This window comes from Suncus etruscus, chromosome 7, assembly GCF_024139225.1.
Source record: "Suncus etruscus isolate mSunEtr1 chromosome 7, mSunEtr1.pri.cur, whole genome shotgun sequence".
Lineage (NCBI taxonomy): Eukaryota > Metazoa > Chordata > Mammalia > Eulipotyphla > Soricidae > Suncus > Suncus etruscus.
Window position 1 is genome coordinate 62,461,807 of NC_064854.1, and position 288,358 is coordinate 62,750,164.

The 288,358-nt window shown below is 36.6% G+C and overlaps 1 protein-coding gene and 1 non-coding gene across 2 annotated transcripts; both read right to left on the reverse strand.

Annotated features, from left to right (window-relative positions):
* Window positions 1–46,469: 46,469 nt before the first annotated feature.
* MEI4 (meiotic double-stranded break formation protein 4) lies at window positions 46,470–192,224 on the reverse strand. Its single transcript, XM_049777634.1, has 4 exons — window positions 191,993–192,224; window positions 158,380–158,906; window positions 124,881–125,012; window positions 46,470–46,715 (listed from the first exon to the last, which is right to left on the reverse strand). The coding sequence occupies exons 1-4, from the start codon at window positions 192,222–192,224 to the stop codon at window positions 46,470–46,472; spliced, it is 1,137 nt and encodes a 378-aa protein (XP_049633591.1).
* LOC126014722 (small nucleolar RNA SNORA51) lies at window positions 169,174–169,306 on the reverse strand. The gene has a single exon (XR_007497722.1). It is a non-coding gene; the product is annotated as a small nucleolar RNA SNORA51 (small nucleolar RNA).
* Window positions 192,225–288,358: the final 96,134 nt, after the last annotated feature.

Genomic DNA, 288,358 nt, shown 5'->3' on the forward strand with positions numbered 1-288,358 from the left:
TTATAGACAAACCTGAATGTTTCGTGGATGGCTTCCCTGGTTCAGGGGTGAATGGAAAATACCCTTTCTTCTGAGGCCTGTGCCAGGTCATTATGTCAATGTTCAGGGTGTAAGGTCCCTTTGCACTACAAGATTTGTGTGCTCCAATCTTTATTAGATAAGATCTGCTTTGTATGTATAGTATTTTGCCATTTTAATGTGCCTATGCAAAAAAGGAACAATGCCACGTGGCATTATTGGCGCATATGGGGACCATAAGAACAAGTCCAACAATCCCCATGACATGGTTCATTCTAAACCATTAAACTGGGGGACTCTTTCACCAAAATTCCTTATTAAATGCTCATAAAGAGAAATAAAAAGTGGTTAGAATCGTCACTGTCCTTGTTCATCAGATACTGGACTTTTCCTTCCAGTGCTTTGCCTTTTATTTCCTTGCTGGTTTCTTGGTCGTTTTTTGTTTGCAGTTTTCCTTCGAGTTCTTCAACGTGCTTCTCCAACTGTGTGATCCTGCTCAAATGGCTTGTTATGTCGTTTTTTTAACTCCTTTATTTCCCTTTGTATGGTATCTCTCATATTCTTCGACAGTTCTTCTTTAATTTGGCTGATTTGTTCCTCCATGGATTTCTTATATTTGGTGGCTAGCGTTTCCTTCATTTCACTAATCAAGGCTTCCATTTCGTTCTTCATGGCTGCTTTTAAGTCTCCTTCCAATGGATCTGTGCATTTTGGTGGACTTGGAAACTTGCTAGGGTTTCTCTCTGTATCTTCAGATGTTAGGGTTCTCCTTAATTTACCCACATTTCTTTGCATTTATTGGTGTGGCTTGGAGTGCAGTGTCTTCTGGTTCAGCCTGCTTTTACCCCCTGTGTCATGGGGATGGGTACCCTCCCTGAGTGTGATTCTAGAGGGTTCTGTTGGGTGAGCTCTCCGAGATTTGCCTCCTCCTATGCTCTCTAGTAGGTCCTGGTTTGTTTTTTCCTTTTGTTGGCAGCTAGTGCAGTTCCGCTCCTGGCCACAATGTTGGAGGGTGCTGTTGAGCCTAGCTCCCTGTCCTCCCTCCCTCTCCCTGTGAGTCAGCGGAGCTCCACTCCCTCTGAGCCTCATCTGAGGAAATTCCCTCAGTCAAACCCACCTGGCATTCTTTCTTTGCTCTTGGGAGTCCCAGGTCCACTTCGGGGCTCAGGGGGCAGGCTGCTCTAGGATACCCCAAGGTCCAGGGAGTAGACTAAAGCTCACCCAGTCTATAAGCTCTAGCCCTTCCCAGCGGCGCAGAGTGGGTCAGCCTCAGGGTTCTCTGGGTGCCCACATGAGGAGGTGGCCGGGTGGCAGGCGCACTCACCCTTCCTGGAGTTGGATTGGGGGTCTCAGGGGTCTGGCGTGGGACCCACATGGGGAGGTGCCCTGGTGGTGGGCACACTCACCCTGCCTGGAGTCGGGTTGGGGTTCCCTGGGGTCTGGTGTGGGTCCGGCACCCACGAGGAGGTGGCCGGGTTGTGTGCTCACTCAGCCTGCCTGGAGTCGGGTTGGGGGTCCCTGGGGTCTGGGCAGGGCTGCTGCAATTGCGGGGGTCTAGCGCCCTTGTGGGGAGGTGGCTGTGTGGCAGGCACACTCACCCTGCCTGGAGTCCAGTCGAGGGTCCATGGGGTCTGATGCGGGGCTGCTGTGGAAGGTGGGAGTCCGGCACCCAAGTGGAGAGGTAGCCAGGTGGTGGACACACTCACCCTGCCTGGAGTTGGGTTGGGGGTCACTGGGGTCTGGCGCGGGGCTGCTGCGGATCGTGGGGGTCCCAGAAATAAAAATTTTAGAACATACCAATAGATGCAGAGAAAGCATTTGACAAATTCAAAACCCATTTATGATAAGAACTCTCAACAAGATGGGAATGAAAGGAACTTTTCCCAATATAGTCAAGGCCATTTACCACAAGCCTATATTATGAGAGACTAAGATATGGAACTAAAATAATTTCCTCCTCTTGGCACTTCTATTCACCATAGTACTGTAAATACTTGACATAGAAATCAGGCAAGAAAATGATATCTAGGGCATCCATATATAAAATTAAGAAGTCAAGTTCTCACTGTTTGCAAATGACATACTATATTTAGAAAATCCTAAAGATTCTACCAGAAAGCTTATAGAAACAATAAATATGCATATTAGATTGGCAGGCTACAAAATGAACAGAAAAATCTATGATGTTTTTATATACAAATAATGAAAGAGAAGAAACATGAGAGATAGCATGGAGAAAAGGCATTTGCCTTGCATGCAGAAGGTCAGTGGTTCAAATCCTGGCATCCCATATGGTCCCCTGAGCCTGCCAGGAGCGATTTCTGAGCATAGAGCCAGGAGTAACCCCTGAGCACTTCCGGGTGTAACCCAAAAACCCAAAAACCAACCAGCCAACCAACCAACCAAACCCCAAAAAACAATCCCATTCACTATTGTGCCTCAGAAGATCAAGTACGTTTGAGTCAACTTAAAGAAAAGGGTGAAAGACATATACTGTTTCAAGAAATAAAACAGGACACAAGGAAATGAAAACATATTCTACTGATGGATTGGGAGAATTAACATCAATAAAATGACAATACTTTCCAAAGCATTGAACAGATTTAAAACAATCCTTTTAAGGACACCCATGAGATTTATCAAAGAAGTGGATAAAACACTCATGAAATTCATTTGGAAAAATAAACATCCACTAATAGGTAAAGCAATCCTTGGGAAAAAGAATATGGGACGCATCACTTACCCCAACTTAAATTGTACTATAAAAGCTATAGTCATTAATACATCATGATACTGGTATAAATACAGACCCTCTGATCATTGTAGTAGACTTGCATTTTCTGAATCTTATCTACAGATATGCAATCAATTAACATTTGATAAATGGAAAAGAAATACATAGAGCAAGAAAAGCCTCTTCAACAAGTGGTGTTGGGGAATCTTGTCAACTACATACAAAAAAGTGAACTCAGACCTCTCATTAGCAACATGCACAAAGGTCAAATAAAAATAGATTAAAGACCTTGATATCATAACTGAAACCATAAGGTATGTAGAGAAAAACATTACTCCATGACATTGAAACTATAGGAATCTTCAAGAAGATAACACTATTGTATAAGCAATTGGAAGCAGAGATAAACAAATAGAACTACATTAAACTTAGAAGCTTCTGCAGTTCAAAGAAAACTGTCACCCAGATACAAATGCTAACCAATGAATAGGAGAAGCTATTAACCCAATACCTGTTGCAAGTCAGCCCTTGAAGAGGTTGACTGATGGAGGGATGGAGGATGAGGTCTTTCCCCTCCAGCTCAGAGCAAGTGTCTGCCAACCTGTCTAGCCGACGGTTCTGAGGTGAAACGGCAGGTAAACAGCTCGCAGACAGTAAGGCTTGTGGAAATATTAGCTTTCTTCGGTGGACAAGACTGAAGTCCAAAGACTCAGCCTCAGTTCCAGCAAAAAGTCTTTCGCCTTCCACAGACCCTTGTTTTTATCCCCCAGAATCAGGTACCACCCAATGGTGGGATCAGATACCAACCAATGGTGGAAGCAGAATCAGGTACTACCCTAGGGTGGGGGCAGAATGCCAGGTCACACCCTAGGGTAGGGCACAATCACCAATCAGGTTAGGGTCAGTAACATAATAATCCCCTAAAATATTTACATACACAACAAATCCCCCATTTGTTTTTAGTAAACAAACAATATTGTCTATAATTATTAAAGGAAAAACTAGTCAATAATAAAAGAGTGGCTGTTTGCATAAGCGCATCACAGGAAAATGTAAAGAAAATCTTCTAACCTAAACACAGGGTGCCCCTCCCTTAATATAAATGAATGATAATAAGCTTTTGCAATCCTGACTATGCCTTTAGCCAAAGGCAGGTAATATTTCCATAGCAACAATGCAATAAAGTGAAAATTAACATACTAGCCTTTTTCAAAAATATAACATTTCTGCAAAATATACCATACACCTGTAACTTAAATTTTTTTCAATGCTTTCTACCAAGCACTATTCTGGAACTTCTTTTTGTTCCTATATCTTTAAACTATTTTTGGGAACTTTTTGTTCCTATTAACCTTCCCTACACACAGCACAAAAGTATAAATACGGAACATACATTTTGAAAATAGACTAATACATTAAATTACACAGTGAAACATTTTGCAATTGAAAATATTAACTATGGAAAACAATAAACACATTTAATTGACAAGAACCTGATTTAATCAAGAGATACAACTGAATCAAAGTTAAATGCGGTAGTTTTTAAATTAGATTGTTCATTTGGGCTTTACTGTTATTTCTACTCTTTTTTAACTAATTTTTTTTACACCACTAACTAGAACTTATCCCATCACCAACTATGTGTAAAATATGTGGCTACCCACTTAATCCCTTCATCTAAAAACCATTAGTCCAGAGCTGGTCTTCTTCCACACTGATGTCTCCATGTGGCTTTCTTCCATGGGGTTTCAACTTGGTTAACTTGAGCAATCTCATTCTCCTGATCTGGAGGGCGTGTCCCAGGCATGCTGCAAAAAGCCACTTCCATGCCGCTTTTTCCACATAGCTTTACCTGAGCAGAGCAGAGCTGAGTCGAGCCAGGCTGCATGTGTCACCACTTTTGGCCTATCCATAGTTTTTTGCCACTAATCTGCTGCAGAATGGGCATTCTGTGCTGATTGCAGCCGCCTTTTTTCCAGAAAGCACTTTGGAAGCTGGCTCCGCTGCCACAGCTGCTGCAATACAACTTGTCCACAGCTTTTTCCGTAAGGTGCATCTGGATGTTAAGAGTTCAAAGTGGTTTAAACTAAAAGTCCAGTCCAAAAATTTCAAAGTCAAAATCCAAATTCAAGCTGTAAGTCATATTCAGTAAATAAGTCCATTCTAAATACAGTCTTTTTTCTTGTTCTTTTCCAATCTAGGCTTTCCATCAGTCTCTGAGGAGGCCAAGGTTTTTGTTTCTTGTAACAAAGTCTCAGTCCTGGGCCTGGGCCTGGGATGGGAGTGATACAAGCTTCTACCTCCCATGTTTCAGTTGCCCTTCTGCCTCCAGAAGGGGTGTCGGCCATATTTGACAATGGCTTCACATGGTAGCCCAAGGTTTTGGACTGACTGCAACTGAAAAGAGCCAAAATCAAACTCAAAAGCAGTATCTCACCATGATTGCTGTTCTCTTGGGTCCAGAGTTCAGATCCATATTCAGGGCGCCATTATGTTGCAAGTCAGCCCCTGAAGAGGTTGACTGATGGAGGGATGGAGGATGAGGTCTTTCCCCTCCAGCTCGAAGCATGCGTCTGCTACCCTGTCTAGCTGATGGTTCTGAGGTGAAACGGAGGGTAAACAGCTCGCAGACAGTAAGGCTTGTGGAAATATTAGCTTTCTTCGGTGGACAAGACTGAAGTCCAAAGACTCAGCCTCAGTTCCAGCAAAAAGTCTTTCGCCTTCCACAGACCCTTGTTTTTATCCCCCAGAATCAGGTACCACCCAATGGTGGGATCAGATACCAACCAATGGTGGAAGCAGAATCAGGTACTACCCTAGGGTGGGGGCAGAATGCCAGGTCACACCCTAGGGTAGGGCACAATCACCAATCAGGTTAGGGTCAGTAACATAATAATCCCCTAAAATATTTACATACACAACAAATACCCATCTGAATAAGGGCTAATATCTAAGATATATAAGCTCTGGCAGAACTTAACAAGAAAAAAATCTAACCCCATCGAAAATGGGGAAAAGAAATGAACAGACATTTTTTCAAAGAAGAAATAAAGATGGTCAAAAGGCACATGAAAGAAAAAAGCTCCAGATCACTAGTCATCAGGGAGATTCAAATCAAAACAATAAGATATTATCTCACACCACTAGAAAAGCACAGATCACAAAGAATAAAAGCAATCAGTGCTGTTGTGGATGTGGGGAAAAGAGGGACTCGTATTCACAGATGGTGGGAATGCTGTTTAGTCCAGCCTTTCTGAAAAATATGGATATTTCTCAAAAAACTGGAAATTAAGCTCCCATATGATCCAGTAATATCATTCCTAGGGATATAACCTAGGAATACAAAACCACAATACAAACATGCCCTCTTCACTCCTCTGTTCATTGTAGTACAACTTACAGTGGCCAGAGTCTGGAAGCAACCTATATGACCTTCAACAGATGAGTGGTTAAAGAAACTGGTATTCATACACAATGGAATACTATGCAGCCATTAGGAAAATGAAGTTATGAAATTTGCTTATACATGGATTAACATGGCAATTATTATGCTAATTAAATGAGTCAGAAGGAGAGGGCATATATATATCCACTTCTCTGTGGATTATAAGGAAAAGAAAACAGTGTCAGTATGAATCTAGAGAAAATAGAAATGAGGAGGACCAGTCCATGGTAGAAAGCTTGCCACAAAAAGCAAAGACTGAAATTAGAGTAGAGGTTATACTATGAAAGTGACATGCCTTGTCCCCCTTCATTATAAGTAGTACAAACCAGTGTCAAAAAATAAAAGAGAGCAAGAGAAGAGTGTGAGAGATAATTAAAATGTGTGCCCTAGAAGTAGGCAGGAATGGGTAGGGGAGAGAGAAGAGGGCATCAGGGAGATTGAGAGGAAAACTATTGACATTGGTGATGGGAAATGCACACTGGTGAAGGTCATTGTACATTGTATTACTGTAACTCAATCATGAACAACTTTATCTATGGAAAAGTAACTGAAATATGAACAACCTTGTAACTACTGTGTTTAAACAAAGAATTAGAACAACCTGTATTCCAAATCTTACTTTTTTTTATTCACTGGAATTAAAATTTTGAACAGATAGTTTGGGAAAGACTTGCATGATATTTTCCCTGAGAACAGTTTTTTATCTCTAATGGGGCTACTGGATCCATAGTTCTCTTACAACACCCTCATTCTCTGGTAATACTAAAAATTTAGAAATAGCAGGGCTATCATTTGTTTTACACTTGGTTTGTATGCTTGTCTTTAGAAATGCAAACTAAAAAAACAGAGCCCAAGTCTTGAATCAATAGTGAAAGATTTCATGAGCACTAAATTAAATGGTAAGATGTAGGCCTGTGGACCATCATAATCTAATTTTAGAAACTTTGTCCCTCATCAAGATATGACATTTCAGTAAGTGCCTGAAAAAGCAGTTGCCTGTGCAATTAATTGAAGACAGAACTCCAGAAAGATCAGGAAAAGTTTAGATGCAAAAGACTTTCTGGTTTATGACAAAAATAGTGAAGAGAGGAGTATAATCCACACAGAGTGGCTAAAGACATATCACAAAAGATGAGTTGAAAAGACTACTATTGTGATCAGGTGATCCAGATAATTTAAGGTCTTTATTGTGTTGATTTTTTTCTTTGATTTTGATGCAAAACTATTCTAAGAATTTTAGGAGTGGGGAAGTCTTAGTGGCTGCAAGTCTTAGGTTTTAACTGTTTCCCATTTGATTGATGAGATGAAATAAAGAAGACAAGTTATGAAACCTTTGCAAAAATCTAGTAGAGCGATAATGATAACAACAATATTGAGAAGTAGCAGAATTCTGAATTTATTTATTTATTTATTTATTGTTTCCTACATAGTTTTTTATTTACACACAAATGCTCTAAGTTTAAAACAAATCCCACAAACAGTATAATCTTATAACTAATATAAAGTGTTTTGGGTTAAATATACTCTAAACGTAAGTTTTCTTTATATACTAAGTCATCTCTGAATGTTCACTTTCAGCCTACATTTAGATGTGGTATGCTTTAGACCTAAATATTGAGAAATACTATGGGGGCCAGAGCAGTGGCGCAAGTGGTAGGGCTCTTGCCTTGCACCCGCTAACCTAGGATGGATTGTGGTTCCATCCTCCGGTGTCCCCTATGGTCCCCCAAGCCAGGAGTGATTTCTGAGCACATAGCGAGGAGTAACCCCTGAGCATCACCGGGTGTGGCACAAAACGGCCCTCCCCAAATTTATGGACAATCAGGAATTATTCATCTGTCTTTCTGGGGCAGGGGAATAATATGCCTTAATGGTTTTGAACTTAGCATTCAAATCACTTTATTTATAGGGTGTGGTAACACACATTTATCCTAGCTAAAGGATTAGTTTGCAAATTAACTAGTTAAGTGATATATTTCTTATACTAGTACTGGAATTAAGGTAGTCACAGATTCTCACACGTACACAGTCTTCTTAAAAATGCTGCTTGGATAATTAAAATTTATCTTTGTTATTATTTTGCCAAATAAACCAGAAAGCATTTGACTAACAGTTAACAGAAAACATAAGGAACCAGAGAAATAGATTTAAATTCAATATGTTCTCATTCCTATGCCAACTTGAAGTACATCTGTGGAAGTGAAAAGTTTTTCCCAAATTAAATGAATTTTACATGAGATAATTATCATTTTTACATTATCCAATAAAATGGACCATTTGTTCAATGATCTTGACTGTTTGGAAGCTTATTAGAGCACAGTATCCCTCACTAAGAGATAAAGAAGAAATTGATATTTCCTCCTAATTAAAGACCTTGCCAGACCACCAATAAACATAAGCCAGTGTTTCTTCCTGCTTCCTATATCTCTTACAATTGGCCAGTGTCTAGAGAAGGAAGCCTTCATCATTTCATATTCATTTAGTGTTAGAACATAAGTAGGAACTGACAATAAGTAGGAGTAAAATTTTTACATTTTAAAATATAACAAAACAAAACTGTCACTTTCACTAAAAAGATCAAGCACTCTTTCCTTTCCATCAGTTGTTAGAAGAAGCAGCACTTTCTTCACCTCGTAGTTTATTAAAATTATTTTCAAAAAATATAAAATGCAGGGGGGCTAAACAATAGCAGAGAGGGCTTGGACTTTGCTGATCTGGGTTTGATCCCTGGCATCCCATATGGTTCCTTGAGCCTGGCAGGAGTAATTTCTGAGCACAAAGCATGAGTGTCACCAAAACAAAAACAAAAGATTTTTATTTAATCATTACTAACTTCTTTTTTTATTTTAATCAAAGTGGATTAAAAATCTTCAACAGTAATATTTTAGGTACATAGTGATATTGAATCAGGGACATTCCCACCACCAATGTTGTCCTCCCACCACCCCTGTTCTCAGCATGCATCCCATAGCCTCCTCTTTTACCCCTGGGCTGCTAGTATAAGTGGTCCTCTCTGTGTCTAGTATGATGTAAATTGGGTATCAATTCTGTTGTTGTTGGCTTTGGATTTAGTGTTTAAGTCTGATTATGTTTTTATTTTTACTTAATGTTCATATGATTTTTTGGTCTTGGTACCCTCCATTATTTCCCCCTCCATTTGTGAGGCGAAAACGATGGCTCAAGTTGTGTGGTTCTGTTTGAAGGAAAGGAAAAAAAATAAAATGGGACCAAAATTAAACAAGCAAGAAATGGGAGGAGTCCTTCTAGAGGCTATATCTATCAATTTAAGAGAAGCAAGGGAAAAGGAAGAAAAAAAACGTAACAGTACAAAACATATAAAACAATACAAAACAATACAAAATACAAAAAAAAAGATAAAAAATCTAACAAAAACTCGAAAAGCATCACAGCAATATAGACAACAGCTACCCAATAACCAAGGTCCTAATATAAAAACAAAATAAAGCACACACACACACAAAACTACAATAAAAAAACTAAAAAAATTTATTTGTGCTTCTCTTTTATTTCTTGCATTGGCACAGTAAGTATTGGGGAGATTAGAAAGGGAATTCCCTTGATTTCTCCATAATCATCTAACTTCTTACCTTCCTTTCCTTTCTGACTTCATTAAGGACAAGTGATAAATAATCCAGGCCCATTTTTAAGCAATTAAAAAAATCATATTAGCTACTAACAAAATATATCTATCAATAGCATGAGGAATAATTGCTCTCTGAACTAATTGTACAGCTTCCATTCCAGCTGCCCTTTATTGTGTACTATACATATAGCTTACAGACTAATTTTGCAATGATTATAACCAGAACTCTCAAACAAAAATTCTTTTCTTTTTTTTTCTTTTTGGGGGGGTCACACCTGGTGTGACCAGGGTTTACAGCTGGCTTTGTGCTCAGAAATTGCTCCTGGCAGGCACAGGGTACTATACAGGATGCCGGGATTTGAACCACTGATTGGCTGCTTGCAAGGCAAACACCTTACAACTGTGCTATGTGTTGTTCTATATACCTCATGGTTTTGGGTCCAATATAAAGGTCTTTAATCCATTTGGATTTGACCTTTGTGCCTGGTGTTAGATGGAGGTTTGAGTTTGCTTTTTTGCAAGTGCTTTTTCTACCTTCTGCCTTTTTCTAGTGGTTTCTTCCTTATCTCAATTCTCCTTGATCTTTTGCTCAGCTCCAGTTCAGAGTAACTACCATGATTTTAAGTTCTAAGTGTAGTTTTCTCATTGCAACTCATACTTTCTTGTGTTTTGATCACTGCCTATACCATCATTTCTTTGAGTTCATTTATTAGCCTCGTCATGATCTCATTAAAGACAGAATTACTGAGCTGACTGGTGTTTATGTCTTTGATCATATTGTTTTTGCTTATTAAACTTGTTGGGTTTCTCAGTGTTTTTCCCCATTGCTCTTCATGTGTTCTTGTTGTGCTGGGGATTAAGTCTTTATAGTTAGACCTCCTGGAAGATGCTGAGAAATTAATTTGGAGGCTATTTTCTTCCTTCTCTGCTAGCCCTCACTGAATGACAGGAAGCATAAGTGTTAGCATCATGTAATTTTTTTGAGATTGTGTGGTAGCATAAGTATTAGTGGCAGAGAGGTTCCGAAACTGTGGTGTGTGTCCTTGCAAACAAGTTCTTATCTAATAGAGATGGGAACACAAATTTTGTAATGTGGTTAGGCCTTATACCCTGAACATTGGTAGAATGATTCGACTTAGGCCTCAGAAGAATGGGCATTGCCCATACACCCCTGAACAATGGATACCATTTATGGAGACAACCACAATTTTCTATAAAGTTAACAGGATGAAAACCTCTACCAGGGAAGACCCTGCCACTGCTTTGGCATTGACTCCAAAGAGTGCTCTCAACACCCAGACTACATAGCAACAAACTGCTTGCAGGGCAGGTCTCTTCGCATCTAATGGTGAGGTGAAACTAGAGGATGCTCTACATCAGCCTGACTTTGATGAAGGAAATGCACAGAATCCAGAATCTTTATTTTTTTTTTGAGTGACCCTGCATACTTTCTTTTTTTATTTTTATTGTGATCATAATGGGTTACATATATTTCACAGTAGTATTTTAGGTACATATTAATATTGAATCAGGGGAATACACGTCACCAAAATTGTCCTCCCCCCATCCCAGTTCCCTTTCTGCAACCCATATACCCCACCATCAGCCCCTGGGCTGCTAGAGTAGGTGGTCCCCTCTTTGTCTAGCTTACTATTAGTGGTCATATATAAGTTTGGTCCAGAATCTTTAAATATAGGAACCTGACATCAACAACAGCTAAAGTGCAAAAAACTTATACTTTGGGCAGGGCATACTGGTATGCTTGGAGCCCAGAGTAGGTCTTATGCCAATAAACTTCAGGGGTGAGGCCTTCTTGTAATCAGGCCAAGGATATTTTTTTCCTGTTTTCACCATATTTTTCTGGGCCTATACAAACAATGGCGCTTGCCACTTTCACACCTTTACTACTGGATTTTTTTTACACTATCCTTTAATTAAGAAAAAAAAACAGTGTCTTTCCGGCCCCTTAAGCTTGGCAGACATTTTTCCCAGGGCTTGCTTAAACCTGGGAACTTTGATCTTCTCTGGCATTCATCCCCTGATGGCTTGCCTCGGCTGAGGTGAGTGTTTCCGGGCCAGAGTTGTGGATAAAGCTGACTGCCGGGCCCCTTAGGCTCGGCAGACATTTTGGGGCCTCCCCCAGCATGCTTCAACCTGGGAATTTTGATCTTCTCTGGCATTAATCCCTTAAGGGCGTGCCTCGGCTGAGGTGCGTCTTTCAGGCTGGAGATGTGAATAAGACAGACTCTGCTGGGCCCCTTAAGCTTGGCAGACATTTTGGGGCTTCCCTGGGCTTGCTTCAGCCTGGGAACTTTGATCTTCTCTGGCATTCATCCCCTGATGGCTTGCCTTGGCTGAGGTGAGTGTTTCTGGGCCAGAGTTGCGGATAAAGCTGACTGCTGGGCCCCTTAGGCTCGGCAGACATTTTGGGGCCTCCCCCAGCTTGCTTCAACCTGGGAACTTTGATCTTCTCTGGCATTAATCCCTTAAGGGCGTGCCTCGGCTGAGGTGCATCTTTCTGGCTGGAGATGTAGATAAGACAGACTCTGCTGGGCCCCTTAAGCTTGGCAGACATTTTGGGGCTTCCCCGGGCTTGCTTTAACCTGGGAACTTTGATCTTCTCTGGCATTCATCCCCTGATGGCTTGCCTCAACTGAGGTGAGTGTTTCCGGGCTGGAGTTGTGAATAAAGCTGACTCGGCTGGCCCCCTTAAGCCCACCTATAAGGGGTAGAAGCAGAGGAGTGCGGCCACTTTGCTTTGCTTCGTGGCCACACACTCCACCTAGCCAATGAATACCACCACAACACGTAGAAAAACCCACAGCATAAGTGTGACAATGGGGAAACTATGCAGACCAACTTCAGCCATAGAGAATGAAGATGGAAACTCTGATGACACAACAATGGCCAACCACCTAAGCAGTCTTTCAGAAGTGGAGTTTAGAGAAGAAATATGGAGGTTGCTCAAAAAAGTATAAATCAGAACACTAATAAAAATCAAGAGAATATGAAGATAGAAATCAGAAAACTCCAAACTGAAATATCAGGTCAAATAACAGGTCTGAAAAACTCAGTAGACAAATTGAAGAACATAATGGATTAGCTTTCCAACAGATTAAAAGCAGCTGAGGATAGAATTAGTGCTCTGGAAGATGAGATGCATAACAACTTTACACAGCAGAAGAGATTGGAAAAAAGCCTTAAATCAAAGGATCAGACAATGGAAAAGTTACTCAAAGAATATGAACAGATGAAAATAGAAGTCTTTGATAAGCTCAACAGAAACAACTTTAGAATCATTGGAGTCCCAGAGACCCAAGAAGAAAATCTCCAGGAAGAATCACTAGTCAAGAACATCATCACAGAGAAACTACCAGAGCTAAAGAAAACATGTGACCAAATCCTGCATGCCCGAAGAGTACCAGCTAAAAAAAGACCCAAGGAGAAATACCCCAAGACACATCCTAGTCACCATGATGAAACCCACAGATAGAGATAGAATACTGCAAGCAGCAATATCGAAAAGGAAAATTACATTCCAGGGAGCATCCTTGAAATTTACAGCAGACCTGTCACCAAAAACACTCAAGACCAGAAGGCAGTGGTGGGATATAGTGGCAAAACTCAATGAAATAAATGCTTCGCCAAGAGTACTGCACCCAGCAAAACTCACTTTCAGGTTTGAAGGAAGTATACATGGCTTCACAGATAAACAACAGCTCAAAAACTTTGCAGACTCAAAACCAGCCTTAAAAAGAAAAACTGAAAGATCTATTCTAAAGAGAAGAGAGAACAAAAAACACACGAAACTTCTACACAAAGATGGCAATAAATCCCATGACAATTATTTCTCTCAATGTCAATGGACTAAATGCACCCTTTAAGAGGCACAGAGTGGTGAAATGGATCAAAAAACTGAAGCCAACATTCTGTTGTCTACAAGAAACACACCTGAATAGTCAGAATAAATATAGACTCAAAATCAAAGGCTGGAGGAAAATCATTCAAGCAAACAACACCCTTAAAAAAGTGGGGGTGACCATACTAATATCAGATGACACAAACTTTATACTCAGAAAAATTGTAAGAGACAAAGATGGATATTATGTACTAATCAAGGGATTTGTACAGCAGGAAGAAATCACTCTCCTAAACATATACACACCCAATTAGGGACCAGCAAAGTATTTAATACAATTGTTGACAAAACTGAAGAAGGATATCAATAATAAAATAATAATTGTGGGAGACCTCAACACAGGATTGTCAACAATTGATAGGTCAACCGAAGGGAAACTCAACAAAAATATACTAGACCTGAAAAGAGAAATGGAAGAAAGAGGCCTAGTAGATATATATAGGACACTCCATCCTCAGAAACCTGGATACACATTATTTTCCAATGTACATGGGTCATTCTCCAGGATAGACCACGTACTGGCACATAAAACATACCTCCATAAAATCAAAAAGATAGAAATTTTGCAGGCTACCTTTGCTGACCACAAGGCTCTGAAGTTAGATATGAACTACAAAGGGACACAGAAGAAAAAAATTTAACACGTGGAAGTTAAACAGCCTCATACTAAATAACCAGTGGGTCCGAGATGAAATCAAGGAGGAAATCAAAAGGTTCCTGGAAACAAATGACAATAAAGACACAAACTATCAGAACCTATGAGACACAGCAAAAGCAGTACTGAGAGGAAAATTTATAGCTTTGCAAGCACACATCAGGAAGGAAGAAAGAGCTTACCTGAGTAGCTTAATGACAATTAATAGAACTAGAAAGTTCTCAACAAAAGAACCCAAAAATAGGGAGACAGAAGAAAATAACAAAGCTGAGAGCAGAAGTCAATGAAGTGGAAACCCAAAAAACAATCCGAAAGATCAACGAAAGCAGAAGTTGGTTCTTTGAAAAAATAAACAAGATTGATAAACCATTGGCAAAACTCAAAAAGCAAAAGAGAGAGAGAGAAACTTGGTAACACATATTAGAAATGAAAAGGGGGAGATCACTACAGATACTGCAGAGATTCAAAGGGTATTTAGAGAATACTTTGAGAAACTCTATGCCACTAAATATGAGAACCTGGACGAAATGGATAAATTTTTGAACTCATATAACCTTCCACAGTTGAATAAAGAAGATGTAGCATATCTAAACACCCCCATCACTATTGAGGAAATTAAAACCATAATCAAAAATTTGCCCTAAAACAAAATCCCAGGCCGGATGGATTCACTAATGAATTCTTTCAAACCTTTCAAGAGGAACTACTACCAATCCTGGCCAGGCTCTTTTATGAAATAGAAAAAACAGGAACACTTCCAAATAGCTTTTATGAAGCCAACATGACCTTAATACCAAAACCTGATAGAGATGCTGCCCCAAAAGAAAATTATAGACCAGTATCCCTGATGAACACAGATGCAAAGATCCTCAACAAAATCCTGGCGAACAGGATCCAGTGCCTCATCAAGAAGATCATTCACTTTGATCAAGTAGGTTTCATTCCAGGATTGCAAGGCTGCTTTAACATCCGTAAATCTATCAACATAATACACAACATAAACAACAAGAAAAATAAAAACCACATGGTCATATCAATAGACGCAGAAAAAGCATTTGATAAGGTTCAACACCCATTCTTGATGAATACTCTCAGCAGGATAGGAATAAAAGGAACCTTTCTCAATATAGTTAAAGCCATATACCAGAAGCCAGTGGCAAATATTATCCTTCCTGGAGATAAACTAAAATCCTTCCCTGCTGTGGAGTGTTTTATCCTGATGAGATAAAAAGTTCCTAATCATAACCTTAATGAGTTCATTTTCCCACTGAGAGTCAAGTGGGAGCATGAAGAGGCGAATATGGAATAATGAATTATGAAATATAAAATGAATGAGACCACACAGAATGCATGGGGACTTGCGTCTAGAAAGACGAAGACAAATTTATTTTTTGATCTGGGTAACTTTTAAGGGTTGAGCTCTGGAATATGTGTAATTTTGGAGATCAAAGAAGGTGGGAGATGGTCAGGGAAATAGACGGAAAGACCATGGCAAAAATCTGCATATTAAAGAACCGATACTGAAGGTGAAAGGCAGTTTTGTTGTGGGTTTGCTTTGTTTTGGGTAAGCAGGAGAAAACAGATAATTTTCAGGAAAGTGGGAAGAGAGAGAAATGTTTTAGAGTTTTGGGGAAAACTGAAAATTGTTTTACTATGAGCTAAGTTTTGGGAAAAAACATGATCTTGGCTCCAAGGTAGCAGAGATCACAGAGAGCTGTTCAGTGGGATACTTTTGGCGGGATTTGTACTGTGCTTCTTTGTTAGAAAGAATTATAGAGGCCTGATTTCTAATAATGGTCAAAAAAATAAAAAGAGAGATAGTTACAGCTACGTTTTAGAATTATAGTCAAACAATGCACGCAAAGGGTCAACTGATTTTGACTGCTCTAAGCGGGCCTTTTTGGCAAATAATTCTTTTTCAGGAGTGCAACAGTTCTTATGTGTGCCCTTCCTGAGTGGGGTGTAACACTTCCCTCTAAATTCTGGTAGAAGACAAGGCTGTCCTCTCTGACCACTCCAATTCAACATAGTACTGGAAGTACTTGCTATAGCGATTAGGAAAGAAAAAGATATCAAGGGAATCCAGATAGAAAAGGAAGAAGTCAAGCTCTCACTGTTTGCAGATGACATGATACTCTACTTAGAAAACCCTAAAGACTCTACCAAAAAGCTTCTAGAAATAATAGATTTATATAGCAATTTGGCAGGCTACAAAATTAACACACAAAAATCAATGGCCTTTTTACACACTAATAATGATAGGGAAGAAATGGACATTAAGAGAACAATCCCATTCATATTAGTGCCACACAAACTCAAATATCTTGGAGTCAACCTGACTAAAGATGTGAAGGATCTATGCAAAGTCTTGCATTAAATAGATAACGATGGTGCTGGATGGCGACGGATGGTGAAGGATTTCTCTTTGCCATCCCAGGCCACGTGGCTCTGCAACCCCCATTCAGCCGGCGGGTCCCAGGCCCAGGTAATCGGTGGAATCAGACTCACTCACAGGCAGGCATCAGGAACCATCAGCTTTATGCATGCCCTATTTACCACATGTGTGTGGCCTATCTCATAACCTTTTAAGCATTCAGCCATTCTAGGCTACCCTGCATCTTAACTCTTTCAGCCATCTTCCCTTTGGCCTCCAATCTGGTCCAAGACCAAAAGAGGCAAAGAACCTAAAAGCCAGAGAGCGCAGCAGGGCAAAAAGGCCCCTAATCCCCTGGCTCCAGGGTTTATCTACCTATCCAAGACCCCTCCTAGGAATGGGCCGGGTCTTGCAGGTAAGGTCACACCTAATATCCGGTTCCCAAGACCCCTCCCAGAAATGGGTGGGTGTTAGGTATGTACACCAAATCCAGAGTCTCAGATAGGTACACCAACACAAAGAAAACTACAAAACACTGCTCCAAGAAATAAGAGAGGACATGCGGAAATGGAAACACATACCTTGCTCATGGATTGGCAGGATCAACATCTTAAAATGGCAATACTTCCAAAAGCATTGTACAGATTTAACACGATTCCTCTGAAGATACCGATGACATTTTTCAAAGAAGTGGATCAAATACTTCTGAAATTCATCTGGAACAATAAACAACCTCGAATAGCTAAAGCACTCCTTGGGAAAAGGAATATGGGAGGCATTACTTTCCCCAATTTTAAGCTGTATTACAAAGCAATAGTTATAAAAACAGCATGGTATTGGAATAAAGACAGACCCTCAGATCAGTGGAATAGGCTTGAGTACTCAGAGAAGGTTCCTCAGACATATAACCACCTAGTTTTTGATAAAGGAGCAAGAACTCCTAAATGGAGCAAGAAAAGCCTATTTAACAAGTGGTGTTGGCACCGCTGGTTAGCCACTTGCAAAAAAGTGAACTCAGACCCCCAGCTAACACCATGTACAAAGGTAAAATCCAAATGGATTAAAGACCTTGATATCAGATCTGAAACTATAAGGTATATAGAACAACATGTAGGTGAAACACTCCAGGACACTGAGACTAAAGGCATCTTTAAGGAGGAGACAGCACTTTCCAAGCAGGTGGAAGCAGAGATAAACAGATGGGACTATATTAAGCTGAGAAGCTTCTGCATCTCAAAGGAAATAGTGCCCAGAATACAAAGGCCACCCACTGAGTGGGAGAAATTATTCACCTAATACTCATCAGATAAATGACTAATCTCCAAAATTTACAAGGTACTGACAGAACTATACAAGAAAAAAAAAAAAAACAACTAACCCCATCAAAAAATGGGGAGAAGAAATGAACAGACGCTTTGAAAAAGAAGAAAGGCAAATGGCCAAAAGGCACATGAAAAGATGCTCAACATCACTAATCGTCAGGGAGATGCAAATCAAAACTACTATGAGGTACTACCTCATGCCACTGAGATGGTCACACATCACAAAAAAGGAAAACAAGCAGTGCTGGCGGGGATGTGGAGAGAAAGAAACTCTTTTTCACTGCTGGTGGGAATGCCGTCCAGTACAACCTTTATGGAAAGCGATATGAAGATTCCTTCACAAACTGGAAATTGAGCTTCCATACGATCCAGCTATACCACTCCTAGGAATATACCCGAGGAACACAAAAATACAATACAAAAATCCCTTCCTTACTCCTATATTAATTGCAGCACTATTTACAATAGCCAGACTCTGGAAACAACCAAGATGCCCTTCAACAGATGAGTGGCTGAAGAAACTGTGGTACATATACACAATGGAATACTATGCAGGGTCAGGAGAGATGAAGTCATGAAATTTTCCTATACATGGATGTACATGGAATCTATTATGCTGAGTGAAGTAAGTCAGAGGGAGAGAAAAAGACGCAGAATGGTTTCACTCATCTATGGGCTGTAAGAAAAATGAAAGACATTTTTAACAGTATCTCAGAGAGAAGAGAGATGAGGGCTGGTAGGTGCAGCTCATGACATGAAGCTCATCAATAGAGTGATGAGTGCAGTTGGAGAGATGACTACACTAAAAACTATCATAACAATGTGAATGAATGAGGGAAGTAGAAAGCCTGTCTCGAGTACATGTGGGGGGGGTGGGGAGGAGGGAGATCTGGGAAATTGGTGGTGGGAATGTTGCACTGATGAAGGGAGGTGTTCTTCCATGTCTGTAATCATACAACTATAATCATGTGTGTAATCACGGTGTTTAAATAAAGATAATTATAAAAAAAGAATAGCTTATATGCGAATTTTGCTCTTAAATGTATTTTATAACTGTATAAAAAGATAATGGAAATCTGAAGTAATGCAGTTTTGTTCAAAGAAAGCCGAGTTTTTAAATTTTTGTATTTTGCCAAGAATTTTATGTGTTTTAGTGATCATAGAATTGCTAAATTATTGGTGCATCTGTATTTAGCAAAGCAGAGGCAAATGTAACATTAAAATTCTTATCATTAAAGAAAAGGAAAAAAAACAGCTTACTGAACTTAAAAAATAAAATAACTGTAGTAAAATGCCTGTCTCTAAAACAGGCAGGGGATGGGAAGGATGGAGGGTGGCATTGGTGGTGGGAAAGTTGCACTGGTGAAGGGGGGTGTTCTGTTTATGACTGAAACCCAACTACAATAATGTTTGTAATCATGGTGCTTAAATAAAAATAAATACATAAAATAAATTTAGTAAAAAATCATCCAAAAACGTCGGGGGAAGAGTGTAAATGAAGCGGATAATGTCAGATCCCAAGATGTAGATGAGGTCAGAGTCTCTGGCGAGGTTAGAGTTGCTTGATGTAAAAGTCACTGGTGAGGTTGGATCTTAGGCGAGGAGAGCACTAACAAAGAGGCATTCACCAGCTACTTCAGAAGAGTAACTTTGTTTATTGTAGGTGGGAAAGGTATATAACATTAGGGGAGTGTAAGGTAGAGAGTAAGGAATGGACTCTGTGTTAGTCAATTGGGTAGGATGTGAGAGAGGATTCTGTGTTTAGGAAAGACAGGGTAAGGAGATTAGAGAAAGCAGGATGTGTGCTCTGAGGTTAAAACAGGGTAGGGACCAGAGCAGTGCCACAGCGGTTGGAAATTTGCCTTCCACACGGCTGACCTATGATGGACCACGGTTCTCTCCCCTAGCGTCACATATGGTCCCCCAATCTAGGAGCGATTTCTGAGCGCACAGCCAGAAGTAACCCCCGAGCATCACTGGGTTCGGCACCAAAACCAAACCAAACAAATGAACAAACAAAACAGGGTGTATGATTAAGGTGATTAGCTACAGAATAAATTTGGTTTGGGGGATGTTTTGTTTTCAAAATGCTTGCTCAAAATAGACATGTGGATAAAGAAACTGTCGTACATCTACACAATGGAATATTACACAGCTATTACCAAAAATGAAGTCATAAAATTCGCTTAGACATAAATTGATATAGAAAGTATTATGCTTAGCGAAATGAATCAGATTGTGAGAGATATAGAATGGTTGTATTCATTTAAAATAAAAGGAATGCAAAAATGTAAAAAATAAAAATATGCTATATGTTAAAAATATATAAATGTAATATAATATATAAGATATAAAAATAGAAAAAGATGGCGCCAGTGAGGTGGCGCTAGAGGTAAGATGTCTGCCTTGCAAGTGCCAGCCAAGGAAGGACCACGATTCGATCCCCAGTGTCCCATATGGTCCCCCAAGCCAGGGGTGATTTCTGAGTGCTTAGCCAGGAATAATCCCTGAGCATCAAATGGGTGTGGCCCAAAAAACAACAAAAAAAATAGAAAAAGATGTTCAAAAAGATAGTATGGTAATAATATCCAGAAACAATAGAGGTGAGGTCAGGAGGACCAGATCATGGTTGGAAGCTTGCCACAAATAGTGGGAGAATGTATTTTGGGCAGATAAGGGACCACTATGACAATGATTCATTTGGAAATGAATCATTTGAAAATGATCACTCTGAACAAGAAAAAAAAAAGAAATTGGGTCTGTCTTTTAGCAAGTACTTGGTTAATGCTAGTTCAATGGTTCTAAATTGTATGAAATGAGAGATGGGAAGGTAGGAAGATTGAGAAGGTGTGAAATTCAGGGAGTAATTAACAAAGGCAGCGTGGAAATATCATGTTAAAAGATAAGTAGGAAAAGGAAAGAACGAAAATGTCATTAAAATGTGTATATATGAAGCTGTAGTGATAGCACAGTGATAGGGTGTTTGCTTTGCACATGGACGACCCAGGACAGATCTGGGTTCAATCCCTGGCATCTCATATGGTCCCCCGAGCATACTCTTCATTAATTCATTACTCATTCATTCTAACTCAACGAAAGCTTGAGTTTTATCCTTTCATTCTCTTTACCCCTATTTTTCTCCTAGATTCAAATAGGTTGCTAACAAAGTAAATGGTCTCTAGAGTAGGAGTTAATTTTATTTTTTTGTGATTTTATGAAGTTAAAAATTGAAAGACTCCTCCCTTATGATTGTAATAAATATCTGCATACTACACATCAAAGAGTTAATTTCTAAGATAATGTGAAAAATTCTCAAAGCTCAACAACAGCAAAACAACTCCATCAAAAAATGGACAGAGTACTTAAACAGAAATTTCCTTAATGCATAAATATGATAAACAAAATAAGAAAAACAGAAATTTCCTTAAAATGCATAAATATGATAAAAATAAGAAAAAATTTCAGTATCACTGAACATATGAGAAATACAAAACAATGAGGTCTTTCTTTCATCAGTGAGAATGATCAATATGAAAAAATCAGAAACAGGGCTGGAGAGTTAGTAAATGGGGAAGGTCACTTGCCTTGCAAGCTGATAACCTAGGTTTGATTCAAACTCCATATATGTTACCTGTGTCCCACCAGGAGTGATTCTTGAATGCAACACTAGGACTAATCCCTGAGCACAAACAGGTGTGGGAAGAAAGGAAATCGTAACCACTGCTAATGGAACTGTGAGTGGCTCAACTGCTTTGAGACAAGAGTTCTCAAAACTTTATGAATGGAACTTTTATTTAACCCAATGATTTTACAGTAAATATAACTCTGATAGACAAAACATAAATATATGAATATATTGAATATATGTAATGTATTCAATATTTATGAAGTATATATGAAAATATATGTCTTACACTACTGTATTACCCCAGCAGCAATCCAGCATCAGCCATAAAAGGGGTCTGCTCCTATAAGAACGACTTTAACCGGGGCCGGTGAGGTGGCGCTAGAGGTAAGGTGTCTGCCTTGCAAGCGCTAGCCAAGGAAAGGACCATGGTTCAATCCCCCGGCGTCCCATATGGTCCCCCCAAGCCAGGGGCAATTTCTGAGCGGGTAGCCAGGAGTAACCCCTGAGCATCTAACGGGTGTGGCCCAAAAAACCAAAAAAAAAAAAAAGAAAGACTTTAATCAACTATTATTGGTGGAATGGGGCTACAAAAACCCCACCCCCACCCCAGGTGAAACTGGGGTGGAGAGTCAGTGTGGAGAGTCTTTGGCAGTTTGAAGAGGCAGCTGGAGCAGCAATCTGACCGAACTGTTTCTACTCCTGGTTATAGCTTTTCTCCTTGATTTTGACAGACCTTCAGCTGTATCCTTTTGGTCAATTTATCCGTTATCTTATATAGATGTCCCTTTTACTTGGCCTTCAATCTGACCTTATCCTGGTTGCAAACTCAGCTCTCTCCTTCTTTCTCCCTCTCCTGGCCTAGGGGTTTGTCATAAGGCCCCAGGCTTTTCTATTAAAAAAAGGCTTGAAGTATCTTGTCAGTTTCTTACCTGCAAGGCCCCTGTGGATTCTGGCAGTGGGAGCCCTTCTCTGGCAGTTGGCTCTGGCATATTACATATAATTTATATATATAAGCATTATTCAATTATTCATAATGACCAAATATAAAAACAATCCATGTGTCCTGAAATAGGTGAGTAGATGAAGAAATCATAGCACATATACATAATGAGATTCTCTTCATGTGTGAGAAAAGATGAGATTTTGCTGTTTCCTGTAATTTGGATTTAATTTGAGGATGCTATGCTAATTGAAGTGGCCCAGTAAAGTTAAAGATCAATACCAGATAGTTATCTCACTCATATGTGGACTAGGGAGAAATAAAAGAGCTAGTTAATCCTAAGTGCAAACAAACCCTGAGGCATTTTATAAAACTCCGAGTGAACAAATTCAGCAGGCCAGCTCCATAGACACTCCCCTCCCTTTTTTTTTTTTCTCAAAAGAGATGTAAATCAAGCCATGAAAAATCATGGGTACACTGGCCAAGCTGCAAAAATCTAATAATTTGAGAGAGGTTGGGCCAAGATCCTGCCCTACCAAAGCCAAACCTACTGCATCCTTCACTCAGAATCACCTATTTGCCTGCCTCAGCACCTCTCTATGATTATATCTGGGGACATCAATGTGAAGTTTGCAGACACCAAACTTCATGTGTGCTAATATAGGGCTGATACCACTAGGGTTTTCTTTTAGAGTGAGGGCACCACCCCCCTAGTTCTTCCAGAAGGCCTGGCAGCTGATAACATGCTCTTAAAATATGAGTAATGGTGATTTGAGTATCTGTAAACATTCGTTTAATGCTATTATCCTTATAGGAACACATTGATTTAACAAAATGGACAGTTAACAACAAGCACTTACTAAACCCTCTGCCATTGTATTCATGAGTTTATTGGAGATACTATAATTTTCACAAATGTGCTTGATACCATTAACAAAAACCCTGGGAACTAAAGGGCTCTAGGCTGGGAATAAGACAATGTGACTGTAGGATAATGGTAAATAAAATCATAAAACTTTGGTTTAGGGATTGCTGTAGTGGTCCTGCAACTATAAAACAACTTTGAGAATATGTATTTTAAATCTAAATATATTAACCAAAATAATTTTTTACAATACCTCTGTAAATTATTTTGTTTTATGAGTCCATCTGAAATTTCAATTGCTGTGTTTTTTATGCTGCTGATTCTTGCTGATTAGAATGTCCATTGTTATGTTTGCAATGGCTTCATTATTTTGTTATCTCAATGACCAGGACAGGTGCTACATCCTCTATAGGAAAGGGTAATTTCCCTCTGAACCCTTTTATCTTTAAGAGTTGGCGGCTTTGCCACTTTGGTACAAATCACTCAACCTTCCAACTACTTTTATTTAGAAGTATGTTTTAATGACTCTGGTGTAGTATAAGCATTTTTCTCCCATTCATCTATATTTGAAATACCTCAAGGATCAGTATATCTACTTGTACCTATGTCAATATCTAGTAATTATTACAATAATTTCCATTATGTTTTTTATCTGTTTATGAGAACTGTATAAATAAGGTGCCATTTGGAATGATTTATCTAGATATAGCAATAACAAATGACCCTTACCTCACTGTCTTATGTTCTAGTAGTGGAAGTAAAAGAAAAAACATAGTATATATCAGGGGTGGCGAACACATGGCTCTCGAGCTGCAGGCGGCTCCCGGCCAAAATGAATGAGGCTCTTTGCCTCTTCTCATTATTTTGTATACTGTGGCTCTTTGCCAAGTTTGGCTTTTGTTATGCTGCTTCTGAGGAGGGACCTCTGAGGAGAGATCTCCAAGCGCGGAGTCTTGCCTCCAGGCTGCATGTCCCATCTCCCATCCCTCGGAAACAACTGCACAGGCCAGCGAGTGGGGGGGCCCATGGGTCACATGTTAGGTCACATCTGGCCATTAGTTCTTAGTGTGGAGGACGCAGCATGCCCTCACCATCACTGCAGGATTTTGACCCTCACTCAAAATGGCAAAATGCAATATGTGTTTAATATATCATTGTTAAAATTATATGATTTTGTGTGTGTTTGTCTGTTTTGGCAGGTCACTGCGTGGTGTGGCTCTCTGACTCTCACAGTTTAAAATTTTGGCTTTTTGTGTCGAACTTGTTCGCCACCCCTGATATATATGGTATGTAAATCTTGAATGCTTAAAACACCAGGACAGGGAAGAATGTTTATCTTGATAAATGTTGCAAATTAACATAAGATTGTATGAACAGAATTTGAGGAGACAGTAATTGAGAAAAGACCTCAAAAAATCTGAGGTCATGTTTATCTCTATCCATTTCCAGTTGACTGGGTACAGAAAATACTTAGCTGCCACGAAGTTAAGAGGAGAGTGAAGGAAATGGAATTAGAGAGATAATGAGCATTCAAGAGGAAAACACTTGTCATTTTAAGATTAAAGACACTTGTAAAATCATTTTTTCCTTTGTCCTTTCACATTTTGAGTTAATTAGAACAAGTAACCTTAATTACATTAATCCTGCCACTGTGTTGATTTATGTTAAATTAAGGCTAATAAAAACACTCAGGGGAGAAGCAGAGGTAGAACAGAACAGCATGTAAAACAAAAAGAGAACAGCAAGAGAACAGCATGAAGTAGCTTGTATATTTTCAATATTAGCCCCATATTTGATGGGAATTGGTGAATAGTTTCTCCCATTCTGTGGGTGGCTTTTGTATCCTAGGCACTATTTTCTTTGAGGTGCAGAAGCTTCTCAGCTTAATATAGTCCCATCTGTTTATCTCTGCTTCCACATATTTGGATAGTGATGTTTCCTCCTTGAAGATGCATTTAGTATCAATGTCATGGAGTGTTTTACCTATGTATTGTTCTATTTATCAGGCCTGGTATCAAGGTCATTAATCCATTTGGATTTGACTTTGTGCATGGTGTTAGATGGGGGTCTGAGTTTGCTTTTTTTGCAAGTGGCTAACCAGTTTGCCAACACCACTTGTTGAAGAGGCTTCCCTTGCTCTATTTTGGATTTCTTGCCGCTTTATCAAAGATTAGTTGACTGTATGCCTGGGGAACATTCTCTGAAAACTCAATTCTATTCCACTGATCTGATGATCTGTCTTTATTTCAATACCATGCTGTTTTAATAACTATTGCTTTGTAATGCAATTTAAAATTGGCAAAAGTAATGCCTCCCACATTCCTTTTCCCAAGGATTTCACTATTTGTGGGTGTTTATTGTTACAAATAAATTTCAGGAGTACTTGATACACTTTTTTGAAGAATGTCATGGGTATCTTTAGAGGGATTAAATCTGTACAATGATTTGGGGAGTATTGCCATTTTAATTATATTAATTTTGCTAATCCATGAGCAGATATGTGTCTCCATTTCCTTGTGTCCTCTCTTATTTCTCGAAGCAGGCTTTTTTAGTTTTCCTTCACCTCTTAAGTTGACTCCAAGATATTAGAGTTTGTATGGCACTAATGTGAATGGGATTGTTTTTTTAAAACATCTAACCCCATCAAAAATGGGGAGAAGAAATGAACAGACACTTCCTCAAAGAAGAAATACAAATGACCAAAAGACACATAAAAAAAAAGCTCCACATCACTAACCATCAGAGAGATGTAAATCAAAACAACTATGAGGTATCATCTCACACCACAGAGACTGGCACACAGTAGAAAAAACAAGAATAATCATTGCTGACGGGGATGTAGAGAGAAAGGAACTCTTATTCACTGCTGGTGGAAATGCTGTCTATTCCAGCTTTTATGGAAAAAATAATGAGATTCCTCAAAAAAACTAGAAATTGAGCTTCCATATGATCCAGCTATACCACTTCTAGGGATATACCCTAGGAACACAAAAATACAATACAAAAATCCCTTCTTCACATCTATATTAATTGTAGTGCTATTTACAATAGTCAAACTTTGGAAACAACCAAAGTTTGTTTAACAAACTTTGTACAGATGAATGACTAAAGAAACTGTGGTACATATACACAATGAAATATTATGCAGTCACCAGGAGACATAAAGTCCTAAAATTTCCCTATATGTGGAGATACATTAGAATATATTATGCTGAGTGAAATAAGTCAGAGGGAGAGAGATGATAGTCTCACTCACCTATGGGTATTTTTTTTTAGTTTTTGGTTTTTGGGTCACACCCGGCAGTGATCAGTGGCTACTCCTGGCTCTATGCTTAGAAATTGCTCCTGGCATCTACGGGTTTTTTAGAAAAATTAAGGACATTATTGTAATAATGCCCAGAGACAGTAGAGATGAAGGCCAGAAGGACCAGCTCACAATATGTAGCTCACCACAAAGAATGGTGAGTGCAGCTAAGGAAATAACTACACTAACAACTATCAGGACAATCTTAATGAGTGAGAGAAGTAGAATGCCTGTCTTGAATACAGGCAGGGGTGGGGAAGGAGGGAGGGGGCATTGGTGGTGGGAATGTTGCACTGGTGAAGGGGGGTGTTCTGTTTATGACTGAAACTGAACTACAATCATGTTTGTAATCATAGTGTTTACATAAAGATTTTATTAAAAAAAGAACAGCATGAAGAAGCAGAGCAAGAGCAAGAAAAAGACAGCTGGAATCTAGAGGCTGCTCAACCCCTGTGAAATTTTTTTGCACCTTCTCTTATGACTTGTACTATGTATTTCTCTTGTGAATCCCTTTTTTTGCCGACCCATCTGTCCCAGGGTTGGCATGAACAGGAACATGGCAGATATTATGAAGGAAGCAGGCTGCAGGCAGCAGCCATTACCTCCTAGGAAACTAACCAGCCCAGAAGTTCTCCATAACATCTGTCTATAGTATAAAAATTATGTTTTATTCCAGTTTTTGTATAGCAACTAATAATTTGAAGTAGAGAAGTGTCATCTTATGGGATTAATCTGTTAGTTGTACTACTTTGTTCAGACTAAAGACTAGGTAGGTAGTAAGACAGACATTCATACTAAACGATTAGTTACATATTGATCAAGCCAGTGGATCTTCACCAAAGATTGGGGATAGGCTATACACTGAAGTAGACTTTGTTTCTGGATTTTGAATTTCAAAAATCTCTCAAGTTTAGTCTAGACACTGAGTTGCCTGCTTCTTTACCATTAAATATTTTTATTTAATATAAATTAGTTTATTTAAAACCAGGTATCCCATAGTTGACAGAATTCATCAGAATACAATTGTTTCCAGGTAAGTGGGAAATAGATTATTTAAAAACTGAAAAAAAAACCAAATAAATAAAGAAAAAGAGTACAACAATAGAATATTTGTAAATATTACTGTATCTCTCAATGAGGTCATTAAGTTATTGTCAGATTTTGTAAGTTCTTGTTCACCTCATTGAGAATTCTGATTATATTAGTGTTTTTGCAGACAGCTGTAGATGAGTGGTGAAGCAGAAATATTGGTAAAGTAACTATTATCGATGAAGGGTGCAGCAGGTGTGCCTTCAACAGGGGTGGGAAAGACACTGGCTCACCCTCTCTTCCAAGATTGCCTCAGCTGCATTTATGACTAAATTTTTAAGCTATTTTGAAAGTTGAAGTCTAGAAATTGTTCCTTTGAATAGAGACAAGACATATTAGAAAATATGCATGTATAATATGTTTTATTATAATATAACATATCATATAGTTAATATATTATAACATGTTTTATTATAATATAAATGTATAATTCATTATTTTTTAAATTTTTAAACTTACTTAAAATTGTGAAGCTGTCAAAAATTAACTGGGGCGATTATTGTCTCATGTCAGGCCCAACTGCCATATTTCTTTCAATTGCCAACCAACTGTCTCCAATTGTCTCTTCCAAATGCCATGCTTCTGAATGGAATATAACAGATACAGAGCAGTGAGGAATATGAAAATATTTTAAATATACTTATAGTATGAACACCAGTTTTTCCAGAAGGATATTAAGAGAATGTAGAAGTAAAAAAAAGAGACAATAATCGCCCCAGTTAATTTTTGACAGCTTCACAATTTTAAGTAAGTTCTCAGTTTTATCTCCAGAAATTTCTTCATTCACAATTTGATACAATTTGAACTTTGTATTATCATGATTTAAAAATTTAAAAAATGAATTATACATTTATATTATAATAAAACATGTTATAATATATTAAACAGCTAAGAAACATTATAGACTCAAAGCCAGCCTGAAAAGAAAATTAGAAGGGTCTATTTGAGGGCCCGGAGAGATAGCACAGCGGTGTTTGCCTTGCAAGCAGCCGATCCAGGACCAAAGGTGGTTGGTTCGAATCCCGGTGTCCCATATGGTCCCCCGTGCCTGCCAGGAGCTATTTCTGAGCAGACAGCCAGGAGTAACCCCTGAGCACCGCGGGTGTGGCCCAGAAACCAAAAAAACAAAAACAAAAACAAAAACAAAAAAAAAAACAAAACAAAAAAAGAAGGGTCTATTTGAAGGCAAAGCAGAAACCATGTACACACCAAACTACAAATAGATGACACAAAATCCTATGACAAACTATCTCTCTCTAATGGACTAAATGCACAAAGGAGAGTGGCAAAGTGGATCAAAAAATTGAATTCAACATTCTGCTGCCTGTAAGAATAGTTAGAACAAATAGTTAGAACAAACGAAGACTCATTTTATAATGTTGGGAGGACAATCCTTCAAGCAAACAACTCTTTTATAAAGGCTGGGGTGAGGGGCCAGAATGATAGCACAGTGGTCGGGTACTTGCCTTGCATGCAGCTGACCCAGGACAGATGTGGGTTCAATCCCCAGCATCCCACATGACCCTCCAAAGCCAGGAGTGATTTCTGAGTGCATAACCAGGAGTAACCCTTGAGCGTCACTAGGTGTGGCCCCCCAAAAAAGTTGAGGTGGCCATACCAATTTTAGACAACAGACTTTAGGCTTAAAGTTATCAAAGATGGGCATTGCTTAATAATCAATGGATTATTATATATTATATTATAATAAGGAAGGAATCACATTCGTAATCATATATGCACCCCATGAGTGACCAACAAAATACTTCAAACAAATGCTAATAGACTTGAAGAAAGACTTCAATAGCAGCACAATAGTACTCGGAGACTTTAATACTGCCCTGTTACCTTTTGATAAGTCAAGAAAGCTAAAGCTTTACAAGGCTTTGAAAGAAGAAATGGAAGAGAGTGGCTTAGTGGATATGACAGGGATTATCATCCCCCAAAAGATAGATACACATTATTCTTCAATGAATATGGGACATTCTCCAAAACAGACTAAGACTAGGCTATTTAAACATACTTACATAAAACTAAGAGGATAGAAATTGTATCAAATATCATCTAAGATCATGATGCATTGAAAATAGAAGTGAATTACAAAGAGACACAGAGAAACTTAACACCTGAAAATGAAAAAGCTCACTAGTGAACAATCAATGTGTTATAGAGAAAATCAAAGAGAAAATAAAAATATTCCTGAGGGGGAAAAAAAAGAATTATCAGAATTTGTGGGACAAAGCAAAAGGGGCATTAAGAAAAAAATGTATAACTTTGCAAATATTCCTTATGAAGGTGAAAAGAGACTATATGAATAACTTAATGGCATAGCTTAAAAATTGGAAAATGTCCAACAAAAGGAACAAAAATAGGAAGTCAGAAGGAAATTAATGAACAGAAATTAATAAATTGGACACCCAGAAAACAATACAAAAAATAAATGAAAGCAAGAGTTAGTTGTTTGAAAAATTAAACAGAATAGATAAAACATTAGCAGTACTCACAAGGAAAAAGTTAATGAGCCAAATCAGAAATTAATAGTGGTAGGTCATAACAGATACTACAGAAATTGAAAGGGTATGCAGATATTAATTTGAGAATCTTTATGCTACAAATCGAGAAAACCTGGAAAAAATGGCTAAATTCTCCTACAACCTTCCAAAGTTGAACCAAGATTATTTGGAATACCTAAATAAAACAATCACTATTGATGATATTTAAATGGTAATAAAAAGGCTTAAAGAGGACCTATTGCCAATATTTTCCAGGATCTTCCAGGAATCTGAAGAAACAAAAACACTCCAAATAGTTTAGATGAAACTAACATCACCCTGATACCAAAAGCAGACAGAAATGCCACAGAAGAGAACTACAGGTATATATCCTTAATTAACACAGATGCAAAAAGCCTCAAAAAAAATACTAGCAAATAGAATCCAACAACTCATCAAGAGGGTCACACACCATATCAAGTAGAATTCATTCCACAGATGCAAGGATAGCTTAACATATACAAATCAATCAGTATAATGCACCATATCAATAAAAGGAAAAATAAAAATCATATAATCATTTTGATACTTGCAGTGAAAAATTTGACAAGTTTTAGCATCCATTAATGATAAAAACTCTCAACAAGATGAGAATTGAAGGAACTTTTCTCATTATAGTCAAGGCTGTTTACCACAAGTCCATGATATATATTATGTTCAATGGGGAAAAACTAAAAGCTTTTCCTCTATGATCTGGCACAAGACAAAGTTACCCCATCTTGCCATTTCTATTCAAAATAGTACTGGACGTATTTACCATGGCAATCAGACAAAAGATATTAAATACATCCATATAGGAATAGAAGTCAAACTCTCACTGTTTGTAGGTGATAAGTTTCCCCAGTTTACTCCTGAGACCCATTGCCAGTCCATATCCCCCTGCAGTCCCATGCTGCATCTCAGGTCTGTGTGTGTGTGCATAGAGAGGGACCCTCCAGTCGCTCCTATCAAATGTGGCCAGTGCTGCTTGCAGCATCTTCCTCCAGCATTCTCCCAGGTCCTGCCACCGGCCCAGATCCCCCTGCCATCCCACAACACAACAGAGGTCTGTGTGTGTACATTTAGAGAGATCCTCCGGTCCCTCCCATCAACATTCCTCTTCCCAAATAGTGCAGCTGCTTGTGTGTCCACATGAAAACATTTCCATTTATATTCTATATTTCCAGGCAGATTGGACCTAGCACTTTCTTCTCCTGGAAAACATACAGCTCAAAAAACTCAGATGAACAAACCAATTAATTAGTTTGCAATATTTTTGATCATACTTGATAATCTCGCTTGTTTAGGAAAATAACCTCTAAAACACATGTACTCTAACCACCTTTTATAAAATGAGTTCAATAGATCACTTCCTTAAACACACTGAAATTCCAGCATTCAAATCCAGAAAGTGAAAAATAAAACTCAAGGAAACTAAGGAAGGCACCTGCAGTTGGAGATATGGAGATAAAACATAGTAAATTTTCAAGTTTATCAAATCACCTGAGTCTTACAGAATATGAGAGAATTCAAACAAATAGAATTGAAGGAACTAAGGAATATGTTAGCAAGCCATAGGAGCAAAATCACACAGGTGGAGAACTGTTCAGGGGTCTCAAACTCAATTTACCTGGGGGCCGCAGGAGGCAAAGTCGGAGTGATCCTTGAGTGCAAAGTCAGTAGTAAGCCTTGAACATTGGGGGTGTGACCCAAACAACTAAAACAAAACAAACCAAAAAAAGATTCCTCTAGGGCAGGGCACAAAATGTTGTACGGAGGGCCGTTTGCGGCCCATGGGCCACGAGTTTGACACTTCTGGTTTAGACTTTATGTTTTATATTAAAACAACATCTATAGCACCAGAATAAAAGATGGAAAAAATTAAATAAGCTACTGGAAAACAAAAGTAAGCTGGGATAGCCATAATTATATCAGACTAAATTTCACTCAACCTCAAGAAAGTAGAGACAAAGATGGACATTACATATTGAAATAGTAAAAACCAGAGCAGAAATCAACAATACAGAAACAAAGAAAATACAAGGAATTGATGAGACTAGGTGCTTGCTTTTTTTTTTTTCCAGATTTTTTTTTTAATTTTTTTTTTATTTAAACACCTTGATTACATACATGATTGTGTTTGGGTTTCAGTCATAAAAGGAACACCACCCATCACCAGTGCAACATTCCCATCACCCAAGTCCCAAATCTCCCTCCTCCCCCCCCAACCCCCGCCTGTACCCTAAACAGGCTCTACATTTCCCTCATACATTCTCAATATTAGGACAGTTCAAAATGTAGTTATTTCTCTAACTAAACTCATCACTCTTTGTGGTGAGCTTCCTGAGGTGAGCTGGAACTTCCAGCTCTTTTCTCTTTTGTGTCTGAAAATTATTATTACAAGGGTGTCTTTCATTTTTCTTAAAACCCATAGATGAGTGAGACCATTCTGCGTTTTTCTCTCTCTCTCTGACTTATTTCACTCAGCATAATAGATTCCATGTACATCCATGTATAGGAAAATTTCATGACTTCATCTCTCCTGACAGCTGCATAATATTCCATTGTGTATATGTACCACAGTTTCTTTAGCCATTCGTCTGTTGAAGGGCATCTTGGTTGTTTCCAGAGTCTTGCTATGGTAAATAGAGCTGCAATGAATATAGGTGTAAGGAAGGGGTTTTTGTATTGTATTTTTGTGTTCCTAGGGTATATTCCTAGGAGTGGTATAGCTGGATCGTATGGGAGCTCGATTTCCAGTTTTTGGAGGAATCTCCATATCGCTTTCCATAAAGGTTGAACTAGACAGCATTCCCACCAGCAGTGGATAAAAGTTCCTTTCTCTCCACATCCCCGCCAACACTGTTTATTCTCATTCTTTGTGATGTGTGCCATTCTCTGGGGTGTGAGGTGGTATCTCATCGTTGTTTTGATTTGCATCTCCCTGATGATTAGTGATGTGGAACATTTTTTCATGTGTCTTTTGGCCATGCGTATTTCTTCTTTGTCAAAGTGTCTGTTCATTTCTTCTCCCCATTTTTTGATGGGGTTAGATGTTTTTTTCTTGTAGAGTTCTGTCAGTGCCTTGTATATTTTGGAGATTAGCCCCTTATCTGATGGGTATTGGGTGAATAGTTTCTCCCACTCAGTGGGTGGCTCTTGTATCCTGGGCACTATTTCCTTTGAGGTGCAGAAGCTTCTCAGCTTAATATATTCCCATCTGTTAATCTCTGCTTTCACTTGCTTGGAGAGTGCAGTTTCCTCCTTGAAGATGCCTGTAATGTCCTGGAGTGTTTTGCCTATGTGCTGTTCTATATATCTTATGGTTTTGGGGCTGATATCGAGGTCTTTAATCCATTTGGATTTTACCTTTGTACATGATGTTAGCTGGGGTCTAAGTTTAATTTTTTGCAAGTGGCTATCCAATTGTGCCAACACCACTTGTTGAAGAGGCTTTCCCTGCTCCATTTAGGATTTCCTGCTCCTTTATCAAAAATTAGATGGTTGTATCTCTGGGGAACATTTTCTGAGTATTCAAGCCTATTCCACTGATCTGAGGACCTATCCTTATTCCAATACCATGCTGTTTTGATAATTGTTGCTTTGTAGTACAGTTTAAAGTTGGGAAAAGTAATTCCTCCCATATTCTTTTTCCCAATGATTGCTTTAGCTATTCGAGGGTGTTTATTGTTCCAAATGAATTTCAAAAGTGTCTGATCCACTTCTTTGAAGAATGTCATGGGTATCTTTAGAGGGATGGCATTAAATCTGTATAATGCCTTGGGGAGTATTGACATTTTGATGATGTTAATCCTGCCAATCCATGAGCAGGGTATGTGTTTCCATTTCCGTGTGTCCTCTCTTATTTCTTGGAGCAGAGTTTTATAGTTTTCTTTGTATAGGTCCTTCACATATTTAGTCAAGTTGATTCCAAGATATTTGAGTTTGTGTGGTACTATTGTGAATGGGGTTGTTTTCTTAATGTCCATTTCATCCTTATTACTATTGGTATATAGAAAGGCCATTGATTTTTGTGTGTTAATTTTGTAGCCTGCCACCTTGCTATATGAGTCTATTGTTTCTAGAAGCTTTTTGATAGAGTCTTTAGGGTTTTCTAAGTAGAGTATCATGTCATCTGCAAACAGTGAGAGCTTGACTTCTTCCTTTCCTATCTGGATTCCCTTGATATCCTTTTCTTGCCTAATCGCTATAGCAAGTACTTCCAGTGCTATGTTGAATAGGAGTGGTGAGAGAGGACAGCCTTGTCTTGTGCCAGAATTTAGAGGGAAGGCTTTCAGTTTTTCTCCATTGAGGATAATATTTGCCACTGGCTTGTGGTAGATGGCCTTCACTATATTGAGAAAGGTTCCCTCCATTCCCATCTTGCTGAGAGTTTTGATCAAGAATGGGTGTTGGACCTTATCAAATGCTTTCTCTGCATCTATTGATATGATCATGTGGTTTTTATTTTTCTTGTTATTGATGTTGTGTATTATGTTGATAGATTTACGGATGTTAAACCAGCCTTGCATTCCTGGGATGAAACCTACTTGATCGTAGTGGATGATCTTCTTAACGAGGCATTGAATCCTATTTGCCAGGATTTTGTTGAGGATCTTTGCATCTGCATTCATCAGTGATATTGGTCTGTAATTTTCTTTTTTGGTAGCATCTCTGTCTGGTTTAGGTATCAAGGTGATGTTGGCTTCATAAAAGCTATTTGGAAGTGTTTCTGTTTGTTCAATTTCATGAAAGAGTCTTGCCAAGATTGGCAGTAGTTCCTCTTGGAAAGTTTGATAGAATTCATTAGTGAATCCATCTGGACCTGGGCTTTTGTTTTTCGGCAGACATTTGATTACTGTTTTAATTTCATCAATGGTGATGGGGGTGTTTAGATATGCTACATCCTCTTCCTTCAACCGTGGAAGATTATAAGAGTTCAAGAATTTATCCATTTCTTCCAGGTTCTCATTTTTAGTGGCGTAGAGTTTTTCAAAGTAGTTTCTGATTACCCTTTGAATCTCTGTCATATCAGTAGTGATCTCTCCTTTTTCATTCCTGATACGAGTTATCAAATTTCTCTCTCTCTCTTTCTTTGTTAGGTTTGCCAGTGGTTTATCAATCTTGTTTATTTTTTCAAAGAACCAACTTCTGCTTTCGTTGATCTTTCGGATTGTTTTTTGAGTTTCCACTTCGTTGATTTCTGCTCTCAGCTTTGTTATTTCCTTCTGTCTTCCTATTCTTGGGTCCTTTTGTTGAGCATTTTCTAGTTCTATTAGCTGTGTCATTAAGCTACTCAGGTAAGCTCCTTCTTCCTTCCTGATGTGTGCTTGCAAAGCTATAAATTTTCCTCTCAGTACTGCTTTTGCTGTGTCCCATAAGTTCTGAGAGTTTGTGTCTTTATTGTCATTTGTTTCCAGGAAACTTTTGATTTCCTCCTTGATTTCATCTCGGACCCACTGGTTATTGAGCATGAGGCTGTTTAACTTCCAGGTGTTAAAGTGTTTCTTCTGAGTCCCTTTGGAGTTCACAAATAATTTCAGAGCCTTGTGGTCAGCGAAGGTAGTCTGCAAAATTTCTATCCTCTTGATCTTATGGAGGTATGTTTTATGTGCCAGCATGTAGTCTATCCTGGAGAATGTCCCATGTACATTGGAGAAGAATGTGAATCCAGGTTTCTGGGGATGGAGAGTCCTATATATATCCACTAGGCCTCTTTCTTCCATTTCTCTCCTCAGGTCTAGTATATTCTTGTTGGGTTTCAGTCTGGTTGACCTGTCCAGTGTTGACAAAGCCGTGTTAAGGTCCCCCACAATTATTGTGTTGTTGTTGATATTATTTTTCAGATTTGTCAACAGTTGTATTAAATATTTTGCTGGCCCCTCATTCGGTGCATATATGTTTAGGAGAGTGAATTCTTCCTGCTCTACGTACCCCTTGATTAATATAAAATGTCCGTCTTTGTCCCTTACCACCTTCCTGAGTATAAAGTTTGCATTATCTGATATTAGTATGGCCACTCCAGCTTTTTTATGGGTGTTGTTTGCTTGGATAACTTTTCTCCAGCCTTTTATTTTGAGTCTATGTTTGTTCTGACTATTCAGGTGCGTTTCTTGTAGGCAGCAGAAGGTTGGATTGAGTTTTTTGATCCATTTAGCCACTCTGTGTCTCTTAACTGGTGCATTTAGTCCATTGACGTTGAGAGAAAGAATTGTCCTGGGATTTAACGCCATCTTTATTTCAAAATTTGGTGTGTCTTTTGGGTAGTCTTGTCTTAGATTAGGTCTTTCAGTTTTTCTCTTAAGACTGGTTTTGTGTCTGTGAAGTTTCTGAGCTGTTTTTTGTCTGTGAAACCATGTATTCTTCCATCAAACCGGAAAGTGAGTTTTGCTGGGTATAGTATTCTGGGTGAAGCATTCATTTCATTCAGTCTTGTCACAATATCCCACCACTGCTTTCTGGCATTGAGCGTTTCTGGTGACAGGTCTGCTGTAAATCTCAGGGAAGCTTGCTTGAACATGATTTCCCCTTTTGATCTTGCTGTTTTCAGAATTCTGTCTCTATCTGTGGGATTTGTCATTGTGACTAGGATGTGTCTTGGGGTGGTTTTTCTGGGGTCTCTTTTGGTTGGTACTCTTCGGGCATGCAGGATTTGATCACATATATTCTTTAGCTCTGGAAGTTTCTCTTTAATGATGTTCTTGACCATTGATTCTTCCTGGAAATTTTCTTCCTGGGTCTCTGGGACTCCAATGATTCTTAAGTTGTTTCTGTTGATCTTATCATAGACTTCTATTTTCGTCTGTTCCCATTCTTTGACTAATTTTTCCATTGTCTGCTCATTTGCTTTAAGTTTTTTGTCCAATCTCTCCTGCTGTATGGAATTGTTATGTATCTCATCTTCCACAGCACCAAGTCTATTCTCAGCTTCTGATACCCTGTCCCAGAGCTTATCCATTTTGTCATTCACTTCGTTTACTGACTTTTTCAGTCCTGTTAGTTGACATGTTATTTCAGTTTGGAGTTTTGTCATTTCTGCCTTCATATTTTCTTGGTTCTTATTAGTGTTCTGTTCAACTCGATCCATGGTTTCTTGGAGTCTGTTGAGCACCTTCCATATTGCTAGTCTAAAGTCCTTATCTGAGAGGTTGATTAGTTGTTCAGTCATTATCTGGTCCTCAGAATTGTCATCTTCATTCTCTATGTCTGATGCTGGCCTGCGTTGTTTCCCCATTGTCACACTTGTATTGTGGGTTTTTCTACGTGTTGTAGTGGTATTCATTGTCTATATGATGTAGGCAGCACACTCCTCTGGCTCCTCCCTTTCTGGATGGGCTGACTTGCCTCTAAGGGAGGGGAGTCCTCCGTGGATGAAGCCTCACACTGGGACAAATCTTAGGCCCGAGCATGCAACAGAGAAGACAGTCCAGAGAGAAATGTTTGCTTCTGTGATATAGCGCCGTTCTTACTGTGATTTTTCCTTCTTGTTGCAATGGAGTTCTTTCCTTAGAAAGAGTGCACGGCCGCGTAGCGAAGCGGAGCCGTGCTCCTCTGAGCCTCTTTTTGCCCCACTCGCAAGAGTTTCACGCAAGAGGACAGTAGACAGACATAGACAGGTCACACTCACAGTCTTTCACAGCTGAGCCCCACTGGGCCGGTGTACTTTTGCGGATTTTCCCCACCTGGTGTCACACACAGGGAGCCAGCTTTTGCAAAGGTTAGCCGGTTTTTATGCTCTGAAGTCCCTCCCTGAAAATGGCGTCTGGGCGAGCGAGGTTTCTGGAGGCTCTTTTTGCCCCACTCGCAAGAGTTTTACGCAAGAGGACAGTAGACAGACATAGACAGGTCACACTCACAGTCTTTCACAGCTGAGCCCCACTGGGCCGGTGTACTTTCGCGGATTTTCCCCGCCTGGTGTCACACACAGGGAGCCAGCTTTTGCCGCTTGCTTTTTTTTTTAAAGAATAAATAAGATAGATAAATTGGTGGCAAGATTTATAAGGAAAGAAAGGAAAAATAATCAAGTAAAAAGGATCAGAAATGAAAGGGAAGTGATTACAACAGAAAATCCAAGACATCATGAGAGTTTATTATGAACAACTGTACTCAATTAACTGATAGAATCTAAAGTAATGGAGAGATTTTTTGGAAAAATATAATCTTTGAATACTGAAGTTAAAGCCTATTGAAATAATAATTAAGAAATTCCAAGAATAAAAGTATAGAAACAGACAGGTTTACAGGTGAATTTTATCAAACATTCAGAGAACAGTTCCTAACATAGATCCTTAGATTTTCCCAAAATATCAAAAAGACAGGAATCCCCCCGAAGACCTTCTATAAAATTAATGGCACTTTCATTCCCAAAGCTGACAGAGATATTACCAAGAAATAAAAAGTAAAGACTAACCTCACTAATGAACATTGATGCAAAAATCCTGAACAAAATTTTAGCCAACAGAATCCAACAGCATATAAAAAATTTGTACATTATTACCAAGTAGGTATCATCCCAGGGATGCAAGGATGGTTAAATATATATAAATCAATCAACAATAAAATAAAATGAAATTTAAAATAGATAAATTTAAAATAAAATTAAAATAAAATTAAACCCAAAATGTCAGGATACTATATTTAGAAAATCCTGATCAATCAGAAAACCTATAGAAACATTTATATAATAAAATGTCATGCTACAAAATTAATACACAAAACTCCATGGCTTTTCTATGTAAAAATAATGAATATAATATTATAATATAATATAAAAATAATTAAGTGGAAAAAAGATACATTTAAAAATTCCATTAAGGGGCTGGAGAGGTGGTGCTAGAGGTAAGGTGTGTCTGCCTTGCAAGCGCTAGCCAAGGAAGGACCGTGGTTCGATCCCCTGGCATCCCATATGGTCCCCCCGCGATTTCTAAGTGCTTAGCCAGGAGTAACCCCTGAGCATCAAACGGGTGTGGCTCAAAAAACAAAAAAAATTCCATTAACAATTGTGCCACAGAAAATCAAGAACCTTGGAGTCAACTTAACTGAAGAGGTGAAAGACTTGTTCAAAGAAAACTATAAAACATTGCCCTCAAGACATAACAGGACACAAGGAAATGCAATATATACCCTGATCATGGCTTGGGAGAATTAACGTAATTAAAATGGCAATATATTACAAAACACTGTACAGATTTAATGCAATCCATATAAGAATATCTATAATATTTTTCTAAGAAGTTAATCAACCACTTTTTAATTTCATTTGGAACAATAAATGTACATGTATAGAGAAGGCAGTCTTGGGAAAAGGAAAATGGGAGACATCACTTTTTCCAACTTCCAACTTCAAACTGTATTATAATGCAGCAGTAATTAAACACTTTCTTCAAGTCTATTAGCATTTCAACGAAAACATTGAGTAGGATACAGAGTACCCAAAGAATGGAAGAACTTATTCTCCCAATACCTATAAGATAAGGAATTAATATCTAAGATACACAATATCCAGAATATTGATGAAACTTAGCAATAAAAAATATAAACTCATTCAAAAATGAGTGAAAACACATTTCTTCAAAAAAGAAATACAGCTGGCCAAAAGGCACATGAAAAATGCTCCACATAAATTAGTCACCAGAGAAATGCAAATCAAAATAACAGTGAGATACCATCTCACATCACAGAGACTGGTACACATCACAAAGAACAAGAAAAATTAATAGTAGTTGCTGATGAGGGTAGAAAAGGACTCACATTCACTGTTGGTGAAAATGTAGATTGCTCAAGGTTTTTGAAAACAATATGAATATTTCTCAAACACTTTAAATTGAACTTTTATATGATACAACAATACTACTATTAGGGATATACCCAAGTGTGGTGTACCCCAAGACCCACCCATATCTGGGAGGAGTTTTGGGAACCGGATAATAGGTGTAACTACCTGCAAGACCTCCCATTTCTGGGAGGGGTCTGGAAAAGGATAGATAAACCTCTGAGCCAGGGGATTCGGGCCTTTTGCCGTTTCTCTTTTGGCCCGGCTTGGTTTCCTGGCTTTTGGATCTTTGGGCCGCATGGAGCCCAAAGGGAAGATGGCTAACAGGAGATAAGATGCAGGGCTAGCAAAATATAGCTGAATGCTTAAAAGGTTGACATAGGCCACACACCTGTGGTGGCTAGGGCATAAATAAAGATGATTCTTCCTGAAGGCTGCGTGTGAGTGAGTGATTTCACCTGGGCCTGGAACTCGCCGGCTGCATGGAGGTTGCAGAGACATGTGGGCTGGATGGCATCATCCACCTTCCAGCCCCATTGTTAATTATTTAACACAACATCTGGCGCTCCGAACTTTGACCTGAATCCTGGACCCAAGAAACCAGCAACAATGGTAACATTTCTGCTTTTCAGTTTAATTTTGGCTCTTGTCGGGTGCACTGAGCCCAAAACCCTGGGCCACGTGCAACCATTTTTAAAAATGGCCGACACCCCATCTGGGGGTTCAAAGGCCATTAAAACAAAAGAGGTGAAAGCTTGCACCACCTCTGGCCAAGGCCCAGAACTAAAACTTTGTTACAAAAACCAAAAACCTCGGCCTCTACAAAAACTTATTAAAAGCTTAAATTGGAAACGGAGGAGAAAAAAGACTGTATTTAAAGTGGACTGATTTTCTGAAAATGACCTTTGGCTTGAATTTGGATTTCGACTTTGGAAATTTCGAACTGAACTTTTAGTTTAAATCACTTGGAACTCTGAACATCCAAAGTGCTCCCAGAGGGGAAAAAAGGCAGCGGTGAAGCCCCTGCGGCAAAAAGCTCCAAGCGGCAAGCTCCAAGCAGCTCGGCTCGGCTGGGATCTCGGCTGGAATCGGCTTGGCTGGGCTCAGCTTTGCCCGGAAAAGCGAAAAACCTGAAATCCTCGCTCCAGATCACAAACCGGCAGCGGAGCCTGGAACTACGGAAGAAAGCCACGTGGTAAGATCAGTGTGGGAGAAACATCTGAACTTTAAAAGTTTAAAGAAGCCACGTGGTGAGATCAACGTGGGACAAATTAATCATCTGAACTATGGTTTTAGGTGTAGAAAATTAGTGGGTAGTAATATTTTACTCATAGTTGGTGATGGGATAAGTTTTACTTAGTAGTTAAAAAATAAAAATAAAAGGGAAGTCATTCAGTTTAGCTCATTTAAACATCTAATTTCTAACCACCTGCATCTTTGTCTTAAGTCATTTTCTTTATAATTTAAATGTGTTTTGTTGTCTTTCAGAGTTAATATTTTCAATTGCAAAATGTTTTACTGTGTATTTTAATGTACTTAGCCTGTTTTTAAAATGTATGTTATGCATGTATGCTGAAGTACTTGTGTATAGGAAAAATATAGGAACAGTGAAGTTCCCCCAATATAGTTTAAAAATATAGGAACATGAAAGTTCCGAAATAGTGCTTGGTAAAAAAGCATTAATAGAATTTTAGGTTACAGGTGTAAAGTATATTTTGCAAATGATATGTTTTTGAAAAGGGCTGGTATATTAATTTTCACTTTATTACGTTGGCGCATGAAAATATTTAAAAAAGGGGGAAATGTGGTGTACCCCAAGACCCACCCATATCTGGGAGGAGTTTTGGGAACCGGATAATAGGTGTAACTACCTGCAAGACCTCCCATTTCTGGGAGGGGTCTGGAAAAGGATAGATAAACCTCTGAGCCAGGGGATTCGGGCCTTTTGCCGTTTCTCTTTTGGCCCGGCTTGGTTTCCTGGCTTTTGGATCTTTGGGCCGCATGGAGCCCAAAGGGAAGATGGCTAACAGGAGATAAGATGCAGGGCTAGCAAAATATAGCTGAATGCTTAAAAGGTTGACATAGGCCACACACCTGTGGTGGCTAGGGCATAAATAAAGATGATTCTTCCTGAAGGCTGCGTGTGAGTGAGTGATTTCACCTGGGCCTGGAACTCGCCGGCTGCATGGAGGTTGCAGAGACATGTGGGCTGGATGGCATCATCCACCTTCCAGCCCCATTGTTAATTATTTAACACAACACCCAAGGGCTCAAAAACATCATACAGTAAAGCTCTCTGCATCCCTATGTTCTTGTAGCACTATTTACAATAGCCAGAACCTGAAAACAACCCAAGTGTCTGATGACAGATGAGTGGTTAAAGAAACTGTTGCAGATCTACACAATGGACTACACAGTTGTTAGGAAAATTAAAATTATAAAATTTGTTTAAAAATGGCAGATATGTGTGTTTATTATGCTGAGAGAAATGAATCAGTGGCAGAGCAATAGAAAGTCATAGAATAATCTCACTCATTTGTGAGTTATAAAAAAAGATAAAAAACTGAGATTTTTCATTTGTGAGAATCCTGCTTCTCACAAGATGTAGTGGGACCCATAGTTTCTTGACAGGGTTGCCATCTGTTGAAACATCAGTATACCCTTTTCCTCAAATGAGGTTAACAGCAATCCATACATTATCCTTTTTTTTTTTTTTTTTTTTGGTTTTTGGGCCACACCCGGTGATGCTCAGGGGTTACTCCTGGCTGTCTGCTCAGAAATAGCTCCTGGCAGGCACGGGGAACCATATGGGACACCGGGATTCAAACCAACCACCTTTGGTCCTGGATCGGCTGTTTGCAAGGCAAATGCCACTGTGCTATCTCTCTGGGCCCACATTATACATTTTTACCAAAATAGTTGAATGTTTTTGTACCTGAACATCTTTAAAGTGTCTTTCTGCAGCTGTATAGGGCTTTCCTTGGGGTAAATTTAAGGTTTAATGACATTTTTAAGAATAAAATGTCTTTGAGTGGCATGCCTCTTTTCCTATATTTTAATAGTTAAATTTTGAGGGTTCTGTGTGCTCTTTCAACCACGGCTTGTTTCTGTGGATTATAGGTGATGGGCATGTCTCTGTGGATTATAGGGGATGCCAGTACAATGCTTGATTTGCTATTTTTTGCAAAATTATTGAAAAGTTTTAATGATATATGCAGGGCCATTGTCCATATTTATGTTTTGGGGGCTGCCCATAACAGAAAAGCATTGTAGCATGAAGGTGCAAACAGCTTTAGCTCTTTCAGAAGTCATTGGGACCCCCATATGAAATGGGAATAAGAATCCATTATTACATGGAGACAGTTTTTCTTTGGAAAAAATTGACGTGTAGTATCCATTTGCCATAATTCATTAGTCTGTAACCGTTGGGGGGTTGGCCCCAGGTATATGAGTTCCTTTATTCAAAGGTGCACAAATGGTACATATATTGACTATTTGTTTATCTTGCCTCCATAGAACTATCCATTTGATAGTTGACATACAAATGGCGGGTTTTTTATACAAATGAACCCATTTGTATGTAGTGCCTCATGCTCTTCTGTAGGTAACTTAAATATTGGCATAGCCAGATGACCAGCATTTTCATTACCGTTAGCCATTGACCCTAGGAGGCCAGAATGGGCTCTTATGTGAGTGATAAAATTGGCTCAGAAAAATTTTGCAGAAGTGCTTATAATGGCTGCAGCAAATCTTGAACAACCTGATTATGACCATTTAAAGAGGTGGTTGCTATGCTTGGGAATAATCTTATCACATAAGCTAAATTGCTTACTATGTTGTATGGTGCTGAAACAAGTAATAGTAATAATTTAAAGTAGCAAATTCCACTTGTTGAGCAGAATTGTAATTAGTATGTACTATCGTAATTAGTGAAGAGCCAGTGATACCATCCTATCCTGATGATGACCTATCAATGTAAAACATGAGGCCATCAGGTATAGGGGAGGAGCGAATAGTAAAGGATATCCCAAAATGCATCCACTTAAAGAGACCCCAGGCTTTTCCAGCAGAATACTGGGAGAAAACTTCTAAAAATCAGATAAGGCTCACTGAAGGGACTCACTGAGAGGTAGTATGCTTTATATTTCCTTTTTAAGGAATTATCAGCACTATTATTTCAGGATCAAAACCTAAAAATAAAATTGCTGAGAATTGCTTTGATAATAAGAGCATCGATCAACTCCAAATAAGGCACAAATGTGTGAGGTTGCTTGTTGTGTAAATAAACCCATTTTAGAGGCCCAGACAGCTGAGCAATAGCAGTTGTAGAAAAATAAGGGGTTGCAAATATTAAAAGCCACACCTTCTCTCTAGTTATGAACCTGGAAAGGACCTTTGGAGTCGGTCCATGAAAAATTCTAATTCCTATTGGGCCTTTTGAGTTAAACACCTGGGGCTATTTCAGTCCAGATATCCTTCCAAAGTACTAAATAAGTTACTGAGTTCTGAGTCTGGAATTCCAAGGGAGGGAAGGATCCAATTTATATCACCTAAAAGTTTTTGAAAGTTATTAAGAATCCTTAGATTTTCCTGATAAATAGAAATCTTTTGGGGATGCACTGAAGTATGCTCCAATATGAATCCCAACTATTAAAATGGAGGCGAAGTCTGGATTTTTTTTCCTGTGGCTATTGAACTGATCATTCTGGACAAGGACTAGGTTCTGAAAGGGTACAGAGATATACATGGTACCACATTGCAGAGACCTGCACACATAAAAAATAACTGCTCGCAAGAATTCAGGGGGAAAGGACTCTCATTCACTTTTTGGGAAAACAATAGATTATTCTTTAAAAAGCTAGAAATAGAGCTTCCATATAACCCAGAAATATCACTCCAAAATTTTCTTCAGAGGAAGGTGAGTGGAGAGTGGGAGGGATACTGGGGACATTAGTGGCAGGAAATGGACACTGGTGAAGAATGTTTTACGACTGACACTCAATCATTAGTAATAGTTTAACTGTGAATAAAAGAAAAACACAACTGTATTATAAAAAACCTTGTAAAAATTGTAAAAAATTAAATAAACAAGGTGATCTAAACATGTCTTAGAAATGCTTCTATGCTACTGAGATTTTGTAAAATTTATTTCATATAGCTAGCTCCTACATAATCATTTTAAGTATCTTTTTGTGTTCAAACCACTCTATAGTTTAATGTGAGATAAATTAAATTAAATTTATTAAATCAATTTATTATATTTAAATTTATTTACTCAAAATTTTAATTTATTAAATTAAATTTAATGTGGCAGATAAATTTAAAAGGTAATATGGCAGTAAGAGTTAATATTTTATTTACATTGTAGAAAAATTAGATTTTAAAAATCTTAATATTTGGGAAAGGTAACTAATGTATCAAATAATATACTAATTAACACAACAACTCTTCAGCTATCTAAATTAATCTATATGAAAGTACATAATGAGTCTTCATTAAGTTAGTTGATTGTAATTTTTTTAATTGAAATAAAGTCAATGAACCTATGAGGATAGAAAATTTAACCAATTATTTTAATAGGCATAAATTATTTTTCAAGACAGATATTAAATTTGTAAATATATGCTTAATGGTTAATTATACATGAAAACTTCATTCTACCAATAATAGGACTATAATTATTAATCAATAAAATCATACTATTTTTTTTTACAAAAATACAAACACAACCAATATTTTAAAAGGACCTAACAAATATTCTGGTTATATAAAACTTCAGTCATTAAGCTTCCAATGTTAAAAACTTCTCTTTTTTCATGTGAATCACCCTAAAGTAAGGTTAAAGAAAATTGTTCCAAAAATTGCAGTTAAAACCCCTGATATTCAGTGAATATTTATGATCTCTCTGGTATCTTTTATATTTATTACATGGTAGTCATCTAAAATTGCAATCTTTTATGACCTAGATAAGAACCCATTTCAGAGAACATAATTTAACTATATTGACTGACACAAGATACACTTACATGTGAAACAGGAATAAATTATTAACTGAAACTTATTGTAATAAAGAAATATCAATCTATAAATGGAATCTAAGGCTATATGATTGAACTACTGGTTACATTTTGATATTCTACTACAATGCTCATTTAAAATATTCTTGAAAATTTTAAATACAATATTTTCATATATTCAACTTTAACATGCTGGGTAGTTGGAAAAAAGTACAGAAGAGAATAATTTTCAAAAAAAGGAAAATAAAGTAATTTTCAAGTTTGTGTCTTTTCTGATCTCAATAGAATGCCCAATCTCCATAAATAAAATGTAAATAAAGGGAATGCATCAGAGAGTTGGAAAATAGTTAAATCGTGCTTATGGAGAAATTTCTTGATTTCTTGGTCATCTTGTTCTTTGTGTGAAGTGTTACCTTCTGGATCCTTCTGAAGAAGCTGCTCCAGAACCCAGAGTATGGAGAAAATATTTTCATAGTGTGTCACATCATAGCTGGTTTGTACCTACAAATAAATAACATTTTGAAAAGTTGTAGCTTAGCTCAGAAAAAAGCCAAATAAATATTTTTCAGACAAAAATGAAATACTTCAGTTATTTAATACTTTTGTTGTAAAGTGAACCTAGGTAGAAGCCTAACAAAGGCCCTTACCCCAACTTCCTGTTTCCCTAATCTCTTTTAGGGAAAACCACACCTGGACTACAAGGCTACATCCACCCTGGTGGATGAGGTTTTGGATAATAAAGAAAAAGTGCTGGCTTTGGGGGAGAGAGTGAGGACACATGGCATAGGCAGCAGAGGGAGAAGCACATGGCTTATGAGCAGAGGGCAGGGAGAGCTTGGCATAGACAGCAGATGGCAGAGAGATTCATGGCAGAGAAAAGCCATGAGGAATAAAGCAAGCTCACTCCAATGAATATCCCTGCTTCCTTAGACCTAGAGGGGTTAGAAACATGGTGCTTGGGGCGGCTTCACCTGACACATGGACTTTATATTTTATTCTACATTGTTATCCTGTTCCTTAGGAACTGGAAAAAAATAACAATCTTTTTTTTTTTCCTTCAAAAAAAATCTAACAATATTAGTGAATAACTTTTGGGTTTTCATTTATTTTTTTGGTCTGAGTAGTTTAAAAATATCAAAGTAGTTTCTGTACACTTTCAGATAAATCTGAAAAATATCTGATCAAAATGTTACATATTATGGCAACTATATGTTGAATCCAACAATTTCTGATGCATGAAGATCTTGCCAAAAATAAAATAAGATTCTTTGGAGATATAGGAATTTTATGTGTAGAAGCACAGTTAGGTCCTACCTTAGTAGTGTTACCATCTGTTAATTGTTAAGTCAGGGAAAAGTTGGATCATGTTTTGTAAAATCAGATATAAGACCATAAGGCCATAGGTTTATCTTACAGTGATTACTGTTTGACTGAGATGACTGAAAAATCATTGTCAAAGACAGACATTAAAAAAAGAGAATGGGATCATAACAAAAACGACAAAATCAGTGGGAAATATAAAATATCACTTGCATATTTAGAATGTGTTAGAAATATCAATCAAATGTATTCATTAAAATGAAGATACAAGAAACACAAAGAAACATTACAGTCTATATATGTGATCTGATTAACTGTACACAGTATACAAAGTGTAATTCTCTATGCAGGTAATGGGTAGTTTCTTGAAATGCTTGTCATATAATACTTCTTTACTTCCTTAGACTTCCCATTCATATCAAACTTTACTATACTTTATTAAGTGAATATAATTATTAACTCTACGTTGCTCTCCCTCTGGAATGAAATGAGTCTTATAAATCTCCAATAAACATATCTATCCAACTTCAGTGTCTTCCACAAATGTTATATATATGTAGTGATCATTTTTTGATTCTCCCCAGCTATTTACCTTTTAATTTATTGATTGCATTTACTTTATCATCTATTTAGACTCTGAATATATGGAGAGAAGCATATTTGTTCCTGTATCAACAATTTCTAGAACACCGAAATAATGTCTTTATTGCTGACAGATCTTAATAAATAGGAACTGTTTTAAATTAATAATATTGTGGTCCTTTAGAAATTTCCATTAGAGACAAACATTGGTTATTATCTTATGGAGAATCATTAACATCTTAATATTAAAGTTACATCTTAAACATTTTCTTTATTTCAGCACTCCATGATATTTAAAATAAAGGCACCTTCAAGGATGAAACATCACTAGCTAAGTAAGTGGAAGCAAAGATAAACAAATGGGACTGCATTAAACTAAGAAGTTTCTACACCTCAAAGGAACCAAGACTAGGATACAAAGACTATCTACAGTATGGAAGAAACTATTCACCCAATACTTTTCTGATTAGGGGTTAATATCTAGGACATATAAGGCTCTGCTAGAGCTTAACAAGGAAAAAAAAACTAACCCCATTGAAAAATGGGGAGAAGAAAGAACAGGCATTTACTCAAAGAAGAAATACAGATGGCCAAAGGATACATGAAAAAAATGCTCCACATCATTAATAATCAGGGAATTGCAAATAAAAAATCAATGAGATATCGGGGTTTGAGCAATAGCACAGCAGGTAGGGCATTTGCCTTGCATGCGTCTGACTTGGATTTGATACCAGGCATCCCATATGATACCATTCGATACCAGGTATTCCCCCTCCTTAAACCCCCAGACTCCCCCCCCCCCCAAGTCTGTCAGGAGTAATTTCTGAGTGCAGATCCAGAAGTAGCCTCTGAATGACCCTGGGTGTGGCCCAAACACCAAAAAAAATCCAAATAAACTAAACAATGAAATAATCATCTGACTCCACAGAGACTGAAACACATCACAAAGAACAAGAACCAGTGCTGGAGCCAATGTGGAAAGGTACCCTTATTCACTGCTGGTGGGAATGTTGACTGGTCCAGCCTTTTTGGAAAACAATATAGATATTTCTCAAAAATCTAGAAATTGAGCTTTCATATAATCCAGCAACACAACTCCTAGGAATATACCCTAGAAGCCCCAAAACATAATGCTCAATTTTTAGTTTTTGATGAATATCCAATTTGTTTCAGAAAAACCTGGAGCAGTGAATGAGAATCCCTTTTCCCCCACATCAACACCAATACTGGTTATTGTTTTTTGTGATGTGTCACAGACTGGGGAGTCAGATGATACCTCATTGCTGTTTTGATTTGCAACTCCCTGATGATTAGTGATGTGAAAGACTTTATCATGTGTCTTTCAGAAATCTGCATTTCTTCTTTGAGGAAATGTCTGTTCATTTCTCACTATTTTTGAATGAGTTAGGTAAATTTTTCTTGCTGAGTTTTTACCAGTGCCTTGTATAGTTTGGATATCAGATGGGTATGGGGTGAATACTTTCTCCCATTCCATGGTTAGTCTGAGACCTAGTCACTGTTATTTTTGATTTGCAGAAGAGTATCTTTGCTTCCACCTACTTGACAGTGGTGTTTCGTCCTTGTAGATATCTTTAGCTTCAGTGTCATAGATTGTTCTGCCTACATTTTCCCCTATATAATTTATGGTTTCAAGTCTGATACCAAGGCTTTTATCCGTTTTAATTTGACTTTTGTAACAGCATTAAAAAGAGTTCTGAGTTCACTTAGTTGACCAGTTTTCTCAACATCACTTGTTTAAGAAGTTTTCCATGTTCTACTACTTCGTATTTCTTGCCCCTTTATCAAGATTGATTGCTCATCATATATCTGAATTTTAGTCTCAGAATATCCAAGTCTACTTTTTTAAGTTTTGATTGATTTTCACTTCTATGTGTTTCTCATGTATACCTAAATTTTTCAGTTATTACAAGGGAAGTCCTGTCATCAGTACAAAAACAAAAATATGCCACAGGAGAGTATGTGTCTATGCCTTTCTTCATGCTCTGAGAATCTCATTTTAGTAAGTTGAGCTTTGCTTCCTGATGTACTAGAATTCATAATCAAGGGTCCCTTTTTTAATTTTAAACTTTACTCTCTAAACAGAATATATGCCTTGAATTTTACTTTCTTTTTGGTAGGGTGCAAATTATTAGCTCACAATTACATTATTATATATAATTATATATTATATTAGCTGCTGGTGATCAGAAGACCATATGGAGTGCTAGATATCAAACTCAAGTTGAAATATAATGCATAGAAAACTTAGTCCCCTCTTACATAGTGACCTAAAAAAGTAGTTTTGGAGGATGTGGAGGAGGTCTTTCTCACATTTCCAGATTTTTATCACTCAGCCTTTCTGCTTAAATATGTATTCAGGCATTTTCTGAATAAGTGCACAAACTAAATATATTACTATTGAAGTATTTTATGATAGATGAAATTGTCAGAGGAAGTTTTACAGGAAAAAGACAATAGCTAATTAATCCCATTTTGTTTAATAATAGATTTTCAGAAGAGGAAAATGTACCCTTATTTTTTTTTTAATCAGCATTTTTAAGGCCGGCAAAGTGGCACTAGAGGTAAGGTGTCTGCCTTGCAAGTGCTAGCCAAGGGTTCCATTCCCCACGTCCCATATGGTCCGCCCAAGCCATGGGCAATTTCTGAGCGCTTAGCCAGGAGTAACCCCTGAGCATCAAACGGGTTTGGCCTAAAATACCGACCCCCATAAAATCAGCATTTTTTCTCCTTTTATTTAAACATCATGGTTACAAAATGTTCATGATTGGGTTTTAGTCTTAAAATGTATACCACCATTCACCAGTGCATTTCTTACCACCAATGTCCCCAGTTTCTCTCCCTTTCACCCATCTGACTATGGATCAGGCACTTTACTTCTCTCTTCTCTCTCTCTCTCTCTCTCTCTCTCTCTCTCTCTGCCCACCTTCTTCCCCTTTATATACTGTGACTTGCACTATTGTTAATGGAGGAATACCATGTCTATCATTTTATCACTGTCCACCACCCAGTTCTTGACCACCATAATCAGTTCCAATAACCATCGTCTTAGTGATCCCTTCTCTTCCCTAACTGCACTGCTCCACTATTTGTGGCAAACTTCATATCATTAACTTGTCCTCCTGCCAAAATGTCTATTTTTTCTAGATATTATTACCATACTATCATTTTTCTTTTATTCCACAAATAAATGAGATATTTTACGTGCATCCCTACTACTCATTTTATTTAGCATAATAATATCCATGAATAAACAAAGTAATGACTTCATTTTTTCTAACAGCTGTATTCTATTGTGAAAATGTATTACTATCTCTTTATTCACTCATCTGTTCTCAGGAAACTGGGTTGTTTCCAGATTCTGGCTATTGTGAATAGTGCTGCGATGAACATAGGAATGCATAGGGTTTTTCTACATTGTTTTTGGGCTCTGAGGGTATATTCCCAGAAGTGATTTTGCTGGGTCTTAAAGAAGCAATAAATTTTTAGTTTTGAGAAATATACACATTGTTTTCCAAAAAGGCTGGAGCAGTCAACATTCCCACCATCAGTGACTGAAAATGCCTTTCTCCTTGTTATCAATGTCAGTACAGGTTCTTATTATTTCTGATGTGGTCCAATCTCCGTGAAGTCATATAATATCTCACTGTTGTTTTGATTTGCAGCTCCCCAATGATTAGTAATGTGGAACATTTTTTCCCATGTGTCTTTTGGCCACCTATATTCATTCTTTGAGGAAATGTCTGTTCACTTCTCCCCATTTCTGGATGGGTACTTTTATTTTCTTGCTGAGTGCTACCAGTGCCTTGTATAGCTTAGATATCAGATGGGTATTGGTTTCTACCTTTACATTATCAGTCTGATTTTATTATCTTTGTTTCCACCTGCTTGGAGAGCAGTGTTTCATCCTTGTAGATGCCTTTAGCTTAAGTGTAATGTATTGTTTTGCCTACATTTTGCTCTATATGCTGTATTATTTTAGGTATGAGATCAAAGTATTTAATCCATTTTGATTTGATCATTGTGTATGGTGGTAAAAAGAGTTCTCAGTTCACTTTCATGCATGTAGTTGACCAGTTTTCCTATCACCACTTGTTGAAGAGTCTTTCCTTGCTCCACTTTGCATTGCTTAACTCCTTATAAAAGATTAATTGATCATACACCTGTAGGTCTATCTCAGAGTATTCTATTGAATCCAACTGTTTTTTATATTGATCTGAGGGTCTGTCTTTATTCCAGTACCATACTGTTTTAATGACCACTGCTTTATACTACAGTTAAAAGTTGAGGAAAAGTGATGTCTCCCATATTTTTTCTCTATGATAACTCTAGCTGTTTATTATTCCAAATAAATTTCAGAAGCATTTAATCCAATTCTTTAAAAAATTCATAGATGTTTAAATGGGGACTGATTAAATCAGTATAATTCTTTGAGAATTGTTACTAGTTTGGTTGATGCTAATGATACCAATCCATGAGCAGGGTATATGTTTCTATTTCCTTGTGTGCTCTTAACTTTCTAGAAACAGGGTTTTGTAGTTTTCTCTGTATAAGTCTTTCATATCTTTAGTTAAGTTGACTCAAAGATACTTGATTTTCTGAGTCACAATTGTGAATGTAATCATATTTAATACCTCTGTTTACTGTCATTATTTGTATATCAAAAAGTCACAAATTTTTGCTTATTAATCTGGTAACCTGTCACTTTACTATATGAATCTGTTTCTAGAAGATTTTGCTTTAGACTTTAGGATTTTCTGTATATAGTATTAAGTTACCTGCAAACAGTGAAAGCATAATTTCTTTCTTTCCTATCTGGATGCCCTGGATATATTTTTATTATTTTCCTGATTGCTATAGTAAGATCTTCCAGTACTATATTGAATAGAAGTGATGAGAGGGGCAACCTTGTCTTGTGCGAGCTCTTAGAGGAAAGACTTTTTGTTTTTTCTGCAATGAGAATAATGTTTGCCATGGGCTTGTGGTAAATGACTTTGAATACATCGAAGAAAGTTCCTTCAATTCCCATCTTGTTGAAATTTTTATTTGATGTAGATTAATTTAAACTGATGTTTGTGTAAAGTCAGAGAATGGATCAATCTTTAATTTCTTACATGTGGTTATCCAGTTGTTCTAACACCATTTGTTGAAGAGACTGTCATTACATTTCAAATTCTTGGCTCCTTTGTGAAAGATTAATTGACCATATATTTGGGAGTTTGTCACTGGATATTCTATTATTTTTAAGGGTGTTGTTTACTTGAAGGATTGTCCTCCAACTTTTAACTCTGAGTCTGTATTTGCTCTAAATATTCAAATGTTTCTTGCTTGAAGAAAAATATTGGTTCAATTTTCTGATTCATTCTGCCACTGTTTTTTAATTGGTTCTTCTAGTCCACTGATATTACAATTATTATCATGGGATTTTATGCCATATTTTTGTATAAGTTTGTTGTCTAAAAGTAGACACTTGAGTTCTTCTTTTAAGATTAGTTTTCAGTCTATAAAGTTTCTGAGCTGTTGTTCATCTGTGAAGCTGTGTATCTTTCCTTCAGATCTGAATTAATGCCTCTGGCTGGGTGAAGTATTTCTGGTGAGGCAGTCATAGCATTTTTACTATATCCCATACAACCTTTGGGCCTAGAGGGTTGTTTGTGATAAATCTGCTGTTAATCTTAAATTTGCTAATTTGTATGCAATTTCTCTTTTTGATCTTGCTTTCAGATTTCTATATCTATCCATGGTTTCATCATTGTGATTCATATTTGCTTTGCAGTGCTTTAATTTGGGTCTCTTTTAGCTGGTACTTTTCTGGCATCCAGGATGTAGGTGCAAGCACTATTCAACTTTGGGAATGTTTGAGCAATTACATCTTTGACTGTTGCTTCTTCACAGGGTTTTTATTCCTATATTCTGGGTCCTGCAATTCTTATGTTGTTCCTGTTGAATTTATCCAAAAGTCTAATGTTGCCTGTTAGCTTATTTTGAGAATTTCCCCCATCTTTTGTTTATTTTAAGGCTCTTTTCCAGTTTCTTCTATTGTACGGAGGTGTATGCACCTCATCTTCCATCTCACTAATTCTGTCCTCAGCAGCTGCCACTCTGCTAGTGAGGTCTTCCAGAAAGTTTTTCATTTCGCTTACCATTTTTTCCATTTTCCATTTCTGTTTGAAGTTTTCTCATTTCTATATTCATAACCTTTTGAATCTTATTGTATGTCTGCTCCATGGTTTCTTGAATTTCCTTGAACATCCTCCAATTTTTTTCTCTGAAGTCTTTCTTATATATATATTTCTTATTATATATATATATATGGCTTATATTAATTGGGTCCTTAGAGCTACCATCTTAATTCACTAAGTGTGATGGGGTTCTGTGTTGCCTTCCCATGGTAAACTTTGCATTGTGGAGTTGTTTTTATGTACGATGATAGTAGGGATCTTGGGCTAGAAGAAATATGTGATAATGGAGCAAGGCAGTGCAGCTGTGCTCTTTTCTTGCTGTCTAGCTTGAGTTATAAATGGTCCTTTTGATTTCACAAGCTGCTCCCTGTCATTGCAGCTACTGCTTCCTGCGCTTGCCTGTCTCAAGGTTAAACTTTTCTCTGAGTGCAGGAACCTTAGTTTAGAATTCAGTCTGGGCCCAAGATGGGGAAATGGGCTGGGCTGGGTGAAAAAATGCCAGCAAGCATAGTAGTTCCCAGGCCTCAGTCTACTGTAAGCCTTTGATAGCCAGTCTCACAGCCTATCCAGCTGCTGCAGTAAGGACAGATCATGGGAACTTGCTTGCTTAGTGAGTGCTTCAGATGCACTCCCTAATGTTCACATCTCATGAACTAACCAAGTCAGGGCACCTACACTCACTGCATCACAGTCATCAGATTTTTCTCCAGCAATCTCCCTAGGAGCTAGATTTTCAGTGGCTGCTGATGGCTGCTGTTTCATTTACACTATAAATTTTTGTAGTATATTTTTAGAATTTAAATGTTTCTTATATTTACATTTCTGAGTTTCACTTAAAATGTATTCAAATAGTTTCAAACTATGAATACTATTAATATTTTACATGTTATTGAGTCCATTTAAAAACTTTGAATCTGAAATTTAAGAGCACAGACATCCATGATAGTTTCCTATTTGGTGCTTTAATAAGGATTCAAAGTTGAACTGATATCTATTTACCTATCTATTCATCTATCTATATATACTATATATACTATATCTATATTGGCCACACCTAGTGATACTCAGTTGTTACTCTTAGCTTAGGAATTCCTTCTTGTTCACTCATGCTTGTCAATGGGCAAGGCAAAAGCCCTACTAGCCATTCTAGCCCCTTAAATTGATATTTTTATTAAGGTTTATTATCCTTGAAGTAAACACTTCTTTAAGGGTTGCTTTTTCATATCAATTTTCTTTTTGTTTATGGGAGAGAAAGAAGCTTATAAAAACTTGGAAAAATAAAATAAATTCACATACACATTTAAGTTTTATAATAAAGATAGCTGATGCTTCAAACTTACTATCCCTCATTTAGAGAAATTGCATGCAAACATAATGTAGGGGGTTGATGATAATTCTGAGCACAAAAGATATGGATTGAAGGAGGGAGAGAGGAGATGCAAAATTAAAAAACAAAAGAGTATAAACATCTGGTGGATCTACTAAAGGTTATATGGAAATTCCTTGTGTAGTTCTTACAATTTTTGAGTAAATTTGAAATGATATAAAATGGAAAACAACTTTATAACCTGTATCCTAATCCTTCTTCCAAAATACATCACTTTGGTTATTTTCTTAGGAAATGAAATAAATTCACCAGAATAATTTTCAAAACCAGAACAAAAACAGAAACAAGCAAAACAAACAATAAAAACAAAAACTGGGGAAAAATTCATAGATAAATCTTGTGTAACACCCTTTTTCCTTTCCCTTTTCATCATTGCTCCTATTTGAAAATACATATGAACATGCTTGAATATAGAGCAACTATCTTGTGATACTCGAAGTAGGGTCAGCCATGGAGAGAGGGTCAGTAGGATCAACCTATACCTACACAGGTTCCCTGCACTGGGGTCCTTACTCCATGCTACACTCCCCGCAAATCCCTTTTCATTTAGGCAGAGTAGAAAAACTATTATGGCCCCTAAGCTTTGAAAATGGTATATATGAATGACATATATTATATGATGTATGATATGTAAATGACATATACAAGGGATTTTTTAAAAATTTCATGAGACATTGTATAATAAAATAATGATTTTCCTTTAAAACATCTTACATACTTTTCATAAGTATGACATTGAGACTGAATTTATATAATGTGATAATAATAAATACACTAAACAAAAAATAGACTTAAATGAAAAGAGGATGTTGAAATAATCAACGAAGAGGCAGCATGTTTCATATTTCACTCCCAAGAAAAATATATGTGACAGAAGCTGCAATGGATAGACTCTCTGAGAAAACAGAATATCATCATGCAAAGTTTATAAAAAGTATTCTTCATGAGCAATATTCTTCATAACAATATTCTCCATGAAATTAATCTTTTTTAATAATTACTTTATTTAAGCACAGTGGTTAAAATTATTCACAATAGGGGCCGGAGAGATAGCATGGAGGTAAGGCATTTGCCTTTCATGCAGAAGGTCATTGGTTGGAATCCCAGCATCCTATATGGTCCCTCGAGTCTGCCAGGAGCAATTTCTGAGCGTGGAGCCAGGAGTAACCCCTGAGCATTGCCGGGTGTGACCCAAAAACAAACAAACAAAAAATTATTCACAATAGTGTTTCTGTCATAGAATGTACACCACCATTCACCAGTGCACATTAACTACCATAGTTTCCCTCAAGTACCTACTTCTGGGGCAGGCATTTTACTTCTCTTTAACTCTCTTTTTCATTTTTGACACTATAGTTTGCACTATTATTAATCAATAGGGACAAGACATATCACATTATCTCCTTTTAGCACCCCTGTTCTCCAGAGTGATCAGTTCCAACTATCATGGTCAGAGTGGACCCTTTATACCAAGCTGTGGCAAGCTTCTTACCATGAACTGGTCTACCTCACCATCATTTTTATTGTCTCTGGATATTATTACCATACTATCTTTTATTTTTTATTATATCCACAAGTTAGTGAGATTATTATATGCTAATAATAGACATATAGATATAATATATAATTTATAACTCTCATTTAACTCAAAATAATAATTTCCATATTCATCCATGTATAAGCAAATTTCATTACTTCATTTTTCTAACAGCTGCATAGTAGTCCATTCATAAATGTACCATAGTTCTTTACCCACTCATTTGTTCTCAGGCATGAATTGCTTCTAGATTCTGGCTCTTATAAATAATGCTATGACTAGCATAGGAATGGGGAGGGCATTTATTCATGGTGTTTTTGGTTCCTAGAGTATATTTCTAGGAGTGGTATTGCTGGATGACATGGGAGCTCAATTACTAGTTTTTTTCCGTATTGGTTTCAAAAAAATGGCTGGAATAGTTGACATACCCACCAGCAGTGACTGAGAATCTCTTTCTCCATGCATAGTGCCAGTACTGGTTGTTCTTTTTCCCTGCAATGTGTCAGTCTCTGTGGTGTGAGATCATATCTCATTGTTGTTTTGATTTGTAGCTTCCTGATGATTAGTGATGTGGAACATTTATCATGTGCCTTTTTACCATCTTTACTTCTTCTTTGAGGAGTTTTCTGTCATTTTTTCTCATTTTTGGATTGGGTTAGATTTTTTTTTCTTGATAAGTTCTATCAGTACCTTGTACATCTTAGATATTAACTCTTTCCTGATGGGGACTGGGTGAATAGTTTCTTCCATTCTGTGGGTAGTCTTTGTTTCCTAGTCCCTGTTTCATTTGAGGTGCAGAAGCTTCACAGTTTAATATAATCCTGTTTATTTAATTTTGCTTCCACTTGCTTGGGCAGTGGTGATTGATCCTTGAAGATGCTTTTAGTTAAAATGTCATGAAGTGTTTTTTTCTATGTTTTCCTCATGGTTTCAGGTTTGATATCAAGGTTTTTAACCCATTTTGATTTGACCTTTGTGCATGTCATTAAAGATATGTCTAAGTTAAGTTTTCTGCATGTGCGAACAGTTTTCCCAACACCACTTGCTGAAGAGGCTTTTCTTGCTCCACTTTGTATTTCTTGCTCCTTTATCAAAGTTTAATTCATCGTATATTTGGGGTCTGTTTGAATATTCAAGTCAATTCTATTGGCCTGGGGGTATGTCTTCCAATACCATACTGCTTTAATGAGTACTCTTTATAGTACAGTTTAAATTTTGGGAAAGTGATGACTCCCACCTTCTTTTCTCTAAGAATTTCTTTAGTTATTTGTGGATGTTCATTATTCCCAATGAATTTCAAGAGTGTTTGATCTACTACTTTGAAAATGTAAATGGTATACTTATAGGAATTTCATTAAATATATACAGTGCTTTGGGAATTATTGCCATTTTAATTATGTTAGTCCTTCCAATCCATGAGCAGGGTACATATCTCCTGTATCTACTGGAGTCTCTACTTGAGAGGTTTCTTCATTATTAAAAGTTTTTCCTCTCTTTTGGAAGTGAATTCGAGAGTGAGAGCTTGACTATTTCTATTTCTTTCTGGATGCACTTATGTCTTTTTTTATGCCTCATTGCTATGGGAAGTTCTTCCAGACTATATTGAATAGAAGTAGAGATAGGGGCAATTCGCCTTGTACCAGATATTAGAGAAAGACTTTTTAGCTTTTCTGCATGAGTTTAATATTTGCAGTGGGCCTATAGTAAATGTCCAAATATATTGATAAAAGTTCCTTTAATTCCCATCTTTTTGAATTTTTATCATGTAAGGGAACTGGACCTTTTCAAATGATTTATCTTTATCTATTAATTATATGATTTTCATTTTTCTTTTATTCTTAGTTCTGATAGACTTGTGTATATCATCCTTGCATCTCTGGAATGAAACCTACTTAGTATGACCTTCTTGATGAACTGTTGAAATCTATTTGCTAGTGTTTTGTCGAGAATCATTGCATCTTTGTTAATTCAGAATACTGCCTGACAATTCTTTTTATTATTTTTTTGTGTTGTCTCTGCTTTTGGTATCCAGGTGATGTTACCTTTATAGAAACTATTGGGAGTATATAAGTTCCTTTATTTTCTTGGAAGAGCCTTAAATAATTGACAGTAGGTTCTTTTTAAAGATTTGAAAGAATTCATTAGTGAATCTATCTGGGCCTGGGCTTTTTGTTTTTGGGAAGCCTTTTGATTGCCATTTCAATTTTCATAGTAATAGGTCTGTTGAGAGATTGTAGATCATCTTGAGTCAAACTTGGGAGGTTATAGGAGTCTAAGAATTTAGCCATTCTTCCAGGTTCTCCTGTTTTGTGGCATTAAGATTCTCAAAGAGATCTCTGATTATCTTTTGAATTTCTGTAGTATTTGTAGTGACCAACCCTTTCATTTCTCATTTGGTTTATTAAGTTTCTTTTTCTTTGTGAGCCTTGTTAATGGTTATTAATCTTGTTTTCTTCAAACAATATCAACTTCTTCTTTCATTAACACTTTGTATTGTTTGTTTCCTTTCCTTCCAGTTCATTATTTTTTGCTGTAAGTTGTATTATTTCCTTATGCTTCCTATTTTGATTCATTTTGTTGGACATTTTCCCATTTTTTAGCTGTGCTATTAAGTTATTCAAATAGACTCTACCTTCATGATGAATGCTTGCAAAGCTATAAATTTTCCTCTTAATACCACCTTTGCTGTGCTACAAAAGTTGATAATTTGTATCTTTTGTCTTATTTGTTTCCAGGAATCTTTTGATTTTCTTTTTGTTTACCTGTATCACTCACTGTTTTTTTTTAGTAGTGAGCTGTTTAATTTTCAAGTGTTAATATTCATTTCTCTGTGTCTCTTTGTAGTTCACTTCTACTTTTAGTGTATAATCATTTGAGAAGATATTTGATACAATTTCCATCTTGTTGATTTTATAGACATATGTTTTATGGACCAGCAAGAGATTTATACTGGAGAATTTCCCAGTGCACTTGAGAAGAATGTGTATCCAACTTTTATTTATTTGAACAGTTTGTTCAGTTCATTCCCATGGTTTCTTTGAGTTCATTGAACATCCTTTATAAAGTCCTTATCAGAGAATCTATACAGTTTATTGGTGGTGTTTGTTTTGGTTGTTTTCAGAAAAACCATCTTCATTCTATAAGCATATTGGGGTTCTGCATTATTTCTTTGAGACTTTTAGAGCTATGGTGTGTGTTTTTATGTGTTGTGCTGGGGCTCATTAACTGAAGAAATGCATGACTGTGGAGCAGATGTGCTCTTCTGTGGTGTGCTATTCCTGCCTCTTCTGCATAATAGGTCAGACTTCCAACTTCCCTGGTGGTGAAAGCTAGAGCATACTTCTCTTACCTCATCATCTTAGGGCTTTGTTCACCTCAAAGTGAGTTGTGCTGATGAGAGTGGTGATGCTCAGGTCCCTCCTCTTCCACATCACAGGCTGGATTCCTGGTTCTCTTGCGTTACATGCTAGTGCATGCTTGTCCCACCTCTTCCACATTAAGGGCCCAATATATATATATATATATATAAATATACAGATATATGTATATATAAACAATATATATTGTTTTGGGTCCCTATAAATGTATATATACATATATTTTGTTTTTGTAGCCACACACAGCAGTGCTCAGGGGTTACTCTTGACTCTTGGCTCTGCATTCAGGGTGGTGCTTGGAGAACCATAGAACCAAACAGTATGCCAGTGCAAGACAAACGCCCTCCCCATTATGCTACTACTCAGACCATTTCTTATTAAATACCACAGCCACTCACTAGCTTGAGACCTGGGTCAGTTATTCAATCTCACTTTCCTTATTTTAAATTTGAAAATGATAACAGTAATCCTTTCATTGGGTTGCTCACAGTATTAGTTATACATTTAAAATGACAGGAATATACATTTTCAAACAATTATCAATAGCATGACATTTTTAAAATTTAAAATAAGAAGTTTTGCATATATAAATACAACTGTTATTATTCAGGTATTTGAAGTTAATTTTAAGAAGTATTTCAAACTTTCTAAAAATTATTCGTTAGGTAGCTTGGAGAAGCATTTCTATCTGTTCTTCTCTTAAAGAAATTCCTTGATCATGCCAGAGATATATAATACTGTGGATAAGGCAATTCCCTATATAAGTCCAACCTGGATTTGATTTCCAGTACTGGCTATGATCCCATAAGCACCACCAGGAGTGATTCCTAATCATGCACCCTCCCCAAAACAAAACAAAACAAGTTCCCCGATAGTAGCAATTGATGGATAATTCCTGTTTGCATAACAGGATGACAATGAGGAACCTAAATACAAGATGATTTTTTCTAGTTTTTCAAATATTAGAATGCCCTGAGTGTGGTCTAAAAATAGATTAAAATGACTAAAAGTTATATTCAGGGGCAGGAGTGGTAGTACAGTGGGTAGGATATCTGCCTTGCACACAGCTGACACCTATGGTCCCTTGATACTGCCAGATGTAATTTCTGTGTACAGAAACAGGACTAATTCCTAAGCAAAGAGATCTTCCTTCTCTTTCTGGGTCCTCTTTCCCAAAAGTCCTATTAGCCCAATCCCTATCTCTAATATCCTAACAAGATACACTTTTTAAACAAACATTTTCTACCCCTAAAAATATATTATTCTACTGTTATCTGAAGTGTGAGATTATGGATCACGTAGTTCTAGACTATTCTAGATGCAATTTGTGGTACAAATGAGTTTCTCCCCCTCCCAAATGAGTTTTCAATTTTTTTTGTTAAGTTTTTAATTTCTAAGCAATATGCTTTTTTTTTTTTTTTTTTTTTTGGTCACACCGGCAGCACTCAGGGGTTACTTGTGGCTCTGCACGCAGATATCATTCCTGGCAGGCACGGGGACCATACGGGATGCTGGTATTTGACAATCATCCGTCCTGTATAGGCTGCATGCCCTACTATTGTGTTATATCTCTGGCCCCAGAAATATGCTTTTTGATTACTAACCCAATAATATTACAAATTAAATTCCAAATATATTTGAAGTTTATATTTGCAGATTTCTCTGGGGGAAATGTCCAGTGGCTTGATTCCAATTATCTTTCTTGGTCATTAGACTAAGCAGACTGTGGGTAATGTTAAAACAGATTCTATAATAATTATTTTGATTCTGAATATTTCATATTAATATTACAGTTTCTACAAGGGGGCTCCATTTTTCTGTATTCTGAAAACTATTGTCAATTTAGAAAAATATTTACTGCTTCTCCACAACATTCTCAGGAGACAGATCCTTAATTGTGGCCCAACAACCCCAATCACAGGATACTTTTCCCTGCCTTTTAAATCTGTTTATAAATCTGCTGTTAGAGATTCCTTTCAAAAACATTAGAGAAATAAGTGGATAATTTATTAGTCTGGACTTCCACATAGTAGTTTCTGACAAGGAAATACACACCAGATAAATATAGTTATTAGTATAATTCTATTAAATTAGAGAATAGAACCACTGACTGGAATAAAAACTAAATTCTCTAAGGACAAATTCATCTAGAAGCACTTAAATTTTTTATGCTTTTTGCCAGCCTTGCCATCTCATCCCTCAGTCCCATTGTAAATATTTATTGGAAACCTTCATGAAGAACTTGATGCATTGAGGGAGACAAAAAGTAAATAAATAATGGCTATAGAGTGTGCCTGCTATAGGAGCTATAAAAAAGCTTTAAAGAGACTAACTTCTATGAGGTAGAAAACATGAAAAGGCAGAAAAAAATTAGCCATAAGATCAGATAAATTTGATTCTTTCTAGATGATAGTGAAGAATCCTTTTGAAGAGAAAAATTTAAAGTTATGGTCAGCATAAATAAAACATTTGTTTGAGCAATCCCACCCACTCCCACAGGAGCTTCTGTTTCTGGTTTATCCATGAATTAAGGAAGAAGCAGAGCACATAACTGGAATAGGCAGAGATATGGTCTATCCCTGTAAAAGCTCAGTCAGCAGATTCCACCTTCTCTAAGGCCTGACCAGACTAAGTGGTGGTGTGCAGTTAAGAGCCAAATCAATTCCACCTTCATAAAACCTTAGCTGTGTCTTTGATTCTCTGAAGTCTATGCTCACTTAACTATTTGATACTTATCTCCTAGGAGAAAGACACAAATTAAGTCATTTAAATATCTGAGAGGAAGATACAAATAAGATAGCAGTCATAACATATTATAAGATCTATGTTTGAGAATCTTTCTTGTTTTTATTCTTTATTTTATTTTATTTTTGATTTATGGTTTTTGGGCCACACCTGGTGACGCTCAATGGTTACTCCTTTCTTGCTTTTTAGAAGAATGTATAGCTTTCATTTGTCAGGTAAAATGTCATTATAATATGTCTATGAAATCCATTTGGTATCAAGTATGATTGATTATGTTTATTTTCTTGCTTATTTTCTATTTAGATAATGTTTCAGTTGCTGAGAAATACTATTACTGAACTGTTGTCTAGTTCTTTCTAAATTTGTTATATTTGCCGAGTACATTAACACTAGTGTGTACTATTGTTGGCTCACACTTAGATGTAGTTTAATGAACACAAATTGCAGTGCTGCCAGCAAAGTGTTAATATATTTAGCTTTAGGTGTGTACAAATTTAGGGTTATCAGGGCTCTCCGGTAAACCTCATAAAGCTCTTGTCTTATTAAAAAAAAGTACTATAATAATTTTTTTTTTGGTTTTGGGCCACACCCGGAGGTGCTCAGGGGTTACTCCTGGCTAACTGCTCAGAAATAGCTCCTGGCAGGCATGGGGGACCATGTGGGATGCCGGGATTTGAACCAACCACCTTAGGTCCTGGGTCGGCTGCTTGCAAGGCAAACGCTGTTGTGCTATCTCTCTGGCCCTGTAAAATAATTTTCTTGTAGAGGATGTACAACTAAGTCATTCTCTAAACTTATGTTATTAACAAACTTTAACTGAAAATAAAGCTGATATATTCAGATGCATATATTTGTGAATATATGCATTTGCATATATATTTATGCATACATGCATTTGCATATATTATGTATGACAATATTAAAGGCAAATAAATATCAAAATAGTCAGTGTAGTAAAATCTACCAGAAACACTCTTCTTTAATTTTAAATATTACCCAGGACAACATAAATTCTGCCCAACCAGGTAAAAGCTATAATCCAGATTTCTTGAAATAGTATCAGTGACTGTCCAGCCAGGCAAGAACCAAATTTCAAATAACTTATTAGTGGCCACATCAGGTAAGAAGCATTGATATGTTTGCCAATGTTATAAAAGGAGTGTACATTTTTTAAACTATATGGATCCAAAACTCAGATTAGTGACAACAAAGGGATGTGTTCATAAGAAACCAGATACTTTCCAATAATATTGTTTGGAAACTGAAAACCAAATTTGATTGGCTTCAGAATCTACTAATAACTCCTCAAAAGCAAACTAAAGAGTATTGAATTCACAGAAATAAAAGTTAAGGGGGCAGGAGTGATAGCACAGCAGTAGGACATTTGCTTTGCACACGTGGCTGACCAGGGACAGACTTGGGTTCAATCCCCAGCATCTCATCTTGTCTCCAAGCCTGCCAGGAGCTATTTTTGAGCATAGAGCCTGGAGTAACCCCTGAGTGCCACCTGGTTTGACCCCCTCCCCAATCAAAGTCAACATATTTGTCCCTCATCTCAATATGTTCATTTCATTTGTCCCTCATCTCAATATGTTATGAATGAAATAAGTTTATTGGTTATTGATATCAAAGTTAAGTGATACACAACAAGGGTAATTTGAGCCACAGACAAAACTCTGTTCTTATAAACATTTTAACTTGCTTAAGTAGAGCTGGGGCCTATATTAAACTAAGCAATACATTTTTTTTCTCTTAACCAAACACCATATTTTTCTATTTAGAATATTAGATTTTGGGGAAATAGATTAACATCTATACTTATTGAGCTCTTAGTTTTATAAATTTGGGGGGGGGGTTGGGTCACACCCAGTGGTGCTCAGGGGTTACTCCTGTCTTTTAGCTCAGAAATTGCCCCGGCAGGCTCAGGGAACCATATGGAATGTCAGGAATTGAACCAGGGTCTGTCTGGGGTTGGCCACATGCAAGGCAAACGCCATACTGCTGTGATATCATTCTGGCCCCTTGGTTTATTTTTTTACAAGCACTCATATTTGTACACACAAATATGTGTGTGTTATATAACCATACAGTTTCTTTTCATTACTATTGAAATACTTCCTACCAACTTCTTTGTTACTTAAAGATACTCTACAGACATTTATTTTTTTTATATTTTGGAGGGGTTTGGGCCACATACAGTGATGCTCAGGGGTTACTCCTGGCTAGGCACTCAGAAATCATTCCTGGCTTGGGGGACCATATGGTATGCCAGGGGACAGAGCCACGGTCCGTCCTCGGCTCTACCTCTGTGCTACCACTCCAGCCCCTCTACAGACATTTTAATAATTAATTGGAGGGTGCCAGTGGGAATTCTGTGCTGAGAAACCACTCCTGCTGGGAATGAAATCCAGGTTGGTTGAGTGCAAGGCAAGTTCCTTACTCACTGTACTATCATTAATAATAAGGCTGCTTGGACTGAGTTCCATCTACAGTTTTATAAAGATTCATGTCAGGTATGAACCTCATCTGCTGTACTATATAGTTTTGATTGGTTCCTATTCTAGCCCCGATATTCCATAAGGTCTCCTGAGCATCACCGGGTGCTACCCCTTGCTCAGAACAAAACAAAACAAAAAGATCAATATGTAATATAGGAAGCTTAGGAAAAAGAAGTGCAATACAAACTGAGGTATATTTGCTGGTTTTACTGTTTTCATTATCTTCAGCCTGAGAAACTGCTGTGAAATTCATCTGTTATAAAAATGATAGTTGTCCATAGAGGAAGTTTTTTTTTTTATGTTACTGACTAGATGAAGTTATGACTAATAAGAGTTAAAAAAATTTCTTTTTTTTTTTTTCTTTTTGGGCCACATTCTATGACGCTCAGGGGTTACTCCTGGCTATGTGCTCAGAAGTCGCTCCTGGCTTGGGGGATCACATGGTATGTTGAGATAGAACTGAGGTCTGTCCTGGATTGGCCATGTGCAAGGCAAATGCCCTACCACTGTGCTTTCGCTCTGGCCCCTAAACAATCATTTTTAAGAAAAGTAATATAGGGGCTGGAGAGATAGCATGGAGGTAAGGCGTTTGCCTTTCATGCAAGAGGTCATCGGTTCGAATCCCAGCGTCCCATATGGTCCCCCGTGCCTGCCAGGAGCAATTTCTGAGCATGGAGCCAGGAGTAACCCCTGAGCACTGCCGGGTGTGACCCAAAAAAAAACCACAAAAAAAAAAAAAAAAAAAAAGAAAAGTAATATAAAATAGGAGAATTTAGACTTCAAATAACATGATCTCAGTAGCTGTAGTCAAGCATAATGCTAAGAAGAAAATAATGAAAAATGCCTTTGCCTTTACAGCTTAAAGAAGTAATATATGTAAATATGTTGCATATATAAATAATCATTACAGTATATGCGAAAGTTATTGTATGGTATTGCTGCTTTAAGATTACAGGAATGAATTTTGCAAATTTTACTGGAGAATTCTAAATGCTACTGTTTAGAAAATTAAATTAGCAATGACTTACAAAGAAACTTAAACATGGAAAATTCACATGCTCATTTAAATGTGCTGAAAGTAAAATGAATTGGAGGATAATTTAGTATGCATTATTAATACACCAGCTATAAATGTGCTTCTCGTTTTTTTCAAATACAGTCACAAAACTATAATCATGTATTCTGAGAAGATTGCATTTATAAGATAGTAATTGATTTATTTAACCAACAGTGATACATACTTAAGATATATACTTTATAAGCAATTAATATCAGGAAGAATGAATGTTCCCTAGATATTAACTAAATTTGGCTGATTTTGTGGGATATTTTTTCAAGTAGTTCTCAGAGATTCCAAGCGCCACTAATAATTGACCTGTGATAACTGGTCAACAAAAAAAAATTATCCAATGCTTAAGTCTGGCTGTGGAAGGCTGATTGGGCTGAGAAGTGCTGAGAGCCAAGGGAGTCATACAGTACCAGGATTAAACTCAGGATCTTGTGCATGTAAGGCTTCTTGATCTCTGAATTCTCTTTGTTTCATAAAATTGGTACATTTTAAAAAATGTTTAAACATTGGTTTCTTTTCCAAATGTACTGTATTTCTTTGACATTTTTAGCCCATAATTTCAGTTTTATATTTGTTGAAATTAAATTATTCTGATAACATAACAAAAAGGCATTATAAAATAGTAGCTGCATCTAATATAATATTTTCATTAAAAGTAACATATTTCAGTAAAACAACAAATGACCTCGAAATACTTAAGAAGATGGCATCAGCAAGAAAGAAAAAGATAATTTCATTCAAAGGCCCGTGTTTTATTTTTATTTTAATTAAAATGCTTGTTTCATATGCAGGAAATGCAGTTCTCACAGCATCTAACCACCTTACCTGATTGATCAAGCACTGTTGGGAATTGTCCCTGAACTCCTTGAGTCCTACTTTGGAAGTATCCTCCTTTAGGAAAATTAACTTTTTTGGGGGGGGCTCACACCTGGCAGCGCTCAGGATTACTCCTGGTTCTATGCTCAGAAATCGCTCCTGGCAGGCTCGGGGGATCATATGGGATGCTGGGATTCGAACCGCCATCCTTCTGCATGCAAGGCAAATGCCCTACCTCCATGCTAGCTCTCAGCCCAGAAAAATTAACTTTTTAAGGAAGGGAAGCCTCAGTTATTGGATGTCTAGCTTCCAAACATCAAGCATCTTACATGCAAGTTGGTAGAGTGAGCACAGACCTACAGGGAGGATAACCATGACCTCACTGAAATCCTCTCAACTCCCTCCCATTAAGATTTACTTTTGATACATTGGGGTACAAGAGAAAATTTTCATATACCATTGATGCTCTTCTGAGACTGGATCACTGAAGTATTTAACAGCAGGTCAGATGCAAGTCTTAAGATTAGTAGGGGGGCAATTTAACATGCAAAAAGACCAGAGTAGATTCATTAAAGCAACACAGTTGTAGTGATGGATGTGCATTCTTGACTCTTGTCCTCACATCAATCAGAGTGCCAAGATAGAAACAAGAGTCCCTAAAATGAGGAACTAGAAGAAGAGGGACCCTCCACCACCTTCCTCAGCCCCAAAGGCCAAATACAAATCTTCTCAAGTGCACATGAAACATTCTCTAGAATAGACCACACGCTAGAACACAATTTAAATGTTCATAAAATTATGAAAACATAAATCACATCAAGCATATTTATGCTAGTGGCATGAAAGTAAAAATCAATTATAAAGTTAAATTGATTAACTGAGTAAAAATAAAGTTTAAAAATAAATAATAGTCAGAAATTGACAACTTTTTTTGTTTTGAACAAAGTAGTTTTTTTGAAAGAAATTTAGAGAAGTAAGGGAAGGAATGGAGAGGGTGGAGACAGACAGAGAGAAATGAGAGTGCTTAAGAGAGAACAAGCTCCTTCAGAGTGGAAAAAAAGCAGAGGATAGAATAATAATTAATATTCAAGAGAAAAAACAGGTTTGGGGAAAAGCAAAGCATTCAAACCTGAACATTTTCAGGCAGAAAATTATAACAATTCTTCTGAATTGCTTTGGCATAAAGTTCTCCACATACATAAAAATTAATCTGGGTGTTTGAAAAACATTTTAATCTTTTTTATTAGAACTTTTAATTGAGGCACCCTGATTTATAAATTCATAGTAGAATTTCAGGAGTCTACTGTTCAGCATCAATCCAGCCATCAGTGTCCACGTCCTTTACCAGTTCAATAGGTTCTCCTTCACCTTTATTTTGAACTATAATGAGATACAAATTTGTTCATGATACAGTTTCAGTTCTACAATGTCAGGAGAAATTTCTGAGCACATAGCCAGGAGTAATCCCTGAGCATCACCAGGTGTGGCCCAAAAATAAATAAAATGTATTTGATCTAGTATCCCTTCTCCATATTGGAAGCATCAGGTTTGTCCAGAAGAGTTCTATGAGGCTGGAGGGATAGCATAGCAATAGGGCATTTTGCCTGCACACAGTCAATTCAGGATGGAAAGTGGTTCAAATCCTGGCATCCCCCGAGGCCCCTCCCCCCCCCCCCCCCCCCCCCGAGCCTGCCAGGAGTGATTTCTGAGCACAGAGCCAGGAGTAAACCCTGAGCGCCACCAGGTGTGACCCCAAAACCAAAATAAACCAAACAACCCCCCCCCCAAAAAAACCAGAAGAGGTAGAAATCAGTGTGTATTATAAATCTTTCCACTGAAGAGTGATAATTAACATTCAGCTTTTGAAGGTTTCAGAAAATTAGCAAGGTCAACATGGCATTTTAAACTGTGAATGTTTTTTAGTTTTCTGTGGAGAATTAGTGTTGTAGAATATAGAGCTGATATTAATAAATTATATTAAATGGTCCATATAGGTTTTAAAAACAATAATGGAGTCACTGAAAATCTAGTTATATTTCCTGAGTATCTAGCTATAGTCACTGAATATCTAACTATATTCAAATGGCCAATATGAATAGAAACATGCCTATTTATTAATACTGTGTTTATTTTTTTGGTTTTTGGGCCACATTCAGTGGCACTCAGAGGTTACTCCTGGCTCTGTGATCAGAAATCGCCACTGGCAGGCTCAGGGGACCACATGGGATGCCAGGGATCAACTCGGGTCCATCCTGGGCCAGCAGTGTGCAAGGCAAACATCCTACCAATGTGCTATCTATCACTCCAGCCCAATACTGTGTTCATTCTAAGAAAAAAAGTTAGTATGGACTGCATTTTAATTTTAGTTAAAAGCTTGATCTAAAGTTTGTTTAATTTTCTATATAGACAAACTGATACAGAATAGAGCTTATAGACCAATTTACTAAGGTGCATAAGTCATAAAGGAACATTTCTTTCTATTTTGCTGGTAACACTTTGTTGAAGAGAAATCCATTATCAAGCTTTCAGGCATTTTCCTTTCATTTCAAAGGGCCATTTACATTTTTCTGCCAGTTTCTGAAATGTGCAAAGCGAGGATAGGTGATAGCTTATTTCATAACTAGTGTGACTCAGAAGGTCAAGAACATTTTGCAAAGTTCTCTGCAGATTCTTTCAGAGTAAGCAAAAAAAAGTTTTTCTTTATATTCATAATTTTATGTTCAACATAGTCCTTGGGAAAGTTAGAATGTTATACCTATTAGTTCTGCCCCCTTGTAACAAATAACATTTATTATGCAACATGGAATATAAAATGGTATCTCATTTAAAAATACCCACAGTAATACCACCAAAGACATAATTCTTCCCAACTATGGAGATGGACATTATTTGAATAACTGGATGATAAAATAGGACATCATAATTATTACAGCAATAATTCACAGGCATTTGCCAAAAGCTTTAAAATTGTTAAAATATCCCTTAAATTAAATTTATTTGGGGGGCTACACCTGGTGATACTCAGGGGTTACTCTTGGCTATGCACTCAGAAATCACTCCTGTCTCAGAGGACCATATGGGATGCTGGGAACTGAACCCAGGTCTGTCCTGGGTCTGCTGCGTGTAAGGCAAACTCCCTAACTTTGTGCTATCTCTCTGGGTCCATACTTTAAATTAAATTTAAAATTTGATTGGAAACCTTACCTAAAAATTGACATTGAAGTCATTATTCTCAGAGAATATTCCAATAACTTATTATTTCAGAAATATCAATATTCATTACAAATTCAAGTCACAAGCTTCTTTTTAAAAATATGCTTCTTTGTACCATAAAAAGCTTTTTTAATAATGCAACCCCCTGATAAAAACTAACATATCAGAGTTTTAACTGAGTATAATTACAGTCTGACTACTTTACAGTGTTGTTTGTAAACAGTTTGAATGGCATGTAATTATCTGTTTTCTCCTAACACATCACTTGTATCTTTGTGAAATCCTTTTAAAAGTCATTACAGGAGTAAAGAAAGTCGAATTAAAGATAAATCTATTAATGTTACACTTTGGACATATCACTTTTGGAAGAAAAGAGATATTCAGCAGTATTGCTAAAGTAATCTAAACTTAATTGATGGTTCTTTTGTTCTTTTTTCCAGGCATCCAAAATGTGAACAACCTACACAATACAAATGTTTGCATTTGAAAGGAAATGGCTGAACTTATTCTTTCCTTCACTCCTTATCTTATCAATTTTTCTCCATAATTTAGGTAATAAAGGTGGCTTCTTTTTTATTGTAAGAATTTATTCAAGAGACAAAATTGATTAACATATTGAGGTAAACTGACATAACAATATAGTAACATAACATATAATTAATATAATGATACATGTAAGTCAAAGAACATTTCTAAATAAAACACAATTTTTTTATCATAATGACTTACATATCTTTCACAGTAGTATTTTACGTATATATTAACATGAATCAGGGGAATATCCATCACCCCAGTGTTGTCCTCCCTTCATCCCTGTTCCCAAGCATATATCCCTTTCTTCCTACTTTATCCCCCAGAATGCTAGTTTAACTAAAAGCATATGTGTTAACACTAATGTAAACCATTTTTTTTTGCAGTTCTGGATATTTTTACTAGTGGTTTCTTAAAGGTTTATAGTCAAAGGAGCACTGTATAAACAATGTTAGAGTGGTAATTATTGTTTGCATGGGCCCACCAAAGTATGGGGGTCATGGAAAGGAAAAACTTTTGGCCTAAGTACAAGGAGACCTTACCCCTGAAATTTCCTGACACAAGACTATTTCTAGGCTCCAGGCAAACTAGTTTGTCCAATCCTGGTCATTGTCTGTAGTGCCCATACAGTTATATTTTTCACAGTCTCTGTTGTTGGTATCCTGTTTCTGTATTGAAGATCCTGGAATCTGTGTATCCTACATTGAAGTCAGGATGGTGCAGAGCGGCATCTAATTTCAACTCAGAATTAAAGGGCAATGCAGAAAGCCCTGTCCAGTATGCAGGTCGTTGTTGTTGTTGTTTAAATCTTCTCAGTGTTAAGGGAAGACTCTTTTGAGTAAATCGATGTCAGAGCAGCAGTAGGGTCTCCCCTGGTAGAGAATTGCTTCCAGATGATGACATAGACAACTTTGGATGTTTCTTAGATGGCTTCCCTGGTTCAGGGGTGACTGGAAAATGCCCAAACTTCTGAGGCCTGTGCCAGGCCATCATGTCAATGTTCAGGGTGTAAGATTCCATTGCACGACTAGATTTGTGTGTTCCTATCTCTATTAGATAAGAATTTATTTGTATGTATAGTATTTTCCATTTTAATGTAAAGGTGGCTTCTTCTTAACTTCTCTATACTGGACAATTAGTTAGCCCTTAGGAACTCTCCCACAAAGGAGTTTTCAGAAGTTATATAAGGTTGGTAGTACTCAATTCAACCAGTATTTACCAAACCAGTAAATATTCCAAAGTACCCGACTTCTATCTATACACATCAACTATTCACATGTTTATCAAATATTTAATACCCAGCACTATTCAGTCCTAGGACTCTGTGCTTCCTTAATCTTCTCTTTACCAAATATTCAACATTTCTTTTATTAATGCAGGATAGGATTCAAATGTCACTTCTGTAGAGTGATGTTGCCCAGCTTACCCTACTTGTTGTCTGATGATATGAAGACTCTTTAAAGTCCCATCTCTTCTGTCATGTATTCTTTTCTCCATAACACTTATGTAACATAATTTATGTTTTACAATATAAGGTATAAAAGTCACACAAAATTTGTTATATGTCAGGCACAGGGTTAAGTACTTCATATGCATTGTGGCAATTAATTTTCACAAGAGATCTTTATGATAAGCATTCTAGTATTCATTTTACAAGTGATAAAATAGAATCATAGAGCTATAATTTTGATTAAGTTCACATTTGATTAAATGCCTGCATGAAGTTGTAAACTCAATTTTGGGGGGAGGACATCTGGTGATGCTCAGGGGTTACTCCTGGCTATGTGGTTAGAAATATCTCCTGGCTTGGGGGACCATATGGGATGCTGGGGGATTGAACCACAGTCCATCCTAGGTTAGCTGTGCGTAAGGCAAATGCCTTACCTGAATCACTGCTCTGGTCCCATGTAAACTCAAATTTTTATTATTTTTCAGCTGGGCACTCAAAAAAACCCCACAAATACTAGAAATAACAATAAGAAAGCACATGCAATAAAATAAATTAAAAATATAAAAAACAAAGCCCATTTACTTGTATTTTAGGGCCTGAAAATATGTACATAAATATTAAAATAGCTCTGGACCAAAATAAAAGTTCTTTAACCCTACATTAATGGAGAAAAAATTGTGATAGACTATGGCATGGAATCCCCAAATTTCTACTTCTAAGGAAATCATCAGAAAATATGAAAGCAACAGAATATACTTTGATCATGTACATATAATTATATAACTTATGCAATATGCATGCTTATGTATTATATAACTGATAATGAGTAATAAGTGTTAAATATAGAGGGAAAGGGAAGAGTGTAGTGCTCAGGAACTACTTCCAACTCTGTTTTTAGGATTCTATGTGATGTTGGAGACCAAACCTGGGTCTCCCTCATACAAAGCATTAAAAAAAAATCACCTTAATGGATTCAATGTGTCACCCTTATTCAGTGTTCTTATACCAATCAATTGAAACTTCCTGTGCCTTTCTACTATTTGCTAAAAAGCTATGAAAATTAAACTATTTGTTTTAAAATGCATCTCTGAAGTTCTCTTAAGAAGAAAAAATTAACCAAATTAAGAAATCTGGTCTTGAAAAAAAGACACGGAAAAACAACTGTAACACCTGGAAGCTAAATAGCTCACTATTGAACAAACAGTGGGCCATTGAGAAAATCAAAGAAGAAATAAAAATTTTTCTGGAAGCAATAAGAACAAAGTCACACATTATCAGAATTTGTGATCACAGCAAAAGTGATATTAAGAGAAAAAAAATTACAGCTTTGCAAGCATTCATCGGGAAGGAGGTCCTACAGAAATAACAGCATAGATAAAAAACCAATTAGAAAATGTCCATTTACTTGGACCAAAATTTTAGAGCAAAAATTAATTAAATAAACACCCTAAAACAATACAAAAATCATTGATGGCAAGAGTTGGTTCTTTGAAAAAATAAACAGAATCGATAAACTATTAGGAAGACTCACAAAGAAAGAGAAACTTACTAGACCAAATCAGAAATGAAAAGAGGGAGATCACAACAGATACTATAAAAATTAAAAGGGTAATCAGAGATTACTTTTGAGAAATTTTATGCCACAAAATAGAACCTGGAGAAATGTCTAAAGTTGTGGACTCCTTATAACCTACCATTTTTTTTTGTTTTAAATTTTATTTTATTGAAACTGTTGTGGTTTACAAAATCCTTCATAGCTGGGTGTCAAACATACAATTAATCAGGGCCAATGCTGCCACCAGTGTCCAAGTCCCTCCATTAATGTTCCCCAAATGCATCCCATAACACCTCCCTGACCCCTAGTCTGTCAGTATAATAGGCCCATTTTAAGTTTAGATAGTTGAAGTGTGGGTCTCTTGATTCCTCTGTTGTTGCCTTTGGTTTGAATATTTAGTTCTGTCCTTTATTAATACTACCAATAGAGCTGAGACCACTGGGCCCCTGGAACCCATACTTTTATATTTGTGTTTCTCCTATTTCACTCAGTTTCTTTCCTTCTTCTCACTATACTCTGGGGCCAAATGTGTTTGAGACAATTCCCATTTAGATCACTGCATTTCTTCATGTAGTTAGTCTAAATATCACCTATAAGCAATCTTGTTCTGTATGTATACTTCTTCTGGCTTACTTCATTCCTTACAGAAATGTAGTATTTCGTTGTATATAGAGATCTATCTATCTATCTATCTATCTATCTATCTATCTATCTATCTATCTATCTATCTATCTATCTATCTAATATCTATAGTTCATAATGCCTATATGAACTATGGATATTATATATAATATATAAAATATAGATATTTATATACCACATCTTCATGATCCACTTGTCTGTTGGGCATCTAGGTTGATTCCTTGATGGTGATTCCAAAGTCTAGGCTATTTACTGAGTGCTGCAATGAATAGTGGTGTGCATCCTTTTGAATGAATGTTTTTCTGTCCTGCAGATAATCAAAATATAAATTTCTGGATTGTATGGCACCTCAATTTTGAGTTTACTTAGAAACCTCCGTACTGTTTTTCATAGAGGTTGGATGTAGCAGCATTCCCACAAACAGAGGATGAGAGTTCCTTTCTCATCACATCCCCATCAACAGAGTATTCCCCGTATTTATGACATGTGCTAGTCTCACTGGTGTAAGATAATATCTCATTGTTGTCTTGATTTGGATTTCCTTAATGATAAGTGATGATGAGCATTTTTCATGTGTCTGTTGATCATCTGTTGATCTTTCTTAGAGAAATGCCTGTTCATTTTCTATCCCCATGTTTTAATAGGGTTTTTAGGTTTATTGGAATTAGTAACCTTTATGAAGACTTTGTATGTCCTAGATAGCAAAACTTTACCTAAAGTGTTGAGTGCAATTGTTTTCTCCCACTCAGTTAGTTGTCTTCTAATTTTAGCACATGTTTCTTTTGCCATTCAGAAACTTTTTAGTTTGAGTAATACCATTTATTCTGGGTTGATGCTATATTGCATCCTATCATTAAAGACTTCTTTGAGGTCCAAGTGTTGGAGTGTTATGCCTATGTTTTCCTCAGTGAAATTTATAGAATTGGGTCTCATTTCAAAGTCTTTAATCCACTTTTAATTGACTTTTGTGTAAGGTGTGAGATATGGATAAATCTTTAATTTCTTACACGTGGTTATCCAGTTGTCCCAACACTATTTGTTGAAGAGACTGTCTTTATTCCATTTCAAATTCTTGGCTCCTTTATCAAAGATTATTTGCCTATTTACTGGGGGTTTGTACATTCTATTCTGTATATTCTATTCTTTTTTTGTTTGTTTGTTTTGGTTTTTGGGTCACATCCAGCAGCACTCAAGGGTTATTCCTGGCTCTATGCTCAGAAATCGCTCCTGGCAGGCTCAGGGGACCATATGAGATGCCGGTATTCAAACCACTGACCTTCTGCATGCAAGGCAAATGACTTACCTCCATGCTATCTCTCTGGCCCCTGTATATTCTATTCTGACCCACTGGTCTGAAAGTCAGTCTTTGTTCCAATGCCATGCTGTTTTGATCACTATGGCCTTGTAGTATAGTTTCCAAATTAACAACACTACACATTTGAATCAAGATGATCTGGAATATCTGACCGGACTTATCACTATTGAGGAAATTAAATGGTAACAAAAAGACTTCCCACAAACCAAAAATCCCAGGCCCAAATGTATTGACTAGTGAATTCTTTCAAACTATGAGTGAGAGATATAGAACACCTATCTTGAATACAGGCAGGAGGTGGGGGGAAGAATGAGATTGGGGTTACTGTAGGTGGGAAGGTTGCACTGGTGAAGGGGGCTATTCTTTTTTATAACTGAAACCCAACTACAAACATGATTGTAACATGGTGCTTAAATAAAGATATTATAAAAAATAAACACTGCACATAAAAAAGACCTAGTGCCAATCTTTTTCAGGCTTTTCAAAAACAAAAACAAAAACAAAAACAACGGAAGAATCAAACACTATCAAATAATTTAGATGAAACTTACATCACCCTGATACCAAAAGCAGAAGTAAATGCCATAAAAAAGATAACTACAGGCCATTATTCTTAATGAATACAGATGAAAGTTCCTCAACAAAATATTAACAAATAGAATTTAACTACTCATCAAGAGGGTCATACATCATGACCAAGTAGGATTCATTCCAGAGATCCAAGGATGGTTTAACATATGCACGTCAATCAATATCATTATATCAACAAAAGAAAAAATAAAACCATTTGGCCATACAATAGCTGCAGAAAAAGTATTTGAAACACTCATTCATGATAAAAACTCTTAACAAAATGGGAATTGAAGGAACTCTTCTCAATATATCCAAGGCTATTTATTACAAGCCCTTGGCAAATATTATACTCAATGAAAAAAAAAAACAAAAAGCATTTCCATTAAGATATGGCACAAGACAAGGTTGTTATATCTTGCTATATCTTCTCAATATAGTACTGGGAGGAGAAGGAATTGAAGACAAACATCTTGCTCATGGATTAGGAGGATAAACATAATTAAAATAGTAATACTACTGAATGCATTATACATATTTAATAAAATTTCTATAAGGATACCTATGACATTTTTTCAAAGAAGTGGATCAAATACTCCTGAAGTTCATTTGGAACAATAAATGTCCATGAATAGCTAAAACATTCCTTAGGGAAAAGATGATGTAAGGCATCATTTTTTCCCACTCTAACTGTACTATGAAGCACTACTTAGTAAAACAGCATGGCATTGGAATAAAGGTAGACCCTTAGATCAATGGAGTAGACTTGAGTATTGATACTGACTGCCAGACATAGAATCAATTAATCTTTGATAAAGCACAAGAAATAAAGAATGGATCAGGAAAGATTCTTCAACAAGTTGTGTTTGGAAAATGGGTCAACTACATGCGAAAAAAAAAAAAAAAAGAACTCAGACCTCTCTTTAATGTCATACACAAAGGACAAATAAAAATAGATGAAAGACACTGATATTAGACCTGAAACAACAAAGTACATACAAAACAGTTCACGACATTGAATAAGTAAATTATATTAGATAAATAGAAAATAGTAATTATATAATAGAAAAACACAACTTTTAGAGTACTTAATATCTATAGATGTCCCAAGTATCATAATATAATCTGAAAATTTCCTCGATAAACTCTTTATGAAAGAAATACTGTCATTATTTACTTTAGAAAAATCCCAAGGATACAGAAATATAATATATACAACATTTAAATATTTAGACTACCAAACAAAAACTGCATTGTTCAAAGTGATCAGAAGGTATAAAGAGGAATTTAATACAAATAATTATTACTATAAGATAAATAAGGAATGAAAAAGTTAAAACTGCCTACGTTCCTAGTAATATAAAACATCACATTTAGTTTTTAAATGTATTTTTAAATATTTTTAAAGTATTCTTTTTTCCGTACAATTAAAACTTCATTTTTATTGTACTGTCTTAATTTATTAGAATAAAATTACCAAGAAAAAGAGCTTATCATCTTCTTATCTATTAATATATCCTTAGTTACTTCACAATGTAGTAGGCTGTGTATATAAAATACAAAGTGAAATAATAGAAAAATTCAAAATAATAGAACAGACTGTATATAAATTTAGAAAATTCTAATTCAAGCATGCAATTACAAAAAACAGACAAAACATAAGCTGAGGTAAAAATTACTGAAAAGATATAAAGGTTCATCTCATATTGAGTTCAGCCAAACTCACCAGAAAGATAAGTAGCTTATTTATCATTTTAGCAACAAAAATAAAAAAATCAAAAGTATTGTTGATAAGTTTATAATCATACTAGAATAAGCTATTCTAAGATGAAAGAGTATGCTATAAACATTAGAACTAAAATAATATGGCTAGATATTTAACACACAAAACTTGTCAACATACAAACAGATAATACTTATTATTTTAGAATTATCATGGGAGGTTTTTTTTTTTTGTTTGTTTGTTTTGGTTTTTGGGTCACACTCGGCAGTACTCACACCTGACTCTATGCTCAGAAGTCACTCCTGGCAGGCTTGGGGGACCATATGCAATGCCGGGATTTGAACCATCATTCTTCTACATGCAAGAAAATGCCTTACCTCCATGCTATTTCTCTGGCCCCATCATGAGAGTTTTTAAAGCAAGTACTATAATAGAAAACAAAGAAAATCCCAAAAGCACACATAAAAGGTCTTCTACCTTAAAGTCCATATTTGACCATTGAAAGGTCCGGATGTCCTAATCGAGCTGCCCGAGGCAGAGAAATGAAGAGACTGACGCCCCAGCAAATGCTCCAGTTAAGTTCTTTATTTGGGTCAGGGTCTAATGCGTGTCCATAACAAGGCAAAGGCAAAAGACCACGTGTACATTCCTTCTTATATACCATAAGAAGGGGGAGGGGGAAGGAAGGGGTAGTGACGACTTTCTTAAGGGCGGGACATCCGCCAAGGTAATACAAGTTATTGGTGGGGGGCGGTAGTGATGACTTCCTTAAGGGCGGGACATCTGCCAAAGTTAGTGGGGGTGGGGTAGTGATGACTTCCCTTTTCAATCCCCACTTTTTGTTTTAAGGCTTCTAATCCTAGAAGCCAGTGTGATAGGGAGCCTTCATCACCTGATATTCCTGGTCAGAATTTCCTGTGTGAGCTAATTCTTGGTATTGTTGGCGTAATACATGAGCTGGACTTCCCCAACCTGAGCTTGAATGAATGTAGTGAGGCAATTGATTATGCATGGCCCAATGGCTACCAGAAGTAAGAGGCCCAAAAGGGGCCCCAGTAGGTGTATTAGATAGGGGAGAATTCCAGCCCATTAAGACCATAAGGGACCATCTAATAATAGCTCCTTTCTTCTTTTGGCCAGCTCCTCTTGATGGTGTCTGATTCTGTCCCACACTATTCCCGATTTGTTAGTATAAAAACAACATTCTTCTTGCAAGGCCACGCAAAGCCCTACTTTCTCTGCCAAGATTAAATCTAACCCTTGCTTATTTTGTAATATCACTTCAGCCATGGAGTCGAGCTGGTCCTGCAGATCACTAATGGATTTATATACCATCTCTACATCTGAAATTAACTTTTGCGAGAGTTTGTCATACCTGTCTATTGATATTGCTAGCCCTGCTCCCCCAGTCGCTAATCCACCTGCTACCCCGAGTCCTACCAGTAGGGGCAGGAGCACCACAGCTTGTCGAGACAGACGAGCACCACCTAAGAGATCTATGCTAGGCAGAGGGATGAGCTCTTTCCCCAGGATGATGTCAATGTTGGGAAGTACTAATGTTGGGGCACAAAATCCAGTCCAGTTTTGGGGTAAAAGAGAGTAAGCCAAATTTCCCCCACCCGTCCCGGAGGTAAGCACCCTGGGCTGGGGGGGGGGCAGGTAGGACTTCTGAGCACTGAGCGGCTCCTACCTGACTCAGGTCTACAGATTCAGTGCCATTATGCGAATAGCAAACAGAAGATTCAAAGCTAAGAGGGACTACCTTAAAGGGTTTGACTTAAGTACAACTAAAAGAAGCAAACGTTAGATTACCTAGTCGGACAGGGACAGCCAGAGGCCATTCCCCCCCCCCCCCCCCGTCTTCATACAAAGCCAACAATCAGCAGCTAAAGAAGGGTTAGAGAAATTAAGAAGTTTGTGAGTTTCTTCTCGGATGTTCTGAGTATTCGGATTTAACTTCTCAGTAGGCTTCTGGGGTCGGAGGAAGGGATTCTGGGGCCACTTAGGCATTAGGGTCTCCACCTCCTTTGTAGCCTAGTCTATGGCCTCCTTTGCTCTTTCCTGGTCTATTGCCCCCCCCATCTGAGATGTGAACGGGTGCCTTTAGGGGCCAACAGACCAAGTTTCCCACTTCGGCCATACAACTCGCGGCTCCATAGGGGGACTTATGGCTATTAACTGTCCATTCCCCTCCCATGCTCCCCCTGTAAGTCTTGGTGAGCTTGGCCACCAGATATGCCTTGTTATTTTTGGTACACTCTCAATACTCCCTATAGCACTGGGAGTAAATTTGATCAAGCTCCACACATCCAGCAGGGCATTCCCCCCCCCCAAAAGAGAGAGGAAAAGGCTGAGGTTTTTCTTTACACACCCATTCTGGCTTCCCCCCCACATGGGAAGTAGGGGACTGGAGGTAAGCAGTTCTAGTTCCACAGTCTACTGAGCGAGTGTACAGAAGCCTACTGTTGAGTTGATAGCCCGCCCTGCAGTCACAGGGGTTTCCATATAGTCTTTTTACCAGTTCATCCAGGTGTACGGTCTGATTGAGTCCTCCCTCAGCAAGTGCCAGGAGGAGCATTGTCAGAGTCAGTGAGTGCATCAGGGCTGAAGTGTGCCCGCCGGACCCGAATCTTGAGGGGATTCTCAGTGCACTCCACTTTCCACTCATCATCGTTGAGATCAGCAGGGGCAAGTTTTAGATGGGAGGTGTGAACACAGGAAGCAATGTCGTCCACCTTAACAGCAGTCAGGGTGATCAGAAGGACGACATGAGGTCCTTTCCACCTAGGCTCTAGTGTCTGTGAGTGGTGCCACAGGACCTGGTTTCCTGGCTTGAAGGGTTGAGGCACCGTCAGTTCTCTGGGTTCATATGCCTGTCTAAGTCCCTTCCAGATTTGACTTCGTAGGGCAACAATGGTGGCCAGCCGAGCTGCTAAAGGAGTGGAAGGGGGAGAGAAAACATCATAAGGCTCAGAAAGCATTCACACTGGAGGGGGGAAGCGCCATATGATTGCTGCTGTAGGGAGACCAAGACTGTCTGCCTTTTGTTCTGGTCTTATGAGCGAACTCAGTTGGATCTTCAGGGGTTTCTTCTTGTTCAGGCTGTGAATTTCACCACGAAGATAAGGAGGTTTCTGCATTCTTTTCTTTAATTCTGCAACTTAAAAGGGCTGTTGGGATAGAGAGAAAAAAATAGAGCCCTAAACTCCAGTTGCCTTTCCTGCACTGGGTTAGACAGAGATGAAGAAATTTCATATTTAGTAATAATTTTCTTACTTTTAACATTACCAAGGGAAGCATAATTTTTGCTTCTTTCCTTATACTACCCATCTTAGTTAAATGTTAGGGTTGGTTTATTTTTGCAACCTGCTTCAACCTCTGGGATAGATAGGCATAATGTTATCTTTAATTGTTAACTTGGCTTATTAATTTCTGTGGCCTTTATTTTCCCCTTATTTCCCTCATAGCTTTTTCTGATGACTATTTTGCTCCATGTTTTTCCTAGAGATTTCATCACCATGGAAGTTATTAAAGAGAACATGGTTGAAGATCAATTTTCTGTAGCTACTTCAGTCTGGCAAGGGACTGCAGTCTCAATCTCTAGATAGGGTGAAATCTCATATTTCCCTAAAGGAGCAGTTAACTGGTTCACTTTTGCAGTCTTAACACCTGAAAAGGATTAGACCAATTAGACAGGGGAATATTACTTAACCCACTCAGGCCTTGGAGCAGTAAATAGTACAACTTGAATGGCACAGCTGTCCTTATTATTTGTAATGATAGCACAAATTAAACAACAGAAAACAAAGCAGTACAGCATTATCAATAAACACAGCTCTGAGTTACTTTATCCAGACTAACCTTTGCATTTGCAGTTTATGATCTGGTTCAGTACAACTAGTAAGAACATTTTCACATAAGTTACTTCAAAGAAGTGGGTTTTAAGTTAGGCCCACTAGAATTTTAATTAGCTACAAAAATAGTTTTTCTCTCCACCTATACCTTGTACCTTATCAGGTATTTGAATAACTTGGCTTTTTCCTTTGCACATATACAGCACTGTTGGAGAAATCTCCATCTGGGGCACTCCAATTACCTACAGAGCTTTTCTGAGGATAGGTTGTAGACACAGCAGGTGTATCTTTACAGCCAAATGCTTAAGGGTGCCTGCTTGTCACACCACCTCAACTCCAATTATTCTTCTGAAAGAGGGCTTTGGGGGTCCCCTCACTAATTTTAGGACTTTCTGTCTGCATAGAGATCACTCCTCATGCAAAGAGGAAAGCCATCTGCTTGTATCTTGTGCAAAGCAACATGATGTCGTGACATAAAATGGTACTGAAAGGTTCTAGGAAAAGAGAAAAGGCAAATATTACTTAACCATATAGAAAATAGAATTTTACTTAGTTTTCTGGCCTCGGTTTATAGGCAAAAGGCAATTCATATTACATAAATAAATTCTGAATACCAGGAAGAATGCTCACTACTTCTGGCAATAATTAACAATCGCCAATTTTCAAAAACTTTTAAACTGAACGTCAATGATTTTTCTAAATTCTTGACTATTTTCCTTAAAACTAGCTTTTATCTTTTAGATGTTTATAAGATTTCTTATTACCCCATTTTACCCAATAACATGAGAACACTATAACATGTTTTGAAATATTTAAACTCCTTTTAATGCAACACATTAACTAATTTAACCAAGGTTTAATCATCTAGTTTGATTCTCAATTCCTTTTGCACATTCTTAAACTTTCTGCATTCAGTCACGACTGATCAGCACAGGAGCTTTGACCTGCTCCGTTTCCGACCTGGGCCGGTTCACCCCTTCTTAGGCAACCTGGTGGTTCCCCGCTCCCATGGGGGTCACCATATTGATGCCGAACTTAGTGTGGACACCCGATCGACATAGCACACTGAAGCCCAAAACTCTTGGACTCAAGTGATTCTCTGGCCTCAGTCTCCCGAGTAGCTGGGACTACAGGCACGCGCCACCACGCCCGACAGTGCTTGGGACCATTTAGGATGCTGGAATTTGCATGCAAGGCAAATGCCTTCCTCCATGCCATTTCTCTGGCTCCTTTTCTTTTTAACTTCTCCACTCATCCTCTGGGAGTGGTCTTGCTGCTAAAAACTGCCATGTGCACTGAACACAGACTAGAACTTAGCATTTTGGACCCTTGGAACAGAGCTTTAAATTGTCTGCTGCCAGTTTAGAATTACTTTGCTTAATATTTTTGCACCTAGCAGGACCAGATTTTATTGATTCCTTTTTCTTTAGGTATTCACAACCTAGTACCATCAAGATTTTCACATTAAGCCACCTTAAAATCCACCATTAAGTTTGGTCAGATAAATTCGACATGAAATTGAGATACTGTAACAATAACATGCATTCACAAAGTTAACAATATTGTTAAAAAAAGGTAAACCACAATAATCTGCAACATCTTTTTTTCCAATTGTTCATTTTAAGAAAGCTTTAAGTTAGAAATTTAAACACTCAAATTTTTTTTTCCTGACTTCCAAACCATTAGCTAAATTTTTCTTTGATATGTAAAAGACCCACTGGGATTACTTTGCCTACACCCACATTTCCCAGCCAGGTGAGTCTGGGAGGACAATAGCCATTGCCCTGGTGGCTCGGTGAATTCCTTCAGGCAGGAGAGTTTAAAAAGCACTTTTTTTTCTTCAGCTAAAAATAAGTGGCCAGTTAGCCCCGTTTCTTTCTGGCCTTAACATATGGCAGGAAAGTTGGGTGATTGCAAAGTCCAGAAATTCTCCAGGGAAAATTTATTCCTGATGGCCATTGAGAAATCTGGGGCTTGCGATCTCCGACACCCTCTGCCATGTCCATAGAATAACAAAGCTGGCTTAACACACAATTTCTGACCTGAGGAGAGGTGGCCCCTAGAGTTTCTTTCCATAGTCAGACCAAAGAAAACATAGAACACAAAGAACCACGGACAAAAAACAGACAGACAGTGGTGTCACACTGGAACAACCCCAACGAATGCAGTCAAGTAATTTCTGCCCAATGTTTTAATTTCAGAGTAAGTGGGGTGGATTGACTTTGATTCACTCTAGCGTGTTTGAAATTTTCTACCACAGTGGTTAATACAGCAAATCACTAGGAGGAAAAATATTCCAGAACCTATGACAATATGAAGGGCAAGCAACCCAATAAAAGTATCAAAATTTTCTGTCTGAGAAGTTCAATTTGAAATACAACCATAGAAAAAGAAAATGGGAAGGAATAAAAATTGTAAAGAAGCAGAATGCAGATTAAAGAGGAACTGTCCAACAACTATAAGGGGGCTTTTTGTTATGCTTGGACCAATGTGTTCCTATTTGATGCTCAGTTTCTCTTCTGTGGGGGACAAGCCTTTATCTGGAGAGGTTTGGCTGAGACCCCCTTATCCTGTCACAGGGTTTTTAACACCAGACCTCGCCCTTTGGCTCTCAAATGAGGTATCTGCACTCAGGGGGGGTGGCTTTTGTGAGTCGGACTTAGGATCACCACGAAGGCGGACAAAGGAGGCAGTCAGAGAGGAATCAAAGGAACATTCAGAGGCACAACTGTAAAATTTACAGATTAATTCTTGACTGTAAATACCAACAATAAATCCAAGACAGACGGCAATGCCAATAACAACCAAGCTGGTTGAGCTCCACAAATCACAGGCAGACAACCTCTCCCAGCAGCCCGGGAACGCCTTCCCACTGCTTTTTAATGACCTCCTGGGGCGCCTCCAGGGTTTTGACTTATAGCACCAGAGCCCGTCAGTTCGCTACTACTACTCGGATTCCTCGTCGAGTAGGGGACTCAAACCCTCAGTCACAAAGTCTGCTACTACTCAGATTCCATGTCGAGTAGGGAACTCATACCCACAGTCACTAAGCCATTACAAAGTCTGCTTTCCATTGTTCACAGAATACAACATAATCTTAGACTAGGACAGACACGAAGCAAAGCGTACTCACACACACATCAGAATTAGCCAGGCTGCCTGCTCATAGCTCTGTTCCGGGCAGGATGAGGACTCCTGGCTGGCTCGCCAAAATGAAAGATCCGGACATCCTAATCTAGCTGCCCAATGCAGAGAAATGAAGAGACTGACGCACCAGCAAATGCTCCAGTAAGTTCTTTATTTCTGTCCAGTCAGGGTCTAATGTGTGTCCATAACAGGACAGAGGGAAAAGACCATGTGGCATTCTACGTTCCTTCTTATATACCATAAGAAGGGGGAGGGGGAAGGTAGGGGTAGTGACGACTTTTTTAAGGGCGGGACATCCGCCAAGGTAATACGAGTTATTGGTGGGGGCGGTAGTGATGATTTCCTTAAGGGCGGAACATCCGCCAAGGTGGTGGGGCGGGGTAGTGATGACTTCCCTTTTCACCATAATGAAATTACATTATGAGATAAAAGTTCTATGAAGGTAAGTGTAGAAGGAAGAGACCAGTACATGGAAATATGTGCTGAGAGAGGGTGTCTGGAGATGTACATAAAGTAGAATTATGTGTCCACCATCAAAGGATAAACTGGACACTATCCTAGAACGTGTTAGGTGTCAGGGAGAAGAAATGAACAGATATTTCCTCAAAGAAAAAATGCAGATAGACAAAAGGCACATGAAAAAATGCACCACATCACTAATCATCAGGGAAATACAAATCAAAACAACAATGAGATACCATCTCATACCACAGAAACTTACACACATCACTAAAAACAAGAACAACCAGTGCTGATGTGTATGTGGTGATAAAGGGACTCTCACTCTTTGCTGGTGGGCATTCAGACTGATCCAGACATTTTGGAAAACAATATGGATATTCCTCAAAAAGCTAGAAATTGAACTTCCATATGATCCAGCAATACCACTCCTAGGGATATACCCCCGATGTAAAATAAAAATATAAATCCACTAGCTGGTGAGTATTATGTTTCTAATCCCTCAGGCGAACAGGCCTGATGAAGCAGGGTAACTGCAGAGAAATAATATACCAAGAAGTGAGGAAAAGATTAGCCGGAGTCAGACTACTTTTTGCTTCATGGCCTCTCTTTGTTGTGTGCTGCCTATCTGCCATGTACTCATTCTTTGGAGCCCATAGCCAGTCTCCTTTCATTATTATCCAGAACCCTACCCACTAGAGTGGGGGAAGGTCCTGTAATCCAGGTGGACTTTTACTTACCAAAAGAAGAGTTTAGGGAAAAAGAAAGTTGGGGGAAGGGTTTACCCCAGAACACAAAACACAATACAAAAATGCCCCCCTGCACTACTATGTTCCTCACAGCACTATTTACAATAGCCATAATCTGGGGGGAAAAATAAACAACCCAGGCGCCTGACAACATATGCGTGGCTAAGGAAACTATAGTATATCTACACAATGGAATACTATGTAATCATTAGGAAAATGAACTCATGGAATTTGCTATACATGGAAGGATATGAAGATTATTATGCTGAGTGAGATAGTCAGAAGGAAAGGGACAGACAGAATAATCTCACTTATTTGTTAGATATAAGAAAAGCAACAGATAGTGTGGTTATAATATCCAGAAACTACAGAGATGAGCATCAGGAGATCTAGCACAGAATAGCTTACCACAAAGAGCAAAGAGTGGAGGTAGAGAAGGGTCTATTATGACAACAATAGTAGGAACTGATCATTCTGGATAAGGACTTTGTGCTGAAAGGGGGAGAAAGTGACGCACAAGGCACCATTCTATAGACAATAGCAAACCACAGTGACAAAAAGGTGAGAGAATGAGAGAGACAGAGAGAGTGTGAGAGCGAGAAAGAGCGCACACATGCGAGAGAGAGCGAGAGAGAGCGAGAGAGAAACAAATTGCCTGCTGTAGAGACAGCCAGGGGTGGGGGTGGATTGGAAGGAAATGGGAGTCAGAGGTGTTGGGTGGTGCACTGGTGAAGGATTGAAATGTTTTAAACAGCTAACGTTGAGAGTAGTAAAAGTGGTCTGGCAAATGAGAGTTAAAATAATTTTTATCATTCTACAAGAAATTCAAAATATAATTACACTAAAAGGAAGGGTATTTTAACTAAAAAAACAGTAACAATTATAACAAATTGTACTTAAGGAGAGTCATAGTAGTCTCTTAGAATAAGATTTACTGGCTTTAAATTGCAATTTTATATTAGTTTAGAAACTTAGTAAAATTCCAAAACAAAATACTTAACTATAAAGAGGTGAGGAAAACCATATGATTATAAAAGAGGCCTATATCAAACTACAAGGGTATAAAACAAGAAAAACAATATGTTTTATTCAATAAATAATTTAATTAACCATCAATGTCTGAACTAATCAATTAAAAGTACATATTCAATCAATGCAAATTCTAACATGTGGCAAGTAAAAATGTCAAAAGGCCCAAGAGAATGGCCTGTAATCAAAAAATGCAAAAAAAAAAAAGTTATTCTAAGGGTGTGTAGAGCCTTCATATACTGTTAGTGTATGAAAAGTAAATTGGTCCGATTCCTATAGAAAACAATATAAAGATTACTCAAAAATTCTAAATGAGGAACAGGAGGACTGGGTCCACGGTAGGAAGTTTGCCATGAAGAGTGAATTTATGGCAGTGAAGGGACCATTATGACAATGATAGTTGGAAATAATCACTCTGGACAAGAACTGGTTGTTGAAAGGTGGTAAAGTGATAAGCATGATACCACTTCAGTAACAATACTACAAACTACACGTCTAAAAGGGAATAAAGAGCCAATGATCAAGAGAGATAAGGGGAGGGAGGGAGTGGAGGAGGGAGAGAAAAAGAAGGGAGGAAGAGAGAGAAAGAAGAGAAAAAAGAAAGAGAAAGAGAGAGAGGGAAGACTAAGAATTTGAGGAAGGAATTTGTGAAGGGATGGTGAGACTGTTATGAACAACTCTAACTTTCTCACAGTGATTCAATTCAAACATTTAAGATGGGGGCATTGGTGGTGGGAATGTTGCACTGGTAAAGGGGGGTGTTCTTTTTATAAATGAAACCCAACTACAAACATGTTTGTAATCATGGTGCTCAAATGAAGACATTATTTAAAAAAACACACACACAAAACAAAAAAACCCCAAACATTTATTTAACAGAAAAGAAAAAAATTCTCAAATAAAAAATTATAAAAGTCCCCAAGCCCTATTATTCGGTTTAGCAACTGCACTCTAAGAACACAAACACATAAATCTGAATAGTCATACAAGTGCTCACTGCACTACTATTTCCAATAAACATAGTCCAATTGCTTCAATGATAGATGAGTTGACAAAGAAGATAGAAGATCTCTCTCTCTCCCTCTCTCTCTCAACCAATGTGTATAATAAATCAGCTATAAGACAAAATTTGCTCTGGTTACAAGATGGATGAAATTGTAGGAGATCATGTTAGTTCAAGTTAGGAGAAAAACAAATGCTGTTTAGCTCACTATTATGTGGTATGTAAAGAAAACAGAGCAAGAAAACAGAAAATGTCCACTGTGGGGAACCTCAGCCTCTGACCATCAACAGAAGTGAGGTTACAAAGGGAATGGAAACTTTGCTGAAAGAACCCAGACTCTGGCAGAGAAAGGCGGAAATTTTAGTGATATTCATAATTTGATTGATATTTATCCTTAAAATATAGTTAGTCTTATAAACATCTTTATTGTAACTAAAAAGATAAAAGTTATAAAATGACCATAAACCTAAACTACTAAAAACAAATATTAAGGAGTAGTTGAGCAACAATATTATTCCTTCCATCAGAATGGTAATGTAAAATGATCCAGCCACTTTCAAGGATCATTGATAAGTTTCTCACAAATATTCAACATGCATTTATTTTATGACCCAAAATATGTCTCTACTGCCCAAAGAGTTGAAAACATATGTCCAATTAAGATGTACATAATACTGTTTACAAAAACTTTATTCATGATTGCCAAAGCCCTAGGTGTCACCCAGGAAGGGAATAAACTGTATATGAAAACAGAATACTATTCAGTACTAAAGCAATAATATAACAAGTCATGAAAACATAGGAGAATTTTTTTAATAAAATACATATATATATTTTAAAATAATATCTTTAAGCACCATGATTACAAACATTATTGTAGTTGGGTTTCAGTCGTATAAAAAAACACCCCCTTCACCAGTGCAACATTCCCATCACCAATGTCCCCCATCCTTAGGAGAATCTTAAGTAACACAAAACAGTCTGAAGAGGACTGTGTAATTACAATCAAATGACACCCTAAGTCTAAGTAAGTCTATTTTAGTCATAGTTAAATCTGTACCCCATTAACCAGAATAACTTGTTAATTAAATATTTTAGAAAAAAAACATGCATAGCCTTTGAAGAATGACAGTTAAAAACCAGGTTTTCTCTAATAGAGCCCCATGAGAGCTCGATCTTTATTCTTCTAGTTTCAGTTTAGTTCCAAAGTAAAGATACTTATTGTGTCATACAATTTTCACAACTTTCATAAGTTTTTAATCATATTTTTATCTGAGGCATTGTGGTGTACAAAGTTATCCATATTTGAGTTTGAGGCAAGAATATCTCAACACGAATCCCACCACCAGTGTAAACTTCTCAACACTACTGTTCCCAAATTTAATGTAATTTGCTGTAGATCTATTTGTTTTAGTTTCTATTGCATTTGACAGTGAAATATCATTTTTGAGGTATACATTTTGGAGAGTTTTGCCAATAGTTTACTCAATATATTTTATGGATTCTTGACTGATCTTGAGGTCTCTGATTTAATTTGAATAGACTTTTTGTAAAGTATAAAATAATTGATGAAGTTTCAGTTCTTTAAAAAAAAGTGTTTGGTTTGTCCACCCACCCACGCCGACCACGTGAATGGCCCTAGTCCCCTCCAGCCTGCTTTTCCCAGCCTGCTTAAGGTAGGGAAGCCCCGCCCACCCACACCAACTGCACGAACCGTGCAAATGCCTAACACAACATATAGGTCTAGCCAGCTCAGACTTAACACCCAAATTTCTTAAATAATTAAGAGCCCATAAAATTGGAAGCAAAATACCTATATCAAACAAGGCAGGTAGCAAAAGCACGCCCTAATCAAAAGGCCCTGCAAACCAGACAATACCAAGAATTGCAAAGAAATATGGGTAAACCAAGGAAGACCCTAACATCTGGAGATATGGAAGGAAACACAAACAAGTTTCCAAGTAACAAAACAAACAGATCCAAGAGATGAAGATCTGAAAACAACCATGAAAAAAGAAATGCAAATCATGGTACATAAAATGAAAGAAGCACTAGCCAGCGAGTACAAGAAAACCATGGATGAAAAAATAAACCAACTAAGAGAAGAACTGCTACAGAATATGAAAAATTCCATACAAATGGAATTTAAGGAAATAATATATAATGTAAAAAGCTATACGAGTAGAATCTCACAGATGGAAAAGTGTATAGAACAACTTGAATAAAAAATGCAATCAAAAACTGTCCAGGAAACCAACAAGGAAATAAAAGGCAAACCACTGGAAGAGAAAGTCCAGTACTTAATAAACAAAGACAAAAGAAATAATCTAAGAATTGTAGGTATGCCAGAAGGGGAGGAAACTGGGAAAGGGGAAGAACAAGTGGTCAGGGAAATGATGGCAGAAAATTTTCCAACCCTCTGGAAAGACACCTCGATGCAATTCCAGGAAGTAAAAAGAGTCCCTAATAAAACAGACCCTAATAAGCCAACACCAAGACATATAGTAATCCAAATGGCAAAAAAAAAAAAAAAAAAAGAGAAAGATGAACTCTTAAAAGCCAGAAGGGAGAAAAAAACCTCAAGTACAAAGGAAGGGACATAAGAATCAAACCAGATCTCCCATTTGAAACAATTCAAGCAAGAAGACAGTGGAATGACATATTTAAACGACTGAATGAAAGAAATTTCCAACCTAGGGTCCAATACCCAGCAAAAACTCTCATTCATATGGGAAGGAAGACTAAAAACATTTTCAAATAAAAATGATATAGCAATATTTGCGCAAACAAAACCAATTTTAAATGACCTACTCAGAGACGAATTGCACAATCCAAATCCCCGATTATAACAGCAACAACAACCCTACACAACACAACTACACAACAGTCCTCTCTGTTAATAATATCTCTAAATGTTAATGGTCTAAACTCTCCCATTAAAAGACATATACTAGAGAACTGGATTAGAAAACATAAACCGGACTTCTGCTGCTTGCAAGAAACACATCTACTAATGCAGGACAGGCACAGACTTAGAATAAAAGGATGAAAATCAATTATTCAGGCCAATGGAAAACAAAAAAGAGCAGGGATGGCCATCCTAATAACAGACCAAATTGCATTCAACCTTAAGAAAGTGATCAGAGACAAGGAAGGTCACTACATACAGATCAGTGGAACAATAGAACAAGAAGTACTAACCCTGGTAAATATTTATGCACCTAGTGTAGACTCAGCAAAATATGTGAGGCAATTACTCACAAACCTGGAGAAACACATGAAGGGAAATGTGATAATAGTAGGTGATCTCAATACTCCACTATCACCACTGGATAGATCCAGCAGGCAGAAAAATAGCAAAGTAATAAGAGCCCTAAATGAAAAATTAGAAAATCTAGGGCTAGTAGACTTATATAGGGCCCTTCACCCCCAAAAAGCAGAATACACATTCTTCTCAAGCCCACATGGAACCTTCTCCAGAATAAATAATGCCTTAGGATATAAATCTAACTTGTATAAAACCACAAGTGTAAGGATCATCAGAAGTACCCTATCAGATCACTATGCAACAGAGGTCAAAATTGATTGTATGAAGAAACAATGGAGAAAATCAAACACCTGGAGATTAAACAACATGCTACTCAACAACAGTTGGATCAAAGAGCAACTCAAGAAAGAAATAAAAAGATTCCTTGAGACAAACGACAGTAAGAGACAACTTGTCAAAACTTGTGAGACACAGCGAAGGCAGTAATTAGGGGGAAACTCATAGCAATACAGGCTTATGTCAGAAAAGAGGAAAATAACAAAATCAACAATTTAAAGGATCACTTTAAGGAACTGGAACAACTGCAGCAAAGAAATCCAACCACAACGAGAGTCAAGAAATAATAAAAACCAGAGCAGAAATAAACAACATAGAAACCAAGAAAACAATACAAGAAAATCAATGAGTCCAGGAGTTGGTTTTTTGAAAAAATAAACAAGATAGACAAACCATTGGCAAGACTCACCAAAAAAAGAGGAAAATCACCCAAATTAATAGGATCACAAATGAAAGGGGAGAGTTTACAACAGAACCCCAAGAAATACAACATATCATGAGGTCATATTATGAACAACTATACTCAGGCTAGAGAACCCAGCAGAAATTGACAGATTCTTGGAAAAATACCAGCCACCAAGACTGGAATCCAAAGATCTAGAAAATCTAAACAGGCCAATCACTTCAGAGGAAATCGAAGATATAATTAAGAAACTCCTTAAGAACAAAAGTCCAGGTCCAGATTGTTTTACAGGTGAATTCTATCAAATATTCCGATAAGACTTACTATCATTGATCCACAGGTTCTTCCAATCAATGCAATCCCAATCCAAATCCAGCATAATTCTTTAAAGAATTACAACAATCAATCATAAAATTCAACTGGAACCACAAAAGACTCAGGATATCTAAACAGATACTAAAAAATAAGAAGCTGGGTGGCATCTTGCTACCTAACCTGAAACTATACTATAAAGCCATAGTGATCAAAACAGCATGGTACTGGTACAAAGACAGAGCCTCAGACCAGTGGGTTAGAACAGAATTTCCAGACATAAGCCCCCAGACATATAGTCAACTAATATTTGACAAAAGAACCAAGAACTTGAAATGGGACAAGAATGTCTTTTCAACAAATGGTGTTGGTACAACTGAAAAACCATCTGTAAGAAATTGAAAATTGACCCATACCTCATACCATATACAAAAGTCAACTCAAAATGGATCAAAGACCTTGAAATCAGACCTGAAACATAAAGTTTATTGAGAAGAAAAATAGGCAGAACACTTGAAGACCTATATATCAAAAAAGTCTTTGATGATAGATTGCCAATGGCAAGAACTTTAGCATCAAACATAAACAAATGGGACTACACCAAACTAAAAAGCTTCTGCATGGAAAAAGAAACCATACTCAACACAAGAAGACAGGTAACTGAATGGGAAAAAATCTTTGCACTTAACATGTCCGATAAAGGGCTGATAGCCAGAATATACAAAGCACTCAGAAAGATGAGCTCCACAAAACCAAATAAAGCCATAGAAAAATAGGGAGATGAAATGAAAAGACACTTCACTGAAGAAGACCGAAAGATGGCCAACAAACACCTTCACTCATGTTCACCTTCACTCATCATTAGGGAAATCCAAATCAAGACAACAATGAGGTACCACCTTACACCAATGAGGATGGCTCACATCAAAAATAATGGAAACAATCTCTGTTGGTGGGGTTGTGGTATGAAAGGCACTCTCATCCACTGCTGGTGGGAATGCCCCCTAGTCCAACCCCTATGGAGAACAGTATGGAGAGTGCTCAAGGAACTCAGAATTGAGATGCCATTTGACCCAGCAATTGCTCTCCTGGGTATCTACCCCCAAGCCGGAGGGACATTCATCCCAATATATGTGTGCACCCCACTATTTATCGCAGCACTCAGTATAATAGCCAAGTCTTGGAACCAACCTCGATGCCCAACAACAGATGAGTGGATCATTAATATGTGATATCTGTACACAATGGAATACTACATGGCAGTAAGAAATAATTCAATCACAGCCTTTGCAGCAACATGGATGGACCTAGAACATATTATGTTAAACGCAGTAATTCAGAAGATGAAAGATAAACTCAGAATGATAGCATTATTCTGAAGCACCTAGAAACTACACCATATATACAACTAATATTCAAAGATCAAATAACAGGACTTAACAGGATACAAACTACAAACACTGTAATACCACACATATACTGGGCAGAAGTGCCCAAAACACATGAAAGAGGAACATCATAAACTCTAGACCACACATTAAACCATAAAGAAACCAGCAACTGCAGAAACAGCAGCATAGAGTGAACAGGTATGTAATCAGCCTGTTACTGCAAAGGCTCATAATAATCTCTTTGGGATCTTATACAAGGTTACAGGTAAAGAATACCATGGAAAATCACTGACTACACCCAAGTATTTCAAAATAATAGGTGTTTATTCCCTAAGCTTAATATATTTAAAGTAACCTCTCAGCTTTTCTGTCCACAGGCGTTCTTCGATACAAAGGATGGACAACCTAAGATGGCATCTCAGAGCTAAGCGACACGAGATGCCATACCCAGATTGCGTTACAGAATTGTCTGGACAAAACTTTTTAACACATCCTTTATCTCTAGGGCATACCTTCTTTTAGGACCTGAAGCATGTGACCAGCCAGACCACCGAAGCAGCAACGGTGACCTGCAGACTTATACTACGGGGCCTACTCATCGAACACATTCAAACAAAATGACATACCCCGCTCTTTTCACCTCTCTTATCACTACTCCCTCTTCCTTTTTCCCCTATTTAATCTTATTTTCCCCTTTCTTTCTTTCTGCCCCTTCCAAATACTCTCCCCATCCCCCTTCCAGGAATCTGACTACCCCTTCACCCCTCAATCCCATCCAGATTTTCCAACTTATTAAAACTCTTCACCCTGTTCTTAATCTATTAGGCATCAAGACTGACCTCCTACCCCAACGAACCAGTACCCAGAACCCGAACGAAGAAGCATCCACTCAAACCCACCCCTCATCCCCGGCAGAAAAAGACAACCAACACCCCTACTGACTCATGCTGTGTGGCTCTCCCTACCAACTTATCCTAACGTGGACTGTTGCTGGATACCGGACTTAGTCCTAAAAGGACTCCCAATGCAAGAACTTTACACAAGACCCCCCCTCAAATCTTTTACCAATCTCAGGATGAGCAGGGTGTGAAATGAAAAGGTGCCTGGAAACCCACACCCCACAAGAAAATCTCAAAAGGCAATGGGGAAACCTATACTTCCATCATAAGTATAAGACCTGTATAACACTAACTCTTTATTTTTTATTTCATTTTACTTAAAATCATTTTTCACTATACATATGTGAGCAAATATATATTTTTTATTTATATTTTTATGTTTTTTGGGTGTGTGACTTGTTTCTCTGTTCTTTTCACCCCCAAATACACTGGCAATATAATGAAGCACCATTTCTTCCTGCAAAGGCACACTAAAAAAGGGGAAATCCCACATATATAAACAAACTCTTATCTACTAGGGATAAGAACTCATACTTATTTACAATACAGGGGAATATCCCACCTTGAAAATATGTCAAGATTAGATGTGGATCCATCTAAGACACCACAAGATTATACACCAACCGTCTAGACTTGAATCCTGAACCCCAGACATAGAATCAACACAGTTCTTCACAACAGCTACAGGAACCAAAGCCCATATGGGACATCCTGAATACTACTCAATCTCCAACATGAGCCAGTTCTAATATGATATCCTGAAAACGAGGAAATTGGGAACAAATGAACATAAGAACAGGTTATCCTACCTTACCAACTAATGAAAAAACAAAATCAGAAGACTTACCAGACTGTGGGCTGTGCAAAAGCCAAGAATGTGATCTACAGATGACTGGCTGATAGAATCATGACCGGGCAGTATGTATTCTGGGACCAACAAGAAAGCCCTAGTCTAGGGTTTGGTCTACGTCCTGCATAACAATCATGACCTCCAATTCCAGAGTCCTGACTGAGGCAATTGCAACTGAACAGGTCTTCTGGAAACATAACGAAAGACAATATCCCAGGCTCCATCTGAGTTTCAGCACAAGGGCCAAGACTACTAACCACAGAAGACAGAATAAAATGACATCGAGGAAAAAGAACTAAAATCACAAAGAAAGTCTTCATCATAAATTCCACTCCTTGACCTGTGCACAGACTGAGACCTCTAGATTTAGAGGTCTGTTTTTAACATCCAGATTGGAGCAGAAGTCTTTCATACGGCACAAATACACCACGGGGAGAGTAAATGAACGTGAAAGGAGTCTATAAATAATCCCATGACAATATTTTCCAAGGGTAGAGAAACCCTGTATCTCTTAGGCCAAGGGGATTCCTGTTTCAGATGGTCCCAATATTTACTGTGCCTATGCGGGGGTGGGGTGGGGAGACAAAAAAAAACACTAAATAATCCTTTTTTAAATTTTTTTTATGTTTTATTATTTTTAATCTAGTTTTGATAGATTGTTTTGGGGGTAGATATTAAAGTAGTTGTCCATTTTTTAATTATATATTTACTTTTTCTTTCTTCTTTTCTCTTCTTCCTCCTTGCGCCTCGTCATATTTCCTATCTCAAGACCATGGCAACTATGTGGTGTATATTTTTATGGCTGCAGTGCTCACTGGATACCTTATTTGATTCCTCTTTTTGAACTGCTGTGGTGTTTCACCTTCTTTTCCCCATCGTCCCTCAAACCAAGGATGAGAGCCTCTAGAATGACTCTGCTCATAGTCGATTTTTACCCCATTATATTACCTTTCTCTTCCTCAAACAAATCCACATAACTTGATCTTTCTAGTCCCGCCTCCCAACTAGAGGGGCAGTAACGGAGGCACCAAGACCAAACAGTTATAAGACTGCTAAGTAATTAACAAGATACAGAAGGGACCACGCATTCTAGCAACTCCTGGGGGGGAGAGAGTGGAGGATATGGGAGGCAGGATGGGAGCGGTTGTGGGAGGACAAGTTGGTGGTGGGAATTCCCCTGATTCAATGTAAATATGTACCTGGAATATTACTGTGAACGATATGTAAGCCACTATAATTAAAATAAAAATTATATTTAAAAAAAGTATTTGGTTTATTTGGAGTTCCCAATAATGTTCATTGAAGAAGCTACCTTTACTCCATTTCATATAACAACTTCTTTATGAAAAACTACATTGTTATAGATTTGGGTACTTGATTCTACCCCATTTGTCAGAGAGTCTATGCTTATTCAATACCATGATGATCACTATAGCCTTATAATCATAAGGTTTCATATTAAATAATGAGGTATCTCACAGTTTCTTATTCTCAGTATAGTTTTGACTATTTGAGCTGTTATATAATTTCCCACAAACTTTATTATTGACAATACTGTGCTAATCACTTGTAATCTACTCTCTGCTGCAATAATTTATTGTTTATGGAAACTTTGGTTTCTTTAGTGTCACTTATTATAGTACCTGAAAATAGTAATAATTTAATGGCCTATTAAATTTGGATTCCTTTGATTTCTTTTTCTCTTACCCCTGTTTTATTTGAGTTTTTATTATTATGAATGCTACAACTCATAGCTTTATACATGCATATACACACAAATATATAGACTATATATACTTATCTCTATATATCTGATTTCAACAAAGGAACTGAGATTCAGAGATATTACATGGTTTTTTCCCTCAAAGGCTAAAAAACCTTGAAATTGTAATTCAGCATATTCCTCTTGTTTTTGGTGCTCTTGAAACAACTTTCAGCACATTATAGAACCTCCTTGAAGTTACAGCCTATCATTAGTAACATGAATGGATAAATCTACATGATCTTTTATTTTCTTTGACATTCTGTGAGCTATAATGACCTGGAGCTTAAATAAATTTGTAAAATCCTATAACAGAAGTGTATAAAATCTTGCTTTGCTGACATGGATCTTTGTTACTGGATTTTATTCTGCTACATGAATATTTATCAAAGTATAATTAATACAGTGACATATTAAAGGAGGGCAAACTCCTGGATTAAAAATCAGTGTAGAAATGTCATACTACTTAAAATGAGTCAGAAGTAAAGAGACAATCAAATGATTCCCTCTTTCATATGTGCATCATTCATATGTGCAATACAAAGAAACAGAGCCAAGGATAGGACAGGCCCCAATGGAAAATAAACCTGAGCTAGTGCCACAAAGAAGTCGTCCTCAGAGACAAAAATGGGAATAGAGAAATTCTAAGGACAGTGATGGTAGATTTCTGATTCTATGGTGATGGTGTGGTAACATGTAAATTGTTGTAAGTTGTGTTATTAAATAAGAAAATAACAAAATGAATATTTTTAAGATTCCAGGCAAAATTGAAATTAGCAACTTATCAGTTGTTTCCATGTGAAAATTTCAATTATTTGCAGATAGCCAAAAGCTATAATCAAATCAAATATATATAATTCGGGGCTGGGAAAGTGGTACTAAAGGTAAGGTGTCTGCCTTGCAAGTGCTAGTGTAGGATGGACCATGGTTCAATCCCCCGGCGTCCCATATGGTCCCCCCAAGCCAGGGGTGATTTCTGAGCACATAGCCAGGAGTAACCCCTGAGCGTCAAACGGGTGTGGCCCAAAAACCATATATATATATAATATATATATTTATATATTATATATAAATATATATATATTTAACAAATTGTGAGAAAGCACCTAAACATACAATTTGGAAAAGTGAAAGTGCAAAATATTTAAAATGTTTAGCCTTAATAGCATTTAGAAAAACACGAATTTAAACCATAATAACTAGCACAAAAAAGACAAAACACCCAAATTTTAAAAAGTACTTATTTCATTAAATATTTTCATTAATAATAAAAGAAATAGCAGTTAAAAATCTTAGGTTCTTTAAATTCCAAACCAGAGGTCAGAAATAGCATAGCAGTTACGAAACTTGCTTTGATATGGCCAACATGGGTTGAATCCTTGGAATCCCATATGGTACTTTGAGCACTGCATGACACTTGAGTGCAGAGCCAGGAGTAAGTACTGAGCATGATCAGGTTTGGCCTCCAAAACTAAAAAGTAATTAAAAAATCGGGCCAGATAATACAGAGGGTAAGGTACTTAATTTGCTGAACTGCATTCAATTCCCAGCACCATATATTCCTTAAGTACTATCAGGAGAGGTGGTGAGCACAAAGACAAGAGGAAGCCAAAAGGGAGCATTGACAGGTGAGGTCACCCTCCCATAGGAAACAAAGCAAAGTTAGGGCCAGATATATAGTACATGGTAGGGCAGTGTCAAACTGGGTTTTATCCCTGGAAGCACAAATGGTCCCTGAGCAGAGAGCTAGGAGTAAGCCCTAAGCACTACTAGTTTGGCTCAAAATAAAAGAAAAAGAAAAAGAACGCTAAATAATAGCAGGATTGAAAATCTATGAGTAGTATTTTCTTCATCATTACACAAAGTGGTACAAATAAAGGCAAAAGATGAAAATAGCAATGCAATATTTCAATCTTGAATGCCAATGATAGAACAGTAAACTGTATAACCTTATTATAAAGTAATTATTGATATATATTATTATTCAACATGACAAAACACAAAATAATCCCAAAATTCAGACAGTATCCTTCAAGGACTTGGAACAATCAATTATAAAATTTGTGTGGAAGCATAAAAGACCTAGGTTATCCAAACCCTTATTGAAACAAAAGAAACAGGGAGGCATATCATTACCTAAATTGAAGCTCTACTCCAAAGCCATAGTGTTCAAAATAGCATGGCACTGGACAAAGATAGACTTTCAAACCAAGGGGCCAAAATAGAATAGCCGATGTCAACCCCCCAAGTATATGGTTAATTAATATTTGAACTTGAAATGAAATAAACAGTCTCTTCAACAAATGGTGTTGGGACAATTGGATAACCACGTATAAGAAATTAGACCAATCAATAGCATGGAAAAATGGATAAACCTTAGTCAAATTCAATAATTGAAGTAAGCCAGAAGAATGATATACAGAGAATGTTATCAAATAAATAGTATTTAGAATGACTTCATGAGGGAATACAATAGCTTAAAGGAGGGGATACCTAAATTACCTTTGGCTCTAGAGTACATAGAGTAGAAGGAAAGAAATACAGTGAATGGGAGGGGGATAAAATCCTGGGAAATAACGAGGAGTAGGCATCAAGGAGATCCAGGTACGTTGGATGGTGTTAAGGAAGGATAGAGCTAAATATCCAATCTACAGCATCAATACTGAAGTTATAAGAACAAATCTTTAACAACAAAACTATAAAAGGTGCCTGTCAAGAGAGGTGGAAGGGATTGGCAAGGGAAGGAACCTGGGGATGTTGGTGAGGGAAGTTAATTCTGTATCTAAGGATATTTTACCTATCCCAGCAAATTAGTATCTTGAGTTTTACTTGAACACTTTCACACCGGGTAGAAGACAAAGTTTGCAGTCTATATAAACTGGGTAGTCAGAAAAAGGAATCCTTACATACCAGATGCCATTCAAAGTAAGTATCAGTAAGTGAACTAAGAAAAAAAAGAATAAATTCAGAATAGTGAGAAGGTGAATTCCTGTCTGACTGCATGGTTCCCAGTAGATGCAGATAAATGAAGTCTCTCTGAAATATGGAAGTTATGAAATTTCCCTCATAAAAGCTGGGGCATAAAATGCATAAGGGTTTTATCAGTTATGTCAACTATGTGATATTTTCTTTAAATAAATTAAATAAATAAAATGCATAAAGGCTCTCTTATTTCATGAAGGTTAAATTGCTATATTTTCTGAAACTATTCTTGATTTTTCTAGGATTCAAAGGGATAGGTTAAAAATCTTAGATTCCCATTTTTATCTTCTAGTGATGCTATTATTTACTAATTTATAAATTATATTAAACACAACACAAACACATAGGATACAATATAAAACAACTAATTTTCTGTATGTGGGCATGAGTTCGTATGCAGTTTGCCTAATCTATATTGTAAACAATCCATGCATATATTATATATAGTCCCTCTTATATATTATCCCTTCTCCTCCAACCCCCATTCAGAACTCCTTCTCTCCTCTCACCCTCAATTCTGATCCATTATTGTTCCCTATTTAAACCTCTTTACCCTCAGTTCTTAATTCATTTGGAACCAAGACTGATCTCTGCCCCAATAAGCTGCCACCAAAATAAAAGCTCCCAAAATAAAAGGACACCCTCTCAGTCCCACATCTCTTGCCCTGACAAGAAGCTGCAACCACCACTCCTGCTGACTCAAGACTATGTGGCCCTTTTTCTCACAACCCCACTCAATATGGCTAGTGCATGAAACCAGATTCAGCTCCAGAAGGACCCCAAGTCGAGGATGCAACCTGGTCCCTTACTGCAGCAAACCATTTCTCAGACTTAGTAAGACCAGGATGTGGGACAAAAATGTGCCCTGGAGTTATCTTCCACCCCACAAAGACTATCTCAAAAGACTTAATGGGGATATCTATATTTTCTATGTCTGTTTAATTCCTTAATAGTTATACATCTTAATGTGTTTATTTCCAATTATAAAGTTAACTTCCTCCATCCCTTTTTAAAAATATTTATTTATTTATTTATTGCTTGTTCTGACTCTGCTTAGTACAAAACTCAAGAAGAAAAGTCTTGCTTTGGATATACACCCTAATGCACCAACAATACAATATGGCATGATTCCTTTTTGCATAGGCACACTAAAATGGGGGGATTTATGTATAGAAACAAGCTCTTATCTACGAGGGATAAGAATCCATAAATTTTGTATTATAGAGGTACCTCTTACTTTGAATATCTGTCATGGAGACTCAACTCAGACCTCATGTGATTGGACATTGATTATCCAGCCCCGAACCATGATTCCCTACACCAGCACCAGGAATCAAACTCCCTTCAGGATAGGCCCTAATACTGCTCTGGCACCAACTTGCACAAGGCTAGGTGCATATGACATCCTGATGACGTGGAAACAGCAAAAAATTGATCTAAGGGCAGGTTGCCCTACCTCATCACCTAACAGTAAGATGAAATCAGAAGACACTCTGTCCCTTGATATGTGCAAAAACCAAGATCACTAATTACAGAAGACTGACTACAATAACCAGGACTAAGCAGAACTTCTGAAATCATACTCTATCCTAGACTTAATCTAAGGATGTGTGAAGAAACCAAGTTCTCTAATTACAGAAGACTTACTTTGACAATCACAACTTAGCAGAACATTTCCTGGCACCATAAAAAGACCTGGGTTGGGGTTTGACAATGAACATGACTGAAGCTTGTAGTTGATCCCATGAAAGTATGCATCAAGGGTGGAGAAACCCTGTATCTCTTAGGCCAAGGAAATTTCATTTCTAATTTCCCCAATACTTACTGTGCCTATGCAAAAACAAAAAAATCAAACAAAAAAAAAAAAAAAAGAAAAAAACCCAAAACCTTGCCACACCAGAACCCCTTCCTTTTTTGTTTTATTTTTCTTTTAAATTTATATTTATAGCTTTAAGATGGGGGTTACTTCCCGCTTTCTTTTCTTTTCTTTTTTTCCCAACAGAACCATAAAACATGAATCATCTTATTCTGTCTTATAAATTGAGAAAAAAGTGGGTGGTACTAGGGGCAAGCAGTCTCACAAACACTGATTGGACATAAAAATCATCAGATCTAAATACTCAACCCAAAGCCAAAGACAATAGACCCAAACTACAACAAGCTATACATAAAAGGAACAAATTATGATAGCAGTCTAAGGGGCTAAGATTGGAGGTAAGGGGTGCGTGTTGGGAACAGTAGGGAAGGGAGGTCAATACTGGTGGTGGGTATGACCCTAACTCACCGTCACTATGTACCTGAAATACAACTGTGAAAGATTTGTAATTCACATTGGTCTCAATAAAAATCATAAAAAACAAAACCCAATTCTTTTTAATGTCTTTTAACACCCAACAACATGTGTAATAACTATAGGATGAATTCATGCATAGTTATAAATAAAATTTAAATAAATAAAATTTAAGCTATAAAGCAAAAAAAAAGTTCTAAGTTATAAATTTCTGAGTATTGATTTGTATTTACCACATTTCCTTTGAAATGGAGGTTATAGGTTTTAGTACAAATTTCTCAATTGGGGCCTGAAGAGATAGCATAGTGGTAGGCATTTGCCTTGCATGCGTTGCATGCAGTCGAGTCAGGATGGATGGTAGTTTAAATCCGGCATCCATATGGTCCCCATGCCTGCCAGGAGTGATTCCTGAGCACAAAGCCAGGAGTAACTCCTGAACGCCTCAGGATGTGACCCCAAAATACCAAAATATACCCCACCAAACCCCCAAATTTCTCAATTAGTACTAAGTTGTTAATGTCTTCAAGGGGACTACTATCAATGTATTTTTTATTGTGGCCAAAGTGAATTACAAATCTTTCACAGTAATATTTAAGGCACATAGTGACAATGAATGAGAGGCATTTCCACAACCAGTGTTGTCCTCACTCCACCCCTGTTCCCAGCAGGCATCCCATATATCCTTTCTTTACCCCCTATAATGCTAGTGTAAGTAGTCCCCACTTGTACAGCTTGTTGTAGATTGGGTATCGATTCTGGGTTTTATGTTCATATCTGATCATTTTTTATTTCCACTAAATGTTCATAGGACTGTCTGATTCTGGCACCATCCATTTTTCTCCCTTTAATTATGAGGCTGAATAAGATGATTCCAGTAATGTGGTTCTGTTGGAGATATAAGAAAAGGGGAAAAAACTCCCCCCCCCCCACTGTCCGTGAACCCTGTCTCAATAAACCCTTTGGAGTAAAAAAAAAAAAAAAGAAAGAAAGAAAAGAAAAGGGGAAAAAAGTAAAACAAACTAAGAGAAGTCTGTCTAGGTGTTATCAATATCATTTAGAAGAAGTAAAAAAAGAAAAAAAAGGTAACAAAACAAAACAAAAACAAATACAAAATAAAAAAACAAAGCAGTAACAACAAAAAACAAAAGAATAAAAAACAAAAACAAAAAACCCAAACCAGCAACTACAAAGAATAAACAAAAAACAAGACAAAACAACAAAACAAAACAGTTGCAGTTGAAAAACCCAAACTTCCTCCTCCTCCGCTTCTCCTCCTCCTACCCCACCCTTCTCCTCCTTCTTCTTCCCTCTTTCCTCCTCCTCGTACCCTCCCCCTCCTCTTCCTCCTCCTCCTCCTTCTTCTTTCTTCTCATTCTTGTAGTTTTTCTCCTCCTTCTCCTTCTCCTCCTTATTCTATTGCAAATACACAGTAAGTATTGAGGAAATTAGAAAGGGAATTCCCTTGGCCTAAGACAGTGGTTGGCAACCTTTTTTTTCAACTGAGCCAAAGCTTGCCAAAATCACGATTGAAATTTATTTTGAAAGCTACATGTTTTTGTATTTGTTTTTGGCAGCACTCAAGGGTTACTCCTGGCTCTATGCTCAGAAATCAGCCCTGGCAGGCTCAGGGGAACATATGGGATGCCGGGATTCGAACCACCGACCTTTTGCATGAGAGGCAAACGCCTTACCTCCATGTTATCACTCAGTCTCCGAGAACCACATTTTTTTTGGTGAAGCAAGGTAGATTTTATTGAAATTTACTTAGATGTGAGGGGAGAGTGAGAAATAAGTGTTCAGGAGAGCATGGGTAAAATCAGAGACAAGCCCAGGAGTACATGGGCTTGAAGAGCAAGCTGGGAAATTTAGATTTGAGGCCCCTTGGAAATTCTAACACTTTAGTAGTTCACACATCTTGCTCTAAAGGCCTTTTCTCCACCACTTCAGAAGAAGAATAATGGCTTTTTGCCTGGGGCCTTCCAAATCCTGGGTGGCTTGCCCAGTTATGATTCATGATTTCAGTGCTTGCTGACACCAGCAGTAAATCTTCTTTTGCCTTGTATTTTAAACCTTTGACCTTTAACCTTTTTAACCTGTGACCAGCCCTTGGACCTGGGCTTGCAGAGGCTCATTCACATTCTCTAGCCTTGGACTCTGATAAAAGGAGACCAGGTCTGGCTGGAGACATCCAAACTTAAGCAAAACAAAATATGATCCCTTTGAAAATACAGTCAGAAAAAGTTTGATACATTCTTTTATGATATGTTTCATAAAGAAAATTAGCTGTTGTATTTTTAGTGCATGCTTATGTGTGTGTCACCCAGGGCCAGCTCTGAACTCAGACGTGTGGTGTTTGCCTACCGCTGACCTCAGGACGGATCCTTTCTTTTCTTTTTTTTAATATAATTTTTATTTTGATCATAGTGGCTTACATATTGTTGACATTAATATTTTAGGTACATATTTACATAAAATCAGGGGGGATTCCCATTACCAATTTGTCCTCCCTGCACCTCCTTATTCGTCCTACCTCCCATATCATCTTCCCTCATCCCCGGAGCTGCTAGAATATGTGGTCCCCTCTGTACCTAGCCTACTACTTAGTAGTCTTGCACCTGTTTGGTCTTGGTGCTTCCCTTATTTCCCCCTCTAAATGGGAGGCAGGACTAGCTAGTTCAAGTTACGTGGTTTTGTTTGAAGAAGAAAAAAGTACTAAACTGGGGTAAAAATCTAATACACCGAAAATGGGCAAGAATCCTTCTAGAGGCTCTCATCATCAGTTTGAGAGATGAAGGAGAAAAAGAAGGTGAAACACTCCACCAGTACAAAAAGAAGTGTCAAATATCCAGTGAGGACTCCAACAATAACGATAAGTACCAAAAAAAAAAAACAACAAAAAAACAAAAAAAAACCCAACAAAAAAAACCAAACATGTTCTTGAGATAAGAAACATGGCAGAGCACATAAAGAAAGAAAAGAAAAGAAGAGAAAAAATAAGTATAAGTGGGGATAACAACTTCAATAACCACACCAAAACAAAGAAATTGACCAAAAATAGATAGGTAAATAAAATAATAATAATAATAATAATAAAAATTAAGATAAAAATAATATATAAAAATAAACAATGTTTTGTGCTTTTTGCTTTTTTCCCCCTCCTGCCGTGGCACAATAAATATTGGGGTCATTCGAAAAGGGATTCACTTGGCCTAAGAGATATGGGGTTTCTCCATCCTTGTACTATATTGTCATGGGATTAACTATAGACTCTGTTCAGGATTATTTACTCTCTCAGTGGTGCTTTCGTGGTGTTTGAAAGACTTCTGCTACGTCCTGGGAGATAAAATCAGACCTCTGTATCTAGAGATCTCAGTATCTGCACAAATCCAGGAGTAGGACTTATGATGAAGTCAGTCTTTGTGGTTCTAAAAGTTCTGTTCCCTCAGTGTCATTTTAATCCATCTTCTGTGGGTTGTGGTCTTGGTCTTTGCACTGAACATAGGCTGGCACCTAGAATAGCGTTTTTCTTTGTGTTTCCAGAAGCCCCATTCCGTTGCAATTGTCTCTGCCAGACCTTTGGAACTGAGGATCATGATTATTGTGCAGGTCGTAGTACAAACCCTAGACTAGGGCTTTTTTATTGGTCCCAAGATATATACAATCTGGTTATGGTTCTAGCAGCCAGTCATCTGTAAAGGGCGATCTTGGCTTTTGGACATACAGACAGGTGACAAGTTTTCTGTCACGTTAGCCCTTAGGTCAAGTTGTTCCCATTTTCCTCGTTGTCAGGATAACATATTAGAGCTGGCACTTGTTGGTGACCCAGCAGTATTAAGGCTGTCCTGGATGGGATTTGTTTCTTGCAGCTGTTGTGAAGAACTGTGCCATTTCTATGTGTGGGATCCAAGGTTCAAGGCTGGACAGATGGTGTCCAATCACCTGAGGTCTAAGTTGAGTCCACATGACATATTTTCAAGGTAGGAGATATCCCTGCATTGTAAACAATTATGAGATCCTATCCCTAGTAGATAAGAGCTCTTTTTTATATGTAAAATCCCCCCCCCCCTTTTTTTACTGTGCCTTTGCAGGGAGAAATGGTGCTACATTATATTGTCGGTGCATTTGGGGGTGGACAAAGAGGAAAACAGAAACAGGTCACACACCCAAAAAAGATAAAAATAGGAATAAAAATGTATGTGCTCACATATGTATATGTAGAACAGACATTTAAAAAATGAATTAACAAAGTATTTAAAGGACCAAAGTGATGCAAAAGACTACCTTATATTTGGGGAAAAGCAGGTAAAGAGGTGGTGTAATACAGGTCTTATACTTATGTTGGAAGTACAGGTTTTCCCATTGTCTTTTGGGTTTTTCTTGTGGTGTGTGGTTTCCCAGGCACCTTTCCATCACACCCCCTGACTTCTTCAGGTTGGCAAAATATTTGCGGCAGGGAGGTCTTGGAAGAGTTCTTGCATTGGGGATACTTTTGGAACTAAGTCCAGTTTCAAGTAACAGTCCACATTAGGGGGAGTTGGTAGGGAGGGCCGCGCAGCATGAGTCCGCAGGGGAGTTGGCTGCTTCTTGCAAGGGACGAGGTGTGGGTTTGACTGGGTGTCCCTTCGCTTGGGTGCTGGGTACTGGTTTGTTGGGGTAGGAGGTCAATTTTGATGCCTAATAGATTAAGGACTGAGGGTGAAGAGTTTTATTATGGTGCGAGGTCTGGATGGGATTGAGGGGTGAAGGGATAATTGGATTTCCAAAGGGGGGAAAGGGGAAAGTATATGAAAGGGGTAGGAAGGGAGAAAAGAGAAAATACATTAGAAAGAAAGGGAGAAGAGTAAATGAAAAAAGAAAAGAGAAGAAAAGAAAAAAAAGAAAGTAGAGAGAAGGGAGGAGAAAATAACAAGGGAATGCTAGTTTGCTTGAATGTGTTCGATGAGTAGAGCCTGTAGTTTAAGTCTGTACATTGCAGTTGCTGCTTCGGTGGTCTGACTGGTCACGTGCTTCAATTCCTAAAAGAAGGTATAACCTAGAGAGAAAGTGTATGTCAAAGAGTTTTCTAGGGACCATCTCATAGTGCAAGCTAGGTATGTTATCTCATGTGACTGAGCCCCGAGCTGCCATCTTAGTTTGTCCACCCTTTGTATCCAAGAACGCCTGTGGACAGAAAAGCTGAGAGATTATTTTAAATATAGTAAGATAAAGGCATTAAAACATAGTGTTATGGGATGTTTCCATTGGAGTCAGTGATTTCCCCTGGTATTCTTTACCTGTGATCCTGTAACGATCTCTAAGGGATTATTGTGGGCCTTTGTTGTAGAAGGCTGATTAAATGCCTGTTCTCTCTATGCTGCTGTTTCTGGTGTTGCTGGTTTCTTTGTGGTATAATGTGTAGTCAGGAGTTTGTGTTGTTCCTTTATCATGTATTTTGGGCACTGCTCTCAAGTATGTGTTGACTATTACAGTGTTTGGAGTTTCTACCCTGTTAAACCGTGTTATTTGATTGTTGAGTATTAGTTGAGTATAAGATGTATGTTCTAGGTGCTTCAGAATAGTGCTATCATTCTGTGTTTATCTTTCATCTTCTGGCTTACTTTGTTTAACATAACATGTTCTAGGTCCATCCACATTGCTGCAAAGTTTGTAATTGTATCGTTTCTGACTGCCATGTAGTATTCCATGTGTATAGATACCACATCTTAATGATCCATTTATCTGTTGTTGGAAATTGAGGTTGGTTTCAAGACTTGGCTATTATACTGAGTGCTGCGTTGAATAGTGGGGTGCACACATATTTTGGAGTGAATGTCCTTCCAATTTGGGGGTATATACCTAGGAGAGCAATTTCTGGGTCAAATGGCAGCTCAATTCTGAGTTCTTTGAGCACTCTCCAGACTGTTCTCCATAGGTGTTGGACTAGGGGGCATTCCCACCAGCAGCGGATGAGAGTTCCTTTCATACTGCATCCCTGCCAACAGAAATTGTTCTCATTATTTTTGATGTGAGCCATCCTCACAGGTGTAAGGTGGTAGGTATCTCATGTTGTCTTGATTTGGATCTCCCTGATGATGAGTGAAGGTGAGCATGTTTTCATGTGTTTATGTCTTCCTTCTGTCTTCCTCTGAAAAGTGTCTATTCATTTCATCTCCCCATTTTTTATGGCTTTATTTGGTTTTGGGGGGCTCAGCTTTCTGATTGCTTTGTATGTTCTAGATATAAGCCCTTTATCTGATATGTCAAGTGAAAAGAAATTTTCCCATTCTGTTAACTGTCTTCTTGCGTTAAGTAAGGTTTCTTTCGCCATGCAGAAGCTTTTTAGTTTGATGTAGTCTCATTTGTTTATGTTTGATGCTAAAGTTCATGCCATTGGTGCTCCATTCTAGAAGACATTTTTGATATATAGTTCTTTGAGTGTTCTGCCTATTTTATTCTCAATAAATTTTTATAGTTTCGGGTCTGATTTCAAGGTCTTTGATCCATTTTGAGTTGACTTTTGTAAATGGCGTGAGGTATGGGTCAATTTTCACTTTTGTACATGTGGTTTTCCAGTTGTACCAACACCATTTGTTGAATAGGCTTTCTTTGTTCCATTTCAAGTTCTTGCCTCTTTTATCAAATATTAGTTGGCTGTATATCTGGGGGTTTATGTCTGGGAATTCTGTTCTGACCCACTGGTCTGAGGTCCTGTCTCTATTCCAGTACCATGCTGTTTTGATTACTATGGCTTTATAGTATAGTTTCAACTTAGGTAAGGTGGATGCCACCCAGCTTCTTGTTTTTCAGTATGTGTTTGGCTATTCTGGGTCTTTTGTGGTTCCAGATGAATTTTGTGATTGATTGTTCTATTTCTTTAAAGAATGATATCTGAATTTGGATAGGGATTGCATTAAATCTATATAGTAGTTTGGGTAGGATATTTATTTTGACTATGTTAATTCTACCTATCCATGAGCATGGGATGTGCTTCCATTTCTTTAGCTCCTCTTTAATTTCTTTTTGAAGTGTTTTGAAGTTTCCCTGGTATAGATCTTTCACTTCCCTTGTAAGGTTAATTCCTAGGTACCTGATATTTTTTGATACTACTTAAATAGAATTTTTTTTTTTTAATCTCTCTCTCCTCGACTTCTTTGTTTGTATATAGAAACGCTGTCTTTTGTGTATTGACTTTGTATTTAGCCACTTTGCTGTATTGGTTAATTGTTTCTAGGAATTTTACTGTGGACTCTTTAGGGTTTTCGATGTATATCATCATATCATCTGTAAATAGAGATAGTTTTTATTCCTCTTTCCCAATTTGGATTCCTTTGATTCCCTTCTCTTTTCACATTGCTATTGCTAGGACTTCTAAGGTTATATTGAATAAGAGTGGAGAAAGTGGACAGCCTTGCCTAGTTCCTGCCTTCTCTGCATTGATTGGTATGACCATGTGGTTTTTGTCTTTCTTGTTGTTGATGTGATGTAAAATGTTGATTGATTTGCATATGTTGAACCAACCTTGCATTCCTGGTAATAAAACCCACTTAGTTTTGATGTATGATCTTTTTGATGTAGTGCTGGATTTGGTTTGCTAAGATTTTGTTGAGTATCTTTGCATCTATGTTCATTAGTGAGATTAGTTTGTGGTTTTCTTTCTTGCTGGTGTCTTTGCCATCTTTGGGAATGAGTGTGATATTAGCCTCATAAAATGAGTTGGGGAGGATTCCTGTTTTTTTTTTCTTTCTTTCTATGGTTTGGAAGAGCCTATGGAAAAGTGGTAGTAAGTCTTCTTGGAATGTTTGATAGAATTCACCTTTAAATCCTTCTGGGCCTGAATTTTTGTTCTTAGGTAGTTTTTAAATTACATCTTCAATTTCCTCTGAGGTGATTGGTCTGTTTAGGCTTTCTAGTTCTTACTGTTCCCGTCTTGGAAGAGGGTGTTTTTCCAAGAATCTGTTGATTTCTACTGGGTTCTCTAGCCTAGTTGAGTATAGTTGTTCATAATATGATCTCATGATATGTTGTATTTCTTGGGGTTCTGTTGTAATCTCTCCCCTTGCATTTGTGATCCTACTGATTTGGGTGTTTTCCCTCTTTTCTTTTGGTGAGTTTTGCCAGTGGTTTGTCTATCTTGTTTTTTTTTTTTTTTTTTTTTTTTTTGAAAAAACCATCTCCTGGTCTCATTGATTTTTTGTATTGTTTTCTTAGTTTCTATGTTGTTTATTTCTGCTCTGGCTTTTATTATTTTTTGCCTTCCGGTTGTGGTTGGATTTCTCTATTGCTGTTGTTCCAATTCTTTGAGCTGGTCTTTTAAACTGTTGGTTTTGTCATTTTCCTGTTTCTTGACATCAGCGTGTATTGCTATGAGTTTCCCCCTAATTACTGCTTTTGCTGTGTCCCACAAATTTTGACATGTTGTCTATTCATTATCATTTGTCTCAAGGAATCTTTTTATTTTTTCTTTGAGTTGTTCTTTGATCCAGCTGTTCTTGAGCAGCATGTTGTTTAATCTCCAGGTATTAATTTTTCTCCATTGCTTCCTGTTGAAGTCAATCTTGACCTCTGTTGCATAGTGATCTGATAGGGTACTTCTAATAATCCTTACAATTGTGGTCTTATATAGGTTGGCTTTGTATCTTAAGACATGGTCTATTCTGGAGAAGGTTCCATGTGGGCTTGAGAAGAATGTGTATTCCACTTTCTGGGGATGGAGGGTCCTATATAAGTTTATTAGCCCTAAATCTTCTAATTTTTCATTTAGAGCACTTAATTTTTTGCTATTTTTCTGTTTGGTGGATCTGCCCCGTGGTGATAGTGAAGTATTGAGGTCCACTACTATTATCACATTTTTTTTTTGGTTTTTGGGTCACACCCGGCAGTGCTCAGGGGTTATTCCTGGCTCCAGACTCAGAAATTGCTCCTGGCAGGCACGGGGGACCATATGGGACGCCGGGATTCGAACCGATGACCTCCTGCATGAAAGGCAAACACCTTACCTCCATGCTATCTCTCTGGCCCCCTATTATCACATTTACCTTCATGTGTTTCTCCAGGTTTGCAAGCAGATGCCTAACATATTTTGCTGGCTCTACATTAGGTGCATAGATATAGATCAAGGTTATTACTTCTTGATCTAATATTCCCCTGATCAGTAAGTAGTGACCCTCTTTGTCTCTGATCATTTTCTTGAGGTTGAATGCAAGTTGTTCTGATATAAGAATGGTGTCCCTGCTCTCTTTTGTTTTCCATTGGTCTGAGTAATTATTTTGCATCCTTTCATTCTAAGACTGTTCTTATCCTGTAGTTGTAGGTGTGTTTCTTGCAGACAGCAGAATTCGGTTTATTTTTCCTAATTCAGTTCTGTACTTTGTGTCTTTTAATTGGAGAGTTTAGTCCGTTGACATTTCGGGAAATTATTGACAGAGATGACTGTTGTGCAGTTGTTTTGTGTAGGGTGGCTGTTGTTACAATTGGGGGTTGGATTGTCTAATTCGTCTCTGAGTAGGTCATTAAGGATCGGCTTTGTTTGCACAAATTATTCCAGTTTTTTTTTTTGTTTGAGAATGTTTTTAGTCTGCCTTCCCATATGAATGATAGTTTTGCTGGGTATTGGACCCTGGGTTGGAAATTGTTTTCTTTCAGTTGTTTAAATATGTTATTCCACTGTTTTCTGGCTTGTATTATTTCAATGGGAGATCTGGTTTGATTCTTATGTCCCTTCCTTTGTACTTGAGTTTTTTTTTTGTACCTTATTGCTTTAAGGAGTTCATCTTTCTCTTTGTTTTTTTTTTTTTTTTTTTTTTTTTTTGTCATTTGGATTACTATATGTCTTGGTGTTGGTTGATTAGGGTCTATTTTCTTATGGACTGTCTTAACCTCCAGGATTAGCATTGAAATTTCTTTCCAGAGGGTGGGGAAGTTCTCTGCTATTATCTCCCTGACTACTTGTTCTTCCCCTTTCCCTACTTCCTCTCCTTCTGGTATACCCACAATTCTTAGATTGTTTCTTTTGTCCTTGTTCATCAGATACTGGACTTTTCCTTCCAGTGCTTTGCCTTTTATTTCTTTGTTGATTTCTTGATCATTTTTTGTTTGCAGTTTTCCTTCGAGTTCTTCAATGTGCTTCTCCCACTCTGTGTTTCTGCTCGTAAGGCTTGTTACTTTGTTTTTAATTCCTTCAATTCTTTTTGTACGGAATCTCTCATGATCTTTAACATTTCTTCTTTAATTTGGCTGATTTGTTCATCCATAGATTTCTTATACTTGGTAGCTAGCGTTTCTTTCATTGCTTTGATCAATTCTTGCATTTCCTTCCTCATTGCTGCTTTTAGGTCACCTTCCCATGATCTGTGCATTTTGGCGGATTTTGAAACTTGCTAGGGTTTGTCTCCATATCTCCAGATGTTAAGGTTCTCCTTGATTTACCCATATTTCTTTGCATTTATTGGTGTGCTTTGGAGTGCTGTGACTTCTAAATTCAGCTTGTTTTGATCCCCTATTGCATGGGGAATGGGTCCCCTCCCTGAGGGTGGTTCTAGAGGGACTGTTGGGTGAGCTCACTGAGGTTTGGCTCCTCCTGTGCTCTTTATGTGGCCTGATCTGTTGCTTTGCCCTTTTGCTGTCAGCTAATGTTGGTCCTCTTCTGGTCACAATGGTGGAGGGCACTGTTGAGTCTAGCTCTTTCTCCCCCCCTCTCCTACCTGGAGGTCAGCCTTCCTTCAGTTTGTGTGGTCAATTTCCTTCTCTTTATTCCTGTCAGCCAGTGCAGTTTTGCTCCTGGCCACAATGGTTGCGGGTGCTGTTGAACCTAGCTCTCTGTTCCCTCCCCTATCTGAGAGTCAATGAAGCTCCGCCCCCTCCAAGCTTCCGCAGAAGAAATTCCCCCAGTCAAACCCACCCAGTAGCTGCCCTCAGCCCTTGGGGAGTCTCAGGTCCACTCCGGGTCTCAGGCAGGTAGGCTGCTCTAGGTTACCCAAAAGTCCAGGTGGCAGGCCCATGCTCACCCAGTCTATTGGTCCCAGCCTATCCCAGCAGCGCAGAGTGGGTCTGGCACAGGCGACTCTGACCGGCTATGTGCCAGGGAACTGCACTCCCCAGTCTAAGCTCGGGTCGGGTGGGGTGATCTCTGGGGACAGGAGAGTAAGGCGGCGGTTAAGGGGGTCTCTGTGCACCCACATGGAGCGGCCACAGGGGAATGCACTCACCCTGGGCACCGGCGCAGGGGGTCCCGAATGCGGGGGTCCCTGTGTGCCCAGGTGTAGCGGCCTCAGGGCACTGCACTCACTCTGGGGACAGGCATGCAGGCTGGCGGGCGCGTATGTCTCCGTTTGCCCCCATGGAGCGACCCCAGGGGAATGCAGTCCCCCTGGGCCCTGGCGGGGGTGGTCGCGGACACGGTGGTCCCTGCGTGCCCAGGTGGAGTGGCCTAAGGTCAGTGCACTCACACTGGGGACAGGCATGCAGGCTGGCGGGCGTGGAGGTCTCCATGCGTCCACTTGGATCGCCCCGAGAGCCACATTTTTAAAACCGAAAATACATAAGTTGGTACATTGTTTTTAGTTTCAATAAGTTTTTATTGAGAATATTCTGTATGCAAGTATCCACGTAGGTTGGGAGTATACAAATAACACAACTAATAAAAGAAAAACTTTAGAGCGATATTATTTATTGATAATGTTTAATTTCATAACATTTGCCTAACAATGTAGAGAAAATTACATCCTGACAATGACTGACAAAGTCATAAACACAAATAATTTGAACATTGGCCTTGCATTTCCGTGGATAGTTTGAGTAAGTCAGGTTTGTATGTTGTTGTTTTTAATTTTAGGCACGATTCCAGATTCTCATTGATGAGACTATTTCTCAACTTACTCTTGATAAGATTCATGCTTGAAAATGATTGTTCACATAAATATGTAGATTCGAGCAAGGAAACACAGAAAACTCTAGCTTTTTTAATTGATGATATGAGTCAGGAATACTATTCCAGGTGTTAAAAATCTTCCTTCTCCCGGTCTTTCAAAGCACACCACTTGTGCTGTGAACTAAGTTCACATTTGTGTTTCTCCAATCTTTCTAAATTAGCACAAAGACGTTCAAATTTCGAGCTCCACAGTTCTTTGTTTTTTGAATCCAGAAATTGCATTTCAAAGTTGCCAATGTCGATATTAAAGGGAGAAAAATTTAATTCCGTTACAGTGGCATCCAGAGTTTTTTTTTTTTAAAGAAAGGCCAACATCGCTTTGCTTTTTCTGAAATCTTGAAACCTCTTGAGAAAAGCTTCCCTCGTATTTAAAAGTGCTGTTTTAAAATAGGTAATGTCAACATCAGAATTATTTTCTTGGAAGGTGAATCAAAGTTTCTCTGTCAAAATCTTGAGCAAAAACATATAATTTGTTTTCAAACAAAGTAACGTCTTCTATCATCGAAAATACTGTGTTTCCTTTCTCCTGTAGTTTATGATTAAGCTGATTTAGATGTGAAGTAACATCCACCATGAAATAGTTTTTGAATCCACTGATTGTTAATTCTGGATAGTGAACACCATTATCGAGGAAAAATGCTTTGTTTTCTGATAATAAGGAAGCAAAGCATTTAAAAACATTTCCTCTTGTTATTTATTTATCCTCTGTTATTTATCTGTGGAAGATGCACTGGTATTTATCGGTGGATGACGCACTGTTATTTGTGGATGATGCACTGTTATGGGGGATCTGTGGATGATGCCTTGTTATGGGGGAACTGAGGATGACGCACTGTTATGTGTGTGTGGGATCTGTGGATGACACATATATGGCATCTTATGTGTGTGTAAATAGTAATATAAAATTAGTGGGGCTCATCATGGATATTTTAAGCAGAGTTCACTCAAATAGTCCTCACTGGTACTGTTATATATTGACCTAAGAACCACTAACTTATTTTGCTGGCTCCTAGATTAAAAAAATGCGTGAAGCTTTGGCTCACAGGGCCCCAATACATATGCTGTCCCACAGGGGTGGGGGTGAGGGGTCCAGGCTGGACAGTGACACACCAGGCACCACAATGCAGCCACTGACCCACACATGGCTCTCCCCTCTGTTGCTCCTCAGTATGTAGTACAGAGAGGATGCTGCCTCAACACCGGTGCCAAACAGAAAGCCATGCTCCCCCATACCATATGACCTGACTGGACCTCTGTGGCGCCACACAGGAAGTCACGCCCCCTGATACCACATGACCCGACGAGCTGTGTGGAGCCTGCCACCAGAGCTTCACACAGGGCGGGCACTGACAGAGGCTAGGAGCAGAGTCCCTACTTCTGAAGCAGCCGCCCAGCACACAGAAGAGCCAAATTAAAAGTGTAAAGAGCCACATGTGGCTTGTAAGCCGCAGGTTGCAACCACTGGCCTAAGAGATACAGGGTTTCTCTGCCCTTGAAGCATACTGCCATGGGAACAATTACAGGCTCCACACACGTTCATTTTCACACCTCAAGATCTTATTATGGTGCCAGGAAACTCTGTTCAGTTGTCCTCTGTAGCTAGAGATCTTGGTATTTACATAGGTCATAGGACGAAGGCTAGGAGAGAGTTTTTCTTTATGGTTTTAGAAGTTGTGTTCCATCACTGTTGTTGTAATCAGTCTTCTGTAATTAGTGGTCTAGGTTTTTGCTCAGATCCTAGGACAAAGCCTAGAATAATCTTTCAGTATGGTTCCAGGATATCAATGTATCTTTAAAGGGTGATGATGCCCCCTGTGATGTCAATTGGATTGGGAAAGCCACTCTACACCCCTCATAATGGACACCTACTCTACTATAAAAAGGTAAAAGTGGCATTGAGAGGGCAGTTTTTTGGAGCAGAGCCTGCTGGCAGGCTGGAATGGAGGCCCATCTCCCCACCTCTCTCCCCCCCTCCCCTCGCCGCCAACTTCAGGAGACGCAGAGCAATAAAAACAATGTTGTTTTTACTACTTTCCTTCTCTCTCTGCTTAGGTTTACTTGCAGGTCGCTACACTCAGTAATTTGGAGAGCTGAGTTATTATTAAATCAATTATTTACTACTATTATTATAATATTATTATTTTAGAATTATAAAATCAATTCACTGAGAAATATTACCATAGACTTTCTGAATACAGAAAATTAATTCAATGCAGCAAAATAATGCTGGAAGATTTATGTTATGTCTAATGCTTTGAAAGATACTTTTCTACTAATGTGCAATATAGACAGTTTTATTTGCAGACAGAAGAACAATTAGGGATTCCTAAGTCTAAATCATAAGACATGTTTTGTGATTATTAACTCTATTTGTACATGATTCAGAAAACAGTAGCTAATGAGAAAGACAAATACACATTTAATGGCCATTCAAGCAAGCATTGGTAATATTGTTATGCTTTCAGTGGGCATCTGTTCTACCTACCCTTGAGACACTTTCCAAATTAAAATGGCAAAAAGGCCAGAAAAATGGGATGGTCATGATTCCAATATTTTAAGAAAAACCATAAACCACATGGTATACTGGCTGCCACTTCAAAGAATTTAATTCAACTGCTTGATGATTAAAAACAAACACACTCGAAAAAGCGACTTTTGAAACTTCTGATTAAAGACAGACTGAGAGAAAAGCTTTTTCTGAAGCCAATAAAGAGGTTGGTATGGTGTCAGAACAGAACCTAGGGCTTCTAGGTGCTAAATTCTTTTCTCTGGCCACACACTTTACCATTTACAGCACAGTGCTGTAATACGGTTACAGTTTACAGTTTCATAAAGGATCAAACTGTTTACAGTTTCATAACGGATCAAACCAAGAGTAAATGGATATCCTTTAAAAAAAGTCAGTGCATTAAAATAATAAAATAATTCATTTTTCTACTTTGTATAGCACTGGTACAAGTTCTTCATTTGCAGCTTCTGAAACTAGAATGTAAAGTTCACCTATTACCCAAAAGTATATCTGACCTTTAAAATCATCCTGATCTTTAAGATATTTATCCTATATCATAAACAAATTGGATATTTAAATGTTTATTATAAATCACTTGTCTTTAAATAGGTTTAATAGCACAATTTTGTGTGTGTACCTACATCTTCAGAGCTCTCCTTGCTTGCCTTTTTTTTTTTTTTTTGTAGTTTTGTTTTGGGGCCATAGCCAGCAGTGCTCAGAGGTTACTCCTGGCTCTAAGTTCAGGAATCTCTCCTGGCAGGCTAAGGGGACTTATAAGATGCTGGGGATATAACCTGAGTAGGCAAAGGACCTTCTGCGCTATGGTTCCAGCCCCTAAGCTTGCTTACTTTTATTTCAACTTACATAGGCTTTAAATTTAAACAAAAAAGGGTAAGTAAAATTATAATTTTGTTTGTTTGTTTTTGGAACATACCTGATAGTGCTCAGGGGGTTACTCTTGGCTTTGTGCTCAGGAGTCATTCCTGTGAAGGCTTGGTCCACCATAAATGTTGCCAGGGATGGAACCTGGATCAGCATTGTGTAAGGCAATGACTTACTTGGACCCAAAAACAATCATTTTATGAGAATATTGTGGCAAGATATTTTAAAATGTCATTTTCAATTGCTCTAGATAAATTTTATGTTTAGACAAATATAAATATTCAGTTATTGAATGTCAACATTTCATCAAAATTATCTAAATGTGAACTGATCTCCAAAAATGCAGTGATGGTGTTTATATGCCATAAAGTCATCAATATTCAAAGTAATCACAATGCTTCAAACTTCCACTGTTTTTTTCAGGAGGTAAGTTATATTATTGTTATTAATATTGCTTTGGAGTAACATCTGTTGGTGCTTAGGGCTTACTTAGGAATCAATGGCTGGGAAACATTGGGTACTGGGAATAGAATCTGGCTTGGCATGTGCAAGGCAAGTACCTTATTCTCTGTAATATAAATCTTACCCCTAAGTCATTAGCTTTAAGTGAATATTCCACAATCTTGCAGATTTATAATAGCTAATTCAGTGAAACTGAATATTGCAAAACCAAAGATGCTAAATGCCTCAGTAATGGCTAGTTTATGCTTGTCCTCTGTTCATCATTCATCCCCACCTTTTCTCTTGCTCCAAGGAGTCTCTATCCTGGTTTTTTCTTATGAAGAGACTGGATGTCTTTGTGCTTTAACCATTTATGTATAGTTACATGACTGTGAGACTTGGTGCAGGAGATTGCAGAGGGAATAAAAGCCCAAGGTCCCCCATCACAACTGCAACACTAAAGCCCCATTCTGGAGAGATAGCATAGTGGTAGGGCATTTGCCTTGCAAGCAGCTAACCCAGGTCCAAAGGTGGTTTGAATCTCGGCATCCCATATGGTCCCCTGTGCCTGCCAGGAGTGATTTCTGAGCTGAGAGCCAGGAGTAACCCCTAAGCGCTGCCGTGTGTGGCCCAAAAACAAAAACAAAAAAAAAAAAGAAAAAAGAAAAAAGAAAAAAGAAAAAAAAAGCCCCATTCTTATTTCACCTGTCAGAAAATGTTTCTGTCAAAGAACTACTGCTATCAATACCTTATATAGATCATTGACCAGAACTAATTCTGGGTCAAACATGAAAGAAAACAGGAAAACTGGAAACAAGTCTACATTGCTTCATCTTTAACTTTGATTTCTTTAATTCACATACTGAATTATATATTTCTGTATCCTCAGATAGTTGATTTTTCAAGCTAAAACATTGCATTAGTTTAAATCAACAGGAGAAAAAAGTTGTAGTGTCTCATTACATCTCTCCTGTACCCTCAGCCCCATTGAACTTTAAGAATTTGAAATTTTATTAATTCTGTAGTAGCATAATTTATTTTCTAGCCTCTTTTTTTTTTTTTTTTTTTGGGTCACACCAGGCAGTGCTCAGGGGTTATTCCTGGCTCCAGGCTCAGAAATTGCTCCTGGCAGGCACGGGGGACCATATGGGACGCCGGGATTCGAACCGATGACCTCCTGCATGAAAGGCAAACGCTTTACCTCCACGCTATCTCTCCGGCCCCTATTTTCTAGCCTCTTATAGAAAAATTTTCAACCCTTTTCAGTTATACATCATCATCAGAATAATCTGTTTTTCTTTTAAATATTTCTTAACTATTTTGTGGGAAGGATGAATATCATAAATTTACATGTCTATTACAAAACAAAAACTTTATAATAACCCATATCCCACTTTCACAAAAGATACCAAGAGTTGTCAAACAATACCTGAAAAATGTTATTTAATATAGTTCTATATTACACATATAATTATAAATGCCTAATAATATGAGTGGATTTTTATAATTTTAGCTTTATATAACTTTACTGACTAGTATTAACCATAGCAGCTAAGATAGTGGGTACATTTAATGTTAAATTTCTTTTACTATATTGAGATCATCCCAGGCAGTACTTAAGGACTATTTCCAGCTCTGTATTGAGGAGTTACTCCCTGTGGTGCTTGGTAGACCATGCAGCATCAGGGTTCAAATTCAGGCTTCCTGCATGCAAAGCATGTGCTTGATATTAGCCCTTTGATTTCTCAAAGGAATCCAAAGTCAAGCTTGTTAAACACTAACAGATTATTTAATGAGACCCAACGAACTTGAATGCATTCAGTATAGCTTTTAATACTGTAGGAAAAAAACTAATGTTTAAAATAATTACTTCTATTTAATTGTTAAGTTAAATATCTCTAAAAGTCAAAGACCTTATAAAGCCACAAAAATTATAGACACATGTATAAGTTGCAGAGTCAGACAGTAAGTTTGGTACTTTACAAGCCATATATATATATATATTATTTGGGGGGGCACACCTGTTCAGGGGTTACTCCTGACTATTCGATCAGAAATCGCTCCTGGCTCGGGGACCATATGGGATGCCAGCGAATTGAACCGGGGTTCGTCCTAGGTCAGTCGCTTGCAAGGCAAATGACCTACTGCTACGCCACGGTTCTGGCCCCTACAAGCCATATCTTTAACCCTGCTATTGTAGTGAAAAATCCACAGACAAAGCTAGATAAATACCTGAATGGGCATGGCTTGCTACACTGAAATTTAATTTATAAAAGTAGGCGGAAGGTTATATTGGTCCACAGTCTATTAATCCTAATGCACAGCAATAAGTATGTCATTTTCAAACTAAATCCTTCTTTCTTTCACCCTCCTTCACTATTCATTACAAAAGCAATCTATTTGTTAAAAAATGAGCAATTTTTCTAGTAAAGTTGAAAATTTATCTTCATGGTTAATTTAGCATGTTCCTCTGTCACTGTGTTGCTGTAACTTGTAATTCATTTTAGAGCTTTCAGACTTGATGTGTTGTCAAGAGAGACTATTGTAGCAGTGATAATGCATCTGATTCCAAAGCTCATGGCCTCAGCCATAATGCTTACATAAATCCATAAAGATGCCTTTGAAATATTCCAACCTTTATGTTGAAAATGTCCTAATATAATTTACATCCAATATGCCAAGTGAGTACACAGAAGTAGAAACATAAAAATATCTGTTGTTTTTTAATAAGTAGCAGCATAAAAGTGCCATTAAGTGATATAAAATTTGAGGCTAATTTTGAATATTTTAAGTTTTGTTTCATCCTTGATTAATACTGTTTTCATGGGAAAAAAGTGATTACAAAGTAGCTGCTAATCTAAGTTAGATCTGAGTATCAGGAATTCCTCTTAAATTCTTATTAAACAATCACAAGTAAAATACAAACTGATGTCCAGAAGACCTTAAGACAGCGTGAGCACAGTCTGCTTTAAACTGTAGTATAGCTGACAGACAGCCGACGAACACAAACAGTTCTACATCGCAGGCATGATAAACATTTCCTCAATTTCAGTGAACAACAATAACATTCATTCCTTTCTCAGCTGAACTAGGTCAGCTCTCTCTCACTCAGAACATCAGAACAGTTTTCTTTATCCTGTTAAAAATATTTATTTTTGTTGCTATGCTCCCTTAATATGTAAAATTAGTTTACTTTGAGAAAAGTACATGCAAACGCATTTCAGGTCTAGAATAATTAATTGGCATGCTCTATTTTCATACAGAAGTATACTTGATTTTATTTTTTCAGAGGTAGTTTAGATTTTAATCATATACATTTAACAAGTTAAACAGGTATCTAAAAATGTTCCTGATGTAGAAAACATTTTCTGAATTTTGGTCTCTGAATATACTTTCGACTTGGTTTTAATTTTATTTTCATACGGAAATTTCATTTATTTTTTGAAATAAATATTATAGTTACATTTTGAATCTCAAACAAGAAATACTACCTATACCATGACTTCTAGAAACCTGTTTACACTCTACTCAGTATCAGAGCTGCAATTCATAGTACAATTTGTCTGCATACAGTATGAATGTGAAGGCAATGAGAGAACTTAAGAGCACTTTTTTCCTCTTAGGTTACACATTATAATTTTGTACTGCTTAATACCTGGAATTAAAAAATCATATTTATCCAGTATTAAGGATACTTTATTTTTTTTAATTTTTTTTTTTTTTTTTTTTTTTTTTTTTTTGGTTTTTGGGCCATACCCGGTGATGCTCAGGGGTTACTCCTGGCTGTCTGCTCAGAAATAGCTCCTGGCAGGCACGAGGGACCATATGGGGCACCGGGATTCGAACCAACCACCTTTGGTCCTGATCGGCAAATGCCGCTGTGCTATCTCTCCGGGCCCTTATTTTTTAATTTAATTTTGTTTTAGAGTCATACCTGGCTGTGCTCAGGGCTGAATACTGATTCTTTGCTCAATGATCACACTTGGAAGAACTCTGGGATCCTTATGTGGTGCTAGGTATCAGGACTCAGTTCAGCTGCATGTAAGGAACTTACCAGTAGTACTATTTATCTGGCCCACATACTTTGTTTAAATAATACCCAGTGCTTCTATATTGTGTTTTTCACTATTTTTTCAAATCAAATTGATATTTAAAGCTGTTTCTTTCCCATGAAGTTTCCTTAAGAACTTAAAAGCTACATTACACACTTTTGGATTTTGGAACTATTAGAAACATCACAGATATTTTAATACTTCATTCTTTTTCTCAATAGTAAATTCATTTAGCAAATACATTATTTCTTTCTAAAATGGACTTCTAGGGGCCAGAGTCATAGCACAGCAGTAGGATGTTTGCTGTGCATGTGGCTGACCCAGGATGAACCTGGGTTAGATCCTGGCATCCCATATGGTCCCCAAGCCAGGAGCAATTTCTGAGTGCATAGCCAGGAATAACCCTTGAGTGTCACTGGGTGTCCCCCCCCCCCCAAAAAAAAAACAGAAAAAAGGATTTTTAGCTCCTTCAGTAATTAATCATTTTCTAAACAAATATCTGACATAGATTTCAGAAAGTTTATCACTTGTAAGATTTATAAAATAATACACTATTGAATAAGTTAGATTATGTAATATTTTGGGAGTTATTAAATATAGAGAATTTAGTTGTTAGTACTAGATATAAGGAAAGAGACTCTCTGGTCCCCTTCCTTTCAGAGTGAAGAAGTCAGTTATCAGAAGCCTTGTAACCTCTGGATGGCAGTTGGCTTGGGGGTATAGAAAGCCCCAGGCTGAAGTGATAGGAGGGGCTAAGAAACTCTGTCACTCCTTTCCAGTCAGATTGCTCTTGCTAGAAAGGTAGCAGCTGAATTGCTGGAGAAACTGTTTACAGACTTCCAGCTTCTGCTGTCTTTTGCCTTCTATCCTACTGCTCAGGGCCTAACACTAAGCTATTAAACTATTTATTACTATATATGCTTCTTATTCTTTCTCTTTACCAAAACATTTCTGACTCTGATTTCTCTAAATTATGCTTTATAATTCTAGCATGGAGACAGCAAGATAATTACATAAGCTGATAAAGCAAACACATAATATCCCATTGTCAACAGTGAAATATGGGAATGATTTCTGTTCCTTGAACACATTTGTCAATGGTGATATTTGAGAATGTAAAGATTAAAAAGCTTATTCCAGCACGGGGTTTTTAACATTGTTTGTATAATAGAATCACCTGGAAAGCTTTAACGTTACAAATACCTGCATCTTAATTCCAGAGAGCTCCGTTTAATTGAGATGCATTTGGGCTGGTAATGGGTTACTTAAAAATTAGCCAGATAATTTTCATGATTAATTCATTAATGGTGAAAACCAGTGGTTACTGGTTGCTTTTACCACTGCTTTGGCTTTAGCAGCATGTTATGAAGACTAGGCCATTCATATTCATCTAAATATACCTTCACTTTGGTACATATGTATAAGTATGAATAATTCAATCAATTTATTTTCAAAACTGACCTCTATAATTTTAGTAGACATTAATAACTTCCAGAAACATGAGAAATAGTGAGTAAATAAATCTAACAACAGAGAGGCAGTGAGAGGGAAAGAAAGGTCCACAGATATACTAACTAGATTGAGTTAAAGTTTTAAGTCACAGTTATACGTACCTGACTGATGGTACCAAGTTTGTCAGTAAAACTGTTTACTTCTGATAATAGCAGAGATATTACAGATTTTCTCAATACGCTGCAACTTCCCAGGGTTACCAGATTTTGAGAGATATAATGTTGCATCTGAAACTAAAGATGAAAAACTAAAGATAAAATACTTGAAATATCTCAGATATATAAGAGAACAATTTCTAAGACCTTATTATGAGGCATATGGAAAGTGTTATTGTACTTCTGAGTCATTCTAAAGTACCTTTTTTATTTCAATTTTGGGTCACTCAGCAGGGCTCAGGGCTTATTTCTGGTTTATGCACTGATGATCAAATCCTGATGCAAGACAAGTGCCTTCACAAATGTACTATCTCTTGATATCATTCTGCTGCTCAGATATGCAACAAATATCTCTTTTTTAAATATATTTATACAATTTGATTACAAACATGATTGTAGTTGGGTTTTACTCATATGAAGAACATCCCCCTTCACCAGTGCAACATTCCCATCACCAATGCCCTGAATCTCCCACCTGCCTACCTCCCATCCCCTACCTGTATTTAAGGCAGACTTTCTACTTCCTTCATTCATTCACATGCTTATGTTAGTTGTCAGTGTAGTTATTTCTCTAACTGCACTCACCACTCTTTGTGGTGAGCTTCATCTTGTGAGCTGGACCTTCCAGCCCTCATCTCTATTGTCTCTGAGAATTATTACAAAAATGCCTTTTATTTTTCTTAAAACCCATAAGTGAGTGAGACTATTCTGTGTCTATCTCTCTCCCTCTGACTTATTTCACTCAACATAACAGATTTCATGTATATCCATGTATAGGAAAATTTCATGACTTCATCTCTCCTGACGGCTGCACAATATTCCATTGTGTATGTGTACCATAGTTTCTTTAGCCATCATCTGTTGAAGGGCATCTTGGTTGTTTCCAGAGTCTGGCCATTGTAAATAGCACTGCAATGAATATTGGTGTAAAGAAGGGATTTTTGATTTGTATTTTTGTGTTCCTAAGGTATGTCCCTAAGAGTGGTATAGCTGGATAATATGGGAGCTGAATTTCCAGTGGATAACATGAAAGCTGAATTTCCAGGTTTTTTTTTTTTTTTTTTAGGAATCTCCATATTGTTTTCCATAAAAGCTGGACTAGATGGCATTCCCACCAGCAGTGAATGAGAGTTCATTTCTCTCCACATCCCCTCCAACACCAAATGTTCTTGTTCTTTGTGATATGTGCCTGTCTCTGTGGTGTGAAATGGTACCTCATTGTTGTTTTGATTCGCATCTCCCTGATGATTAGTGATGTGGAACATTTTTTCATGTGTCTTTTGGCCATTTGTATTTCACCTTTGTTTTGTTTTGTTTTTGTTTTTGGGTCACTCCCGGCAGTGCTCAGGGGTTACTCCTAGCACTACGCTCAGAAATTACTCCTGACAGGCTCAGGGGACCATATGGGATGCTGGGATTCGAACCACAATCTTTTTGCATGCAAGGCAAAAACTCTACCTCCATGCTATCTCTCTGGTCCCTGTATTTCTTCTTTGACAAAGTGTCTGTTCATTTCTTCTCCCCAGCAACAGATATCTTGAATAATTATGTTATAGGATTTTCTATGAAGTTAGTATTTTGCAATATATGATGGAGCTAAACAAATATTGGCTGCAGTATTAAAATAATTTAGGTAATCAATTGCATACATAATTTATACAATAAAACACACTTTAAGGGCTCATCTCCATTGAAAGATGGATATAATTAAGGATACAGATATATAGATAGAAGAAATCTTTGGAGACATCATCAATTCAGCCATATCTGCTAAAATTTGGAGTGAGTTGGGGAATTTGGAGTGACTTTGCTATTAGCCATAAGCTTTTGAGGAAAAACTGGGAATTCTAAGTTTTCATCCAGAGATAATGAAAGTACACATCATAAACAAATTAAAAGAGCAGTGGGTGATAATAAAATATATCCCTTAGTTATTTCCCTTAGTTATTTGAGAAAGTACCATTTGATTATTAATCACATTAAATCTGTTATGGCTAATAACAACTTTTATTAAGTCCATTCTTTAATAAAGCTAGAAAAAGGTAAAGAGGAGTGTTCGCTTTATGACTGAAACCCAACTACAAATATGTTTGTAACCATAGTGCTTTAATAAAGATAATTATAAAAAAGGGAAAAAAAGGAAAAATGACACTTCAAGAAATATTGCAAAATACACAAAAAGGCACCTATTGGCTATTGTTGTATACAAGCTTAAATTTATTGAGGAATTTGCTTTCACATACATTTAAATGTAGTGGTAAGAAGATATGCTATATAAAACTATTAAGTACCACTATGTCCTATACAATGAGCATTAATATGTAGTTATTTCTCAAATAAATACTTTAATAATATACTTTAAAAATAAACAATAAGAATATAAATGAGGGGCCAAAGCGATAGTACAGTGGTAGGGCATTTTCCTTGCATGTGGCTGATATAGGACAAACCTGGTTCCATCCAGGCATAGCCAGGATTAACTCTTGAGCATCACTGGGTGTGGCCCCAAAACAAAACAAAACAAAAATAATATAAATAAATTTTATAATTCAATATAAATGTTATTTTTATTAATCTGGACATGATCAACTAGCTCTTATACATTTTAAAAATCAACTTAATAGTAAAATATAAATGTGTCATCACAAGAAATCATAGTTATCTATCACTCTAATTTCTGTTTAAATATTTTTGTTTTGGGTCATGTCTGGAGGTCTTTGGTAACCCTAAGGGATGCTAGGGACTGAAACAGAGTTGGCTGTAAGCAAGGCAAGTGCTTTAACCCCTGTATTATCTCTCAAACTTCCCAGTCTAACATTTTAACATATAACCAAGACTCAACTATCTATAGTTTTCTGGGGCCACTTACAGATTTTAGATTTTTTTTTTTAACATTTTCCATTGTACCTGAATAAAAGTGGACTTTGACCTGAGCCCTACAGAAAAAAGGCAATCATTATTTCTTATTTTAGGGAGACTACACCCTATAGTGCTCAGGACTTATTTTTGGATCTGAGCTTAGAGATCATGCCTAGCATAGATGGATGAGTCATACGCAAAGCAAGCACTTTACTTGCTTTACTCTCTGACCTCCAAATTGAGTATTTCACTGAGGTTTTCACTATTCATGTCAACTTGGATAAGGGATTTGGGGCCATATCTGCCTGTACTCAGGGCTTACTCCTAACTCTTTAGAGATCATTCTTGGGAGACCATATGCCATAGGGAGGATCAGTCCTCAATTTTGCTTCTTTTAAGGCTGTTCCAATATCTAATTCCTAGGTCTCCAATATTTAATTCTTTAAGAAGGTAAGTTTTTTTAAATGTTCACAGTAAAATAAGAGATTTTATGTTAAAAGGAAGGAAGTAACAAACTGATTTGGAGTCACATATAGCACTGAGGCAAATTCTCTCTCAATTCTACATATGAATGTGTACCAGAAACTTAACCTTTTAGACAAAACTTGTAATTTCCACACAAAAATTGTCCTATCACCTATCTCACAGAGCTGTGTGCTGAATAGAAAAAAATACTTATCATGGTATGAGGCATCTATTAAGTATTCAAGTATAATAATAAATATTATTATAAGGTAGGATGATAGTGTAAAATATTAACAGTTATCTAAGTTTAGAGGCCGAAGCAGTGTTGCAGATCGGTAAGGTGTCTGTCTTGCCGGCGCTAGCCTAAGACCCTAGGACAGACCGCGGTTTGATCCCCTGGCGTCCCGTATGGTTCCCCAAGCCAGGAGTGACTTTTGAGCACATAGCCAAGGAGTAACCCCTGAGTGTCACCAGGTGTGGCTCAAAACAAACAAACAAAAAAACCCCAAAAAATAACAAAAACCAAAAACAAAACCCAAAAACCCCAAAACAGTTATCTAAGTTTAATTCAGTGTTTCTGAAGTTTTTTTTTACTAAAAATAAAATCTAGTTTCTAGAGTTAGCATGACTACACTACTGAGAAAAAATTTCACCCCAAGAGATTTTCCATATTTTCTCTGCAAATTATAGTTTCCCAAATATCACAGAAGTTCATACAAAAGCAATAATTACAGACAATAACCATTTAGGTAGATAAAGATTCTGTGTACATTATAAAACTATCTCTATTCCACCTTAAAATCTAATTTATACTTGCTCTTTGGTCTAACTATTGGGAATTTTAAGAGAGCAGAAAGTGACATGGAAAGAGAAAGGTACAAGAATACTCTTTGTGAAGTTACTTTGCCAGAAACTGTAGGGGGTCTCACTCATTTACCATGTAACTAAGACATATTTATTTTGTTTTGTTTCTTTTAATAAAGTGCACCTTCCTCCATTTAATGAACCAGAGAGGAAAAAAATTCACATATTCCTCTATGTTTAGAATTTCAAATATGATTTGAGTTCTGCTGATGAGAATTATTTGAGATTTTTATTTAATGGAAGAAGAGAATCAGGGCCCAAAGCATACATTGTTGTATAGATTGTGGCAAAGGTTCCAATGTTCTGGCTCATTCTGAATTTTGTGAAAACATCCTATGTCTGTAAAGGTATTCCAAAGCTTTATGGAGTCATTGCTGTAGCCTTTCCCATGGTGCTTTGATCTCTATACTCACCAGGAAATTTCACAGAGATCAGTGACATACATTATAGTCTTGAAATATGCAGAGATAGATATTCTGACCTGCATGCTAAATAGGTCTGTCTATGTATTGAATTGTACAGAAGTTAAGACTTAGAAAATAAAATTCAATTACCATACATTTTTCTCCTTTAAAAAAATAAGTAGGGGGGCCGGAGTGATAGCACAGTGGTTAGGCATTTTCTTGCATGTGACCAACCTGGGACTGACACAGGTTCAATCCCCAGCATCCCATATGGTCCTCCAAGCTTGCTAAGAGCGACTTCTGAGCACAAAACCAGGAGTAACCCCTGAACACTGCTGAGTGTGGCATTCCCCTGAAAAAAACAACAACAACAACAAAAAAAAACTCAAGTAGGGGCCACTTCTAGCAGAGTTGGGTCCCCGTTTGACAGTGCCAGAGAGAGGAGTCATGCAGTGTCAGGGATCATTCTAGTCTTGTACTTTACTATTTTGGCTCTTGCCCAAGCTCCTTGGAGTGGGGAGGAGGAAGGTAAGATGGAAGGAAGGAAGGAAGGAAGGAAGGGAGGGAGGGAGGGAGGGAGGGAAGAAGAAAGGAGAGAGCGAGGAGGGAAGAAGGGAGGAAGAAAGGGAGGGAGGGAGAAAAGAAGGAAAGATGGAAGAAAGGAAGGAGATAGAAGAAAGAAAGAAAGAAAGAAAGAAAGAAAGAAAGAAAGAAAGAAAGAAAGAAAGAAAGAAAGAAAGAAAGAAAGAAAGAAAGAAAGAAAGAAAGAAAGAAAGAAAGAAAGAAAGAAAGAAAGAAAAAGGAAAGAGTACTATTGTACTATCATCAGGAAGTTTCTTTCCTAGCAGAATCAACACTATGTACATTTTGATCTGAGATTTCTTTTTTTTTTTTTAAATAATTTTTAAATAACCAATTAGGATAAAATGAGGATAAAGACTGCACTGACCTAGGAGAAAGTAGTGTAATTTTTCTGTTTAACTAAGTTGCTGTTAGTACACTGTTTTTGTTAGATTGGTTTCCAGGATTCTGAACCTCCAAAATACCCTGATGTTCTGGTTAAGAACATAGGAGAATATGAATGCAAGTGAATTTGAAATTATGGACTTCTAACAAGTAGCAGAGCTGAAGGTAATGACAGATGATTTTTTTCTTCTTCATGTAATTCACAAATTACAGTATATGAAAGTAGAATTGTATAATTTTGATCATCATATAATCATGAAATTATATCACAATATGTGAAGTGACTGATGGGGAAGTCTGTATATTTTACTTCTGTAGCACAGGGTGACTTATTTTTGCAAATCACGTTGTTGCTATTATTATTTGAGAAAGTAAATAAAGAAGAGAGCAAAACAGGAATAAAGGTTAATAAAAAATATTAGTCTACAGAACACTGCAGAATATACATCTGAACATTCTTTGGGCATGTTTCCTATACCAAAAAGAAAGAGTTCAAAATGTAATTAACATCACATTATCAATACAATTTTCCTAATCAGCTGATCTTATGTAGGATAAAAGTTACTTCGAGTAAAAAGCTATAGGAAATCCTTAAGAATAAAGCTACATAATAAAGCAATCAGTGTACTAGGAGTCTGGAAAAATGTTAATGAGTTTTACTTGGAATCACTGGAAAGTGCTATAGTGGTTACAATAGAAAATTTTGGAATTTTATCTTATTGCCTTTGTCATGGCAGAAACATTACCAACCATGATTCTAAAAAATGAAAATGTTATTACAGTTAATAAGATATGGTTACAACATATGATTAAATTTTATGGTATTAATATACAAATTTACTAGATCTCATCACCACCAAAGTACCCATATGAAGATAGCTATTAAAACTGTTTCTTATATTAATAATGACTCAAAAACCCTGAATACATGCAGAAAAATTCAAGGAAAAATGTGTAATCACTTGTTCAATTTTGATAGGGACATTAATTACATGTTGTAATTGTTCCTATATGTTGTATTTCTATGTTTCTATTAACAAACCAACACAGTCAGAAGGAAAAAATGGGGGGAGAGGGTCAGATATATAGAGAAAAATGGGGAGGGCTATAAAACTGGGTACATGTTGCATAGTAAGTATTTTCAACTTTCTGAAACACATAATTTTATATTTCACTGACTTTAATTTTCTATTTGTCTTTGCTTATTCATTTTATAAAGCAAGAAAACCAAAAGTTAAGGGAGGGGAATCTCTCTAGAGAATATGACTTCTGAGAAGCTGAAAAAAAATGAATAGGAATAAAATTTTCTACCATTCAACAATATTAACTACAGCTATTATATAAATGTATTTATCAAAATATGAGAAATCACAGCAGGGGACAGATATATAGCACAGTGTTAGGACTGTGTTGAATGGGGCTGACCCAGGACAGATGCAGTGGTTCAATTCCTGGCATCCCACATGGTACTCTGAGCTTGTGAGGATTGATTTCTGAGTGCAGAGCCAGGAATTACCACATCCCTGATAATTGCTGGGTCTGGCCCAAAAACCAAAAACCAAAAAAACCCAAACAAACAACCCCCCCCCCCAAAAAAAAAAAAGAAAAGAGAAAAGAAAAGAAATCACAGCAGATAAGTCATTTGTAAGCAGAAATATCCAGAGAATGAACTTCTAAATCTAATCAAGGCTTTTCTGTTTATTGCCAAGTGAGTAGTCTTGTGCATTCCCTGGCTCTTCAGGACTAGAGCAGTGTTGTGTATGTAAATATTTTTGGGATTATTATGTTACTGACCCTACCCTGATTGGTGATTGTGCCCTACCCTAGGGTGTGACCTGGCATTCTGCCCCCACCCTAGGGTGGTACCTGACTCTGCTTCCACCATTGGGTGGTATCTGATCCCACCATTGGGTGGTACCTGATTCTGGGGGATAAAAACAAGGGTCTGTGGAAGGCGAGAGGCTTTTGGCTGGAACTTATGCTGAGTCTTTGGACTTCAGTCTTGTCCACCGAATAAAGCTAATATTTCCACAAGCCTGACTGTCTACGAGCTGTTTACCCGCCGTTTCACCTCAGAACCATCAGCTGGACAGGGTGGCAGATGCGTGCTCCGAGCTGGAGGGGAAAGACCTCATCCTCCATCCCTCCATCAGTCAACCTCTTCAGGGGCTGACTTGCAACAGAGAGCAGAACCAGTTAGTGCTCTAGAACAGAACTGTTTCACAAGATTTTAAAACTTGAATGCAAGGAGAGTAAAAGCAAATAATTCAAATTAAATAAGTTACCATATGAAAAAAAAGACACTCAAGAGTACCTATGTTAGAGTGAGTAGAAGTGAGTATTACAATTAATTACATAAAATAATGCTCATATTATCCAAATGTATTAAGGTTCATTGTAATAAATTATTCATGGAGCTCATAACTCTAAAAGATAGGACCCAACAAATTACAATTTACAAAGGGCTAAAAGAAAATAATAAAGGTAGAAATCAGAATTAAATGGTGATATAGTCATTCATTCTTTAGAACATATCCTAATTGCACTGAATCCTTTTATCAGTAGTTGATGAGTCCTGGTTACCACTAAGAATCCACTGAAAAGTAAAGATAGATCACTTTTGCTTTAATGGACAATGCTGCTAATGGTAGGCAAGATATATTAAAAAGCTATCAAAATGCAATTCAGTTTGATCCTGATGTGAAAGAATACTTTTCTAACAGTTAAAAACATGACTCTTGGATAAATTTAGAGTGAACATGTAACAGTGGGTTATTTTTATCATTAATGAAGATAAAGAACATTTGAGAAACTGCATATTGCTTAAGAAATACTGAAATATGACACTTATATTAGAAATTTTAAAACACTAGTTAGCCCCTATCAGTCTTTATTAGAATATTTATTTTAAATAAAATAAAGGTTAAAGATATTTTAATAAAAACAAATGGCCATGCTCAGCAGGATTTATCATTTACTGTAAAAATTTATATCTATAATCAGATAATAATCTATAGATTAGTAAGAAACTTTAGAGACAGCACTCTGGCAAAGTATATTCCTGAGTACTTAAATAATTCTTGGGTTAGCTGGTTAGATAATATCTTAGTATGGCAGAGAGTAGGGAAAATCCAACTTTTGTCTTAACTCTAGATAAATATATTTTAATGAATGTAATTATTTTGAATTTTAATTCAAATCATTTTTTATTTGGTTTTGGTGCTCCACCTTGCAATGCTTGAAGGTTTTACCTGGTTTTTGTTCAGGTATCACCCCTGGTGGGCTCTGGAGACCACATGGGAAGTCTGGGATCAAATCCCGGTAAATAGCATGCAAGGCAAGCACCCTCTCCACTGTGCCTTCAGTCTGGAACAATTCAAATATTTTGAAAAGATCCTTAGTAGTCCAACTAAAAACTGAAAATCAAAATAAGGCCAAATCAATGAACTTTCAAAAATGGATAATGTTGGAATTCTTTGTTGGCAAACAGGAAAAGTAGACTAGAATTCTCAAGGCAATCCTGGGACCCTTTTAATGTGGTAAAGGACTAAGATTTTTTTAACTACAGCCAAAAGGATTAAAGTACAAACAAAGGTGGTCTGTGAATTATCTACCACAAAAGAAACTTTCAAATTGTAATAGTACAGTATTAGTACAAGAAACAGTAGATAATAATATGCTAAAAGCAAGTATGGCTACTGCTTATATTTGCGCTACTGAATATTTGATGAAATTCAAAGTGTCATAAAAACATGCAACTTATTCTGACAACTAGAAGAAACATAAAACCACCCCTTTCCTTTTCAGCACATTTAGAAATAGTTTATATATTACACAATTTAAGAAGTGCAAGTTATACAGCTTCATTTATATATATATTTATATATATTATAATATTATTATATATTATATAATATTATTATATATTATATTATATATATTATATATTATATTATATATTATATATTATATTATATATATTATTATATATTATAAATATATATAAGTGATACAGCTTCATTTATAAATGAATTTATATATATTATATATTATATATAATAGTGAAGCAATTATCTCTGAGTTCGTTGAGCATCTATATTTCTAGTCTAAAGTCCTTATCTGAGAGGTTGATTAGTTGGTTGGTCATTATCTGGTCATCAGAATTGTCATCTTCATTCTCTTTTTTTATTATTGAATATATTTTTTATTTAAGTAACATGATCATATTTGGATTACAGTCATAATCAGAACACCCCCCTTTACCAGTGCAACATTACCCCCTCCCCCCTTCCCATCCCCTACCTGTATTCGAGACAGGCATTCTACTACAGTAATTTGTTTTAAGTTCAGTAAGTTGTATTTTTTTCCTTAAAGGATAAGAGTAAAAAAAATATAGTAAAGGTGTAATAGTGGCAATCGCCAATGTTTGCATAGGTCAAGAAAAATGGAGAAAATGGAAAAAAAGTCCTTGACTTGATTACAAAAAGGCCTCACCCCAGAAGTTTATTGGCATAAGACAGACTCTGGGTTCCAGGCATACCAGTCTATCCAACTTTAGTCATTCTCAAGGTCCCGGTGAAACTTTTGCACACTTTAGCTACAGTTGCTATCAGACTTTTATATTTAAAGACTCTGGATTCTTTGCATTTCTTTCGTCGATGTCAGGCTGATGTGGAGCATTCTCTAGTTTCAGCATATCATTAAATGCAGAGCGATCTGCCCTGCATGCAGACTGTTGCTGAGTTGCCTGGGTGTTGGGAGTACTCTTTGGAGTAAGTCAATGCCAAAGAAATGGTAGGTCTTCTCTGGTAGAGCATTCTCTATATCTGATGCTGTCCTGCGTTGTTTCCCCAATGTCACACTTGTATTGTGGGTTTTTCTACGTGTTGTGGTGGTATTTATTGGCTAAATGATGCAGACAGAACACTCCTCTGGCTCCGCCCTTTCTGGATGGGTCGACTTGCCTCCAAGGGAGGGGAGTCCTCCATGATTGAAGCCTCACACAGAATTAAATCTTAGGCCCGAGCACGCAGCCGAGAAGATAGTCCGGAGAGAAATGCTGGGCTTCAGTGATCCAGCACAGTTCTTAGTGTGATTTTTTTCTTCTTGTTGCGATGGTGTTCTTTTCTTAGAAAGAGTGCAGGGCGAGATAAGTGCTCTGCTGGAGCCTCTTTTTGGCCCACTCCCAAGAGGTTCACGCAACAGGATAGTAGACAGACACACAGGCAGCACTCACAATTTTTTACAGTCGGGCCCCACTGGGCAGGCGTAGTTTCATGGATTTTCCCAGCCTGACGACACAAACAGGGGACCTGGCTTCTGCAAAGCACAGCCGGTTTTCACCTTATGGAGTTTCTGCCCTAGAATTGGTCTCTGGGAGAGCGAGTTTTCTAGAGCCTCTTTTCGGCCCACTCCCAAGAGGTTCATGCAACAGGATAGTAAAAAGACACAGACAGGCAGCACTCACAATTTTTCACAATCGGGCCCCACTGGGCAGGCGTAGTTTTGTTGAAGCAGGTTTACTTTAAATCTCAGGTTTACTTTAAATCTCTAAAACTTCATGTAAGTTAAACACACACACACACACACACACACACACACACACACACACACACATATATATATATACTATGCAACTTTCAAGAATTTTAGTGTTATTAGTGCTAAGTACCATTCATCTATTAAATCCCTAGGACTGGTTCACCTTATAAATAAAAGTTTGAAACTTTTGTAAACTACCTACCCATTTTAACTCATTGCCACATTTTAACTCATCTCCCACCCTCCAAGTCATTGTCTAGTTATACCAGTTTTGTTTTTTAGATTCCAAATATAATGACATATATCATTTTTATTCCATCTATCATTTCACTTCACATAATGCCTTTGAAGTCTAAAAATGTTGTAAGTGACAGAGCTTCTTTTTCTTGTGGTGTAATAATATTTATGTGATACTCCTGTGTTTGAGTATGTCTACATATAGCACAGATTTTTTTGTTTGTTTTGAGGCCATACTCCTGGTTTGTGCCCAGGAATCACTTCTGGCAGGGCATGGAGAAATTAACCAAATCATGGATGATTTCTAAATATCCTCTATCTATTTTATCTTTCCCTATATCTGTGTCTGAACATTTCCCCCCTTATTCCCTGTGTAAAATATTGTTTTAAATTGATATTATATAATCTTTTGAAATTTCATTTTCTTATTTATTAATATATATTTTATATGTACAATGCATAATGTCTTTAGAGATATACAAGTTTAATATATTTTGTTTCCATTCAATAAGTTATGCTTTATTTTTAAGTTTAATTGGTTAGATTTTATAATTAGTGTATGTGTCTCTGAATTAAATCTGTGGGTATTTGAAAATATACTATCTGGTCAATTCTACCAAATATTTCAAAAGGAGAATTGATTCAAAGTCTTCTAAATTAATTTTGAAGTCTTCTAAAAAATTGAAGGAAAGGAATATTTCCAAATTTTTCAGAAATTCAATATTTCCCTGATAAGCTAGATAAGGAAATTAAAGGAAACTAAATGTAAATTACTGATGGTTGCAGATGCAAAAATGTTTGAAAAATTATGTTCATTCCTGAATAACCTGTGAGTATTGATTCCAAGAACATCATCCACACTCACATCTACCCCTAAATACAAAATCCACTGATGTCATATACTCTGTTTTTATAGATGCTACTGTTTAGGGAAAAAGTTATATATTCTATTGTATACTCTACTGTTTTGGGAAAAATGACAAAAAATGGGCAAGTCATGTTCAGTATGGATGTAGTCATTATAGTTTTACCACACAGCATGTATTTTTTTATTTCAGTTGGTTGAATCTTCTGATAAGTAGGGCTGGCTGTAGTAGCAAACCCACAGATCAGGGTGGCTGGCTAAGTCATTATATGGCAAATTCTTCCCATCCCTATCATTTACCTCATTTATTAACATGTACCTAAAAAAATCACGGAACTTAGCCCCTAAATTTCTGTATATTTCACTTATATAATTTTCCCATATGAAAACAATTACCATACTATGAAGGAGTGGTGGGCAGTTTTGCTTTATTTACGATTTCTTTCTGTTGTTGTTTTAGGAGATAGAATCAATGATCCTAGTGATCTACCCTCTTTGCATAAATTAGGCATGTAATTATGTGTGTATATATGTGTTCAAGAATGTCTATGATATTCTTAAAGAGAATTCCCATATATTTGCTCAGTCTAAACACCCTGATGACTACCTGGCATCTTTACCCTTAACCAGCAAGGAACAAACTTCATTTTACCCTGACATGATCTACTTTAGAATTAGGTTATTTCAATCACTTCTGACTACAAATAAAGTCAAGAATGCAAACTTGGGGACTGGAACAAGAGTACAGCAGGTAGGCCATTTACTTTGTAGATCCGGTTAGATCCCTTGCACCCCATATGATGGGGAGATAGGGTCATACCCTGAGGGAAAAATAATGCACGCTTGACACAATACATTTCTATACAATAATCTATGCAAATTGTTTATTATATTTTATTTTGTCTATTAAAGTTATGTTTACTGTTTCCTCACTAAATTATTTTCATCATCATCTAAGGAATTTTTCCATATATAACATTTTGATAACTAAGGAATATACTATTTATGGATTTCCCTAGTGATGTGAGTTTATGATAGATGTATAGTGTTTAGTTTTTCAAGAATAAATAATGAAACCTATATATACCCATATTCTTTTTTTGAGGGGGTCACACCAGGCGATGCTCAGGCTTTACTCCTGGCTCTGCACTCAGAAGTCATTCCTGGCAAGCTCGGGGGACCACATGGGATGCCGGGATTCGAACCAGGATCCATCCTTTGTCGGCTGTGTGCAAGGCAAATGCCTTACCACTGTGCTATCGCTGTGGCCCCTAACACCCCATATTCTTACAGTAAGAATTTATTTTAAGAGTAATTCTTGTGGTACTGCAAGTATGTACTGCCAAATTCATCTGAAGAAGCTCAATATTTACAAGATTGCCAGCATTAAATGAATTTTATTGTTCCATATCCTCAGAGCTTATCTGGTATTTGTTATACAGATTTTGGTAACTCTATTTGGTAGTGGCATACATTTTTAATTTAAGGTTTCATAATGACATAGGATGCTGAACTTCTTTTAAAATGTTCATCCACCAGGTTAAGTTGAATGATGAAGGGTTTATTTAGATCTTTGATTCAATGTTTAATTGGGGTATCTGTTTCATTATTGTTGAGTGATAATAATATTTTGAGTAACAGTTCTTTATTCTGTGTCTCTGCAAATATAATTTATTAGGGAGTGGAGGGAAAATCACTCATGAATAGTAACCCCATGCTGAAAGACAGCTACTCAAGCAAGGAAAAAATGCTATAAAACTAAGTTTTATCTAGTGTCACAGAAAATTATTACCTATTTTTATTATATATCTTATCTATATTTATTTTTAGAATTTTGAGCCACACTTGGCAGTGCTCAGGTGAGTAGTACTGGGAATAGAAACTGGAGTGAACCATGGGCAAATTCCTTAATCTCTATATTTTCTACACCTATATATCTTTTTCTTTTTTTTTATTAAGGCCATTGTGAATTGCAAGTCTTTCATAGTTATATTTTAGTATATAGTGACAGTGAATTAGGGCTATTCCCACCACCAGTGTTGACCTCCGTCCACCAGAGTTCCCAGCATGCATCCCATATCTCTGCCTTTAGCCCGCTGGTCTACCAGTGTAACAGGTCCTTGTGTTTAGCTTGTTATAGTTTAGGTCTCTTGATTCTATTGTCATTGACTTTGGCTTGGGTATTTAGTTCTCACTTTTTATTCCCCACCCAATGCACCTGAGACCACTTGGCTTCTGGACCCTATCCACTTTTATTCTTTTCTTTTCTCAATTTGTAGTAAGACAGAGAAATATGAGGTAAAACTAAGTGATTCATATTCCAAAGTTCTGTGAAAAAGGTGGGAGTCTCCAACTGCACTCATCACTCCATGTGGTGAGCTTCACGTCATGAGCGGCACCTACCAGCCTCTTGTCTCTCTCTTGTCTCTGAGATACTGTTAAAAAATGTCTTTTATTTTTCTTAAAACCCATAGATGAGTGAAACTATTCTGCGTTTTTACACCATGTACAAAGGTAAAATCCAAATGGATTAAAGACCTTGATATCAGATCTGAAACTATAAGGTATATAGAACAACATTTAGGTAAAACACTCCATGACATTGAGACTAAAGGCATCGTTAAGGAGGAAACAGCACTCTCCAAACAAGTGGAAGCAGAGATAAACAGATGAGACTATATTAAGCCACCCACTGAGTGGGAGAAATTATTCACCCAATACTCATCAGATAAAGGATTAATATCCAAAATTTACAAGGTACTGACAGAACTATAAAAGAAAAAAACATCAAACCCCATTAAAAATGGGGAGAAGAAATGAACAGACACTTTGTAAAAGAAGAAAGGCAAATGGCCAAAAGGCACATGAAAAGATGCTTAACATCACTAATTGTTAGAGAGATGCAAATCAAAACTACTATGAGGTACCATTTCACGCTGTTAGACTGGCACACATCACAAAAAATGAAAACAAACAGTGCTGGCGGGTATGTGGAGAGAAAGGAACTCTTTTTCACTGCTGGTGGAATGCCATCTAGTACAACCTCTATGGAAAGCGATATGGAGATTCCTTCTCAAACTGGAAATTGAGCTTCCATATGATCCAGCTATACCACTTCTAGGAAAATACCCAAGGAACACAAAAATACAATAAAAAAATCCCTTCCTCACACCTATATTCATTGCAGCACTATTTATAATAGCCAGACTCTGGAAACAACCAAGATGCTCTTCAACAGATGAGTGGCTAAAGAAATTGTGGTACTTATACACAATGGAATACTATGCAGCCATCAGGAGAGATGAAGCCATGAAATTTTCCTATACATGGATGTACATGGAATCTATTATGCTGAGTGAAGTAAGTCAGAGGGAGAGAGAAAAATGCAGAAAGGTTTCACTCATCTATGGGTTTTAAGAAAAACGAAAGACATTTTTAACAGTATCTCAGAGACAAGAGAGATGAGGGCTGGTAGGTGCAGCTCATGACATGAAGCTCACCACATAGAGTGATGAGTGCAGTTAGAGAAATAACTACACTGAAAACTATCGTAACAATGTGAATGAATGAGGGAAGTAGAAAGCCTGTCTCGAGTACAGGTGTGGGGGAGTGGGGAGGAGGGAGATCTGGGAAATTGGTGGTGGGAATGTTATACTGGTGAAGGGGGGTGTTCTTTACATGACTATAATCATACAACTATAATCATGTTTGTAATCATGGTGTTTAAATAAAGATAATTATTAAAAAAAGAAAAAGGTAGGAGTTCCTATCTAGAAGATTTAAAAATAGAAAATAAAATAAATTAAAAAAAGGGTGTGGCAGGGTTTTTATCTATCTTCTTTCAAACAGATTTCCATAAGTATCTGCCAGGATTCTAAGGCAATAGACTATATGGCATAAGAATTTATTATCTACAAAAATATATCATAAATAAGCAAACATATTAAAGCAAACCTGTTTAATAGTTGCATATCTTTACTTACTGGCATGGAAAGACTATTTGGTAGAGAGATAGTATGATAGTATGATAGTATGATGGATTGGCTGCTTATCTCCCATACAGCTGACCCAGGTTCCACACATGCCACCTTGATCCTTGCCAGGAGTGATCCCTGAGCACAGAACCGAGAGTAAACCCTAAGCACATTTGGTTATGGCTAAAATAGAAGAATTATTAAGTAATAATTAATAATTATTAAATAAATTAAATACAATAGTCATTCTTACTAATACTACTATTATCTGTCAAAATATTAAGACTATTGGGGCCAGAAAGACAGCACAGCAGTAGGGCGCTTGCCTTGCATGCAGTTGACCCAGTGGTTCAAATTTCAGCTCCCATATGGTCCCCAGAGTCTGCCAAGAGCAATTTCTTTTTTTTTTAATTTTTATTTTGATCATAGTGGCTTACATATTGTTGACAATAATATTTTAGGTACATATTTACAAAAAATCAGGGGGGATTCCCATCACCAAATTGTCCTCCCTACACCTCCGTTTCTGTCCTACCTCCCATTTCCTTTTCCCTCACCCCAGGGCGGCTAGAATATGTGGTCCCCTCTGTATCCAACCCACTACTTAGTAGTCTTGCACCTGTTTCGTCTTGATGCCTCCCTTATTTCCCCCTCTAACTGGAGGCAGGACTAGCTAGTTCAAGTTGCGTGGTTTTGTTTGAAAAAGAGAAAAGTGATAAACTGGGGTAAGAGTCTAATACCCCGAAAATGGGCAGAGTCCTTCTAAAGGCTCTTATCATCAATTTGGGAGATGGAGAAAAAGAAGGTGAAACACTCCACTAGTACCAAAAGAAGTATCAAATATCCAGTGAGGGCTCCAGCTATATCGATAAGCACCTCAAAGAACAGACAAAACAAACAAACCAACAAAAACAAAAACAAAAACAAAAACAGACAAACAAAAATCACGCCATGGTCTTGAATTGAGAAACATGGCATAGCACATAACGAAAGAGAAGAAAGGAAGAGAGAAAAAAAAGTAAGTATAATTGGGGACAACACTTTCAATAATCGCACCCAAACAAAGAAATCGACCAAAATAGATAGGTAAATCAAAAAAATAATAACAATAATAAATAAAGGTAATATATATATATTTATATAAAAAATAACCAAGGTTTTGTGCTTTTTTGTATTTGTTTTTTTCCCTCCTGCCCTGGCACAGTAAATATTGGGGTCATTCGAAAAGGAATTCACTTGGCCTAAGTGATATGGGGTTTCTCCGTCCTTGGAGCATACTGTCATGGGATCAACTCTAGACTTTGCTCAGGATCAGGGTCCTTTACTTTCCCGGTGGTGGTTTTTTTTTTTTTTTTTTTTTTTTTTTGGTGTGTGGAAGACTTCTGCTCTGTGTTTAGAGGTCTCAGTATCTGCACAGATCCTGAGGTGGGACTTATGATGAAGTCAGTCTTTGTGGTTCTAGAGGTTCTGTTACCTCAGTGTCATTTTAATCCATCTTCTGTGGTTGATGATCTTGATCTTTGCACTGAACCTAGGGTGGCACCTAGGATAGCGTCTTTCTTTGTGCTTCCAAAAGCCCCATTCCGTTACCATCGTCTCTGCCAGACCTTTGGGACTGGGGATCATGATTATTGTGCAGGTCATATTTCAAACCCTAAACTAGGGCTCTTTTATTGGTCCCAAGATGTATACAGTCTGGTCGTGGTTCTAGCAGCCAGTCATCTGCAAATCCCGATCTTGGTTTTTGGACCTACCAAAGGGTGCCAAGACTTGTTTTGTCGTTAGTTGGTAAGGTAGGCTAATCTGCTCTAAGGTCAAGACGTTCGCATTTTCCTCGTTGTCAGGATATCACGTTAGAGCTGGGCCTTGTTGTTGGTCCCGATGTATCAAGGCTGTCCCGAATGGAGTTTGTTTCCTGCGGCTGTTGTGAAGAGCTGTTGTGAAGAGCAATTTCTGAGTGTAGAGCCAGAAGTAACCCCTGAGCACTGCCACGTGTGACCCCAAAACAAAACAAAACAAAAATTACGACTGTTTAAGATGTACCTCTAAGGTGACCTATTTTCAATTTTTTTGAGGTCAGAGAGAGTATAGACGATATGCATTTATTTGTCTTGGATGTGTCTCACCCAAATTCTATGCTCCAGCATTGCATACAATCACCCAAACACAGGGTGTTACTCAAAAGCACCAAGACAGGAAAAGCCCCTAAGCACCACCAGAATACACCTTAAATTTCCAATTAAATAACAATTATAATAGAGTATTTTAAAATTATCTTATCAATAAAAGTATATAAATTACCTTATCATATATAGTTTATTTTATTTTTATTGTAATCATTGTGTTCTACAAAATCCTTCATAGTTGAATATCATATATAGCTTTATACGCAAGTAACATCGAAACATGCTTTAGTTACTAACGTTAGAGAACTTATCTCTAAATTAATTAATTGTTTTGGGGGCCACCTAAAAGAATTTAGGGATTACTCCTGACTCTGCTCTCAGAGGTCACTACTGACTAGGCTTTGAAACCATACGGGGCTCCTGTAGATTACTTAAATTTATAGCATTCTTATTAATCAGGTATAATTATTTGCCCTCTTTTACAAGATGTGAACAGTAAATTGAATAGTAGAAAAACAAGTGAATAGTGAAGTCAGGACTCAACCTAAATTGAGAATCAAATGTAAGAATTTGTGTTCTTAACTACATCACATATTAACAAATCAATATATGCTTAGAAAAACTTGTTTTCCATTAAAAGAGGTACATCTATAAACAATGAAATGATGCCTATGTATATATTTACACAGATTTAATCAACTGATAAAAGAAAATTAGAACACAGCTGAACTTTAATTAAATACTCTTTTATAGCCAATTGTGCAATAAATTTCAATATAAGTGGTTCTGATTTTAACTTGATAAATTTTTTCTTCTCTTCCTGCTCACAGCAAGAATGCTAATCAAGAAGATATATTAAAATCCATTAATCTGGGGATAGGCTGTTGAATTTCACAATGTAAAAAGAAACCATTTATAACCTTCAGACGACAGATATTGCTACTTTTATGTCTTAAAAATTTATTACTTTGTAGCCACTAGTATTTTGTGACCAATATTTATATAATACTTTATTAAGAATTTAAGATACGTTTTTATTTAATAGCTATAATATTACAGTAATAAGATAGATATTAAAAAGGTCCCCAAAGTTTGAGGTCTAATTATTTTTTATATTATCCTATTTATATTTATTTTATATTTATATATATATATTTATATATATTATATATATTTATATATATTATATTATATATAAATATCCTATTTATATTAATCTAAGATTTAGATAAATATGTGCTCAAATAAATACTAATGAAATGCATTGACTAACTCACTTTCATTCCTTGGCATTAAAGAGATGCTTTCTTTACATCTTGCTCATAAACACTTTTACTTGTATGATTCAACTCTTAAAAACGCATTTGTGAACATAGCTGACGTAGTGATCAGAATGTAATTATGGTGAACTGGGACAAATTGCTCATATTACTTTTTTTCCTGTTTTTTTTTCCCCCCCCCAGAACATTGACCAATATGGGACAGAATAAGGCTGCCATAGTATCAGACAGGTGGCGAGCAGGAAAATTTGGAGATCCATTCAAGTGTTCACTAAAAATTTCTTTTTCTTGGCATGAGGAAATGCTAGACCATCTGCCAGGTGCACCATTATGCTCATTAAAACTTTCTCACTATCTTTCTCACCCAGGAAGACTGAGTGGATATTAATGAGATGCTACATCTGACAGTGAGCAACTAGATACAAGCCAGATTTGCTCAACAGACATTCATTAACCTACCTTTATCCTACTCACTCCCATCAACATAGGTCTTATGTTTAGTGGATTTTAGATTTCTGAGAATGTTCAATAGTACATATAATAGGAGATTCATTCTCCTTTTATATTTTTCAGTACAGAGTGTACAGAAATCTGAAAATTTTCATTGTGTCATACAACTAGAACTGTCAGACAGACAGCAAATTAATGTATAGGAAATCTAGCTAATTTTAATTTTAGATCACCAGTGAAAATTTTAATATAAGCAGACCTCAACTATTGCTTTTTATAACTCTATGCATTATAATTATTTAAATTTGCTAACAAATATTTATGCAGTTCCTAATATCAACCAGTTTAATAAGTTTGCTTGATTTGATTAAAAAACAATAGAGTATATAGCAATTAATGGATGTCTCAGTTTCATCCACCTCCTACATGAATTTAGATCTAGATATATTCTCAAAATCTGTAAACTGTAATCTGTAAACTATTATGCTTAAAAAATAGAAAAAATGGGGATGGCGAAAAAAATATAAAAGAAAAATATCACAAGAAAGTATGGCATCCATATTATGGCTATTAATCAATTCATTTTAATGTAGTTAATCCTTCAAACAGAAAATTTCAATTTATCTTTTTGAACATAAAACTTAATCTATTCTTATCTCTACTCAAACATTTCACTAAACTATTATTTTAACATCACAATAAACTATGGTCCTCAAACTATGGTCCGTGGGCCACATATTGTATTTGTATCTGTTTTGTTTCCTCATTGCAAAATAAGATATATGCAGTGTGATAAGAATTCGTTCATAAGTTTTGTTTTTACTATAATCAGAGCCTCCAACGGTCTGAGGGACAGTGAACTGGCTCCCTGTTTAAAAAGTTTGAGGACCCCTGATTTAGACAAATATATTCCAACTCTGTAGTTCAATTACTTTTCTCATTTAATTCACTATACATATTCCAAGGTATAATATTTTTAATATTTATTGACCAGTACTTAGTATATTTCTCAGCACACTATTGGGGCTCAGTAAATTTAATGATGATATAAATCAGCAAAGTTTCCTTACTGAATCATTTAATTTACCTTTCCTGGTAGACACTGTGACTCATGCTGACCCTCATTAGGAAGCACTTGTTTCAACTTTGCCAAGCATTGTGTACAGATTGATTTCAAACACTACCTGCCACTTCAGATATTTAATTAGCTGTAGACATCCACCTTTACCAACACTGAGCTTTCTTATTTTTTTTAAAAAAAATTGGGGGGCATGCTCCTGTTAAGGTTTGACATGGTCCTATTGAGACATCTCAGGTAGCTCTGAAAGATGAAGGAAGCTCCAGAGCGCCAATGGGGTTAGCCAAGATTGTTGTTTTATTAGACTTAGATTGACGCTCCATTCCCCCACTTAATCTTCTTTCAAACCCTTCTTTTCCCAGATACTAATGCCAAAGGTATAAATAAATATCCTGAACAGTGTAATTCTTCCCAGAATTAAATTATAAATTAAAATTAATTAAATTAATTAGGGACAAAATTTAATTACAATTAAATAGCAATTCTCCCTAGAATCGGCTTATCAGCAAAATTTTGATAACTTCACAACAGCAATAATAGCGATGGAAGTCCCACTCTGAAACAACATCCTCCCAAAGTTTTCCTCCTTTGACAGTCTTCTTTTTCTTCTTATAAACAGTAGGACTGTAGTTCAACTCTGAGGCAGTTTGTAATTAAAAATATCTCTGCATTTCTTGATACTTAGGCTTTGTGGGTATTTATTATATTAAACCTAATGCAGATGCACCACAGTTTCTTTAGCCACTCTGTTGAAGGGCTATTGGGTAATTTCCAGATTCTGCCTATTGTAGAACATAGGAGTGCAAAGGGCATATTTTTGTGCTCCTGGCACACCTTAGGAGTGGTACTGCTGGGTCATATGGAAGTTCAATTGCTAGTTTTTGGAGAATGCTCATATTGCTTTACAGAAAGGATGGGCCAGTCAGCATTTCCACCAGTCTTAGGATACACTACAGCAACATCTCTGTAACACTCATAAAGTGGATGTGCCCTTTAAGATAGACCCTGGTTAACTCAGTGAGTACCTGTTGTCCTGGGGTATAAAAAGGACCCACTTCAAGTGCCTGTGGCTGGAGTTCCTTGGTTGCTGGAGCTGGAGTTCAGAAGCTGCTTGCTGGTGGACTGCTTCTACTCCTGGTGCTTCTATTTGTTACTGTTCTATTTTCTACAGATTTTGGATCCTTTTGCTCCTCCTGAGTATTTGTTCACACATCTCAATCTCTCCCTTTCCTCCTCCTTCTCTCCCCTCCCCCTTTCCCTCTTCCTCAGGGTTTGTCACAAGGCCCCTGCCTCTCTTCCCTGCCTATCTTATATATTAAACTAGGTTTTAAGAAAACCTCTGGTCAGTCTTGCCTACTCAGGCCCTACATGCAAAGACCCCTGGCAGACCAGCAAAGAATGAGAATTTTCTCCCTATCCACATCAGCATTGGTTGTTCCTGTGTGTGTGTGTGTGTGTGTGTGTGTGTGTGTGTGTGTGATGTGCTTGTTTCTGTGATCTGAGATATCTCATTGTTGTTTTTAATTTGCATCCTCCTGGTGATTAGTGATGAAGAGCATTTTTTTCATGTGCATTGGGCATCTGTACTTCTTCTTTGAGGAATGTCTATTCATTACTTCTCCTATTTTTGATGGAATTAGATAATTTTTTCTTGTAAAGTTCAATCAGTGCCTTATATATCTTAGATATTAACCCATTATTAGATGGGTATTAGGTGAAAAGTCTCTCCCATTCCATAAGTAGCCATTGAATCCTAGTCACTATTTCCGTTGAGGTACTGAAGCTTCTAAGTTTAACGTAGTCCCATTTGTTTATCTTTGCTTCTATTTCTTTGGCCAACATCCTTGAAGATGCCCTTAGCTTTAATGCCACAGAGAGTACTGCCTAAATTTTCCTCTATGTACCTTATAGTTTCAGGTATGATATCAAGGCCCTTAATTGATTTGATTTGATCTCTGAAGGAGAGATCTATGTTCATTTTTTCCATAGTTTTTTCCAGCACCACTTGTTGAACAGGCTTTCCTATGTTCCACGTTTTATTTCTTGTCCATTTATCAAAATTAATTGTCCATAAAACTGTTGCCACATCTCCAGATATTCAAGTCTTTCACTGATCTAAGGGTTTGTCTTAATTCCAATACAATGCTTAGTTTTTTTAATGACTACTGCTTTATAGTACAGTTTAAAATTGGAGAAAGTGACTCCCCCACTTTGTTTGCCAAAGATTGCGTTAGATATTCATGGATGTTTATTTCTCCATATAAGTTTCATGAGCATCTGATCCACTTCTCTAGAAATGTCACAGGAAATTTTATAGGGATTGCATTAAGTCTGCAATGCTTTAGAAGTATGAACATTTTAATGATATTAAGCCTCCCAATCCATGAGTAAGGTATGTATCTTTATTTCCTTGTGTCCTCAATATTTTTGTAGCAGAGTTTTGCAGTTTTCTTTACATAGCTCTTGCGTCTCTTTAACTAAGTTTATTTATCTCTAATTTTTCTCTGGATTGATTCTGTCAATTTCCCCCAAAATACTGCATAAGGCTCAAAAACTTCCTCAAAATTTTTTGTATGACTTCTTTTAAATTTAGTATTAGCATCAGTCTTTTTCTCAAGTCCGCAGGATAGTTGGGATGAATCAGGCTATCGCCACAGGGAATATAGAGCCTCTCCCAACACTCTCCTTTCAAGGGTATCATTTGAATGTTGTCTGAGGTGTGGCAAGGGAAATAACTGGGCTAGAGACTAACACATCTGATAATCCTGTCTCAATAAACTGGAGGTCAGCTCCAAGCTTCACAAACTCAGAGTACATGTTTTAACTGTGGAGAATTAGGGCATTTTCACAGAGCTTTCAAGACTCCTCTTAAAACTGCCTTCTTAAGAAGGCAACACAATCATCCTGTTTTGGGAAATTGAGCAAAGGGCCAGTTCCAGGCTCAGAGGATTTAGGGGAAACTCCCATATGCAACCCCTCCCCAACCTGGGCCCACAGAGCTACAATCAATAGATTTACTGTAAATTGGTATTGCAATCTGCCTTAGATATTCCTGCCCTGAAAACAATAACAGTGGGCCAGTGCACTTACAAATTAAAATATGGCATAAAAAGGGCAATTCTGCTAGGCACTGTAGACCTGCTCCTAGGAAGAAGCAGTCTGACTATTAAATCAAAATTCATGTTGGGCTAATAAACTCTGATTATACTGGGGATATAAGAATTGTTATTTCAGTACCAACAGTTTGGACTATTGAAAAGGAAGAGTGCGTTGCCCAACTTCTGTTACAACCTTTATAATGCCTGGCCACTGCAAATCACACCAGGATTGGAGGTTTCAGTAGCACCAACCCCCAAGCTGCCTCTGTGGACACCCTGTTGGACTTTAACTCTTATCTTACATGAAACAAGCACCCACTTATAATCCTTGAAATTCATTGGAAGTTTAAGGGTATGATTAACACAGGTGGTGATGTTTCTATTATCTCTTCCTAATACTGGCCCCATAACTGGACTGTGCAGGAGACAGTTTATGGCCTGATGGAGTAGGGACCTTGCCTTCTTCCTCTGTCAATATTATTAGATGACTATGAAACAGGCCCAGAGGGGAATTTACCACTTTCTAACCATATGTGGCCCCAAACCTGAACCTATGGGGTACAGATCTACCCAAAAAGTGGCATGCTCAGATCATGATTACTTTCCCAGCCGCCTCTCTGGCCCCTAATTCATAGGCCATGCTTTTTAAATTGGGGCCACTGTGGTGGGTTCAGCACATGTCACCCCTCTGTATTCAGTGGAAATCTCACAATCCTGTATGGCATCACAGTGACCCCTCAACAAAATAAAGTTAAAGGTGCTGGTACATTTAGTAGAGGAACAGCTTATACTGGGACACATTGAAACCTCATTTTCAGAATGGATTTATCCTGTCTTTGTTATACAAAAGAAACTGAGCAAATGGTGGTTGCTAATTGACTTAACGAATATTAATTCCATCATGGTTCTCATGGGCAACCTGCAAATTGGCCTCTGCACCTAAAGACTGGGCACTGGTTGTAATAGACATAAAAGACTAACTTTTCAGTATGCCTGTATACCCAGCTGATTGTAAACACTTTGAATTTTACATTCTCTCTCTTAACACACCCATATATAGATTTCAGTGAACTGTTTTACCTCAGGGAATGACCATCTCACCTACACTGTGACAAAATTTTGTTGATGTCATTTGACTTCCTGTTTTTCAAGGTTTCCCATGCTTATATTATTCACTCTATGGTTATCTTGCTTGCTGTCTATCTAACGACAGAGAGCTTCAGAAGTTATCTGAAGGTGTGATGACATGCTTCCTGGTGGCCAATCAAAGGTTTCCACAGAAAAAAATTCAGATGCTGCATTTGTGTATATATTTGGTTTATGTTCTTTTTGTTGTTGTTGTTGCTTTTTGGGCCACACCCAGTGATGCTCAGGGGTTACTCCTGGCTATGCTCTCAGAAATCACTACTGGCTTGGGGGATCATGGGATGCTGAGGGATTGAATTGCGGTCCGTCTTAGGTTAGTGAGTGCAAGGCAAACACCCTAACACTTGTGCCACTGCTCCAGCCCTTGGTTATGTTCTTGAGCACATTACATTGAGTCCCTAGAAAAACTCCATTTGCCAGAAAGATCTCAAAATCCTTAATGATTTTCAAAATCTGCTGGGAAACATTAATTGGATCTGCCCTCCTTTTGAATTCCCAACTCAGAACTTAATAACTTATTTCTCACCCTTGATGGAGACTCTGCCCTGGATAGCCTAAGGCAATTAATGCCAGAAGCTCTAAAGGAATTAAAATTTTATGGATGGCTCCAAAAGTCCTATCTTTCTAGGTTTTGCCCTGGAGAAAGTATAGATATTTTAGTTTACAACACCCCAATTGCCAAAGAATAACTTTACAGCCAAGTTATCTGGTTCATTAGAATGACTATTTACACAACAAACAGCATCACAATCTTGTGCCATATGTGGAGTTAATAGCTGCCCTTACAATTAAATGGATACTGTGGATACATGCATTGCTGGGCTATTATAATCATGTCATTGTCTTTCCCATTCCAGAAAAGAAAATTGAACCCATTTTACCACTCAGTGATGCTCTTCAAAAAGTTTTAGCTTATTTATAAGGTAAAATTTCCTTCCATTACCAGGATGGGAAAGCCTGAGATTTTTTTAGAAGGATACCTCTGTAATTTCTTCTATCATACTCATATTAATACTCACTAATATAGACTCTCTGGGCCAAAGGCTCAAGGAATTGAAACTGATGATTGTCTGGTGGTATCTGATTTTTACATTATCTGTAGAAGAGCATCAAGTCCTACACACAAATACCCACAGCCTCCATGTGCATTATTGCATTACATGGAGCCAAGCCACACAAATCATCCATGCATGTCCTCTCTGTGCTCCATTACACTGCACATCACATGTGGCTGAAGCTAAATACTGAGGTCTGCAGACAAATGAATTATGGCAAATGGATAAACATGTTTAACCTTTTTTCCCAAACAACTCTTTTCTTCATCTAGTAATTGGCACTTTCATTTTACATGAGCTATCCATGACTTCTGAAAGACCTAAAGCTGTTTGCTCCTTTTCGTTACAATGTTTTCTGTCATGAGAGTTCCCCATACTATCAAAACTGATAAACACACAGCCTACACTAGTAAAAATTTTCAATCATTCTGTAAAGACTGATAAATCAAATATGTCACTGGTATCTGTTACAATTCTCTGGACAAGGAATCATTTAATATGCTCATAGATCCTCAAAACTCAATTATTAGAAACAGAAAACTATGTATGACCCCACTTGACTTTTTATCCCTAACGTAATTTTCTTTGAATTTCTTGAATTTACCTTAAGGAAAATTCAGCTGCTGAACAACACTTTCAAGAAGTAGAACAAGCTCAGAAAAAGTTAATTTACCTATCTGGGTGAAAACTGACCAAGAATGGGTAGTGTGTAGCCTCCTAATCTGAGGAAAAGGCTATGCTTATATTTCCATAGATGGCCAGTGTGGTAGGAGAGGGAGGGGCAGCTGCTGGCAATGTCCTAGTCAGGGTCCTGTCCAAGCGGCTAGGACAGCTTCGCAGGGACACACCACCTTCCAGAGACATAGTATAAATTGAAAAATTGGTTTATTTTTGTTCCTCAACGACTTTCTAATGTATTAATTTATTTTGTAAAGTCTTGTTTTTAAGTGTTGCTGCTATTCCTCGTTATTCTTCCCACTTTTTATTTCTAATTTATTTTATGAAAGTTTTACACTAAAGTTGTTTCTATGTCAAATATCAAAAGTATTTAAAGAAATACTAGTTCTATTTAATGCGGTTATGGAACCAGCTGGAAACAAAACAAGCAGAGACTGTAGAGCAGGTTGGGCACAGGGTCAAGGTCATTTTGTTACATATGCAATAAGCTCACAACTTTACTTAAAAAAAAAAAACAAACAAGAAACTCTGGGTCCCATTAAGCCTCATCAAAGTCAAATCCATCAAGACTTAGGAAGGCCTATAGCTCTTTCAACGTGAAGCAAAATAAGGGTATTAACTCAAAGAAAAGAAGCTGCTCTAAGTACTTTCAGCACCTGAGTCACCCCTAAATAATAGTGATCTAGTCTTGCAGGCCATTGATGCTTTAGTTTTGGAAAAGGAAGGAACCTCTTCTTTTAAAACATGCTAATGTTTTTGGGTCCAGAGAGATAGCACAATGGTAGGGTGTTTGCCTTGCAAGCAGCCAACCCAGGATCAATGGTGATTCGAATCCCAGCATCCCATATGGTCCCCTGAGCCTGCCTGGGGCGATTTCTGAGCACAGAGCAAGAAGTAATCCCTGAGTGTCGCCGGGTGTGACCCAAAAACCAAAGAAAAGAAATGTTCTAGTATTTTTGTTCACAGAAGTTTGTGGAAAAGGAACTTGGATCCTATAGACTCATATACAGTGTTCATTATATGAATGTTTTAGCAACTCATTTTCAAATTAAGTATGTCTGCAAAAATGTTCTAATATTTTTCACAGAAACCTTTGAAAAAGGAGGGGCTAAAGCAATAGCACAGAGTTAGGACATTTGTCTTGCATGGGGCTGACCTGAGCGCTGCTGGGTGTGATCCCCCCAAAATCAAAATAAAAAACAACAACAAAAAAAGCACATTGAAAAGGAATTTGGACACCCTGAACTTGTATTACAGTAGTCAGTGCTCTAAACTCTTACTATAATGTTCAGTATAAGAATAATTAACAAATTAGGAAAAAATATTTTGTGACATGCATAAGACATAATATGAAAAAGCTGATTGGTTTGACAAGGATATATGCACATTCTAACCTTAAATTCTGCTCCTGTTTCCTAAGAAATTCTTACGACTAAGTCAATTTGAGCAACCTTACAAATCTAAAAGAAAAAAAAGAGGAAGATGAATGTGTATGACAAAGAAAAAGGAGGGGAAAGTGAACACAGAAGCAAAACTTTCGTCATTACTTAAATGATGTTTTCAGTTGCAGAAAAGAATATAACAAATTCTGATACTTAGACAAAAATAAATTTAAAAAGTAATATGCTTTTAGTCAATATGATTAAAGCATGAATTAAGCTACAAGCATTAATTAAGAATCAACAAAGATATACTCCGTTAAAAAAGATAATATTATGAACATACACTCAGATTCATTCAGAAACTTCCTGAAGTTTATCACTAGTAAAACTATAATGGCAATCTAGGAATCCTAATGGAAAATCCTAGGTCAAATGTGTAAATAGTGATTTCCTACTGGAAAGAACTGAAACAAAGGCTGAACAAAGGACTGAACAAAGAACTGAAACTCCAATGTTCTAATAGTTAATTCAACAACTAACTATAATTACTTTTACAATTGAGTTAGAAAAGGAAAAAAAGGGCCAGAGTGATAGTACAGTGGTGGGGCATTTGCCTTGCATGCAGACAATTCGGATGGACCTGGGTTCGATCCCCAGTATCCCATATCGTCGCCTGAGCCTGTCAGGAGTGATTTCTGAGCACAAGGCCAAGAGTAATCCCTGAGTGCTGCCAGGTGTGGCCCCAAAATAAAAACAAAAAAAGAAAAGAAAAAATAGATAATGGTGGTCAGTAAGCTCAATGGAAGCTATGGCAGTAGTAAGTAAGTAGTAAAGTCTATATTGTGAATGGGAGGACAATACACAAAATAACAAGTAGTAAAACAAGCAGTGACATCATTAAATGCCATTTAGTACCTGTTATATGGAGGTGCTTCAGGAACATCAAAACAAAAATCATTTAAACAAAGATAATGATAGATCTATGTACAATTTGATCAAAGTGCTAAGATGGCATCACACAGTGATATAATGCTATTTATTTTCAGTTAAAAAATGCCTCATTTTATTCGAGCTGAACATTGTACCAGAAATAATGAAGATCATGAAACATGCCTCTTTCCCAAGGAGGAAAAACAACAAGAAACAATTATTATGCTAATAAAATGTCATTTGCATTTTCTCATAGAAAATTTCCCAAACCCTAAAATTTATTTGAGGTAGTAAAATTTATTACCTCTATTTAATAGGTGTGGGACTTGAGGTTAAGTGTTATGCGGTGTCAACTAGGAAATAAAAGTTTTGGAACTCTGACTTAGTGAATAATATTTACTATAAAAGGTGCAAAATCATAAGCATTCTGGGTAAATGAAGTAAGTGTTTTATGAGTAAAGTAAGTCTTGCAACAGAGTTAAAAATTTGGATCAGGGCCTGAGTGACAGTACAGCGGTTAGGGCATTTGCTTTGCATGTGACCAACCTTGGGGCAGACCCAAGTTTGATACCAGGCATCCCATATGGTCCCCTGAGTCTGCCAGGAGTGATTTCTGAGTGCAGATCCAAGAGTAATCCCTGAACTTTGGGATAAGACTAAGCAGCAGATCTCCACATAGTCAAGATTAGAAGGAGTTAAGACAAAAATGTGCCTTAAAAAAGAAAAAAAGGAATGGAAAAGTTCCTATGACCATAGTTTACAATCCTTTTCTCTCTCTCTTTTTTTTCTTTCTTTTTTTGGTTTTTTGTTTCTTGGGCCACACCTGGTGACACTCAGAGTTACTCCTGCATACACTCAGACATTGCTCCTGGCTTGGGGGACCACTTGTGATGCTGGGGATCGAACCCAGGTCCATCCTTGGTCAGCCAAGTGCAAAGCAAATGCCCTACCACTGTGCTATTGCTCTGGCCCCAGTTTACAATCCTTTTCAAAGTGTCTCAAAAAAAGAATCATATATTCTGGCAAGAGAATTATGAAAAATTAATGCAAGAGAAAATGAAATGCTAATAAATCTAAAAAATTAGTTGCCTCCAAAAAAATTAGATTCCGGGGCCAGTGAGGTGGCACTAGAGGTAAGATGTCTGCCTTGCAAGTGCTAGCCAAGGATCAGGCCCGCAGTTTGAACCTTCAGCATCCCATATGGTCCCCCCGCAAGCCAGGGGCAATTTCTGAGCGCTTAGCCAGGAGTAACCCCTGAGCATCAAACGAGTGGCCCGGAAAAACCAAAAAAAAAATTAAATTCCCTGGCACTCCATGGCAAAAAATGCACTACACCCTCTAGTCGGTGGAGATGAGACTTTTAATCTCAGGGTCGTGGGTTCAAGCCCCTGTTCAGGCACCAGTTGTTGAATGGTAGGTTGAGCATCCCACAGTCCTTAGAGGGGAAAAGGGAATCCCATGCCCCCTATCCGGGCAGGAAAGGAAAAGTTGGTCTGGTAACAATTTCTCAAAATAAATAATCCATACAGATATGAAGATTTTAGCAGGCAAGAAACTCACACTGCAAGCTATTCACCCACAAGCCAGTTGCTCTAACACATAGAACCATAAGCCTAGATGGCATGCTCAGGTCTACTGACTAACATTTATTGAGATCAAAAGCAAAGCCTCACCCCCAAAGGGAGGGAAAAATACCAGATGAAAAGGCAATGGGGAAACAAAACTAAAGGAAACCAATTGAGATACATATGAGGGCTAATTCAAAGGCCTCTATCTACAGTGAACCATGATACCGCAAGAAAGGAAATAAATGATATACCTGTAGATCACCACTGGCCTAAAAAAGACCACTTTCTCCATTTCCTTCCTTGTTCAGGGCCTCATCAATCATGCTAGCTATTCCCTTAGGCATAGTTTATGCCTCCCTGTTGTCTCCATTCTCTTCTCAGGCTATGAGGCAGACAGCAGTTCCACCATATGCATCTGTTGTAGACTGCTTGTCTTTCTCCACTCATCTTCTACCATGCTAAAACATAAATCTGCACAGGTATTTTGTAGTGCAGACTGTGCAGCTCTGGAGGTGCTGTGGATGTTTCAGAATTCATATCCCATTTATGTGGGATACTTTTATTGTTTCTCATGGAATAAAATGAATCTCTACCATAATCTTGGTGATGTTATCCCTGAATCAACAGTGGGTTCTTACAAGTGTGTTTCTGTTTTGTTCCTGAGTGGTAAATATTCCATAAAAAACACATTCTTGGATCAGAAGAGATAGTATAGCAAGTAAGGTACCTGCCTTGTACACTGTACTACTATCCCCTAAGAACTTCCAGGGGTGATCCATGAGCACAGATACAGGACTAAGTCCTGAGATTTGCCAGGTGTAGTTCAACCTCTATTACTTCTTATCCAGCCCTTTGGTAACCTAAGTTTTGCAGTCCAATTCTCTAGTGACTAAGAAATAGTTTATACTCCTCAGATACTACCATAGAAAATCTATTATTTAATAACTCACCAACTTTGCACTGCAAAAACTAAGTCTGCTGATTATGTAGAATATTCAATCCTTCACAAAATGCCAAAATCTTAGTCACCAGTATATATATATCAAATATTTAATATATTTTAATATTTAAATAAATTTGTGATTCTACATTCTACATTCTCTAAATGGTCTTTCATAGAAAAGACTAAAACTTTATTTAATTGGTCTTCTGACCAATAAATAGACCAGACGTGTACTTCTCAAACAAGATTATTAATTAAAATGTATTGTTCCGAAAATTCAAGTAATACCCATCTTGTAGAAAAACTTTGAAAATTAGATGAGACTGAGGACAAATACTTAACATTGAGAGATGAAAAGCAGAAGAGTTAAATAGGAAATAACACACACCTTTTCATATTATCTGAGATATTTTAGTAGTCATTTAAAAAAGGATTAAAATATTAAGTCACTGAGAGTTTCCCAAAGGATCAAACAGTAAAGATAAAGATAAACAGAAAAACAATGTGGAGTTGATTCAATTTAATTGGTAAAAAATTTTACTGAGTCAACATTTATAACTCATGATAAATAAACCAAGAAAAGAATAAAGTCATGTTAGATAAACTAAGAAAAGAAAAAAGTGTTCTTCAGCCCATACTCTACCCATATATACAAAATTCAAAAGGTATCATGCCTCTTAATAATGAAATTTTAAAAGAGAAGAAAATCAACCTTTGACTTCTGGGTATTTTTTAGTCAATAAAGCCAAAGAACAAATTCAACACAATGCATCACACACAAAAAAGTAATAAATAGAAGGGAAAGATTGTGAAACTAATCATTAGTGGATAGTTGGAATATATTGAGCAAAAGGGAATAAATGTAGGCTGGTGGAGACAGCAGAGAAGAATGCTGCATAATTAAGAAAAACAAAATAGAGGCCCGTGTGATAGCACAGTGGTAGAGCATTTGCCTTGCATGCGGCTGACTGGATGAACCTCAGTTTGATCCCTGGTATCCCATATGGTCCCCTAAACCAGGAGCGATTTCTGAGCACATAGCCAGGAATATCCCCTGAGCATTACCTATGTGGCCCAAAAACCAAAAAAAAAAAAAAAAAAGAAGAAGAAGGAGGAGGAGGAGGAAGAGGAGGAGGAGGAGGAGGAGGAGGAGGAGGAGGGGGAGGAGGAGGAGGAGGAGGAGGAGGAGGAGGGGGAGGAGGAGGAGGAGAAGAAGAAGAAGAAGAAGAAGAAGAAGAAGAAGAAGAAGAAGAAGAAGAAGAAGAAGAAGAAGAAGAAGAAGAAGAAGAAGAAGAAGAAGAAGAAGAAGAAGAAGAAGAAGAAAATAGGGAGAAAGTTTGAAGCATAGAGATTAGGATATAACAATTAAATGTCAGAAAATGGAGACACTAAGAATGAATAAGGACAACCAAGGCTGCAGTAAAAATCCAATGAGAGATTCTGACCCAGTTAAAACTAAGGGATAGCAACAGACATTATGCAACAGGAATGTTGTCACCTTTAGTGACATATTCATGAACAGAAGATCTTTCTTACCCGATTTATATGGCTGTTATTTAAAATGACATGTAGCAAAGTTCTCTCAAATTCTTCTAATTTCTTGGAACATGTCTTAAGAATATGTTTGGATAAGTTACTGTCATCAATCAGCTTAGCTATGGTATCAACTGCTTCTGTCCAAAAGCTTGAAAAAGGAAATTTGGGTTTGTAGTAAAACTTGATCAGGCCATTTAGCAATTGAAGCGCAGAATCAGACACTGTGGAAGAGTTGTTTTCAAAGTGCCTCAAATCAGTATTCAGACCCCCAGGTTCTGTCAAGCTCTTCAATTCAATTAAATGTTGCAAAAACTGCATGTGAGAAAATAGAAGATTTTCTGGAGCAGCAGAGTGACCACCTTTCATATTAGGCAGTGGTAGGAGGGTCAAAGGGGAACAGCTCTCCACAAAATGTTGAGACATCTCTGAAGGTTCATTTGATAAATAACACCCAGAATCTTCAAGCAGGGTTAACGTATTTTCAGAGCTACTAGGATTCTGAGCCTGCAATTGGGAAGTTGAGTCTCCTGAAAGAGAAAGAAACAGAAGTATCATATCTTTTGTAGTTGAAATTCCTTCACATAAGAGCCAGGCATGACTTTTCCTAACTATAAGAGTAAATGAAGCACATACTGTTCAGTATTACATATAATACTAAATAACTAAAATATTATTTTAGTATTACATGCAAGCACACACTAAATGTTTTAATTCAGTAGAATAAAAGTGAAAGGGAAAAATTTGATTAGGTTGGCTTTAGAAAAGGTCTTCATGGGAAGAAGCAAGTAATTCACATTGTCCATACAGTTTCAGCTCATATAATCATGCACTATGTTTGAACAATAGAAGAAAAAACCCCACAAAATCAGAGTCAGGTCTGGTCTGGTACATTTTTAATGACAAGCTTTAAAATTATATGGTACATCCAGACCAAATATTGCTCAGGGCTTTATAAATAATAGGAGGAACAGCCCAGTCTAGTTAGATTATTGCAATCAGAAAGAAAAGATGGTAAAATTACTTTCAAAGTCAGAGCTAAGTGTTATGGGAAGACAAAAGGACTCCACATTTAAAGAGAGAGGCATAAAAATTTTAGACTTGAAAAGGGGAAAAAACTGACTAAATTAGGATATATAGAAACAAAGAAAACAATACAAATAATCGATGAAATTAATTAAGTGCACGAAGACATTTCAATTTAACTCAATTATTTCCAAGCAGATTGGACCTAGCACTTGCTTCTCTTTGAAAATTGGACAAACCAATGAATTAGTTGGCTATATTTTTATAATACTCATGAGTTTAGAAAAATAACCTCTAAGGCCAATATACCTCTAGCCACCTTTTATACAACCAATTCAATAAATCTATTTCTTAAACCACCTGAAACTCCAGCATTAAATGCAATAAGTGCAAAGAACATGAAGAAACTATGAAAAACAACTGCAATTGGGTATATATATTGGCAAATTTCCAAGCCCATCAAAACACCTGAGCCTTATAAATGAGGACATAAAATCAACAATTAATAGTTTTAGCAACAAAACTCAAGGAGTCACTAATCTGCAAAATTAAGCACTCCTCTGGAAAGAGGATATATATACAAATCCAAGAAGCAAAAAGAGTGCCAAACAAAACAGACCCTAAGAGAACAACACCAAGACATACAGTAAAAAAGAAAGAGATTAACTCTTTAAATCAGTAAAGGAGAAGAAAAACTTTAATATAAAAAAAAAGAATTTAAGACTCAACCCAGATCTCCCATTTCAAACAATATAGGCAAGAAAAGAGTGGAGTGACATGTTCAAACTACTGAATAAAAGGAACTTTCAACTAGAGTTCACTACTTCACAAAGCTCTCATTTAAATGGGAGGAAGGGATAAAAAACATTCTCAGACAAAAAAAAATCACAACATTTACACAACTAGCAAAACCAACTCTAATCGAAATACACAAAGATGAATTATATAAAACAAATACACAACTGTAACATCAAAATTCTACCCACTATAAATGGCACAAAAGTTCACTCTATTAATTGTTCCTTTAAATGTCAAAATGTACAGAGTAGCAGGATGAATCAGAAAACAAAACCCAGCCATCTTCTGCCTGTAGAAAACACATTTAAAAGTTCAGGATAGACACAGATTCAGGTAAAAAGGATGGAAAACAATTATACAAACTACTGGAAAACAAAAAAAGCTAGGATGGTCATGATTATATCAACCAAATTGCATTAAAACCCAAGAAAATATGCATAGACAAGGATGTACACTATTTATTGTACAGGGGAAAAATAGACCAACACGTATTAATCCTGATCAAAATTTATGTACCAAATGTAGAGTAAGCAAAACATGTCAGGATTTTCCCCAAAAACTTAGAGAAACATATGAACTGATGTGAAAGTAGTGGAAGATTTCAACATGCCACTATTGTTACTGGACAGATCCACTAGGCATTGCATTAGAAAAGACATAAGAACCCTAGATGAGAAACTAGAAGAACTTGGATTACTGGATTTATACAGGGCCTTTCATCCTCAAAAAACTGATACATACAGAATGATATCACTTCTATGTGGTAGTTAGAATAACTGAATAAAGAAATGCAATGGTCTAAATGGTAGTTGTCTTGAACAAGTTTGGCCCCATAGCATAGTGAGGAGAATGAAAGAACCTGAGTGGAAGAGGAGAAACACAAATATGAAGAGGAAAACACAAATATCAAAGACCACTGGGTCCAGTGGTCTCAGGTACATTAGTAGAGTTAAAAAAGAATATAAATAAATATACAAGACAAAGGCAAGCACAATGAAATCAATAGACCCAAACTTTTACAATCTTAACATAAAATGGGCCTGTTATATTAGCAGTCTGGAGCCCTGGTGGTGGTCTGGAATGCACTTGAGGAACATTGGTGGAGGAAGGATGAAGGTGGATACTGGTAGTGGAATTGGCCCTGATTCATTGTATGCTTGAAACTCAACTATGAAGAACTTTGTAAATCACAATAAAATTTAAAAATAAAAAAATTTAATTTCTAATCTTTTTTGGGTATGTGACCTGTTTTTGTTTTTCTCTCTGTCCACCCCCAAAGGCACCAGCAATATAACGTAGCACCATTTCTCTCTGCAAAGGCACACTAAAAAAAGGGGAAAGCTTTCACACAAAAAAAGAGCTTTTATCTACTAGAGATAGAAACTCAGAGTTGTTTACAATACAGAGATAACTCCTACCTTGAAAATATGTCATGTGGCATCAACCTAGACCTCAGGAGATTAGATCCCATCCATCCAACCTTGATCCCTGGATCCCTGTCACAGAAATGGCACAGACCTTCACAGCAGCTGCAGGTAACAAACCCCATCCGGAACAACCTTATTACTGCTGGAACACCAACGAGTGCCAATTCTAATACGATATCCTGACACCGAGAAAAAGGGGAACAACTTGATTTAAGAGCAGGTTATCCTGCCCTACCAGCCACCGATAAGACAAAATCAGAAGATTTGTTACCCACTGGTAGGTCCAGAAGCCAAAAATGCGATTTACAGAGGACTGGCTGCTAGAACCATGACCAGACTGTATATATCTTGGGTCCAATAAAAAAGCCCTAGCCTAGGGTTTGAGCTACGACCTGCACAACAACCATGATCCCCAGTTCCAAAGGTCTGGCAGAGACAACTGTAACGGAATGGGGCTTCTGGGAACGCAAGGAAAGGCTCTAACCTAGGTGCCATCCCAGGGCTAGTGCCAAGACCAAGACCACCAACCACAGAAGATGGACTGAAGTGACACAGAGGGAACAGAACTTCTACAACCACAAAGACTGACTTCATCATAAGTTCCACCCCTGTAACTGTGCAGATACTGAGATTTCTAAATACAGAGGTCTCACTATAACACCCAGGATGGAGCAGAAGCCTCCCAAACTCCACAAATGCACCACCGGGAGAAGGATCATGAACAGAGTCTATAGTTGATCCCATGACAATGTACTCCAAGGGCGGAGAAATCCCAGATATCTTAGGCCATGTGAATCCCTTTTTGAATGACCCCAATATTTACTGTGCCTGGGCAGGAGGGAAAAAAAAACACATTGTTTATTTTTCATATATTACATTTTATCCTCATGTACTACTATTATTATTTTTATTTACCTATCTATTTTTGGTCGATTTCTTTGTTTTAGTGTGGTTATTGAAGTTATTGCCCCCCACTTATCTTTTTTCTCCTTTTTTTTTTTCTTTTTCTCTTTTTTTTCTTCTTTTCAGATTTCTGGGTGGCACCCGGCAGTGCTCAGGGATTATGCCTGGCTCCGGGCTCAGAGATTGCCCCTGGCGGGCATGAGGGACCATGTGGGGCGCAGAGATTCGAGCCGATGACTTCCTACATGAAAGGCAGACGCCTTGCCTCCATGTGATCTCTCAGGCCCCTTCTTTTCCCTCTTCATGGTCTCTGCCATGATGCCTTTCTCAAGACCACGACATTTTTTTTGTTTGTTTGTTTTGTTCTGTTTTTGGGGTGCTTAGCGTTATGGTTGGAACTCTTAATAGATATTTGACACTTCATTTCGTAGGGGTGGACTGCTTCACCTTTTTTTTTTCTCCTTCGTCTCTCAAACCGATGGCGAGAGCCTCTAAAAGAACTCTGCTTATTCCCGGCGTATTAGACTTTTACCCCAGTTTATTATTTTTCTCCTCTTCAAACAAAACCACATAACTTGAACTAGCTAGTCCTGCCCCCCAATTAGAGGGGGAAATAAAGGAGGCATCAGGACCAAACAGGTGTAAGACTACGAAGTAATAGGATAGGTACAGAGGGGACCACATATTCTAGTAGCACTGGGGGTGAGGGAAGAGGATATAGAAGGTAGGACAAAAAAGGAGGAGTAGGGAAGACAAACCGGTGATGGGAATCCCCCCTGATTTTATGTAAATATGTACCTAAAATATTATTGTCAACAATATGTAAGCCACTATGATCAAAATAAAAATTATATTAAAAAATTTAATTAAATATCTCATTCATAATTGTAACTCAGAAAATTATGTACCGTAGAATTAACTTAACAAAAGAGGTGAAAGACCTATTAAAAGAAAACTACAAAACACTACTTCAAGACATAAAAGAAGACATAAGGAAATGAAAAAAAAACTATCAATGTATTGGGAGGATTAACATTAATTAAGTAGTAATGCTCCCCAAAGCATTGTACAGATTCACTGCAGTTCCTATAAGAATATTTATGACATTTTCAAAGAAACATATCAAAAACTTTTTAAATTAATATGGGAGGACAATAAACCTTCACCAATAGATAAAGAAGATGGGAAGAATCACTTTCTCCAATTTCAAACTTTACTACAAAGTGGTCATAATTAAAATGGCATGGTATTGCAGTAAATATAGACTCTCAGGCCAGTGGAATAGAAATAAATATCCTGCTACATCCCCAAATATATGATAATTTAATGTTTGATTAAGGAGAAAAAAATAAGAAGTGGAGAGTGGAGCTACTTCACCAGATGGTGCTGGAAATACTGGTCAGCTACATTCAAGAAAATGATATAAAACTCTTTTTCTAACAATATGCAAAATGGGTCAAATCATATGGATTAAAGACTTTGATAACAGACCTGAAACCATAAAGTATATAGAAGAAAATGTATGAAGATCTTTTTTATTTTGAGTCACACCCAGCAGCACTCAGGGGTTACTCCTGGCTCTACTCAGAAATTGCTCCTGGCAGACAGGTTCGGGGGACGATATGGGATGCTGGGATTCGAACAACTGTCCTTCTGCATGCAAGGCATATACCCTACCTCCATGCTATCTCTCCAGACCCAAAGATCTTTATGATATTAAAGTTAAGGGCAACTACAAGGATAAAATACCACTGGCCAAGCAAGTGGGATCAAAGATAAACAAATAGGCCTACATTAAACTGAGAAACTTCTGAACTTCAAAAGAAATGATGACCAGGAAACAAAAGCTGCCTGTGGAATGGGAGAAATTACTGACCCATACTCATCTAATAATAGATTAATATCAAAGATATATGATGTACTAGTAGAGCTTAATCAGAAAAAAAATCCAACCTCAAGAAATGAGAAGAGATGAACAGAAATTTCCTCAAAGAAAACATATAGATGGCCAAAAGGCACACAAATACTGCTCTACATCATTAATTATAAGGGAGATGCAAATCAAAACAATCAAGTGGGCCAAAGCAATAGCAGCACCAAGGGTAGGTGTTTGTCTTGCATGCAGCTGACCTGGGTCTTTTAAGCACTGCCAGGAATAATTCCTGAGCAGAGCCAGGAGTAAACCCTAAGCAAGCTGGATATTTCTCCAAAACAACAACAAAATAAACAAGCAACAAAACAGTAATGTATAATTACCTTACACCACAGAGAATAGCTCACATCAAAAAGGAAAAGAACAACCAGTGTTGGCATTTATTTAGAAGAGACTCTCCTTCACTGCTGGTGGAGAATGTCAACTCATCCAACCTTTTTTGAAAAACAATATGGATTTTCCTAGAAAACAACAAACTAGAAACTGAGCTTCCATATGGCCCAACAAAGCCACTCCCTAGGAATATACCCTAAGAACCCAAAACATAGCCAGACTCTTGAGACAATCCAAGTGGCCAAGAACAGATGAGTGGATAAAAAGTGGTTACATCTACATAACGAAATACTTGACAACTGTCAGGAAAAAGAAGCAATAAAATTTTCTTATACATGGATAGACATGGAAAGTATTATGCTGAGTGATGTAAATTAGAGGCAGGATACACATGGAATAATCAAATTCATATATGGGATATAAAAATGTGTAATATGAGAATAATACCCAGGGACAAAAGAAATTATGTATGGGAAATATAGTTAACAAAGAAAAGGGTCTACTATGACAATAATCACTCTGGACAAGAACTGGGAATTGGGGCCTGAGCACAATAGACAAGACATTTGCCTTCCATGTGGCCAACTCCAGTTTGATCCCTGGCAACTCATATAGTCCCCTGAGCCATGTCAGAAATTTTTTTTTTTTTTTTTAGTTTTTGGCCCATACCCAGTGGCATTCAGGGTTTACTCCTGGCTCTGTGCCCAGATATGGCTCCTGGCAGGCTCAAGGAACCATACAGGATGCTGGGGATTGAACCTGGGTTTGTCCCAGATCGTCTGCATGCAAGGCAAATGCCCTACCACTGAGCTATTGCTCCAGCCCCAGAAGTGATTTCTGAGTGCAGAGCCAGGAGTAACTCCTGAACACTGCCAGGTGCATTCCAAAAACCAAAACCAAACCAAATCAAAACAAGCAAAAAAAGAAAGAAAGAGAAAGAAAGAAAGAAAGAAAGAAAGAAAGAAAGAAAGAAAGAAAGAAAGAAAGAGAGAGAGAGAGAGAGAGAAAGAAAGAAAGAAAGAAAGAAAGAGAGAGAGAGAGAGAGAGAGAAAGAAAGAAAGAAAGAAAGAAAGAAAGAAAGAAAGAAAGAAAGAAAGAAAGAAAGAAAGAAAGAAAGAAAGAAAGAAAGAAAAGAAAAGAAAGAAAGAAAGAAAGGAAGAAAGAAAGAAAGGAAGAAAGGAAGAAAGAAAGAAGAAAGAAGGAAGGAAGAAAGAAAGAAAGAAGGAAGGAAGGAAGGAAGGAAGGAAGGAAGGAAGGAAGGAAGGAAGGAAGGAAGGAAGGAAGGAAAGAAAGACAGACAGACCTGGGAATTCAAAGGAAGTAAAAGTTATGTGCATGATATCCCTTCAGCAACAGCACTACAAACCATTTTTCTTAAAGAGAAAAAAAGTAGGGGGGGCAGAAAAGTATCTAAGTATCTTCCATTGAGGCAAACTGGGCATGGGTGGGGTGGTATGTTGAGAGGACATATGAGAAAATTGGTGGCAGAAAATGAACACCTATGAAGGGATGGATGTTAGATCACTGGATGGCCCAAACACAACTATCAATGATTTTCAATTTGTATCTTATGGTATTTTAATTTCAACTCCATATCTCCTTTTTTGTTTGTTTGTTTTTTTGGGGGGGGTCCACACCTGATTACACTCAGGCGTTACTCCTGACTATGTGCTCAGAGATGGCTCCTGGCTTGGGGAACCCTATGGAACGCCGAGGGATTGAACCATGGTCTGTTCTAGGCAGCAAGGCAGATGCCTCACTGCTCCGTGTCACCGCTCAAGCCCCCATTTCTTCTATTTTAAAAAATAGTTCAAATGCAGATCTTCAAACTGATAGGTGGGGTATAGACGTGAGCATGGTTACAATCTAAATAATCTAAGATCCCAATGAAAAATGATACCTGTGTCCACGTCTTTTTAAATATTATATGTTATATACATATTTTTATATTTAAAATTATGAAAGTATATCTATTTTAGAGTTTTCTATACTTATTTAGCTTAACATCCACTTTTCAGAAAAAAATCTAGCAACCACTAGAAACCTACACTCTCTAAAGTGAACAAAGAAAATACATCCCAAATAGCACCCCAGCTTACCACCATTCCCTTCCTCATGGACAGAACTGTCCATTTTAGGAAAAATTGATCACCCATTTTTGTGTGTATCTGTAATATAACTGCTAGAAACTACCAATACTTACTAAAACACAATTAAGGATTTCTCTAAATGTAAACCCTATTTTGGGATTTTCCTGCATCTCAATGTTTTGCTAAACAATTTTACCTTTAAAAAATCGATAAAGTTTTACTCTAGTAACTAGTCTTTCTGTTGCAGAGATAACATAATTATTAGTTTAATGCACAAAGAAAAATAACAATTTTCTCGTTGGACATTCTGAAACATGTACATTTAATTATAACCCTGTATTTGATAAATACTGCTGTCAGAAATGGAAAGAGGAATGAGACAAAAAGGATTTAATAATATGCTCTGATTGCATCTTTTTTCACTTAAAAATCCATTTATTTCCTCTTTTACTTGTCCCCAGTGATAAAAACTTTGAAGACTCATCAGGCTGTATCTGTGTTGGAAACAAACACATTTTGAGTGAAAAATACTGCTTAAGAAAGTAAATAATATAGGGCTGGAGCGATATTGCACAGTGGTAGGGCTTTTGCCTTGCACACTGCTGATCCAAGTTTGATCCCTGACTTCCCATATGGTTCCCCAAGCCAACCAGTAATGATTTCTGAGACAGAACCAGGAATAACTCAAGTGTCACTAGGTGTGGCCCAGAAAGAAAAAAGAAAAAAGATAAAAAGTAAATAATGTGGGATGCTGCTGATTTATAAGATGAAAAGAGGAATTGGGAAAGTCTTGAGATAATTAAACATTTTCTAATATTAAATGTTAATAGACTACAATCTTTGACATTCAAAAATATAATATTATATGAAAAATATATAGCAAGGATAAAGACAATAAAATATCCTTATCTCTTTAAGTGAATCTTATAACTACCAGTAGATTTGACTTATATAGTTGGCCGCATTTCTTGGGGGGAAAACAAAACAAAATAAAACAAAATAAAAAAAAAAGTCACAGCATAGCAAACAAAAAAAAATCATGCCCAGAGGAGAATAAAGAAAATAAAGTCAAGACACTGCAACATTCTGTAATTAAGATTTTTCCAGGAAGGATTAAGGCGAAGCAGAAATCAAATTATGTTTCTCACAATTTCTTACTATTCTGACGGGACAAATGACATCAATTCCTAAGTCAAGGGATAAATTTGACTACCACGTTTGTTTTTACACTTAAAAAAGAAAATAAACCTCATAGAGATCTCATCTCAAATGATCAGTAAATAGCAGCTATTGTTATTTAATAGTTATATAGAATCTATACTATGTAAGAGAGTAAAATCAAATATAAAAGTTTATTACTGATTAAAACTAAAAATGTAGTTTAAAATATCACATTAGACTGTGAAATGACTTCTAACACTGGACCATAGAGCTTGCTAACCCTTGGTCTAATGCTGCATGATTCCCCAGCATTACCAGGCATGACCTCTAACAAACCAAGGGGACATAGACCTGTCTCATTTGAGCAGGTCCTCAAAACCCTTTTACTTTCTATTTTCTGCTTCCCCTTATAAATTTTATATGCACATCAATTCTTAGTGGCTTTTCTCACCCAGTTCTATAGTCCATAATTCACTAATATGAATGGAGAGTTATTGGAAAATAAAGTACATGCTTTGCATTTAGCAGATACTCCTTTTCCTCTGTTTCCTCTTACACAATATCTATGATAAAAGAGAAGTGAGGAGGCATTAAGAAAAAGAAAGCAAAGGATAGAGGCAAGTAGAGAAAGAATAAAATAGAGGCAAACCAATGTAGTTTTAATCCAACTATAAACTTCAGAAACCTCGATTGCTGACAGTATAAATTCCAATCTAAAAATCAGATGGCTGACAACCCTTGATATGTTTCCACAAAGTACAAAAGGCAAGAAAAGACATATTCAACTCAAAAATAGTCTAAGAAAAAACATTTTTTTGTAATGTTATTCTGTCCTAGTCAGACATTCAGTTGACTGGCTCAGGGTCCATCTCCATTAGAAAAGAAAAGCATTACCAATTCTTTTACTTTAGCTAAAATAACTTGCTTGCCTTATTAATTTACTTGCTTCACATTCTATTCTCTGATAGGCAGGACTAGCTTGAGAATCACCCTAATAAATAATACTTTGGTCACAAGATTCCTATCTTTAACACTTTCCAAAGACCTCCCTAACCTTACAAGATCAAAGTTATAATTTTCTTCAGTTTTATCTGAAAAGTATTTCTTTTATTTTAATTTTTAATTTTTTTGTCCCCCAATTCACAATACAGACCAGGCAAAGGGCCCGTGTTGAAGTGTATATGGGGTGCATTTACTGTACCTCCTCTTTCTATACAGTCAGTGTAAAGAACACAGCCTGTGCTAAGAATTGGAAGGCCTCTTGTATCCTGGGCACTATTTCTTTTGAGGTGCGAAGCTTCTCAGTTTAATGTATTCCCATCTGTTGATCTCTGCTTCCACTTGTTTGGAAAGTGCAGTTTCCTCCTTGAAGATGCCTTTAGTCTCAATATCATGGAGTATTTTACCTATGTGTTGTTCTATTTACCTTATGGTATCAGGTTTGATATCAAGGTCTTTAATCCACTTGGATTTTACCTTTGTACATGATGTTAACTGGGGGTCTATGTTCGCTTTTTTGCAAGTGGCTAACCAGTTCTGCCAGCACCACTTGTTGAAGAGATTTTCCCCAGGATACAAGAGTCACCCACTGAGTGGGAGAAACAATTCACCAAACACACATCAGATAAGGGGCTAATATCCAAAATATACAGGGCACTGACAGAACTTTACAAGAAAAAAAATCTAATCCCATCAAAAAATGGGAAGAAGAAATGAACAGACACTTTGATAAAAAAGAAATACAAATGGCCAAAAGGCACATGGGAAAAATCTCCACATCACTAATCATCAGGGAGATGCAAAAAAAAAAAAAAAGAATTGGGAGGCCTTTTCTTTTCTTTTCTTTTTTGATATATTTTAATACATATATATAATTCTTCACCAGTGCAACATTCCCATGACCAATATCCCAAGTGCCCTTCCTCCCTACCCCACACTGGCCTGTACTCTAGACAGGCTTTCTACTTCCCTCATTCAGTCACATTTTGTTATGATAGTTCTCAGTGTAATTATTTCTGTGACTGCAGTAAACGATCCCTGTGCTGAGCTTCATGTCGGGAGCTGGACCTTCCAGTCCTCCTCTATTTTGTCTCTGAGAATCATTACACAAATGTTTTTCATTTTTCTCAAAACCCATAGATGAGGGAGACCATTCTGTGTTTATCTCTCTCCCTCTGACTTATTTCACTCAGCACAATAGATCCCATATAATCCATGTATAGGAAAATTTCATGACTTCATCTCTTCTGATGGCTGCATAATATTCTATTGTGTGTATATACCATAATTTCTTTAACCATTCATCTATTGAGGGGCATTTAGGCTGTTTCCAGAGTCTGGCTATTGTAAACAATGCTGCAATGAATATAGATGTGAGAAAGAGATTTTTTGTATTGTACTTTTGTATTCCTAGGATATATCCCTAGGAGTGGTATAGCTGGATCGTATGGGAACTCAACTTCCAGCTTTTGGAGAAATCTCCATATCGCTTTATACAAGGGTTGGACCAGATGGCATTCTCACCAGCAGTGAGTAAGAGTTCCTTTCTCTCCACATCCCTGCCAGTTCTGCTTGTTCTCATTCTTTCTGATGTGTGCCAATCTCTGTGGCATGAGATGGTACCTCATAGTTGTTTTGATTTGCATCTCTCTGATGATGAGTGATATGGAGCATTTTTTATGTGCCTTTTAGCCATTTGTATTTCTTTTTTGTCAGAGTGTCTGTTCATTTCTTCTCCTCACTTTTTGATGGGGTTAGATGTTTTTTTCTTGTAAAGTTTTGTCAGTGCCTTGTATATTTTAGATATTAACCCCTTAACTGATGGGTAGTGGGTGAATAGTTTCTTCCACTCAGTGGGTGGCTCTTGTATTCTGGGCACTATTTCCTTTGAGGTGCAGAAGCTTCTCAGCTTTATATAGTCCCATTTATTTATTTATTCACTTATTTATTTATTTATTTAATTTTTTATTTTTGGGACCACACCCAGTGACACTCAGGGGTTACTCCTGGCTATGCACTCAGAAATTGTTCCTGGCTTGGGCGACCATATAGGACATCAGGGGATCGAACCAAGGTCTGTCGCGGGTTAGCTGCATGCAAGGCAAAAGCCCTACCACTGTGCCATCACTCCGGTCCCTGAAATGCCTTTCTTGATGGGGAATAGGGTCAAGTGGTCTCAAGAGCATTGCAGGCATTAAAAAAGGACAGAACTAACTATCCAAGCAAAAGGCAACAACAATGAAATCAAAAGACCCAAATTTTAACAATCTAAACCTAAAATGGCCTTGTTATACTGGCAGGTTGGGGGGCAAAGGGTGGTGGGATAGGATGGACTCTGGGAACACTTGTGACTGTTGTCTCTGCATACCATCCTGTTGCTGGAATGTCTAAACTGAATTACCCACATTCTGTTTCCTGCCTAAAGTTTACCCTTAAAAGCCTTGCCCCTACCTTCAATAAACAAAGTCCATTGCTCTGACAATGTTTCCCTGTGAGTGGTCTGTGGCTCACAGTCTTCTCTTCCTTTCCCGAGTCCAGGCTAAAAGAGGCCCCTACCCACCCGTGCATCGGCCTCATTGGGGGACCTGTGCCAATCCCATTCCAATTTCTGAGGCTCTACAACTTTTCCTGGAAACTCAAGAGTTCACTGAATCAAATGATTCTTAAATATCTGTATCTTAATTTACTTCCTCTTATCTTGCTCAATGTGACTCAATCTAGCACTGGCCAGTCATACATTTTGGTGTACTTTCATGACATTCATTTCTAGTTTCAAAATTTGGAACTTAGGAACTCTGACTTTTACTTTGATATAGTAAATGACATTAACAAATAATAGTTACCTGCTATTCTTTGGAATCATTAAATTTGTTCCCAGTTTTACAGTCTTTGCATTAAAGCATTTTTTCTCCCTGAGACACACTCCATCATTAATTCCAATTTTCCAAAAACTGGCTAATCATTATCAGTGCACCGAATTTTAATTTCACTTCTTTATAGATGCCTTTCTTGACCCCCATTACCTAAAGAAGCCACCAGAAGCATCCAATCCTGTGTTACTACCCTAATAACCTAAATATTATTTCTCACTACCTGATTGTGTCCTGTTGCATATTCTGTCTCACAAGAAAGTAGTCTATGAATCAAGAATATTTTGTCAATTAATCTATTTCTATACCCAGGGTATGGTATATCAATTAAGAGTTCAGTAAATAAAAAAAATCTCTTTTCATATCATCACTTCTTTTATTTCACTGCCAAAGTGAAAGAACTGGGTAATGACAATGATGGCCTCTTTCTCCTAACCAATTCAAAACACAACAGCCCAATTACTCTGCCAAAATGACCTTATCCTTCAGATAATCTAAAGGAATTGCTTTCAGCAAGCATACTGGTTGGACACACACAGCACATACCCACTAAATGTTCGTTTCCCTTCTATTTTCCTCTTGCAAAATATCCAAAGGTTCTTTACAGCCCAAATAATAATGTTTTCCACATTCTGTCACACCTCATCTTAATAAGCTAAAATCTAGCTTTTTAGCTATTGTCCAGAATACCCCTTTCATGCTCTGTATTCTGCTGTCAAATTAAACCCTTTACTTGTAGATTCCTATGCCTGCATTTTACATTATTTCCTCCTGCATAAAACTCCCGCATAAATCCTACTCAACCTCCAAAGTTAGGACTTGTAAAAACTCCATAAAATCCCAATGCTTAGTTCTCTTTCCGTTCCACCTTACCTCTCCCCTCACAAATTATCATTCTCTAAATTATAGATTCTTAATTAGTGATGTGACCTCGCTCCCAACATGCACTCATCCTACAATCAGGGCTTATGCCTTATGTCTACATTGTTTATACCCATAAATAATAAGACAAGGTGCTCTATAAATGAACAAAAAGATTTGCTAAAGGGAAATGCCTGCTGACAAAGTTATAAGCTGACAAGAAAAATATGTCTTGAATAAATCATTCAGGGTAAAAATTTTGGTCACAATCTTCTTTCCTAATGGAGAGTGTCAAAACAAGATAGAGCAGAGTTATACAGTGAAGTTATAGTTATACAGTGTATATAATTAGGCAGTGAAGCCAGTGCCACAGCCTTACAGAGTTTACTGTCAAAACCATAAAAATACAGCCTACTCAAGAGAGTTCATGAATCCACTTGGAATGAATGCTTTCATTCGCCAACATAAAAAAAAAATTCACCATAAAAAAGGTCAAATGACAAAAGCACCACAGCCAGTAACAGCTCTCCACAATCTAATCCCCATTTCTTGTTCTATCTAAAGAGATCTCAGAGAATTTGACTAAGCCTCTTCTTCCCAAGGCGACCATCCTCCCTGTCCCCACCCCCCTAATTTCCACCACCCCCACACCGTGGATAAAGCCACTGTTTAGATCTCAACTGGTGCATCTCCACAAATATGACAAAGTAAGGACGAATTTACCAGCATTTTCTGCTAGATTCTAGGGGGAGGAATGTTCCTCTCCATCATGGGAGACAGAACACATAACTCTATCAGAAATTAGAATCACTGATATTGTATCCAGTACAGGTTTCCAATCTTATCTCTCATGAGAGGAACATTCTCAGGCATAAGTAATTGATGTTACCAGGGGAGAGTTCCAGGTACTTACGTTTTAAAGTAGTTAATAACATTTCAAGTCATATATTTATATAAATAACTGAAGGAGATCTCCAGACTGCTCCTTTTTCTACTCCCAAACCCAGCCTGCTTCATTTGTTTGTTGCTTGAATTGAATTTTCGGAGTTATAGGAATTTGTTCTAAAAGAACTTAGATCTATGGTATTCAGTACTGTCTTATTTGAATGACTCTGGAAATATTTTCAACCTTAATACAAGGAATTGGAGATATTGTACATGGATTAAGCACTAGTATTATACACAGTCAACTCTGGTTAGATCCTGGTACCACACATGGTCTTCTGAGCCACTCCAGGTGTAATCTCTAAGGACAGAGCCAGGAGTAAGCCCTGAACAACACTAAATGTGACCCCCATTTTTTAAAATAAAAAATAATTGCTGTTCAAGAATATGCCCCATGTCAAGAACAGCAGAATCATAAGAACAGAACCCAGACATCAGTACATTTTTTAAAGTTCCTGTCGAATTCCAGTATAAAAATAGCTAATTTAAGGTTAATTTGTGTTTGTTTTACTTTCTTTAAATAGCAGTGAAGTGGGCTAAGCTCAGTTTGTGTCCTATTCAGTCGCAATAATAGAACCTTCCAGAAATGCCAACTTCCTCTCTATGCATTTATGTTCAGTTCATGTTTAATGTTTCAAAGTCAGTAGGAATTTCACTTCATTTTCAAAGCTCATCTTTGCCACTTTATTTTCTGCTCTGTTAAAGTACAGCCTTATGTAATCTAGGTATATCCTTCCTATCTTTTTTCCTAAATCATAATCCATTCCTTATGGGCTAGTGTCAAACACCCACCCAATATCAGCCAGAACAAGATGCTAAAACTCTTGCTTACCATTCACTCACTGTGTAAAGGCCCAACCCACTGGAATAAGAACTATAAACTTTGCCTTCCTTCTCTCTCATTGACCTTCCCTCTTTCTCACTCACTGGGCCCCACAGCCACAATGATCTGCCTCTGCTCATTGAACATGGAAGATATCGATAGCCTTAAAGCTATCTGGATGATTCTCCTCATTCGTAAGTCAGCCAAATCTCCTTCTCAATATTCTCTGGATGCATATCAAGATCGTATACCCTCTCCTCTTAAGATATATTGCCACCTTCAATATCATTTCTTTTTTTCCCACTTTTAATATTCTTATTTTATTTGCCTATGTCTTCCTCCCATTATAAGGATTATAAATTATGTCTTTTACTTTACCAGTGGGCCTCAGAAATTATCTTTTAATTAAAGAAATGAATCAAGGGGCCAGAGCGGTGTTGCATTGGTAAGGCGTTTGCCTTGCACACATCTGAGCTAGGATGGACCATGGTTTGATCTCCTGGCATCCCATATGGTCTCCCAAGCCAGGAGTGATTTCTGAGCACACAGCCAGGAGTAAACCCTGGCTGTCACTGAGTGTGGTCCAATAATACAAAAAAAATGAATCAAATTATTAATAAACAGAACTGAGTAAACAGAATACCAAACAAAATAATTTAGCTGCAGTGTCTTTATAAGCAACACACCCTTATGAAATCTTATCTCCCTTGTTGAAAAATATGCCCACAATGGTCAACACAAAAGCTTCTTTTCCAACATTAAAATCCAAGCAGTGGCCTAGAGTGATAATACAGTGGATAGAACACTTGCCTTGTGTGTGGTCAACCTGGGTTCAATCCCCAGAATCTTGTATGGTCCTCTAAATAGTGCCATGTGTAAATCCTGAGTGCAGAGCCAAGAGTGTGGTTCCAAAACAAAAATCTACACAGTGGAATACTATACAGCTGTTAAGAAAATGAAGTCATGAAATTTCCTTATACATGGATAGATATGGAAATTATTGTGCTGAGTAAAATCAGTTAGAGGAACAGAGACAGACAGAATAATCTCACTCATTTATGGATATAAAAAAAATAAAAGATAATAGGCAATAATATCCAGAGACAATAAAAATGAGGCCAGAAGGACCAATTCTTGTCACAAGTAGTGGAACAGTGCAGCTATAAAAATGATAGTTGAAACTGATTACTGTGGATATGAACTGTGTGCTGATAGGAGATACAGTGATATGCATATAGTACCCCTTCATTAACATAATGCAAATAAATCAGTGTCAAAAAGGAAAAAAATGGGGAGAGAGTGGGAAAAAGAGTCAGAGATTAATAAATTATCTCTCCCAGAGGCAGACAAGCTAGAGGTTGAGACAGAGTGAAGTTGAAGTAAATATTTGCCCCAGAGGTAGGCAGTGGGGAGGGTATGAGGCAAACTGGGAACATTGGTAGAGAAAAATGTGTACTGGTTAAGGGTGGTGTACGTTTACAACTGAAATTCAATAATGAACAATTTTGTAACTACGATGCTTAAATAAATAAAAATAGAGAAATAAATATGTAAAAAATACAAACAATACTGAGTAAATAAATAAATTTAAATATTTGATTATTATTTTGCCTATTTTGGAGAGGATTCAGTACTAGGCAGAAAAAATATTATACTTTTATTTCTTGTAATTCTCCTTGCCACAGCATCTGCCTAAATTATAAGTTTACTATATCACTATATCACTTTTAAAAATAATATCTTTATTTAAGCAATATGATTACAAACATGTTTGTATTTGGGTTTCAGTTATCAAAAAGAACACCCCCTTCACTATTGCAATCTTCCCACAACCAATGTCCCCCATCACCCTCCTCCCCCACCTATATAACATTTGAACAATCACAAGAGTTCTCTGATTCACCTCCCAGTCACTTCACCACACTCAATCTCTGTACAATTGTAGGCTTTGCCAGTAAGTGACTAGTGATTTGCCTATTAAGAAATCAAACATAGTTCTAGCTTATTAATAGATGATAACATCAAAAGAAATCTTAAGGAAAAGACTGCTAAAGAATCCCCAATTCTGAAGACCTCTTCGGCAATCAAGCCTTCCTTATTTCAGTGCTTTTTTATCTTAGGGTCTAGGTCTGTCTTAAGCTCATGGCTATATATTCTGGTTTCAAGATTTTGAAGAAGGCAAGTGTTGGTTTTTATTTAATTTTTTTGGTAAACAATTTTCATACCAAAACCAGTCCAAGAAGTCTAGATTTTGATGTAAAACACAAAATCTAGTCATAGAATCGATCAGTAATAGTGCTTTAAATTTCTGGAAGACTTCATTTGTCTGATACTGTCATCCCAAAAGGAACACCCCAAATTAACAGAATGAATAGCAAACAACTAAATCTTCTGCCATTGTATTAATGACTTCATTGGAGATATAAGAATTTTGACAAATGTGCTTGCTACTGTACTTTTGCTATTTTCTTCTTTCTCTTCTATTCCATTGATATTATTGCTTTTATTTATTTATTTATTTATTGAATAACTTTGCTTTCACTTATCTGGAAACAAATGTATTATGATCAACCAAGTCAATTATGTGATGTATTTTCTTTAAATAAATAATTTTCAAATGAATAGTTAACAAACGTATCACCAATGTGAGGATCCTGTAGAGGCTAAGGAGAGGTATTTCATAAAGAGAGATCACAAGGCAGCACTCACTATGAAAATTATAAAACTATATATCTTACAGTTATATATAAAACCATAGAAATTAGATAACTCTCAGGCTGGAACTCTTTATAATACTATAGAGAATGAAAATTAAGTTCTATTAATGTAACTCCCAAAATAACTGAGAATAATAGCTGAATTCCTACAAAAGTTTCTAAGAGAATCAGATTGTCAGGTCTGTAATATACTATCTTTTTTATTACTGTAATGGAACTTAAAATGCAATGATGATGAACAATTGTTCAATTTTATTACTAGAAAGAAGAAAACTACACTAACATGCTAACTTGTCCCATTCTTCCCCACTCTTATAATCTGCTAAACTTGTTACTTCTAGGACATTGTAGATACACTAAAAACTAAAATTATCAAATTAAAAATTTAAGATAATTTCATAAACTATTAAAGTCAAGGAGGAAGAAATTTAAATTTAAATTGCTTAAGTCTCACTAAGTTTGGTGCCAAACACATTTCCCACTAAATTTCAACAACAGTGGTCACTGTCATCACATTTTATTAAGAAGGAAAGTGAATCTCATGGGAAATAATTTTCCACAAAGTTCTTCACTCATGTTAGTAGAACTGAGTTCCAATCCATATTTATCTAATCCCAAAACCAATATTTCAATACATTATTTTCACATATTTTCTTCAACATCCCTTCCCCATTAATAATCCTGTTGTTTTGTTTGTTCTTTTTCAATTATGCATATTCACTCTTAAATTAATCATTGATTCCAATTGGGTGCTGAACCTTACAGAGGATCACTAGAGTATTCAAATGAATAGAAAGCATAGTACTCTAGGTATAGTATTTCCCTGATTCAAACATGTCAGAACGATGCTACATCACTACATTTACTCCATGATGCCTTCTGAGAAACAACTCTGCCTGGACCATTGCAATAGTGCAGCTGGTAAAGTGCTTGCCTTATGCTCTTGCTAGCCCACAAAGTAATTTCTGAGCAAAGAGCCAGGGGTAAGTCCTGAGCATCACCAGTCGTGGCAAAAGCAAGCAAAACCATGTTTGTGTCATAAAAATGAATACCCACTGCTTTTCAGTAACTTTAACAATTTTTTAGTTGGAAGAAAAATGCATGTACAATAGAACTATGTAAATACAAAGGGTCCCAAATTGACTTGGAATGCTATTCCATCCTCAAAGATAAAAATAAAATACTCAGTGTCCCCACCACCACCCTCAGAAATCTATTTTCTTTAGATGAACTAACAGAAAACCATGTCTGCCCAATTGAAACTTAGATATCTACCAACTTTCTAGATGAATATAGAGCCCCACTTCAGATTGAAGAGCTATATCACCCACTTTGAAAAGTACCATTTAAAAGAATAATATCCTAATTTAAGAAAATTTATTATGGGACAGAACAATAGTAGAGAGTATAATTACCTTGTATGTGGTGGCTAACCTCAACTCTATTCTTGGCGACCCATGTTGTCCCCCTGAGCTGAGTGTAGAGCCAGGAATAAGCCCTGAGAATGGCCAGGTTTGTCCCCAAAACAGAAGGTAATAACAAAAATAATAGTTGAAACTTTTTGTTCAAATTGTTAACAATAATATCAGAATACATGAGATAAAACCATTTTGCTACAATTTTTAAATTACTCTATTTAAACACCTGTTTACAGGGCTGCTAATAATACAATAGGACTTTTTAAAAATTCAGTTACAAAGTTGTTCTGACTGAGTTTCAGTCATATAATGTACACCTTCAGTGCACATTTCCCACCATGAATGTACTAATGTCCCAGTTTCACTCTCACCTTCCCCACTGCAGGCCTAATGAACAGACAGTCTTATATTTTTCCCTTTTAGACACTGTGGTTTGCAGTATTGTTACTGAAAAGGTATTCTGCATATTACTTTGTCTCACTTAAGTACCCTGTTTTTGTCTAGAGTGATCATTTCCTACAAACATTGTCATGGTGGATCTTTCTCTTCCTTAAATGCAATCCCATTTTTTCTGGCAAATGTCTGACCAATTTTCTTCTAAGGTTGGTTTTGAGTCTGTGAAATTCCTGAGCTGTTGTTTATACATGAAGCTATGTATCCTTCCTTCAAAAATGAATGAAAGTCTGACTGGATAAATTATTCTCAGTGAGAAACTTATTTCTTTAGAGTTTTCACTATATCCCACCACTGTCTTCAGGCCTGGAGAATTGCTAGTGATAAATCTGTTTGTTGTAAATGTTAAGATTCTTCTTTGTATATAATTTCCGTTTTTGATCTTGCTATTTTCAGTATATCTGTGATTTTCATAATTGTGACTAGGGTACATTTATTTGGGTCTCTTTAGCTGGTCCTCTTTGGGTGTCCAGAATGTGACACGCTTCAGATCTGGGAATTTTCAGTAATGTCCCTTTAATTTTTGATTCTTCATAGGGGTTTTTCTTCCTTGATCTATGACTCAATGTTGTTTCTGTTGAATTTATCCTAAAGATATATTGTCGTCTATTGTTATAGGTGTGAACACACTTTTTTTACCTTGACTTTTTCAACTTTTTTAAAAAAATATTTATTTATTTATTTATTTTGGCTTTTGGGCCACACCCATTTGATGCTCAGGGGTTACTCTGGCTAAGCGCTCAGAAATTGCCCCTGGCTTGGGGGAGACCATATGGGATGCCGGGGGGATCGAACCGCGGTCGTGATCTTTCCTTGGCTAGCGCTTGCAAAGCAGACACCTTACCTCTAGTGCCACCTTGCCAGCCCCAACTTTTTCAACTTTTTAAAAAATTTTTATTGTGGTCAAAGTGAATTACAATTCTTTCACAGTAATATTTGAGGCACATAGTGACAATGAATGAGGGGTATTCCCACCCTAGTGTTGTCCTCTCTCCACCCTGTTCCCAGCATGCATCCCACATCTCCCCTCTTTACCCCCGTAATGCTAGTTCAACTGTTCCCCTCTTTGTACAGCTTGTTGTAGATTGGGTATCGATTCTGTTGTCATTGACTTTGGATTTGGTATTTGTGTCTGATCAATTTTTATTTCCACTAAATGAACATTCGACTGACTGGTTTTGGTACCATGGAGGGGGGAGAAAAAAAGTCAAACAAAAAGGAGAAAAACTAGGAGCCCATCTAGGTGTTATAAATAGCCATTTAGAAGAAGGAAGCGAAAAAATAATAAAAAGGAAGCAAAACAAAACAAAAACAAAAAACAAGGGAGTAACAACAAAATTTCAAAGAGTAAAGAAAGAATAAACCAAAAACCAAAACCATCAGCTACAGAAAAAACAAAAAACAAAACCACACCAGCAACTTCTTAAAAAAGGGGTTATGTTGTTATTATTCATCCTCCTCCTCCTCCTCCTCCTTCATCTCTTCCTCCTACTCCTCCTTCTTTTTGCATAGGCATGGTAAATACTGGGGGAATTATTTCCTTGGCCGAAGAGATTCAGGGTTTCTCCACCCTTGAAGCATACTGCCATGGGAACAACTACAGGCTCCCTACTCACTCATTTACACACCTCAAGGTCTTTTTATGGTGCAGGAAATTTTCCACTCAGATGTGGGTGATGACATCCTGCCTCTCTAGCTGAAGTCTTGTTATTTGTGTAGGTCATAGGGTGAAGGCTAGGAGAGAGTTTTGTTTTATGGTTCTAGGAATTCTGCTCCATCACTGTTGTTGTAATCAGTCTTCTATAAATAGTGGTCTTGGTTTTTTGAACACAGTTATTTTGAGGATTTTTTCCATCTTCTATTTATTTGAAGGCTATTTTCCAACATCTGCTATTGTATCAAGACCTTAAGCAGCTCATCTTCCAGTTCACTGATTCTGATTTCAGCAACTGTTACTCTGTTGGTGAGGCCTTCTAGTGAATTTTTCATTTTGCCTATCAAGTTTTTCAGTTCTGTTATTTGTTTGATATTTTCTCATTTCTATTCTCATATCCTCTTGAGTCTTACTGTCTATACCATGGTTTCTTTGAACATCCTCAATATTTCCTTCTAATTGTCCTTATCAGAGAGGCTATGTAGGTTCTATCTTCAGAAGTATGATCTTTATTGACTAAGTGCAGTGGGAATCTGTGTTGCTTTCTTATTGTGACCTTTGCAATGTGGAGCTGTTTAATGTGTAAAGTAATGTGCACTGAAGGTGTTGTTTTAATATGTTGTGATGGGGCTTGACTAGAAGAAATGTGCTGCCACCCATTGAAATGGAGTTGAGTGGCCACACTCTTCTCCAGAATACTGGTCTGGGGCAAAAATGAGTCAAAGAGAAGCCCACTGCCCACTGGTCCTTCTGTCTGCCTCATGGCTGTACTCTTCTGAGGGTACCTCCATTCTGTTACATTTTAAGTATACTTTTATGAGTACATTATGTAGCTGTTATTATTTTCTTCATTAAATATTTACTTCTAAACTACACAATAGGAAATGTTTCTGCATAAAAATTATAGTTTCTAAGATACATCCCTAATTATTGCCAGCAAGATTTCAATAATAATAGCTTATACAATTTCCTGTAACATATGAATTGATATGGAATGAATGACATTTGCTACTTTTTAAAAAGCATCCTCACTATATCATGGGATTCTGAATATTATTGTCAATTCAAGGACTCTCTAAAGTACAGTAATTATTCCAAAAACAGAAAGTTCATTTTAAAAGCTGCATTAGTATAGTGTGCATGTTACTAAGAGGGAAGTGCACAAATACAAATACTGTTTAGTTATTTTTTAAAAGATAAGGTATATAGTGACAACTTTTAAGAGAAAAGTAGTTCATAGATGCTCACTTATAGAAAATAAATAAAAAGCTTAGGTGTGTATCAATGACTCAATTCTAAATCCAACAGTGTCACTAGCATACACAAATCTGCACACAAATGATTGGCTATTTCTCCTGGTTCCATACATAACTACTCCTCACCTGTCTCCATTTCCCCTACATAATTCTCTCCATTTTATCCATACTCCAGGTTCTCAAAATCAGAGAAAACTGGTGTAGGCTCAGTGTACAGCCATATGCTTTTCCTCGTAAGACAAGTATTAATGTTTCACCTTTTCTACCAGAAATGCCATATACTAGAGAGAAAACTCTAGGGGAGGAAAGAGATTAAAATCAATTGGGTAAAATCAATAATGAATCTAGTAATAAAAACATTTGAGTTGAACATAAAATGTAAAAGTTCACCTTAAGCCAGTATTTACAATCATGTACAAATTTTGGGATAATCTATAAACTATAAAAGTGAAGAACTACTTTCTCCAACTTCCAGAGATCCTGGTACAATCACTGTGGGGTGCATCAGAATTTTTTGAAAAGACTCAGATATCCATTCAGGGTTGAGCTTTACTATATGGAGCTATATAGTTATAGGTCTACACTATTAATGAGGCAAAGTCTTTCAAACAATTAAATAATACAGACAAATAAAAATGTAAAGTCACAAATATGACTAATGACATTTTTCTTTTTCATACAGATCAGAGGTAATCTGTTGTGGCGATTGCTATTAAATAGCTAAGAGGGTAGCTAAATTTGAGCTCACTATGTTCATTATGACAGATGGCTAAGTATGTGCAATTACAGAACTGGAGTAGCATAGATGATGCAGGTACACTGTTGTACTGCTGGTCTTGTCAGACATCTGGGAGCAGATGTCTCCTTCACACTATAGAGTCACACACCAGAAGCACTATCTCATTTATAATACAATGCTACAAAATATCTGCAAATCATTCAAATTTCAAAAGCCACAGGGCTGATACTTCTCTAAAATAGAAGCTGTCCATAAAGACTGCTTTGTACTTGAAAAGGGGATACCAACATGCTACTCTGTAATGATGCTACTATCACACTGATCACAGGCAGGTAGACTGGAATTTCGTCTATGCAGAAATTTAGAAAGCCTCACTCCAAAGCACCACCCTGCACTGTGGATTTTTAAAAGTGCTATGTTTACCAACATCTATATGTTTTGTCTTTGTATCTATATCCCACTGGAATTCACTAAAATACTTTTTATATCAAGGTTGGCTTAGTCCTCAGTATAACCCAGAATCAGACAAGTACATGTGTTCATAGATCCACATATACAATATGAAACTTCAGAGTAAATTGTTTTGCTTGCATCTGCAAGATACTGACATTCAATGTCTGCAATATAATTCTTTATCTGTACTTTTTATATATTTGTTTATATTTGTTCTTTTTATATATTTGTTTGAGTCAGGGGCTGGGGGAACCACACGTTCTTCAGTGCACATCCAGGACTGGACCCTGACACCACAGTTTCCAAGCATTACCTCAATGTGGATATTGGCATTGAACATGTGAATGGAGAAAATTTCAGGTTCTGAGATATTATTCAAGTGGCCCTGCAAAAGCCTGAGTATTCCAAGCCTTCCCTGTGATCACACATGGCCACCCCTTCTCCTAGCCCCGCTGGATCAAGGGCTGTGACTTCTATCATTCTTATGACTAAGAAACAAAGATCATACAGAGGTGAGCTCACCAATACCTCCTGATGATTTTGATAGAGATTAACTAGATCCCTTTCTGTAGAGGCCTGACTAGATTTTTTTCTTTTGTGGGGTTGGGCGAGTATCTTGGAACATATTGGGTGATACTTAGGGGCTATTCCTAGCTCTCTGCTCAGGTATTACTACTGACAGCCTCCAGTGAACCATGAGGTATATGGGATCAAACATAGGTCAGCTGCATGCAATGCAAATGACCTACCTGCTGTACTATCACTCTGGCACCATTATTAAATTTCTTAAACATATACTTTACCTTCTGTTTAAAACCTATGATACACAAACTTTATTTAAAGTAAAGTGATTGAGTACTTGGCTACTGGGCTGACAGCCAACATTTCTGGCCAACTCTAGTAAAGGGGAGAACACAGCACTTTTAACAAGTTCCCAAATGATGATGAGGCAGCTGAATTGGGAAGCATACTTTGAGAACTACTGATCTAAAAAAGGAACAGAAATGCATTGTTCTAGGATTCCAGAGGAATCACTATCTATTACAACTTAGAAGAGAAAAAAAAAGAAAAAAAAAGAAAAACAGAATAGTTATTAAAATCATTATTGTTTTCATAAAACTAATAACATCGTCCCCTCCCTTTCTCCCAAACTTTTTCCTTCCCACCTCCCCTCCCCCTTCCCTTCTTTCCCTCCCCTTTTCCCTTTCCTTCCTTTCCCTTCTCTTCACTTCCTCCGTTCCCTACCCTCCCTTCCCTTATCTATCTTCCCTTCTCTCCCCTTTCCTCCAACTTTCCTCTATCTGTTGTTTCCTCCTTCCAAAAAACCAATGTGTAGCTGTAGCTCTTATCTGGAAAACAGAAAGCTATTGTTCAACCTCAAGTCCTCCCCAATCACCTACATCATGATGCTTCCCTTCTCCTCAGAGACTATTGGACTTTGAGCCAATAGTCCACATTTACTACCTTAAAAATGGTGGTTTTTTCACACTAACAGCATATATATCACCTGGAATTTTATCTTTAATACAGCATCTCAGGCAGGCCTACTTCCATTTACCCTAGTTACCTAATTTTTTTCTTCTGATAATGGAATTCATATTGTTCCATGAAATTTTCCAGTCTAAGTTATAACTAAAAGCTATGAACATGTTAAACTTATTCTGAACAATAGATTTCAGAATATCTACGTTCCAATATTAAATCTAGATTGTTCATGGAATCTTCTTTTGATAGAACCTTTAAGTAGAATCTTGAAATTCTAAAACAGATAAACAGCATGATATTTAGAGAACATACAACATCTACAAAAATAAATCTGATCTTAAATATATAAGCAGATTAAGGTTTGTTACAGACACATCTACTTTTGAAAAATCACACTGACTGAACTTAAGAAAACAAAACTATTGAGTAGGGTTAGTTTTTATTTCATACATAGGAGAACAACCAGGTCTTGAGTCATTTAGTCTGTTCTAATTTACAGTAATGTACACATACATGGCTCCACCAATATTAGAAGTCCTAAGACACAGTGTACCTTAGTCCCATCCTAAGAAGCTAGATCTTACTCTCGGCCTCTCTTTCCATCACTGCAAGGCAGGGACTTCTCAAAATATCAGGTCAGCAAAGCCATATTTTGTTCCAGTATTAATACTCACATAATCCATGACCAAATATTAATCTCTGGGGATGACATTCTATTTAAAAGGTTGTAATTTTGTTCCCAGATGCTATGAAAAGTGTTGGATAAAATGGTGAATCCCTCTGTTAGAACAGAGGAATCAAATCTACGTTAGGTAAAACAGAAAGGATATTAAAATTGTATCAGAAAAAAAGAAAGCAGCACAGTCAGACTAAATAAAGGCTAAAAATGATTTAGCATATCTTATAGAGAAAAAAGCATGTGTTAAATTCTAGAACTGAGAGATCAGAAGATGGAAATCCACCTTGTAAGTAAGAGAAAAAAATTCACTGTGTTAAAGGGCAGATGTGGAAGACACAGTTGTAGCTTGCCTACAGAAGTAACAGAGAGAAAAAATCAATTTACTAAGAAATTATCTGGATATCCAAATACCTTCCTGGCACTTAGCTTAAGCAAAGAAGGTGGTTATATCCTGCAGCAAGAGTCAGAGCTGGTATTAAGAAGAGATTTCGGAAGACGGATTTTTGTCTAGAGCACTCTATAGGCTCTGGAAGACCCAGCTGGCCTCACCTCACCCCATCTCTGTTCTCTTCCACTGCTTTCTGGCTTTGTCCCTGTGACAGAATCTGTTTGATACTTCCTAATCTATATCTCTGCACACCAATCTGAAGTCAGTTCCTGCTTAAGTATATCTTTGGACACAGTGGCAATGCTCAGGGTTTCTCCTGGCTCATGACTCAGTAATCACTCCTAGTTGTGCTCAGGGATTCCAGGGATTGAACCCAGGTTGGACACATGCAAGACAAGTGCCCTAACACCTGTACTATCACTCTGTCCCCAGATATTAACATTTCTAAATGACTGTCTTGTCACTATCAAAGTCAGCTAATAATCTGTGCTTTTTCTAATTTCAATTTTATTTTCTTTGCATATTGATGCTTCCAGGTATCAAAATATTGATTTAATTTTTATGTGATAGATACCAGCAAACCTGTTTAATGTATATTTATAAATTAACTTATTATTATTTTACAGCCTTTCACTAGAACCCATATTAGATTAGATGTCTATGTGTAATATGCATATATGCAGAAAATCACTAGCAATTTTTTCAATTTTAAGCAAATTCCCATCAGTCAATTTGATTATATTAAAGTGTATGTGAAACCTAAAGAGGAAATGATTATGCACTGACTTTCCCATGCTCTTTCAGAACCTGAAAAACAGCAAACACTCAATATATAAATGTTGAGATGCAGGTGCACAGTGTGTCAATAAATTAATTACTTGTGATGTGCCCTCTGCCTGTGATCTGGGACAAGGTAATATAAATGAAGACATGAGACAGAGGAAGAGGCTCAGAGGGCCAGCCTGAAACAAGTGGCAATTAGGAGCTGATGCCAGGCTCCATGCAGGTGAGGCAGCAGGTATAGAAAGTCTCAGGATATCTGACATGGTTTTGATACCCATTCAACATCCACCTAGCTAAAATCTTCCCAACTTTCAAGGGATAAGAAGGAGAGCTGGTAGAAGCAGTTAAGTAGTAAGCATTTGATATCCAGCTTATTAAGCAGCAAAAGGAAAAAATGAGAGAAGTGGACAAACTTAACTACTATCAACTAAAAGGGTAGGAAGCCCCTGAATCTTGAGTTCATTTAGTGTTTCTAAACTAATACTAAAATGTAGTGTTTTAGTAAACTTTCATGCTAATTTTGTAACTACGAGACATATGGTCCCTGAATAAAAATGTTCCAAGTTAGTTAATATCCAGAATCCAAAACTTGAGCCAAGTTCAATCTAACCTAATAGTGCTGCTCTGTTCACCACCCCACACAACCCAAATGCTTTGCATGAGTCTGTGATCAGTTAACATACATGTATGAATAAATACCTCAAGGAATTAAATTAATTAATTTATTCACTACAGCTAGCTGCTCATCGAACTGTCTGTATCCTTTATGAAAATGTGGAGTAAGTAAAATTGTAGAGGGGAAAACAAATACCTGACACTTCATAGTGATGAAGTGATGCCTAATTTTGCATACAAGCAAATCTCTAAATCCCAGCCCTCTCCCCTCCTCCTATCCCCTTAACCCTCCCTTTCTCCTCCAATTTCTCTATCTCTCTCCTCCTCCTTCACCCCATTCACACAAACACACAATATTTTTGCTTGTTTTCCCCACTGACAATGCCCTATCTGGTCACCATGGTCCATTCAAACTCTGATCAACAATTACAACAGACAGTAGCACCTCCTAATAGTCTCATATCTGCTTCTCTTTTCACATCTACACAGACCTAGCTTAAATACTTGCTAATATTATGAGACATCTTTAGGAAATAGTTATCCTAAATTGATAAATTTGTTATTTCTCATCTTCTCCTATAAATCAAGATCATCTAAAAAAAAAGAGATATTCAACTTATCTACTTCATAATTTAGACAGTGGTCCTCAAACTTTTTAAACAGGGGGCCAGTTCACTGTCCCTCAGACTGTTGAAGGACTGGACTATAGTGAAAATAAAAACTATGAACCAATTCCTATGCACACTGCATATATCTTATTTTGAAGTGAAGAAACAAAACGGGAACAAATACAATATGTGACCTGCGGGCCATAGTTTGAAGACCCCTGATTTAGAATATACTCAAATATAAGAAATTGGAGACAGTAATGGTTTAAGCCACTGTTTATCCTTTTACATTTTCAAAATAAAATTTAACATTAGGAATTCAGAATTAATAAATGTAAAAAGGAAACTGAGAGACAGCATGGAGTTTAAGGCATTTGTCTTGCATGTGACCAATCCCAGATTGGTACCTGAACACCACAATGAGTGATTATCGATCACAGAACTAGGTCTTGAGTATCACTGTATGTGCCCTCCCTCCACCTCCCCAAATACCCTAAATAATCTATTATGAAGTAATTCTATAGTTGCTTTGCTAGCTTCTACTTCACTGTCCTAAGCATATTGGAATTGATTTTCCAATATTGTTTCAAAGTTAGAAAGCAGCTATCATCAATCCAGGCACATATTGTGATCAATCAGTTTCCCATGTAACAAATAAGGTGTCTAAATTAAATAAAACTAATTTAAATACCCTTTATGGGTCTCATCTCTTTGTACAAAATGGCAAATCTTTAAAAAACTCAGAAGAATAGGTTCAGAGTGACAGTACAGTGGGTATATTGCTTGCTCTGCATACGGCCTATTTGGGTTCTATTTCTGGCACCCCATAAGGTTCCCAAAGTTTGACAGGAGTAATCTCTGAGCATGCCAGTGGGTGCAGCCTAAGAAATAAACAAAACATAACTCAGAAGATTTTCTTTAGTTCTCAAGACACTGTCAAAGAAAATATAAACCTTTGAAGATTTAGCCCACTGGGTACATTTCTATCAAAACAAAAATGGAGTGTTGTGCTAAGGAATAAGGGAGCTGGTTCCTGAGCTGACAATCAGCTATGTCTACCACACAAAACTCAAAAGATTTTGAGAAATGTGACACTGGATATCTAAGTTTCTTTGAAGCTTTCTCCTTTTCTCTCTCCTCTGCCTTCTTTCTCTCTCCATTTTAAGAAAAATTAAAAGGTGGAATATTCCTACATATTTATACATTCTCTTTGAACTTCTAGTCTCAGATATTTCTATTTAAGAAACTCTAGAAAAATAAATTAGAATGAAAAACAGCTAAGTCTCCAAAATGCTACATAAACCATATATTTTTGTTTCTTTGCTTTCCATATTAACTCCGCTTTATTTAATTCTAGGTTGCTTGGTACTTCAGTGAGTAGATTCAAAATTCAACTCTGTAAATTCAAATCAAATCAACTCATTCAATTTATAAACTGGACTTGGGAACTTCAATTCTAAATGTACCTATCACCTTTAATGCTCTTAAATCATTGACAAGTGCCTGAAGTATCTACTGTGAAATCATACATGTCTGACCTTTTAGTCCTAATATTCATAGGTCTACTTCATCATTTTTAATATAGACTTCAGTTGACACTGTAAATTAAGTTCTTCAGTCTCTCAATCTGTCAAGAAGCATCCCATTCAACATTTATTGATGCCCTGCTTTCTCTAACCTCTTGGGAACAGTTGCATTGGTAGAGCAATCCTAGAATTACAAAAAGAATATTTAATAACATAAATATATCTAATATAGAGTTTTGACTTTTCAGGTATGGAATTTTCTTAAAGCAGGCATGCCAGACTTTCAAATCATACATTTTTAAATAACAGTTGTGTTCCTTTATCTTACTATCAATATAATAGCCCCTTTCTGAACTTAAACTGTGTCCCCTTTAATAATACTGCTACTTATCTGAATCTACCTATTTAGTTCTCATTTTTCAAGTGTAAGCTAACAGATGGAGAAATAGATTACTTTCAAGCATCTGTTCTGAGATGCTTTACCTTCACTCCTAATGTGAGTAAAACAGAGTTTAATTATAAAATATTTGAAATTTTCTCTCAAAGGCTCTGTAAGTCAAAGTTTTGGATATAAGAACAATTTATCACCCGAGCTCTTGCCGGTGGGCACTGTCACACTCTAAACAAAATAGAAAAACTTAAAAAATTATAAATAAGACTCTTAATGATAAACAACTATTCTGACATCAGAGAATTTCAACAGGGTCACAATTTATGATTACTGGAACATTTTACATAAGGGCTATGATGTTTGTTACATTTGTGTGTATTAAAGAAGAACATTACTTCAGAAGACTTAATAGACTAAAATTATCTAATACTTTCTTATTCATGTTGGTAATAATATTAAGTAATATTGGGATTTTCTTGCTAATACCGCCAATTAAAGTGAATAAGCACCCTAATGTCCATGTGCATACCCTTCTTGTACTCTATTAATATAATGATCCCTTTTCCTTTGACTATAGCCCCACTCCTCCCTCAAAAGCTCCATCCTCCCTTTAATCTCATCTATAGTTATACTTTCAACTAACATTTAAATGTCAGTGACTCCTATAGTTGTGTCTATATTTTCAGCCTGATCATCCACCTTAATTTTTAGAACCATACTTCATCTTCCTTCCAAGTTATTCCTGTATAAGCAAGAATTAGCCTCAGACAACCATGGATTCAACTTTTTACCCTCTAAGCTTGGTTCTGAGTCCACTATGTATATATTCAAAGCAACATAACAATTCAAGAAACTAGGCCAGGGAACTTCTGAAATAATTCACAAATGCCTGAAGTGTCTACTTGAGACCATACATGTCTGACCTCTTTTTTAGTTCTAATATTCATTGACCTTCTCCATCATTTTAAAATGGGCTTCAGTAGATACTTTTATAATTGTTTTCCTTGTCTCCAATCATGGTATAGTCAAAGCATACTTTATGATCCAACTCCTTGACAAGCATATTTAAGTGCCCTCAGAGTCTGGCCATAGGGTAGGTGGTGAATATAAAATGCTGAGCAAATAAAAGATCCTCTCCTGAGTGAACTAACTAGTTGAGGAGAACCTGAACTATTTTGAGCATAACAGACCTCCATTTGCCCATTTCCTGCCTAATTTTGAGAATAGATAAAAATAAGCAGCCTGACCAAACATTTATCTGCCTGCTGTAAGAGCACATCACCACATTTGTAGCCTGTTTTCTGAAGACTTCTGTCAGTAATCAGAGAGAGAAATATGATTTAAAAACAAATTCTAAAGTTTCATCACAAAATGACCTACCCTCCAGAACCCAAACAGAATGAATTATTTCTTCCTCTGTGTCAGTATCTCTATTATACCCTTTTCCACAATTGGGTTATTCCTCCTGCTAGGCTTGGAGGTACTGAATAGTAAAAACAGTCTCCCTTTTGGTACCCTTATAATACTTAACACACTTACCACAAGCTTGGTCCAGGGCTTGATATATGACAGCCATAAAATCAACATAAAACACGTGGTAAAATAATTACACTATTTTTTGTTTGATTTTTTGAGTCACATCTGGCAGTGCTCAGGGGTTACCCCTGGCTCTACACTCAGAAATCGCTCCTGGCATGCTCGGGAGACCATATGGGATGCTGAGATTTGAACCACTGTCCTTCTGCATGCAAGGCAAATGCCATACCTCCATGGTATCTCTACGGCCTCAATAATTCCACTATTAATACAAACAAGGAGGTGCTTACTTTATACAGTATACTTAAAACATTGCTGCCTTCAAAAAAAATCAGTAATAGTACAGCCAGCAGGTAGGTTTTACCTTTCATACAGCTGACCTGGTTTTGATCCAAGCATCAGCTATGTCTTCTGAGCCTGCCAGAAGTGATCCCTGAGGGTAGAGCTAGGAATAATCCCTGAGCCATATGAGACCAAAACAAAAAACAAACAAACAAAACCATTGCTGCCTTAACATCAAGTTTATTCTGTTTTCTAATTTTATATCTGTGTCTAATGTGGCCCTTTGTATATGAAACAGTCAATAGATATTGAATTAATGATGAGAAGTAAAAATATTCATTAGGGAATAAAGAACCTAACTTTAGAAAACTAAACAATTATCATTTTGATGGTGAATTTCTAAATAATTTTGAAGTAAAAATAAACAAATCAATACATTCCAAAAGGCCATTTCAGACACTTACCTTTCTTAGTTGATAATGAATAAATCCCATTCTGAAGAAGTTTTTGGCGCAGTTGCAGAACTTCAGTTTCCAAGGCTTCAATTTTTGATCTCCACATTACCTCGAGCCCAGATCCCATCCTTGCAAGGTCCTCTGTATATTCTTTGCTGCTTTTGTTTGCTGGTTTTGAGTGGATAATTGCCAGGGCCAAGGCCAGCTTTGAAGTTCTCAAGTACCATGCTCGATCATCCATTCTGGCTTTTGTCCCTATCAGTTAATTAAAAAAAATATTACAGGAACTCTTTTTAATTTATGTAATGCATTTTATTTGCTCAAAATTGATCTTACAAAGTAACACTAATTAATACTTTATAATACAACTTGATATCGGCAATAGAATTTTTAAAATTTACAGGAATTTTTTAAAAATTTAAATTGTAAATTAGAGTACTAAAAATATGCAAAAGAAGAGCAGAGGCGCAAGTGATAAGACATCTGCCTTACTCTGTGCTAGCATAGGACAGACTGTGGTTTGATTCCCCCTCCCCCCTGCGTCCCATATGGTCCCCCAGGCCAGGATCAATTTCTGAAAGTAACCCCTGAGCATCTTTGGGTGTGGCTGTAAAGACAAACAGAAAATATGCAAAAGAAAAAATGCATATGTACACACAACACAGTAGGTGTATTAAGATTCAAAATAATAGGGTAGGTAATTTGACAAATTCTTGGAGTAGGAAAAAGTTAGTGAGTTTTATCCACTTTTTAAATATCTGTACCTAGTTACATTGCCTCAAAATTCTAATTCCGCAAAACTGGGACAAAACTGAGGTTTTTATACTTGAAAAGGGTCTATTATGTAATAATAACCACAAATTAAATCATTAATTTAAATGTGAGCCCTTCCCCTGCTCCAACTCATCCAAATCAACCTGCTTCTTTAATGGCTCTACCTACTATTACAACCTCTAACCAGGCACCTCTGATCACACAGAACAATCTTCAATATGCTATGAGACTGCTCTGAATCTGCTAGCACCACCATGAGTATATTTTTCCAAACAAACACTGCAGCATTGTCTAACAATATGAATGTGCTTACAAGGATAAAATGGAAGACCGTGACATTTCTTTGTTATTATCATCATGGCAACTGAAATGTGGTTTTGATAAGAAACTTCAGCCTATAGACTTTATCTCCTTAGTTCTGAGACAATTTGAAATGTTAAAGACACAAAATCAGTACAACAAAAACTTGGGAAAGGAGGCAGGTGGGTGATAAGATTGAAACATGGGGCCTTTTCCACCCAGAGTCCAGAATGGATCAAGAGTCTAAAGCTTTTCAGGACTCACATATATAAGTCATTTTCAACTTTTCAAAGTGTACTGATAGTAACCAAGTTGTTTACATGCACCTGTGCTTGCTGATCCTTAAGACACAGCATCCGGGACAGAAATAAAACTGGATTATTGGGCATACTTTGGAAATGCACCCAGCAAATAAATGCCCTGATGCTTTGTGGAGTAAGACGGTACTTGTCAGTGAATAAAAGAGTCTTTATGCAGCAGTATGCTATATAGTGATGTCCTTCAGCGTTTTCTTCATTCACTAAATTGGAAAAATGCCAAGACTTAATTGTCATCAAATTTCATACTGAAAAAAGAACTTTGTTTACAGATAATAGAATGAGTGCTTTACTCTTTTAGCTCTGATTATTGAATGAAATAAATTTCTAGCTGCTGTTCTCTATTTTTATGTTATTGGACTAATAAGATATATAAATAATTAAGATTGTAACAAATTAATACTTAAAAGAATTTGGTGTGTTTGTTACTGTCAGCCTTAGTACAGTCACCACAATACTACATACTACAAGTTGTGTCAGATATCAGTTTTTAATAAGGTTTTCTATATAGAGAACACAAAGTAGAAAATATAATTGGAAAATTTGCTTCATTATGATTTGGAACTGGTAAATCTTTGAAACCTTTTTAGAAGACTGGCTTTTCATTGGAGAAAAAAATTAAATTTGTATTGGTAAGGATTATATTATTTAATGTAAAGCTTACCTCTCCTCTTGAAACACTATTTTGAGAATTAACCAGAGTACCTCTGCTTTTAGCAAACTTTATCATTTATTCTAGGTATTTACACCTGGAATATTTTAAATAGGCCTATACATTTCTTTTTTATTTTTGAGGAGAACCATATCTGGCAGCTCTCAGGGGTTACTACTGGCTCTGTATTCAGAAATCAGCTCTGTATTCAGAAATCACTCCTGACAGGTTTGGGGACCATATGAGAAGCTGGGGAATTGAACCCAGATTGACTGTGTGCAAGGCAATGCCCTACTCCCCCAACCCCCCATGCTATCATTCCAGTCCGGCCTATAATGGAGAAGCAAATAAAATGTATGCAAGAATAGTATTGGGAAAATGCTCATATTTCACATAAAGAGAATTTAGAAGAGCTAACTTGTGCAGTAGCCCCGAAAACATCTCTGGTCAAATGTGGCTAAATGTTTAAGCATAAATTTGACCATCTCTTAATCGCTGACAAATTATATATTTAAAAAATAAAATGTCATTTTCAACAAGATAAGTGAGTTGAAAGTGTATAATAATGAAGTCAGAGAGAAGAGTTAATGCTAAATTAATTCAGTGTTATGGTAAAAAAAAAAAGAAAACACTTTTCAGGAACAAAACAACAGGGAAAAGGAGGTAGAAACTGAGAAGAGAGAATCAATTGTGTGGTGGTAGGCAGAAACTAGACTTTTGGTAGTGATATAAGGTAGTACATACCAATGTCAATATATAATGCTTGATAACTGAAACATGTTCTTTAAGAGATACATACCAAAAAGAAAGAGATACAGATAGTATTAATATACATATTCTATTGATAAAATGGGATGCATAATTAAATTGAGAAAGAAAAGTGTATGGTTATATAAAAACAGAGATAAAGTGTTATGAAAGATCAAATACAGTATAGATTCAGGTTTACCCTAGGAAAAGTGAGGGGCAAAGGGGGCCAATAGGAATGCCAATAGGTGCACAACCAAAAATCCACATATAACTTCTAATGTAATTAGTTAATGTAATTACTAAAGTAATTATTAGAGTTAACATAAATAATTATCTCAAACTTTTAAAAATTTTTTATAGAAAAAAGATGCTACTTAACAAATCATAAGGAAAAGAACATATATTTGTGATATAATATTATAGTACTGTGTTTATCACTACCATAAATTTGTGCTTTCCATTATAGGCTAAATTGTCAATACAAACATTAGTACTGTCTTATATAACACCATAATGTGACAAGAACCAATATGTAGTATTGGCATAAAGTGAAGCCTAACAGATCAAATGGATAAAAGTTAGTCTTTAAATAAATCTGTTCTTTCGTGGTTAATTGGTCTTTGATAATATTCCAAGAAAACTCAATGAGAAAACAATCTTTTTCTCAATAGTATAAGATAGCAGAACAAATATCTAATTATACATAAGTAAAACATTTACAAATAAGTATATATGTTAAACCTATACATCATATTATACATAAAAATTAACCATAAGGCCAGAGCACAGTTCAGTGAGTAGTGTTCTTACCTTGCACTCGTCTGACATGGGTTTATTTGTTGTTGTTTTTTGTTTGTTTATTTTGGGGCCACACCCAGCAGTGCTCAGGAGTTACTCCTGGCTCTGCTCTGAAAAATTATTCCTGGCAGAGTCAGGCGACCAAATGGAATACAGGGGATCAAACCCAGGTTGGCTGCTTGCTAAACAAATTCCCTACTTGCTGTGTTTCAGCCCTGATCTGGGTTTAATCCCAGAACCCAATGTGGTCCCTGAAGCCCACAAGGAGTGATTCCTGAGAGCAGAATCAGGAGTAAGCTCTGAACTGACGAGGTGTGACCCCAAACCCAAAAATAACAAATAAGAATATCAGCATAAAATCTCATTCATGATTGGGTTAAGGATTGTAAATCAGAAGAAAACCAAAATTTAGCTCATGTCATCATCACAGTAAGCTTGCCTTCCTGTAAAGTAAGAAACTAAAAAACACTGGCTAAATAGTCCCCAAATCACTCAAATAAATGTTAAAAGATAAAAAGTATCAATATAGGAAGAAGTTCTCCCATACTATGAGAATCAAATACTTATCAAATAATTATCAGCATGAAGAAGAGCAGATTTTTTTGCAAGTCAAGAACAAAATATTCCAAGATGCTTTAGATAATCAGTTTCAGTAAAGTTTAGACAGGTCTAACATTAACTTTTGTAAGAGATACAGCTGACAAATAACCTAATTATAGTTGTTGAACATACTGTACTATGAAGTGCTCAGCAGATTAACATATGAAATTTTACATAAAAGAATCAGGAGTTAACCAAGATTTCAAATCTCTCACTGTAATTGCTAAGGGGTGCTTTATAAAGTCTTCCCAGCATAACAAGAAACTTCTAAAGACAAAAGAACAATTTTTCTTTCCCTTTGTGTCTCATCAAAGTGAATCATATCATATTCTCCTAACTGAAAGAGTTAATCATAAATTTTAATTTTCTAAAGTCTCTAAATACTGTTTTCATTTTATACACTCCCAAAAGCCTTGTGTTTGCTTCCTCAGTGCCACTGGAAATATTTCTTTGCCAATCTGTCTTTGTCATAGGCAATATTTTCTGTGGATTTTGGCAAGTAATCCTGTAGAACTTTATATTTTAAAAAATGCATCACATATTTTGTAAGTCAAAAACTGCACTGATATCTGTAATATTCAACCCACAAGTTGGCAAATAATGAAATATTTATGAGCCTACAGTCTGGAGGTCAAAAAGTTGTGTGTCATAAAATAAGTGATTATAAAACAAAGTTATAAACCAAAGAAATAATCTTTGATACTTCAAAGAGAATCAGTCAAACCCAAGATTCCTAAAGTAGCTGGTATCTGGAAATAGGTGATCCAAGACATGAGCTTCAAGAAAAGCATTAAAGGAGGAGATGATAAGACATAAAGTTTCCAGGAAAACATAGATAAATGGCTTTATCCCAAAAAGCACACGTGCCATTAGGAAATAAGAGTCATTTTTCAGCTACTCTTATGCTTTGGCTTTTTAGATCTCACTTCTGTGATTTATAAAGACATCTCTTTTTTGTTTGAGACTGAGACTGGGGTGAAGATTGGGAGGAGTAGAAAGGCCCAAATCAGGAGGCCATTTAAGAAAACACTGCCATAGTCTCATTTGGTATCAGAGTGAAGGTCTAGTCAAGGCAGCAGGAGATGTGTATCAGAATAGGACAGTCATATATAAAGGAGAATAAAATACTGTGGTTCATTAAATAGATTAGGAAGAGGACATATCAAGAATAACCCCTAAACTTTTTCAGCTTGCAATGCTCTCTAGATGATGATTCCATAAACCAAGAAAGGGAAGACAAACACAAGAGATGGAAAAATCCAAGTCAGACTACTTGTTTCTGAAAGACAAGGAAAATAGAGACATAGCAAACAAGTAGGCAAAACAAGTAGGAAAAAAAGGAAATTGACAAATGATGCAGTTTACTGTTAAGGCCATGAGACAAAGATAGACTAATATACATTCACCTTTGAAACAGAGAAAAACATTTTATTTGCTCTCAACAGATTAGCATTTTTGTTTAAGAATCTGAAAATATTTCTCATATAATCCTTTAAGATTAGAGGACTGAATTAATGCAATGGTCTAAAAATACACCTACAAAAACTGCCTTTTGCAATCCATAAACTTCACATTTTTTATGAATGAGGACTAATCAATCAAGTAATCAGGCTTGTTATAACCATCAGTGTGGATTCAGTAACTCAGAGACAGCAATTCAATCACACATACACTGTGAGTGCATACTACACTGAGGCCAAAACTGTGCTACAGTCTGACCAAAAGAAAAATTATATACATATTGTTTTAGAAATGTTTTGTTTTAGAAATGCATAAGATACCAGATAGGTGAAAGTGTGTGGGGGGGGGGGAGAATCAGGGATAAAAATGCTAAAGCACTAAGAATAAATTCAATTGGAAAAAATATCTAATCAAATTCAGAGTACAACAATAGAGCTGGAGGTAGTACAGCAGGCAAGGTGCTTGCCTTACATGGGGTCAACACTGGCTCAGTCCCTGACATCTCATATGAATCTCCAAGTACCACCAGAAGTAATTCCTAAGTGTCAAGATATAACCACTGAGCATCATGGGTAGAGGCAAAAAAAAAATTCAGAGTACAATGGCAAACAACTATAAAGTTTTTCTAACATCAGGCTCCTTAAAAACAAAAATTTCTTAAACTCATACTCAATAAACATTTATGAAAAAGAATGATCAGAAAGCCCAAAGCCACATCCATCACATCACTGTCTTGTTACAAACACTAAATATTAATTGGAAATGATATTAAACACCTCACTTGAAATTTTAAACTTTTCTATACTATGGTAGTAATTTAACATTATTAGTTGAAAATCATTACAATAATTATAACCATTGCATTGTATAATGTAGTTGTAATTTATTACCAGGAAAGGTGACAAAAGAAATCAAAGGATGACCAATTTTTTAAAGTATGTATTTTAAAAGCACTTTATGATATATGCACACAACACATAATATAGCAGTGTGCTGATTTTACTAAACTGACATAGATAAAAATATGCCATTTGCTGCTGATATTTGGCTGACCTCTGAAAGTTTTTTGGAGTGAGTGTTGGCACCTTCCCACTACCTTCTCAATTCTAGAAACCCTGGAAGCTGAAAATGTGTCACATAAAAACTGAAGTGTTAGGAACAATCTTAGAATTCCTGGGCTACATGGCCACATAAGCATCCATGCAACAATTCCATTTTTTATTATTATTACTGTCATTCCCATAGGAACACATCAGTTTGGACACCAATGTGTATCTGAAGCCACCTAATGTTTAGAAAAAAAAAAGTAACAGAATGGTCATCTACCAACAAGTGTTTACTAACCCTCTGACAATGACTTAATGTCCTCATTGTGAGATGCAATGATTTTAACAAATTTTCTTTCTGCTGTACTCCTTTTTCTTTCTTTTCTATATATTTAATAATTTCATACACTTATATGGAAACAAATGCATTATGATCAATTATGCCATACATGGTCTTTATTTGGGGGGGAAATTTTGGGCCACACCTGGTGGTACTCAGGGGTTACTCCTGGCTCTCTGCTCAGAAATCACTCCTGTTAGGCTCAAGGAACCATATGAGAAGCTGGGGATCAAATCTGGGTTTGTCTGGGTCTGCCGCATGCAAGGCAAGTGCCCTACCACTGTGCTATTGCACATACATGGTCTTTAAATAAAGTTATTTATTTAAAGTTATTAAAATATGCTAATTGTTGGAGGCAGAGAAGTAGCTCAAAGGGTTTGAGTACACATTTCACAAACACAGGAGCCCCAGCTTTAGTCCCTAGTATCACATTATCTAATAAGCACAACAACATAATTATCTCCTCATGCACTACTGGTGGCATTCAAAAATGTTTTAAAAGCAAATAAAAAATGGCTCTCAATTTTAGTTTACTTTTAGATAGTACATGCTTGAATATTTTTAATGTTATATCACCAGTATTAGAGACTGATATTAGAGGAAAAATGAGAAATTTTGCTAAATTTTCTTAAAATTTCTTTATCAAGATATACTCTAAAAAGAAAAGTCACAACACAAGCATAGACATTGTTAACATATTCGCAGTGAATAATAATGGCATTTTAAAAGCCTACAAAAGAATGTAATAGTAATTATATGTAGAAAACAAATAAATATATAAATTCAAAGAGTAATGTATTCAAAATTTACTATGATGATCACCTCAGGAGGAAAAAGTGCAGCTAAAAAAACAGAGAGATTTTCTTTGCCTTTTAAAGAAGAATTTTGTCAAGCTAGAGGGTTCAAGCCAGAGGCAATATTTTTATTGTTTATCTTTAAGCCTTACTTAAATATCTATAAATTTATTCATAGATTTATAGTTTTTCTGCAGAAATGAAAACAGATATGATATAAAAATATCACCTTATATGCGATATAAAACAATATGATAATTTGTAAAAGGTGAGATTTAAGAAAAGACTTGATATTAGTTTTAATATAGTGGAGTATGATTCAACTGCTAGAAGCACTTATTGATGATGTTTTCTGCCAAGAAATGGGAAATGCTAAATTGTCCTCGTAAACCATCATTCTCTCCTGAAACAGAGCACTGTTTCTTTCACTGTTTCATAAAACATTTCTCTAAATTGTCTTCTACAGTAACATTAAGTAATATTAAGTCTTACAATTAAATAATATTAAGTAATGTCTTAATATTATCTGCTTCCATGTTTTGGAAAAGATGAGCAATAAATTATACTTATTTTTAGAAATGGGCTAAAGCATAGCCTGTATTCAAATTATTTCTAAGTGTCCCAAAACTCCTTAAACAACAAAAACAGGCTAGAATTCTATTAGCTGCAATTCACAAAATAGTTATCAGAATCTACACACTAAAGATACAGAATATTTTGGGGGAAGTTTACTATGCACTGAAACTGTACCTCTTCCAACGCATCTTCCCAAACCATTTCAGCTTTGAGGCCAGTGGGCACACATCACACCAGGGTTTAATCCCAGGCATCCCATATCCCTGAGCTTACCAGAAGTGATTTCTGAGTCCAAGACCAGGAATAACCCCTAACACTGTCAGGTGTACACCACCACTCCAACCCCAAATAAAAACTGTCAAACCATTTCAGTCAATAGTAATTTCATATTTACAATTATTATACAAAAATCCCTTCCTCACACCTATATTCATTGTAGTGCTATTTATCATACCCCTAATAATGACTCTCTTCATCAATAGTGATATGTTCCTCTCTTATCTAATAATGTGATTAAATTATTTGGCCTTAGGGATTATGCTGTTTTACTTCTCACACCTCCACCAGAATGCCCCAGAAGGTCTGATAAATAGGTATAAACTCAAATGACGTAGGTAGTAAACTAAAGCCAAGACATCAGAATGACCAGCAGGGTAAATTCAGCTCTGCCCAAGCACAATCACTTCATCACACACCTCCCATGAAAAAGTATTGTTGTTTTTGTTTTGTTTTGTTTTTTTTGGGGATCACACCCGGCGGTGCTCAGGGGTTACTCCTGGCTGTCTGATCAGAAATAGCTCCTGGCAGGCACGGGGGACCATATGGGACACCGGGATTTGAACCAACCACCTTTGGTCCTGGATCGGCTGCTTGCAAGGCAAACGCCACTGTGCTATCTCTCCGGGCCCGAAAAAGTATTGTTAATAAATATTTTTAAGACTGTTTAAAAGTAGATTATGGTTGAAAAGTAATTATAATAGAGCCTTTTGTATAGTTTTTACTAAGGGACTGCTAATTATTTTTTGTCACTGCTAGCACTATACTACAGCTAAGCTATTTACTACTATCGCTACTACTATCGCTACTACCTAGATATCTAGGGCAAGACACGAGATTGAGAATATTATTAGCGCACATAATTCCTGATGTTGTCTGATCTTTTTTGGTTTAATTATTATATTGGTCGACATCTTTCTGAAGCCCAATTAGTATGCTTACACACAAAAATTATTCTACTGCACTAGAAAAAAATGAGTGAATTCTGTGTTCAAATGTTCACTTTCTTGGACGAAAGCTTCTATGATGATTGCTACTGTAAATTGACTGCAGTGACCATGTAACTATGCTATCCCAAGAGAATTTTTAATTCCACACTTTTGTAAAATATTTTTACATGAGGCTGGAGCAATGACACAGCAGGTAGGGCATTTGCCTTGCACAGAGCCACCCCAGGTTTGATCCCAGGCATCCCATATGGTCCCTAGAACTTGCCAGGAGTAATTCTGAGCAAAGAGCCAAGGGTAACCCCTAAGAGTCACTGGATATGGCCCTGAAACAAACAAAAAATGTTTTTCACATATTCACAAATCCTTTTCATTTAAAACAATTCAGTTGATCATTATTTCCATGCCAAGAATGTTTGAATACTTTGGTATTTTAGCAATGGAAGATTTATGGCATTCTGAGTGAAAGTGCCTTTTACAATTAAAATACATGTTATAGCAAAGTAAACATATGCTTAAAACATATCTTAAACACACAGCTGTGTGCAGGTAAGGTGTTTGCCTTGCACGCAGCTGACCTGGGTTTGACCCCTGGCATCTTATATAGTCCCCCAAGCCTGCCAGGAGTGATTTCTGAGTGCAAACCAGTAGTAGTAACCCGAGTGGTGCCTGTTGCTGGGTATGGCCCAAAACCTAAAACAAAAGAACAACAAATAAATAAGCAGCTGTGTGATTTTTTTTCAGGCTCTAAGACCATATTTAAATTCAGAATAATTTGATACAACACAAACTGTTACCAGCAGATCTATACATGTGCAAACATTCAAAAACAAAAAAGTATGTGTTGATCATTTATAGAGCTGGAGTCAATTCTCTTGGGTAAGAAAAGTGTACCTTTTGATTTTTTTCCTATCCATAGGACACTTTTTCCACCCTTATGAGGACATTCTTTCCTGTGCAGTCTGCAAATAGGTCACCTATTATAATCTGATATAATCAGAGGTTTCAATCCATTAAAACTAGGCAGTCACCTCATTCAGTTTACAGATATTAAACCTTAAAAGATTGGAAGTTAAGCACTTCTACCCCCCAGTAATCTCAATGTCATTATAACCACAAAGTATATGTACAGTGTTTTCTTAAGTCAACACTGAGAGCTGTATCTGGAAGTCTGCTATGTTTCTCAGACTCTTCTCACACTGGCAAGGAAACTGAGATACCAGCACACCTCTGGCCTTACTTAAACTCTTATTTGTAAGACCTAAATAGATCTGCTGTGTTCTTGCTCTGTTTTCTTTTCCCATTTAACCTTGACTCCAAAAACTATATAAACACAGATACAGTTAACTTTGTGAGACAAATGCTTTATAGTCCTATTGCCATTTGGAAATCAGGATGAAGAATAGCTACAGTGACTAAATACATCAACAGGAAATTCTATGGTCTCATTCATTTAAACAAAAATCTGTATGCATTTGCCCACCAGACTATGACCCTGAGTCACACTCTAAATTAAAACTAGAGATAAACTATATTTAAATGTTTTTCAATAATATTTTTCAATTTGAGAACTCTAATATTTCACTCCAGGAGTCCGGCTCAGATAACTGTGCTTTCAGAAAATAACCTTGCAATATAAGGAAATTAACCAGCAAATTCATCTATGAAACTGAAATATTAAAGGAACAAGTCACAAACTGGCTAGCTATATTCTTCTGTCAAAATATCCTGAGATGTCCTTATTCTTGGATTGTCAGGCCACACCAGAAATATGGCTATGACAACAACTCATTTATTCATAAATACTTTGTGATTATCTAAATCCAGAGAATATACCAATGATGTAAAGTCTTCTTCAGGGGCTGCAATGATAGCACAGCGGTAAGGTGTTTGCCTTGCATGCGGCCAACACAGGACGAACTCCAGTTCAAATCTCGGCATCCCACATGGTCCCCTAAGCCTCCCAGGAGCGACTTCCGAGCACAAAACCAGGTGTAACTTCTGAGCACCACCAGGTGTGACTCAAAAACCAAAAAAAAAAAAAAGAAAAAGAAAAAAAAGAAAAAAAAGGGAAAAGTCTTCTTCAGTTCACATTATTTACATTCAACTGGCAGGGTGGCTCGGGGGCAGGGGACATAAAAAGTAAAATACTATATCAAATTGTAAAGAACTTCTAAGGAAGCAAACGAAGCTATAGAGAAGGCAAGGGATTTGTGCAATTTTACAGATATTAAAGAAAGATTTCAATTAACAGTAACTTCAGAGTACAGAAACATTTGCAGATATGAAACAACATCCAAATAGAGGGTAGATGATAGGCTTGTAATGTGTGTGTGTATGTATCTGTGTGTGTGTGTGTGTGTGTGTGTGTGTGTGCGTGTGACAGCCCTTTTTCAAACACCTTCTAACCTGACTCCCATCAAAACACTAGCATGGTAAACCTCATGTTTCCACAGAACTGACTGCCATCATTTCTGTTTGATGCAACATATTAGAAAGAATCACTTAAAGACTTTCAAAAAGCAGAAGTGAGAGATCTGAAGACAATGCAGAACTTCTGAGAGAAGACTCAAAGGAGCACAATATTTCAAAAGGCTGCCCAACAGAGGAGGAAAAAGGTCTACTGAATATATCACCAGAAGGACTAATACATGAAATCTGGGAGGAGACACATGTATAGTGAATAGATTAAAAGATATCTACTGATGGTTCAACAAAAGAAGAGATTGTTTCATGAAGTTATGAAACTCCAGTTACTGGAGTTGCTCAGGCAGAAAGGGAATGGCAACTTGTCTGAGAGGAAGGCAGTTTTCACTACTAATGTTAAAGCTACATGTAGTTCAGTAGAGTTTTTCCTAATTGAGGTGATGATGACACAAGGAAATATAGTTTGGCAAGTAAAAGTTCCAGCTTGGCTAGAATCTGGCCTCCAACACTTAGAAATTGTAAGTACTTAGATGTCTATTTGCTTACCAGAAATTTAAAGGCAAATATGAGCTACATTATAGGGGTTGTTTTAAGGTCTTACTTCAGAGTTAATCACAGAGAAAAGCTAAGAAAAGTCTTGTACATATGTTTATATTTGTACATGTATAAAGCATATGAATATAAATATATATTAGATTATTAATGATGAATGAAAACCTTCACTTTCCAATAATGTCACTATAGTTATTTTTCTCTGAATAGGGTGCTCAAAACTTAAAAAAATCAAATATGTGACATTAAAGGAAAAAATACTTTCACATCACTAATCATCAGGGAGATGCAAATAAAAACAAATATGAGGAACCATCTCATGCCACAGAAATTGGTGCACATCACAAAGAATGGCAATAAGCAGTGCTGGTGGGGATGTGGAGAGAAAAGAACTCTTATTCACTGCTGGTTGGAATGCAGTCTAGGCCAACCTTTATGGAAAGCTATATGGAAATTCCTCCAAAAACTGGAAATTGTGCTCCCATACAATCTAGCTATACCACTCCTAGAGATATACCCAAGGAACACAAAAATACAATATAAAAATCCCTTCCTCACACCTATATTCATTGTAGTGCTATTTACAATAATAGCCAGACTCTAGAAACAATCAAGATGCCTTTCAACAGATGAACGGCTAAAGAAATTATGGTACATATACACAATGGAATATTATGCAGCTGTCAGGAAAGATGAAGTCATAAAATTTTCCTATACATGGATATACACGGAATCTATTATGCTGAGTGAAATAAGCCAGAAAGAGAAAGACGCAGAATAGCCTCAACTCATCTATGGGTTTTAAGAAAAATTAAAAAAGAGGAGGGCCGGAGAGATAGCATAAAAGTAAGGCATTTGCTTTGCATGCAGAAGGTTGGTCGTTCGAATCCCGGCATCCCATATGGTCCCCTGAGCCTGCCAGGAGAGGTTTCTAAGCATAGAGCCAGAAGTAACTTCTGAGAGTTACTGGGTGTGATTTCCCCCTCCCCCCAAAAAAAGGAAAATAAGACATTTTTTCAATAATTCTCAGAGACAAAAGAGAGGAGGGCTGGAAGGTCCAGCTCACGACATGAAGCTCACCACAGAGAGTGATGTGTGCAGTTAGAAAAATAACTACATTGAGAACTATCATAACAAAGTGAATGAATGAGGGAAGTAGAAAGCCTGTGTAGAGTACAGGCGGGTTGGGGTGAGGAGGAAGGAGATTTGGGACATTGGTGGTGGAAATACTGCACTGGTGAAGGGGGTTGTTCTTTACATGACTGAAACCCAACTACAATCATACTTGTAATCAAGGTATTTAAATAAAGATATTAATAAAAATACTTTTAATTCCAATTTGGTGATGAACATAATCAGTTTATTCCCTTTTTAATGCCACCCAAGATGGCAGTAAGTTGCTGAAAAATGACAGATCAGATGAATGTAGCAAACAACTAACACTTCTCTTTTAGTTGAATATATAAAAATTATAAAAATAATTCATAATAATAAATAAAATAAAATGACCCAAAGTATGCTTACCTATCTAATTTTTATTCCTCGACCACTGTTCACAGTGTCCAATGTTCACTCTGTGAAAACACCTTTCTTGAACACATACTTTGCATGGACACTCCTTTGTCTAGACCAACAGTGTCTCTCTGCAGTTCTGCAGACAGGCTTTCTTACACTTCTCCAAGAAATTTTCATACAAGCCCACACACATAGGAAGAAGAAATAGATGCACAAGATCAAAACTTTACTGAAATGTACAGCTTGCCTTATATATGCCCAGCCTAGGGTTCATCCCCAGCACTGCATTTGGATCCTGAGTCCCATAATGTGTGATCCCCGAAAAAAGAGCCATAAATAACTTCTTAGCAGGACTATGGCCCAAAACCCAAACCAAATGAAATCAAATCTTTACTGGAAATAAGCCATAGAGGAATTTTTAAACTTATTTTTAAAAGTTATACTTTTTTTTTGGTTTTTGGGCCACACCTGTTTGATGCTCAGGGGTTACTCGTGGCTAAGCGCTCAGAAATTGCCCCTGGCTTGGGGGGACCATATGGGACGCCGGGCATCGAACCGCGGTCCTTCCTTGGCTAGCACTTGCAAGGCAGACACCTTACCTTTAGCGCCATCTCACCAGCCTCAGTTATACAACTGTTGACAAGCTAACTAAAAAGGTGACTGCTAAAATAGTAGCCTGGAGGTGGGTATGATATGGACTCTTGGTGAGGGAAGCTGATACTGGTGGTGGGATTGCTATTGAAACTTTGTATGTCTAAAACTCAACTATAAATAACTTTAAATCACAATGTTTTAGCTAAAAATTTAAAAATTTTTCACTACCCCATACAGGGATGAGATCCATAGTAGATTCCCCTTCTGTTCATTCTCATACTGGCTCCAGTAACTGTTCCTTCATCAATATTTGTACAAGACTCTGTTATAGTTCTGATCACAAAGTGGTATCAGTAATCCTTCAGAGTTTCCATACTATAAGTGAGTGAACTTCTGTGGGGCAGGTCTTGTCCTTCATCTTTTATTATTTCTAGTACTAGGCTCAGTGAGAAAAGTAAAATCATATCAGAAACAAATGACAAGAATGAAAATATATAATTATAATAACTAGAATGGAAGAGATTAGTTCTGGCATAGGGATGGCACACAGTTCATAAAAACAGTAAGGAAAAAAAGTAAAAAGATTTAGCAATGTGGATATAAGGTCTGGGTGGAACAAAATGGATAAAGAAAAAGGTTCCAGTGAAAGAGCCAGGAGTCTGTCTGAGCTTTAAAGGGTCAAAGAGAAATAGAACAAACATCTTCTGGGCACCTCTGTTAACCTGATACTGTGCAGTCATTTAACTGTCATTGTCTTCATTTTATCATCTCATTTAATAAAGGACATTGAGCTTCAGAGGATAAGAACTTCCTCTAAAACACCTCATTAACAAGCCATGGGAGGAACTGCATTCTAAATATTGCCCTTTCTGCATAAAAGGTTTCTACAACAGTGTCCTCAGGTTTGGGAAGAGAATTCCAAGGTTACTTGGATATGACCAGTATCCACGAACTGCTCTGAAGACATACTGTGTCTATTTGGACCCCCATCCTATCATCTCACTGTTCACATATGCACACACATACACACACAGACACAGACACACACACAGACACACACACACTCACACACTCCAAAGTGCTTTAAGACTTCCCAGTAAGATAGGAAATAGTAACAATGCTCATCAACCACCAAAAGCCTTATTAAAAATGGCTCCAAATACCTATATACTCGAGGAGAAGCCGAGTTTTTTTGGCACAAATTTTGTGCCGAAAACTCCGAACTCAGCTTCTACTCAAGTCATACAAGTTATTTGACTCGGTGCAAAAGCATGTAGTCTCCAGTGGTTTTCTGCTCTCTGCTGGAAGGGGTGGTGCTTCAGCTCAGTCCACAAGTCATGGCTCAGATGAAGACATAGGTGGCTGAGCTGAACTGTATGCCACTGAACTATTTAACCCATAATATTCTGCACATTGTAGGAGACCGACAGCAGTGATGATGACAATGCCTATGCCGATATCTTCACGTAAGATACAGCTGAAGCTATGTTTGGGCATACAGATGAGGAAGAGGAGGAATCCAGTTTTGAAGGATTTTCACCTTTGTGATTTAGCTTGATTAGCTGTTAAGCTATGGTTTTCTGTACTTTATTTAAAGTTTTAAAGTTATTGTTGCTAGTTTACAGTTTTTCTTTAGCAATAAATATTGAAAAATATTTAACCTATTGATTCCTCAATTATTGTAATTGTTTTGGGTATATATTATTATTTTTGAAATTTACCAGTTGCTGCTGCATTTTCCACCTCAGCTTATACTTGAGTCACTAAGTTTTCCCAGTTTTTAGGGTAAAATTAGGGGGATGGCTTTACTTGGGTCCGCTTATACTCAAGTATGTATGGTATGTTAAAGAGCCCTGATCAAACCAAGGCAACTTGCACAGATGCAGTAGCAAGGCTTCTTATACCTACTCCTCACTGGGATTGACAAGAGTTACTAAAACCTGTCTGTTTCAGCTTGCACAATAATAAAAAAGGAAACAAAAGAAAGCAGACCTCATAAAGTTTCTGAGGACATGAAACTGGTTAAGCTGTAGGAAGTCTAAGGATGAGGGCCAAAGAGTAAATACTCATACCAGTTAAGTGTTCACTCAGATTACTACATGGTCATAGATTAAGCCTAAGCCCCCAGCTCCAAAGTGTGTGCTAATGCATGAATTTGACTGTTAATCTACAAAGAGCTCAGCCAGATGTGAAGATGAAGAAGAAAAAAAAAAGGTAATATATTTGGAGGAGCTCAAAAGAATTAACAGAACTCAAGAGAGGCAAAAAGACTCTAAAGAGACCTCGAAATTTGGGTGGTCAGTATGAGTAGACAGAAGATGTCACAGAGATATTTTTGCAGGAGAGTCCATGGATCTCCTTGACCCAAGAGAACAGTAGTTAAGAGAATAAAATAAAGTAACTGAGTAGGAAAGTTGATATCTTAAAAGTTAAAGAAATCTGGGGCTGGAGTGGTGGCACAGGGCATAAGGCATCTGCTTTGCGTGCCCTAACAGCAATTGGATCCCCCGGAGTTCCATATGGTCTCCCAAGCCAGGAGCGATTTCTGAGCACATAGCCAGGGTCACCGGGTGTGGCCCAAAAAACAAAAACAAACAAAAAATATCTACAAAAAGTTAAAGAAATTTGAACTTCTGGAAATGGATCTGCTGGAAACAGAATCTTTCAAACTGACACAACTGACATGATCCTGGTAGTATTTTATAAAGAGGATTTATGCTAGGCAGGAAGGAGCCCAGGAAAGGAGTACTAAAAGGACAAGGCCAGGACTCTAAGAGTACATAAAGATACAGAAGCTTTGAAATATACTGGTGAAGTAGAAGGCATACTGCCCAACTGAAAAGAGAAAATTAATATAATTCCAATATGAGACCCACAAAATGATGGATCCTCATTGGAAAAAAACAATAAAATTACTGGAAAGAGCAAAACTGTGTTTATAAAATATTTATTTCAACTATTCTCTGAAGTTGTTTCCTTGATTGTTCACTGAAACCTTTACTCTGATCAATGAATGATTTCAATGAGTGTGCACATTTATAATTAAAGCAGACAGCTTCCTGCCATGTAGTTTGAAACTACTTTTTTCTGATCATAAGCAGGAGTCAAAATTTTAGAAAATACTGAGAAAGTGGTAGTTTGTCTATTATTTACCACTAAATTTTTTTTTTATTGCAGCAATCAAACATAAAATGCACTGTTGGGTCTTCGAACTGAAACAGCTAATTCACTTATTATCTATTCATCCATGGTGATATGTGAAATACCAGCATGAGATCAACATGTAAATTACCACAGTCTGGGGATTTGAAAACTGAAGCTGATAAAGAGTTTACTGAAAACATGTAATTTAAAAGATACTTATAAAATATAGTACTTAGTGACTAATAAATGTTGGGCCATGATATTTATCTTAATTAAAAGGCAAAATAGTTTTCCAAAATGGTTATATAAAAGCCATATCTGTAAGAAAAGTAATTTATTTTATTTTATTTATTTATGTTTTGTTTTTTGGGTCGCACCCAGCAGCACTCGGGCTACTCCTGGCTCTGTGCTCAGAAATCATCCCAGGCAGGCCGGGGGACCATATGGGATGCCAGGATTTGAACCACCGTCTTTATGCATGCAAGGCAAATGCCCTACTGTTGAGCTATCTCTCTGGCCCTGAAAAGTAATTATTTTAGGGAACAGTAAATTGTTGAGAATTATGTGTTTATGAGCTTAATTTTTTTAAAGGAATACTGTCAAGAGAAAGCATACATTCTGTCAACAAATATTCACTACTGTCTATGAGCTGAGCCAAGAAATGGAGGGAAGGCTGCATTTTCCAGTAAAAGGATTTCTTCTATCGGGGGAGGCAGATTAATAAGAAAAAAATGCGAAGTAATACATAAATAATAGAACTTAAGATAAAGTACACAAACTATGCAGTAGCATAGGAAATATATTTCTCCATCAAAGAGATAAATATATATCATAAACAATCAGCTATTATAAAATTCATTTGAGGACATTTTAAAAAATCACAAATATATTCTCTTTTGTTCTTCAATGCTGTACAAGACATATGAAAATGGAATGGATGGGAAACAGTAATTAGCACGCAGAGTCTAAAGTACATTTTCTAAGTAAAGGTTAAGAAAGTCACTTTTTTTTGAACTATCACAATTATCTCCTAAAGGGTTCTTTCTATTCTTCAATTCATCCAAATTAGAATAAAGCACACATTAAATACAAAAGGATTTATTTTCAGGTTTCTGCCTTGAAGAAAGTAAATCTCATTGAAAATGAAAAGCAGAATGAACTCACTGAATAAAACAAAAATAATTAAGGAAACTGATAGATATTTTGGAGACCTGTTTTTTTTGTTTGTTGGTTTTGGTTTTGGTTTTAGGTCCACACCCAGTGGTGCTCAGGAATTACTCCAGGCTCTGAGTTTAGGAATTGCTCCTGGCAGATTCGGGGGACCATATGGGATGCTGGGGATCTGACCCAGGTAGACCATGTGCAAGGCAAAATCCCTTCCTGCTATGCTCTAGTTCTGGCCCCTATTTTGGTGGCCTGTTATAAAAAAAAAAGGACTTTCATTATAAAAACTGACTTACATGGGGTTGGAGAGATAGAACAGCAGTAAGGCGTTTGCCCTAGATGCAGAAGGATGGTGGTTTGAATCCCGGCATCCAATATAGTCTCCCAAGCCTGCCAGGAGTGATTTCTGAGCGTGGAGCCAGGAGTAACCCCTGAGCACTGCTGGGTGTGACCCAAAAACAAAAAAAAACTGACTTTAATAAATGATACTTAAAACCTACATCAAATTATTTCCACAAAGACAATTTGATTAGGATCCAAAAACCATATATTTCAATGTCTTTTTCTATTTCTAAATCACAAAAGATTTGGACATAGCATAAAATGAGTACCCAGAAAAATAAAGAATTTTAAACATCTAAATATGTGAGTATATTCTTTTGAAAATATATTAGAAATTTAGCAAAAGATTTAAATAATGCTCCCTAAAGTAAATAATGATTAGTCAAATTTTAATTTTTGAAGAAAAGTAAAAGAAAACTGAAAAGTAGTCAAAATTCTTTAAACATGTATAAATTGTAAATTATTTTCCTTCCTTAGTAGGCCTTAAATAAAACTAATTCCAATTATAAGGAAAAAATTAAACAGTTATCAAAGATATTTCACAAGATGATATTGAGATGAGCAGAGGAGAGAAGTACAAAGTTGAGACAGGTGCTTTTCTAGGTAAAGCACAGAAAGGGGCATTGATCCAGCACCTCATAGTGATGACCTCCAAGTAAATTCAACATGTTTCTGCTCATCTCAGCATGATTAAAAAAAAAAGAGAGAGAGATTCTATTCCAAGGAGGCTGCAATTTAAGTACATAGAAATGGCCAGGGAATTCAGAACTCATCTAAAGAACAAACAAATAAAATGTAAAGTCTATGCACTCCAGTTACAGGACAGTTACAGGCAGCTGTGTCCAAAAACTATAGAACAGGGGTCTCAAACTTGCGGCTCGCAGGCTGTTTGTGGCCCTCCATACAACATTTTGCGGCCCTTCCCTAGAGGAATCTTTTTTTGTTTTGTTTTGTTTTGTTTTAGTTGTTTGGGTCACACACCCCCAATGTTCAAGGCTTACTACTGACTTTGCACTCAAGGATCACCCCGACTTTGCCTCCTGCGCCCCCAGGTAAATTGAGTTTGAGACCCCTGCAGGAGGAGTAAGTTACTCCTTTCACATAAAAGGTATTTAAGTAAGTACAACATGGTGTGATAAGAACAGAATCCCAAACTGTTTCAAACTTGAACTAGAATCCCATTTATCCTGAGATGCTGCAAATGTACAAAACAGAAGCCACAACCACTGAATCTGGGGAAACTTTAGGTGGCCTAAATAGGTGTCTCTGAAAAAGTGCTATACCATGATGGGGCCAGAGTGGTGGCGCAGTGGTAGGGCATCTGCCTATCAAGTGGCTCACCTACAGCAGACCACGGTGTGATTCCCCCTGCGCCCCATATGGTCTTCCATGCCAGGAGCAATTTCTGAGTTCACAGCCAGGAATAACTAACTCCTGAGCATCACTGAGTGTGGCGCAAACACCAAAAACAAAACGTATAAACAAAGAAGTGCCATGAATTTTCTAAAAGGATTCAAGTAGAAAGTTATTGATGTCTCGATTTAATTAATATGAGTAAAGTTTAATAACAAGACTATTTCTAAAAGTACGGGCAAATTATTGGGGGGGGGATATCTAGAGGACCAAATATTACTAGTCAAGTGACTATGTACAGACAGCAAAGAATAGATACCAGTTGCAAAATCGACACAGGTCCCAGCAACAGTACCAGGAACCAAACTCCTTCCTAGGAAACTCCTAATACCACTCTGGCACCAATCTGCACCTGTTCTGATATGACAGCCTGACATGAGGAAACGGCAACAACTTGATCTAAGAGAGGGTTGCCATATCTCATCACCTAACAACATGATGAAACCAGAAGACATGTCAGCCTTTGCTCTATGCAAAAACCAAAATCGTTAACTACAGAAAACTCACTTTGACAAACAAGGTCTGGGCAGAACCTATCGCGGGACCAATGAGAAAGGTCTCAGTTTAGGCCTCGGTCTAGGATTCATACAAAAACCAAGATCTCTAATTCCAGAGGTTTGACTTTGACAACTGCGACTGGGCAGAACTTCTGGAATTGCACTGAAAGACTCTATTCCAGGCTTTGTCCAAGGATCTGAACAAAAACCAAGACCACTAATTGCAGAACACTGCTTACAACAATAATGGAACAGAACTTCTAGAACTGTAAAGAAAATCTCTCTCCTATCCTTCTTCCTATGACCTACAGAGTCCTACACAAATACCAAGATCTTTAGCTACAGAGGCATGATGTCATCATTGACAACTGAGCAGAAAGTTTCCTGGCACTATAAAAAGCCCTTGGGATGTGAAAATGAGCGTGTAGGGAGCCTATAGTAGTTCCCATAGCAGTATGCTTCAAGGGCAGAGAAACCCTGTATCTCTTAGGCCAAGGGAATTCCCTTTCTAATTTCCCCAATACTTACTGTGCCTATGCAAACAAACAAACAAACAAATACAGAAAAGAAAAAGAAGAAACACAAACCTTTTTAAGTAGTTGCTGGTTTGGGACTTTTTTAAAAATAAATTATCTTTATTTAAACACCATGATTACAAATATAATTGTAGTTGTATGATTACAGTCATGTAAAGAACACCTCCCCTTCACCAGTGCAGGATTCCCACCACCAATTTCCCAGATCTATCTAATCCCCACCCCACCCACACCTGTACAGGCTTTCTTTTTCCCTCATTCATTCACATTGTTATGATAGTTTTCAGTGTAGTTATTTCTCTAACTGCACTCATCACTCTATGTGGTGAGCTTCATGTCATGAGCTGCACCTACTGAGAAGATAGGGGGAAATAAGGGTTGGGACTGAGGCAGTAAAATATTAGAAATAAAATTAATAGGGCAGTATCAAGGTCACAATACAAGATGGATGTTATGGATATATAAAATATATGCATACAATACTATCAATAGGAAAACAAGGAGAAAAAAATTCCAGTGACTGTCGGTTTGGGACTTTTTGACTGTGTTTGTTTGTTTTTGTTTTGTTTATCTTTGTATGTGTGGGTATTTTTTTTTGTTGTTGTTGTTCTTTTGCTTATCTTTCATAGCTGCTGGTTTTATTTTTGTTCTTTCCTTGCTATTTTTTGTATTTTTGTTGTTATGGCTTTGTTAGATATTTTTGGTTTGTTTTTGTTTTTTTTTCTTTTTCTTCTTTTGTGTTGTTTTGTTACCTTTTTCTCCTTTCTTGTTCTAAATTGATATTTCTAACACCTAGACGATTCCTGCTAGTTTATTTAATTATTCATTTATTTTTGGGTGTGTCTGTGTTTGTTTTTTACTTTTCCCTTTTCATTTTTTATACCTCCAACAGAACTACATTACTGGAATCATCTTAGTCTCACAATTTTTGGGGGAAAAATGGATGGTACCAGGACCATATGTCATATGAACATTTAGTGGAAATAAAAAATGATCAGACTTGAACTCCAAACCCAAAGTCAACAACAACAGAACTGCCACCCAATCTACAACAAGCTGTACAAGTGGGGACCAGTTACACTAGCATTCCTGGGGATAAAGGAAGGAGAAGTGGGATGTATGCTGGGAAAAGGGGTGTAGGGAGGACAACCCTGGTGGTGGGAATTCCTCTTATTCATTGTCACTATGTACCTTAAATATTACTGTCAAAGATTTGTAACTCACTTTGGCCACAATAAAAATTAAAAAAAAAACTAGGGCAAAGTTACATGACAATCTAAGATCACTTTCAAAGAATGTTCTCACGGTCTTTCCTGATGAGGAAACAGGGCATACTCTTTAAAACTAATTTTCAAACTCTTTTACTTTTTAAACTTTCTTCTAGAATCCTCTCTGGATTTGCTCTGTGAACTGAGCCCTACATGGCAATATTCAATCTATCCAAGTGGTAGAGCCAAGAATATATATTAAAGTACCTGGATGAAAACAATCCAGATGACTTCAGTCAGCTACTCTTCAACCAAAAAACTTCACTACTTATTTATTTTCTAAGATACATGATTTCTTATCTAAACTTGTCACACATAGAACTAAATATAGGACACAACAGTCAGCTAGTCTCCATGTGCCTTCATGGTGTTACTGACTTTTCAATTTTTCCAACATCTATCTGGGAAATTTCAATCATTCCAGTTCAGAAAAGAAATGCCAGAGCATTTCACTCAACATAACAGTATCCATGTCCATTTATGTATCAGCAAATTTCATGAATTCATTTTTCCTAACAGCTGCATCGCATTCAATTGTGTAGCTGCACCACAGTTTATTTAGACACTCCTCTGCTGGACTGTTTCCAGATTTTGACTATTGTAAATAGTGCTGGAATAAAATAGGAGTGCACAGGGCAGCATTTTTGTATTGTTTTTGTGTTCCTATGATATATCCCTAGGAATGGTATTGCTGGATCACGTGGGAGCTCAATTTCCAGTTTTTTGAGGAATATCCATATTGTTTTCCAGAAAGGCTGCACTAGAAGGCATTCCCACCAGCAGTGAACTAGAGTTCCTTTCTCCTCGTATCCCCAAAATAAAATGAGTCAAAGGGAGAGGGATAGACATAGAATAGTCTCCCTCATCTGTGGGATATAAGAAAAATAAAAGACAATATAGTCATAATATCCAGAGACAACAGAGATGAGGGATGAAAGACCTAGCCCACAATATTAAGCTTACCACAAAGATAACATGTTTCTAATCATGATGCTTAAAGAAAAATATTTAAAAAAAAAGAAGTGAATGCAGTTGAACTAACTGCACTGACAACTACCATGACAATGAGAGTGACAGTGAGAACAGTTGAAAGTCTATCCTGGAGACAGGAAGGGGGTGAGAGAGGAGGAGAATGGGGAACATTAGTGGCATGAAAGTTGCACTGGCGAAGGTTAATATACAGTGGATGACTGAAATTCAACTATGAATATTATTATAACGATGGTGCTTAAATAAAGAAATTATTAAAGAGAGAGAAAAAAAAGAAATATCAGAGCAGCAATACTTCCTAGATTTGCAACTGAAAGTGGAAATTACTTTTAAAATAAATTTCATTTATCAGTAAATATTTAATTTGTTTATCTGTTTTACAGAACATTGCATAAAAGTTCTCAGGTACAAAGAATCATAAATGAAGGGGCAGAATGGTAGCACAGCGGTAGGGCTTTTGCCTTGCATGTGGCTGATTCAGGACCGAATCAGGTTCAATCTCTGGCATCCCATAAGGTCCCCAAAGCCAGCAGTAATTTCTGAGGGCAGAGCCAGGAATAATTCCTGAGCACTGCCAGGTTTGCCCCCCCCCCAAAAAAAAACCAAAAAAAATAAAACAAAAAAATCCAAAGAAGTCATAAATGGACAAAGTTTGTCCTACTATTGATCATAGGTTGGCAAAGTATGGCCCACAGGCCAATCTAGGAAACTTGCTTCCATAATCTCTGTTTTATTGAAACAACCATGCCCATTTGATTATATATTGTCTACTGCTACTTTCAATGCCACAACTTCAAGGTTGAATTATTGCTACTGAAAAGTATAGCCTCCCAAGCCTGGAATACTTTTTATGTGGTGCTATGCAGAAAGGGTTTGTCCATACAGCTATAAAAGATACCTAATGTTTTAGAGATGTATATTAAATTTTTTTTGTTTTTTTCGGCCACACCCATTTGATGCTCAGGGGTTATTCCTGGTTAAGTGCTCAGAAAATGCCCCTGGCTTGGGGGGACCATATGGAATGCTGGGGGATCGAACCACGGTCCTGATCCTTGGCTAGCGCTTGCAAGGCAGACACCTTACCTCTAGTGCCACCTCGCCGGCCCCAGGGATGTATATTAAAATTAAAATACCCATATACTTGCTCTTAAAACATCCTTGGGTGTCAGTACACAAACCAAATCACAAAGAAGGTTGGTTATATTCTAGTCAATGATAGTCACTGAATTTTTACTGATGCATATTCTGGTTTTTTTTTGGGGGGGGTTATACTTTTCTTCTTTAATGTAAAAAGTAGAGTCTAAAGAGTATCAGGGTCAGAGAGATAGTACAGCAGATAAGTTGTTTGCCTTGCACATAGTAACCCAAGTCTTATCCCTGTCACTGTATATAGTCCCTGAGCAAAAAATTGGAAGTAAACCCTGAGCACTACTGAGTGTGACCCCAAAACAAACAGCGCCAAAAATTGTCAAGTAGCAATGTCTTCTAGTTAACAGTTAAAGGTCTTCACATTATTTTCTCAATCCTCTTTTATCTAATCTTTTGGTGATTATTGTACTCCCACATTAAAGAAAGCCCATTTTCACAAATCCCCTTTCTTTGAATCATACTGAACACATTTTGACAGTGGTGACTTTAGGCTGCCTCTTAAACTGAGCAATACAATTGATTATAAAAGTACCTGATCAACACTCCAGTGCCATTTAAATACAAAAATCATAGCAGAGACCCTTCCATCTCTGCAGATAGAAACATGAGTGCATGTTTATTCTCCAACCACCAGAGCCAGAGAGCATTACAATCTAAAACATAATAAAAAAAAAAGTAACAACAAACTAGCTATCATTGAACTATTACCTAAAAGTTCTAGTAAGAAGTGACATCACTTATGCTGACTGTGGTTCTTCCAAAAGATTTTACGGAGCTAAATCTGTGGTGGCAGAGGATTGCAATTGCTATGCCCCAAACTCTATTTTTGCCCTAGTGAGAATAAATGTAACATGGATAAAATGTTTTTGTTTGGGGGCTATACCCAGAAGAACTCAGGGCTTACCCCTATTTCTGCACTCAGAAATCACTCCTGGTGGGCTCATGTGTACAATACTGGGTAATAGGTATCATACACAGGTTCTGTGTATGATAAAAGCTCTACTGCTCTATCTACATTACTATCTTTCTGGCCCAAGCATGGATAGAATTAAAAGCCCACCTAGTTCATATTTAGTCTCTCAAAGGTAGCAGTAAATATCTTTGAAATATTCTTGTGCAGTCCAGATAACTAAAAGTTTTTCATGCCCACAAACCAATGATAGAACACATTTTAAGTATCAAGGGAAAAGAGAGGGAACTAGAAACAACAGAGCAACAACTCTGGCTGACTTAGCAAAAAGAGCAAGTTTTTGAGATACATCCTTTTTAAACATCTGCCTTTTAAAAAAATTCTTTCTTTAGGGTTGGAGAGATAGTCCAGCCTGTAGGGTACTTGCTTCAAATACAATTGGCCTGGTTTTGGTCTTAGCACTTAATAAGGTTCCCAAACAATATCACGAGTGATACTTAAGTGCAAAACAAGAAGTAAGCCCTGTGTACAACTGGCTGTGACCTTAAAAAGACAAACAAAAAAAGTCTTCTTTGATATTTGACCATGTGATCCTAGCATTTCAAACTCTTATTTCACATCAATTATCTGAACTGCAACTGGCTAATTACTCTTATATTAGATGTTTGATATCTACATCTCTCTGTGGCAAATGAGCTCCACTGAGCAGATTAACTCGTCAAAAAGAAAAGCCCTACAACATATGATGAACAATGAGAAATGTATCAGGTGACTGATTTAATGAAGCAATAGGTAAGTTGCATCTTAAGCAATCTGCTAGCATATTAGGAAAATGATTAGATTCTTTGATAAACTCCTCAATACTTGTGGTCAATGTCATTTTTTTTCTTGTATACCTTAAGCAATGTTCTAAAAACACTAATTGCAAACCAATACCTTGCATCTTCACAAAGCCTTTTTCTCCTCTATACTAGTTATTTATTCTATACAGATTTAGTCTCACTGTGTATAGTCATGCTCAAATTTCTCCTAGCTTTAAAAGACAGGGGGAAAAAAAGAAGGGAATCCAACTATGTGGCCTTGCTATTCTTACCAACATGAAAAAATAAAATCCTCATCCTCCTATTTTCTCTGACTATAGTGGCTCTATTCCCCATTACATTTCTGCAACCCAATATCTAAGAAACTTACTCCCCCCCAAGCACTTGGTACCTCTTGCTTACAAATGCATCAGACTTCCAACTAATTTCTCAGCTCCTACCATCCATCCATTTTTCACTGTGCAGTCATATATTTGCCTTCATCATGTCCCCAAGTGACTCAGCCTAATTTAACTGGCTCTATTAAACTTTATGACCTTCAGTTTCAAGTATCTTTGTACAGCATGGTTTAATATGAATGACTAAATTCAAATCTATTATACAGAGTGAAATAAGTCAGAGAGAGAGAGAGAAAGACACAGAATGGTCTCACTCATCTATGGGTTTTAAGAAAAACGAAAGACATTTCTCAACAATTTTCAGAGACAAAACAGAGGAGGGCTGGACGTTACAGCCCACCTCATGAACTCACTACTAAGAGTTATGAGTTTAGTTAGAGAAATAACTACATTGTGAACTATCCTAACAATGAGAATGTATGAGGGAAATAGAAAGCCTGTCTAGAGTACAGGTGGGGGCAGGGAGGGGAGGAGGGATATTTGGAACATTGGTGGTGGGAATGTTTACTGATGATGGGGGGGGTGTCATCTTATATGACTGAAACCCAACCACAATCATGTCTGTAACCAAGGTTTTTAAATAAAAAATATTTAAAAAAAGAAAGACTAAATTCTTCTCTAATTTTCACAATATTCATTGGTCTCCTAAATTATTTAATAAATGTTAATATATACATATATTATAGTAAAACTTTCTTAATGAAACCACTAACTCAGTGCTTTGGAAACCTGGCTCCAAAACATCAGTGTGTATGGCACACTAGAGTTTACAGCAACATTCATGAAAAGTGAATAAAAATCGAATTAGTGTTCCTGACCTTCATTCTCAAAGTTTATCTCTGAATTTTGTCAACTGTGGTCCATTTCCCTGCTTTAAAAGTCATCCAGATTATACATGTTCCAAATTATGCAGGCTCTTCATTGTACCCAATCTAAAACTCTCGTTAAGCTGTAAATCTTCCCAAATAAAAACATATAGAATAAAGAGTAGCAACTCACAAACTGAGTCTCATCAAAGCTACAGGAAGCACGTTAAATATTTTCATTTTAAAATTTAAAAATAATGGAAAAACAAGTAAATTCAGAAAGCAACCAATCTATTAAATTGGTTTACTCTATTCAATAATTAAAGACAATGTTATAGAAAAATAGATTCTGTCCCCTAAAAGAGTGCATGTTAATTTTTTCTTACATTATGACTATTCTTTGAATATTAAACATCATGTTCCCTTATGAACTAGAGTCTAGAGTTAAATCCAGAGTATGTTTTAATTCCAGATTAAAAACGATACCAATGAGGAAATTGCCTTTCCTAATTCAACCCAATCTACTTCTAGGCCAATGTATTTCTGGTCTTGCCTTCCACACTGTCAACCAGGGTTCAATTCCTGGTAATATATTTGGTCCCATGAGCACTGACAGAGTGATCACTGAGTGCAGGACAGGAGTTAACCCTAAACACCAACGAATGTGGTGTTTAAAATCTAATCTACTTCTCTCCTTTATTTTCTGACACATTTTCTCCAGGCATCCCAAACTGGTAGCCTTTGCTTTTATTACAGATCCCCTGTCCTATCCATTTTCCAAAGAACTGGTACTGAACCCAAACGTCGTCCCTGTTTAAAAACAAAAACAAAACAAAACAAAACAAAAACAGCTTCTCTGGTCAATTTTTCTATTTCTTATCCAAATTCATTCTTTCCCCTAAAAGTTCCTATTTCTGGGGCTGGAGAGATAGCATGGAGGCAAGGTGTTTGCCTTTCATGCAGAAGGACGGTGGTTTGAATCCCAGCATCCCATAAGGTGCCCAGTGCATGCCAGGAGCAATTTCTGAGCATAGAGCCAGAAGTAACCCCTAACCACTGCCAGGTGTGACCCCCCCAAAAAAAAGTTTCTATTTCTCCATTGATCTATCTCTAAAATAGGCCTAAAGATAGTTCTAACGCCTCGAGCCATTTCCCAGGTCCTTCAGAAGGGTAGGCAGACCTGCCAACAGTCCCCAAGGCTTTTGTCCCGGAAGCATCAAACCATCTATTCCAGAGTTTCCCCCAAGAAACCTGCAAACCTGTTCAGGGCACCTGAGCTCCTGAACTTCACTTAACAGCTACGCAGAGCTCGGAATCTCAAAGAGAGGGGAGAAACCAAGGCAACCAACTGCCACTTGCTGAAAAACCTCTAGGGCCACAGTGGATGGAGAGGACGAACGCGATTGGGAAGGGGACAGTGCTCGCCTTGCCCCACTTACCTTGGGGGTTGTGCAGGGCAGCGGGGTAGGTCTGGGGGGCGAGAGAGGTGCCAGTGGGGAAATCAAAGCTGGGGCCAGACGGGACCGAACAGGCCCATCACCCTTCACCCCTAGCCCCGCCCCTGGAGTGAACGCAGGCGCCCCCACGTGGTCCCCGCCAAATGCCAGCAGGACCACAAGCCCCAACAGGCACTGCGGCCTGCTCAGGGCCCAGACTGAGTTGGCTACTGGTGGCAAAACTCCGCAACAGGGGTGAAACAACTTTCTAACAGTGTCTCCACAAGCGAGGGGATCCCACCAGCATTCTGGACCCACCAGGGCTCTTAAAGGGTAGTGGAACAAATATCTACTTAATATATTTTGTTAATATATAACAAAACCCCCTTTCGGTTTCTGGTCTGAAAGTGAAGACAAGACTTTCAATAAAAATGGGATGAGGCCAAAGGGTAGCGCAATTGGGAGGATGTTTACATAGCTTGAGACTGACTCCGGTTCGATCCCTTATGGCCCATATGCTCCATCTGGCAGAAGTAACCCCTGAGCACCACACCCCACCCCCAAAAAATAAAGGATGAGGACTCCTTGAAGGGGAGACGAGTTATAGTACAGTGAAGAGGGCACTTGCCCTGAAAATGGCTTGTCCAAGGTTCAGTATCTGGCATTCCATATTGTCTCTTGAGCACAGCAAGGAGTAATAAGCTTGAAGTTAGACTTGAGGGTCAGCACTGCAGGGGCTAATATGAACGGGCCCAAATTAACAAAGGGGCAAACAAAAGCCTAGGAGAGATTTGGCTTGACCAGATACATATTGATCTGAAGGTAGGACAGAGGGAGGGCCTGCAGCCTTGCAGGATGATCTGAATTCAAAGACCAGGATCCTAAAGCCTTTGACCCCCTGTCCTGCCCTCACTACATAACCCAACTCAACTGCAGGGACTAGATGCAAAAGTGCACAAAAGATTGCATACCTGAAATGTACATTGATTGTCAATTCAATATACAGTGACAATTTGAAAGAACTGAACAGAAGAAAACATTTTTTTTCCACAAAAAGTTTTATTTCATGCAAGAAGTGGCGATTGTAATCTTTTTGCTACCTTTTGGCTTATCGTATGTTTTGCTCTGTATTCATATTCTTTTGCTGTCTTTTATTTTGCTCTAAAATGCACAAACTCAAAAACAACTAGATTTGAATCATCCTGAGAACAGAGCTGGTGTTGTCTTCTTTGAGGTTATACTCAGGGCTTAATTGTTAGGGAATAGACACCTCAAAAACTATCTACAGAATAATTGTTGAACATTTCTGCACATAGAGCATGCTTGTTTCATTTTACTATATGGTGAACCCTCCTCACTAAGGCATCACTTTGCAATAAGTCATTGGAAATTTTGTTAAAGCATCATTGCCCTAACCAATTACAGAGTTAATAATTTTAATTTTATTGTAATTAGTTTCAAATAATAGTCTTCATTAATTCTGTGGAAGTAAATTTCAAATAAACCAAAACTGTATTGTCTTGAACTTCAAATGAATAAAATTAAGTGGTGGTTCACTGCATTTATTTATTTTTTTTGAGAACCATGAGTTTATTTATCAAAAAAATAATAGCAGGGGAAATGTTGCACACTGCCTTGTTACTGCATGTGTGACAGTACAAAACTCATTTCCACTGCATTCATTCTTTTAAGCCAATTGGATTAAACTATAATTAAGTGGCAGGGTCTATCTAAATTCAGTTTGGTAATTTAACAAATACATTTCAAATATCAAAATACAACATAATTCATAAAATCCTATTGGAAAAAATAAAACCTGCAAATTCTTTTTCACTAAGTTGCTATTTATTAGTCTGAATAGCATTTAAAATTAATTAAATTTTTGATGTTAGAGTCCTCATGAGTTTTATATGTATGTATAAAAGAATATAACTTGTGAAAATTTCAGAGTTTTTTAATTTATTTTATTTTATTTTATCATTTTATTGTTTTGGGGCCACTCCCACTGATGCTCAAGGGTTACTCCTATGCACGCAGAAATCACTCCTGGCTCTGTGGACCATGTGGGATGCGGAGGATTGAATGGAAGTCCAAGCCACCTCTCCAGCCCGAGTTTTAATTATTTTTCTTTTACTAATTCCAAATGGGAATGTATAATAGATGATAAAAAGCCTTTTCATGTATTAAAATGGATAAATGAATCAATACCCAGTATCTTATATTATGCCTTTTATAACAGAAAACTAGTTTTTTTTGTGTGTAAGACATAGCCTATCCTACCTTAAAAAAATAAGTAAAAATGTGCAAAGATATACCTAAGGACTTTTAGCTCTTCCTGTAGGTCAATGAAAATGATAAGTAGATAGGTAGAACAAAAGCTATTAGATACTGTGTAAAATTTTTTGGAAACAAATTTATTAAATGTAATCTTTACAAAAAGGATCTTATTAAATAGTACACAACAAAAGAAAACAGTTCATAGTAATGAAAAATACAAAAGCATAGATGTCAAATTCTAAGACTTTATTAGTTTAAATAAAAATATCTGGTTTAGGGGCCAGAGAGGTGGGGCTAGAGGTAAGGTGTCTGCCTTGCAAGCGCTAGCCAAGGAAGGACCGCAGTTTGATCCCCCGGCGTCCCATATGGTCCCCCCCAAGCCAGGGGCGATTTCTGAGCGCTTAGCCAGGAGTAACCCCTGAGCATCAAATGGGTGTGGCCTAAAAAAAAAAAACAAAAAAAATCTTAAGGGCCAGAGAGATAGCATGGAGGTATGGCATTTGCCTTTCATGCAGAAGGTCATCAGTTCGAATCCCGGCGTCCCATATGGTTCCCCATGCCTGCCAGGAGCAATTTCTGAGCATGAAACCAGGAGTAACCCCTGAGCACTGCCGGGTGTGACCTAAAAACCACAAAAAAAATCTTAAAATCTTAAAAAAAACTTAAATTGATAAAATGAATGCAAAATGTAATCAAAGAAAAATTAATTCCAAAATGCTACTTCTTTTTAGATGTTAAAAAATCTTTATATTCATAATCTAGGTATAAAATTGGTGTGAACACAAATAGAAATACTTTTAGAAACTTCTACATTTCTTCCTCAAACTTAGTTTTTCTAAAGTCTTTAGTCTTTTTAACTTGGTATAAAGAAATACAACAACTATCTAAAAAAAGGAACAAAGGAAAAATTTTAATAAAGAAATGTAAAAACTATAATATCAAGAAAAAAGGAAGGACAATTTTACACAGAAACTTATAAATGTATAAAAATTTTAATTTCAAAATGACTGCTTGAACCATAAAGAACAGATTAGTGATAAAACATCAGATAGTGGAGAACATTATTTAAAATTCTTATTGTTGGGACTGAGCTGATGGTACAGTGTTGATGTAATGGCAGTTGGACACACTCCTTGGATATCCCCACTGTAATGACAGCTGAACCAGGACACATACCTTGGACACACTCCCTTGTCATGCCAGGCATAAAAGGAAAAACTTGGACAGTTGGGAGGGGTCCCAAGATAGTGACAGAGCAGTGTCTGCTGGTTCCCAGGCGGCCAGACATAAACCATCCACGAGATGCTGCCTTCTTTGTATTTATCCACCGCCTGCCCTTGAACTCAAGTCTCTCTGGGTCACCTCTGGCTGGTAAATTTCCCTCTCTCTATTTTTCTCTCTTCCTTTCTCTGAAACTCCTGGGTCATGGCGGCAGGCCTCAGACTCCAGCAGGAATAGAAAAATAACATTTGGTTTCTACTTCTCTCTTCTCTCTCTCAGTCCTGGGATGGTGGTCCTTATAAGTTGGCATCCCTGGTGGGATCTTGGCCTTACCTGTCAGGTGGACCCATGGGCCCCTGCATGCCTTGAAGCACCAGGCCCTGACAGCCTCAGGCCCCTGTAACTGAGCAGCAGCCAAGCAGCAGGAAGACTTGCAACTTATTGCAGTAACCTGCAGAAGTCTGGCAACCTTATAAATAACTGCAGTAACCCTCCTGTGAACAATTGCGGCAGTAATTCTACAGTACAGCATGTAAAAATATTTCCCTTTCAAGTGGCTGACAATGTTTTGTTCATATATGGTTTCTTTAGGAGTGATCCCTGAACATAGAGCCAGGAAGATGGCATGACTACCTCTAAATATAAGCCCCCTAAAAAAGACAACCTCCAGAAAATATCTGTGGGCAGAGTTGGTTGGAAATGTTGAGTTTATCCTGATTATCTTTTTCTAAAGTCTAAGAGAACAGAAACCCCAATCATAAATCTTTTAGTTGCATATCCTTCCACAGACTACTTCAGGGGATGAGATAATAAATGAATGTATTGATCACCCTGGAGCACCAGTCTGTAACCACCCTTCCCTAGATATCTGCCTTCATGTTTTCTTTTCCCACAAAAACTTCATCCTGTGACTATACAGAGAAATGGGTTTGGGATTGGGGGGCATGAGTTCCCCATCTATTTACATTGCTAGTCCCTGAATTTATATTTTATCACATACATTCCTTCTGTATATTTTTTAATATATATATTAAATATATATATAATTCTGCTTATTTTTAATGCACTAAAGTTAGTTTAATTGTCTTTAACTTTAGTGCATTAAAAAAAAGCATACATCCTTAAGCCATAAGAATTGTATTTCTTCTTGCTCCAGTAAATATTTGTCCCTTTACCTACACTGAGATTATTCTAGGTCAGAAGATTTAAGTCAGGTCAAACTTTTTGATATTTCACTTTCAAGGCTAAATGAATTACAGATGCACCTAAGTATAATGAGACTAATAATAATGAGACTAATTTTACCATAAATCTATGTACATGTGTATTCTACTAGTTAGCATTGTTTTAAATATAACTTCAATTGAAATATTCAGGAGACTGCTTTAAATATAGATAGATAGATAGATAGATAGATAGAGATAGATATAGAGATATGATATGGATATGGAAATGTGAGAGAAAGAATTTGAGGTAATAAAACAATTAAGAATTGCTGAATGACAACATTTTTTAAAAGGTGATGTAGAGCATAAAGGAGTGACAAAGTAAAACAGTCAGAAGGGAGAAAGGTCACAGAATAAAAACAGATTAAATTATACTTTTATAAGTTTTTTGGAACAAATTATTAATTTCACTGCTCCTATGAGGTCTTAGTCATTGATACAATTTAAGGGTCTGGCCCAGAAAAATAAACTTCAAAATACATTTTCCTTTTATGTGGTGACTTGTACTAGCCCTATTCCAAAAAAAGTTTTTATACCAACTTTTATTATTATTATTAAAATAAGGACTGTGGTGGAAGATGATCATGAGCACACCATTGGTGGTAAAGATGCAGTGATTCTGTACATAAAAATAAATTTTAACAATATTACATAAACTATAATAATTTTGTGAGGGAACACACCTGGTAGCACTCTGGTGCTTCTGACTCTGTTCAGGACTTACTCCTGGAGATTCTCAGACAATCCTCTAGGTACTTTTGCCTATAATAATTTTTAATCCAATCTCATTGATATATGGCCCAAATTTTCATCATATTTGTACTGTCTTATTATAGTAGAGGTATTTGTATTACAAGGCAAGAGACGCCTTCATTTTTTGGGGGTGGGGGTCATACCTGGCAGTGCTCAGGGGCTACTCCTTGGCTCCGTGCTCAGAAGTCACTCCTTCTTAATTTACTTTATATGAAAAAAAGCATTTAGATTTTATTTCTAAGTTGGAAGCAAAAAGTTTCTACTTTTACTAATAAAAAATGAGGTATGCTTTTTTTTATTAATTTTACTATTTTTTAACTCATCTTATTATTGAGGTATGCATTGAAAGCTACTGTATTAGAGTAAGAGACCAAGAATTTTGTCCCTGTTTTGCCATTTATTTCACTGTGACTCTTGGAACCTCACTTTACCTCTCTATAATATAAAGGGTTTGGAAAGAAATGTCTCTACCTTGAAGTTCTAATTGTGTTTCAGACCATAGTGTTAATTTTCATTTTACTTCAAATTCCTGAATTTTCTTTATATCTGTGAATGACATTGTCATCTACAATTATTTTTCTAGGAAAAAAGATAAATACTTCCTGCCACAGTCATTTGTAAGGGGGGGGTTGATGTATATATATTATAATGCTGATTATATGTAGAATCAACATTTATTCAACTTGTTATACAAAGTTTTTTTCTGTCACTTAAAATATCAGGCTGCATTACTTTCTTCAGGAATATATAACATAAGAATGCTATATCTGGACTTTTTAAAAAACTGAAAAAAATTGTGTGGGGCCTAGCAGTTTTAATTACACCAGACAGTGCCCAGGGGCCATTCCTGGTTCTCTGCTCAGGGAACAATATGTGCTGTCAAGGATTACTTCTCCAGCTGGAGACTGAAAATCCTGTATTCATGTCTTGGTAACCTATAATGAAATATTCACTGGAAACCTTTCATAAGCCATGCAGAACCCTGGGAAAGAAATGAAGAAATAGCCATTAAGATGCTCTTGGATATGAGATGGAGTGAGGGGGTGTATCTCAAGATTGTAAGTCTGATAGCAGCCTGCAGCATCAACACAAAATGCAGAACATTGGAACAAACACTGAAGCTACCTCACTGAAAAAATTCACTGGAAATGTCAGTGAATCATGTCAAGAGGTCGTGAAATGGTAGAATAGATAATAGAACTGCAGACAATTCAACTAGGGGAGGAGAGAAGCAGACACTAAAGGAGCAAAGGGACCAGCAAGATGCTACTGGATCAATGGTGGGAAAGTGATGAACCTCAGGGTGTTCAAGGCATTCACCTTTAAATCTACACTTGCTGGTTGAAACAGATTTAGGATTAACTGAATTTCAATAAGGGTCTCACTGGCCCTGGCCAGAGCATGCTCTGCCATTCTCAAGGCACTCTTCAGTTAACAAGGGTCACACACCTGTTCCTACCCATTAGACTGATAGCTGTGATACAAAGTCACAAGAAAGCTCAGATCTAAAAGAAATTTCAAGATAAAGATTGAGTCTACCCTAAGGTAAGGAAAAGAAGTTAAAAATCTCTATTTTCAGCTTTTCATAGTGTGCAGCATGTATTTTATTTATTTATTTTTTAAATAATTTTTATTGTGACCAAGGTAAATTACAATTCTTTCACAGTAATATCTATTGTACATAGTAACAATGAACCAGAGCCATTTCCACAACCAGCATTGGCCTACCTCCACACCTGTTCCCAGCATACATCCCATATTTCCCTCATTTTCCCCCCGAACTGCTAGTGTAAGTGCTCCCCTCAGTGTATAGCTTGTTGTAGATTGGGTATTGATTCTGTTGTCGTTGACTTTGGATTTGGTGTTTGAGTCTGATTATTGTAGTTGCTGGTTTTTTGTTTTTGTTTTGTTTTGTTTTTGTTTTGTTCTCCTTTTTTCCTTTTCTTCTTTTAAATTGATATTTATAACCTCCAGACAGAATCCTCCCAGTTTTGGTTTTGGTTTTTTTATGGTGTTTCTTTTTTATTTTTTTTCCCCCAACAGAACCACATAACTTGAATCATCTTGTTCTGCCTCATAAATTGAGGGGGAAAAATTGGAGGGGACCAGGGCCAAACAGTTGTATGAACATTGAGTGCAGCATGTGTTTTGAAAGAGGTCAATGGTAAAACTCACCTCAGTTGTGATGAAAGAAGTAGGAAAGTAACTTTCACAAAGGTGAATTCTGATAAAAACAAGTTACATTATGCCAAGGGAGGTGCCCAATCTTAGATCTAATTCCTAATGGATATAATAGCAGTTTGTACCTCAAAGTGTATCTATCAGTGATATAAATTACTATTAAAACCAATATCTGCCTTTTCAATTCATATTTCTTGAAGAAGTTGTCAAAATAATCTGAGATGTGCTGGCCTTCTTTTTCTGTTCCACCATCCAGGTGAGGAATGCCTCCTCTGAAAATATTGGGCCTTTTCTGGATAGGATGCAAAATCTCTCTCTACAGGCTGAGCCTCAGCAGCTCCACAACTAACCTGAACCATATTAAGGGCCCACACCATAGTTCCTGAATAAAATCACACAGTTGCTTATGTGATGCAACAATCTACTCAGCAAATTACATGCTGCTCAGTGATTTTTTTCTGTCATTCAGTGAGGCCACTAGTAGGAACACTAAAAAAACTATGCAGAAAGCATAAAGAAGCTCACTAAGCTCAATGAGTAAAACAAAATCACTGAAAGAATAAACAATACTGAATAGCTCAATAAATCTCAGTGTTTTTAGTGACACCATGGTAAAGATGGCCAATAAGCTCAAAGAAACAATAGCAGAGGTAGTCAGCAAAGTACAAGAAAGTATGAGAATCAAAATGATAAAACTACTATAATCATAAATCAGAAACATGGTAGGTGATATAAAAAGTTCACACAAGCTCTGGAAAGCAGAATAACAGAAATTTAGTGGAAGATTAAGAAGCTCCAAGAAGGAGCAAACCACCATGGAATAGTAGTCTATAGAGAAAGAACATACCAAAAAAGTATGGTATGAGTTCAAAAGGAGCATATAAGAATAATCATAGTCCCTGAAGAATAGGAAGGCAAATATGAAGAAACAATAGTTAAAAAAATCATTAATAAGAATTTCCCAGAATTGAGGATTAGAGGCACTGAAAATAATCAGTGAAAATAAGCCCAATTAGAAAAAAATCCAAGACACATACTCAAAAAGAAAATATACAAAATTGTAGACAATAATGAAAATAAGAGTAAGAAATGAAATTTACATACATAGGGAAACCCCAAAGATGTACAGTAGAACTATCAAATGAGACACTATGACTGGGAGTGTATGAAAGGATAAACTATCTAAACTCATAAAAATGAGCATCTCACCAAGAATACTATATCCACGTAGATTATTGTTTATATTTTTTAATATTTTTAAAGAAAAGGCATCACATAGTTGACATAATTGATCATAATTACATTTGTTTCAAGATAGGGGGAAGCAAAGTTATTGAAAAAATAGAAAGAAAATAGAAAAACTAAAAAATAAAGTGGGAGAGAAAAAGAAAAAAAGAAAAAGTTCAGTAAGTATAATTGTGAAAATTATTTTATTTACAATAGAGTCAATAGAATAGCAGAAAGTTTAGTAGCCTATTATATTTTAAGTATGAGACAAAAATAATAAAATGGTGTGTATTGGCAGTTTTTTATGTTGTTGTTTACAAAGATGGGATCCAAGGTTCAGGGGTGAATGGTCAATGTCCAATCTTCTGAAGTCTAAGTCAAGTCACTATGACAAGTATTCATGGTGTAAGGCCCCACTGCATACTACTTTCTTGATTTCTTAAGCTAATTTTGAGCCATATATTTTCTAAGAGACAGAAGTGCTAGATCCAATCTGCCAGGAAGTCTATGATATAAATTGAAATGACTTCTCACAGACACATTAGCATCCTCACAGTTTGGGAAAAGGAGGACTGATGGGAAGGAGGGGGTTTCAGTAAAGTCACTGAAACCCAGAAAGAGGCTGATGGAAGGCTGGAAAGGAGGCCCTGTTTGAGCTTGGTGGAGGGGATTAGGACAGAAGCCTCTCTGTTCCCGCCCAGACACAGGCCTGGCAAAGAATCAGCAATGGCGCTGGGACCCAGAAGGAGGCTGGGAAAAGACCCCAAAAGACAACCCTGTTTGAGTTTGGTGGAAGGGATTAAGACGTGAGGTTCTCTATTCCCTCCCCAACACAAACTTGACAGGCCCCAAAGGCAGATGAACAGTGATGGCACTAGAATCTAGAAGGAGGCTGAGGGAAGGCTAAAAAGGAGGCCCTGTTTGAGCTTGGTGGAGGGGATTAGGTCAGATTTGAAGTAGCTATAAAGAGCTTTATCAACAGACAACATAGCCCTGAAACCAGTTTTGCAAGTTTTAAAAAGAGGTTCTTTTGGGGCCAGAGCGATAGCACCATAGGTAGGGCCTTTGCCTTGCATGCAGCCAATCTAGGTCTAATTTCCAGCCTCCCATATGATCCCCTGAGCCTGCCAGGAGAAATTTCTGAGCACAGAGCCAGGAATAACCTCGGAATGGTGCCAGGTGTGGCCCCAAGACAAATAAACAAACAAACAAACCTGACAAACTTTCCAATATGTGATATTGAATATAGCACTCAAGGTACATATGTTTATCCTCTATTAGATTAAGAAAGATTAAAAACAAAGTAATCGATCATCCTAAATGGATTTCTATTGATTTATTTTCTGATAATTCTATTTGCTATTCTTTTAAATTTTAGTGAAACAAGTAATATGAAATAAATTTGGAAAAACTATGAGTGCTGCCTGTGTGTGTCTGTCTACTGTCCTGTTGCGTGAACCTCTTGGGAGTGGGCCGAAAAGAGGCTCCAGAAAACTCGCTCTCCCAGAGGCCAATTTTAGGGTGGGAAAGCCAAGGAACTGCTCCATAACGTGAAAACCAGCTATAAGCTGTACTTTGCAGAAGCCAGGTCCCCTGTTTGTAACATCAGGCTGGGAAAATCCATGACACTACGCCTGCCCAGTGGGCCCGACTGTGAAAAACTGTGAGTGCTGCCTGTGTGTGTCTGTCTACTGTCCTGTTGTGTGAACCTCTTGGGAGTGCGCCGAAAAGAGGCTCCAGAAGAGCACTTTGGCTCCGCTTCGCTAGGCGACCGTGCGCTCTTTATAAGAAAAGAACACCATTGTAACAGAAAAAAAAATCACACTAATAACTGTGCTGGATCACTGAAGCCCAGCATTTCTCTCCAAACTGTTTCTCTACTGCATGCTCGGGCCTAAGATTTGATCCTGTGTGAGGCTTCATCCCTTGGAGGCAAGTCAACCCATCCAGAAAGGGCAGAGCCAGAGGAGTGAGGCTGCCTCATTATTTAACCAATGAATACCACCACAACACGTAGAAAAACCCACAATACAAGTGTGACAATAGGGAAACAATGCAGGCCAGCATCAGACATAGAGAAGGAAGATGACAATTCTAATGACCAGATAATGACCAACAAACTAATCAACCTCTCAGATAAGGACTTTAGACTAGCAATATGGAAGATCCTCAACAAACTCAAAGAAACCATGGATCGAGTTGAACAGAACACTAATAAGAACCAAGAAAATATGAAGACTGAAATCACAAAACTCCAAACTGAAATAACATGTCAACTAACAGGCCTGAAAAAGTCAGTAAACGAAGTGAATGACAAAATGGATAAGCTCTGGGACAGGGTATCAGAAGCTGAGAATAGACTTGGTGCTGTGGAAGATGAGATAAATAACAATTCCATACAGCAGGAGAGATTAGGAAAAAAAACTTAAAGCAAACGAACAGACAATGGAAAAATTAGTCAAAGAATGGGAACAGATGAAAATAGAAGTCTATGATAAGCTCAACAGAAACAACTTAAGAATCATTGGAGTCCCAGAGACCAAGGAAGAAAATTTCCAAGAAGAATCAATGGTCAAGAACATCATTAAAGAGAAACTTCCAGAGCTAAAGAATATATGTGATCAAATCCTGCATGCTCGAAGAGTACCAACCAAAAGAGACCCCAGACAAAATAACCCAAGACACATCCTAGTCACAATGACGAATCCCACAGAAAGAGACAGAATTCTGAAAACAGCAAGATCAAAAAGGGAAATTACATTCAAGGGAGCATCCTTGAGATTTACAGCAGACCTGTCACCAGAAACACTCAAGGCCAGAAAGCAGTGGTGGGATATTCTGACAAGACTGAATGAAATGAATGCTTCACCTAGAATATTGTACCTAGCAAAACTCACTTTCTGGTTTGATGGAAGAATACATGGTTTCATAGACAAAAAACAGCTCAGAAACTTTAAAGACTCAAAACCAGTCTTAAGAGAAAAACTGAAAGACCTAATTTAAGAAGACTAACCAAAAGGCACACCAAATTTCGATATAAAGATGGCATTAAATCCCAGGACAATTCTTTCTCTCGAAGTCAATGGACTACATGCACCAGTTAAGAGACACAGAGTGGCTAAATAGATCAAAAAACTCAATCCAACCTTCTGCTGCCTACAAGAAATGCACCTGAATAGTCAGAACAAACATAGACTCAAAATAAAAGGCTGGAGAAAAATTATCCAAGCAAACAACACCCATAAAAAAGCTGGAGTGGCCATACTAACATCAGATAATGCAAACTTTATACTCAGGAAGGTTGTAAGGGACAAAGATGGACATTTTATATTAATCAAGGGGTATGTAGAGCAGAAAGAAATAACTCTCCTAGACATATATACACTGAATGAGGGGCCAGCAAAATATTTAATACAACTGTTGATATATCTGAAAAATATTATCAATAACAACACAATAATTGTGGGGGACCTCAACATGGCTTTGTCAACACTGGATAGGGCAACCAGACTGAAACCCAACTAGACCTGAAAAGAGAAATGGAAGAAAGAGGCCTAGTGGATATATATAGGACACTCCATCCCCAGAAACCTGGATTCACATTCTTCTCCAATGCACATGGGACATTCTCCAGGATAGACTACATGCTGGCACATAAAAAAATACCTCCATAATATCAAGAGGATAGAAATTTTGCAGACTACCTTCGCTGGCCACAAGGCTCTGAAATTATTTGTGAATTCCAAAGGGACTCAGAAGAAAAACTTTAACACCTGGAAGTTAAACAGCCTCATACTGAATAACCAGTGGGTCTGAGATGAAATCAAAGAGAAAATCAAAAGTTTCCTGTAAACAAATGACAATAAAGACACAAACTATCAGAACTTATGGGACACAGCAAAAGCAGTACTGAGAGGATAATTTATAGCTTTGCAAGCACACATCAGGAAGGAAGAAGGAGCTTACCTGAGTAGCTTAATGACACAGCTAATAGAACTAGAAAGTGCTCAACAGAAGGACCCAAAAATAGGGAGACAGAAGGAAATAACAAAGCTGAGAGCAGAAATCAACGAAGTGGAAACCCAAAAAACAATCTGCAAGATCAACAAAAGCAGAAGTTGGTTCTTTGAAAAAATAAACAAGATTGATAGACCACTGGCAAAACTAACAAAGAAAGAGAGAGAGAAACTTGATAACTCGTATTAGGAATGAAAAAGAGAGATCACTACTGATATGACAGAGATTCAAAGGGTAATTAGAAACTACTTTGAGAAACTCTATGCCACTAAAAATGAGAACCTGGAAGAAATGGATAAATTCTTGGACTCTTAAAATCTTCCATGGTTGAAAAAGAGGATGGAGCATATTTAAACACCACCATCACCATTGATGAAATTAAAACGGTAATCAAATGGCTGCCCCAAAACAAAAGCCCAGGCTCAGATGGATTCACTAATAAATTCTTTCAAACTTTCCAAGAGGAACTACTACCAATCCTGGCAAGACTCTTTCATGAAATTGAACAAACAGAAATACTTCCAAATAGCTTTTATGAAACCAACATCACCTTAGTACCTAAACCAGGCAGAGATGCTACGAAAAAAGAAAATTACAGAGCAATATCGCTGATGAATGCAGATGCAAAGATCCTCAACAAAATCCTGGCAAATAGGATTCAATGCCTCTTTAAGAAGTTCACCTATGATCAAGTAGGTTTCATCCCAGGAATGCAAAGTTGGTTTAACATACATAAATCTATCAACATAATACGTAACATCAACAACAAAAAAAATAAAAACCACATGATCATATCAATACATGCAAAGAAAGCATTTGATAAGGTCCAACACCCATTCTTGATCAAAACTCTCAGCAAGATGGGAAAGGAAAGAACCTTTCTCAATATAGTTAAGGCCATCTACCACAAGCCAGTGGCAAATATTATCCTCAATAGAGAAAAACTAAAAGCTTTTCCTCTAAATTCTGGCACAAGACAAGGCTTTCCCCTCTCACCACTCCTATTCAACATAGCACTGGAAGTACTCGCTATAGTGATTAGGCAAGGAAAAGATATCAAGGGAATCCAGATATAAAAGGAAGAAGTCAAGCTCTCAATGTTTGCAGATGACATGATACTCTACTTAGAAAACCCTAAAGACTCTACCACAAAGCTTCTAGAAACAATAGACTCATATAGCAAGGTGGCAGGCTACAAAATTAACACACAATTATCAATGGCCTTTCTATACATCAATAGTAATAAGGAAGAAATGGACATTAAGAAAACAATCCATTCACAATTGTGCCACACAAACTCAAATATCTTGGAGTCAACCTGACTAAAAATTGAAGGACCTATACAAAGAAAACTATAAAACTCTGCTCCAAGAAATAAGAGAGGACACACAAAAATGGAAACACATACCCTGCTCTTGGATTGGCAGGATTAACATCATCAAAATGGCAATATTCCCCAAGGCATTATAAAGATTTAATGTGATCCCTCTAACGATAGCCATGACATTCTTCAAAAAAGTGGATCAGGCACTTTTAAAATTGGTTTGAAACAATAAACACCCTAGAATAGATAAAGCAATCACTGGGAAAAAGAATATGGGAGGAATTACTTTCCCCAACTTTAAACTTTACTACAAAGCAATAGTTATCAACACAGCATGGTATTGGAATAAGGTCAGGCCCTCCGATCAGTGGAATAGGCTTGAATACTCAGAAAATGTTCCCCAGACATACAATCACCTAATGTTTGATAAAGGAGCAAGAAATCCTAAATGGAGCAAAGAAATCCTTTTCAACAAGTGGTGTTGGCACAACTGGCTAGCCACTTGCAAATAATTGAACTTAGACCCCCAGCTAACATCATGTATGAAGGTAAAATCCAAATGGATTAAAGACCTCTATATCAGACCTGAAACCATAAAATATATAGAATAACACATAGGCAAAACACTCCAGGACATTGAGACTACAGGCTTATTCAAGGAGGAAACTGCACTCTGCAAGCAAGTGAAAGGAGAGATTAACAGATGGGAATATATTAAGCTGAGAAGCTTCTACATCTCAAAGGAAATAGTGCCCAAGATACAAGAACCACCCACTGACTGGGAGAAACTATTCACCCAACACCCATCAGATAAGGGGCTTATCTCCAAATATACAAGGCACTGACTGAAATTTACAAGACAAAACCATCTAATCCCATCAAAAAATGGGGAGAAGAAATGGACAGACACTTTGACAAAGAAGAAATACAAATGGCCAAAAGACACATGAAAAAATGCTCCACAGCACTATCATCAAGGAGATGCAAATCAAAACAACTATGAGGTACCACCTCTCACCACAGAGAATGGCACACATCACAAAGAATGAGAATAAACAGTGTTGGCAGGGATGTGGAGAGAAAGGAACTCTTATTCACTGCTGGTGGGAATGCTGTCTAGTTTAACCTTTATGGAAAGTGATATGGAGATTCCTCCCAAAACTGGAAATCGAGCTCCCATACGATCCAGCTATACCACTGCTAGGAATATACCCTAGGAACACAAAATTACAATACAACCCCCCCTTCCTTACACCTATATTCATTGCAGCACTATTTACCATAGCAAGAATCTGGAAACAACCAAGATGCCCTTCAACAGATGAATGGCTAAAGAGACTGTGGTGCATATACACAATCGAATATTATGCAGCTGTCAGGAGAGATGAAGTCATGAAATTTTCCTATACATCGATGTACACGGAATCTATTATGATGAGTGAAATACGTCAGAAAGAGAGAGAAAAACTCAGAATGGTCTCACTCATATATGGGTTTTAAGAAAAATGAAAGACATTCTTGCAATAATAATTTTCAGACAGAAAAGAGAAAAGAGCTGGAAGTTCCAGCTCACCTCAGGAAGCTCACCAGAAAGAGTGATGAGTTTACTTAGAGAAATAACTACATTTTGAACTGTCCTAATAATGAGAATGTATGAGGGAAATGGAAAGCCTGTCTAGAGTACAGGTGAGGGTCAGGTGGGGAGGAGGGAGATTTGGGACTTTGGTGATGGGAACATTGTCCTGGTGATGGGTGGTGTTCTTTACATGACTGAAACCCAAACACAATCATGTATGTAATCAAGGTGTTTCAATAAATCTATAAAAAAATAAAAATAAATAAATAAATAAAATTTTATATGTCCGTCAAGAGGGCAGTCTAGGAGATAAGGAAGGAATCGGGGACATTGTTGGTATTGTTAGCCAGATTGCTATTGGATTATTGTATGCTTGAAACAACTCTCTTAAGGATTACTTTGTAAATCATGGTGTCTCAATAAACATTTCTTAAAAAAAATCTGATATGTACTAGTAGATTAATTACACCAGAATATTCATTATTACCTGCTGCTTGATTTCCTACTTGGAAAGTTATCTTCTATTGTGTATTCCAAAAAGAACTTTACATCCCATGTGTGTTCATCTGAAATTATAGTATTCTTATTTATTTTGATTCTTACCTACCCTTTCAAGTTGTTATTCTTATACTGAAAATCAATAGCTTTGTTCAAAACATAATAATTTATTTAAAAAATTAAAATGGAGGAACCTAAGATATAGCATGGAGATTTGCCTTGCATGCAGAAGGTCGGTGGTTTGAATCCCGGCATACCATATGGTCCCCTGAGCCTGCCAGGAGAGATTTCTGAGCATCGAGCCAGAAGTAATCCCTGAGCTCGGCCATGTGTGACCCAAAAACCAAAAAAAAAAAAAAAATGAAATTATGATTCTATGTCTTGTGATAACTATGGCTCTTTGTCTCAATAATATCACTATTTAACTATCTATAGAACTACTTTTCTTTCAAAGATTGCTTTTATATTATCTGTAACATCCAGTTAAACAATTTTTAATGTGCCAGCTGGAAAAAAAGTGTTTTGCTTTACTTCCAGCAGAAGCTTATTTTCTTCACTCATTCCTTGCTTTTGCTTTTATAATATATCCTCTTGCAAATAATTTCCTTTCCTTTGGTTCTAGTTTGATAGGACATATTAATGGGACAGTCAGAAACAGTGTGAATACATATTTGGAAGAACTAAAACTTCATTTATAAATTGTTCCTTACCTAAAACTTCATTGAGTTGCTATGTCTCCATGCATTAGTGAAAAATTTGTCTGATATATTTTCCAGTTTTGAATAACATCAGTGCCAGCCTTAGCTGTGCTCTAGGTGCACAGTTTTGCTTAGCTTATTATCTCTAAAGAGGTTGGGAGGTGTATGATGATGTTTGTAGTGGCAAGACAGTATTCATGAAGGATTTTGCAAATGTCTTAGAATTAAAATTAATGAGTATAACTAGTTTGAAATGACTTTGAAAATAGAATATGTGCATTAATCCTTAAACACGCTGTTTCCAATATGGGATCTTTTAAAACACCCACTTCCCACTGAAATTTGCTGGTGAAACAAAAATTCAGTGATTTCTTTGTGAAGAAAGTCACTCCAAATTTTTATGTGTGTGTATGAGGACGCATGCATGTGTGTATCACTTGGAGATAGTGCACATGTTTTGTATGAACCAACTATCTAGGGTTAAAGCCCAGCCCACACAATCTCCAGATCCCATGTGGCAAGGTATAGCCTATTAAACTAATTGGATTGGCACCTTTGACCTCTATTTAGTAGGATTTTGTCTGAGGGAGCAAGACAGACACATAAGGCAACACACAGACAGACACTGACTGTCCAAGCTTTAGGGTCATCTGGGAAGCCACTAGTATTGACATTTATTCAATATAATATTGCTCCCCAACCCTCATTCCTAACATGAGAATTATTGTTTAAGATGACAGAAACATTAAGAAAATTTAGTAATCACATTAAAAGTCAATGGGATATTTCACATAACCAGCAGGAACCCTTAGTTTAAATTCCTATTCTATTTTTTCCTATTCTATTCAGTTTTTAGAACTGTTATTCTATTCTATTTTTACCCATGATGTCTTCTACAGCTAGAAGTTCCTGAACTTCCATTCTATCCATTCCCTGTGCTATTTTTAATGCCTGTTTGTGTTCTAAGACTTAAACTGTTTTTCCCAGGGGACTATCCTGTCCATAGGACTGGGCAATGTGTATTTGTTAGGGAGACAATTTCTCTGATAGCCCTTGAGCTCACTACACAGCAGATACTGTACATCTCATTGCAGTAGCCCAACACTGAACTTTCTGCCCAGCTAATTGGAATGTCATCAGCATGGTGCACTACTGTGCACTACTTAGAGATCCTCCAACACTAAGGAAAAATAATAAAATAAAAAACACAAATTAAGAAATAAATTTTAAAAAGCAGTGGAGGTTGAAGAGGTTCTAAGGAGAAAGCTCTGGTAGGACTAATTTACTCTTTTGCCGATTATATGAATTTTTATTCAAATACCTTTAGATAATGGATAACAAAAATTTCTATACAAGATGGGAAAGGTAAGTATGAAAAATATTTTCTCAAAATCCAGTCCTAATGTTAGCTTGAAGAATCAAGTTAGCTATTAATTTTCGGCAATTTTAGAGTTTCAATTCTATTGAAGCAAAAGTTAAATGAGTATAATTTACTTGGAGCACATTGTAAATAGTTTGAACACTGAATTTCCAGTACATTAACTAATACTGAGACCAGACATTAATTTTATAACTATATTTAAAACTACCTACAGGATGCAATGATGATTCTTACCCATTAGAATCAGCTGTAGAATGTGTATTTTGTCAGGTTTAAAGTATGTGTAGGAGTGGAGTGAAAAGTAATATTTTCCATTATCATACATCTGTAATTTTGCATACAACTTTTATTTTTCTTTTCTAGGTAAATGTTCAGTTGTGATTTTTTGTTTATTATTTGATTTATTATTATCATTATTTAATATTATTGTCACAAGCTCAACTTGAATCTTAAATATTATTTCTAAATTTAGGACAGAGCATCAGGAATAAATAAGGATAAATATTTTGTACCTTAAAAATTATTTCCAGAAGCAAATAATAGAATGATTTCAATGTTAGCTATTAATAACAGCACATTAGAATTTATATTTCCTAAGAAGTCAATTCATTTACTGAATCAATGCGAATATTGTTAAACACAAAATATGGTTAACTAGCCATTTTGATATTATTTTTGTCATATTGAATTTCTCTTTTGGCTGTTAAATCAATAAAAATATAAATAGCCAAAGCAATTGAATAAGTTTAATTCTCATTGAAATGTAAAAAGAAAAAGACAAAATAAGTGAGGTCTTAAATATTTTAGGTCATTAATAAATATTTGCTAATGTAAAATGAAATGCAAAGTAAGGTTCAGAATAACTAAAATAATTTGGGGGTGGGAGAAAAATAAAATAGTTAAGAATAAAAGGAGTTTGAGAAGCTTTGAAACAGGACCATATTAACCTGTGCGTTGGCCAGAGCACTGAATTTCTTACATTACTATTTTGTTTATTTTTGTGTGTGAGTATTTGGTCTCTTTTTATTAACATTATTGTGATTTACAAAGTTATTCATAGTTAGGTTTAGACATGCAGGATTTCAGGACCAATCCCATCCCTAGTGTCAAACTCTTTCCATCAATATATTACCAGAACCATCCATCACATGCCACCACCTCCTGCACAATCTGGCACCATAACAGGCAGATTATTGTTGTTAACTCTTGGATATTTAGTTCTGTCCTTTCTTAACACCATCAATGCATCTTAGATCCCATAACCCCTGCCTCCCATAATTTTATATATGTCTTTCTCCTCTCCCACTCAATTTCTTTCCTTCTTTTCACTATATTCTGGGGCCTATGGTATTCTCTACAACCCCCATTTAAAACATTGCATTTCTCAGTAACCTGAGAATTGAAATGGCATATAACCCAGTAATCCTGCTTCTGAGTATGCCAAGAAAAAAAAACAAAACAAAACAAACACTCATCCAAAAGAATGTAGTCACCCTACTATTCATTGCAGCATTCAGTACAATAAGTAAGAATTGATATCAACTTATCTGAAAAAGTGGGTTGTTCATTTCACAATTCCAAGAGAGGGAGAGGGATTCCCATGCCTGCTGTCTGGGTAGGACAAGAGTTGCAGGTTTGGTAGCAATTCCAAAGCAGGAAGGTTTAGCAGGCCAGAAACTAACATTGTAAGCTGTTCACCCACAAGCTAGTCCCTCCACCACGTGGAACCAGGAGCCAAGATAGCAGTGCTCTTACAGGCTTCCTGAGTAGCTTTTATTGGAATAATCAAAGCCCACCCCTAAGGTGTGGGGAAAAGACAGATGAAGAGACAATGGGGAACAAGAAAACCAAAGGAACCAATTGAGAGACATCTAACTAGAAGGCAATATGAGGACCAATCCAAAGGCCTCTACCAACAAACTTAGATGTCCAACAAATTAAGTGTATCATGAAGATGTAATATATAAGCATAATGGAAAACTACATAGCTCTAAGGAATGATGACATCATGCAACTTGCTACAACATGGATAAAGCAGGAAGATATGATAAATGAAGTAAGTCAAAAATGATAAATACACTTATATATAGTATTTAGAATAACTGCATGAAAAAATAGATTTCTATTTTAGAAGGAAGTCAGGTGTCCTTATTTCGGTATTTAAAAAATCTCCAGGGGCCGGAGAGATAGCATGGAGGTAGGGCATTTGCCTTGCATGCATAAGGACGGTGGTTCGAATCCCGGTGTTCCATATGGTCCCCCGAGCCTGCCAAGAGCGATTTCTGAGCATAGAGCCAGGAGTAACCCCTGAGTGCTGCTGGGTGTGACCCCCCCAAAAAAAAACCAAAACAAACCCTCCAATTACTTTTAATTATATCATTTAGCCACTGCTTTCTACATTGCCTTATCTGTAAAATAATGTCCTGCACTCCTGGCACCATCTCCCCAATAAATAGCCCTTCTTATTTAGAATACCTGACAGAGTTTATGAAAAATTCACATTCCAGGGCCCACTTTGAGGCTCATTATTTAAACATTCTGAAGTTGGACACGAAGCTCTATGTTAAAGTGCCCACATGTGGTTCTTATGGAAACAATCTTGGAGAAACCACAAATATAGAGAAAATAATCTCAGAGGAGCAGCAATAAATTGAACCAAATAATCTTTACCTCCCAGAAAATGATTCTAATACCTAATGTTTGTTAAAAATCAAAAGTAAAAATATAATTTTAAACTGTATATGGAGCCAGGGAGATAGCTCAATGACTGACTATACAATTTACCAGAACAGATACCAGGCATCAAGTGACATCCTGCATACCTCTGGGAGTGATCCCTGAGCAAAAAGACTGGAGTCCCCCTTAGCTGGAAGGACTGGACCACAAACCTAACAAACACAAAAACAGAAGCAAAAATAAATTCTATGCTATCATATTTTGTTTACTTTAGAATAAAATAAAGTAGTAAAATATATTTTTGTCTGAGTAGTATATTGTAGGCTTAGAAATTTCTGATTATTCTTTAGAATTTATGGCATTGCTATTATTTATCTATTACATCTTTATTTTTAGTTTTCAGATACCTATAGAGGGCATGTTCTGTTGACTGGTTGTAGCACATTACACATTTTAATAAATTTAATAGCCAAACACAGATGCTGGTTTCTTTGATAATATGTTAGTTTCTTTCCCAGTGTATGTTCATCCTGGGTTATAAGAAAAAGATTAATCAAAAGTGAACTTTTTATATAATTACTTTATTTAAGCACTATAGTTACAAAATTGGCCATAACTGAGTTTAAGTCGAACAATGTACACCATCCTTCACCAGTGCACATTTCCTACCACCAATGTCTTAACACAAGATTTTTCTTCAAATTAGAAATGTGAGAAAAAGCATACATTTCTGTTTAAATGAATTCTATTAAAATTTTTGGCCCCCTTTTCATAGTAAAAGTAAAGGACTCACACAAATTTTCTATATACATAGAAATAAAAACCAGATGTAAGAGGAATAATTAAAAATATTTTGAGTGAATTTTTTGAAAATTATGCTTACTTTTATTAGCATTGTGAATGCAAGGCCTCAGAAATTGCATTAAAAACTCAGAATTTTATTTTTTTAGTTTTTAAGAGAAATCAAAGTATCTGAGTGTATTTTCTAGTGGAAAATTTTAAAAATAATTTTCTTCACTCTGACCCTTTTCACATAGGTCAGTTCTTCAATTACAACCTATGGATCAATCCTCAATGTCAGTCTGTGTGTGTGTGTGTGTGTGTGTGTTCGTGTGTGTGTGTGTGTTCGTGTGTGTGTTTGTGTGTGTGTGGTGGATACTTCTATGTATATCTAATCTGTATTGTATATAATGCTTGTCTATGTAGTATATAGTCCCTATTATATAACCCTTTCTTTTCCCTCAAGCTTGCTTACCACTTCACAAATTGTCAACTATCCTCTCACCCTAGCACCTCTGATCTATTATTTCTTTCTATCTAACCCTCTTTGTCCACAGTTCTTAACTCCTCAGGAACCAGAACCTTCTTGCCAGAGACACCTGGCAGCCTGTCCCAAAACAAAAGGACAGCTTCCCAGTCCACTTGCCTCAGGCCAGGAAGAAGCTGTTGCCACCAGTCTCACTGGTTCACTAAACGTGGGGGGCCCCTTTTCTCCTCCCCTCCCTCCACTGGGGATTGTTGCTTGCTACTGAATTTGGATCTGGAGAGACTCTCAGCTTGAGGACACTATCTGATTCCTGACTTCTGTAAACAATTTTTCAGATTCCACAAGACCACATTATAGGTCAAATCTGTGCTTTAGATTTTACGGCCTTCCCAGACTATTTCAAAAGGGGATATATATGTTATCTTTGTATATTTCTTTAGATGTATTTTCTTAATAAGTATAATTCTTATAGTGTATTTCCTTATGTAGAGGTAGGTTTCCCATCCATTTTTTTGGGGTCTTCTTAGAAGGAAATTCTAGTAGATAAGTTTCTCTTGGGATCTGAATTCAGGTTATAGGGATTGCTGAGCTTGTTATTTTTACTCCACATGCACCAGTAGTATTATGTGGCAATGTTCCTTTTTGCATAGTCACATTATAATGGAGGAAATCTTATCTAATAGTGATAGAAATTTATTAATTTTATAGTACAGGGGTGCTTGTATGTTGAAAAATATATCAAGTATAAAGTCCTGTATGATGGTGGAGGATGGTGAGATTGAGGGATGGAGAGGGAAGCCTTTCTATGCCGTCCTGTGGCCACACACCTCCAACCCCCTCCAGCTCACTGTCTCAAGTTGGTGATGAAGAAATCATTCACAGGCAGTCAAGTTTCAGGACACATCAATCATGTGTGGCTCCTAAGCTTTTAACCTTTTAAACAGGCTATTTCAGCTGCCCTGACATCTCCCTTTTTCTCCCAGTCACCTCTCTTGCTGAATACTCTTTCTCCCCAATGTCCCTCTGAATCTCCCCCAATCTATCCTCCTCTTGAGCAAAACAGGAAGCCAAAGACTCCTCCCAGATATGGGCAGGTTTGCCTCTCATTGTGAGCAAAACAGGAAATTGGGGAGGGGAGTAACACTTTTCACCCTGAGCACTTGTCATAATGACTCAATTTAGGCCTCAGTTGATCTAACATTGATCGTTCAACCTGAACCTTGGATCCCATCCAAGGAACTGGAACAGTTTCTGCACCAGCACCAGGAATCAAACTTCCACCTGGGGAGGCCCTAATGCCATCATGACACCAACTTGCTCCAGGGCGGGCTCATATGACACCCTGAATACTAGGAAACAGCATCAACTTGCTTTTAGGGCAGGTTACCCTGCCTCACCACCTAACAATGAAATGAAATCAGAAGATACTCTGTAAAACCTTTGCTTGACATAGGATCTGTGCAAAAACCAAGATCTCTAAATACAGAAGCCTGACTTGACAACTGTGATTGAGGAGCTTTTCCTGGGGCTATGAAAAAAGATCTTGGGTTTGGACTATTAATATGCCCGTATACTAGGAACCTGTAATTAGTCTTATGATAGGATGTTTCATGGATAGAGACACCTGACTTTTTTTAGGCTAAGGGTATTTTCTTTCTAATTTCTCCAATGTTTTCTGTGCCTATACAAAACAAAAATAAAACTGCCACCCCCATTTTTTTCTTAAATTTTATTTGTATCTTCTAGATTTGTATTTGTATATTTCTCATAGAATCTTGGGGCATAAATTAAATTTTTATCTTATATTTCTGTATTTCTCTACAAAACTTAGAAGAAAAAATAAAGAGAATGTGGAGAAGGGGCCAAGAGGTCTCAGATGCATTGGTAGAGATAAAAAAAAAAGGACATAACTAAATACCCAAGCCAAAGACAATAGAATCAAGAGATCCAAACTATAACAATCTATATTTAAAATGGGCCTGTTGCACTGGCAACCCATGGCGGTAAGTGTGGAAATATAGAATGCACACTGTTAATTTTGGTGGAGGGAGGTCAATACTCGTGATAGGAATGGCCATAATTCACTGTCACCATAAGCCTAAAATCCAACTATAAAAATCTTGTAATTCACAATGGTTTCAGGTTCTGCACTCAAGAATCACTCCTGGGAGTGGATAGGGAACCTTATATGTTGTTGAGGATTGAACTTGGGTTGGTTGCATATAAGGCAAGTACCTAAGCCACTTTACTATCTATCTCTCTCTGGCCAGAGTTTATTTTATTTAACTTTTAAAGATTCAAAATATATTCTGACCACCAGCATGTCACCAATAATTAAAGTATTTTCTGTGTGAAAAACCCATGGGTACAGTTAGCAAAAAAAAATTTCACACAATATAGAGAGTTGAACCACTATTGAGTAGTAGAATTAACAAAATTGTGGGAGAGGAATTAAATACATTTGAATTTTGAGTTAGGTCAAATTGTTTTTTGGTACTTTCCTGTATCTGCATCATAGAAATGTATTTACATTTTTTAGAACTTTAGTGCATTTTCTTATTACTCTTTTACCAAAGACAATAATATGTATAAGCAGCACATAGGGTTCCAAAAGGTATGACCTTTTCTTTCTTCTTTTTCTTTCTTTCTTTCTTTCTTTCTTTCTTTCTTTCTTTCTTTCTTTCTTTCTTTCTTTCTTTCTTTCTTTCTTTCTTTCTTTCTTTCTTTCTTTCTTTCTTTCTTTCTTTCTTTCTTTCTTTCTTTCTTTCTTCCTTCCTTCCTTCCTTCCTTCCTTCCTTCCTTCCTTCCTTCCTTCCTTCCTTCCTTCCTTCCTTCCTTCCTTCCTTCCTTCCTTCCTTCCTTCCTTCCTTCCTTCCTTCCTTCCTTCCTTCCTTCCTTCCTTCCTTTTCCTTAAAGACACAAAATATCAGAACTTATAGGACACAGTAAAAGTGGTACTCAGAGGAAAATTTATAGCTTTGCAAGCACACATTGGGAAGGAAGAAGGGGCCTACCTGAATAGCTTAATGACACAGCTCATAGAATTAAAAACTGCTCAACAAAAGGAACCAAAAGTAGAGAGACAGAAGGAAATAACAAAGCTAAGAGCAGAAATCAACGAAGTGGAAACCCAAAAAACAGTCCAAAAGATCAACGAAAGCAGAAGTTGTTTTTTCGAAAAATAATAAAGATTGATAGACCACTGGCAAAACTAACAAAGAGAGAGAAACTTGATAACTTGTATTAGGAATGAAAAAGGAGAGATCACTACTGATATGGCAGATATTTTAAGGGTAATTAGAAACTACTTTGAGAAACTCTATGCCACTAAAAATGAGAACCTGGAATAAATGGATAAATTCTTGCATTTTTATCGTCTTCCACTGTTGAATGAAGAGGATATAACACATCTAAACACCCCCATTTTATTGATGAAATTAAAATGGTAATCAAATATTTGCCCAAAAACAAAAGCCCAAGCCCAGATGGATTCACTAATGAATTCTTTCAAACTTTCCAAGAGAAACTACTACCACTCCTGGCAAGACTCTTTCATGAAATCTAAAAAAACAGGAACACTTACAAATAGCTTTTATGAAGCCAACATCAACTTGATACCTAAACCAGACAGAGATGCTATGAAAAAAGAAAATTACAGACCAATATTACTGATGAATGCAGATGCAAAGATCCTCAACAAAATACTGGCAAATAGGATTTAATGCCTCATTAAGAAGATCATTCACTATGATCAAGTAGTTTTCATCCCAGGAATGCAAGGGTGATTTAATATCCATAAATCTATCAACATAACACATAACAACAACAAGAAAAATAAAAATCACATGATCATAGCAATAGAGGCAGAGAAAGCATTTGATAAGGTCCACACCCATACTTGATCAAAACTCTCAGCAAGATGGAAATGAAAGGAACCTTTCTAAATATAGTTAAGACCATCTACCACAAGCCAATGGCAAATATTATCCTCAATGAAGAAAAAGTAAGAGCCTTCCCTCCCTCTAACTTCTGGCACAAGACAAGGCTGTCCTCTCTCACCACTCCTATTCAACATAGCACTGGAAGTACTCGCTACAGCAATTAGGCAAGAAAAAGATATCAAGTGAATCCAGATAGGAAAGAAAGAAGTCAAGCTCTCACTGTTTGCAGATGACATGATACTCTAATTAGAAAACCCTAAAGACTCTACCAAAAAGCTTCTGGAAACAATAGACTCATATAGCAAGGTGGCAGGCTACAAAATTAACACACAAAAATCAATGGCCTATATTCATTGCAGCACTATTTACCATAGCAAGAATCTGGAAACAACCAAGATGCCCTTCAACAGACAAATGGCTAAAGAAACTGTGGTGCATATACACAATGGAATATTATGTAGCTGTCAGCAGAGATGAAGTCATGAAATTTTCCTATACATGGATGTACATGGAATCTATTATGCTGAGTGAAATAAGTCAATGAGAGAGAGAAAGATACAGAATGGTCTCACTCATCTATGGGTTTTAAGAAAAATGAAAGACATTCTAGCAATAATAATTTTTAGACACAAAAGAGAAAAGAGCTGGAAGTTACAGCTCACCTCAGGAAACTCAACTCAAAGAGTGATGAGTTTAGTTAGAGAAATAACTACATTTTGAACTGTCCTAATAATGAGAATGTATGAGGGAAATGGAAAGCCTGTCTAGAGTACAGGCTGGGGTCAGGTGGGGAGGAGGGAGATTTAGGACATTGTGATGGGAATGTTGCACTGGTGATTGGTGGTGTTCTTTACATGACTGAAACCCAAACACAATCATGTATGTAATCAAGGTTTTTAAATAAAATATAAAAAATAAATAAATAAAACTTGGAAAAAAAACAGGGCAGGAGAGGTGGTGCAGCGGTAGGGAGAAACAATAGACTCATATAGCAAGGTGGCTGGCTACAAAATTAACACACAAAAATCAATGGCCTTTCTATACACCAATAGTAATAAGGAAAAAATGGACATTAAGAAAACAATCCCATTCACAATAGTGCAACAAAAACTCAAATATCTTGGAATAAACTTGACTAAAAATGTGAAGGAACTATACACACAAAACTATAAAACTCTGCTCCAAAAAATAAGAGAGGAAACGTGGGAATGAAAACACATACCCTGCTCATGGATTGGCAGGATTAACATCATCAAAATGGCATTACTCCCCAAAGCATTGTACAGATTTAATGTGATCCCTCTAAAGATACCAATGACATTCTTCAAAGAAGTGGATCAGGCACTTTTGAAATTCGTTTGGAACAATAAACACCCTAGAATAGCTAAAGCAATCATTGGAAAAAGAATATGGGAGGAATTACTTTCCCCAACTTTAAACTTTACTACAAAGGAATAGTTATCAAAACAGCATGGTACTGTAATAAAGACAGGCCCTCAAATCAGTGGAATAGTCTTGAATACTCAGAGAATGTTTCCCAGACATACAATCACCTAATATTTTTTTTTATAAAGGAGCAAGAAATCCTAAATGGAGCAAAGGAAGCCTCTTCAACAAGTGATGTTGGCACAACTGGCTAGCCACTTGCAAAAAATTGAATTTAGACCCCCAGTTAACATTATGTATGAAGGTAAAATTCAAATGAATGAAAGACCTCGATATCATACCTGAAACCATAAGATATATAGAACAACACATAGGCAAAACACTCCAGGACAACTAGACTACAGGCATCTTCAAGGAGGAAACTGCACTCTGCAAGCAAGTGAAAGCAGAGATTAACAGATGGGAGTATATTAAGCTGAGAAGCTTCTGCACCTCAAAGGAAATAGCGCCCAAGATACAAGAACCACCCACTGAGTGGGAGAAAGTATTCACCAATACTCATCAGATAAGGGGCTAATCTCCAAAATATACAAGGTACTGACAGAAATTTAGAAGAAAAAAACACCTAATCCCATCAAAAAAATGGGGAGAAGAAATGGACAGACACTAGGACAAAGAAGAAATACAAATGGCCAAAAGACACATGAAAAAATGCTCCACATCACTAATCACCAGGGAGATGCAAATCAAAACAACCACAACGTACCACCTCACACCCCAGAGTTTGGCACACATCACAAAGAATGAGAACAAGCAGTGTTGGCGGGGATGTGGAGAGAAAGGAACTCTTATCCACTGCTGGTGGGAATGCCGTCTAGTTCAACCTTTATGGAAAGCAATATGGAGATTCCTCCCCAAACTGGAAATCGAGCTCCCATACGATCCAGCTATACCATTCCTAGGAATATACCCTAGGAACACAAAAATACAATACAAAAATCCCTTTCTTACACCTATATTCATTGATTGCAGCACTATTTACCATAGCAAGACTCTGGAAACAACCAAGATGCCCTTCAACAGACGAATGGCTAAAGAAACTGTGGTACATATACACAATGGAATATTATGCAGCTGTCAGGAGAGATAAAGTCATGAAATTTTCCTATACATGGACGTACATTGAATCTATTATGCTGGCTCAAATAAGTCAAGAGAGAGAGAAACACACAGAATGGTCTCACTCATGTATGGATTTTAAGAAAAATGAAAGACATTCTTGCAATAGTAATTTTCAGACACAAAAGAGAGAAGGGCTGGAAGTTACAGCTCACCTCATGAAGCTCACCACAAACAGGGATGAGTTTAGTTAGAGAAATAACTATATTTTGAACTATCCTAATAATGAGAAAGTATGAGGGTTTTAAAAAGGCTGTCTAGAGTACAGGCTGGGGTCAGGTGGGGAGGAGGGAGATTTGGGACATTGGTGATGGGAATGTTGCACTGGTGATTGATGGTGTTCTTTACATGACTGATACCCATACACAATCATGTATGTAAACAAAGTGTTTAAATAAAATATAAAAAAATAAACACAATGATTATAAAACTTCCTGTCAAAGGTCTTTTAGCATAACATCCAGAGACTCCTTGAAAAATGTTCATCAATTTTTTTTATACCAGGGATGATTTACTCGGGAATCAGATTTAAACAATATTTGGTCTCCTCTGAACCAGATTTTTTTATTCCCAAAGTATAAGAAGTTTATTAAAGTCTAACTTTATAAAATATTTCTTAAATAATTTTAATACATTCCTTAAATAATTCTGGGATCCATGAGATGCATTGCCATGGTAAAAAGTGTTCTAGTATATTAGCAATACTATGCAAATGGCAATACTATTTGTGGGATAATACAGTCATACAAAGTAAGGTGAATACATCTATAAGAAAACACTCAGTGCTCCTCAGTTTCTGCTGGTTCTTAATTTTTTCCAAATATGTATTATCACCATTTCTACCATGATTACACTGTTTTGCACCCAGTTTCCAGGGGCTATCATTTCCCTCTACCCCCAAATGGTGTTTATTTACAAGATAAGCTCACCTTTCTTATTGTATATACTTTAGAAGAGAAGAAATGTTCCCAAAATAGATGGTTGGTGTGGTAAGACAATATTATTATTTCTCTTTTTTATTTTGCAAGAAAAAGGAAGATAATGCAAGTAAGTAAAGCTATTATGGCATATAGGTTTAAACATATCCTAGTCATTTAAATAGTGTTAGCTATATTTCATTGTGAAATTGATCAAGGAAATACACTTTCTCTTTTTAAGGAATCACCCAAAATATATGACACCCTAAGTTACATAAATACATAGTCCTAGAACAGCCATTTTTCATTTGAAAAAATTTTATGCACACAGTACCTGTGGCAATATTTTTATATTTTTAAAATCATCACTCTGGGGTTTTCTGGTAAAGAATAGCAATGATACTAAATGTTTTGTAAGATAAAAGAAAGTTCTTTAGAATAAAGAATAAGCACATAAAATATTGTTAATCTAAAATAATGTTGAAGTTGAGATACTTTGCATTACAGATGTTTGTCCTGGTTAAACAGAACAGCACTTTGAGAATTAGTGAGGCAGAAGGGATTTATCTGTAACTATTTCTCATCTTCTATTTGATCTATTAATTAATTTTGTAGGTTTTTTTACTCATATATTGATCCCTCTGAAAAAATAAGATCATAATCATTAAAAATTATTCAAATTTAACTGTCGTGTCTGTGAGGTCTTCAGAGGCGGCACCAGCTTGGAGACTGTCCTTTGCCTTCGCCCCTCCCCCTGTCGCGTCTGTGAGGTCTTCAGAGGCGGCACCAGTATAAAAAGTTAAAAAAAATAAAAAATAAAATAAAATATGCAAATCAAAAAAATTATTCAAATTTAGATGTTTGTTGAATTTTTATTACTTTAGCTTCTTTTGGGGAGGTTGGGTCACACCCGGCAGTACTCAGGGTTTACTCCTGGCTCTATGCTCAGAAATCGCCCCCGGCAGGCTCAGGGGACTATATGGGATGCCAGGATTTGAACCACCATACTTTTGCATGCAAGGCAAATGACTTACCTCCATGCTATCTCTCCAGTTCCTACTTTAGCTATTTTTAGTGCAATTTTGGGTAAGGAGTATCAGATCACACAGAGCTAATTAGTTTTGTGCTGTGAGGCTGCTCAAGTCAGATCTTTCGGTAACATATGCTGCCAGGAATCAAACCAGAGTCTTCTGCATTCAAAGCATGCACTCTATCCATTGAGTTACCTCTTCATTTCTACTTAGACAATATTGTGAGGCATACTTGGCGGTACTCAGGGCTTACTCTTGATTCTTTGTAGGGGCCAGAGCAATAGCACAGCTGAAAGGCGTTTATTCATAGAGGCACACACAGTGCCCAAAACGGACCAGGCATTGGGTGATGTGCTAGGAATCAGGCAAAGAAAAAGGAAAATGAATGCTGAGCATCACTGTGGTGGCTCAGGACTCCCCAGCTCCATAGAGCCTGTTAACCCTGCATTCTTAGGTCCTCTCACTGAACTAGCTGAGAGGAACTGAGAATTATAGGAGGGGTCCTATGCCTACTGAACACCACTTGAGAATCACACCCCCTGTCCCCATAAAAGTGCAGACTAGTTGTTGAAAGAAAGGTATTTAAGTAAAGTTAGCAATATATAATACACAGGAGAAACATAAAACATATGTTTCTGTGAGGTGAGGATGCTTTTATTTTTGTTATTTCACTTAAAGAGGCATCATATTTTAGGTGTACAACTTATATCTTCAAAATATATCTGCTCCAGCAGAGATCCAATCAAAGTACCCAGATCCCTCATTGGATCTGTTAGATTCACTCCCTTCCTCCTTACTCTGGTTGTCTCATCAGTTGGATTCTGTTTTGGTTTTGTCTGTTCTTGGATTTTGCTTGTCTGTATCCCACAGATAAGTGGAGTTAGCTGCAATTCGACATTGTCCTATCTTATTTTTATAATTGGGCAACAGTACAGTATTGTTTATATACTTGCTGTGCTTCTATTCCATTTCTACCATCATAGTACCAGGATCATGTCAGTTTTGTTTTCATTCTATAATAGTGTCGGTATGTATGGTGTTGAGCTATAGTTGCCACACCTGATCTTTCACTAGTATCCTTATATTACTTACAGTATGCCTTATTGTTCCCCTCATTCTCCTATTTTTTTCCCTGTACCACGTATGTTGAGTAGAAATGTTGAAAGGGGACAGCCTTGTACCAGATTTTATTTATTTTTATATAAAATCTTTACTTAAGCATCATGATTACAAGCATGACTGTAGTTGGGTTTCAGTCATAAATAGAATACCCCCTTTTACCAATGCAACATTCCCACCACCAATAGCCCCCCTTTCCCCACCCCTGCCTGTATTTGAGAAAGGCATTCTACTTTTCTCACTAAGATTGTAATGATAGTTGTTAGTGCAGTTATTTTCACAACTAACTGCACTCACTACTCTTTGTGGTGAGCTTTATATTGTGAGCTGGTCCTTCCGGCCCTCATCTTTATTGTTTCTGGGCATTATTACAATAATGTCCTTAACTTTTCTTAAAATCCATAGATGAGTGACACTATTCTGAACTACGATGCTGCATATTATAATATTGATGGTAATGCATCTCATGTTTGACCCTAAAATGGAATCTTAGTGAGTCAAAGAGATAGTATAAGGGTTAAGGCACTTGTTTTGCACAGGGCCTATCTTGATCTTATTCACTGGCAGCACGTATGGTCCCACAAACATCACCAGGAATGATTTTTTTTAGCATAAAGGCAGAAGTAAGTCCTGGTTTAATTTTTTAAACTATGCTTTATACAGCATCAGGCATCACCTAAAATCAATAACAAAAATTAGTTTTAAGATAATATATTATACTAAATAGTTAATATATAATACTATAATTTTAAAATAAAGTAAAAATGCAAACTGCACAAACATGTTTGATTATTAAAATATCTAATTACTCTAAAATATATAATTAAGTAAAGCCAAATACTTTCAATGTTTCATAACTTCCATCTAATAATAATTTTTTCAAATCAAACATAAGCTAACTGAATTGTCTACAAATTTAAATTTCAAAAATGAGAAATTATATTACTTTAATAATAAAAATAAATGAACTGGGTCATAGTTCATTCAGGATGTTTAGGAATATTTTAATAAAACAATATTTAATTAATTGTTAGGTACTGCACTCTTTTTAATAGTAATAGAAAATGAATTGGAAAACAGATGCAGAATTCAAAAAAATTTTAATAAGTAGGAGCTGGAGTACAGTAAGTAGGAACACAAAAACACTATACAAAAATGCTCTTTACAGTCCTATGTACATTGCAATACTAATAGACAGAATCTGCAAACAACCCAGGTGCCCAACAACAGATTAATGTCTAAGAAAGTGTGGTATATCTATGCAATGGAATACTATGAAGCTGTATTAAAAAAAATGAAGTCATAAAATTCTCTTATACATGGATGGATACACCATACTCAGATACAACAGTAACTGAGTGAAATGAGTCTTAGGGAGAGGGATAGACATAGAATAATCTCACTCATTTGTAATACATAAAAATTTAAACAAGTATGATAATAATACCCAGAGACACTAGAGATAAAGATTAAGATCAAGTCCATGGTAGGAAGCTTGCCACATAGAGTGGTGAATGCAGTTAGGGTAGTGAATGGTTGGTCCACTGTGCCAATGACGTTTGGAACTGATCACTCTGGGTAAGAATTGGGTGCTGAAAAGCAATAAAGTGATATATGTGAAACCTTTTTATTAGCAATAGTGCAAACCACAATGCCAAAAGGAAAGAAATGTGGTGGTAATAAAAGCCTGCACCAGAAACAAGCAGGGGAAGGGGAAGGTGGATGGGAAACTGGAGACACTGGTGACAGAAAATGTGCACTGATGAAGGTGCTTAAATAAAGTAATTATATATATAAAAAAAAGAAAAAGCAACTCAAATTTAGGCACAAGAAAAACTAATCGGATTTCTCCATTTACATTGTTTTCTATCCTTTAACATTGCACATCTCAATGAATAGCAACTTCATTATACTATGTTGCTTTAAAAAAAAAGTAAAAAAAAAAACCACTTATTCTTTTTACTCCACATCTCTTTAATATTATTTATTTTATTCACAAAATTAGTTTTGATTGCAATCCCTGTAAGCAATTTCAAAGATGGCATATACATCCAGTTCTCCTTCCTCACTCACCTGAATTATTGGAATTGTTTCCTTGATTCAGATCACAGTAATCTGTTAAAAAATCTTTGAAAGTACAAGCCAATATGATACCAGGATCTATGAGATCATTTCCTTTCCTCATCCCTTTAACCTCATTTTGAACCTCCTTTTATTTTATTATTATTATTATTATTTTATTTATTTATTTTTTTTTGTGGTTTTTGGGTCACACCCGGTAGTGCTCAGGGGTTTTTCCTGGCTCCGTGCTCAGAAATCGCTCCTGGCAGGCACGGGGGACCATAGGGATGCCGGGATCCGAACCGATGACCTTCTGCATGAAAGGTAAACGCCTTACCTCCATGCTATCTCTCCGGCCCTTTGAACCTCCTTTTAAACCCGTTCTTTCCTGCTCCTATTTTGCTTTTAGGCCTGACCTGACTTCAAAGGGTGAATACTTGCCAGTCTCACTTTCTGGATGCATTCCTTCCAATAAACTCATTACCAGCACCTACATTTACTATAGACCTTTATTCAAATATCACATAATCAATCCTTTTTAATTATCTCTGTAAAAGGTAACATGACCCATCTTTTCTTTCTTACATTAGCTGAATGTACTGTTCCACTAAAATTACTTGACCATAGTTATTAATAACTGTAATGTGGCATAAGAAAAAATTCCAGATGTGACAATATCATTTCCTAATTTACAGGCTGAATGTTTTGCTTCACATAGCTTATACAAGTTTATATCTATATATAGCAAAGTATGCTATGCAAGTTTATGCAAATTTATATATTTATTATATATGTACATAGTAATGTATGCTTTGCTTTCATCTTTGAGGGCCAGGAATGTGGTTGAGTAATAGAGCTCTTGCCTTGCATGTATTAAAGTCTAGGTTCAATTCCTGGAACTATCAAAAAGAAAATGTAATTCAACCCAGAAAAAAATTGTCTGTTAAATTTACAGATAACAAAAATACCCCAATACTTATTTGAATTTATAGACAATCCCAAATTATACAAATTTAGTTACATATTATTTAAAAAGAGTGATGCCTAGTAACAAGTATAATATTTTATTAGACTTATTTTTCTTAAATGTACTCTGTATTATGTTTTTCCTAAATGTATTTTAAATAAAATTTTTAATATAAAAGACTCATAAAGTTTAAGTTTTTTTATTTGTAAAATAAGGCAAATTAATTATAATTTCACAGTTTTTGCAGGAATAATGTTTTAGTTTTCATATTTTTTAAAAGTACATGAAATGATTACATATTTTCTTAACAGTTATATTCAACTTTATAACACAGTATTAAGAGGCAGAAATTTTTCTGAGTGTTGATAAAATCATAAAATCTGTTAGTACTGAGAAGGGCAATAAACAAATTATAATTTTTTTTCAACTTTTAAAACTTCAATAATTTCTGGATTAAGATATTAAAATAATCTGTGCGCCATCAGTGTATTTGACCAAATTGTACATATTTTGTACATAATCTCAAATTCTGTTGACTTAAACTGGAGATCTAGTAAATAATTTATTTTAATGGTCTCATTTTCATGTGGCTTCAGCATAAGAACCCAAAAAATGAAACAATAAATTTGGTAACTATAGAAACAATGACAATGTATTATCACCACACAGTTATTAGACATATTCATTTTAAAAGACAATTTAGATTAAGGGGTATTTAATATTAGAAGCCAACTTGACCAATTGACAATTCATTCTAGTTACCAAAGCAGCTGTGACGTGGTTCAAATTTACTATTAATAGAAGAACTAAATTGAATTAATACAAAGTTCATTAATTCAAAGAAGGAAAGCTTATTTCTCATGACTTGTTCTTTTGCAAGTTAGAGAAACCCAGCTATAAATAAATCAAAACATAAAACATGTAATTTTTAGATAATTAAATATCTTGATATCAGTTAAGTATCTTAGTTTTTTATAGAAAAATCTATATCTACCTCAGAGAAATAGTTATGTGTAATCTAAATTAATTTCTAGAAAAGTTCAATATTGAGGGTTGACAACCTAAGAAATGAGGAGAATGGAAATGAAGTTATCACAGGAAAGATTTTTATTTCATTTAGCAAAGGTGTGTGTGTGTGTGTGTGTTTGTGTGTGTCTGTGTACGCATGTTTGAGAAGTTGGAACAGAACTCAAGACCTCACTCTATAAGAGAAGTGCTCAGTAGTGTATACGATTGTTAGTTAGATTGCTCATTCTTTTTGTAAGTTTACTCCTTCCAAAGTATGCAAATTGTGTCTTTAGTTTACTGGCCCAGGGAATACTTATATATTTTCTTGTACTACTCAGGCAAAAATTAAAGACTTCATTTCTATCTATGCTTTGTATAACATAATGAGAATAAGACCTGAATTTATTGGGATAAATCCTATGTCAAAAATTTTTTGCAGATATGGGGCCATAGCAATAGCACAATGGTAGGGCGTTTGCCTTGCACACTGTTGCAAGTCAGCCCCTGAAGAGGTTGACTGATAGAGGGCTGGAGGATGAGGTCTTTCCCCTCCTTCTCAGAGCATGCGTCTGCCACCTCATCCAGCCGATGGTTCTGAGGTAAAACGGCAGGTAAACAGCTCGCAGACAGTCAGGCTTGTGGAAATATTAGCTTTATTCGGTGGACAAGACTGAAGTCCAAAGACTCAGCATAAGTTCTAGCCAAAAGCCTCTCGCCTTCCACAGACCCTTGTTTTTATCCCCCAGAATCAGGTACCACCCAATGGTGGGATCAGATACCACCCAATGGTGGAAGCAGAGTCAGGTACCACCCTAGGGTGGGGGCAGAATGCCAGGTCACACCCTAGGGTAGGGCACAATCACCGATCAGGGTAGGGTCAGTAACATAATAATCCCCTAAAATATTTACATACACAACACACATGGCTGTCCAGGACAGACCTGCTTTAGATCTGGCGTCTCATACAATCCCTCGAGCCAGTAGCGACTTCTGAGTGCACAGCCAGGAGTAATCACTGGGTATGGCCTAAAAGCCAAAAAAAAAAAAATGTTTTTGCAGATATAATCTCAAAGAATAATTGGCATTCATTGGAAAATAAAACAAATTTATTTATACGTGAAGGAATCATATTAGCTGATAAATCTTATATATCTGTCTTTTGCAGACTGAATGGATGGAACTTAAAAGACACTATTAACTTTATCTACTTGCAGTCACTTTTAAGTATATCTTGTACTTTTGTGTTCTATTAAAATACTTTCTTTTTATTTTTCTGATATTAAACGCCCTGTACTATACCTTTCTACATATATGTACAGATAGCTCCATAACATGGTTCTCATAAAAATATTTTATTTTATTTTGAAAATCTTATAGGGAGAGAGTGACAGCTCAACCTTCCAAACTATATACATTTTCTACTAGATTGCTTTGAAATTCCTAACAAGTAATAAAAAGAACACATTAGTACATTTTGCTTAGTACACTATCAGTGTACTGTTCCAAAATTTTAAATACATATTTTATTTCATACAATAAGTTCAAGGTATTTTAAGAACAAATTTTGGGACATAGTGTACACAAAAATATAAAAAAACTTTCTTCAAAGACTAATTTTTAATCAGTGAAGTTTTAAAAGTCCACAATTTTTGATTACTTAAACTTTCATCAAACTTAAATATAAACTCAATTCAAACACAAATAGTTTTATTAATGAATGTTTATTGAATGAAGTAAAATTCCTTTAATTCATTTAATTTTAATGTTGACAGTAACTCCATTTCTTGGAAGAAATGGTTGCTGATATAATCTATAGTTTGCTCAAATTAATTTATTTGTATGTATTTTTAATTTTATTTCTTTTTATTTTTAAATTGCATTATTAAGTACCATGATTACAAAATTGTTCATTGTTGGTTTTCAGTCATATAATGTACACCATTTTAAAGCATTGCATCTTCCCTTCACCAATATCTCCTGTTTCCCCTGCTTAGCCTGCTGCCATGCTCTAAAGCAGGGAAATTACTTTCTCTCTCTCTCTTACCTTTTTTGACACTATGGTTTGCACTATTGTTAATGGAGTGGGAGTGGTGCCTTGCTTGTTTGTTTCTCCAGTTTTAGAGCCTAGTTCTGCTTAGAGCAATAAGTTCCAATTATCATTATCTTAATAGATCCTTCTCTACTTTAGCAACATTGCTCTTTGTAGCCAGTGTACTACCCTGGTTTGGAACTCCTGACATTTATTTCTGTCTTTGGGTATTATTACCATACTAAGTTTTTTTCTTATAGTCCACAAATAAGTGAGATTATTTATTATCTATCCCTTTCCCTGTGGCTCATTTCACTCAGCATAGTGAAGTAGTCTCCAAGTCCATCCTTGTAAAAGCAAATTTCATGACTTCATTTTCCTTAATGGCTGCATAGTATTCCATTGTGTAGATGTACCACAGTTACTTTAACCATTCATCTATTATCAGGCAAATTTGTTTTTTTTTTCAATATTCTAGCTATTATAAAAGTGCTGTGCTGAACATAGGAGTGCAGAGGGCATATTTTTTATTGTGTTTTTGTGTTCCTGGGGTATATATAGGAGTGGTATTACTGGCTCACATGGAAGCTCAATATTTAGCTTTATGAGGAATCTCCATATTGTTTTCGAAAATAGCTTGACCAATCTGCATTCTCACCAGCAGTGAATAAGAGTCCCTTTATCCAACATCCAGGCCAGCACTGGTTGTTGTTGGTTTGTGTGTGTGTGTGTGTGTGTGTGTGTGTGTGTGTGTGTGGTGAGAGAGATAGAGAGAGATAGATGTGGGCTAGTCTTTGTAAGATGTAAGATGATGTCACATTGTTGTTTTGATTTGCATCTCCTTAGTGATTAGTGATAAACAAATGAGACTAAATAAACTCAGACACATTTGTATCTCAAAGGAGGTAAAATTGCGACTATGATACAAAGGCTACCCAAAGAATGGTAGAAACGTTTCATTCAATACCTATTAGATAAAGGATTAAAGGTACTGATTGAACTTACAAGAAAAATAGCTAACCCCATCAAAAATGGGGAGAAGCAAAAAAGATTTTCTCAAACTAATATATTTGTATTTACTCAAACAAATATGTAATGTATCTTGAGTCACTTGGATAAATTTTGGACAGCCAGTAACTTTCAGAAACTTCAGTTTTCCAAAAAATCCTAAATTGTACCATTTCTGTAATTCTTGGGAAATCTAAAATTCTAATATCATAACAAAGTAAATATCTTATTCTGCCTAGAAAATTTGGCAAATATTTGTTTCCTTATATAAAACCTGACCTGTTAGGCTGTGTGGAGTGCTGAGTGGAGTATTGAGAATGCAGTAATGCAAATTTTCCACTCCCAGACTTTCTTCTTTTTTTTTTAAATTTATATTCTTTTAATTTTTTTGTGAAACATAATATTTTTATTACAAGGGTGGGGTATATAGCTCTGTAAAGGAGGTCTTTTTTGACCTCAGCAAACACTGGCATAACAAGTTAAGCCCCCTTTTTATGTATCTGTTTGTCTCTGAAGCTGAGAGTTGCTGTGTCCTACTTCAAATCCCACTTCAAAAAGCTATGCATTGCAAAACATGCTCATTGTAGCCATTAATCCAGACACCTCTGAATAAAAAAATCAGCTCAAAATATTTTATATATTTTTCTTTTGCAGGTTAAAGTTTTTTAAAATAAAGATACTATTTACAGTCACACGGGGGTGTGTGTGCAAAATTGTTTTCTTCTTCCTAGGGGGATATGACATAAAATAATTGAGAAGCACTGACTTAGACACACAATGAGAGATGACACAGAAGAAAAGAGAGAAGAAACAGAGAAAGAGGCAGAGAGAGAGAAAGAGAAGAGAGAGAGAGAGAGAGAACTAACTCTGAGCTTCTCCAGAGGGGAATACACATAACACATTTCAGGTCAACATGAGGGTGATTCTCCAACTATGTTCTCTGCCAAATTTTATAAAATTGGTTTTATAGCAGGAACTTTATAAATTGTTACATCTAGAAATTCTTTGTAGCTTAGAAACTTGTCAGGAGAAAGAGCCATGGATTATTTAATGATCATTTTATATTCTATTAGGGCCTTTAGATTTTCATAGTTTCTTCTTTTTTAAGGGAATAACCTTAAAACTTATCTGAGTGTGCATGATTTCCCCCATTTTTAAATAGCTCAATATTGAGTGGTTCCTGACTGTGAGGTTCCTGTCCTGTCTCCTGAACCTCTTGGGAGTGGGCCGAAAAGAGGCCAGAAAATTCGCTCTCCCAGAGGTTCATTCATGGGCTGGAACACCAAGGAACTGCTTCCAAACGTGAAAACCAGCTAAAAGCAGTACTTTGCAGAAGACAGGCCTCCTGTTTGTGACATCAGGCTGGGAAAATCTATGCCTGCCCAGTGGTTCTTGTCTGTGAGAAACTGTGAGTCCTGCCTGTGTGTGTTTGTCTCCCGAATCTCTTGGGAGTGGGCCAAAAGGGCCCAGAAAATTCGCTCTCCCAGAGGCTCCAGAAGAGCATATCCACTCCACTTCACTATGCAGCCGTGTGCTCTTTCTAAGGAAAGAACGCCACTGCAAAAAGAAGAAAAAAATCACACTAAGAACTGTGCTGGATCACTGAAGCCCAGCATTTCTCTCCAGACTGTCTTCTCTGCTGCGTGCTCGGGCCTAAGATTTGATCCTGTGTGAGGCTTCATCCATGGAGGGCTCCCCTTCCTTGGAGGCAAGTTGACCCACCCAGAAAGGGTGGATCGAGAGGAGCATGGCCACGCATATCATTTAGCCAATGAATACCACCACAACATGTAGAAAAACCCATAATATAGTGTGAAAATGGGGAAACAATGCAGGCCAGCATGAGACATAGAGAATGAAGATGACAGTTCTGATGACCAGAAAACGGCCAACCAAATAAGTAATCTCTCAGATAAGGAGTTTAGACAAGAAATATGAAAGATGTTCAAAGAACTCAAAGAAACCATGGATTGAGTTGAACAGAACACTAATAAGAACCAAGAAAATATAAAGACATAAATCACAAAACTCCAAACTGAAATAACAGGTCAAATAACAGGCCTGAAAAACTCAGTAAATGAATTGAATGACAAAATGGATAAGCTCTCCAACAGTGTAACAGAAGCTGAGAATAGAATTGGTACAGCAGAAGATGAGATAAATAATAGCTCCATACACTTTATACTCAGAAAAGTTGTAAGGGACAAAGTGGACATTTTGAATTAATCAAGGGATATGTGCAGCAGGAAGAAATCACTCTCCTAAACATATATGCACTGAATGAGGGGCCAGCAAAATATTTAATACAATTGTTGACAAATCTGAAAAATAATATCAATAACAACATAAAAATTGTGGGGGACCTCAACATGGCTTTGTCAACACTGGATAAGTCAACCAGACTGAAAACCAACAAGAATATACTAGACCTGAGAAGAGAAATGGAAGAAAAAGGCCTAGTTGATATTTATAGGGCACTCCATCTCCAGAAACCTGGATACACAGTTTTCTCAAATGCACATGGGACATTCTCCAGAATAGACTACATGCTGGCACAAAAACATACCTTCATAATATCAAGAGGATAGAAATTTTGCAGGCTACCTTTGCTGACCACAAGGCTCTGAAATTATATGTGAATTCCAAAATGACACAGAAGAAAAACTTTAACACCTGGAGTTAAACAGCCTCATACTGAATAACAAGTGGGTCTGAGATGAAATCAAAGAGGAAATCAAAAGTTTCCTGGAAACAAATGATAATAAAGACACAAAATATCAAAACTTATGGGACACAGCAAAAGCAGTACTGAGAGAAAAATTTATAGCTTTGCAAGCACACATCAGGAAGGAAGAAGGGGCCTACCTCAATAGCTTAATGACGCAGCTCATAGAATTAGAAAGTGCTCAACAAAAGAAACCAAAAGTAGGGAGACAGAAGGAAATAACAAAGCTGAAAGCAGAAATCAACAACTGGAAACCCCCCCAAAAATCTGAAAGATCAATGAAAGGAGAAGTTGTTTCTTCCAAAATAATAAACAAGATTGATAGACCACTGGCAAAACTAACAAAGAAAGAGAGAGAGAGAAACTTGATAACTCATATTAGGAATGAAAAAAGGAGAGATCACTACTAATATTGCAGAGATTCAAAGGGTAATCAGAAACTACTTTGAGAAACTCTATGCCACTAAAAATGAGAACCTGGAAGAAATGGATAAATTCTTGGACAATTATAATCTTCCACGGTTGAATGAAGAGGATGTACCATATCTAAACACCTCCATCACTACTGATGAAATTTAAAAGGTAATCAAATGTCTGCCCCCCAAAAAAAACCCTGGCCCAGATGGATTCATTAATGAATTCTTTCAAACTTTCCAAGAGAAACCACTACCAATCCTGGCAAGACTCTCTCATGAAATCGAAAAAAAAACGGGAACACTTCCAAATAACTTTTATGAAGCCAACATCAACTTGATACCTAACAAGACAGAGATGCTACCAAAAAAGAAAATTACAGACCGATATCGCTGAAGAATGCAGATGCAAAGATCTTCAACAAAATTCTGACAAATAGGATTCAATGCTTCATTAAGAAGATCATCCACTACGATTAAGTAGGTTTCATCCCAGGAATGTAAGGATGGTTTAACATCCATAAATCTAACAACATGTTACACAACATCAACAACAAGAAAAATAAAAATAACATGATCATATCAAAGGTGCAGAGAAAGCATTTGATAAGGTCCAATACCATTCTTGATCAAAACTCTCAGCAAGATGGGAATGAAAGGAAACTTTCTCAAAATAGTTAATGCCATCTACCTCAAGCCGGTGGCAAATTTTATCTTCAATGGAGAAGAAATAAGAGCCTTCCCTCTGAATTCTGGCACAAGACAAGGCTGTCCTCTCTCACCACTCCTATTCAACATAGCACTGGAAGTACTTGCTATCGCGATTAGGCAAGAAAAAGATATCAAGGGAATTCATATAGGAAAGGAAGAATTCAAGCTCTCACTGTTTGCAGATGACATAATACCCTACTTAGAAAACCCTAAAGCCTCTACCAAAAAGCTTCTAGAAACAATAGACTCATATAGCAAGGGATATGTGCAACAGGAAGAAATCAGACTATTAAACATATATGCACCCAATGAGAGACCAGCAAATTATCTAATACAATTACTGACAAATCTGAAAGAATAAATCAATAATAACACAATCATTGTGGGAGACTTCAACACAGCCCTATCAACACTTGATAGGTCAACCAGACTGAAACCCAACAAAAACATACTAGCCCTGAAAAGAGTTATGGAAGAAAGAGGACTAGTAGATATATACAGGACACTCCATCCCAAAAAACATGGATACACATTCTTTTCCAATGTACCTGGGTCATTCTCCAGAATAGATTACATGCTGACACATAAAACATACCTCCATAAAATCAAGAGGATAGAAATATTGCAGGCTACCTTTGCTGACCACAAGGCTATGAAATTAGATGTGAACTACAAAGCCACACAGAAGAAAAACTTTAACATTGAAAATTAAACACCCTGCTACTGAACAGCCAGTGGGTCCGAGATAAAATCAAAAAGGAAATCAAAACTTTCCTGGAAACAAATGATAATGAAGACACAAACTGCCAGAATCTATGGGACACAGCAAAAGCGGTCCTGAGAGGAAAATTTATAGCTCTACAAGCACACATCAGGAAGGAAGAAGGAGCATACCTGACTAACTTAATGGCGCAGCTTAAAAAATTAGAAAATGACCAACAAAAGAAACCAAAAATAGGGAGACAGAAGGAAATAACAAAGCTGAAAGCAGAACTCAATGAAGTGGAAAACCAAAAAGCAATCCGAAAGATCAACGAAAGCAGAAGCTGGTTTTTTGAAAAAAATAAACAAGATTGATAGACCATTGGCAAAACTCACAAAGAAAGAGAGAGAGAGAAATCTGATAACCCATATTAGAAATGAAAAGGGGGAGATCACAACAGAAATTGCAGAGATCCAAAGGATAATCAGAGACTACTTTGAGAAACTTTATGCTACAAAACATGAGAACCTAGAAGAAATGGAAAAATTCTTGGACACTTATAACCTTCCACATTTAAGTAAGGAGGATGTAGCATATCTAAACACCCCCATCACTACTGAGGAAATTGAAACTATAATCAAACATCTACCCAAAAAGAAAAGCCCAGGCCGAGATGGTTTTCCTAATGAATTTTTTCAAATCTTTCAAGAGGAGCTACTACCAATCCTAGCCAGACTCTTCCATGAAATTGAAAAAACAGGAACACTCTCAAACAGCTTTTATAAAGTCAACATCACCTTGATACCAAAACCAGACAGAGACGCTGCCAAAAAAGAAAATTACAGACCAATATACCTGATGAGTGCAGATGCAAAGATCTTCAACAAAATCCTGGCAAATAGGATCCAATGCATCATCAAAAAGATCATACAGTACGACCAAGTAGGCTTCATCCCAGGAATGCAAGGATGGTTTAACATCCATAAATCTATCAACATCATACACAACATCAACAACAAAAAAAAAAAACAAAAATCATATGATTATATCAATAGATGCAGAGAAAGCATTTGATAAGGTCAAACACCCATTCTTGATCAAAACTCTCAGCAAGATGGGAATGGAAGGAACCTTTCTCAATCTAGTTGAAGCCATCTACCACAAGCCAATGGCAAATATTATCATCAATGGAGAAAAACTAAAAGCCTTTCCTCTAAATTCGGGTACAAGACAAGGCTGTCCTCTCTCACCACTCCTCTTCAACATAGTACTGGAAGTTCTTGCTATAGCGATCAGGAAAGAAAAAGATATCAAGGGAATCCAGATAGGAAAGGAAGAAGTCAAGCTCTCATTGTTTGCAGATGACATGATACTCTACTTAGAAAACCCTAAAGACTCTACCAAAAAGCTTCTAGAAACAATAGATTCATATAGCAAGGTGGCAGGCTACAAAATCAGCCTAAAGAAATCAATGGCCTTTTTATACACCAATAATAATAGGGAAGAGATGGAAGTCAGGAAGGCAATCCCATTCACAATAGTGCCACACAAACTCAAATATCTTGGCGTCAACTTGACCAAAGATGTGAAGGACCTATACAAAGAAAACTATAAAACCCTGTTCCAAGGAATAAGAGAGGACACACAGAAATGGAAACACATACCCTGCTCATGGCTTGGCAGGATTAACATCATTAAAATGGCAATACTCCCCAAGGTATTATACAAATTTAATGCGATCCCCTTAAAAATACCCATGACATTCTTCAAAGAAGTGGATCAAACACTTATGAAGTTCATCTGGAACAATAAACATCCTCGAATAGCTAAAGCACTCCTAGGGAAAAGGAAAATGGGAGGCATTACTCTCCCCAACTTTAAACTGTACTACAAAGCAATAGTTATTAAAACAGCATGGTATTGGAATAAAGACAGACCCTCAGATCAGTGGAATAGGCTTGAGTTCTCAGAGAACATTCCCCAGGCATACAATTACCTAATTTTTGACAAAGGAGCAAGAAATCCTAAGTGGAGCAGGGAAAATCTCTTCAACAAGTGGTGCTGGCAGAACTGGTTAGCCACTTGCAAAAAAGCTAACATAGACCCCCAGTTAACATCATGTACGAAGGTAAAATCCAAATGGATTAAAGACCTTGATATCAGACCAGATACCATAAGGTATATAGAACAACACGTCGGTAAAACACTCCATGACATTGAGACTAAAGTTATCTTCAAGGAGGAAACTGCACTTTCCAAACAAGTGGAAGCAGAGATTAACAGATGGGAATACATTAAACTGAGAAGCTTCTGCACCTCAAAAGAAATAGTGCCCAGGATACAAGAGTCACCCACTGAGTGGGAGAAACTATTCACCCAACATCCTTCAGATAAGGGGCTAATATCCAAAATATACACGGCACTGACAGAACTTTACAAAAAAAAATCTAATCCCATCATAAAATGGGGAGATGAAATGAACAGACACTTTGATAAAAAAGAAATACAAATGGCCAAAAGACACATGAAAAAATGCTCCTTGTCACTAATCATCAGAGAGTTGCAACTCAAAACAACAATGAGATACCACCTCACACCACAGAGATTGGCGTACATCACAAAGAATGAGAACAATCAGTGCTGGCGGGGATGTGGAGAGAAAGGAACTCTTATCCAGTGCTGGTGGGAATGCCATCGAGTACAGCCTCTATGGAAAGCAATATGGAGGTTCCTTCAAAATCTGGAAATTGAGCTCCCATTCGACCCAGCTATTCCACTCCTAGGGATATACCCTAGGAACACAAGAATACAATACAAAAACCCCTTCCTCACACCTATATTTATTGCAGCACTATTCACAATAGCCAGGCTCTGGAAACAACCAAGATGCCCTTCAACAGATGAATGGCTAAAGAAACTGTGGTATATATACACAATGGAATATTATGCAGCCGTCAGGAGAGATGAAGTCATGAAATTTTCCTATACATGGATGTACATGGAATCTATCATGCTCAGTGAAATAAATAATAAGGAGAGAGAGAGAGACGCAGAATAGTCTCACTCATCTATGGGTTTTAAGAAAAATAAAAGTCATTTTTGTAACAATCCTCAGAGACAATGAGAGGAGGGCTGGAACACCAGCTCACTCCATGAAGCTCACCACAAAGAGTGTTGAGCACAGTTATAGAAATAACTACACTGAGAACTACCATAATCAAGTGAATGAATGAGGGAACTGGAAAGCCTGTCTGGAGTACAGGTGGGGGTGGGGTGGGATGGAGGGAGATTTGGGACATTGGTTGTGGGAATGTTGCACTGGTGAAGAGGGGTGTTCTTTATATGACTGAAACCTTATCACAATCATTTATGTAATCAAGATATTCAAATAAAGAGAAAAAAATAAAAAAAAAGAAATTCTTTTGGAATAATAAGCACCCTAGAATAGCTAAAGCAATCGTTGATAAAAAGAATATGGGAGGAATTACATTCCCCAATTTTAAACTTTACTACAAAGCAATAGTTATCAAAACAGCATAGTATTGGAATAAAGACATGCTCTCAGATCTATGGAAAAGGCTTGTATCCTAAGAAAATGTTCCCCAGACATACAATCACCTAATGTTTGATAAAGGAGCAAGAAATCCTAAATGGAGCAAAGAAAGCCTCTTCAACAGTGGTGTTGGCACAACTAGCTAGCCACTTGCAAAAAATTGAACTTAGACACCCAGTTAACATCATTTACTAAGGTAAAATGCAAATGAATTAAAGAACTCAATATCAGACCTGAAACCATAAGATATATATAACAACACGTAGACAAAACCTTCCAGGACATTGAGACTACAGGCATCTTCAAGGAGGAAACTGCACTCTCCAAGCAAGTGAAAGAGAAATTAACAAATGGGAATATATTAAGCTGAGAGGCTTCTGCACCTCAAAGAAAATAGCGTCCAGGATACAAGTGCCACCCACTTAGTGGGAAAAACTATTCACCCAATACCCATCAGATAAGGGACTAATCTCCAAAATATACAAGGCACTGACAGAACTTTCAAGAAAAATCATCTAATCTCATCAAAAAATGGGGAGAAGAAGTGGACAGACACTTTCACAAAGAAGAAATACAAATGGCCAAAAGACACATGAAAAATGTTCCACATCACTAATCATCGGGGAGGTGCAAATCAAAACAACTATGCGGTACCACCTCACACCCCAGAAATTGGCACACATCGCAAAGAATGAGAACAAGCAGTGTTCGTGGGGATGTGGAGAGAAAGGAACTCTTATCCACTGCTGGTGGGAGTACCGTCTGGAAAGCGATATGGAGATTCCTCCAAAAACTGAAAATTGAGCTCCCATACGATCCAGCTATACCACTCCTAGGGATATACCCTAGGAACACAAAAATACAATACAAAAATCCCTTACTGACACCTATATTCATTGCAACACTATTTACCATAGCAAGACTCTGGAAACAACCATGATGCCCTTCAACAGACGAATGGCTAAAGAAACTGTGGTACATATACACAATGGGATATTATGCCGTTGTCAGGAGAGATGAAGTCATGAAATTTTTTTGTACATGGATGTACATGGAATCTATTATGCTGAGTGAAATAAGTCAGAGAGAGAGAGAGAGAGAGAGAAAGAAAAAATACAGATTGTTCTCACCTGTGGGTTTTAAAAAAAATGAAAGGCATTCTTGCAATGATAATTTTCAGACACAAAAGAGAGAAGGGCTGGAAGTTACAGCTCACCTCATAAAGCTCACCACACATCGGAATTAGTTTAGTTAGAGAATAACTACATTTTGAACTATCCTAATAATTAGAATGTATGAGGGAAATAGAAAGCCTGTCTAAAGTACAGGCGGGGGTTGGGTGGGGAGAAGGAAGATTTGGGACATTGGTGATGGGAATGTTGGACTGGTGATTGGTGGTGTTCTTTACATAACTGATACCCAAACCAATCATGTATGTAATCACGGTGTTTAAATTAAAAAATTTAAAAAAAGAAAAAGAAATTTTATCTAAAAATAACTCAATATTAATATTGCAATGGGTTGTGGTGTTCATAATTTGGGTTTTCTTAAGGACTAGGTATTATCCTTTTTTATTATTCCCTATAAACTCTTTAAAGGCCCTATATTAGTATTCTTATTACATAAATAATTAATAAACTGATTATTCTTAACTATTTATAATATAAAATAATTAGATAATGGTGAAGTGCTAGTGAATAATTTCAACTTTATCAGCTATTCTGATTATTGTTTTTGTGTGTGCCAGTCTCTGTGATGTGAGATGATTTAGTGTTATTGTTTTGATTTGCATATACCTGATGGTTTAGGATATAAAGAATTTTTATTTGCCATTTGACTATCAACATTTTTTCTTCGAGAAAATGTTCATCTTTTCTCCCTCCATATTTTTGGATGGGATTCCATGATGTTTTCTAATTAAGCTTTATAAGTTCCTTATTCAGTACATATTAAACCCTTTGCAGATGAGTAATGGCTGAATATTTATCCCATTCTGTGTGTGTCTTTTCATCTTGGACCTTGTTTCCTTTGAGGTGCAAATGTTTCTTAATTTAATGCAGTCTCATTTGTTTATTTTTGCTTCTACTTGTTTAATCAGTGGTGTTTCATCTTTGAAGATACCTTTAGCTCCAATGATGTTGAAAGTTCTGCCTATATTTTCCTAATTCTTATGTTTTCTATGTATTTACTATATGCTTTCTATGTCTTTCCTCTACATTTTTATTATAGTTTTAGATCTGATATCAAGGTATTCATGGAGCCAGGAAAAGGTCTAGGTTCAGTTTCCTCTACATAGATGACCAAGTTTTCCAAAATCACTTGTTAAAGAGACTTTCCTTGCTCCACTTCACATGTTTTGATACTTTATAAAATATTAACTTATCTTAGATCTGTCTCATGATATTTATTCTGAAGTGTGTTTTCATTCCAATGCCATGCTGTTTTAATTACTACAACTTTGTAGTACAATTTGAAGATGGTGATACCCCTATCTTATTTTTCCCAAAAATTACCTTAGTTATTCATGGAAATTTATTGGCCCATATGAATTTCAGTATGTCTGATCTATTTCCTTGAAAATTGTCCTGTGTATCCTTATAGGAACTGAATTGGAGTTGTATAATGCTTTAGGGAGTATTTCCATTTCAATTATATTAATCTTACCAATTCAGAAGCAACTCATGTGTTCAATTTCCTCATGTCTTCTCTTATTACTTGAAGTAGACTTTGGTAGTGTTTTTTTAATAGGGATTTCACCTCTTTAGCTAAGTTTATTCCAAGGTAATTGATTTTCTGAGATACAATTGTGAATGTGATAGGTTTTCTTGGGGGGTGGGGGGTTACACCTGGTGGTGGTTAGGGGTTACTCCTGGCTCTGTTCTCAGAAGTCTCCTCTGGCAGGCTCCCGGGGACCATATGAGATGCCTGGAATTGAGCAGGGGTCCATTCCATGTTGGCTGCATGCAAGGCAAATGCCCTATCACTGTGCTATTGCTCTGCTCCCTGTAATAGCTTTTAAAAATGTCTCTTTATTCTTTCATTATTTGTAAATAAGAAAAAAGGCATGGACTTTTTGGACTTTTGTGTTAATTTTGTAGCCTTCAACTTTACTGTAGTTATTGATTCTTGAAGGTTTTTTGGGTGCCTTTAGAGATTTCTAAGTTTAATATCATATTATTAGTAAATAGTGAGGACTTGATTTCTCTTCTTCCTATATGAATGTACTTGATGTTTTACTTGCCTACCTGCTATGACAAGTAAGTCCAGTATTATATTGAATAAAAAAAGTGAGAGTGAACAACCATGTATGGAGCCAGATCACAAAAGGCTTTAGGATTTTCTCATTGAGTATGTTTCTTGTGGGCTTGTGATAAATGATTTTAACTATATTGAGGGAATTTCTGTCAATTTTCATCTTGTTGAGAGTTTATGTCATGGGTGCTGGATTTTTCAAATGCTTTATCTAAATCTACTGATACGATTATACAATTTTTATTTTTACTTTTATTGCTATTTCTGTGGTGTACCATTTTATTTGACTTGTGTATGTTAAATTTTTTTGTAGCCTGAAATAAATCCTACTTGGTCATGATTTTGTATTCATTGTTGGAATCTATTTGCTTGTATTTTGTTGAGAATCTTTGCATCTGTATTCAGCAATAATATCAGCTAGTACTTATTTTGTGGTGTCTCTTTTTTTTTTTGTATCAGGGTGATGTTAGCTTTATAAAAACTTTTGGGAAGTATTTTTGTTTCTTAAATTTCATGGAAGAAATTGAAAAGAATTGGTAGTAGATCCTTTTTTTTAAAGTTTGAAAACATTCAATAATAAATTCTTCTGGACTCAGAGGTTTTAATTTTGGGAAGACTTTTGATTACCATTTCACTTTCACTAATAGTCTGTTCAGGTAATACAAAGTCATGTTTGTTCAAATTTGGGAAATTATAGGAGTACAAAAATTTATCCATTTATTATAGATTCTTTTGTTTTATGGCATAATAATTCTCAAATAAACTTTAATTACCTTTAAATTTCTATGATATTTGTTGTGACATCTCTGCTATCATTTCTGATTTGAATTATTAGGACTTTCTTTGTGAGTCTTGATAGTGTATTATTGATCTTGTTTATTTTTAAACTATCCAATTCTTGCATTTATTGATCTTTGGATTGTTTTCTGGATGTACAATTCATTAATTTCATCTCGAAGTTTTATTATTTCCTTCTGCCTGCCTGCTTCTGGCTCATTTTGTTGGCCATTTTCCAATTTCTTAAGATGTGTTGTGAAGTTATTTATGTAGACTTTTTCTTCCCTTTTGATTAATGCTGGCAAAGAAAAACATTCTCTCAAATTGGCTTTTGTTGTTTCCCATAAATTCTGATAATCTGTGTCCCAATTTTAATTTCTTTCCAGGAATTTTTTGTTTTTCTTTCTGTCCCACCAGTTTTTCAGTAGTGAGCTGTTTAATTTCCAGGTGTTTAAGTTATTCCTACATATTTGCTTATAATTTACTTCTATTTTCAGTACATTATGTTCGAGAATATAGTCAATAGAATTTCTATTCTCTTTATTTTATGGTGGTATATTTTATTTCACAGTAAGTTCTATGTTCTATGTACATTGGAGTAGTTTGTATATATGGCTTTTTAGGAATAAAACCTATATATATATATATACTAACCCCATTTCTTTTATTTCCTTCAAAGCAACTATATTCTTATTTAGTTTATTCTGGTAGATATAACAAGAGATGACCTAGTGGAATTGAAATCTCTTTATCCTACTATGCTGTCACTGATGTCTTTCTTGAAGTCTGTCAGCAGTTGTTTAAAGTATTTTAATGCCTCTGCATTGGGTGCATATACATTTAGGAGTATTATTTCTTCATGATATATATGCTTTGATTAAGAAATAACTTTTATCTCACTCACAATTGTGCCTCAGAAAAATTAAGTACTTTGATCCAATTTAATTAAAGAGGTGGAATAATGATACAAAGAAAATTATAAAACACTGCTTCAGGAGATAAAAGATGACACAAGAATATTGAGATACATATCCTGTTTATGGATTGGGAGGATTAACATCAACAAAATGGCAATACTCCACAAAGCATTGTTCATGTTTAATTCAATCCCTATAAGAATACTCATGACATTTTTCAAAGAAGTGGATCAATTGGGGCTGGAACAATAGCATGGTGAGTAGGGCATTTGTCTTGCATGTGGCTGGCCTGGGTTTGATCCCCAGTATTCCATATGGTTCCCCAAGCCTGAAGTGCAGAGCCAGGAGCACTGCCGGGTTTGATTCCAAAACAAACAAAATAAAAGTGGTTTAAATACTCGTAAAATTCATTTGGAACAATAAACATCTATGAAAAGCTAAAGAAATCCTTGGGTCAAAGAAAATGGGAGACATCACTTTCCCAACTTTAAACTGTACTATAAAGCAGTAGTCATTAAAGCAGCACATTTTTGGAGTAAAGACAGATATTCAGATCAATGGAATAGACTTGAGTATTCTGAGACATATCTCCAGGTATTCAATCAATTAGTTTTTGATAAATGGGTAACAAATACAAGTTACAAGTGGTGTTGAAAAAAATGGTCAATTACATGCAAAAAAGTAAACTTCGACCTCTCCACAAAACCATGCATAAATGTCAAATAAAAAGGGATTAAAGACCTTGACATTGGTTTTTATAATCGTTGTAAGGCTGAAATCTATATTGTGTGATATTAATAAGGCCACTCCAGCCTTTTTAAGGGAGTTGTTTGCTTGAGGATTGTCCTCCAACCTTTAACTTTGAGTTTGTGTTTGCTTTGACTATTCAAATGTATTTCCTACTGGCAGAAAAATGTTGAATACAATTTTCTGATCAGATTTCTACTCTGTTTATTTTCCTTGGAACATTTAGTCCACTGACATTATGAAATATTTTTATCAGGAAATTTTTGTGTCATCACTTTGAAGAAGGTTTTATTGTTGGTTTTTTTTTTGATGGAGTTTATCTTGTCTTAACATCCTATATTGAGTTCTTTGTTAAAGTTGGCTTTAAGTTTGTAAAGTTCCTGAATTGTTATCTGTGAAGCTGTGTATACTTCCTTCAAACCTCAATGAGAATCTAGGTGAATTATCCTTGTGATGTGTCCATTTCTTTAGTTTTTTCCTACAACAAACACATTTGAATAATACAAGCTTGAAACAAAAGGTAGAAAGACAATTTTTTAAGGAAGTTACCCGTCAAGAATGCTGGGGTTGTGATACTATAAATAAAATGAAAGATAAAAAGGTTATGAATAACAATAAAGGAAATTTCTTAATGATCAAGGAATATTTACAACATGAAGAACTTATACTCCTGTTAGATTTAGGCCTCAGGCTCCAAGGCCAGCACATTGGAGAGAAGAGAGTCTGGAAGCAAATATCAATGCAGGAAATAATGCACATACATACACACACACCTCACTACATAAGAGGCATAAATGGATTCAAGAATCTTAACACATAAGCCTTCAGCTCCTAAGAAGTGGGAAGCTCAGTGGGAAGTCCAGAAATGCAAGAAAGTGTTTTCCTGCAACCAGATTATTTATTAGGAAGAAACAGACCACATCCAAAGGTGGGAGAATAAATGCTAAATAGGGAGGGTCATAGTAATCCAATCACCAGGTCATATCCTAGGATTGGGAATGAATACTGAGTGTAGGACCCCTAATCCAGTCACCAGATCAAACAGTACAGTAAAAAACAAATACTGAGTCAGATAGGACCCAGTAATTCAACACACTCCTAAACATGTATGCAGCTAATGAAGGACAATCTAAATACTTAAAACAACTGCTAATAGACTTGAAGAAAGACCTTAATAACAATACACGAGTATTGGGAATCTTCAGTATCAATCTTATCACCTCTTGATAGATCGGCTAAAATTCAGCAAGAATATAATGCCCTTGAAGAAAAAAATGAAAGCAAGTGACTTAGTACATGTATCTAGCATTTTTCAACCACAAAATCTGAAAACACATTCTTTTCTAATGCACATGAGATATTCTCCATGTTGGGCCATAAAACATACCTCCATAAAATTAAGAGGATAGATACTATATAACTATGATTAGACTACAACACATTGAAAATAGAATTTAATTACAAAAAATGGAGAAATATCTTTAAAACCTGGAAATTAAATAGTTCACTATTGAACGACCAGTTGGTCAGTGAGGAAATTAAGATTCTTAGAAACAAATGAGAATAAAGACACTAATTATCAGAGTTTGTAGAACGCAGCTAAAGAATTATTAAGAAGAATATATAGCTTTGCAAGCATTAATCAAGAAGCAAGAAAGTGCCTACATAAGAAATATTCTTTTTATTAAAACCACTGTGATTTACAGAGTCCTTCATAGTTGGATTTTAGTCATACAATAAATCAGGGCCAATTTTACCACCAGTGTCGAACTCTTTCCACAGAGTGTATTCCACATTTCAACCACCACACTTTTCTCCTCAGCCTGCCAATTTAACAGACCCATTTTAAGTTTAGATTGCTATAGTTTGGGTCTCTTAATTGCATCATTGTTGTCTTTGATTAGGATATTTACTTCAGTCCTTTTATTTTCTTCAGCAATGTACCTGAGTCTGCTTGGCTACTGCCCCCCATCTTTTTCTATTTGTGTTTCTTCTTCTCCATTCAGTTTCTTTACTTCTCCTCTCTATATTCTAGGGCCAAAGGGGTTGAAGACAACCCCCATTAAGATGGTCATTCGATAATATTGATTCTTCCTATCTATAAGCATGTAATGCTTTTTCATTTTGATAGATCTTTTTCAATTTCTTTCTTAAATGTTTTGAAGTTTTTTTGGTATAGGTCTCTCACTTCTCTTGTTAGGTTGATTCTTAGGTACTTGATGTTTTGGATATAATTTTAAATGATTTTATGACCTCTTCTGTGAGTCATTATTTGTATAAAAATAACTATATTTTGTGTATTGATTTTGTAGCTAGCCACTTTGCTTTATTTGTTTATTATTTATTTTATTGTTTATTTTAGAAGCACTATTTTTGTGGACTTTTAAAGAAACTGGGGACATTGGTGGTTAGAAACTTTCACTGGCTAAGTGTGTTGGACATTGTATGAATGAAAACTCAATCATGAATAACTTTGTCAGTGTGAAAAAGAAAACAACTGTATTATGAAGTAATACTTGAAAATAGAAAGTAAACCACATGCTTAAATAATGTAATTTAAAATAATTTAATTATTTTATATCTATGAGAGCATTGCAGTTCACAGAATTCTGTAGCCCCCGACGTACAGGCATGATGGCTGGATTCCAGCAGGACTGCTATGGGGAAGGCTCAGCCTCCCCGCTGATAAAAAGGGTGCGGGCAGACACTGTTGAGAAAAGGTCAGTTGTTTCTTAGGTTAGCACTTGACAGGATAGCAATCAAGAACTTACTAAACATTAACGTATGATGAGAATTAACAATGCCGAGTACATAAAACAAACTGTGTGCCTTTGCCCCTTGCATTAAAAAGAATTTCTAGAACATATGTTACATACTCTAAGCTTATAGAACAATCTACAATAATATTTTCCCAAGATGATAGAATCAGTAATAATATTTTTAGTCAGTTATTTAGTATTGTGTAGGCTATGGGTGTGTTTGGTCTTTTAATCATATCTGCCCTTTCTTCACAATAGTTCTCTGGTATAATATTAAATGGACAATGGAACTGTACTTAGTTGATTATTAGTTAACTAGCAAGAATCATATCCAAGAGGAAAGAATAAGTATTTTTCTGATTTCTGATGACTAGTAAGAATCATATCCAAAAGGAAATAGTAAGTACTTTTCTGATGTCTGTTTATGGTAAATGAAACTGATGACAAGAATTTACAATATACATATAATGTTTAGATGATTGTCTAATGATTATGCTGACATATAATGCTTATTCTGTAGCAAAAATCTGTTGATATACCCAACTTTCTATTATTGATAACTTATTGCTTAAACATGAAGCACAACTCCCAATAAGTCGAACTCAGTTCCAAATACTTTTAAGTGTGTTTGGTTTCTGAGTACCTACTTTTCGCAGACTCCTTGCTCCCATCTTCCTATCTAATAACCCTGAATTCCCTCTCAGTGTTGCCCAACTCAGTTGGCCAGCGGCAGTAAAACATGTGCTTAAATAATGTAATTTAAAACAATTCAATTATTTTATATCTATGAGAGCAATGTAATCTATAGGAAATCCATTTCATAAAGAAAACTCCAAGTCTAAATGCCTAAGTGAACCAAACATTTAGGATGATATTACATCAGTAAACAAAGTCTTTGAGATAATCAAGAAAACCATATTTCTCAATTACATGAAGCCAACAGAACATAGAGAGAAGGCCTATAGAAGTCATCATTGTAAAAAAGAAAATGTTTCTCACATAGAGACAAATAAACATATTAAACTGCAAAAAATTATCAAGCACTAAAAAAATCACTGCCAAATTAAATTATTCCTAAAGTAGAATTATATATACATATAAGATAAATAATCTGTGTATTACACAGATTAACTATGACTGTATTCCACATTCATAGAAATAGAAGAAAAAGTTCATTGATTCAGAAAGGATTTTTGATAAAATCCAGTAGATACTTAGAATTACTAACCCAAAAGAAGGATAGAGGGAAGGAAGAAGAAAGAACATAAAAGAAATAAAAGAAAATAGAAAATTAAGAAGCATATTTTAAAATAATTCTTAAAAGTGGTTTCATTTATATAAAATTCAATCACAGGTAAAAACATTTCATTTTAATCATCAGAAAATATTGACATGTAATCAACTATGAATATTCAAGTATGCAACTTGATAAAATGTTTAAACATTTGTGAAATATTAATTATAATTAAGAGAATGAAAATTTTCATCAATCTTCAGTTTTCTCTTTTCTTTTGTGATTCCTCTTTTGTCCTCCTCTGTAATAATGCATTCCCTTTTTCACATGTTTTGGGGGGAGTGTGTCATACTAGTACTTCTCAGTGATTTCTCCTGACTATCCACACAGGGATCACTCCTTGAAGTGCTCTTGGGTCCATATGAGATATCCAAAATCAAATCCAGTTTGGTTGCATGCAAAAAAGTTTCTTACTGGCTGTACTATTGCTCCCCTCTCCCCCTCCATCCTTATTCTGAATCTTTTACTGTCATATTTTAGTTTGTTTTTCTATAATTTTACATCAATTAAATTAGAAAGTATGCCTACTTTGGGAGTATGATATCTTTCACTCAAAAGAATTACCTTGACAATTATATTATCTGATTTATAATTTTGATTAGTTGCTTTTATTACTTTATAAATAATAAATTTCTTTATTTATGTAAGTTGATTTAATTATTTATCCAGTTGAGTGATAATTTGATTAATTTCAATTTTTGGCTATTGCATCTAAATCTGCTATCAACATTCCTATTCAAGTTTATATGTACATATATTTTTTCTTTAAGTAGAATGACTGAATCTATTACATGTATTTGCTTAAATATTAAAGATACTATTTAGAATATTATTTTCTAAAAAAAGATTGACTTTTTACATTTCCAATAGGGTAATATGAGCATCCTAGTTTTTTCATATTTTCAAAATCTGGTAGGATTTGTTTAAAAATATATTTCAGACATAATATTTTTGTTTTAGTTATTTTTTGTTTGTTTGGGAGCCACACTTGGCAGTACTCAGGGATTACTCCTGGCTCTGTACTCAGGGGTCATTGCTGGTGGTGCTCAGGAATGTAGAGAATTGAACCCTAATTGGCCATGCCAAGGCAAACACCATGCCCTCTGTACTATTGCTCTAGCCCCTGTTTATGTTCTGTGTTTTTTTGGTGATGCTCAGACATGCTCAGGATTATTTCTGACTCTGCTCAGAGATAATGCTAGCAGTACTCAGGTGACCATATGTAGTGTTAAGTACTAACAGGTAAGCCAGGTCAAGATAAGCACCTTAACCCCATCTTCAGCCCATATTTTAGATATGCACTTATAGGCACTGTTATGCTTGGGATTGCCTGGGCCACATGGCAGGCTGTACCTAATAATAGCTGTGAGGTTCCTGGGTCAGCCATGTGCAAGGCAAAGACCCTACCACTGTGCCATCACTCCAGCCCCTGGACTTTAATTTTTTATTCTTTATAAATGTATTGAAGAAAGTTTATTGAAGTGTCTTTTAAGAAACACAAGTTCCCAATTTTGCTAAGTCTCAATTTATCAACTTGTTCTTTTAATGTTATGCCTTTGGCAGTTTGGTGCTTGTCTAACAGCAGTTCATAAAAACTCATGCTTTCTTTAGAAAGTTTTGTAGTTTTAAATTGTACAAGTTGGTTTATGACTTACTTTGAGTTATGTTTTACATGACACAGATTACTGATCTCAGTTTCTGTTTCCTTTAGCATCTGGATATCCAATGTTCAAGCCACATTTGTGAAAAGCTACCCTTTCTTCCATAAATTACTTTTTTTTATCTTTGTCAAAAAACTGATCCTTCCATATAAGAAATAAATATGATCCTTATTTTATGGATTTATTTGTTATTCTTTACTCTAAAATAACATTTTTCAAAAAAATCTTGGTGAGTGCTTCACTAATAATAAAAGCAAAGAAAAATGATGAACACAAATTGCAGGATCATGATTACCTCTAAGAGAGTAGGTAGAGTAGAAAAAATGGTCATGGAAGAACAGGCAGAAAATGAGTTTAGAGGTGAAGGGAAAGTGTTGCTTTTATTATGTCTTCAAGTTGATATACATTATAGCAATCTATTTTATAACCTCATCTCTGAAACTTGAAGTTTCATAACAACAAAGGATATCACAAATTGACTTCTTCAGAAGTTTCAAGATGAAACTAGTTAAAGTGACTTCTAAGAAGACAAAGCTACCCGTTTGTGTCTTGACAGAAAACACTTGATAAAATAGGTGTATCTAAAAAATTATAATGAGACTGTACAGCTAGCCTAGTCAAACCAGGTGAAAAGATACTACAAGATATTTAGACACAATTCTTACATCTAAATTAAGGACAATAAACCTGCTTTAAGGATGATCATCTCTTGGGCTTACTAGAATTTTATGTCCTTTCACTCAATGGTAAAAGTCAATTTATACATCTTGACAAATACTTATTACAGAAAAGAGAGTTCTAAAATGCTTTCTGATGCTGATTAGAGACAACAGTACTGGAAACACCTAAAGGAGGCAATCTGAAATGTGAGATCGTGATTAGAATTTTTTGAATTCTTTTTAATTGTACTTAGATCATAGAGAGCATTTTGAATTATAACTACCTCTATACTATGCAAAATATAAACATATTTATATAGATTGGAAATGCATGCATGTATGTCCCATAATAATGAAGCAATATACTGTAAATTATAGTTGACTAACATTAAATGAAACATTAAGTGATGTTCATCTCTTGGGACTGAGAAAAGAAAATGACTTCAATGAACTCAATGACTTTCTTTGCCTAATAGTGAAGTTTTTTTTTTTATCAAGAACAATAATGTTGGCTCCAAGCCCAAATATGATAATTATCTTTACATATTTTGAACAATAGAATTCTACATTTAACTATACTGAATTACAGGAAGATTAAAATTTTGTTTGTACTTCTTATACTTACAAAGGTTACTATACTTTTTCTAGGATCATTCTGAAGTTTTTTTGGTTATATTATTAATAACTGTATAGTCTAGTAGCATCAGGATTGGAAACCTTATTTGATATTATATTAAATAATAAAATGAACAATACTTATTTTAACTGTCAATAGTTTGATTACTTTGATGGATCTATAAAATGCTCTATTGTCTTTTGAAAAGTGTCTCCATCAAAGAATTGGTGAGGTATGAATGTCACTAGCCTAGCATTCAGAGGACTGGAGTTCAATTCCTGGCAACCTAGATATTCCTTTTGACTGCTTTTCAGGAGAGATTCCTAAGTGCAGAGCCATTAGTAAGCCCTATGCACCATGCCATATAGATGTGCCATCCCCTAGCAAAAGATACTCTATTAAGGCAAAGAGTGATGGACTACATAACTATTGGTTTCAGAATTATACTAGGCCTTAAAAACTTCTCTTTGAAATTCTATATAATTGCATGTGAGTTTAAGGTAATTTTCTCTAGGTATTAGGATAGTGCAATAAATGTATGATTAAATGAAAAATTAAGTTTGATGAGAAACATCTGTTATCTGCTTCCTAATAAAAGAAATATCAATGAGTTCTTAGATTATGATAAGATGACTCAACAAAGAAATATAAATTGATAAGTAGTAAATTAGTGAAACTTATTAATCTGTACTAATTATAAAAAACTAAGAATCATGTCTACATACATACTTGAGATGTAGCTTTAATGTTAACAAAAGTGTTGTACCTAAAATATTTGGATTTTTATTGAGTTTATCAAAGCCATTTTAAGGAATACCCCTCAAAAGAAAAGAATAATAAAAGTACTTAAAAATTCAAAGGTAAGGAATATGGTATTAGTGGGCAACAGACTTATTTAACAGACAATTAATCTTAAAATAATTGTTTTGGGGCTGGAGCAAAAGCACAGTGGTAAGGTGTTTGCCTGGCATGCTGCCAATATAGGATGGACTCCTGATTGAATCCTGGCATTCCATATGGTCCCCAAGCCTGCCAGGAGCAACTCCTGAATGCTGCCAAGTGTGACCCAAAACACCCCCCAAACCCCCCAAAACAAAAAAAACTAATAAAAAATAAAATAAAAATAACTTTTGCTCAAAAATCAAAACATTAAAACTGCAATAATTAATGAATTTGATTTATATGAAACATATTATATAATAAGAGTTTGTGAAGGCTTTTCTAATAGTTGCATATCAGAATAAAAATCATTATGGTGATATATTAACTTGTCAATGCTGACCCTCGGGTGATTTATGTTAAATCGGGGTTTTTTTTTTTTTTTTTGGTCATTTATATTTTAAACTCTGACTAATAAAAGGGGAAAGCAGCAGAGAAGAATCTTGGCTGACTCAGTATGATCCAAGAAGCTGCTCAACACTCTTGGCCAAAAGTGCAATTTTGACTCTAATATCTCATGCAAAACTGCAAGCTGAGATTCCACAGAATATCCTCACAGAATGGCACCCTAAACAGGGATATGAAAAATTTAAAATAGTTAGTGTACTAACAAACTTTTCGGGGTACTGAATAACGAAACTGGTATAGCCATGTACTGGTGGTGAATAGCAATTTTTAGGGCTTCTTCTACCTTTTATACTCTACTGCCTGGTCTACGTGACTAGGACTATGTGACAAGTTCTATGTATTTAATCAAATGTGGAGTTAATCATGAGGCAAGAGGGGAGTTAATCATGAAGGTCATAGAGGAAAAAGAACAAAGATACAAATGTCTACCTGTCAAGAAGATGGAAAGCAATTACCAGCACAGGGTACAAATGTTTGCATAAAGCACAGCCTAGTTGTTATCTCAGGGTCAGTCTAATACATATATAACAGGTCATGTCACTGAATGGATCGTGCTCTTTGCAACAATTCCTGGAGTTTTTTTTTTTTTCAAGCCAGTCCCCAAGTGCTGGACTTGATCATAACTAGATTTTAATACCATGCTGCTATTTGAAAAGTAGTGTCTTATGCAGATGTTCTTACATATTTCCTAATCTTAGGTGAATAATGGGAAACATTTAATGAATAATTATAAGATCTTTGTGTTTCCATTAGATATAATTCATGAAGTCAAACCTATTCTTTAATTTCTAGATTTTTGAGCTTCAGAAATATTTGGGATGCCATCTACAAAAACGGAAAGTTTGACTTCTTCCTTTTCTATATGCAGGCTCTTATTATCTTTTTCTTGCTTCATTGCTATGGCAAGTACTTTTGAAAATTTATTGAATATAAATGGCAAGACAGAAAAAAACTTACATTGTTCAAAATCTTAGAGACAACAGGCTTTTAGTATTTCCCTATTGAATATAATATGTGGAATGGATATGTGATAAATGACTTTGAAATGGTTTTTCTAAGTCAAATAGTACCCTGCTGCCAGTTTGTCTCAGTTTCTTTGATGTATGAATAATTTGTTAAACTTTTTCTTCCTCCTGCCTGTCCCTACAGTGTTAACACAGGTCTCATCGTAACATGTATGTTAAACATATGTTTTAGTGTCATGCAACGATACTGACACATTTTTGAGAGTTCATCATTTATAATTTGGGTTACACCTGGAAATACTGAGAAATCACATATTTCTCTAGCCACTGAACTGTCTCCTTGGACTTATAATAGCTTTATCTTATTTTGATGCCAGGGTTTTGCCATTATTAGAGGGTGAATTGAACAATATAGTAAACTGCTTGTTTTTATTTATTTATTTTTATTTTTAATTTTTATTTCAGATTTCCACATAATTGGTAATTCTTTTTGAAAATATTAGTAGGATTCACAAGTGAAATTACAGATACATATAAAGAATTTCTTTTCTTTGAATATAGGTTTATTTTCCTTTTTGAAAATCCCTTCCACCTTCATTTCATTTTTAAAAGATAATTTAACTTCTTTAAAGATTAGGGATATTGAAGTTATCTAATTTTTATAAATTATTTCTTTGTCTTTCAAAAGACTAGACTGTTTAACATAAAATGTTTAATTTATTGTAATAGTTTATCATAATATTTCCTAGTAGCTTTATAATATTTAATATTTGAGTAGCATTAAATATGAGTTTATATTTTTCATTAAATATGAGTTTATATTTCATTAAATATGCAAAATGGAAAATAATCAGTATTATTTTATTATATGTGTTTCTCTGTGCTTTTCCTTACCACTACCAGGATTATATATAATCTTATATAGTAGTCAACTTTAAGTTATCTTTTAGATCATGTCTCTAATGTGATTTTCTTCTTTCTTTTTCTGACTTCATTTTTGGATAGTTTTCCTTACTATATTTTCACACACAATACAGAAATATTAAATTTTCTATTAACATCAAGTGCTCTAATTATCATTCTGATTTTTAATCTTAGAAATTTGAAGTTTATATGCCTTTTATATATACATGTTTTATATGCCATATATATACAAGTTTTGTCATATTTAGAAACATTTTTTCAAATTTTCAAAAATTTTTCTGCCCATTGTTTTTCCTCTTCTTACTACTGAAATTCTAATTGTGTATATTTTTCTATTAACATTTGATCATATTTCCACTAATAGAGTCTATTTCCATTGATAGTCTTTTTATTGACTTGGTTACATTTTTCTTATTCTTTAAGCTTTCTAGTAGCTTTTTCTGTACTAGACACTGTGGGTGATGTTTTTTTTTTTAAATCTATGAGAATTATTTATGGTTTGGTTATATCATTGCCTTAGATTTAGGCTAAAAAGTTGGTTTTGACTTTTTAAATGGATTACTTCCTATTTGTCTTTAGGCCTGTGGAAAAATGTCTTAGATCTAAATATTACTCTTAAAATTAAGAGTAAATATTTTTGGTTTTTGGGGCCACACCTGTTTGATGCTCAGGGATCACTCCTGGCTAAGTGCTCAGAAATTGTCCCAGGCTTGGGGGAACCTATGGGACTCCGGGGGATTGAACCGCGGTCCTTCCTTGGCTAGCGCTTGCAAGGCAGACACCTTACCTCTAGCACCACCTCACCGGCCCCCCCCTTTTTTTTTAAAAAAAGAATTTGTTTTTCTTTGCTTTTTGGGCCATACCTGGTGATGCTCAGGGGTTATTCCTGAAATCGCTCCTGGCTTGGGAGACCATGTGGGACACTGGGGGATTGAACCGCAGTCTCTTAGGATAGTGTGTGCAAGGCAAATGTCCTCCCACTTGCACCACTGCTTTGGCCTCAGGAATACTTTTTGTGATTTAAATAAAAATCATGATATATTTTTATAATGCATATTCTAATATGAATATTTGAAGGCCAAGCCTACATTTTAATAGCTATATCTATGCCTGTTATTTCAGCTTTCTAATTCTCACTTCCTCTTTTTTGATTCAATTTAATTTACTTCTTACATGAACAATTTATGAATTAACTGGGGATTTTAGAGAAATTTTTATTTGGTTCCTTACTTTCCCCTAAGCTAGGTTTGCTTCCTTCAATTTCCATCCCTCTGGCAGCTCAAAAATTATAAGGAACAAACACAACAGTGTCTAAAGAGCTAAAGTAGTTGCTTCTGAAAAATGCTTTACATAGAATATATAGTCTGAAAGCCTGGTAATTGATCACTGAAAAGAACAACCAAATGTCAGGGCAAAGCAGAATGCAGAAGCCACATATTGTGTTTCTATAAATAATTATACTGCAGGCAATAAGGGTTTCAATAAGGCTCACTTTATGATCCCACTAAAAGATAGCAGATAAGAGTTAAAACTCAGTCTCCTTTTTTGAAGAATTATCTATTATCTTGATAAATCATGGAATCACTAAACTAATTTCACCAGTTGGAATGAGAACTTAATAAAATCAAATATTTGTTTTATTTTATTTTTAAAATTACTTTATTTAAAATATTTGATACAAGGTTGTTCATAATACAGGTATTTGCTTTCACAGATAGAAAGTTGCTCATGATTGAGTTTCAGTTATATAATGTATAACACCATAACCAGTGCATGTTTCCCACCATCAATGTCCTATTTCCCTCCTGCCCTCCTACTCTACCTGCCTTTGGAGAGACAATTTTTCATCTCTCTCTCTATTCCTTTATTTTTCCTTTTTAGACATGTAGTTGCAACAATGTTATTGAGTGGTATCATGCCTATCACTTTATCTCCTTTCAGTCTCTGATTCTTGTCTAGAATGATCATTTCTATCATTGTCATAGTGGTCCCTTTTCTGCCCTAACAACACTCTCCTGCTATTTGTGGCAAGCCTCCTACCATGAACTGGTCTTTCTGGTCCTTATTTTTATTATGTCTGGATATTATTACCATACTATCTATTTTAATCTTATAAGTTTTGTTTAATTGTTTAAAAGATAGATTTCCATTGAATATTGTACTATCTCAATTGCTGTAAATTTAACTAAAACTTAATTCCTGATCTCATGATAAATGCCATACAAGATAAAAACAAGTTATATCATTTTAAGTATATATAAATATATATGTTTATATTTAACATGCTATGTACATGTTAGAGAGGAAGAGCTCAAATCTGATTAGACAAATTGGTATTTAGATCATGAAAAGAGAAGATAAAAATTATCAGAAGATATTTTTTCAGATAATTATTCAGAAGACAGCAAGACAATTATGCCTATAAAGAAATAGAAGCATGGTTAGGTGTAAATTTCATTTGTACTCTTTTGTTTGTTTTGTGGCCACACCCAAATATATCGGGAAAATGAATCAAAATTATCAATAGACAACTCTAAATTTTCCCCTGGATTTCATTTGTACTAGTCCCCAACTCATATCTCCCACTCTCTATAGCATTCCATCTCATGTACTCTGGATCAAGTTTTCTGAAAGCCAGAGAGATCTTATATTTTTGTGATTTGCTTTTGGTGCCTGAATAGCTTGCAAGTAAATAAACATTTCTGCCACAGCTCTGCTGTCACAGATAAGGAGAGTAAGAGACACACATATTTTACTTGGTGAGCCAGGAATGGGCAGCTTTATTTTATGTAGTTATTTGCATCTTTCAGTAATCTGCCTTTAAGAAGCTTCATTAATGTTTTCTACTATACTTATCCTATAATGACAGCTGGAGGGCATGTAATAATCTTTAAGAATTTAAAATACTCCTGAAAATATTTATTTAAACATGTCTAATGATTTCATGTGAAATTAGATAAATTATAGTATACAAGACAATAGTTTTATGGAAACATCAGGACATATCATTTCCTGCATTGACTAGTGTATTTTTCAGTTCACCAGGATCTGGGACTTCTAAGAGTTATTGATATGCCATTGGCCTTAAACTCTATTAATAAAGTCTACAATATTATGAACTAACGTTTTTTTGGAATATTTATCTATGAGTAAGTATAATTTACTTCTCCAATAGAATCTTGTTTCACAGTATTACATAAAATCCTACATTACCGATGCGACAATATCAAGTCTCATTATGTTTGACCTAATGTTATATTGTTTTGTAACACAACTGGTTGCTGTCAATGAAAAGCACTTACAGAAACCAATTATGAACACAAAGAACATTTTGTGCCAGCAAAAAACCATTTGGTACACTTTAAAGATGAGTTTTGTGGTTCTTTAAAAAAAAAAACCATTTTAAATATTTAAAGTTTAAATGTGAAATTTTGCCCCAATGAAACTCTTATTTGATCTTTGCTATCATCAACACTTTAAAAATTGTTTGATATAGATAAAAAAGTTTAGTCACTTCTTTACCTAAGTGAATTTGTGTGTATTATTATAATTAATATTTTAAGTAGGATTTTTTGTATCATTTTAAAATAATTTTTATTTTGACCACAGTAGATTACAAATCTTTCACAGTAATATTTTAGGTATATAGTGACATTGGATCAGGGCATTTCCACTCCCTCCCCCTGTTCCCAGCATGCATCCCATATCCCTCTCTTTTGACCCCCAGGCTACTAGTATAAGTGTCCCCTCTGTGTCTAGCTTGTTGTCGATTGGGTATTGATTCTGTTGTT

Bases quoted from the DNA above. Each gene is read 5' to 3' on its own strand.
- MEI4 (XM_049777634.1), bottom strand. From the start codon at position 192,224: ATGGATGATCGAGCATGGTACTTGAGAACTTCAAAGCTGGCCTTGGCC. The intron at 125,013-158,379 runs GTAAGAAAGATC...TTTCATCTTTAG, and splicing joins ATAACAGCCATATAAATCGG to TTTCAGATGCAACATTATAT. The intron at 46,716-124,880 runs GTACGTATAACT...ATTTATTTGTAG, and splicing joins AACTTGGTACCATCAGTCAG to GTACAAACCAGCTATGATGT.